General features: G+C 38.9%; 2 protein-coding genes across 5 annotated transcripts; one reads left to right on the top strand and one right to left on the bottom strand.

Annotated features, from left to right (window-relative positions):
- The first annotated feature begins 59,130 nt into the window (after positions 1-59,130).
- Positions 59,131-130,350, top strand: SPATA7 (spermatogenesis associated 7). 3 transcript variants are annotated; one of them, XM_037832133.1, is made up of 12 exons: positions 59,131-59,333; positions 64,544-64,618; positions 66,558-66,653; positions 83,618-83,665; positions 114,870-115,003; positions 120,138-120,274; positions 121,419-121,485; positions 123,834-123,949; positions 125,355-125,408; positions 126,687-126,764; positions 129,433-129,490; positions 129,732-130,350. In XM_037832133.1, the coding sequence occupies exons 1-12, from the start codon at positions 59,315-59,317 to the stop codon at positions 130,320-130,322; spliced, it is 1,473 nt and encodes a 490-aa protein (XP_037688061.1). In that variant the 5' UTR covers positions 59,131-59,314; the 3' UTR covers positions 130,323-130,350. The 3 variants fall into 3 exon arrangements, with proteins under 3 accessions (XP_037688061.1, XP_037688058.1, XP_037688059.1); XM_037832130.1 differs by having other exon boundaries at positions 119,796-120,274; XM_037832131.1 differs by lacking the exon at positions 66,558-66,653 and having other exon boundaries at positions 119,796-120,274.
- A 13,816-nt stretch (positions 130,351-144,166) lies between these two features.
- Positions 144,167-277,539, bottom strand: PTPN21 (protein tyrosine phosphatase non-receptor type 21). Of its 2 annotated transcripts, none has more exons than XM_037832128.1 (19): positions 277,196-277,539; positions 272,888-273,266; positions 253,320-253,489; positions 241,296-241,393; positions 239,206-239,273; positions 238,326-238,396; positions 236,058-236,145; positions 235,572-235,660; positions 190,981-191,068; positions 190,224-190,303; positions 170,409-170,469; positions 169,727-169,811; positions 164,878-166,331; positions 160,361-160,498; positions 159,250-159,471; positions 156,000-156,128; positions 151,887-152,121; positions 151,401-151,561; positions 144,167-150,750 (listed from the first exon to the last, which is right to left on the bottom strand). In XM_037832128.1, the coding sequence occupies exons 2-19, from the start codon at positions 273,065-273,067 to the stop codon at positions 150,622-150,624; spliced, it is 3,546 nt and encodes a 1,181-aa protein (XP_037688056.1). In that variant the 5' UTR covers positions 273,068-273,266; positions 277,196-277,539; the 3' UTR covers positions 144,167-150,621. The 2 variants fall into 2 exon arrangements, with proteins under 2 accessions (XP_037688056.1, XP_037688057.1); XM_037832129.1 differs by lacking the exon at positions 277,196-277,539 and adding an exon at positions 273,905-274,086.
- Between the last annotated feature and the right edge of the window lie 923 nt (positions 277,540-278,462).

The raw sequence follows: 278,462 nt of genomic DNA, 5'->3' as shown, positions 1-278,462 counted from the left end.
GAGAGGAAGGCTCAGGAAGCTGAAAGAGCCAAGCTACTTCCAGATGCGGTGCGGGAAGGTTGGCGGCTGAGCACTCGTGGGGCCGGCGCGAGGGAGAAGCCCACTGCAGTGTCCCTCCGGCCCCCGAAGGCGTGTGCGCACACACTCCCTCACACACACATACACTCACACACACACGCCCGGGCGCGCGCTCGGGCGGGCACGTCGCCGCGCTCGGCCGCGCCAAGCGCACATGCCCCACCCCGACCGCAGTTCCTCGCCTCTGGGCGACGCCCCCTACCCCCCATTTCCCACCCCCGAAAAGCCATTGGACATGGGAGTGGCGCGGCACTCGGGGAGCGCGCGATCAGGGCGACCCTCCCCGTGGCGCGCTGCAGACGCCGCGCCGCGGAGGGAGGGCGCGGGGCGCACAGTGGGCGGCCGGGTCCAGCCAGCGGTGGAGGCGCGCTCGGCGCCCGGCCCCGGGCAGCAGGCGGCCGCGGACTTGCCTGCGGGGCTGTGGAAGACAAGCCGCGACCCGACAGCTCAGTTGGCGGGCGGTGGGCGCGCCGCTACTTACTGGCGCAGCCGGCTGGCGAGCAGGCGGGCGTGGTGGCGGCCGCGGCGCGCTCCGCGGAGTTGCAGCGGAGACACGCTTGGCTGCCTGGAAGGCGCTGCAGAAGGCGGAGGAAGGGCCGCGTTGGCCCCGCCGCAGACCTCGGGCGCGGGGTGACCTGCTCACGCCGCTCCCACCCTGGGCGCCCCCTCTTTTTCTTTTCTCACTTCATTTTTTCACTTCAGTCCCCTCCTGCGCGTGGTTCTCCCGCCTGCGCCCCGAGCCCACGTCCCCACCGCACTACGAGGAGGCCGGTGCCAGCCATGAGCCTTTTGTTCTGGGACCGCTCGGCGTCCGCCGCGCTCTCCCCGCCCGGGAAAGCTCGCTCCCCAGGCGCAACCTGGTCCCTTCCCCAGCTACCTGCCACCCGACTGGGATCGCCGCTCCGAGCCCGGGGAGGGGGCTGGAGAGAGGTGCAGCGGCCCCGGAGGAAAGAGGAGTTGCCAAGACCGGGCGGTTCCGGGGAGAGGCGGCCCCGGGAGCAGGGACGGGTGCAAACGGACTTCAGACATGTTGCCTCGAAAGAGACTAAACCTGCCGCATCTCCCACTGCCCCCCCCCGCCCCGCGTCCCCACTGCCCGAGCCTGAAGCCGCACAGGGGCTTGTGATGGGGCCTCGGTCTCCAGAGGTGTTACGTGGTGCCGAGATGCCACTGAATGGGCCACTGAAGTATCAGTATGAATGATAGGTACAAATTCCTTTCTGATGTCTAGCAACGGAGCCTAACATGTGGAAGATCACCCAAGAAATACTTGCTAAATGAAGGCATGCATTGCATGGAGCAGTGTGGGAGATGAACTCTTGGTTGTAGATGAGGTTTCTAAAATTCGTTGTTCATTCAACGTATAAAGAGCCCCAACTATGAGCTATCTGTGCTAGGTGCTGCTGTGTGGCAGAGAACGAGGCAGACGTGGACCTCGCCTTCTTGGAGCTTACCACTGTCTCGTGCTATGAGGTTGGATTCGAGTGTTGTCACCTTTACTTATGAAAGAGAAAGTGACTGCCCAACTCATTCCCAAGACTGGCCGGGGTGGCTCTACTGCTTACACCAGCCCCTGCTCTCTGGATTGTGTACCATTCCAGGGTATCTTGAGGCTTTGGGGGAGCTCTGTGCCAGCAGTGTCTCTCATTGTCCACCCCATCCCTCTCTACGGTCTCACATCCAGGCTTCTGAGACCCAGGGTGAGGTCCACAGAGATCCACTGAGTTCCTTGGGAAGGTTTGGGGCTTTGTCACCGACTCCACAGGCAGCCCCCCTCCCCACCCCCGCTGGAGCCCTGAGTTCTCTGCAGACTCCCATTCAGGCAAAGCTAGTATCAGTCTGATGCCTTTGGCTCTTCAGCCCTGTGATTGGCACAGTTCCCCAGGTGCTTCAGAGCCACCTTCTTTGGGACTCCATTTCCACACTTTGCTTCCCTTTACTAGAAGAAGGCTGAGAAGGTGTGTGAGGCACAGAAATGAGATAGAAAAGGAATTTCTGCTTCTCCCAGCCATGCCCCAGAGACACCAGAATGTATGTAAATTCTGGACTTGAGCCCTAAGGGAGCTGCTTCTAAACTCCTGAGAAAGGCTTCCAGCCTCACTCTGCCTGCTCCTCTCAGCTGTTCATGGGCAGGAGGTCTCCAGCCCAGTTTCTGCAATGCAATTTTACCTGCATCAGAGTCAGAAGAGGTGTCAGCAGAGAAGTCAGCAGCACCCAAGACACCCTCTTTCCTGAATTTTCTAAGGATGGGGAGACAATTTGGACACTTATGCTCCCCTTCGCTTTTCAACTCCCCCTTCCCTTCATCTTCTCTTGCCTTGTTTCACAGGGGAGGAGATCAAGGCACAGAGAGGTAAAGGAGCATGCCCAAGGTCATAATGCCAAGATTCAAACCCAAGCATGCCTGACCCAAAGGCCCATCTCTCTTCACTATGCCAGAAACTTGTGGGCTCACCATGTTCCTGGATCCATGAATCTGACCCTGAAGCTGTCAGATTGATTCTTTTGGATGATGACAGTCTATACACTGTATTATCTAAGGCTCTCCAGCTCCTTCTTTACAAAATGAATTAAGTTATCCTGGTTCTTTGAGGTCTATCTTATATCAGAGAATCAGTTAAGTGTCTGGGGCAAATTCCATGGGCAAGACTCAGCCTGGGGATGCATCATTTCGCCAGTCAACAAACATTTATTGAGCACCCACTGTGTGCAAGGCAGGTTTCAGATCCTCATCAGAAGTTATTTGGCTCCCCAAGAGAGGCATTAATGGGACAGTCATTTTGGGACTGGGGTGGTTTGGTACAGATGCCACTGGGGTGACAGAATTAGGATGGAGGGGACATCTAGAACTCCTGATATGGGTAAAAGACTTTCACTGGTCATTGGCTATTAGGATCATCTTTCTGCTAAATCACTAGCACACACATGCACCAAATTCTGGGCTTTCTCTCACTTCCACTTTCTTTCTCCCTTCTCAGAATGTAGACAAAGACAAGTTTGTGGCAAAGAATTTCCCCAAAACAAACATATCCCAGCACCCTCTCCCACCAAGATGCCTGAAGCTAAATCCAACTCCTAAACTGTATTTGGGATAGAAATACCACCCACCCCACCCCCACCCCACCCCCAAGAAAAACAACTTAGTTTATTGACCCTTTATGCTACAGCAGTCCCCTTGCATCACCATCACCCTCAATTTTACCCTTTTGTTATTACAGACTGGATTTCACTTACCCCAATAAGGAGGGAAGAAGCGGTCTGTGCAGAGAAAAAACATCCGAGAGAGATGACCCCCCAATTGGATCCCTCTCCATCTGTGCCGCAACAACTTCCATGGCTACCGCTGCGGACGAGTTAAGTCTGGTGGAAAGAGACTGCCTCGGCGTCCTGCGGCAGGAAAACAAAGCATCCTGGGACGGGCGCCCGGGGCTGGCGGCGGCCGTGTCCTGGGTGCATCGGGTGGTAAAGGGCGCCGTCCCTCGCGGGGGAAGCGTGGCTGCCGGTCGGCCCCGTCTCTGCAGCTCAGAGCCTGCCTGGCTGAAGCGCACCAATAGTTGCCGCACTTCAATGAATACCGCAGGGCCCAGCGTGGGGAGGCTGAGGAAGCCCAAAGACCCCAGCCATCTCCGGCAAGGAAGTTTTCCGGGAGTTGGTTGACTCCTTTGCCCCTTCCCCAAGCTGCAGCCCCGGGGGGGGTGTGAGACTGGAGAGGCTGATTCCCGCCATGCAGGAGCCTCGGGATTGTTGGCAATGAGCAGCTCAGCCAGAGGAAAGCTGAACACGGAATCAGGGGTGAGGCAGAATTTCCTGGGACAGCGAATCGCAGGGAGCGATGAAACAGCTTGGGGAACCCTATTAGCGCTGGTTCCGCAAACAAGGCGGGGAAGGCTGGGGGACCTGATTAGAATCTACTTTAAATTCACAAATGCCATAATGAATTCATTAATCTGCCTTGGATTGTTTTCCTTTGGTTTCATCATTCCTCCCTGAAATCCAGAAGAGATCCCTGTCTTCCACCCCTTCCCTACCCCCACCCGTCCCCCATCCCCAAGACATCTTAAGTCATCTTATCAAAAAACTGCAGAGGCTTTCTTTTCATTTTGTGATGTTCTCCCTTCACCCCCCTTTGACTCGTGTATACCCATTTAGTGGTACAACTGATAAGGTTATAGTTAAAGCCAGTTGAAACTTCTGGTTCCAGAAATGTCTTCTTCCCCCCAGCGAAGTTTCCACTTTGTTCTTAGCATTAATCACTCCTACATTTGTCTTCATGTCCCAACCAGCATCTGCAAAAACACACCCTTAAATGTATGTTACTCAAATCTTGGGTTTTGCCTTTAGGCTTGGAAAAGCTGTAAAGGGCAGAGCATGTCATGTGTCATACCCCTTGAAGCATGAAGCTCGGCTGTTCGGTAAGAAACTGTGTGCATAAATCCTGCAGATTTATTTTGGTGACTCAAACCTCTGATTGGGGATTAATGATAACAATATACCATGAACTCCAAAGAAGAGGTAATTAAAGCATCAGGCTGATGAGCATGTTTCATAACCAGCATCCTCTTCCCTTGTAAGATTCACTTAAAAAAAAAAAATTAGACTTTGAGAAAATTCTGTTTAAGCTCCTCTAAAGAATTGCGCCAAACATCTTAACAAAAATGCAGAGCTTTCATCCTGCCCTCAAATACCGTTGCTTCTTAGAAAACAAGTTGTAAGATGACTCCCTCTCTCTGGTTGTTTTCTGGTAATGTTTAATGTCACGATGTAGCTAAAGATAAATTGAATCAAATGGGAAAAAAAATAATTTCCAGACCACAGCTGGTGACTGAAATAACTCAAAGCCTTCCAGTATCCATGCCAATAGCCATAGAATAAAAGGCAGTAATATTCCCACTCACTCAAGTCTCTTGTCTTGAAAAAGTTACTTTTTGTTTCTTATTCCCCAAAAAGGACATGTTCCAGGGATAGATGAGTGTTTTCACACATAAACACCAAGTTGACAGGCACATATGGTATTTTACTACATTTATGAAGAAGAACTCAGCAAGGTTACATGCCGTTCATAATGAATAAGCTCTGATTTTCATATCATTCCAGGAAGGTTTTAATTTGAACCAAAACTGGAAGACACATGGAAAGCATGCATGTTTCCAAAACACTATCTGTTTATGGGCAAGTGTTAATTCCCAGAGTCTTTCAGATTAACCAAGGATTGAAAACCTGTAGTGGGTCAGACGGTCTGGGCATATCGACAGATGCTCCTCCCAAGCAGCCAATGGAAGGCTTGGGATAGACCAATGAAACAGTTTTGCTCAGTAAGTAGTGGGGCATAGTCTCAGAATGCAGTGATACTGTTTGGAATATATTCATTTCATTTTTTTAATGCTTTTAAAGCAAATATTTGTATGGTTGAAAATGATTGGAACGAATGTAATGTTAGAATTTTCCCTTCTTACCACTAGGTCATCTAATGGTTTGCTGAATCATAAAACCAGATTTGGGAAAGGTCATTTCAAGATGCTTTCTGGGTCTGTTTTCCACCTCTGAATAGGATTGCAATATATATGAACGTCTATGATTTTTAAATATATCTAGTGAAAGAGATTCCAAATCCTGTATCAATAGTCTTTCCCAAAATTTAGGAAATAATAGTGAGGCCAAAGCTTTTCTTTCTTCTAGACTAAATCTCTTCCTTCCTTAAGTCTTTCAATACTTAGGTGAAGATGAAGAGAATCAGGATCCTTATATTAACTTTCATCAATTAAATTGTTAGACACAAACTTCTGCATGTTAGGTAACTCTTTTTACCCACCTTTACCAATGTGTACAAAGCATTTGACAACTTGTACTTTTTTAAAATCACCTTTTCACTACAAGGCTCAGAAAAGCAAATCAAAATCACTCTGAGCCTCACTGAGTTTCTCCATCTATAAAATAGGAATAAGTAATAAGTACAAAGATTTTGGCCAACTTACACATGTTTTAGCTAGGCATCCTTTTCACTAAGAAAACAACCAAGCAGGTCAATCTTCTTAAGTTTCATTAGATTTCTTCACCCATAAAACGGGGCACTGATTATCTGACTAGTTCCACCTACAGAGCTGCTGTAAGGGGTCAATAGATGTGAAAGTGCTTTGAAAATTGTACAGAGATGTACAGATTTAAGGGGTCATTCTTATTATTACTTGCTCCATAAAATGATTCTTCCTCTTTGCTAGACACCTAGCCAGTGATTTTTAAGATTATCCTATTTATTTCTCATAAGACCCCTAAAAGGTGGGTATCTTATCGTCATATGAAGCAATGCGTGACAAAATGCTTGGCATGAATTAGGCACATATATTTGTTGAGGAGCTTGGAGCTTGGAGAGGTTAAGAGTTGTCCAAGTACACAAGGCTAGTTAGAGATGCAAGTAGACACCAAACCAGAACTGTCTGACTTGAGACCCAACTCCACCCATTTCTCAGTCAAATTACCTTTCTCCATGCAAAGCTAATTACATGTAAAATTGTTTTGATCTCTGGATTAAGTCAGCTGTACTCAAAATTGGGACTGAAATCTTCTTAGGTTCCCATCTCACTAGCATCTCCCCATCTTTTGGGATACTATGTCCTCATATTCTTCCTTCTATCCATTTGTGCTCTTTGTGCTCTCTGAGAAAACTGACCCCTAGCGACAAAAATTCTTTAACAGCAGATGAACATTTAAGTGAAAGTAGTGAATAATAAATCTTAGACCATCAGGTATCAGCAAACAAATCAAAGAAGCATTGAGAAAGAGGCAGGCAGGCAAGGAGATGAGAAAGTCTTTGTTACATCCCTGAAATCATGCCAAATATATGGTCATGTTGAAATACCTACTCAGAGAAGCAGTCTTGTTGGAATTACTTTGACTTCTCCAAGTCACATCCAATTCTCCACAACCACGTTACATTGCTCTACCTTCCCCATTCTTCAGTGGTCTATTAATAATGCTGAGTATAGAAAAAGTGTCCTTCAGTTTATATAATGCTCCTATGTTTAGATTCCGATACTATCTTTTTAAAAATAGCCATCTAATGTTACTGAAACACAGCGAAGCACTGATCCACTCAGACCGGCAAAATAATTAATGACCTGCACCACTACTTTTTTCTTTTTTTTATAAGAGAAGGTGTGGGTTTACAGAAAAATAATGAATAAATTACAAGATTCCCATACAGCACCCAACCCCCAACACCTTGCATTGGTGTGGAACATTTGTGACAATTTATGATAGCACATTTTTATAATTGTACTTTTAATTAAAGTCCATGGTTTAACTTAGGGTTCACTGTTTGTATAGTGTAGTTCCATGGATTTTTAAAAATTTTATTGTCTTACCATATATACAATGTAGCATTTTCCCTTTCAATCATATTCAGGTAATTATTTCAGGGCTGTTATTTGCATTCACAATGTTGTGCTACCATCATACCATCCATTAACCAAAACATTTCCATCATTCCAAATAGGAAACCTGTACATTTTAAACCTTAACTCTCATTCCCTATCTCCACCCTGTCCCCTGGTAACCTATATTGTAGATTCTGACACTATGCGCTTGCTTATTCTAATTGTTTCAAAACAACAAGATCATACAATATTGGCTTATTTCACTCAACATGATTTTGATGTCTTCAAGGTTCATCCATGTTATAACAGTACCTCATTCCTTTTTAAGGCTGAATACTATTCCATTGTATTCGATGAACACTTGGGTTGCTTCCATCTTTTGGCAATTGTGAATAGTGATACTATGAACACCAGTGTGCAAATATCTGTTTACATTCCTGCTTTCAATACTTTGGGGTATATACCTAGTAGTAGGATTGCTGGGTCATATGGTAGTTCTATACTTAGTTTTCCAAGGAACTGCCAAACTGTCTTCCACAGTGGCCACACCATTTTACATCGCCGTTAACAATGAATGAGTGTCATTTCTCCACATCATCTCCAACACTTGTGATTTTCTATCTTCTTAATCGTAGCATTCTAGTGGGTGTGAAATGTATCTCATTGTTTTGATTTGCATTTCCATGATGGCTAATGACGTTATGCATCTTTTCATGTGATTTTTGGCCATCTGTATATCTTCTTTGGAGAGATGTCTGTTCAAGTCTTTTGCCCAATTTTTAATTGGGTTGATTGTCTTTTTATTGTTGAGTTGAAGGATTACTTTATATATTCTGGGTATTAATCCTTTATTGGATATGTAGTTTACAAACATTTTCTCCCATTGTGTAGGTTGTCACTTTACTTTCATGATAAAGTCCTTTGATGCACAAAAGCTTCTAATTTTGATGAGACCCCATTTATCGATTTTATCTTTCCTTGATTGTGCTTTGGTTGTAAAGTCTAAGAAACTGTTACCTTATACAGGGTCCTGAAGATGCTTTCCTACATTTTCTTCTAGGAGTTTGATAGCTCTACATCTTATATTAAGATCTTTGATCCATTTTAAGGTGATTTTTTTAGTATGGTGTTAGGCTTGGGTCTTCCTTTTTTTTTTTTTTTTTTTTTTTTTTTTTTTTTGCAAATGGAGATCCAGTTTTCCCAGCATTATTTGTTGAAGAGAACAGACTTTACTGCCTTATCAAATAATCAGTTGGCCATAAATATGAGGGTTGGTTTCTGAGCTCTCAGTTCTATTCCATTGGGGTCTGTATGTCTGACCTTGTGCCAGTACCATGCTGTTTTGATTATTGTGGCTTTGTAATAAGTTTTAAGATTGGAAAGTGTGAGTCCTTTAACTTCCTTCTTTTTTTCTAGATGCCTTTAGCTAGTCATATAAATTTAATGATTATCTTTTCCATTTCTGCAAAGAAAGTTGTTGGAATTTTGATTAAGTTTGCATTGAATCTATAAATTGCTTTGGATAGTGTTGACATCTTAAAGATATTTAGTCTTCCAATATCCTTCCTTTTTATTTAGATCTTCTTTGATTTCTTTTAGCAATATTTCATAGTTTTCTGTGTATAAGTCCTTTGCATTATTGTTTAGATTTATTCCTAAATATTTGATTCTTTCAGTTGCTATTGTGAATGGAAATTTTTTTCTTGCCTCAATAATTTTATCAGGAATTTCTAGAAGTTTTAATGTATCTTTTATGAAAGCTAATTCTTTTTCATTTTTTCCAAATTTGGAGCATTATTTTTCAAGAAGAATTTCAGAAGAGCCACATCCCTGGGTCCCAAAAAGAAGCAAGTGACCAGGATTATTGGTTAGAAAGTATCCAATTTTGTGTGTGTGTGTGTGTGTGTGTGTGCTTTGCTTTTTGTGTTTTTTTTTTTTTTTTTTCTTTGCCCCACTGTCCAACTCAACATAGTAAAATCTTGGCTAGTCAGAAGTCAGCTGATTAAATATGTCCCCAGCAGCCTCTTGGAAGAAAAAGTCAAATACTGTATTTGCTGGTATATAAACAAGGTCACTGCAAGCCTAGATGGCTACTGCTAACCCATATGGTAACTAGCCTACATAAGCAAGGTCACTGCTGATCTATATGGCAATTAGAGGCAAGTGAAAAGAGGTCCATGGGCACTGCCTTGGCTTGGAGATAGTGCCTGTTCAAGGCAAAAGATGCCCTTCTTCAGGGGATGCAAGAGGGGCATCCTCATATCAAGAAGCATAGTTTGTCCAGCAGAATGTGGATTGGATATCAGTCCCCACTCACCCCTTAGTCTAGTGCCTGTATGTAGTGCACAGACTTCATAACCATATGTTCTGGCTCTGTATATAAGATATATACATGTATAGAATGAATAAGACTATTTGATGGATTCCAATTGCTCAAGGTCAATTTTTGGAAAACAATTTTAATATTTTGTGTCATATATGAATTCAAATTAATTTTGGAGTAGTTTTAAGGGAGAAAATATATTATTGTTTGTCATTTCTGGCCATTTTCCCAAGTACTTATTTTTCTCAGTTAGTAGAATATCAAAATTTCATAGCTCTGTACCATTGTTCCATGTTCTTTCTTGAAATTCATGATATTAAGCTTGACCTTAATATTATGGTGATGCCTCCATTGCTTTTGAGCTATAAATGATGGAAATAAAAAATTAATTCTGAATTATTAGCAGGAACAAATCCACACTCTACCCCTAACCAGTTGGGTAATCTGCTATTTTATTAAGAAAGCTGCTGAGAGGATGTGAAGCTCACACATTTGCAGTGATGTTTTACTTTGCTCTACTCTCCTCTAAGAGATAGCATCATCTATTATTTTCTGTCTTTAGTGCTAGGAGTTTTATTTGTAATACAGTGATGTTAGATATAGGGTATTTTTTCTGTCAGATAGAATTTTAAAAGCTGACATCGGAGACCTCATCTATTAAATTTTATATTCAAAGGAAGATAACCTGGGGTTAGTGCATTTCTCCACTCTCTTGCCCTTTCTCCGTGGAAAGCATGAGGCCCTTACATTGATTATAATATTCACAGTAATCTCTGGGGGTCTCCTAAGACCCTCAGTCCATCAGAGATGTAGCTGCTTTAGGAATTCTGTGTTTGTGCCCACGAGAAAGCCAAATCATAAGTTGTAAGCATTAGAAGGGACTTTAGAGATTATGTAGTAAAAGCTTTCCAAACTTTCCTGGTGACAAGAAGCAGATTCCTGGGTCCACGTACTTCCTCTGGAGATCCTGTTTCAATGACTCTCAGGGGCACCTGGGGATTTGTTTCTTTAACAAGAGCCCAAAGTTATTCTTTTATGCAAAGTCTGGGAACCTCTGATATATCAGAGCCCTTTGTTTCACAGATGTAACAGGTGAAGTCCTGAGAGGTAAGGCGACTTTCCCAATGACAAACAGCTGCTTCATGACAGAATTGGGACTGGAACAGAAATAGCCTGATTAGTCTCAAGTCTTCAGAAGGTGGATTAATTAGAATATTTGAGAAACATTTTTCCAACTATATTGAGAATTAGGGGTTGTGAAAGAAGCAAACAGTGGTCTCTGTTTAGCCCTTACACGACCAGAAATTTCAGTTATTTTAAACACCTCATTTCAGATATGTTCTGGTTAATCAACTATTATATTACACTCTTGTCCTTTATTTGATGAATATAACTGCTCTGCCTCTTGTCTGTTGGGCCCCAAAAAATCTACTTGCAAATGGTTTCCTGGCCTCCATTCAGTAACTTTGGGCCCACTTTGACCTATCTAACTCATACCTCTTGTTCAGTGCTCTTCCCCTCCTTCAAACTTTTATCAAACTGGATTTGTCTCCCTTGACCCATATAGCACAATCCCTTCCCATTTTGTTCACTTTACTGTCCTTTCATTTATTGCTCCATTTCCCTCGTATTCTATGTGCAATAGAATGTACACTGTCTATAGGAATATTAAGGTTTTTTGCATATTAGGCGGCTGTCACAGAGTGGAAAGACCACTGAGATAGAGATTGGAACTACTAATTTATTGTCCTGGCTCTGCCACTAATGAGCTCTTTGACCTTAAACAAATCACTTAGGACCTCCTGGGCTTCTGTTGCTCAATGAAGTGGTTAAACTCTGAGATTCTGTGTCCCTTTTTTCCTATGAATCTACCCCATCACTTTAAGGATGAAAAAGGAACAAAAACTTCAAGCAGCTGCAAAGGCTATTGTACTCAATCCCATTCAATTCTCTAACTACCCGGAGGAAGACCAGACCCCCAGGTTATTATGGGCCATCCTGTATATGATTCCCTTTCAGGAACTAGTCACAAGTTCAGGGGCTCAGGCCACCCACAATTCTTACCAGCTGCCTGCACATTCAGGGTTTCCCACCTCCCAGAGACCAGGGAGGTTGGGCTGATATGACCTCAAACCCCAAGCCCAACCCCCTCCTCACATGGTTGGTCTTTCTGATGTAGCCATCCCCCAACCCTAAGACTACCTGTGTGGCAGGCCCCACCCTGTCATCTCCTTTACCATATAAATTATCAGTAGTGGTCCTGGACCCACCATGAATAAGAAAAGACACAACTGTCATGAGAAATTCCAAAGATTGAAAAATTACCTCCCCAAGAACTAGGGAAAAAGACTAGCCAAATTTTTCATTATGCTACAGGATAGAATCATCTTTTCTACTTTATTTTTCTCTGCTTATTGGGCATATTTCATAAAGCTACATAGAGTACTCCCTCACTCAGTAAATGCTGACACTTCCTTGATGTAGTTTGACTTTCCCCCTCCCACCACAGATGGTGTATGAACAACATATCTGATCACAGCTGACCTTTATTTGAAGTAAAGACCAGATTTTTAAAAATAGTACAAATTGTGTATTTTTCCAGTGTCACCATTCCTTCCTTTGAAATAGCACATCCTGTTCCTTGGTCTTCCATATTTTTCATTAAAATAAATTATTCCCAGGTGTCTCTTTTATCTTACAGGTTCTTTTTAATTTTAAGTAAAGCATTCCTGATTTTTTTATTTATCAAGTCATGCTATTTATTCATATTCTTGATGCCCTGGTCTGATCATCTCTTTCTTTTGAATTTCCATGTCTTTTGAATTTTGAATTTCTCTTCCTTTCAAAGTTCCTGACTGCAGTTAGGTCTCTATTCAGCTGTGATTTGGGTCATTTTTGGTTTGTTTTACAGTTTCTTTAAAGGATACTAGTCTTGTGGCCACAAAAGTCACAGTCATTTGTTTTGGTCATTATAGAAACAGCTCTTAAAGTATCTCTCAGAAGGTACTTTAGAAAAGTACCTCTTAAAACTTATGGCACTCCAACACATATAAATTCATACAGTTGCTCCACATTCAAAAGTGTTAACTTTAGATAAACATAAATAAAATAAGCCATAAGAAGTGTGGAATGAAAGAAACTGTGCAGAGAACAAACAGTCTGAGTTCAAACACACAAGACCGTAGAACAAAAATAGCTAGGATTTCAGGACCATGGACAGCTGAAAGTATGCTTTGACATCACCATGAATCAAGTTTGTGCCACATTTTAAAAATCTACAGTACCATATTAGACATGATGTCTTTGAAATATTCTGCTGAAATTTTTGCAGGTGAAGCAAAAAAAACCTGTTCAAAAGTAATGTAGAGAATGGGGGTCAGTATTACATACTGTTTCCCTACATTTTTTCTATCCTTGCTAAAATAAATGTAACAGGGAAAATATTAACAAGTATCCTGATGTATCAAGTTACTTGAACTCCAAAATGAAACCTTAAGATCATCAAAACCCCTGACAGTGGAATTCAAGTGCAAATTTTTGGGCCACATTCTAAATGTGTAATATTTTGTTTGTTTCCTCACATGTATTTTCAGAAAATACAAAGAGCCAGCTTGTAAAACTGATCATGGAGGATCTTCTATGACTCACATCTTGCAAGAAGAACATAAGGACATCCCCTATGAGCACTGTAGAGCCTAGGCTGGGTTCTCCGATAAGCAAGAGTGAACAGCCGCAAGGCATTACTGGAACTGTACACCAGGCCATGGCTGCAATGCTGTGCCCAGTGGTTTTCATAAATACTTCCTGGGGTAGTTTCTATTTGTTTTCAAAGTGCAAAAAAACAATTTTAATTACTCAATTATGAAGTAATACAGGTAAATGGTATCAGAAGAAAAAATTTCAACCTCACTACCATATAAGAAATGCAAATAGAAACAACAATGGGATTGCTATATTTCATCTCTCAGAATAGCAGAGATTAAAAAAAGATTTCCAGAGATATGGGGGAAATGGGCACTTTCATGATGGGAATGCAAATCAGTACTACTTCTTGGGAGGGCAATTTGGAAATATGGTCAAAGCCTAAAAAGTAGTGATGAAGCTGACATGAAAGCATATTCTAATTTCATTGCTAAGTTGTAATAGCAGATTACCTAGGTCTTCAATCATAAATTTGTGATATTTAAACATACATTCTGAAAGAACATATGCCAAAACATCATTATTTCAGAGGGTAAGATGGGGACTGTAACATGTAACATTTTGTTTACAAGTTTTCTAATATATCTATATTCCACAAGAACTACATTTCAGTTTTAAAACAACAAATTATCCAATTATGAACTGAATTCTAATGGTAAAGACTGCCTGGTTTCTCCCTTTGTGGGATCCATATTTGGTGGGATTAGTTTTGGCATGTTTGAGACACTGAAGGGGAAGCTGGCATGGCTGGGCAGTTGTGGGAAAGAAAGGGAATGGAGCCAGACAAATGAAGAGAGAGAGACAGGGAATAAATTATTCCCAGCTTTGCAGCCACAGTAAAAGTATTTGAATTCTGTTCTAGAAACAGTGGCCTGACATTGCAAGGACAGAGCAAGGAAAGGGCAGTGATTAGGTTTGTGAGGTTATTGCTCTGTTTTATTTTGTTCCCAATTACTCCAGAGAATTGGAAGGAGTGAGGCAAGATTAGAAGCCAGGAAGACAAGGAAGACCAGCATGGAATAAGGTAGATGAGATTATGGCATTGAGAGTGTAGATAGAAAGTTACTATAGATGGAAGATTCAACTTAAAATTTGGAAGTAAAGAGGGGTTTGTGGGAAGATGACAGAGTAGCAAGCTCCAGGAATCAGTCCCTCCACTGAAAAAATATTACACAGGCAAGAACTATCTGAATCAACTATTTTTGAAACTCCAGAGGCTAGTAGAACATGGTAAAGCATCCAGGGAAGAGCAGGAGGAAGAGGCTGGTAAATTGAGGTAAAAACCAGTGAATTTCACTCTCTATGCAAAGACTACCATCACCCATCCCCCAGCCTCATGGCAGGCAGTAGTAAGATACACAACCCCAGCTCCTGGTGCAGATTTCTGGTGCCAGGGTGGGACATAAAAACTTAGTTCCCCAAGATCCAGGGGTGTGAGGTCTGATCACTGACCTCTGCTTTTGATCAGGTACTTCAGATCAGGTACTTCAGAATGCTGAGGGCCCAGCTCTGAGGGCAGCCATTGTTCCAATCCGCCTCAGGCAAAAGCAGCAGAGGACACTTAAAGACTCTTTCCTCAAAACTACAAAAATAGTTCGAGGACTGCATTTACTGGGCAAGTACCAGATCAAGAAAACTGGCAGCTTCAAAGAGCCATAGGAGAACTTCCTGGCCCCCTTGCTGGCGACTCCCTCACCTTGGCATTGTGGAGCCCTTGGGCATGGTGGAGCCAACCAATGGTCTCTTTGTGAGTCCCTGGCCAACTTCTGGCTGGGAAGGACTGGTAAATTGTGGAGTTACCTAGGAAGCTTCTCTCTGGCTCCCCCCCACCCCTCAGTGTAAGAAACAACTGAGTCAGAGAGCCAGGAGCCAAGGCTTACCTGCTTAAAGTCCTGTGGTGGAGCATCCAAGAAAGAAGGTCTGTTTCCTAGGGAGTAGAAGGGGCATTCAAATTCCTGTTAACAGGGGAACTCTTAAAACCACTTATCTTAATTTCCTTGGCTGCTCAAGCAAATACCATGAAATGGGTCAGGTTAAACAATGGAGTTTATTCACTCATTGTTTGAGGCTGGGAAAAAGTCCAAATCAAGGCATTATCAAGGCAATGCTTTCTTCCCCAAAACTGTGCTGGTCTGGGGCTGGCTGCTGGTGACCCTTGGTCCTTAGCTCCTTTGTCATCTAACAATGCACTTGACAGCATCTCCTGGCCTCCCTGTGGCTTTCTCTGTGTCTGAAATACATTCTGCTTATAAAGGACTCCTGTAATAGTATTAAGACCCATCCTAATCTATAAAAGCAAATGGCCCCAACCTCACCAGGCCTCTTGCCTCTGACCTGACTTTTCTTGTGAGAGTGCCCGCATGTTCTCTCACATGCATACCAAATAAATTTTCTACCTGTGACAGGGAGGACCCTACATTTTGCATTTACCTTGTGCTGACCTTCTTGATAGGAGGGCTGAACTCTGCAGCAGAGTACCAGCTAATGCAAAGTCAATTTGCAAAGACTATGAGAGGTATTTTTTAGCATTTAATTGTTCGGTATTGTGAGCCCCTAACACATACAAAAGAAAATCTCTGTCGTATCACTAGCTAGGTATAAACTCAAGAAACAGACAGCTCAGGGACTAAATCCCAGAGTTAATGTTTTAAAATATTAAATGTACGGTATACAACAAAAGACTAGAAGACAACAAAGAAACAGGAATTGATGACCCATCCAAAAGAAGAGGATAAAAATCCAGAAAACTTCAATGAAAAAGATAGACTATGGACACACCAGACAAAGACTTTTACAAAAATGATCTTCAATATACTCAAGGAGATAAAGGAAAACAGAGAGAAAGAACTAAAGGAATTATTCTATGAAGAAGAACATTCCCTCATAAACTATTTGGTCACCCTGAGCTATATTCCATAAAGGAAAGATAGGATAAATTCTCAATTCTTTTTCTTTATAGACCAGTTTTCAGAATACAGAATCTATTCCTAGCATCCTCCAAAGATTACCAGAATTTGTTTTGCTTTGCTTTGCTTTGCTTTATATCAGTAGGAACTCATAGATTTTACTTTATTTATTATTTTATTTGTTATTTGGGGGTTCTAGCTACCAGTGTACTATTTCCTCATTGGCTGGTCTCCTGGGAGTCAGCTACACTGCTGGTATCTAGACGTGAACACTAGACATGTTCATTCTTATATCTATACAAGAATCATCAGTTCCAGTCTCTTTGTTATAGATGAAGAAATGGAGGGCCAGAGTGGCCTAGTAATTCATCAAAGTTGAAAAGGGAGTTAAATATATTTTTTGTTGCTCCATAGAGACACCAATGTGTATGAAAAAAATAGCATACATATTAACCCAGAAGGATAAACTCCATCATAATTAGGGTTATGAACAATGGGCTGGCTCACTTTAGAGACACTGATTTGTCCATCATGTGAGGTATCCAAATAAAAATGGCAAGGAAACATAACAAAGAAGCTATAATTCTATTCCTTTATAAGGTAGAAGTTTGAAACAGAGAATTTCTAAGGTCTCTTCTAATAGTAAAATTATGTACAGTGCTAGTACAGCAACTACAGTGGAGCCACATTCTAAGCAAGAGTTAAGTTCAAAAGACAGCATGTGAGGTTAAAATTGCAAATTGTCAAAATTTCCCTCAAAGAACCCTTAGGAAGGCCCCACTGTGGAGATACAGTACTGTATTATATTGTACAATACAACCCAGTCAGTTTTTCCTCCATTATTGAAATGATTCTCTGAGTTCCGCAGTTGGGCATCAGACAAAGTAGAGAGCTAGTATTTAATGTCTATATTGAACAAAACACCTATAATCACAGTAAGTATACGATGTTCACACTTTGAGAGGAACACAGGCACTGAGACCAAACTGAGGTTTACATCTTCCATCTCTCTATCTCACACCATCCAGGAGCATGATCATAGCATGGAATTGCTTTCACTACTTAAACTGATTCTATCTATCATCTATCTGTCTACCTATCTATCTATCTATCTATCTATCTATCTATCTATCTATCTATCTATCTAACTATCATCTGTCTATCTACCTATCTATCTTGAGCTTCCTCAATCAGGCATACATACTGAATTTGTGTTAGTTAAATGCACATTTGCTTTGACTCCATTGGAATATAATGAATAAGATGTGGCCACTGTTATAACTTGAAAGCCATGATGACGAGAAGGGCAGCGTGAGAATGTCTGTCTTGTGTGCTTCTGTGATGCTCTCTTAGGATACCTCCCTCACACTATGGCCTGTCTCAACTAAATAGTGGACTCCATGAGGGCAAGAGTGATGTCTAATTTATCTTCATATCTCCAATACCAATTAAAGTATCTGATACACTATGGGGTTTCATAAACTTTTGTAGAGGGCATGATGAATTAATATATGAAAATTCACTTAAGTATATTTGCAATTCCATCCCAGCTACCTGAATGCATTCCAGTAACTGATGAGATCAAATTACACATTGCAGTGGATTAGCTCAGGCCCATCAGTGCCTGGAGCAGAATAGATGCTCAATAAATGCTTGTATATAGAACAAATGAGCAGTTTTTCCAACTCTGTTAATCCTTAATATTCTGTCCCAATAAATTGGATTGATTTCTTTTCTAGTCTACATTAGTGTATGTCTGGGCTGTCCGATACTGCAGCCCCTTGCTATTTGGGGCTACTGAGCACTTAAAATGCCACTATTCCACATTGAGATGTGCTGCATGTCAAAAATACACATCAGATTTCAAAGATTTAGTATGAAAAAAAGAACATAAACTATCTCATTAGAATTTTTATATAGGTTATATGTTTTATATAGATTATATGCTGAGTGACAACATTTTCAATATGCTGGGTTAAATAAAGTCTATTATTAAAATTAATTTCACCTGTTTGTTTTTCCTTTTGTAATGTGGCCCCTGGAAAATTCAAAATTATTTCTATCACTCACATTATATTTCTGTTGACCAGTGAACTAATCAATTAGATGTTTCCTTCTAAACTGATCACTAATGTCCATGTTGTGAAAGGGTCCTAAGTATCCACTGAAACCCCGGACAGCAGGAAGGTCTGTGTATATTGGCAATTACTTCTAGGCTCCCACAATTCCCTCAGAGAAATAGAAATGGGTTTCTTTGAGGAAGTTGCAACTGTTGAGTTATGCCATTAAATTTTGACCATCTTCAGGGCAAGGATCATATCTTCTTAATTGTATATCCTTCAAAGTGCCTAGCAAAATGCTCCACTCATAATTAGCACCCAATTTTTAACTAAAAGGTATTTTTCCTTCTCTGAACTCCCCAGAAATAGAAAATGTGCTCCTCCTTTGGCGTTTAGTAGATGTTACCTTGAATCTATATATGTACTGTAGATATTACAAGGTATGTATGGATGTGTGTGTATGTGTGTGTATGTCTTGTAATTTACATATGTATATTCTTCTCAATCAAGTTTTGGATTCAGTAATGTGAATTTATTCATCAGCTTTGCCTACTCTAATATAGAAGACAGAATTTTTAACTCTGGGTCAGAGAATCTGAGTCAAAGCACTGGCACAGGGAGTCACTTCTTTATGTAAACCTGAGCCTCAGTTTTCTTAACCTCCCAGGTTTCTTACAAAGAGCACATGAGATAACAAATGTGACAGGACTTTCAACCACTCTACAACACTACAAAAGTGTAAAAGCTTTATAATGCATTAAGTCAAGATGCTTTCAGCTAAAAGTGACAGGCACAACTCAAATGGGCTTCAGCAAAAAGGGAAGTGTTAGTTCATGTAACTGGCAGGGCTGGAGGGCTTGACGGGATTGACCGTGGTTGTCAGGACTCTGTCTCTCTCCACCTCGTAACCATTTTCCTCTCTTTGGTTCCATTTTCAGACCAGCTTTTCCCAAGAGATGCTGAGATACTGCCACCAGCAGCCCAGATAACATTTTACAAGCCTGGTCACCTCAACAGAGAGAGAGAGAGTAACTCTTTCCCAGAAGGTGGGTGCAATGAGCAGGACGCACAGGCAAGTATGGAGTGGGATGGTTCTTTGGCGATTCTTTTCATTTCTCTTGCATTCCTTTTCTGTATGTCATCTGGGGCTTCTTGAGCAACACAGGACTCATGCTCTCTGTGCTAAACTGAAGGGTTGCCTCTCCACAACAAGCCCACGTAGAGGTCCCTACCCACGGCTGGAGAACCTAGCATGCTGTCTCCATCCTTTGTGGGAAGGATGGTGATAAACAGTATTTTGAGAATCCACTCATGAATGCCAGGGAGTTGGTTAGCTGGTTCCACACTGAGATCTATGAGGTTGGGGCTTTTACCACCTGGTGTACACTCCCCTGGCTCATGGCCTCTTACATCTGTTCTCATTCTACCTGCACTCAGGCCACCCAGACTGATCTTGAAATTAGTGTGAGGCTGATTATTCAGGAGATTATTGGAACTGAAGATGGGGATATGGAGGTGAAAACAAAAGTATAAATTTTTATGGAGAAAGAGATGTGGGATATGAAAGATAGGTGTGGACAGAAGCCTGGAGAGGATCTCCTCGCAGGGCTGCCCTGGCTTTACGATGAGAGTGCCACTACCTCCCTGAGTGGAGGAGTCTTGGCTGCCTCATGTCCAATCCCATCCTCCAACAAACTCTTAGTCAGTTAAGAAAGGAGGAGGTGGGAGTGGGAAGGAGTGGGTGATGGTGGAACTGCTCCCACCCTGCAGCCACAGCCTGTTTCCTTCAGGGAATCAGACAAGAATATCCCACTCTGTGTGACCTTCACCAAATTCCAACTAAGCCTTGGAGTAATGAGGAGTTAGCCCTGGTAGTGCAGCAACAACTGGGTATTGCATATGGATATTCCACCTCCACTGGAGGGATTTAGACCCTCGCTAGATTCACATTTCACAGTGGTATATTGATGATTTTTTTAGAAATCCCTCTTCATCCAAAGGCTTCCTCTAGGAAATACAATTCAGCAGGTTTATTGCTTGGGACAAGGGTTCCCTTACTAGGAGAGTGGCTCCAAGTGGTAACTGGCCAAGGACCCAGACCAGCAGGTGGTAAGTGCCTATCTGGTAACCCAGCAAATCCTGAGACCCACAAGATGGGTCAGCAGCCACTCCTTCCTCTCATGGCCCCCACTAGAGCAAGGGGTCCCAAAAGGCACCATAGATGGCATCTTCAATGTAGAACCTTGGGAAAAATATAAACCAGAAGGAGGCCCATGGGCTGGATAAGCACAATCTGCCCTTGTCTGACCTCCTTCCCACAATCCCCAGATACAGGACGTAGAGGAGCAGGATACTGCAGATCTTCAGCCTGAATGAGGAGTCTGGCCACCAGGAAGGACCTCTTTACCCATACTTGACTGGATTGTAAGTGGCCTAGGGATGGGGCCAAGGGCCCTGCCCAACCCCAAGGGACTGAATGCCATTTGCCCCAGTGTGTGTACAGCTTGGGGGCAGTGAGCAAATCTTTATAGTGCTTTTGGATACAGGCATCCAGGTCACCATCATTCTGGGAGATGCAGAGCAAAGGAAGTGACAAGTGGTGTCAGGCCATTTCAGGCATTTCCCAAGGGTATGGGGACAGGAGGTGACTGCTACCCTGAGGATTGGTCCCTTTGGCCCTTTGGGTGCCCCTGTGATAATGTTTCCCACTGGGGATTGCATTAAAGGGACTGACATCTTGAACCACTGCACATCCCAGCAACTGTTGCAGGGATACAACCCCCCCCCCCTCAACCCATCCCGGTGAATTCTGGCCCTTATGGTTGGGTAAGTGACAGACTGCACATCCTCAGTGCTCCCATCTCCTCACTGCATTGTCCAGCAGCAGCAACACCACCTCCCTGGTGGGGAAAAAGACATTGCTGAACTCATAAAGGACCGTCTATCTGCAGTGTCCTCCAATCCACCATCATTGTCTATAATAGCCTGCTGTGGCCAGTGAAAAAAGTGGGTAGTGTGTGGGTTTGACTATAAACTATCAGCACTTGAATGCAAAAGTGTCCCCTTTGGCACCCATGGTCCCAGACATTGTGACTCTTACAGAGCCATTATGGACTTCGCCAGTGTTTGGTATGTGGCCATTGACCTGGCGAATGCCTTTTTCTCCATCCCGCTCCAGAGGAGGACCAACAATATACCTTCACTGTACGGCTACATACTCCCCACTATTTGCTGCCAATGGGTGGGACAAGATTTGAGTCAGCTGCTCCTGCCCAAAGGACTCCAAGGGTTCCATTACATTGATCACATCATGTTGGTAGGGCAGAGCGAAGAGTAAACAGCCCAGGGATTGCACTCATTGCTAACTGGGCTTCGACAATATGGCTAGGCCATAAATCCTGGTAAGATACAAGGCCCAGCCCAGCAGCTCACCTTCTTAGGCAGCATGTGGGCTGGAAACCAGGGCTGGATCCTTGACCTAGTTCAGGACAAATTACTGACCTTAAAGTCATCCACCTCCAAAAAGGAGGCCTGGCAGTTTGGGGCATATTGGTGCCAGCATATTCCTCATTTCAGATTCCTCTTGCCACCCTTATATTAGGTGACACAAAAAGCAGGTACTTTCCACTGGGGAATGAAAAGGAACAGCCCTGCAGGAGGTAAAAGTGGCCATTTCAGCCACCCTGCCTCTAGGACCTTTGGAGTCTGGATTTTGAGTCGCGCTACCAGTTTCTGCCACCCAAACCCACACTGACTGGTCCCTCTGGCAGAAGGAGGGAGCAACAGGAATTTGTGGGCCTCTGGGGTTTTTGACCAAGAAGTTTCCAGATGCGGCTCAGTGTTAGTGCCCCATTAAGAGGCAACTTCTGGTGTGCTATTGGGCTTTGTGGAAACAGAAAAGATGACTGAGAGCTCCCACATCCTCCTAAGGTCAGAAATCCCCATTATGCTTTATGTCCCGGGACCCGGGTGATCAGAACACTCACCCAGACAGTGCACAACAACAGAGATCATCAAATGGAAGTGGTACATTCAGGATCGCTCTCACCCAGGCCCCCAGGGAGTGACAGGCTGGCATGAGCAGGTGAGGAGGCCCCCGTCAATAATGATCCTGTTACAACAGCAGAGGGCTCTTCCATACCTGCTCAAGGATGCCCCACCAGATGCTCAGGTTCACTGATGCATTGGCCAAGCTGAAGCCATCCAGGGTCTATTTGGCAGCAGCCACTTTTTCCCTTGCCACTGGCAGACCATTTACCACTTCTGGCACTGGAAAAAGTGCCCTGTGGGCTGAACTGCAAGCAGTCCTCTTAGCCCTAGAACATTCAGACCCAATCACCCCATGTAGCTGTTTACTGACACATGGGCCATTGCCAACAGCTTAGCAGTCTTGTCAGGTTCATGGAGATCAGGTTCCCTTGTATGGGGAAGGGACCTTTGGAAATAATTATTGGTGTGGAAAGACACCATCCATTTTACCCTCCCCTGTGTCAATCCACATGGAAAGGGCCCATATCATTATTACCATCATTAGAATGACCTTGACAATAAAGTATGCACCAAGCTGCTTTATGCCTTCCAGTGAGGTCTTAGATCCTCCTGAAAGAGAGGCAGAGGATATGCTCTGCCTGGAGTATGAGGACAAGGAAATTACCTTTATGACATCCCTGAAATAGCCAAACTTCCCGTGGCTGCTTCCATTGCTGAGTGGATCTGCCATCAAACTGGACATGGAAACTTTGACACCATGAAATTATGGGCCCAAGAACACAGAGTACCACTCTCATTCAAAGAGGCCTAATCTGCCATTTACAGTGTGAGAAATGTGAACTACAAGCCAGAACCTGAAAAGGGCATTTAGGGGCTATTCCCGAGAGGCTGCACTGGACCACTCATGACAAGTGGACTATATCAACCCTCTCCTTCCAAACCAAGGTATGTCCTGTGCCTTGGTCACAGTAGACACAGTAGACACCTATTCAGGATATGGCCTTGCCTTTCCAGTTCATCATGGAGATGTAGTTCATACATGGAATACCTTGGAAAAGTGGTTCTTCCACCACTTTGGGTATCCGGATGACATCTCCTCTGACCAAGGATCCCACTTTACTGCACAGTCCACTCAAGGATTGGCCCAGACTCATGCAATTGGATGGACCTTCCATGTCACCCACCACCCACAAACAGCCTGCGTTGTGGAGAACCTTAATGGCCTCCTAAAAACGGAGTTTCAACTCTAGACCCTGACAACTCTCTTACTAGATGGACCATCTGTCTTATTTGGGCCCTCTGGAAGCTGAACTCAGAAGTTCCCCAGAAGGGAAACACAGCCCTATTCCTCTTCCTAGCAAAGGGAGTAGTTGAGGCTGGGGGAGGAACCCAGGTTTTGTGGCATGTCCACCCTTATACCCATCAAGATTGGCCCAAAAAGGGGAACAAGAGCACACCACTTGGGGTTCTCCTTTCAGACACTGTAAGGGAACATCCTGATTTTTACCCCATTACACCCTCCACACAATTTCCAGGATTGTGGGAGGCTGGGGCTGCCAGGCAGAGGGGTGGGATGACAGAAGCAGGCCTAGAAGTGCTCAACACACATGGAGTGATGATCCAGTGAGCTGGAACTGTGGGTCTGACACATACTGTACTAGATGTCAGCGGTTGATGCCTGCCCCTTGTAGGGCCACCTGTCCCCTTGGGAATGTCAAGGGAAACCTTCGAGGATACGTGACAACTCCCATCTATCAGGATGGGGCAGAAATGGGTTAGAAGATATGGGCATGGCATTCAGATCAATGGGAAAGGGGCAGACAGACTGGGTGGCCATGGAGGGGAAATATAAGTTACTGCAGATAGGCTGAGAAAAGTGTCTTCTATGGCACATGATTGCAAGACCACCCTCTCAGACTGGTTGCTGGTCCCCCTCTTGTTTCTTCAGATTTGGCCTGGCTGCAACCTAGAAGGAAAACACCTTCATCCAGCTGACCCAGGCCACGACAGTGGCAGGGAATCTGACCGACTGCTGGATCTGCCATCTGATCCCTTTCTCCCACTCCCTTCTTTGCTGAGTCTGGATTGCCACTCCAGGAGCTGACTTCCCCTGCCTCCTGTTTGTACTACCATCAGGAAGACCTTCATTTATGTCTTGTGACAAAGATAATGGCACAACCCCTACATTCCAGATAACCTGTCAGGAGGCAACAACTCCTGAAATAATGAAACTGGCAAATGACTCAGTCATCTTTCTGCTAGCATCCCTAAGATAACCAGTGACCCTAAGGGCAGGCTGCACCCCTCCAGTGTATATCTTCTTTGTGGAGGAAGCAAAACCTCCACTGGTGGGGCTGCTCTCTGCACAGGTGGTTGGACAGTGACAGGACAATATCTTCCAGCCCAACAAGTGGCACATGTGTTACTGCTAACAGCTCCTGCTGTACATGGGTTAATACCTCAGAGGAGGTGGAACAGGGTGACTAAAATCCAACAGCTAGACCACTGGCTGCAAAGTGGTCAAATAGATTCCACATGGGACCTCTTCAGCTGGCTCCCAGGGGGGTTGGAGGACATAGATGTGGTCATTACTTCAGACAGTCATGATCAACCTGCTTGGAATAATGATCTGCATAGGAATCATGAAAGCCCATCTAATGTGCTGCAGCCACTGGTGTTCCCAAAACATTGCTGTCAGCATTGTTGAGGCCTGTCTCCACCTTTGAATCTGACGCAGAAAGTGGGCTTGTATTGTGAAAGCTAGGCCTGGTCAAAAGGCCAAGAGGTGGGCTACTGGGGAAGTCATGGACACACTCAGAGGCCATCTTCCATCCCTCACCTACCACCCCCCTTTCCTTCTGAGTTGTTTGCATTCTGGTGTTTGTTATATTTCCGTTTTTGCTGGTTTGTGCAGGTGTTTGGTCTTTGGTATGTCCAAAGTCTTTGGTATGTTTCTATTGCACAAAAGACTGCAGGCAGCCTGGGGGAGACATTAAATCCTAACCATCCTCACCTGCTTGTCAGGGCACAAAAGTTAGTTGATGAATGCCCTTTGCTAATCGGTGGGGCCCCTCCCCCTGGGCCCCGCCACTCAGGCAGCACAGGCGCCCCTCATCTCTGATGTGAAGCAGGGTGTGTGGAACTGACAACCCTGACCTGAGCAGATGGCCTCCCAGGAGACTGGCCACCCTGGGATCGCTTCCCCTGCTCTTTTGCACACTTAATGCTATGTAAGTAATAAAGCGGTCATTCGCTGAAAGTCCCTATCATGCCTGAGCCTGTATTCCCACAACACATAGAGCAACTCACTCCACAAAGGTCTAGCAAAACCCTTTGCTTGACTCCTAGTCACTGGTTTTGATTGCTTGGGTTTGGGTGCCTAAACCAGTCATTGTGGCTAGAAGGAAAGCAGGATACAGGATCCTCAATGGAAAACGGAATGGGATTGGCTTCACTCAAACTTCATGGGTTAAAATTGGAGAGAGATATTGTTCCCCGGATGAAACTTAGGATACTGTTATCAGAAGGGGGAATAACTACTGGGCAGACAATTCAACAGCTCTCCACCACTTATAATATTATCATACGAGCAGCATTTAAAAAAACAAAATTGCATTAGAAAAGTTGAAGGTTTACAGAAAAATCATGCAGAAAATAGAGAATTCCCATATATCCTTCCTACATTATTAACACCATGCATTAGGGTAGTACATTTGTTACAATTGATGAAAGAATATTATAATTGTACTATTAAGTATAGTCCATGGTTTACATTAGGGTTCATTGTTTGTGTTGTAAAGTCCTGTGACTGTTTGTTTGAAATTCTAGTAACATGTATACAACCTAAAATTATCTTTTTTAACCACATTCAAATATATATATTTCAGTGCACAATAAAGAGACCAATTTCTAGTCAGGGGAATACAAGAGAAGCAATGTGCTCCACTTCCTGGCCTGGCCCATGAAACCTCCCACATGCTCGCCTCCATCAGCTCTCCCCCCCTGGCTGGCTGGAGTAGAGACTTCTCCCAAGGTCACCTTGGAAGATGCATATTGAGGATATCAGAGCCTCCATCTACCTGGGACCATGAAGGGCTGGGTTAAGGAGAGCTGTCACCTTCCTATTTGCTTGCCCAGTTATGTATATATGTATATATGTTCACCAAGAGACATTTTCTAGGATGTTCATAGAAGCAAAATCTGTAGCAGCCAATAATTGAAAACCACCAAAATGCCCATTCTATTGATGGTAGAATGGGTCAATAAATTGTGGTATACTCAACTGTGGTATTATTCAGCAGAATGAATAAACAATAATCACAAACAACAACGTGGATGAGTCTCACAGAAACAAAATTTAACAAAAAAGCCATACATAAAAGAGTCTGTATTGTACGATTCCATTTATATAAAAGGTAAAAACAGGCGAAACTAATCTATGCTATTAGAGGACAGTTAACCTTGGGAGAAGGCAGTGACTGGAAGGGGCAAGAGCAGGGCTTGTGGGGTCCTGGTAATAGTTTGTTTCTTGGTATGGGTGCTGGTTACACAAGTGTGTTCATTTTGTGAAAAATTCAACTAGGTGACACTTAACTGCACTTCTCTGTGTGAATATTAAATTTTAAATGTTAATGATAAAAAGGGAAGAAATCTCCAGCCTGACATTTCCTTTCATTTCCAGTTCCCTTGCTGTTTTATAAGGTTGCATTTCAGTGTTAAAATACTTGCTCTGTTTTAACAAGTGGTGGGTGGTTGATGTGATTTCCTTATAAGTAGTTTGTGTAATGGTTTGTGAAACCCAATATAAACATTAGTTCTCAGTATTTGGGAGTGTGCATGATATTTTTTTCATCATCGAGATCACATTATTGGGTCATAGTACTTCTACTCAGCTTTATGTCACATATGCAGCACAGTTCCCAGAAGTACTTCTTTTCAGCCTCCAATTACACCACCATTGAGTCCTGTGAAGATCACAGCTAATAGAACCATTAAATTAAAGCAAAAGTCAGATAAAGCTTCCACTGTTGGTCCTAAAATCTCTTTTGGAATACTAAAGAAAGTCCGACAAGACTCGCCAACCTTTTTTTTACAATTGCTATTCCTCCTGCAATAGCTACTTCTCCTTAGTAACCTATATCTACTAGATAAAAAATAACTGATAGTTAAGTCTCCATTTGGGGACCCAAACTCTGGCTTCCTCCATGAGAGCCGACAAGTCTTACATCCAACCATAGCTCTTCTTGGAGTTCAACTTCCTCTATAATTAAAGGAAAAAGAGATCTGCAGAAATACAGATAGAGGTTGGATTAACATTGAGGATCAACAAGTTATCCCAATAAGCAGCCTTCTGTTATCCAGAATAATGGAGTTCATGGGTCATACAAAGCCACAAAAAAAAATCCAAAAGAACATAAAAATTATAAAACAATGAATTAATGGGTAGACATTTGTAAATACAGAAAAAATAGCATAGGGGAAGTAAATCATTTTATTCTACATTCTCATGACAAAGAAGGGATGGGGAAAGGATACTTGAGGTCAAATATCAAGAAAATCAAGGCAACAGTTTTCCTAACGATTAAAATTAATAATTCCTATCTTTTGGAAGTTGCTATAATTTATTATTGTTGGTGTAATATGAGGGCTCCCTACCTTCTAAACATCTTTTATGGCATTATTTTTTATGTAATTTTTTATTAGAGAAGTTGTAGGTTTATAGAAAAATCCATGCAGAAATAAAATTTTTGATATTTCTCAGAACTGTGGACTGGCTTTTAAAATTGAATAAGATGTTATTCTAGTTTGCTAATGCTGCCGGAATGCAAAACACCAGAGATGGATTGGCTTTTTTAAAAGGGGTTTATTTGGTTACACAGTTACAGTCTTAAGGCCATAAAGTGTCCAAGGTAACGCATCAACAATCAGGTACCTTCACTGGAGGATGGCCAATGGCATCCAGAAAACCTCTGTTAGCTGGGAAGGCACGTGGCTGGCATCTGCTCCAAGTTCTGGTTTCAGAATGGCTTTCTCCCAGGATGTTCCTCTCTAGGCTTCAGTTCCTCAAAAATGTCACCCTTAGTTGCACTTGAGGTATTTGTCCTCTCTCAGCTTCTCTGGAGCAAGAGTCTGCTTTCAACGGCCATCTTCAAACTGTCTCTAATCTGCAGCTCCTGTGTTTTCTTCAAAGTGTCCCTCTTGGCTGTAGCAAGCTCACTTCTTCTTTCTGATCTTATATAGTGCTCCAATAATTTAATTCAGACCCACCCAATGGGCAGGCCAGCACCTCCATGGAAATTATCCAGAGTCATCACCTACAGTTGTGTGGGGTGCATCTCCATGGAAACACTCAAAGAATTCCAATCTAATCAACAGTGATAGGTCAGCCCACACAAGATTACATCAAAGATAATGGCATTTGGGGGGACATAATACATTCAAACTGGCACAGATGTTAAAGCTTATCTAAACCAGTAGTTGTCACAATGTGCCCTGAAGAGCCCTGGGGTCTGGTGTGTTTCAGGGGCCGATCAGGGATTTGTTGAAGGGAGAAGCATTCTGGACTATATTAGTCAGAGTTCTCTAGGGAAACAGAACCAATAGGAGATATCTGTAAATATGAGATTTTATAAAGATGTCTGTTCTGGATTGCTAATGCTACTGTTATGCAAAATACCAGAAATGGACTGGCTTTTATAAAGGCAGCTTATTTGATTATGAATTTACAGTCTGAAGGCCATGAAAATGTCCAAACAAAGGCATCAACAGGAGGGTACCTTCACTGGAGAAAGACCATTGGTGTCCAGAAAACCTCTTTTAGCTGGGAAGGCACGTGGCTGGCATCTGCTTGCTCCCAGGGTGCATTTCAAAATGGTATTCTCCAAAATGTCAGCTTCAGCTTTCAACTGCCATCTTCAAAATGCATCTCTCTAAGCTGCACCAGCACTGAGCTCCTTCTGTTTGTCAGCTCTTTTATATGGCTCCAGTGATTTAATTAAGACCCATCCTCAATGGGTGGGGTAGCACCTCCACGGAAATTATCCAATCAAAGGTCTTGCCCACAACTGACTGAGTCACATCTCCATGGAAACAATCAATAGGTTCCAACCTAAACAACACTAATACATCTGCCCCCACAAGATTGCATCAAAGAACATGGCATTTTGGGGGACAAAATACATCAAATCAGCATGGTGCCTCATGCAACTGGGGGGATGAACAAGTCCGAATTCCATAGGGCAGAGGGGAAGCTGGCAACTCTGATGAAGGTTTTCAATGAATTCCCCAGGAGAGGCTGGTTGGCTAAATTAGAGATGAAACTTCTCTCTTCTGACTGCTGAAGTCATTCCTTCTCCTTTTAAAGCCTTCATCTGATTGGAATAAACATCTCTCATTGTGGAAGGCACTCCCCTTTGTTGATTGCAGATGTAATCAGCCACAGCTGCAATCAACTTACTGATGATTTAAGTCCATGAAATATTCTCACAGTAGCAGTTAGCCCAGTGCTTGCTTGACCAGACAGCTGGGCACCGTTACCTGGCCAAGTTGACACATGAACCTGACCATCACAGTCCACCCCTTGTCAACTTGGCAGCTATACACATCACCTTAAACCATACTTAATCTCTAAATAAAAAACAATAACAGGCATATTTTTCACCTATCAATACTCAACTGTCCTGCATACAACTGGAAAAGCACTAAATCTCTTCACAATAGGGTGCAAGTCTTTGGGTAACATTGACCCTTAAATTTGATTTCCTATAACTTAAATACTACAAAATGAACAATACAGCTTATGTCAAGTGATAAGGGGATAAGATAGAGAAGAAAATGAAGACATTTGCTTTATGTACAAATACAAACATACTCATAACAAAACAAGGAAGAAATATTCATACCAATACAGTCCTCGTTTCTGTAACTGGTCACCTAGTCATAGTTCATATTTATTACTGCCTTCTTCCACTACCCATTCCATGTTCCCTTTACCCTCAGCAAGCACCTCAGCTGGTCGTGGTTCTTTGCCTGGTGGGGTGGTCCAAACCTTCATTCCTGAAGTTTTGGGCCATTGGTAATCCTGCCTGGATTGGGTTGTTGCAGTTTTCCATTGACTTTAATCACAAGTCATGGTAGTACTAAGAGATGCCCTGGGGATCCCCTGTATTCCACAAAGCTCTTCTTTGCCTCCATTGTATAGCTGCAGTTCTGTTTCCCCTTGATAGGATCAATCACCCCAGCTGGTACAGGAATTCCCTTCTTTGCCTGTTGATTCAGAAGCATGAGAAGCCCAAAATGGCCAGATGGCAGTCTTAACTTATAGTTCAATGGAATAATTGTTGTGTCTCCTGGTGGAAGCACTCCTCCTTTTGGAACTAAGATCTGTAGACCAACAGAGTTTAAGTTTACAGGGACAGGAAGCAAAATTTTTTCTAATGGATCACTAGGGGTAACAAGGAGTGGTGCCACTCCCATTTCCACCCCTTGATTCCTAAACCTGTGAATCCTGGCTATGGGAGAAACAGCACCATAGAGTGGACACTGATTTAGGGCATACACAGCCTCCTGGAGAACATTGCCCTAGCCCTGCAGTTGGCACAAACTTCAAAAGGCCATTCCACTGTTCTATTAATCAGCTGCTTCAGGATGATGGGCAACATGGTAAGACCAGAGAATTCCATGAGCATGTGCCCATTCCCACACTTCATTTGATGTGAAGTGGGTTCCTTGACCAGAAGCAATGCTGTGTGGAATACCATGATGGTGGATAAGGCATTTTGTAAATCCATGGATGGTAGTTTTGGCAGAAGCATTATGTGCAGGGAAGGCAAACCCTTATCTGGAGTATGTGTCTATTCCAGTCAGAACAAATTGCTGTCCATAATGGAAGTGGTCCAATGTAATCAACCTGCCACCAGGTAGCAGGCTGATCACCTCAAGGAATGGTGCCGTATCGGGGACTGAGTGTGGGTCTCTGCTGCTGGAAGACTTGGCACTAAGCAGTGGGTGTAGCCAGGTCAGCCTTGGTGAGTGGAAGTCCATGTTGCTGAGCCCATGCATAACCTCCATCCCTACCACCATGACCACTTTGTTCATGAGCCCATTGGGCAATGACAGGAGTTGCTGGGGAAAGAGGCTGATTGGTATCCACCAAACAGGCCATTTTATCCACTTGGTTATTAAAATCTTCCTCTGCTGAAGTCACCCTCTGGTGAGCATTCACATGGGACACAAATATCTTCATGTTGTTTGCCCACACAGAAAGGTCTATCCACATACCCCTTCCCCAGACTTCTTTGTCACCAATCTTCCAATCATGTTTCTTCCTTGTCCCTGACCAACCAGCCAAACCATTAGCAACAGCTCATGAGTCAGTATACAAATGCACCTCTGGCCAGTTCTCCTTCCAAGCAAAATGAGCAACCAGGTGCACTGCGTGAAGTTCCACCCACTGGGAGGATTTCACCTCACCACCATCCTTCAAGGACAGAAAGGGGCTACAGTGCTGCAGATGACCACTCTTGGGTTGTACCTCTGTATTGTGCAGAACTATCCATAAACCAGGCCAGAGTTTTCTCTTCCTTAATCAACTGATTGTAAGGAACTCCCCTAGAGGCCATAGCTCTGGACTGGGAAAGAGATAGTAATGTGGCAGGAGTGGGGGCCATGGGCATTTGGGCCATTTCCTCAAGTAACTTACTGATGCCTTCAGGACCCACTTGAGACCTAACTCATATATACCATTTCCATTTTATGATGAAGTGCTGCTGTGCGAGCCCAACTTTATGGCTTGGTGGGACAGACAACTCCCAGCCCATGATAGGTAACTCAGGCCTTATGGTAATTTGGTGGCCCATGGTTAAGCGCTCTGTCTCTACTAAGGCCCAATAGCAGGACAAAATCTGTTTCTCAAAAGTCGAGTAGTTATCTGCAGAGGATGGTGAGGCTTTACTCTAAAATCCCACATCTGGAAACAATGACCCCACATCTAGAACAGCAGCTAAAATTGGAGTCACCACTTGGTTAAATTTACAATAATCCACTGTCATCCTCCAAGACCCATCTGTTTTCTGCACAGGTCAAATAGGAGAGTTGATTGGGGGATGTGGTGGGAATCACCACCCCTGCATACTTCAAGTCCTTGATCATGGCACTAATCTCTGAAATTCCTTCAGGAATCCAATATTGCTTCTGGTTACTATTTTTCTAGGCAGGGGCAGTTCTAGAGGCTTCCACTTGGCCTTTCCTACCATAATATCCCTCACTCTACAATTCAGGGGACCAATGTGGGATTTCTGCTAGTTGCTGAGTATGTCTATTCCAATTATGCATTCCAGAGCTGGGGAAATAACCACAAAATGGGTCTGGGGACCCATTGGACCCACTGTGAGACGGACCTGAGCTAAAACTCCATCAATCACCTGACCTCCATAAGCCCCTACTCTGGTGAACCAGAGTGAACTTTTGGGTCTCCTGTAATTAATGTCACTTCTAAGCCAGTGTCTAATAATCCCTGAAATATCTAATCATTTCCTTTTCCCCAGTACACAGTTACCCTGGTAAAAGGTAGCAGGTCTCCTTTAGGAAAGCTGGGAAGAAGATTAACATGTAAAATTTGGGAGTGTAACAAGGTCCTTCCCCAATGGGACCTGGCCTTCCCCTCATTCAAGGGGCTCTGGTTCTGTAAACTATCTCAAGTCTGGGAATTGATTAAGGGGCAGTGACTCTCTGTTTTTGTAATTCAAGTTAGACTTTTTTCACTTGACTTAGAATTCTGCTTATACAGATCAAACAGGAATTTAATAGACTGCCCATCTACTAGCCAACACCATAGGTCTCTGTGAGTCAGATTATTTTGGCTGATGCTTTGAGCCTGTTTTCCATTATGGTAGCCACACCCACCTTATCTTTGGTGATTAGCTGCTGCCACCTGGCTTCTGCCAACTTAAGATCTGATCATCCCCATTGTATTTAAGGATTCCAACTCAGTGACAGCAGTTCCCACAGTAATATCTGACCTACAGAGAAGGGCAACTACAGAGCTCTCCAGGATGATGGAGCTAGTCTCACAAATTTATTCCTCACAGTCCTGGTAAAAGGTGTCTCCTCTGGATGTTCCTGGGGTGGGTGAGCATGCCTCACATGACAAATTCACTCTAACATTCCAATCTAAGTCTTTGGATCTCCTCCTCTGCTTTAACCAGGGCAGTTCTGGCCTTTAGACTTCAGGTAATGTTGGCCACCTTTTGATCCAGGTTTCAGCCAACCACCCAAACAAACTGTTAACGCCCTTTTTAACCCCTCGAGCTACAACATTGAATGCAGTATCTCTTCTTAGTGAGCCCATGTCAATAAATTCAGCCTGATCCAACTTTATATTCCTTCCACAATTATCCCACACCCTTAATATCCATTCCCACACATATTCCCCTGATTTCTGTCTATATAAATTGGAGAACTCATGCAATGCAAGTTTTTTTGTAGTATAGCATACCTCTTCATGGGTCACACTTTGTACCTCACCTTTCAGGGTCTGTTGGCACTTTAGTCTGGTTGTAGTTCTGGAAGAAAAGAGGGGTAGTGGGGGTAGGTCATGAAAAGAATTAAAAGTATCCTTCAAGACAATTACCTCAGGGCATTCCATTGCAGTTTCATCTGGTGAAACAGGATTAATCTCTCCAGACAGAGGAGTGAGGGCTGTTTCCCCAGGGGAGGTGGTTACAGGTTTAGCAGGCACTGAAGGGTTAATCTCTTTAGGTGGGGGTTGGATGGCAGGCTCCTCAGGGAAGACTGGAGGTCCAGGAAGCTGTTTCCTCAAGGCAGGCCAGAGGTTGGGTAGCTGTCTCCTCAGGACAGGATGGAGATTGGGTGGCTCTTATCTCGGAGCAGCTGAAGGGGTGGGGCTGTTTCTTAGGGGCAGAAAATTATAGTTTTATCTAGCAAAGACTCAGCAGAATCTAGGGTTTCAGTGTCCCCACTGCCTTCATTATCAATTGATATGTCCCCATCCCAATTTTCAGTATCCCATTCCTTTCCAATCAGTGCCCTCAGTTTAACAGCAGACACCCTGCAAGGTTGAGAATTTAGTTTACATTGTAAATCTGAAGCTTGCACCATGTGACTCTGGGTCTGGTTTTCAGAGATCTCAAGTCTGTGGCCACAGGAAATAAGATTTTCTTTTAGGACACACATAGAAACTTTTTCATCTTTCATATGGCACTTAAGTTGCAAATTTGAAGCCTTCAGCTCATCCCTTTCTTTTATAACTGTATCCAGCATATCTCAGAACAACCAGCCAATATCATTATAGCTTTTAATACCACAAAACTCTGTTAATGTGTCAAAAACACTCTCACCCAGAGTCTTGCTTCATATACGCACATGATTAGCAGAATCAAAAGGTGATATATTGTGTATCTCTATTGCCAACTCACATCATAGTCTGTTAATGCCATCTTGATTACTGGAAATAGAGTCATTAGTACCTTTGAATCTAATCAGAGTATAAAACAAATTGCAAAAACTCATTTTTTAAAAATTCTGTTTCTCAGGAACCACCCCTTTTACCAAAGCTGTATTAATCAGGGTTCTCTAGGGAAACAGAACCAACAGGAGATATCTGTAAATATGAGATTTTATAAAAGTGTCTCATGCAACTGTGGGAATGCATGAGTCCAAATTCTGTAGGGAAGGCTACAAGCTGGTAACTCCAATGAAAGTTTTCAATGAATTCCCCAAGGAGAGGCTGGCTGGCTAAAGTAGAGATGAAGAGTCTCTCTTCTGACTGCTGAAGTCATTACTTCTCCTTTTAAAACCTTCACTGATTGGATTAAACACATCTCATTGCAGAAGATACTCTCTTTAGTTGACTGTAGATGTAATTAGCCATAGATGCAATCAAATTACCAATGATATGAGTCCACAAAATGTCCTGGCAATAGCAGTTACAACAGTGCTTGCTTGACCAGACAACTGGGCACCATGACCTGGCCAAGTTGGCACATGAACCTAACCATCACAAGGACCCTCTCCCACTCAGGTCAACTTTAACAAAGGAACTCCACTTTTCCAGTTTTCATAATGCCCTCTTACATGGGTTTCATTTGAAGAAAGCATTCAACTATTTAAAAAAAAAAACAACAATCTTTTTAAGTAGACAACTCATCTGATCCAAGTCTCCTCAATACTAAACAGTTGACAATCAGGGAAACTGAGGCCTAACCAAGTTAAGTGATTTGCCCCAAATCACAGAGCTAACCAGGAGTAGGACTGAAACTGGAACCTTTGTTTTCTGACTCCCATTTGAATGGGCTTTCCAAAACACCACCAACTACTTACAAAGAGCCTTTGGGTTTCCCAAAAGAGGGGTTGGAAATCTTGAGTCTGAAAATATTTGTACAGCCTTTGTAGATTCCTTTATATTCAGTGTTAGAGATGTTGGTACTGAGGCCATCTGTATCTTAATAATGCATGGCACACTATATGAAATGATACAGATCATAAAATCAAGGATAAACTATCATTTTCTCCACCTCCTATTCTCTCCAAAGTGCTATGTGCAAATGGTAAAATAAATTAGCTGCTAAAACTGTTAAAATGGTTACAATCTGGAAATCTTCAAAAGGTAGGGCTGCCATGGGAACTGACCAGCTGATTATAAAGCTCAAAACAAGTCTTTTTAATATACACTTCAGTTTTTTAAAATATCAAGATGTGGGTTTAAAAATGCCTCTATAATTAGATATCAGCTTTCTTTCTGTCATGCCAGCTTTATTTTTAAAAGGAAATCTACTGCAATGAATTTTTTTACCCAGTTTGGTAGTCAAAGAGTTAATTAAAGATAGGAACTGCTATTTTTAACTCTTACTGCAGCCAAGCTCCCATTCACTCTAAAAATAGCCTGCCTTTTGTACCATTTTTAATCCTGCAAAGCTGAGACTCATGTCTGTCCATATTAAAGATAAGCTTAAATAGCCCATCCTCAGTCAAAACCATGGCAACCAATTACACATCCTGCATCTTGCTGGGTAGTCCTTAAAATTCTTTAACCACAAGATGTAAAACCAGTTTTGTATGAATGTCACTTAAGGACATATTTATACTATAGGATGGTCAACCATCTGCTTCTATTTAGGAAAAAATGGGTTCAAGGTAGTATGAGTTTGTCTGTACAGGTTAGTGTGAAGCCCCAATACATCCCAGAGTAATTTGGGCAAAGGATAAAGAAGTATTTGAAAAACGCTCTTAAGGGACTGGAGGAAAATGTGGAAATATTCAATTTACCCACCTTGGGAATTCCTTATTTTCTTGCAAATGTTGGGGACTACCAATTTAGTATGACAAGCCCTCTATCTTGGCGCTTGTCCTTATAAAACTTATTACTGCAAAGGAGTGACTAAGCCTACTTATTTTTGCGCCTAAGCGTCACCCCCAGAGAAACTCTTTTGTTGCTCAGAAGAGGCCAATCTCTCTAAGCCAACTTGGCAGGTGGACTTGCTGCCCTCCTCCCTAAGTGGGACATGACTCCCAGGGGTATAAATCTGTCCCGCAATGTGGGACATAACTCCCAGCAATGAGTGTAGACCCAGCATCGTGGGATTGAGAAAGCCTCCCTGACCTAAAGTGGAAAGATAAATGAAACAAAGTAAAGTTTCAGTAGCTGAGAGATTTCAGATGGAGTCAAGAGGTCATTTTGGAGGTTATTCTTATGCATCATATAGATATCCCTTTTTAGTTTTTAGTGTATTAGAATAGCTAGAAGGAAATATCTGAAACTGTTGAACTGCAACACAGTAGCCTTGTTTCTTGAAGACGAGTGTATAACTATATAGTGTGACTGTGTGATTGCAGAAAATCTGTGGCTCATACTTCCTTTATTCAGTGTATGGAAGATGAGTAGAAAATTGGGGACAAAATAAATAAATAAATAATGGGGGGATGGGGGAGATGGTTTGTTTTTGGGTGTTCTTTTTTACTTTTATTTTTAGTCTTATTTTTATTTTTACTATTTTTAGGGGGGGTAATGAAAATGTTCGAAAATTGACTGTGGTGATCAATGCATAACTATATGTTGATACTGTGAACAATTGATTGTACACTTTGGATGATTTTATGGTATGTGACTATATCTCAATAAAATTGCAAGAAAAAAAGATAGTGTGAGATTTACAACTTGGGGGAAGTCAGAAGTGATTTTCTTAATTTATTTATTCATTGCTTTATTTCAGAGAAAGAAAAAAAAACAAGATCTTACATAAGCCAGAAGAATCTCCAAAATGGGGAATAGAAAAAGTGAGAAGAACTGTTAGGATGTGGGCTTTGTACAGTCATACATGTGTAAACAACTTGTTTGATAATCACATTTAATAATAAAAATAAAGTTGAATTCAGCACAGTGACAACTGCCCAAATATCATTACTAAATTGGGAAACAAAAAGGGATCTTTATTTTTCTGCCTTCTGTTTGCAAATGAAAATAGCTTTATGATTTTCTTCTGATTATAAAGTCAATACATGCTCAAGAATAAAAATCTATGCATTTTAGAAGCGAATACAGAAGAAAAATCAGCCTGAATCATCCAGAGGTAATTGTTAAAATTGGTGACCATCTTCCCAACATCCCTCTGTGCATACACTTGAATGACTTAATAGCTTTTTATATTTGTATCTATAAATATAGAGATATCATATATATATGTATATATGAATTGGTACTCTGCTTGATGTTTTGTGACCTTCTCTTCCCACTCAATTGACTATGAAGATCTTCCCATGACAATCAATACACATATTTGTCATATATTATAGTGCATAGAAGTACCGTGATTTCCTTAACTGATCCCTCACTTAGGAATATTTAGGGTATTTCCAGGTTTTTGCAATTGTGGTCAATGCTACAAAGAAGATTCTTTCACAAACATAGCTTTGTGAAACTGGCCTGTTATCTCCATGGGATAAATTCCTAGATGTGTGATTGCTGGGTCAAAGAGTATGCACACTTACATTGTAAAATTCACCTGGTGAATGAAACTGGGCCATATTTACATGCACTGACTAAGTGCTCCTTTTTTAAGTTGGGAAAATACTGATTTTGGTCAGTGCCTATGGTTTTTTCAGGCTCTGGGACATGAAAAGGCTTAGATTGTGGATGAGCTCACTGTTAGACTGTGTGAGAGAGAATGGCCATGGGTGAGAACACTTGGATTACAATGGCAGCCCACTCCCAGGAAGAAGAGAGGACCTATTATACTGGCTGCAATAGACTCATGCTCTCCTTTCTAATTTGTCATCTCTTAAAAAAAAAATGTGTTATTACTCAACAAAAAAAGGGTCTGACAAGATCCTACAGCACTCATGCTATTGAGCTATATAAAAGCAGGAGATGGTGAATGTTAAGTGTGTTCTGACTTGATTTGGTTTAACAAGCTCACTTCCAAGAAACACTTGAGATCAGTACTTGTGATATTAGAGATGTATCCTGGCAGCTGGAGTTTATTGGAACAACTGCAGCTTTGTTCTCTTTCATGTCCATTTGTTCCAATGCATTTGTCATCGGTAACTCCTCATACAGAGGGCAAAGCAGAAGATGACAAAACAGTGCAACAGCAAAGAGGTAAATGAGTCTCTCCAACTAATGCTGAGGAGAAGGAATTGACTGTCAGAAGTTCTATTTTTAGTGGTTGCTGCTATGATTGCTCCTAGAGTGTCAAGTCCAGCCTGTCCCTGCCAATGACATCATGTTTGAGTATCAACATGCTTGTGTACAACAAAACCCATAACTTCTTTTTCCTGTACACACTTCTCAACTCTACCTCCTAGCCTCTTTTGTGGTTATAGCCAATGGAATGTGAACAGAAGTGATGTGGGCCACTTCCACACCTGGTCCATTAAAGCGTCGTGGATTATCACCTTGCTCTCTCTCCTCCCATCTGACAGCTGGAGGTGCATGCCTGAGTAAACTTGGAAGTTGTATTTGAAGGGTGGTGGAGCCTCTGTAAATCAGATCCTTGAATGATTGTGTGGAGCTGAGCCCTCCAACACCAATACCCCTGTCAATCAGAATTCACATAAAGAAAATGCAAATTTCTATGGTATTAGGCCCGTGAAGTTTGGATGTAGTGGTTGAGGGGGGAGATTTCTTATGGCAATTAGCCTACCCAGAGTAATACAGCATGCAAGAGCCCAGGGAAAGGGTGGTGATACTCACACTGAATGTGCCCACTCTGGCAGTGACCCCCCATCATTTTTTCTTTGCCTTTCCCCTCTGCTTGCTTTCTAATAACTGAGGGAGATGGGGAGAAACATGTTGGGTTGTTACACAATAGCATTCTCATGTGACTTTGGAAAAGAGAATGTGAAGATGGTGAAGAACTGCATTCTTGAGGAGAGAAATGCTATCCCAATCAACAAATGTCTGTTAAACATGTTGTCTAAAGGAGTCTTCTGCTAGGCACTGGGAACACAAAAGGATAAAACTTCATCTGTACTCTACCTTGAAATTTAAACACAAACAAAACAAACAAGTGAAAAAAAAAGACACAACCCTTACCTTCAACAAGAGTACAAACTCCTTCAGAAAATATGACCTAAAAGATACTTGATGAATGAAAGATGACAAGCTTTATGGTCAAATAGAACTTAATTGCAATACCAGATATTTCACTTAAATTTATAGAAAATTACTTAATCACCCTGTGCCTCAGTTTCCTCATCTGTAAACTAGGATAATATCTGATAAATAGGGATAACATTTTGAACTTTTAATTTTGAAATAATTTTAGACATATAGCAAAGGTGCAAGAGAGTTCCCATCTATGGGATGGGAAATGGGGTTTTAATGGTGATTTCCTACTTCTCTGATATCTTCTATAAGGAAGAGTTGTTCCTTCTCTCCATTTATATTTTTAACCATGTATTTCATTCTTTGGATTATAATACAAAATCATCATTATCCCATCCTTCACCCAGCTACCCCTATTGTTAACAATGTATATAGCAATGGTACAATTATCAAAACTAAGAAATTTGCATGAGCACAGTACTAATACCTAAATGACTGACTTTATTAGGATTTCTCCTGTTTTTCCAATAATAGTTTTTTTCTGTTCCAGTATCTAATCCCAGGATGTCACCCATACATTTTGGGGTCTTGTCTTTTTAGTCTCCCCAATCTGTGACAATTTCCTTGTATTCTTTGTGTTTCACAACCTCAGCACTTTTGAAGAGTAATGGTCACACGCTTTGTAGAATGTCTCTCAGTTCAAGTTTTTCTGGTGTTTTCTCCTGATTAAACTGGGTTTATAATCTATGGGGAGAAAACCATAGAGGTGAAGTGCCCCTCCCATCATATCACGTCAGAAGTAATATGATTTATTACTGGCGACGCTGATCTTGATCACTCGGTCAAGTTGGTGTCAACCAGGTTTCTACACTGTAAAGTTACTATTTTTCCTATTCAATTTTCTATTCAAGAGAAGTAAATCTATAAGTCCAACCCACTCTTCAGAGAAGGGGAATAAATTTCACTTCCTGGACAAAGAAGTATCAAAATATTTGTAGACATGTGTTGAAACCATCATAGTAATTAATAAATATTGGGGGGAAATACTTTGAGACTGCAAATATTCTGCTTCTCCTTAAACCTTTGACTATTTATTTTAGCATTCACTGATGAGTCTTACTTGTATGTAGTGATACTAATATGGGGTTTAATGATGATTTTCTACTTCCTTTATACCTTCTATGAGGAAGAGTTGTCCCTTCTCCCCACTTATATTTTTATCCATATATTTCATTCTTTGGATTATAATACAATATTATCGTTATTTGTTTTGTTGCTCAAATTATTCCAGCTTTAGCCATTCAAGCTCTTTCAGATTGGCTTTTGTGTCCTTTTAACAGGTAGGCCCACATTCGTTTCATTTGCTTTTTTGTTTGTTTCAGCACTTCCTCACTTTCTGGCACAATAAGATGCTCCAGGCTCAACTTGTATCTTTCCTGCCCCAGCCCTGGAGTCAACCCTTTCTCCAAGGAGTACTGGTTCCTTTTATTGGGAAGTGATATTGAGAGACCAAGATCTGGGCAATATGTGGTCCTATAAAAAGGTCTCACTGTTTCTCTACCCTCTCAGCAGTGAGAGCAAGGAAATGTACTGATGTATACTAAACTATGTATACACACATATCTGTATTTATTTCTGTATACACACACACACATTAAAATATATATGCAGATAAGGGATGAAGGTGGTGTAGTGAGAAGCTTCAAGGCTTTATCCCCCCACAGAAGCTTTAAAAACTAACAAGAACTGGCAGAAACTTCTTTCTCTAATTTCCAGAAAACAATTGGATTGCAGTAATAGGGCAAATGCCAAATCAAGAAAAAGGTCACTTAAAAATGGTAGGCTCTCTTGGCATCCTGGCTGGCTCCTTTCCCATCCCCTACAAGCTCAGTGCAGAGCAAACAGGGCTCATAGTGCACATTCTTGGCTCCAGTTCCAGAGAAAGCAGAATAATCCTCATGCACCTACTGGAAGGATGTACGTCTGGATCAATCTGTCTAGTGGTGGCCTGAGGGACTTGTTCTACCAGAACTTGCTCTATATCTAGAAGGTGGCTCACAGAACTCTTCCACAGAATGCTGTGAGAGAGCAGTCAGGGGCAATGGACTGTTGGCTGGAGGACCTACAGTGCAGGCCTGGGACCATGAGGATATTGTTTCCTGGGGAAGAGGAGACATTTGTATTCAGGTAAATGAGGAAATTCTTAGGGCCAAAATATGCATGCCCAAGACAGGATGCATGTGCATAAAGGGCCAGGGAAGCCACTATGCTTTGGACTGGAGCTATTCTCTAAACTCACTGTATGGATAAGCTCTGAAGAAATTATTTGAGCAGGTCAATCTGCAAAGACTTGGAAAATGATTTTCAGTTTTACCTTCTTTGTTTTTGTTAGCTCCCAGTATTCAAGGAAAGCTTTGTCATAACACTAATTGGGTACAATATTAAGGAACAGATGCCTCAGAGTCTAAATTTCAGCAATAACACATTAATATGTCAAAATGACCAGGTTTTAACAAAATATTACAAAACCTAAGAAGAATAGAAAATTATATAACTTTACTAAAAGACATAGAAGGGACCTTAAAAATGGAAAAATATTCCATGTTCATGGATAAGAAGGTTAAATGTCATTAAGATGTCAATTCTACCCAAACTCATCTACAGATTCAATGCAATTCCAATCAAAATTCCAGCAACCTACTTTGCAGACTTGGAAAAACTAGTAATCAAATTTATTTGGAAGGGAAAGATGCCTCAAATTGCTAAAAACATTCTAAAAAAGAAAAATGAAGTGGGAGGACTTACACTTCCTAACTTTGAAGCTTACTATAAAACCACAGAAGTCAAAACAGCATGGTATTTGCACAAAGATAGACATATTGATCAGTGGAATAGAATTGAGAATTCACAAATAGACCCCCAGATCTATGGTTGACTGATCTTTGATAAGGCCCCAAACCCACTGAACTAGGACAGAACAGTCTCTTCAACAAATGGGGCTGGGAGAATTGGATATCCATATCCAAAAGAATGAAAGAGGACCCCTACCTCACACCCTACACAAAAAATCAAATCAAAGTGGATCAAAGACCTCAATATAAAAGAAAGTACCATAAAATTCCTAGAAGATACTGTAGGGAAACATCTTTAAGACCTAGTATTAGGAGGTTGCTTCTTAGACCTTACACCCAAAGCATAAGCAATGAAAGAAAAAATAGATAAATGGGAACTCCTCAAAATTAAAAGCTTCTGTACCACAAAGGAATCTGACAAAAAGGTGAAGAGGCAGCCAACTCAATGGGAAAAAAATTTGGAAACCATGTGTCTGATAAAAGACTGATACCTTGCATATATAAATAAATCCTACAACTCAACAACAGTAGTAGAAACAACCCAATTATAAAATGGGCAGAAGATATGAAAAGACATTTCTCTGAAGAGGAAACACAAATGGCTAAAAATCACATGAAAAAATGTTCATCTTCACTAGCTATTAGGGAGATGCGAATTAAGATCACAATGAGATATCATCTTACACCATTTAGAATAGCTTCCATTAAACAAACAGGAAACTAAAAATGCTGGAGAGGATGTGGAGAAATTGGAACTCCTATTCATTGTTGGTGGGACTGTATAATGATACAGCCACTCTGGAGGACAGTCTGGCAGTTCCTTAGAAAACTAGATATAGAGTTGCCCTTCAATCCAGCAATTTCACTTCTCAGTATATACCCAGAAAATCTGAAAGCAGTGATGTGAACAGATACTTGCACACCAATGTTCATAGCAGCATTATTCATAATTGCCAAGAGATGGAAACAATCCAAATGTCCTTCAGCAAATAAGCGAATACACAAAATGTATATACACACAGTGGAACACTACGTGACAGTAAGAAGGAATAATGTTGTGAAACATATGACAACATGGATGAAACGTGAAGACATAATGCTGAGTGAAATAAGCCAGGCACAAAGAAAGAGATTGTATGTTATCAGTAATGTGAACTCTGTGAAAAATGTAAAATAAACGTTTTATGTTGTAGAATATAGGAAACCTAGCGACAGACACCAACTAGTGAAGGGGGAATGATAATCTAATAAGAACAGATAAGCTGTGGAGGGTAATCTTAATGTTATGGGAATGCTCAGGAATGACTACAGTTAGTTAATTTTGGAGTGGGGAGGTGGTGTGGTAGGAACATGTTGGAAGCCATGTAGTTATTTTAAGCTACTTGCTTTTCTTATTCCTTTGTTTGGTTACGGTTTGTTAATTTTCTTGGGGTAGGGTAGGAATATGTTGGAAGTAAAGTAGTTATTTTAGGTTATTTGTTTTTCATATTCCTTTGTTCAGTTATAGTATGTTAATTTTCTTGGGCTGTGGTAGGAACATGTTGGAAGCAATGTAGTTATTTTAGGTTAATTGTTTTTCTTATTCCTTTGTTCTGTTTAGTTTGGAATGTTGTTTTTTTAGTTTGTTTGTTTGTTTTTAATTTTTTGATAAATAAAGTTTAAAAAAAAACCTAAGAAGAAACAGGAACCAGGCGAAGGAGAAGATTAAAACATTAGACGCTATCAATGAGAAGTATCAGACCTGGGATATTCTTGACAATTTCTTTTAAAATGGTCCTAAATATGTTCAAAGAACAAAGGAAAATATGGACAATGAATTAAAGGAAATCAGGAAAATGTTAAATGAACACAAAAAGAATGTCAATAGAAAGATGGAAATTATGAAAAGGAACCAAAAACAGGTGAAAACCTCAGTAAACAGAAATTTAAAATTCCATAGAGATTTCAACCACAAGTTGGAGCTGGCAGAAGTTATCAGTGAACTTGACGATATGACATTTGAAATCATCCAGTCTGAGGAAAAGAAGAAAGAAAGAATGAAGGAAAGTGGACATAGCCTGAAGAACCTGTGGGACAGCATAAAGCATACCAATATACACATTGTGGGAATTCCAGAAGGAAAAGAAAGAGAGAAAATATTTTTAAAATAAGAATGACTGAATATTTCCCAAAAGTAACAAAAGTCAAGAATATAGACATCCAAGATGCTCACTCAACGAACTCCAAACAGTATAAACCCAAATAGACCCACACCATGCCACATTATAATCAAACTATCAAACACCAAAGATAAAGAGAGAAATCTGAAAGCCACAAGAGAGAAGCAACATGCCACATACAAGGGATCCTCAATAAAATTAAGTGCCAATGTCTCATCAGAACCCATGGAGGCAAGAAGGCAGTAGGAAGATATATTTAAAATGGTAAAAGTAAAATATTGCCAAACAAGAATTCTGAATCTAGCAAAATTGTCTTTCAAAAATGAGGGAGGGATTGAGACATTCCCAGATAGACAAAAGCTGAGGGCTTTTGCAATTATTGGACTGGCCCTCCAAGAGTTTTGCAGGCTGAAAGGAAAGGACACTAGAAAATTGACTGAAACCATATACAGAAATAAAGGTTTCCAGTAAAAATAACAACATGAGTAAATATAAATACCAGTGCAATTGTATTTTTTATTTGTAACTCCATTTTCTACTTCCCACAGAATCCAAAAGGCAAATGCAAAAAATGTAATGATAAATAAATGATTTGAGACTCATAATGTATAAATATATAGTTTGTGACAAGAACTACATAAAGGTGGGGGGACGGAGGGGCATAGGAACATAGTTCATGTATGCTATTGATGTTAAGTTGGTATAAAAGCAAAGAAGATTGTCATAGATTTAGGATATTTGATTTAGGTTAATCCATGATAACCACAAAGAAAATATCAAAGAACATGCAAACTCATAGAGACAGAAAGTAGAGTATAGGTTACCAGGGGTACAGGGCAGGAGCAATGGGGTGTTATGCAAATAAGTGTAGGGTTTTTATTTGGGGTGAAGGGAAGGTTCTAGTAATGGATGGTGGCAAAGGTACTGCAACATTGTGGATGTGATTAATCCCACTGAATGGTATGTTTTGGAAAGGTTGGGATGGGAAGATTTATGTTGTATATATGTTTCTACAATTAAAAAAAGAAAGAAACTAAAGAGATAATGGCCAACAAATGCAATATGTAATACTGGATGGGATCTGAGAATGGAGGAGGAAAGGCTCTAAAGGACATTATTGGGACATAAGAAAAATTGGAATATAGAATGTAAGTTTTATATCAGTATTAAATTTCTTGAACTTGATAATTCACTTAAGGTGGTTCCATAAGTGAATATCCTTGTTCACAGGTAACATATATGGAAATATTATATGTTCTAGGAGTATGATGTGTGCAACCCGTTCTCAAATGTTCAGAAAATAAATGACAGATGACAGATAGATATAAATAAATAGATAGAACAGAGAGACTGATGTGGTAAAGATGGCAAAATGTTAAAATTGGTGGATCTGGGTATCTGGAGGGGTGGGGATATGTTGGAGTTCTCTGTATAGAATTTGTATTATTTTTGCAACTGTCCTGTAAGTTTGAAATTATTTCAAAATAAAATATAAACAAACAGTCCAAATGGCCTTGAAATTGTGTGAGTCTTCTAAGTTTGTCTTATTTTGCAGAGTTGTTTGGGCTACCCTAGTTCCTTTACATTTACATGTAAATTTTAGAATCACTTTGTTGATTTTCACAAAGGAGCACACAATCAGGAATTGTTTTTAAATCCAATCTGCCAATCTTTTTAACTGGTATTTAGACCATTCCGATATAAAGTGATTATTGATATGAGTGCATTAATATCTACCTTCTTATTAGCTGATTTTTTGTCCCATGTTTCTTTGTCTCTATTTTCCTTTTCCTGCCGACTCTCAGATTCATTGAGTATATTTTGGGATTCTATTTTATTGCCTCTATAAACTTATTATTTACACCAGTTTTAAAAAATTTTTAGTGCTTGCCCCAGATTTACAGTATATATCTTTAATTAATCAGAGTCTACCTACAAATATATTATACTATTTACTTGTAGTGTAAAGACCTAATAACAATATATTCCAGGTACTTCTCAACCCTGCTACACATTAGAATCTGTTGAAGAGATATGCGGTGGGGGTGGGGAGAGAGGTATGTGCTCCAATGTTCAGCTCCAACGTGAGACTATTTAAATCAGTCTTTGGAGATAAAGCCCAGGCTCCAGTATTTTTCAAAACTCCCCAGGAGATTTTTAATAAACAGTCAGGTATGGGCACCAACCTGTTTAGATTATGGGATAGCGATAGGTGCTTTTGTGTCATGTGCAGTCTGGGAATGTGTTTGGTTATGTCTGTCATTGAAAAGGCAAAGTAACTGGACAGCGGATACATTTGGTACTACTACCAGTGCCATGTGGCACCCATTGTCCTCACACATTCGTGTCTACTGCCTGCCCCCTGCAGGTTTTTATGATGTCTGTTTTAGAGTATAACCACTAGGAGAAACTGAGTTATAATGTGAGGATTTTGTAAAAACACATTTGATGAAAACAGGTAAAAGAAATTTCTTATGGGTTTATTAGAAGATGCCTCACTCCAACTGGTCAAGGAAGTACTAGGCAGAATAATTTACTTCCTTCATAGTGCTTTATTTTTATAAATGGTGTTGTCAACAATCCGGGCATTTGAGCGTGATTTAAGACCATGAATAATTTTTCTAAGAACAAAAAAACAGTGAAATCACTAACACTAAATCTGCCATCTTCCATAGAGCAGCTTGATAGCATGGTCCTAAAAAAAAAACAAACCCAAATTTTAGAGAATTGGCCTTTGTCAGAACAGTAAGAACATGTTGTCTTACAAAAAAATACCCAGTTTTTCATCCAATTAAAGAGCTGGAAGCAACATTCATTAAAACCTAACTCTTTTATTTTAAAAGTTAGGAAACTAAGGCTCAGAGATGTATCTTGTTCAAGTTCACACAATTAGTTAAGACCACACAGCACAAGAATCCTAACCTCAAAAATTCTTTCTATAATGTTTCTCCCGCTACCATAAGTGAAACTTCTACAATTGTTAAAACAGCTATTCTCAATAACTCCCAAAGCAGAGAATACAATAGGGAAAATGCAACCTCTATATAAAATTTTAATATAGATTTGGTTTATTTCAAGTCAGTTCTCAAATTGCACCTCTCAGAAACTATGAAAATTCCTGATACAAGGGCAAAAATGCTGTTATATTTTCAATCCAATTGAAGCAGGCAACCTCCATTGGTTGACTATTCCAGGTGGTCAGGAAGAGTACTTTCTGGGAGAATCCATTTCCACAGTTTATAATCTTCTTCTTGAAGATTAGCTAGGATTATGTGTAACTCTGAGTAACAGAAAACCCAAAAGTTCAGCTCTCCCTTATATGGGAGTCTGGAGGCAGACCCTCTAGGTTTGGTATGAAACTCCATGGTGTTGGGGTCTCAGACTCCACTTTGCTGTTTCTCTCACTTGTTACCTTTATTCCCAGAGTCACTTCATGGTCTTAGGTGGTGGCTGCAGGTCCTGCTTCCACATCCACCCTCGAGTCAGCTGCAACAAGGAAAGAGGGGCACACTCCCTCCTCCAAGGATGCATCCCTATTGTTGTATAGACCTCTTTCATTTTATCCCGTTAACCAGTCTTGTTATAAGTGCATCCTACTTGCAAAAGAGGATGAGAAGTGTAGTTTTTATTTTGAAGGATCAACTAAAAATTGGGAGGTCAATTATTATTTGAGGGAAAATATATATTGGGAGCAAATAGTATTCTCTGCTATAACTTCTGAGAGAAGCTTCTGTATGTTATACATAAATTAAAACCAACATTCTCAATTGTCTGGAAGAGCAAGATTTTTATCTCCATGATGGGAGTTCATGGTGATATTCCATTTTGGAACAGAATGACATTAAAGTGCTTAGTGGGATTTTTTTTCCTGAGCTCCTTGAATTGTGACCTGATCCACAATCAGAACAGAAAGTGATAGTGCTCACATTTTTATTTCTGAGAAATGCTTGTCTTGAAGGTAGTCACTAACAGGCATCATTTCAGAAAGAAAAAAAAAAGTCCTATCCCTTCCTCCTTTCACTGACTCTCCTGATGCTGAAGTGGAGGCTACTGTAAAAAATTACTATAAAACGGGTGGCCTACAACTACAGAAATTTATGTTCTCACAGTAGTGGAGGCCAGAAGTCTGAAATCTGTATCACTAGGCCAAAATCAAGGTAGTGGTAGGGCAGTGTTCCCTCCAGAGGCTCCAGAAGAGTCTGTTCCTTGCCTCTTCCAGCTTCTGGGGGCTGCAGCATTCCTTGGCTTGTGGCTGCATCACTCCAATCCCTAACTCTGGCTTCATAGAGCCCTCTTCTTTCTCTCTCTCTCTCTCTCTCTCTGTCTCTCTCTCTCTCTCTCTCTCTCTCTCTCTCTCTCTCTTTCTCTTTCTCTCTCTCTCTGTGTCTCTCTCCTCCCTCTCTCTCTCTCTCCCCATGCAGGTATGAATGCTTGCAGGCTTTGTATGTGGGGGTAGGTGGGGGTGGGTGGGGGTGTGAAATCTCCCTCTACCTCTCTCTGATAAGTACTCTTATGATGGATTTAGGGTCCATCCAGGATAATCTCCCCATCACAATCCTTAACTAATAACATCTGCAAAGACCCTTATTCCTTATAAGGTAACATTTACAGGTTCCAAGGATTAGGATCTGATATCTTTGGATGGCCATTATTCAGCCTAGTACATCCAAGCTCAAGAAAATGTGAGAATGTTGGAGAAAAAGGAAGAAATCACTTTTAGTGGGTGTGGTGGATTGAAGTGCATATCTCAGTTTGGACATGTTCTCAGTTTAGGTCCACATTCTGGTGGGTGTCAACCTCTGATAAATAAGATCTCTGGAAGATGCTACTTCAGTTAAGATGTCGTCCAACTGAATCAGGTTGGGTTCCCTTACTGGAGTCCTTTATAAACAGAATGAAATTCAGACATGGAGAGAGAAAGCCAGGGAAGTCAACAGAACCTGGAAGAAAAAAGAGAAGACATTGCATGGGCATTGTCATGTGCCAGAAAACCAAGGACTCCCAGAGATTCTGACAAGCCAGAAGATACCAAGCCTTCTAGCCTCTGAAACTATGAGCCAATAACTTCATTTTGGTAGGCCAACTGGTTGTATGGTATTTGCTTTAGGAGCTAGGAAACTAAAATAGGGGGAGTGCATTTTTTTATACAGAGAAGCCATTCCTGACTCTCTTTCGGGTCTTCAGGGGTGGAGCAGGGTGGTTCTTTCCCCTCTTGGATACCAAGGGAGGCAGGTCCCAAAAGAATCATTGTTAGATTTGGGGGTGATGATGAAAAGGGGAACTCTGATGATATTCTGTGGTTAAATGTCTGTTAATCATTGGATCTGTTTGCCTGTCCCTGTGATTCAGGCAGAGAGGGATGAAGGAGACAGGCAAGATGGAGGGTGGTCAGACAGAGACTCCCCTCCCACACTCCCTCCCCCCATCTTTCCAGTTCCCAAAAGGCACATCTACAAGTCCGTGAGCCTGGGGTCCTGCTGTCTTGCTGGGGATTGCTGTAACAGGGGCCAAAAAGGCAGGGGCATTGAAGCAGTGGGGAGCAATGCAGCCCAATGGGGTTCATTTGGAACCAAAACTTGCAGCATATTCAGCATCTGAGGAAGCTGCTTGGACTGAGTCCTCATCAGAGGGGTACGGTTAAGCCACCACTCTTCTACACTGAGCCCATAGACAAAGAGCTGCAAGGACAGTGTTGACTACACACATCAAGTCAATTAAGGACCTTGGTCTGTTTTGTTCCTTTTTTCCTCTCCGCTTCAGCATCAGGAGAGTCAGTGAAAGGAGGAAGGAAAAGGGGGCTTGTATGAAAGCTGTTCATATGCCACCTCTACTACCAGCCATTAGAGCCCACCATATAATCTGTTCTGGGGGAGAAGAAAAGAAAAGCTTTGGATACGACAGAAGGTTAAAATTTTTAAATCAACAGGATTGAATAAAAAAGTTGGAGGGAACTTTTAATTACTGCAAGTGACAAAAAGCTAAGGAGTTGAGCTTAAGTGTTGTTAAGCACCCCTGCAATCCAATGGAGAGGGGGCTAACTTGAACTCAGTTGAAAGCAGAGGTTGGGAAAAATAAAAAATGTTTTATCTTCAAATGAATTGAGACTTCTCAATATACCAATTTTGTCTTTTAATCAAAATCACACCAGGTAATCAGTCTTATGCAAATCTGGATGGATCCTTACCTAATCCCTCTTTATTCCTTATGGAAGCAGGAATACCATTATATTTAGGAAGTAATCCTCAAACTCCAGTCTTTTAAATACATGGCTTTTACCATATTGTTAGACCACTCATACTATTATTTACTTTATAGTTTTCCTTTGAATTTGCTCTTTAAAGGAAACCGTGTCTCAATTATAACTGGTAAAACAGCAGCAATCACAATAAATAGGAAACAACCTCCTAAATAAACACAACAGGGGTAAAAACAGTGCTCTCAAATCCCATCTAGGCACTTTGCCTGAGCCTGAGTTGTTCTCCTTGCTAAAATGGAAGATTAGTACAGAGAGAGTTGCTAAAGACACCAAACTGAGTACCAAACTGAGACTTTCTCCTGGATATAATTAGGACCAAAAGACTTGCAATGGGAATAACTTTTTAACCAGGTGATTCGAATTATTTAATGCTGTGCCTCAGCAATAGCATATAAACTATATCAAAACCTCAAATAAGAGAAAGAATGTTCTGGCATGCAAAGATACTGCCAGAACATCCCGGCCTCCAACATCTTGCTAAGCAGCGATTACAACTATTTGGCAATTTATATTGGCCAACGGCAGTGATGGTGACTTGTTAAAAGATAAGTCTTAGAATTTCAGAGCACAAAATTCTAACACATGCATGGAGTGCTATATCTGTTAGGAGTCTTTTGTTGTAAGTGACAGCCAGCTATAACTGGGAGGTTCAGGGCATAGTTCACCTGAGGGGCTAACATATTGTCTTTGGGACACTTTCTCTGTCTTTCCTTCTCTGTTGGAACCACGCTTTCCACAATGGGAGCAAGATGTCTGTCAACAGCCCTGAACTCACTTCTGCCCAGCTCAGCAGACTAGCAGAACAAGTCATTACCAATAGCTCTAACAGCTAAGTCCCAGGAAGGAAGCTGATAGAATGGGATACTGGCTAGCATCCCACACCCTCTGGCCAGCTGGCTGGGAGTATTCTGACTAAGCCTGGGTCCCACTCCCCTTCCTCTGGTAATGGAGAGGCAGAAGAAGAAAGACGATTGGTGAGGAAGGGAAGGTCAGGACAATACCACCCAAAGGACACAGAATGAGTTTCCCACAGCAAGAAAAGGGGAAAGATGCAAGGTGCACAAAAATAACAGATGTTCACAACATATGGCTTCTCTGTGCCAGGCACATTCAATTTGAGAAGATCCTAAAAGGTCATTTAATAATAATAATATTGAAAAACATGAAGTATAAATGCATGCTATACAGATACCACCCATGCTCTGCCCAAGTCTTCTCAGCCCTTACCATTTCCTTGCATGTCAGCCCCAACAGTCAACTGCCAACACCTGTATCTTATTGCCTGGCACTTTCTCTGACCACTGATTCCCACTTTGCCTGCCTGTGGCACAGGCCAGATGACCAGGGAGTTAACTGTCTCCAATCCCAGTGGCCCTTAAACAAGGAGTGATGGTAGATGGTGGATAAATACCCCATCCTTTTCTACTCGGGAAGCATAGATCCGAGACGCGTGGTCTACACTGTTTCCCACAGTTCCCTGGTGGGATTGAGCTTCAGTTTCCCACAGTGGTAACTTGCTTGACAGCACCCCTTTATTGAATTCCTTCCCTTTTCTGTCTCATTTTTGTATCCCTCTACTGGTGCTTACTGATGTCACCTCCTATGGTGGTTCGGAACTGTAAGTACCCCAGAAAATCATGTTCTTAAAGTTAATCCGTTGCCATGGGTGCAAACCTATTGTAAGTAGGTTTTCATGAGGTTACTTCAGTTAAGGTGTAGCTCAGCGTGGGCCTTAATCTTCTTACTGGAGTCCTTTATAAATGGGATGAATACAGAGAGAGAAAGAGGAAGTCCTGGGAGCAAGAAGCTGAAAGCAATGAAACCTGGAAGCGAAGGGAGAGACCGGCAGAAGCCATCATGTGCCTTGCCATGTGACAGAGACGTTCAGGATCATTAGCAGCCGGTCTTCATGAAGAAAGCATCGTCTTTATGATGACTTGATTTGACATTTTCACAGCCTCAAAATTGTAAGCTTGTAAACTAATAAATTCCCATTGTTAAAGCCAAAGCATTTTATGATATCTGCTTTGAGCAGCCTAGCAAACTAAAATGCCTCCTAAATAAACTACTTGCACTTGATTCTTTGTCTCAGAGTCTGTGTCTGGGGGAACATAAATTATGACAGCCAGGCACTGCGATAAGGTATTTACGTTTATTACCACAACAATCAGGTGAAGTAGACACTATTATTACAATCATTTTAAGGATGAAGAAAATGAGGCCATTGGTCAAGTTCTCACAGCTAGGTACTGTTGGTTCTGTAGACTCTGAGGGGTGCTCAATAATATTGGTTGAATAACATGTGGCCAATTCCAGAAGTCATTGATGCTGCTCTCTTCTGCCTTCCTTGATATGAGAAGGTGCCCCTACAGAGGAACAAGCCTCCTATGTAACACGTTCCTAAACCCAGTGGGAGTGACAGTCTCTTTGGATTGTAGGAAAGTGATCATTTCCAGGGTAGGAGAAATTTGGGCTCAATTGTGCTCTGTTTTATTTTGGAAGAATATTAGATGTTGGTCTCTTAGGAAAAATATGACTTTAAAATACACATATTCTCATTGCTCTGGGACAGCTCAAGGTACAGCCTTGCCAAAGACAAGGAACTTAAGCAAACTCTCATGTACCTTTTCCATTTTATATGGCCATGGTCGCATGTGAAAATATTTTTCTGTTACTTTAGGTAGCATCTGCATGAAAGAATGAACATGCATGATGAAGTCACTGAGATAATTGTTTTGTTGCTTATTTTCTGACTTAGTGGGATGAGCTCCAAATCAAAAGTCAGAAAGTCAAGTTCTGGGTTCCAATTTTGTTTTCTGCAAGATAAGGGTTTTGGCTTAGTGATCACTGACATCCTCCTAGCCACCAAATCCTCTAACATACAAGGGAAAATATTTACTTGCTGCCAGCCCTGTTTAAAAATTAAATTAAGGAGGCTCAGAGCATCACTTATTCTACATGATTATCTGTTTAACTTACATAGGCATCCATTCTACATGTTCCCAGTCCTTTTTATACATGACCTGGAGGAAGTCTTTCTGTGCTCAGTTTATCACCAAAGTTTCTAAACCGTATCTTCACTATGGGAAATGCCTCCTGACTTTATTCCATGACTCTCATTGTTTTTCTTTAATTTAATGTCACCTATGGGTATAAACCTCAGTGGACAATTATTGTTACATAACTAGCAACTGTTTTCATAACACACTTTCACACTGTTGAACAATTTAGATTTTGTTAGAAAACTTGAAACATAATGAACACTGAAAAATTATAGACTAGAAAATGGAAGGAATCAAAAAGGGTAAGTTAAGTCAAGTCAGAGCTTGAGCATATCTGAGGAGTCAAGCTTATTTGTTCAAATATTCTATAGAAAGAATTAATGTGGTCTAAATTTAAATCTAAATTTCCAGTGGTGCTTTTCAAACACTTTATTAGGTTGCACCAAAGGATATGCCTATATTTGACCACTTTGGATTTATAAAAACAACTATTTACTGTCATTCGGCCTAATGATTCAAAATTCAGATTATGAGTACACTGCAGGCAGACATCCAAAAAAGCAAAGGACTAAAATATGACTTGAGTGAAAGTTAAAGTCCCTTAGGAAAACTAGGTAGACTATGCATCTTTAGAGAGTCATAGTGTCAATAAAGGATGATTTTCATTAGTAGCTTACAAAAATCCGTTTTTAAATTAATTTTCTGTTGCAGTTTGTGAATCATGCATACACTTATAAAATCTTCTTTTCAACTTTCCAGAAATTTATTAATTGTTAAATCTCCAAACTCCATTTTTAAGTGAAAATATTAATATATTCATATATCACCAGGATATATGTATATATATTGGTATATATTATGTACCAGGATATAATATATTACCAGGATATATTGTATATAATATATTACCAGGATGATCTATTATCAGGGTAGACTAGCAGCCCAGTTACATTTTTTGTTTTGTTTTGTTTTGTTTTTAGTAATGAAGCCACTTGTAAACAGAGAACACATTGGGTGATTAGCAAACCTTTAGGCTGAGCACTGTCCCTGATGTATTGTGGCAATTGACTGGCAGGGGAAGAATAGATAAAATGCTATTCTTAAGCTATGGGGACAGGTTACCTAGTAACCACAGAATGATAAACTTCTGTTCACAGACACTTGTTTTCTTAATTGGATGAAAAGATTTAAAGAACACAGCTGGGGAGAAAATGGAGCGAGAGAGGACTGTGGCAGTTATTATCTGTGGGCCTAATATCTGCAATTCCAGCAGCCTTTAGCCAAGGGCCACAATGTAAGTGAATTTTTACTAGTAGTAAGAAGCCAGCTAAGCTACCTACAGAATCACAATTTTTGTGCTCTTTTTAACTGCAGGAGAAATGAAAATAAAATGTGGAATGAAGCATATTAAAAAGTGCAATAGAAACTCTGCGTGGTTTTATAGTTCTGAGAATGATTATTTTCTGTGGGAAAGATTATTCTCGTGTTCAGATATAAGAGCTCTATTCCTTAAGAGAACTGAAAATGGTCATTTGGGGTCAGTATATCCTATTATCGCTCACTTTTGTCTCTCAGTACCTCTTTTAGGAAGTACATATTGCTTTATAGAGAATTATGGTAACTCCTGTTCTCTCCTACTTTAACAATAAAATTAAGAAAAATCAAGTTATAGGTTCACAGTGATGAAGATATTTTTTATCCATTAAGGAACTTTAGATAAGAGAGTAATATTTTCCTATGCTCAAAAAGAGAATTCAGTGTATATGTCACTAACTATAATTTGAGGAGCTCTACCTTGGGGTCACGTCAGAAAATATGTCAGTTGCACCTTACACTCCTTGACTAAGATTTGTAGTTTAATATTGCCTTAGCGTAGTGGCTTTTCTCACAGGGATGCAGCGTTAGTGTTCCCTAAAGCGTCCTCTAGTGACAAAAGGCAAATCCAACCATTGCTTTGTAACATGCTAATTCCAAGGAACTCTACAGTTCTGTTTTCTCATTTGGTTATTATTGGATTGGACAATGATTAAGAAATAGTCTATAGCTCAAGTACACAAGTGTTTGAGAGCAAAGGGATTTTGTTTTGAGACTGAGGTTGACACAAAGTGCAGAAACACCATTTAATTCTATTTATTTTACTCTGTCTTGGTATGTATACCTTGAAAAACATCCCCTAAATTTCCTTCATTTTTGTATTTTAGGACCTTTAAGGATTAAAAGATGTTCATAATAACCTGGTAAATGGAAAAATATCATCCTGTACTTTTGCTTCTTGTTGCTTTTAATGCATTATTGGATAATTTTCATTGATGATGCTAAATGTATCCAAACGACAAACATGAATTCCAGGAATCTTCTGAATTATTAAATTCAGAGGAATATAAATTATTAAATTTATATATAGATTAAATTTGTATATAATAATATTTGTATATAAACAATATATTATAACAAGCAATATATTGTGTACTAAACTATATATCATAGCACATATATATAGTTTATTTTATTTATACCCCTATTTCCAAAGGTTTTAGAGCTCATCCAATAAAAGATAAGAATTGAACCATTAAAATAAGGTAAAAAAATAAAAAGCCACATTCTTAGTAAAGGAAATTAAGGAGAAAAATAGAAAACACAGACTACGAATAATTATTGCAACCGAGCACAAAACTTAGTTTTAGAGCTTCCTGTCAGCTAAGACAAAAAAGGGAAACCAAAGTAATCATGTCAATTAGGAAAGAAAGTTTTTCCTTCTAAAATAAAGATATACAAATTTCTATAAATCAATAAACAAAAGTACAGCAATGGATTACTTTCTGAACAATGCAAAATTCATATTTAAATATTCAACAAAAGATTTCAGGAACGCCTACTCTCTGAGGCCATCGCAGCTGGTGGGGATTTCCCCAGTGGAAGGGCGTTAGTGGGAACTGACTTGACAATAAGCCCGTACCAGATGCGTTGATCCGGCCCCGGGAATTGCGAGCAGAAAGGACCTTCTCTCTTGCTCAAACCCACAGGTAAAAGCCAATGACAAATTAAACTGCACTCATGATAATAAGTTCACTGTTCAAATTGGAGAGAAAGAGATGCTTACTGTGCACATGTTCGTGAAAGAATTGGGACAAAATACTTAAATAACGAAATGAAATGGTTTCAGTAGGATAACAGGCAATGCTGTCTTCAGAACCTTTCCCATTCTGTAGTCCTCTCCTGATCATGCAGCCCCCTTTCTACTTCAGAGCAAAATCTACTTTTCATCCTAAAAATCTCCTTTCACAAGAGGACCTGGCATCACCCTTAGGTGAATCAAGTCACCCTGTAGGCTTTCCCAGGGTGCTTGTCCTTTCATCTTTGGCTCTAATTCAATTTAACAAATGCTTCCTGGAGGTCTAATATGCAAGGTATTTTCTAGCTATTTGAGGTGGAATAAAAGGCTTCATTTTCTTATGAAAGGATTTCAAGCATCAGTGAGCAGGTAGGAAAAAGTTTTTGTCTTCTGGGTAACATCTGATTCTCTGCCCCTGTATTCTTCTAACCTGTGATGTTGCCGCCACAGAACTTCCACACTCCTCAAATTGTGACTCTAATTCTCTCCCTACTCTAGGGTCTTAGGGAACTAGGGGTTCAGGCGTTAATATAACTGGATTTCTAGTTTATTTCCCTTTCCTTACGCTAGAGTCCCTGACTTACTCCCTTTAGTTTGAATTCCCTATCTGATATCACAGTTCTTCTGAGATAGAAGTCTCAGAAGAGAGAAAACTAGTATTTGCCGAATGCCTCTTTTTATTTCCCAGGCACCGTAAACAGGCAACTGCTTCTTTTACATTTTAGAAATGAGAGGCATGAGGCTCACAGAGGTTTAGAAATTAATTCAAGTTCAAACGGATAGTTGGTAGAAAAGTCACAATTAAGCCCCACATTTCTGGCTCCAAAGCAGTACTCTTTCCGTTACAGCAGTGTTCTCAAAGGGAATGGGGCTGGCCGGGGCGAGAATTTTGCTTCCCAGGGGACATTTGGCAACATCTAGAGACATTTTTGATTGTGACCACTGGGGGAGGGGGTGGTATTGGCATCTAGTGGGTGGAGATCAGGGACGCTGCGGAACATCCTGCAATGCACAGGACAGCACCCACCCCCCAACAAAAATTTAACCATCCTTCCCCAAATGTCACTAGTAATGGTACCGCTGTTGAGAACCCCTGCTTACAAAATGCTTCCTTCCCCATTGATTTCATTTCAAGCATTCAAAAGTAACCCCTTCAAAATTAAACGAATTGTAGAAAGCCATGAATAAGCAATCCCTTATTCATGTTGCAGTCCCCTTCCATTATAAAGGAAGACGGAATGGAGCCTTAAGAGAAATTGGGCGGGCAGTTGGCAGAAGAAAAGGTTCAGTAAGCAGTAAACAGAATAAACTGATTATGGAGGTTGAGAATTAGGATGCAAATATGTAGATGTTTTGCATCTCCAGGTTTTCACTAATCCAAATGTTTACGGACTGCTTCGAAATTTAATTATTTGGAACTGGTTAAATGTTATCCTGACCTCAATCAACATTTGCTTTTGAATTTTTTCCGGAACCAAGGAACGTGGACGCCAGATACGACCACCCTTCCCCCCACTCTTCCTGCAGGGACAGTAAGAAAAAGCTGCCTTAAAAAAAACACCTAGTTTTTTCTATTAAAGGGGTCTGGGGACAACTGGCAGACTTCCAGAGTAACAGACTGGCACGGGCACTCTCCCCGCCCAGTCCCTTCGTCTCCATCTGCTCTCGACCTCCCACCGAGAACCACCCTCCCACGGGTGCCGGGGCTGCGGGAGCGCACGACGTCCTGCGTCGTGACGTCACAATCCGGACGCCGTGGAACGGGCCGTTAGCACTCCGCGCGGCGACTGTCTCCAGGCAGCTGCCGCTCCCCGCCGGCTCTTCTCACCTCGTCCGCTGCCGGCGAGGGTGGGGCGACTGGGAGTCTGGAGCTGGGCCGGGCCCGGGGAAGGACCGACGGGGACTTTTAGTGTTCCCACGGCTGCTGCAAGAGGATCTAAGAACATGGATGGCAGCCGGAGAGGTAAAGAGCAGCCTTCGGGGCGACGGTCTCCTCGCGCCGGCCCGCGCTCGCCGTCTCGGCTCCCGTCCGGGCCCGGGCGCGGGCCGCGCGGTCGGTGCCGCATGCTGCACGCTCTCGGCCCCCTGCTTAGTCGCTAGTGCTGACCCGAGTATTGCTCCGAGCGTCCCAGGTCCCCGCGCCTCGTAAGAGGCCTGGTCGCACGAACTCGGGTTGTTGCAACCATTATTACTTCGATAGCTCCGAGGCACAGGAACCAAATATGGTCTTTGAAGACAGACCTCTCGGGGCCCAGAATCAAGTCCCACTGTTCACCACAGAGGTGATCCTCCATGGAATCCACGAGCTCTTAATCTTGAAGATTAAATACAGATAATAGGTACAGAACTCCCGGCACATTGCTTAGTAAATAGGAATTCTGCCCTGAAACTAACTCCCTCCCTGAAAACCATTGGTTAACCCAGGGCTTGCTTCTCTAACTTTTGAAAGACTATGAATCCTTAGGGCTCGTTAAAATGCGGGTTAGGATTCAGTAGGTCTGGTGGGGGCTGAGATTCTGCAGGTCTGATCAGCTTCCAGGTGATGCTAGTGTTACTGGGGTGCAGATTATATTTTTAGTACCAAAGGAGCATACTTATTCTGTACACCTTGATTGAATAATCTCTGGGTTAAGCAAACATCATGGTAGAATGGTTAGGACCATATTACAAATATTCTTTAGGTTGACCCCATCCAAATAATTTGCCTCCTCACACTGTCCTAACCAGGTGCGTTCTTTCCTCAAGCCTAATAAGGCAATCTCCATAACCCTTACCTGTGTTTGTATCTATTTTATCCTTTATCTGTCTTATCCTTTAAACCAGGCTGCTAAGTGGTTCCTTGAAGTAAGTCTTTCTTTGACTATGAGCGTGCTCTTATTATATAACCATTGATCAAAATAAGTGTTCTTTTTAATGTAGGAGATAATCCTTTCATTGAGTCCTTAGTCTTTCTGCTTTTTTTGGTTGCTGTAGTTTTAGTATGAAAGTACTAAGAGGCGTCCCAGTGAACCTTCTGGGTTCCATGCAGAAAGAACACCCCCACCCCACCCCCACATTTTAGGGATTAAGATTTCCAAACCAGCAGAGCTCTTAGTTGCTGTGTCAGGAAGGAAACATTCTGCAAGTGGATAAATAGGTTTAATGAGAGGAGCCGCTCCCACCCCTTGATTCCTGGACCCTGTGTATTCTGTCTATGGAGAAGGCAGTGCCTCATAATGGTCTCTGATTCAAAGCGTAAGCTACATCTTGTGAGATAGAGCCCCAGTCTTTCAGGGTGTTGTCTCCCATTATGTGCCCTGAGTCTTCAGTAAGTTTTTCGTCAGGCCACTGCTTCTGGGAGGTGGGGTTAAATGGTAAGATCAACTGATTTATGATCATGAGCCCATTGCTGCATTTCCTTAGCTGTGAAATGAGTTTCTGGCTCAGGTGCAATGCTGTGCAGAATGTCATAACAGTAGATACAGTATTTGCGAGTCCACAGATAGTGGTGCAGCAAAAGCATTATGAACAAGGAGGTCAAATCCATATACAGAATTATAGAATCCTATACCAGTGAGGACAGACCTTTGCTCCAGCTGTGATAGAAGAGGCCCAATGTAATCAGTTTGCCATGAGGGGGTAGGCTGGTCCTCCCTGGAACTCAGTGTTGGTCTGTGCTGTTAGCAAATTAGGTATTTGGTAAAGTAGCATTAGCCAGATCAGCCTTGGTATAGGTGAAGTCCATGTTGTCAAGCCCAAAGCCATAGGCTCCATCCCTCCCACCATGGTCACTCAGACCCATTGAGCAAGCACTGGGGAGATTGGGGACAGAGGGTGACTGACATCCACAGTGTGTGTCATTTGTCCATCTGATTATTAAGAATTTCCTCTGCAGTGGATGCCCTTTGGTAGGCATTTACATGGGACACAAATATCTTAATAGTCTCTGCCAATTCTGAGAGATGCACATATCTTTTCCCCAAGTTTCCTTGTCACCAGTCTTCCAGTTCTGCTCATTCCCAGTCCCTGACCATCCAGCCAAACCATTAGCAGCTGCTCATGAGTCAGTATAGATCTGTACTTCTGGCCATCTCTTACTTGGACAAGCTGGATAGCTAAATGAAATTCTGCCCACTGGGAGGATTTTTTCTTCAGCTGCCTGCAATCCTGAATGGGGTTGTAGTGCTGCAGCCATCCATTTTCAGATAGTAGCAGCATATTGAGCAGATCATTTGCAAACCAGGCTTGAGTTTTTTCTTCCGCAGTTTGTTGGTCGTAAGGAACACCTCAGTAGGTCATAGGCATGGATTGAGGGAGGGGAGGCAAATGCAACAGGAGTCGGTGTCAAAGGAGTCTGGCCTACCTGCTCATACAACTTGTCCTTTCCCAACCCGCCCAAGCTCACTCTCTTATATACCTCTTCCATTTGGTAATGGATTGCTGCTGCACACATCAACCTTTTGGCCAAATGGGTCAGACAACATCCAGTTCCTAACAGGAAGCTCAGTCTGCATTGTCACTGAGATCTCATGATTAGGCATTTAGTTTCTTTCACTTCATCCTGCAGTGTCCCTCCAACACCCTCTACTGAGAAAGCTTAACCATGTGCTCACTGTGAAGAAACAGTCCTTAAAGGAATTCTAACCATTATTGGGGAGCTTGAACTTAAAAGTGAATTTGTAGAGACAATAAATTGGTAACTGGCACACTTTTATCCTAACTTTTCCAGACATAGAAATTTAAACAACACAGATTGGCAGTTAACTTTCAGAGTATGTGTATATTTGTAAGGTGATATTTATGTGTAGGAATGTTAAAAACTGATGAATATAAGCCTTCGGTGTAAATTCTAAAGTAAATACACAAGAGACCATAGCCATCAGGGCACATCTGAATTCCATTCTTGTTCTAAAAACCATCTTATACTAAAGAGAAGCTGAATAGCTATGAAGGGCAAATCTTAACTACCCTGTTAAGCTACCACCCAAAGATAAAAGGTGGGAGATGGGGGCTGAATTGTTCCATCCAAGTCAGTATCACTAGATTGCGGCTGTTGTGTCATTCTCTCTGACTTGATGTCTCTTATTTCTCTGGAAGTTCCTATTTTTCCTTTTTTCTGTGAACTGTAATCAAATACTCATACATTGGAGGGAATAAATGGTACATTGAGGTATCTTCTTAGCCTGTTCTATATGATACAGTAGCTTAGAGCATGGTTTAAGAACCGAATGATTATATTGGTCAGGATAGCATTATTGTTAAGACTCAAGAGCCAGACTGCCTGGGTTCAGATGCCATATCTACCACATAATAGTTGTGTAACCTTGGGCATATTACATGCTTCACCTCTTTGTGCTTCATCTATCCAGAGGGGTTAGTGATAGTACCTATTGCATAGAATTGTTTTAAGGATTAAATGAATTCATACTTGCAGTGTGCCTAGAACAGTACCTGGCAAAGTTAGCACTCAGTAAATTAGCATTTGGGCTACAAATGAAGAAACCCCACTCAAACTGGCTTAAGCTACGTGGGAATTTTTTTGACTCATGTAAAGAAATGTCCTAGGGGGTAGAGCTTCAGACACAGTGGGATCCATGTGCTCAACCGAGGTTACCAAGAATTTCCATCTTGGCTCCACTTTCCCCTGTGTTGGCTTTATTTGCAGGTTCATCCTGCATGGTACAATATGGCTACCAATAGTGCCAGACTTACTAATATCCTACACTGGGCTTAGCAAACCCAGTGGAAAGAATATTTCCCTTTCCTAATAGTTCTAGTAAAACTCCCAGAATTGTCTCACATTGGCCAGTGTCCATTTCATTGGGTCACATGTTCATTCTTTATTCAGTTAATATGACTGTCCAGAATTGGATTATAATGCCCACCACTAAGCAATGGGATCAGCTCTACTAGTGCTGTTACCAGATAAAGACGCATTGGATGCTGGGCAGGTAAAAAGATAAATATATTTCCCTCACTGGAGAAATGAGGTTTGCTTGAGACTTCGTTGGTTAGTTTGTTTTTTTCATATTTAGGTCTCAGATCCTTCTCTTTTTCTGGTAGAAACTATGATAATTTCATGCACATCTTCAATATCTACTTAAATGGTATCACCCTGACTTTTCCTGTCCTAAATAAGTTAATTTTTTTTTCAGTCTGCATTCTGAGCTGTGATGGTGGTGGGACTTCTTGGATATTCTAATTTCAAATTGTTTTTGTATTTTAGTATGTTCTAGCAGGCTTTGTTCTCTGGTTCTAGATTTTAATTCTGCTATCTTAAGACCCAGTTTTCTGTTTTCAGTCATCAATGTGTCTTCTGGACTTAGTCTGACTCCTTCCTACACCATTATATCTTAAAACAGCCCACGTGGCAGCCAGATTGGTTGTTTTACCCTCTTAAAATATTTCTGCCTAGGCGTCCGTTATATTTCGCATGTTAAATTCCATATGACTCTTTACTTCAGCTTTCTCTTTTGGAGGGTACCCCAGTCACTTTTGAGGGAGATAAATTATTTTGTGATGAGGTATATATCTGATGTTAAGCAGCTTATGTAGTCTGCATTATGAGACACTGCTTTTAGAGGGTAGTGGTGAGTTTTCCATTATTAGAGGTGCTTTTAAGTATAGATTTTAGGTAGGATCCACACAAGGGGTAAGTGGATTAGATGAACCTTAAGACATGTTGTACTCATTAAATTCTGATTCTTCTATATTTCCTTATTTGATAAATAATTTGATAAATAGTAATATATTCTATAGTTTATGATTTACTCAATTCCTTTGTGAGAGGATTGACTACTTTATTAAAATTAGTTTTTAAGGACTGATCTGTGACTGAAATAATTTAATACATGTTCTCAAAATCAATTAAAAATCCTGTAGGTCAGTGATTTATGGAATAGTATATGTCAAGTAGCATAAGTGACATATTTAGCATTTTACCTAGTGAAATTAAAGTCTCAGAGTACAGCTTTTTTGAAAATTATCTATTTTCTTGAAAGAGAAAACCTTTACCTATGGCTACAGAATTTTCAATGTCTGATATAACATTGGTGGTTAGTAATATAATTGAACTAAATTTTAAACAACTCTGGTAGTTAAATGAAAGATAAATTTATTATTTTTTAAATGTTCAATGTTGTCTTTGTGAAAATTGCTTCATGTATTCTAATAATTTTTGTTTTTTGTTAAAAGTCAGAGCAACCTCTATCCTTCCCAGATATGGTCCACCATGTCAATTTAAAGGACACTTGAGCACCAAAAGTAATGGTGAGTTGCTGGTTTTAATGGGTTCTTTTGTTGAAAGATTGACTTAGTGTCTATTTCCTTTAATTGAATGTTTAAGGACATGAAGAAAAAGTTACTTTGTTTAATGAATATTTCAACTTGAGATTTCCTGAATGAATAATGTAAAATGTTAGAGTGCTTTAAATATTAAAGGAATTTTTGAAATTAGAGAATTTGAGAGTCCATCATTTCAAACTATTATTGTGCAACTGGATGTGGACCTGGCTGCTTCTTGCTCCCTGCTGCAGCTCCAGCTCAGCTGTCTTCTTTGGCGGCAGACCACCCTCGATTAAAGCATGCCTTCCTTGTTAAAATGATGATTGGCAGGTGTTAAGAAAAGTGCACTGAAAAGGAAAAGTTGTGCAGAAAAAAAGAGCACATGAATAAAGCATTTTTTATCAGGAGCACATACTTGTGGACCCCTCTGATCAGATTACTAGGACGTATGAAAGGGGAATCTAGCGTATTTTCTGTGATTTTGTTGTTGTTGTTTTGTTTTAAAGCCTTCAAAGTAAAATTTTAATGTAAATTTAAATTGTATTTTTATAACTGTACTTTAAAAATTATAAGGCAGTGAGTTTTAGGCAAAATTATTGAAAGTCTTGTATTCCTTATTTACATAGAAAATCTTTGATGCTGCTTGCCCCCAAATATGAAGGAAGGATCACACAGTGTAGTTATCTCACTTATTTCTTTGTATTAAAGTATATGTAGAGAAAGAGCTAGCTATACACATAGCTAGCTTTCCTTTGAAAAATAATTTTTCAATAAAAATTTTAAATTAGATTTAAAATATACATATATAAGAAAAGCAGGACGAAGAACCATATATAAAGTTTGCTAACATATTTTTAAAAGAATTAATGTTCAGAGGTGGTATAGGTATAGTGGTTATAATCCAATTGCTTCCTTTATCAACTGTGTGACCTTGAAGCCCTTACATCTCTCTGTCTCAGTTCCCACTTCAATTAAATAATGATAATATTGACTAAATGAGTTTGTACATGTAAAGAGCTTAAAACAATGCATGGTAAATAGTAAACATTCAGTAAATGTTTTTTAGTAGTAGTAACAACAGTAGCAGTAATATAGTAGTAGTAGTAGTAGCAGTATCAAACTTGTCATTATTGTATATGCATATATTATGTATAGAATTTGCCTGGAAGGATGCATTTTAAAAAGTATCAGAGTATACTTCTGGAGAGGGGAGTCTAGGAATCAGAGTGGGAAAGTCACTTATATTCCAACCTCTATATACCATTTTAGCTGTTTTTTTTTTAAACCACATGAATGTTTTACTTCTCAAAAACTTTATATTTGTACTTAATATTTTGTATTTGTATTTAAGTGTTAATTATTTCTACGATTTCTTTTAAATAGTTGGGTGGACAGTCAAGAAGTCCAGTGTCTTGGAATTTCCGTGTGATTGTACTTGTTTTAAGATAGTCCTAGTACCTTAAAAAAATTCAGTAAACTTCTTTATAGGATATCTTATTTTCAGGTGTACAGTTAGAAATTTGCCTCTCAGAATATCTCAAACTGAACAGATTGTGCAGTATTAACTATGGTAACCTTACTTTGTAGTCAAGCAAATATGCGACTAACCGGTTTTAGTTACATGATGATATGAGAGCTATCGATAAATAGTTTTGTAAATGTAATGAAAGCGTATGTTCTAGAATCACTTCCCCAAACTCTCAAGCTTGTAAAACTTATTCTTGGAAAGGTTTGAACCCAAGGTTGTTACAAGTTAGTGCAAGATTAAGATTGAGACTACTCAGCATCACAAAGTCAGTATCTCTGTGGTTAGATTTCGGAGCATTTTATAAGAATTAGCACAATAATCAGTAACTTGTTTGTCTCTTGCTGATTTTTATCTTAGTTTTAAATATATAATGATTAAATATGTTTTAATTTTTAGCTTTTTGCACTGACTCTTCCTCTCTCAGACTAAGCACTCTCCACATGGTCAAGAATCACATGGCTGTTCACTATAATAAAATCCTTTCAGCCAAAGGTAAACATGTGCAAATGTGAAATTTCTGTATCCAATTTTAACCTCCCATTTCACTTCTCATTAGAATAAATTTGTGGCAAAAATGAATACATTATATGTAAAAGGCTTTGTGTTGGTGTAGTGTGATATCAGGGTGATTAATTACTGCCTGTAACTTGATATACATAGCAAATTCAGAAAACCGTTTTTGTTAACTATCCTTGGTATCTATATAATGCCTCTGTTATTTTATTTTTTATCTGTGTTATCCCTAATGTTATGTTGTTGTTAGATGTTCATTTTAATATTACAAAAGTTTAAAAATCTGCTTTTTTATTTTCAAATACACTAAAGAAGTAGCCCAAAGAAACTTTTCTTTTCAATTTTTTTGGTCAACTTTATTGAGTTATAACATATAAAATAAAATGCACCAATTTTAATTGTAAAGTTAAATGTTTTAACAAATGGATACATTTGTATAACACCACCACCTGCCATCATGCTATTATATAGCAGGCGCCTGCTAACTTCAGCTTGCAGGCCAAATCTTTCTGCTACATGTTTTTGTATAGTTCATGACCTAAGAATGTTTTTATATTTTTTTTAATGGTTGGGAAAAAAATTTTTTTTAAATAATATTTGTGACATGAAAAATAATATGAAATTCAAATTCATTGTCCATTAGTAAAATTCTACTGGAACACAATCATGTTCACTTGTTTAAATATTGTCTATGGCTGCCTTTTTACTAAAAGGCAGAGCTGACTAGTAATAGGGATCATATCACTTTGCCAAACCTAAAGCATTTACTCTCTGACCTTTGACAGAAAAAGTTTGCTGACTCCTGATATACATTTCCATCATCCCAAAAAGTTTCCTCTACTCCTTTGTGGTTGATCCCCTCCCCACAACCTCTGGCAACCACTGATCTGCTTTCCATCAGTATAGTTTCACCTTTGCTAGAATTTCATATAAGTGAAATCATGAGATTGGTATCCTTTTGGGTCTTGCTTTTTTCAATTAGCATAATGTTTTTGAGATTAATCCATATTGTTGTGTATATCAGTTTTTGACCCATTTTATTGCTGGGCGGTATTCCATTTAATGCATATACAATTTATCGATTCAGCAGTTGATGGACATTTGTATTTACTCACTCTCATTTGCTATTTTGAATAAAGTTGCTATGAGCATTCACATACAATTTTTTTTTTTATTAGAGAAGTTGTAGGTTTACAGGAAAACAGTACAAAAGATACAAGGTTCCCAGACAGTATTCTATTCTTAAATACCTTGCATTGGTATGGTACATTTGCTACAAATGATGAGGCATTTTTATAATTGTACTATTAACTATAGTCCATAGTTTAACTTAGGATTCACTCTTTGTGTTGTGCAGTTCCATGGATTTTTAAAATTTTTATTCTAGTAACATATGTACAACTTAAAATTTCCCCTTTTAACTACATCCAAATATATAATTTGGCACTTTTAATAACATTCACAATCTTGTGCTGCCATCACCACCCTCCATCATCAGCACTGTTCCATTTTCTCAAATAAAAACTACGTATGTTTTAAACCTTAAACTTCCTATTCTCTACCCCACCCCTTCCCTTTGACTCTATGAGTTTGCTTATTCTAATTAGTTCATGTCAGTGAGATCAAACAATATTTGTCCTTTTGTGTCTTGATTATTTCACTCAACATGATGTCTTCCAGGTTCACCCATGTTGTTGCATGTATCAGGACTTCATTCCTTTTTAAGCTGAATAATATTCCACCGGGTATATATACTACATTTTGTTTATCCATTCATTGGTTGATGGATTGAATTGCTTTCATCTTTTGGCAATTGTGAGTAATACCACCATGGACACTGTTGTGCAAATATCTGTTCAAGTCCCTGCTTTCAATTCGTTGGGGTATATACCTAGAAGTTAGATTTCCAGGTCATATTGTAATTCTGTCCTTAAATTTCTGAGGTACTCCCAAACTGTCTTCCACAGCATCTGCACCATTTTACATTGCCATCAGCAATGAATGAGTGTTCCTGTTTCTCCACATCATCTCCAACACTTGTAATTTTCCGTTTTTTAAGTATTAGCCATTCTATTGGACATGAAATGGTCTCTCATTGTGGTTTTGATTGATGTTGAGCATCTTTTCATGTGCTTTTTGGCCATTTGTATATCTTCTTTGCAGAAATGTCTGTTCAAGTCGTTTGTACATTTTTTGATTGGGTTGTTATTCTTTTGTTGTTGAGTTGAAGAATTTCTTTAAATATTTTAGATATTAAACCCTTATTGGATATAAGGTTTCCAAATATTTTTCTCATGTAGGTTGTCATTTTACTTTCATGATAAAGTCCTTTGATGTGCAAAAGCTTTTAATTTTGATGAGGTCCCATTTATTTATTTATTTTTCTTTTGTTTTTTGGGGCTTTAGGTCTAAAGTCTGAGAAACGATTGCCAAACACAGGGTCTTGAAGATGCTTCCCTGTAATTTCTTCTAGGAGTTCTATACTTATGGCTTTTATATTAGGTCTTTGATCCATTTTTGAGTTGATCACTGTATATGGTGTGAGGTAGGCATCCACCTTCATCCTTTGCAATTGGAGATCCAGTTCCTGGCACCATTTGTCGAAGAGACTGTTCTTTCCCACTTGAGTAGCCTTTGTGTCCTTGCAAAAATCAGTTGGCCATAAACGTGGCGTTGATTTCAGAAATTTCAGTTTGATTCCATTGGTCTATATGCCTGTCCCTGTACCAGTACCATGTTTTTTTTTTGTTTTTTTTTTTTTGCTTTAATGTATTTTATTCAACTAGTTTCTGTTCTCTCACATGCTCTACATTTTTCCAGCCCCATGTCTTAATGCATCCTTTGCTTCCACTTGAAATACTATACTTCCTCCTCCGTGCACATATGAATCTTCCCCAATTTCAAGGGCAGTGTCAGGTCCATCTTTTTTTTTTTTTTTTTTCCCAGACTCTCTCATCTTCCAGAATTAAGAAGAAAGCTAAGAAATCTTTTTCTAGTTGTATGCAGATACTAGGAATACAATTTTTTTTTCCTCTTAAAGTTTGATTGTAAAGGTCTCATGAAAGTGACTTTTTTTTTTTTTAATCTTCATTTTATTGAGATATATTCACATACCACGCAGTCATACAAAACAAATCGTACTTTCGATTGTTTACAGTATCATTACATAGTGGTACATTCATCACCCAAATCAATCCCTGACACCTTCATTAGCACACACACAAAAATTACAAGAATAATAATTAGAGTGAAAAAGAGCAATTGAAGTAAAAAAGAACACTGGGTACCTTTGTCTGTTTGTTTCCTTCCCCTATTTTTCTACTCATTCATCCCTAAACTAGACAAAGTGGAGTGTGGTCCTTATGGCTTTCCCAATCCCATTGTCACCCCTCATAAGCTACATTTTTATACAAATGTCTTCAAGATTCATGGGTTCTGGGTAGTAGTTTGATAGTTTCATGTCTCCACCACCAGCTACCCCAATTCTTTAGAACCTAAAAAGGGTTGTCTAAAGTGTGCATAAGAGTGCCCACCAGAGTGACCTCTCGGCTCCTTTTGGAATCTCTCTGCCACTGAAGCTTATTTCATTTCCTTTCACATCCCCCTTTTGGTCAAGAAGATGTTCTCCGTCCCACGTTGCCAGGTCTACATTCCTCCCTGGGAGTCGTATTCCACGTTGCCAGGGAGATTCACTCCCCTGGGTGTCTGATCCCACGTAGGGGGGAGGGCAGTGATTTCACCTATCAAGTTGGCTTAGCTAGAGAGACAGGGCCACATCTGAGCAACAAAGAGGCATTCGGGAGGAGGCTCTTAGGCACAACCATAGGGAGGCCTAGGCTCTCCTTTGCAGCAACCGTCTTCCCAAGGGTAAAACCTGTGGTAGAGGGCTCAACCCATCAAACCACCAGTCCCCTATGTCTGTGGTCATGTTAGCAACCATGGAGGTGGGGTAGGCGAATACCCCTGCATTCTCCACAGGCTCCTCAAGGGGGCACTACATCTTTTTTTTTTCCTTGTTTTTCTTTTTTTTTTTTTTTTTTTTTAACTTTCCCTTCTTTTTTAAATCAACTGTATGAAAAAAAAGTTAAAAAGAAAACAAACATACAATAAAAGAACATTTCAAAGAGACCATAACAAGGGAGTAAGAAAAAGACAACTAACCTAAGATAACTGCTTAACTTCCAACATGTTCCTACTTTACCCCAAGAAAGTTACCTAATATAGCAACATTTCTGTGAACTTGCTCCTACTATATCCATCAGAAATTAACAGACCATAGTCATTCCTGGGCATCCCCAGAACGTTAAATAGCTTATCTGTTCTTCTTGGATTATTGTTCCCCCTTCCTTAATTGCTCTCTATTGCTAGTTCCCCTACATTCTACATTATAAACCATTTGTTTTACATTTTTCAAAGTTCACATTAGTGGTAGCATATAATATTTCTCTTTTTGTGCCTGGCTTATTTCGCTCAGCATTATGTCTTCAATGTTCATCCATGTTGTCATATGTTTCACGAGATGGTTCCTTCTTACTGCCGCGTAGTATTCCATCGTGTGTATATACCACATTTTATTTATCCACTCATCTGTTGAAGGACATTTGGGTTGTTTCCATCTCTTGGCAATTGTGAATAATGCTGCTATGAACATTGGCGTGCAGATATCTGTTCGTCTCACTGCTTTACGACCTTCCGGGTATATACCGAGAAGTGCAATCGCTGGATCGAATGGTAACTCTATATCTAGTTTTCTAAGGAACTGCCAGACTGACTTCCAGAGTGGCTGAACCATTATACAGTCCCACCAACAATGAATAAGAGTTCCAATTTCTCCACATCCCCTCCAGCATTTGTAGTTTCCTGTTTGTTTAATGGCAGCCATTCTAACCGGTGTTAGATGGTATCTCATTGTGGTCTTAATTTGCATCTCTCTAATAGCTAGTGAAGCTGAACATTTTTTCATGTGTTTCTTGGCCATTTGTATTTCCTCTTCAGAGAACTGTCTTTTCATATCTTTTGCCCATTTTATAATTGGACTGTCTGTACTATTGTCATTGAGTTGTAGGATTTCTTTATATATGCAAGATATCAGTCTTTTGTCAGATACATGGTTTCCAAAAATTTTTTCCCATTGAGTTGGCTGCCTACTCACTTTTTTGAGAAATTCCTTTGAGGTGCAGAAACTTCTAAGCTTGAGGAGTTCCCATTTATCTATTTTCTCTTTTGTTGCTTGTGCTTTGGGTGTAAAGTCTAGGAAGTGGCCGCCTAATACAAGATCTTGAAGATGTTTTCCTACATTATCTTCTAGGAGTTTTATGGTACTTTCTCTTATATTGAGATCTTTGGTCCATTTTGAGTTAATTTTTGTGTAGGGGGTGAGGTAGGGGTCCTCCTTCATTCTTTTGGATATGGATATCCAACTCTCCCAGCCCCATTTGTTGAAAAGACCATTGTGACTCAGTTCAGTGACTTTGGGGGCCTTATCAAAGATCAGTCGGCCATAGATCTGAGGGTCTATCTCCGAATTCTCAATTCGATTCCATTGATCTATATGTCTATCTTTGTGCCAGTACCATGCTGTTTTGGCAACTGTGGCTTTATAATAAGCTTCAAAGTCAGGGAGTGTAAGTCCTCCCACTTCGTTTTTCTTTTTTAGAGTGTCTTTAGCAATTCGAGGCATCTTCCCTTTCCAAATAAATTTGATAACTAGCTTTTCCAAGTCTACAAAGTAGGTTGTTGGAATTTTGATTGGGATTGCATTGAATCTGTAGATGAGTTTGGGTAGAATTGACATCTTAATGACATTTAGTCTTCTTATCCATGAACATGGAATATGTTTCTATCTTTTAAGGTCCCCTTCTATTTCTTTTAGTAGAGTTATGTAGTTTTCTTTGTATAGGTCTTTTACATCTTTGGTTAAATTTATTCCTAGGTACTTGATTTTTTTAGTTGCTATTGAAAATGGTATCTTTTTCTTGAGTGTCTCTTCAGTTTGTTCATTTCTAGCATATAGAAACATTACTGACTTATGTGCATTAACCTTGTATCCCGCTACTTTGCTAAATTTGTTTATTAGCTCTAGTAGGTGTATCGTCGATTTCTCAGGGTTTTCTAGATATAAGATCATATCATCTGCAAACAATGACAGTTTTACTTGTTCTTTTCCAATTTGGATGCCTTTTATTTCTTTGTCTTGCCGGATTGCCCTGGCTAGCACTTCCAGCACAATGTTGAATAACAGTGGTGACAGCTGGCATCCTTGTCTTGTTCCTGATCTTAGAGGGAAGGCTTTCAGTCTCTCACCATTGAGTACTATGCTGGCTGTGGGTTTTTCATATATGCTCTTTATCATGTTGAGGAAGTTTCCTTCAATTCCTACCTTTTGAAGTGTTTTTATCAAAAAGGGATGTTGGATTTTGTCAAATGCTTTTTCAGCATCTATTGAGATGATCAATTGATTTTTCCCTTTTGACTTGTTAATGTGTTGTAATACATTGATTGATTTTCTTATGTTGAACCATCCTTGCATGCCTGGAATGAACCCCACTTGGTCATGGTGTATGATTTTTTTAATGTGTCTTTGGATTCGATTTGCAAGTATTTTGTTGAGGATTTTTGCATCTATATTCATTAGGGAGATTGGCTGGTAGTTTTCCTTTTTTGTAGCATCTTTGCCTGGTTTTGGTATTAGATTGATGTTAGCTTCATAAAATGAGTTAGGTAATGTTCCATTTTCTTCAATGTTTTGAAAGAGTTTGAGTAAGATTGGTGTCAGTTCTTTCTGGAAAGTTTGGTAGAATTCCCCTGTGAAGCCATCTGGCCCTGGGCATTTATTTGTGGGAAGATTTTTGATGACTGATTGGATCTCTTTGTTTGTGATGGGTTGGTTGAGGTCTTCTATTTCTTCTCTGGTCAGTCTAGGTTGTTCATATGTTTCCAGGAAATTCTCCATTTCCTCTACATTTTCCAGTTTGTTGCCATACAGTTGTTCATAGTATCCTCTTATAATTTTTTTAATTTCTTCAGGATCTGCAGTTATGTCACCTTTTTCATTCATTATTTTGTTTATATGGGTCTTCTCTCTTTTTGATTTTGTCAGTCTAGCTAGGGGCTTGTCAATCTTGTTGATCTTCTCAAAGAACCAACTTTTGGTGATATTTATCCTCTCTATTGTTTTTTTGTTCTCTATGTCATTTATTTCTGCTTTAATCCTTGTTATTTCTTTTCTTGTACTTGGTTTAGGATTGGTTTGCTGTTCATTTTCTAGCTTCTTCAGTTGATCCATTAGTTCTTTGATTTTGGCTCTTTCTTCCTTTTTAATATATGCATTTAGTGCTATAAATTTCCCCCTTAGCACTGCTTTTGCTGCATCCCATAGGTTTTGGTATGTTGTGTTCTCATTTTCATTCGTCTCTATATATTTAGCAATTTCTCTTGCTATTTCTTCTTTAACCCACTGATTGTTTAGGAGTCTGTTGTTTAACCTCCAGGTATTTGTGAATTTTCTAAGTCTCTGATGGTTATTGACTTCTAATTGTATTCCATTGTGGTCAGAGAATGTGCTTTGAATAATTTCAATCTTTTTAAATTTATGGAGGCTTGTTTTATGTCCCAGCATATGATCTATTGTGGAGAAAGTTCCGTGAGCACTAGAAAAGTATGTGTATCCTGGTGATTTGGGATGTAATGTCCTGTAGATGTGTGTTAAATCTAATTCATTTATCAGATTGTTTAGGTTTTCAGTTTCCTTATTGGTCTTCTGTCTGGTTGATCTATCTATAGGAGAGAGTGATGTGTTGAAGTCTCCCACAATTATTGTGGAAACAACAATTGCTTCCTTTAGTTTTGCCAGTGTTTCTCTCATGCATTTTGTGGCACCTTGATTGGGTGCATAGACATTTACGATTGTTATTTCTTCTTGCTGAATTGCCCCTTTTATTAGTACGTAGTGGCCTTCTTTGTCTCTCAAAACATCCCTGCATTTGAAGTCTATTTTATCTGAGATTAATATTGCTACACCTGCTTTCTTTTGGCTGTAGCTTGCATGAAATATTTTTTTCCATCCTTTCACTTTCAGTTTCTTTGTGTCCCTGTGTCTAAGATGAGTCTCTTGTATGCAACATATTGATGGTTCATTTTTTTTGATCCATTCTGCGAATCTATATCTTTTAATTGGGGAGTTTAATCCATTTGCATTCAACGTTATAACCGTGAAGGCATTTCTTGAATCAGCCATCTTATCCTTTGGTTTATGTTTGTCATATTTTTCCCCTCTGTCTATTAATATCCTTTATTGTACCCATACTGAATCTCTTCAGTACTGAACCTTTCTCCAAGTCTCTCTGTCCTTTCTTTGTTTCTCTGTCTGTAGGGCTCCCTTTAGTATCTCCAGTAGGGCAGGTCTCTTGTTAGCATATTCTCTCAGCATTTGTTTGTCTGTGAAAAATTTAAGCTCTCCCTCAAATCTGAAGGAGAGCTTTGCTGGATAAAGTATTCTTGGCTGGAAATTTTTCTCACTCAGAATTTTAAATATATCGTGCCACTGCCTTCTCGCCTCCATGGTGGCTGCTGAGTATTCACTACTTAGTCTTATGCTGTTTCCTTTGTATGTGGTGAATTGCTTTTCTCTTGCTGCTTTCAGAACTTGCTCCTTCTCTTCTGTGTTTGATAGTGTGATCAGTATATGTCTCTGAGTGGGTTTATTTGGATTTATTCTATTTGGGGTTCGCTGAGCATTTATGATTTGTGTATTTATGTTGTTTAGAAGATTTGGGAAGTTTTCCCCAACAATTTCTTTGAATACTCTTCCTAGACCTTTACCCTTTTCTTCTCCTTCTGGGACACCAATGAGTCTTATATTTGGACGTTTCATATTATCTATCATATCCCTGAGGTCCATTTCGATTTTTTCAATTTTTTTCCCCATTGTTTCTTTTATGCTTTCATTTTCCCTTCTGTCATCTTCGAGGTCACTGATTCGTTGTTCAACTTCCTCTAGTCTTGTACTATGAGTGTCCAGAATCTTTTTAATGTGGTCAACAGTTTCTTTAATTTCCATAAGATCATCCATTTTTTTATTTAGTCTTGCAATGTCTTCTTTATGCTCTTCTAGGGTCTTCTTGATTTCCTTTGTATCCCATACTATGGTCTCATTGTTCATCTTTAGTTCTTTGAGTAGCTGCTCTAGGTGCTGTGTCTCTTCTGATCTTTTGATTTCGGTGCTTGGGCTTGGGTTATCCATATCGTCTGGTTTTTTCATATGCTTTATAATTTTCTGTTGTTTTTGGCCTCGTGGCATTTGCTGAACTTGATAGGGTTCTTTTAGGATTTGTAGACCAATTGAAGTCCTTATCTCTAATTTATCAGATCTACAGCTTCGTGGAGTACACTTTCTCTAACTAACCAGCAGGTGGCGTCCACGAGCCACCTGTTCTCCACAAGCCAGTTCTCCCCTGCTTAGCCTTTTTGGTGAGTGGGGGAGTGAGTCTTGTGGGGTCCAATTGGTGTACCCAGCTTGCGTGTGTAGTTGGTGTTGCCTGCCCTGTATATGGGGCGTGTTTCTGGGCAGTCAGGGAGTGGGGGGTGGCTCTAACAATCAAATCTCCCTGGTGATCCTAGAGTTTTAAGGCTGCTGCAATAGTCTAATCCTTCAGTTCAGTCCTGCCACAGTTTGTCTCTGCCACTGACCCACAAGTCCTTGGTATTGGCGTATGGCTCCTGAGACTTGCAAGTGGGCCCCTCTTCCAGGCCGTGCACCCCCTGGTCCTCTGTTGAGGGATGACTGTGCTATGTCACAGGTGAGTGCCATCCCCCCAGGGCAGTTCTGGGCTGCTGGGCTGTGTAGGGAGGCTCCCAGTCTGCTGAAATGATGGCTGAATGGGGCTTTGTTAATTCACACTGCTCTACCTTCCCAGCTCTGGGACAATCAGCTGAGGTTGCAGGGAAGGCTAATGTCCACGCCCAGTTTTGTGGTGTGTGCCTGTTATTTGAAGCACTTCCGTCACACTGGGTTGTCTGGGGCAGTTCTGGGCTATGGGGCTGGCGATGGGCAGGAGTGTTTCCTGTCCACCAGGATGATGGTTGTGAGCGGACACCCCCTTTTCTTGGGAAGTTGTGGTGTTTAGTGAATTTTATCAGCCACTGGATTATTGCGTTTTGTCTCAGAGCTCTCCTAGTTCTGCTCTTGACTTGACCTGCCCAAATTGCAGGTCTTTGAAGCTTTCTGTATTGGGCTTCTTAGAGTAATTGTTTTAGAAAAAGAAAAAAGGACTAAAAAAAAAAAAAAAAAAAAAAAAGGGCCCTCCTCAGAGATCTAATGGGTTATTGAAATGCTAAGAGACAAAGCAACCAGGGCCGTTAAGGAAAGGTCCACAGGGCAGAGAGATCAGCTTTTCTTCAGGATTTGCATATGCGCCTCAGGGCCTGTGCTCGGGCCTGAGCTCTGCCCTTCCCCCTTCCACGCTCAGCAGAACTCCAAAAATCGTCCGCTTTTATTTTGGAGATTTTCGTGTTGTTGTTTTTCTATGCCTGTCTCCTCTCTGCTGGACTGGCTGCTCTCAGATTCTCTGGTGTCTGGTCTCCGTCTATCTATGGTTGGAGTTTGGATCAGCAGAATGAGTTTCCGATAAGGGCTGCCACTGCAGTTCTTCCTTCTCCTTCCCGGAGCTGACAGCCCCTCCTCCCACGGGACTGAGCCTGGCAGGGAGGGGCGCGGGTCCCCTGGCCGCAAAAACTTACAGATTTCGCTGATCTCAGCAGTTCCACGTTTTCATGAGTGTTGTATGAAGTATGCCCAAAGTCAGATTGCTCTGTGGTGTCCAGTCCACGCAGTTCCTGGCTTTCTACCTCCTTTCCTGGAGGAGTAGCTAAAACATACAGCTCACCAGTCTGCCATCTTCACCATGTTCTTTTGATTACTGTGGCTTAATATTGGGTAGTTTGAGTCCTCCAACTTTAATCTTCTTTTTCAGGGTGGCTTTGGCTGTTTGGAGCCCCTTACCCATCATGTAAATTTGATAGTTAGCATTTACATTTCTGCAAAAAAGGTCTTGGAATTTCGATTGGGATTATGTTGAGTCTGTAAATCTCTTTAGGTAGAATTGCCATTTTAACAATATTTAGTCTGCCAATCCATGAACAGGTGATGTCCTTCCATTCATTTACATCTAATTTGATTTCTTTTAGCAATGTTTTATAGATTTATGTGTACAAATCCTTTACATCCTTCGTTAGATTTATTCCTAGATATTTGACTCTTTTTGTTATTATTATAAATGTAATGTGTTTATTCCTTCATTCTGTTAATGTAGTGGATTACATTCTGTTCAAGTGGTGGGTTAATTTTTTTATCTTGAACCCCTTGCATACCAGGGATAAACCCCACTTGATCATGGTGTCTTATTATTTTAATGTGCTGTTGGATTTGATTTGCTAGTATTTTGCATCTATAAAAGATTTTGGTCTGTAATTTTCTTTCGGTATTTTTATCTGGCTTTAGAATAAGGGATGTTGGCCTCATGGAATGAATTCAGGAGTATTCCCTCCTCTTCAATTTTTTGACGGAGTTTGAGCAGGATTGGTATTAATTTTCTTGGAATATTTGGTAAAATTCTCCTGTGAAGTCATCTGGTCCTTGACTTCTTTATTGGGAGGTTTTTGATTACTGATTGTCTCTTTACTTATAATTGGTTTGTTGAGATCTTCTATTTCTTCTTGAGTCTGTATAGGTAGTTTGTGTGCTTCTAAGAATTTGACAGTTTCATCTAGATGTCCAGTTTATTGGCATACAGTTGTTCATAGTATTCTCCTTTTTTAAAATGCAATTTTATTGAGATCTATTTACACACCAGATCATCCATCCAGGAGTACAATTAGTGGCTCACAATAGCACCATGTAGCTGTGCATTCTTCACCACAGTCAATTTTAGAACATTTTCATTACTGATATTTTTCTCTGTTTTCAGTTTGGCATTTGTTAAGGTTCTTCTCCAGTCTAAACCTTCCTCCAGATTCTGAACAAGTCAGAATTGTCCTTTTCTATGCTGAATCTCTGAAGAGAAGTTGTCAGTAGCTGTTTATGTTGCCATGTTGATGACGTCACTCATAGTATCTCCTTAATAGTCCTTTTTATTTTAGGGGTGGCCGGTAGTAATGCCCCCCTTTTCATTTCTGATTTTCATTATCTGTAGTCTCTCTCTGTTTTACTTTGTCTAGCTAAAGGTTTGTCAATTTTACTGATCTTTTCGAAGAACCAACTTTTGGTTATATTGATTTTCTTCATTTTTTTGTCCTCTATTTCATTTATCGCTAATCTTTGTAATTTTCCTCCTGCTCACTTTGGATTTAATTTGCTCTTCTTTTTCTAGTGGTTCCAGTTTTGAAGTTATGTCTCTGATTTGAGACCTTTTCTCTTTTTTTACTGTAAGCATTTAGAGCTATGAATTTCCCTCTCAGCACTGCCTTTGCAGCAACCAATACATTTTGGTTTATTGGATTTTCACTTTCATTCACCTCAAGCTATTTCCTAACTTCTTTGTGATTTCCTCTTTAACCAATTGGTTATTTAAGAGGTTTAAATTCACATCTTTGTAAATTTTCCATTTCTCCCTCTGTTACTGATTTTGAGCTTCATTCCATTGTGGTCAGAGAATACACATTGTATGATTTCAATGTTTTTTAATCTACTGAGACTTGTTTTGTGTCCTAACATATGGTCTGTCCTGGAGAATAACCATATGCACTCGAGAAGATTGTGTATTCTGTTATTACTTGAAGTGTTCTATTTGTGTCTGTTAGGTCTAGTTGATTTAGTGTATTGTTCAAGTCTTTTATTGATTTTCTGTCTAGATGTTCTATCCAATATTGAAAGAGGTGTATTAAAATCTATTAATGTAAACCATCAATTTCTGTCTTCAAATCTGTCAGCATTTGCTTCCTTTATTTTGGGGCTTTGCTATTAGGTCATAGATATTTGTAATTGTTACATCTCCTAATTGAATTGACTCTTGTATCGGTATATAATGACCGACTTTGTCCCTCGTAACAGTTTTTGACTTAGTCTATCTTATCTGATATTAGTATGGCTACCCCAGCTCTTCTTTGGTTACTACTTGCATGGTGTATTTTTTTCCATCCCTTTATTTTCAGTCTACTTATGTCTTTGAATTTAAAGTGTCTCATAAATAGCATACAGTTTGGTCATGGTGTTTCATCTGCTGTGCTGATCTCTGCCCTTTGACTGGAGCATTTAATCCATTTATGTTCAGAGTCACTACTGATAATGCAGAAATTTCTTCTTCCATTTTGCTGTTTAGTCTTTGTATGTCTTATACCTTTTTTGTCCCTCAATTCTTCCATTAATACCTCTTTCATGTTTATTTGATCTTTTTGTAACGTGCCATATTGATTCCATTCTCAATTCTGTCTGGGTATGTTTTTCGTATATCTTCCTTGTGGTTACCATCGGTTTAAATTGAACATTCTAAACAATATAACAATCCTATCTGATTTGATACCAACTTCATTTAAATAGCATACACCTATACTGTTCATATACCCTTCCATCCACCCTTCTTTTTTTTTGTACTTGTTACAGATTATATCTTTGTATATTGTATGTCTAAAAGCAAAGATTTATCATTACATTTTATGCATTTGCATTTTAGCACCTGTAGGAAATAAGAATTGGTGTTATATACTAAAAAATACAATAGAATAGTACTGGCATTAATATTTACCCAAATGGTTACCTTTACTGGAGGTCTTTATTTCTTTATGCTACTTTGAACCACTGTCTAGTGTCCTTTCCTTTCATTCTGAAGAATTCCCTTTAGCATTGCTTTTGGGGCAGGTCTAGTGTTACTTAACTCCCTCAACTTTTCTTTATCTAGGAATGTCTTAATCTCTTCCTCATTTTTGAAAGAAAGTCTTGCCAGACATAAAATTCTCGGTTGGCCATTGTTTTCTTTCAGCATTAAGTATTCATGGTTTCTGTTGAGAAATCAGTACTTAATCTAGTTGGGACTCCTTGTACTTAACATGTTGCTTTTCTCTTGCAGCTTTCACAACTCTCTTGTCCTTTGCATTTAACAGTTTGATCATTATGGGAGGGGGCATAGTTTTGTTCAAGTTAATCCTGTTTAGTATTTTCTGAACTTCTTGGTTGTGCATATTCATATCTTGTGTATCTTATGCTAAGTTTGGGGAGTTTTCTATCATTATTTCTTTGAATATTCCTTCTGACCATTTCTTTTTTCTCCTTCTGGGATTCTCTTATTGCATATATGGGTATGCTTGATGGTGTCCCAGAGGTTTCTTAGGCTACTTTCACTTCTTATCTTTTTTTTTTCTGTTCTTCAGCCTGACTCATTTCATTTATCTTATCTTCAAGTTTGCTGATTCTTTTCTTCTGCCAGCTATGATATTCTGTTGAAAACTTCCTGGGAATTTTTCATTTCAGTTATTATGGTGTTCAACTCCTATTTTTGCTTGGTTCCTTTTTAAAATGTTTATTTTTTAACATTTTATTGTCTTCCAGATATTTTCTTGTTTTCCAGATATCCTTTGGTTCTTTCTCTGTATTTTCTTTCATCTCCTTGAGCATATTGAAGATCATTTCTTAAAGTCTTTGTCCAGTATGTCCACAGTCTAGTCTTTGTTTGCTCCAGGCTATCTACCTCAATTGTTTTTTACACTGCTTTTGTTACCATAAGCTGCTTTTGCATGGAGGGAAAACTCTGGGAGGGAGAGCATGTAGAGGGGTTTCTCAGGTCAGTCTTTCCAAGCCAGAACGAGGCCAGGGACCACAAAGGGAGGGCTGGTCAGCACTAAACTGCCCTGGAGAGGGGATGAGGGAGGGACCAGGTATGGCGCCAGGAGCTTCTTCCACAGCTCTCCAGCTCTTGACTTGGCCCTTGCCCAGCAAATTCAGCCCTCCCACTGACCTCCACAGCTCTGAGGGAGTGTAATGTCTTTGAAGCTTCTGTGCTGCCCTTGTTCGGGGTGGGTTGGAACAATAGCTGCCCTCAAAGCTGTGCCTTCAGTGATCCAAAGTATCTAATCAAAGGCAGCGATCAGTAGTGGTCTTGCGCCCCACCCTGATCTTTGGGAAGTGGATTTTTATGTCCCTTTCTGGCACTAGCAAGCTATGCCTGGGGCCAAACGCCACTGCTGCCTGCTGCAAGAGTGGGGAATGGCTGCTGGTAACTGCCACATGAAAAGAGCAGTTAACTGATATGAACTGTAACTTACAAGCCTCCTCTTCCCACTTTTCCCTGGATGCTTTACCATGTTCTACTGGACTCCAGAGTTATAAAATAGTTGATTCAGATAATTCCTGCCTACTTAATAATTGTTATGGTAGAGGAACTGATTCTTGGAGCTCCCTACTCTGCCATCTTCCCACAATTCCCAACAAACAATTTACCTTTATAAGAAACTATAAAACTGTTTTCCAGAGTGACTATACCATTTTGCATTTCAATCACCAGTATGTCATCACCACCACTTCATATTAGCAGTCTTTAGCCATTGTAGTAGATAGGTAGTATCTCATAATTTTAATTTGCATTTCCTTAATGATTAATTATGTTGAGGAACTTTTCTTTTTTTTTTTTTGCCATCTCTACATATTCTGTGGTAAATTGTTGAAATCTTTTGCCCATTTAAAAAAATAGATTGCTTGTCTTGTAGTATTGAGTTGTGTGTATTCTTTATGTACCTAATGTAGATACAAATCCTGTATTAGATACATGTTCTACAAATTATTTTCTCCCAGTCTGTGAAATGCTTTCTTTTTCTTTTTTTTAACATATTTTAAAATAATTTTAGGCTTACAGAAACTTGCAGAACAGTACAGTTACTATATACTCTTTGCTCAGCTTCCCCTAATGTAAATATCTTACATAACCATGTTACAGTTATCAAAACCAGGAAATTAATATGGATATAATACTATTAACTACACATATTACTTGAATTTCATCAGTTGTTCACATGTTCTTTTTTAAAATTATTTTCTCATTTGAAGAGCTAAAGTTATTAAATGCTATGAAGTTCATATTTTATGAAGTTTGTATTATTAAATGGTTCAAAATAAGAATAATTGGTGACATGAATATCATGTGAAATCAAGTTCAGTTTTTCAGGATATTTATAGTTTCTGCTTTTTTAAATCAAGTTTAAGAAATCTTTGCCTAATTTTAGGTCACTAAGATTTTCTTGTATTTTTTTTTCCTAGAAGATTTATCGTTTTATAGTTTTAATGCCCACATTTAGGTCTGTAATCAACTTTTAGTTTATTTTTGTTGATGACGTAAGGACCGTTTTCTTGCCTGTGGATATCCGAATGTTCTAATACCATTTGTGGAAGGGATCCTTTCCCAGTTGAATTGCCTTGACACCTTTTGAAAATCAGTTGACGATATGTATGGGTCTATTTCTGAACTTAAATTCCATTGATCTATAAGTCTGTATTTATGCCAATACCATACTGCCTTAATTGCTATAGTAATCAAGGAACTCTTGAAATCAGGTAGTGGAAGTCTCTCAGTTTTGCTCTTTTTTTTTCCCAAAACTGTTATGGGACTCCAGTGGCAAGTATGTTTAAGATACATGATACAGGTATTTTAGGTCAGTGATGCTCTCATTTTTTTTTTTTTTCAGTCTTTATTAACCCTACTTCATTTTGAATAGTTTATATTGTTGTGTTTTCAAGTTCAATAATATTTCTGTCTGCAATACTTAATGAGCTTTGTAAATCCAAACCAGTGTATTTTTCAATCTGAGATATTGTGTTTTTCATCTCTAGAACTATATTTGATATAAATCAAAACAAGAACACAAAACAAATATCTGGAACCCTTTGTGATTTCCACATTTTTGATACCTATTGTCATTTACAAATAATATGGAGTGTTATTAAACAACTAATTTTTCTCTTTCAGCTGCAGTAGATTGCTCAGTTCCATTAAGCATGAGTACCAGCATCAAATGTAAGTACATTTATGACATTGCCTTTAAAAAAACTTTCTCTCTTTTTTACATTATCCATGAATAAAAAAAGCTCACATTGTAGTTATAAGATTATGAACTTAGAATCTGGCCACTAAATTGCTGTGTGACTTTGGATAAATTAATTTCTCTGAATTTCATTTTTCCTGAATGTAAAAATTTGGGTTTTACTGAAAGTCTTGTCATAGTTCAAGTTCTTGAGTTCTATGATTCTTACTGCCTTTGCCTTGTTATCAAGATTACTAAATGACAACCTTAAAATACCTTAATTGGCACTTTTCTCTGGGTAAATAAATATTGTCTACCATCTATTTCTTAATAGCCTAACTGATAAACATAGTTGTTAAATGTATCTGAAAAGCCATACTGACTCATAATGGTATGAAATCCTGAAATATCTAACATCTGGCCAAATATTTCCATGTTTTAGATGTCTTTACTAAGGAAATAATCAGATTACCCTAACTACACACCTGAAGGAACTAGAAATAGAACAGCAAACTAAGCCCAAAGCAAGCAGAAGGAAAGAAATAGCAAAGATTAGAGCAGAAATGAATGAAATTGAGAATAAAAAAAAAAAATAGAATTAACAAAACCAAATGTTGGTTCTATGAAAAGAACAATAAAATTGATGAACCCTTAGTGTGCTGGTTTGGATGTATTATGTCCCCCAAAACACCATGTTCTTTAATGCAGTCTTGTGGGGGCAGACATATTAGTGTTGATTAGGTTGGAATCCTTTGATTCAGTGTTTCCATGGAGATGTGACTCAATCAGCTATGGGGGAGACATTTGATTCGATAATTTCCGTGGAGGTGGGGTGGGTCCTAATTGAATCACTTGAGTCCTATAAAAGTGTTCACAGGCAGAAGGAGGTGCTGCAGCCAAGAAAGATACTTTGAAGAATGCACAGGAGCTGAGCGTGGAGCTGGAACACAACCTGGGATTAACAGATGCCAGCCACGTGCCTTCCCAGCTAACAGAGGTTTTCTGGATGCCATTGGCCTTCCTTCAGTGAAGGTATACTTGTGTTGATGCCTTCATTTGGACATTTTCATGGCCTTCAGAACTTTGTAACCAAATAAACCTCCTTTATAAAAGCCAATTCATTTCTGGTATTTGCATAACGGCAGCACTAGCAAACTGGAATACTTAGCTAGAGTGACAAAAAGACACAAATAAATGAAATCAGAAGTGAGAGGGGGAAGATTAATTTTGACCCCACAAAAATAAAAAGGATCATAAGATATTATGAACAACTGTGTGCCAAGAAATTAGACACCCTAGATGAAATAGAAAAATTCCTAGAAACACAGGAACAATCTACACTGACTCCAGAAGAAACAGAAGACCTCAACAGACCAATTACAAGAAAAGAGATTGAATCAGTCTGCTAAACCTCCCAAAAAAGAAAAGTCAAGGACCAGATGGCTTTACAGGTGTATTTTACAAGTCATTCCAAGAAGAATTAATACCAGTCCTGCTCAAATTCTGCCAAAAAAATTGAAGAGGAGGGAATGCTTCCTAATTCATTCTATGAGGCCAATATCACCTTAATACCTAAGCTAGATAAATAAAAGAAAATTACAAACTAATATTTTTTATGAATATAGATGCAAAAATCCTCAACAAAATACTTGCAAACTGAATCCAACAGCACATTAAAAAAAGTATACACCATGATCAAGTGGGTTTTTATCCCAGGTATGCAAGGATGGTTCAACATAAAATCAGTAATATGCCACATTAACAAAATGAAGGGAAAAAAAGCCCTACGTGATTGTCTCCTTTGACAAAGAAGAGGCATTTGACAAAATCCAGCATCCTTTCTAGATAAAAACACTTAGAAAAATGGGAATAGAAGGAAACTTCCTCAACATGATAAAGGGTGTATATGAAAAACCCACAGCTAAAATCATACTCAATGGTAAAAGACTGAAAGCTTTTTCTCTAAAATCTGTAACAAGACCAGGATGCCCACTGTTACCACTGTTATTCAACATTGTACTACAACTTCTAGCCAGAGCAGTTAGGCAAGAAAAAGAAATGAAAGGCATCCAAATTGGAAAGGAAGAAGTAAAACTTTCACTATTTGCAATTAACATGATCCTAGATATAGAAAGTCCAGAAAAATCTACAACAAAGCTACTAGAGCTAATAAATTCAGTAAAGTGGCAGGGTACAATATCAACATGCAAATTTCAGTAGTGTTAATGTACACTAGTAAAGAGCAATCTGAGGAAGAAATCAAGAAAAAAAATCCATTTACGATAGCAACTAAAAGATTCAAATATCTAGTAATAAATTTAACCAAGGATGTTGTGCCGGTTTGAATGTATTATGTCCCCCAGAAAAAGCCATATTGTTTGATGCAATCTTGTGGGGCAGACAGAATAGTGGGGATTAAGTTGGAACATTTGAATTAGGTTGTTTTCACGGAGATACTCCCCACCCAACTGTAGATGATAGGATATTTCCATGGAGGCGTGGCCCCACCCATTCAGGGTGGGCCTTGATCAGTGGAGCCATATAAACGTGCTGACTTAAAGAGATGGAACTCAGTGCAGCTGTGAGTGACGTTTTGAAGAGGAGCAAGCTTGCTAGAGAGGAACGTCCTGGGAGAAAGCCATTTTGAAACCAGAACTTTGGAGCAGACGCCAGCCACGTGCCTTCCCAGCTAACAGAGGTTTTCTGGACGCCATTTGCCATCCTCCAGTGAAGGTACCCGATTACTGATGTGTTACCTTGGACACTTTACGGCCTTAAGACTGTAACTGTGTAGCCAAATAAACCCCCTTTTTATAAAAGCCAGTCCATCTCTGGTGTTTTGCATTCTGCAGCATTAGCAAACTAGAACAGATGTAAAGGACTTGTATACAGAAAACTACAAAACATTGCTAAAAGAAATAAAAAAAGACTTAAATAAATGGAAGGACATTCTGTGTTCATGGATTAGAAGACTAAATATCATTAAGATATTGATTCTACCCCAAGTAATTTACAGATTTAAGACAATCCCAACTGCCCTCTTTGCAGAAATGGAAAAGCCAATTATCAAATTTATTTAGAAGGGTAAAGGCCCCCAGATAGCCAAAAACATCTTAAAAAAGAACAGACTTGGCAGATTCATACATCATGACTTTAAAGCATATTACAAAGCTCCAGTAATCAAAACAGCATGATATTGGTACAGGATTAGACATATTGACCAATGGAATAGAATTGAGAATTCAGAAATAGACCCTCACATCTCTGGCCAATCAATTTTTGACAAAGATGCCAAGTCCACTCAATTGGTAAACAAGTCTCTTCAGTGAATGGTGCTGGGAGAATTGAATATCCATATACAAAAGAATGAAAGAGGACCCCAGTCTCACACCATATACAAAACTAACTCAAATTGGATAAAACACCTAAATATAAGAACCAGGACTATAGAACTCCTATAGGAAAATATAGGGAAGCATATTCAGAATCTTATGGTAGGCAGTGGTTTCTTGGACTTCACACACAGAGCACAAGCAACAAAAGGAAAAATAGACAAATGAGACCTCCTCAAAATTAAAACCTTTTGTGTCTCAAAGGACCTTGTTACAAAAGTGAAAAGACAACCTATTTATGGGAGAAAATATTTGGAAACCACATACCTGATAAGGGTTTAATATCCAGAATCTATAAAGAAATGCTACAACTCAAAAATAAAAAGATAACCCAATTTTAAAATGGTCAAAAGACTTGAATATACTCTCCAAAGAATATCTACAAATGGCTAAAAAGCACACAAAAAGATGTTGAACATCACTAGCTATTATGGAAATGCAAAAAAGCAAAACCACAATGAAAAATCTTTCATACCCATCAGAAGGGCTAATATTTAAAAAACAAAACTACAAGTGTTGGAGAGTATGGAGAAGTAGGAACACTCATTCATTGCTGGTGGGAATGTAAAATGGTGCTGCCACTGTGAAAGACAGTTTAGCAGTTCCTCAGGAAGCTAGGTATAGAATTACCATATGACTTGACATTCCCGCCACTAGGTATATGCCCAGAGGAATTGAAAGCAGGCACTTAAACAGATATTTGCTTACTAATGTTCATGGTGGCATTATTCACAGTTGCTGAAAATGAAAGGAACCCAAGTGTCCATCAACCAATGAATAGGTGGACAAAATATGGTGTATACACATGATGGAATATTATTCAGTTGTAAGAAAGAATGAAACCCTGATGCATGCAACAACTTGGATGAACCTTGAGGACATTATATGCTGAGTGAAATCAGCCTGACACAAAAGGGCAAATGTGGTATGATCCACTAATATGAACTAATTATAATAAGCAAACTCACAAAGTTAGAATCTAGAATATAGGTTACCAGGGAATAGATTGGGGTTGGAGAATGCAGTGTTTATGCTTAATTTGAATAGAATTTCTATTTAGGTTGATTGGGAAGGTTTGGAAATAGATAGTGGTGATGTGGCAAATTATTGTGAGTGTGATTAACAGCACTGAATTATGTAGGCCAGTGTGGTTTAAAAGAGGAAACTTTATGTTGTGTCTGTTACAAGAATAAGAATGAAAAGATAAAACATTGAACTGTATAATGCTTGAACCCTATTGTGTATGATGGACTGCAGTTAATAGTACAAGAATGTTCTTTATGAATTATAGTAAAGGTATGACACTAATACAAAGTACTAATAATAGGGTGGTTTATGGAAAAAAAACACCTAATGCAAATTAGGGACAATAGTTAATAGTACTGTTTTAATAATGTTTCATCAATTGTAACAAAGATAACTACTGTTAAAAAAAAATTAGTGCAATTACAAAAAAGTGCTGTCATCAATTATAACAAATGTTCCACACCAGTGCAAGGCATTGGTGGTGGGGGTGGTGTATGGGAATCCTGTATTTTATGCGAATTGGTCTGTAAACCCACAATTTCTCTAATAAAAATTATTTGAAATAATAATATCAGACAACAAAATTTTAAATTCCTGTTTTTAAATTATCTCAGGGATACCATTTGAGGCCTTTGTAGTTCGAGTTCAAGTCAGGAAATGCATACTTAAAAAATAGCCAAAAAGGAGTGATGTCACACAAACTGGCAGTGTAGGAAGCTATAGGGGTCAGTCCCTCCACTGAAGCAAACATTAGGCTGGAAAGAGTGATTGGAATCAACTGTTTCGCAACTCTGGAAGCTGATCTGACACTTACAACAGCAAGGGGAATGCTTGGGGAAAGAAGAGGTTGCTGATCTTCCATAAGTTAGTATTATGCACAAACCATTGACCATCCCCCTTTCTTCAGCCACATAAGCAGCTTTGGGGATAGCAGCCCATGATCAGTTGGCAGGTTCCCAGGCAGGCAGTGGGACTTTGCCTTCCAAAAATTTTATGTTATTCATTTTGGTTGGTCAGGCGGTGCACTTAGGAACTGGAACAAATGCTTGTATTGGTTTTGGTCCTTAGACTGCAACATTTTTCATGGCAGTGCCCATTGGAAGGTTTAAAGAGAAAGCATGCGTTTTACCCCACTTTTTGAAGCCAGACATTTAAGGATATCTTTGTTAAGTCACTAGCTGACCACAGAGATAACAGAACAGAAATTTCAGTGATCACACACAAAAATGCAAACTTTGCAAAAATCTTTGGAAAAGGCACAAACAGATGGCCATAGCTGTCAACATGCAAAAATCCGTAATCCCTGATAAGTGGGAGAATCAGATTTCCAGAATTATCTCATCATAATTCTCAGAATTTCCATTTATCAACAGGAAATTATACAAAGAAACAGGAAAGTATGGCCCATTCACAGGAAAGAAAGAACATGACAGAAACCATAAGTGAAAAAGCCCAGACATTGGAATTACTAGTCAAAGATGTTAAATCAGTTGTCTTAGGTATGTCCAATGAGCTAAAGGAAACCATGGACAAAGAACTAAAGTAAACTGGAAACAAAATCTATCAACAAAATAATATTATTCAAGATCAAGATAAGGACATTATAAAAGGAACCAAACAAATTACTGAGAAGTACAATAACTGAAACAAAAAATACCCTAGAGGGGTTCAATTACAGATTTAAGTGGCAGAAGAAAGGATCAGCAAACTTGGGAAAAAAAATGATTGAAATTATCCAGTCTGAGGAACAGAAAGAAAAAGAGGACAAAGGAAAATAAACAGAGCTTGAGGGACCTATCGACACTGGCAAGCTCATGACACCATAAAGTTTATGTGTGCCAACTTAGATATCATAAGCAAGTCCCAGAAGGTGAAGTGAGAAGGAAAAGTGGCAGAAAGACTACTTGAAGAAGTAATACTTGAAAAATTCCCAAGTCTGATGAAAGGCACAAATATACGTATCCAAGAATCTGAATGATTTTCGAGGACGATAAACTCAGAGATTGACAAGTCATATTCAAATCCTCAGAACCCAAAGATAAAGAATTTTGAAAGCAGCAAGAGAGAAGTGACTCATCATGTAGAAGGGAGTCCTTAATAAGATTAACCACTGATTTCTATTAGAAACTGTGGAGGCCAGGAGGTATTGGTATGACATTTCAAGTCTTGAAAGAAAGAAAAAATCAAGAATTCTATATTTGGGAAAACTATCTTTCAAGAAAGATTAAAAAATTACAATATTTCCAGATAAACAAAAGCAAGGGAGTTCATTACCAGTAGACCTTCCCTTCAAGAAATGCTAAAGGGAGTTATTCAGGCTGAAATGAAAGGACACTAGATAGTAGCTAAATGCTATAAGAAGAAATAAAAAACACTGGTAAAGTTAAATACATAGGTAATATAAAAGCCAATATTAAAGGGCATTCGATTTGTAACTCCTGTTTATGATTTAAGAGGCAATGTATGAAAATGTAACTTGAGACAATAACAATATAGAGAGGGAGGAATGGAGATTTATAGGAGCAGCGTTTGTACTCTAATGAAACTAAGTTGGTAGTATTCAAAATAGTTTGTTGTTTAAGTTATTAATTATATTCCCAAAGTAACCACTAACAAAGTAACTTTTTAAAAATAGAGATAAGGAAAAATATCAAAATGGTACACTACAAGAAAATTAACTAAATATTAAAAAGACAGTAATGGAAGAATTGAGGACCAAAAACATATACGGAAAACAAATAGCTAAGTGGCAGAAGTAACCTTCTATATCATTAATGACATTAAATGTAAATTGATTAAACTTTCCTATGAAAAGGCAGAGATTGGATGAAAAAGTATGATCTATTTATATGATTTCTACAAGATGAAAAGACACAAAGAATTTGAAAGTAAAAGGATGGAAAAAGATACACCATTCAAACGGTAATGAAAAGAGCTGGTTTGACTATTGTCAGAGAAAATAGACTTTAAGGCAAAAAATATTTTGAGACAAAAGAAGGACATTATTAATTGTAAAGGGGTCAATCTGTCAAGAAGAAATAATTATAAACATGTATTTGTCTAGCAATGGAGCCCAAAAATATGTGAAGCAAAAATTGATGGACTTGAGAAATACAATTTTACAATAATGGTTGCAGACTTCAGTACCCCACTTTCAATAATTGATATGACAACCAGGCAGAAGGACAGTAAGGAAGAAAGAGGGCTTGAACAGCACTATAAACCAGATAGATCTAAAGATATTATATAGATCATTCCACCTAACAGTAGCAGAATACACTTTCTCAAGTGTACATGAACTTTCTGCAGGAAAACCGTAAGTTAGGCCACAAACCAAGTCTTAGCAAATTTTAAAATATTAAAATAATACAAAAAAAATAAAAATAAAATAAAATAATACAAATTATCTTTTCTGATCAAAATGGAATGAAACTAGAAATCAATAATAAGGAAAACTGGAAAAGTAACAATTATGTGGCAATTAAACCAAACACTCTTCAACAAACATGGATCAAAATGAAATCACTATAGAAACTAAAGTATACCTGAGGTGAATGAAAACAGAAACACAACATACCAAAACATATTAGATACAACAAAACCAGTGGTTAGAGGGAAATGTAAAGGCTGTAGATTCCTATTAAAAAAGATCCCACTTCAGTAATGTAACTGTATACCTTAAGGAACTTGGAAAAGAAGAGCAAACTGAACCCAAAGCTAGCAACAGGAGGGAAATAATAAAAGATTAGAGCAGAGATAAAGAGAATAGAAAAACAGTGTAAAATTTCAGCAAAACCAAAAGTTGCCTCTTTGAAAAGTTCAACTTAATTGACAGATCTTTAGTTAGACTGACTAAAAAACAGATAAAAGACAAAATCAGAAATGAGAATGGGAACATCAGTACTGGTCTTTCAGAAATAACAAGGGTTATAAAAATACTATGAACAATTCTGTGATAACAAATTGGATTACCTAGATGGAATGGAAAAATTTCTAGAAACACATAAACTACTACCACAAACTCAAAAAGAAATAGAAAATCCAAATAAACCTATAACCAAGAAGGAAACTGAATTAGTAATCAAAAACATCCTAAAGCGAGGCGGGGCAAGATGGCAGACTGGTGAGCTGTATGTTTTAGTTACTCCTCCAGGAAAGTAGATAGAAAGCCAGGAACTGCGTGGACTGGACACCACAGAGCAATCTGACTTTGGGCATACTTCATACAACACTCATGAAAACGTGGAACTGCTGAGATCAGCGAAATCTGTAAGTTTTTGCGGCCAGGGGACCCGCGCCCCTCCCTGCCAGGCTCAGTCCCGTGGGAGGAGGGGCTGTCAGCTCCGAGAAGGAGAAGGGAGAACTGCAGTGGCAGCCCTTATCGGAAGCTCATTCTACTGATCCAAACTCCAACCATAGATAGACTGAGACCAGACACCAGAGAATCTGAGAGCAGCCAGCCCAGCAGAGAGGAGACAGGCATAGAAAAAAAAACAACACGAAAAACTCCAAAATAAAAGTGGAGGATTTTTGGAGTTCTGGTGAACATAGAAAGGGGAAGGGCCCTGAGGCGCATATGCAAATCCCGAAGAAAAGCTGATCTCTCTGCCCTGTGGACCTTTCCTTAATTGCCCTGGTTGCTTTGTCTCTTAGCATTTCAATAACCCATTAGATCTGTGAGGAGGGCTCGTTTTTTTTTTGTTTGTTTGTTTTTGTTTTTTTTTAATCCTTTCTTCTTTTTCTAAAACAATTACTCTAAGAAGCCCAATACAGAAAGCTTCAAAGACTTGCTATTTGGGCAGGTCAAGTCAAGAGCAGAACTAGGAGAGCTCTGAGACAAAACGCAATAATCCAGTGGCTGAGAAAATTCACTAAACACCACAACTTCCCAAGAAAAGGGGGGTGTCCGCTCACAGCCATCATCCTGGTGGACAGGAAACACTCCTGCCCATCGCCAGCCCCATAGCCCAGAACTGCCCCAGACAACCCAGTGTGACGGAAGTGCTTCAAATAACAGGCACACACCACAAAACTGGGCGTGGACATTAGCCTTCCCTGCAACCTCAGCTGATTGTCCCAGAGTTGGGAAGGTAGAGCAGTGTGAATTAACAAAGCCCCATTCAGCCATCATTTCAGCAGACTGGGAGCCTCCCAACGCAGCCCAGCAGCCCAGAACTGCCCTGGGGGGACGGCACTCACCTGTGACATAGCACAGTCATCCCTCAACAGAGGACCCGGGGTGCACGGCCTGGAAGAGGGGCCCACTTGCAAGTCTCAGGAGCCATACGCCAATACCAAGGACTTGTGGGTCAGTGGCAGAGACAAACTGTGGCAGGACTGAACTGAAGGATTAGACTATTGCAGCAGCTTTAAGACTCTAGGATCACCAGGGAGATTTGATTGTTAGAGCCACCCCCCCGCCCTGACTGCACAGAAACACGCCCCATATACAGGGCAGGCAACACCAACTACACACGCAAGCTTGGTACACCAGTTGGACCCCACAAGACTCACTCCCCCACTCACCAAAAAGGCTAAGCAGGGGAGAACTGGCTTGTGGAGAACAGGTGGCTCGTGGACGCCACCTGCTGGTTAGTTAGAGAAAGTGTACTCCACGAAGCTGTAGATCTGATAAATTAGAGATAAGGACTTCAATTGGTCTACAAATCCTAAAAGAACCCTATCAAGTTCAGCAAATGCCACGAGGCCAAAAACAACAGAAAATTATATAGCACATGAAAAAACCAGATGATATGGATAACCCAAGCCCAAGCACACAAATCAAAAGACCAGAAGAGACACAGCACCTAGAGCAGCTACTCAAAGAACTAAAGATGAACAATGAGACCATAGTACGGGAGATAAAGGAAATCAAGAAGACCCTAGAAGAGCATAAAGAAGACATTGCAAGACTAAATAAAAAAATGGATGATCTTATGGAAGTTAAAGAAACTGTTGACCAAATTAAAAAGGTTCTGGACACTCATAGTACAAGACTAGAGGAAGTTGAACAACTAATCAGTGACCTCGAAGATGACAGAATGGAAAACGAAAGCATAAAAGAAACAATGGGGAAAAAAATTGAAAAAAATCGAAATGGACCTCAGGGATATGATAGATAATATGAAACGTCCAAATATAAGACTCACTGGTGTCCCAGAAGGGGAAGAAAAGGGTAAAGGTCTAGGAAGAGTATTCAAAGAAATTGTTGGGGAAAACTTCCCAAATCTTCTAAACAACATAAATACACAAATCATAAATGCTCAGCGAACCCCAAATAGAATAAATCCAAATAAACCCACTCCGAGACATATACTGATCACACTATCAAACACAGAAGAGAAGGAGCAAGTTCTGAAAGCAGCAAGAGAAAAGCAGTTCACCACATACAAAGGAAATAGCATAAGACTAAGTAGTGACTACTCAGCAGCCACCATGGAGGCAAGAAGGCAGTGGCACGATATATTTAAAATTCTGAGTGAGAAAAATTTCCAGCCAAGAATACTTTATCCAGCAAAGCTCTCCTTCAAATTTGAGGGAGAGCTTAAATTTTTCACAGACAAACAAATGCTGAGAGAATTTGCTAACAAGAGACCTGCCCTACTGGAGATACTCAAGGGAGCCCTACAGACAGAGAAACAAAGAAAGGACAGAGAGACTTGGAGAAAGGTTCAGTACTAAAGAGATTCGGTATGGGTACAATAAAGGATATTAATAGACAGAGGGGAAAAATATGACAAACATAAACCAAAGGATAAGATGGCTGATTCAAGAAACACCTTCACGGTTATAACGTTGAATGTAAATGGATTAAACTCCCCAATTAAAAGATATAGATTCGCAGAATGGATAAAAAAAAATGAACCATCAATATGTTGCATACAAGAGACTCATCTTAGACACAGGGACACAAAGAAACTGAAAGTGAAAGGATGGAAAAAAATATTTCATGCAAGCTACAGCCAAAAGAAAGCAGGTGTAGCAATATTAATCTCAGATGAAATAGGCTTCAAATGCAGGGATGTTTTGAGAGACAAAGAAGGCCACTACGTACTAATAAAAGGGGCAATTCAGCAAGAAGAAATAACAATCGTAAATGTCTATGCACCCAACCAAGGTGCCACAAAATACATGAGAGAAACACTGGCAAAACTAAAGGAAGCAATTGATGTTTCCACAATAAATGTGGGAGACTTCAACACATCACTCTCTCCTATAGATAGATCAACCAGACAGAAGACCAATAAGGAAATTGAAAACCTAAACAATCTGATAAATGAATTAGATTTAACAGACATATACAGGACATTACATCCCAAATCACCAGGATACACATACTTTTCTAGTGCTCATGGAACTTTCTCCAGAATAGATCATATGCTGGGACATAAAACAAGCCTCAATAAATTTAAAAAGATTGAAATTATTCAAAGCACATTCTCTGACCACAATGGAATACAATTAGAAGTCAATAACCATCAGAGACTTAGAAAATTCACAAATACCTGGAGGTTAAACAACAGACTCCTAAACAATCAGTGGGTTAAAGAAGAAATAGCAAGAGAAATTGCTAAATATATAGAGACGAATGAAAATGAGAACACAACATACCAAAACCTATGGGATGCAGCAAAAGCAGTGCTAAGGGGGAAATTTATAGCACTAAACGCATATATTAAAAAGGAAGAAAGAGCCAAAATCAAAGAACTAATGGATCAACTGAAGAAGCTAGAAAATGAACAGCAAACCAATCCTAAACCAAGTACAAGAAAAGAAATAACAAGGATTAAAGCAGAAATAAATGACATAGAGAACAAAAAAAACAATAGAGAGGATAAATATCACCAAAAGTTGGTTCTTTGAGAAGATCAACAAGATTGACAAGCCCCCAGATAGACTGACAAAATCAAAAAGAGAGAAGACCCATATAAACAAAATAATGAATGAAAAAGGTGACATAACTGCAGATCCTGAAGAAATTAAAAAAATTATAAGAGGATACTATGAACAACTGTATGGCAACAAACTGGATAATGTAGAGGAAATGGACAATTTCCTGGAAACATATGAACAACCTAGACTGACCAGAGAAGAAATAGAAGACCTCAACCAACCCATCACAAGCAAAGAGATCCAATCAGTCATCAAAAATCTTCCCACAAATAAATGCCCAGGGCCAGATGGCTTCACAGGGGAATTCTACCAAACTTTCCAGAAAGAACTGACACCAATCTTACTCAAACTCTTTCAAAACATTGAAGAAAATGGAACACTACCTAACTCATTTTATGAAGCTAACATCAATCTAATACCAAAACCAGGCAGATGTTACAAAAAAGGAAAACTACCGGCCAATCTCCCTAATGAATATAGATGCAAAAATCCTCAACAAAATACTTGCAAATCGAATCCAAAGACACATTAAAAAAATCATACACCATGACCAAGTGGGGTTTATTCCAGGCATGCAAGGATGGTTCAACATAAGAAAATCAATCAATGTATTACAACACATTAACAAGTCAAAAGGGAAAAATCAATTGATCATCTCAATAGATGCTGAAAAAGCATTTGACAAAATCCAACATCCCTTTTTGATAAAAACACTTCAAAAGGTAGGAATTGAAGGAAACTTCCTCAACATGATAAAGAGCATATATGAAAAACTCACAGCCAGCATAGTACTCAATGGTGAGAGACTGAAAGCCTTCCCTCTAAGATCAGGAACAAGACAAGTATGCCCGCTATCACCACTGTTATTCAACATTGTGCTGGAAGTGCTAGCCAGGGCAATCCGGCAAGACAAAGAAATAAAAGGCATCCAAATTGGAAAAGAAGAAGTAAAACTGTCATTGTTTGCAGATGATATGATCTTATATCTAGAAAAGCCTGAGAAATCGATGATACAGCTACTAGAGCTAATAAATTTAGCAAAGTAGCGGGATACAAGGTTAATGCACATAAGTCAGTAATGTTTCTATATGCTAGAAATGAACAAACTGAAGAGACACTCAAGAAAAAGATACCATTTTCAATAGCAACTAAAAAAATCAAGTACCTAGGAATAAACTTAACCAAAGATGTAAAAGACCTATACAAAGAAAACTACATAACTCTACTAAAAGAAATAGAAGTGGACCTTAAAAGATGGAAAAATATTCCATGTTCATGGATAGGAAGACTAAATGTCATTAAGATGTCAATTCTACCCAAACTCATCTACAGATTCAATGCAATCCCAATCAAAATTCCAACAACCTACTTTGTAGACTTGGAAAAGCTAGTTATCAAATTTATTTGGAAAGGGAAGATGCCTCGAATTGCTAAAGACACTCTAAAAAAGAAAAACGAAGTGGAAGGACTTACACTCCCTGACTTTGAAGCTTATTATAAAGCCACAGTTGCCAAAACAGCATGGTACTGGCACAAAGATAGACATATAGATCAATGGAATCGAATTGAGAATTCAGAGATAGACCCTCAGATCTATGGCCGACTGATCTTTGATAAGGCCCCCAAAGTCACTGAACTGAGTCACAATGGTCTTTTCAACAAATGGGGCTGGGAGAGTTGGATATCCATATCCAAAAGAATGAAAGAGGACCCCTACCTCACCCCCTACACAAAAATTAACTCAAAATGGACCAAAGATCTCAATATAAAAGAAAGTACCATAAAACTTCTAGAAGATAATGTAGGAAAACATCTTCAAGATATTGTATTAGGTGGCCACTTCCTAGACTTTATACCCAAAGCACAAGCAACAAAAGAGAAAATAGATAAATGGGAACTTCTCAAGCTTAGAAGTTTCTGCACCTCAAAGGAATTTCTCAAAAAGGTAAAGAGGCAGCCAACTCAATGGGAAAAAATTTTTGGAAACCATGTATCTGACAAAAGACTGATATCTTGCATATATAAAGAAATCCTACAACTCAATGACAATAGTACAGTCAGCCCAATTATAAAATGGGCAAAAGATATGAAAAGACAGTTCTCTGAAGAGGAAATACAAATGGCCAAGAAACACATGAAAAAATGTTCAGCTTCACTAGCTATTAGAGAGATGCAAATTAAGACCACAATGAGATACCATCTAACACCGGTTAGAATGGCTGCCATTAAACAAACAGGAAACTACAAATGCCGGAGGGGATGTGGAGAAATTGGAACTCTTATTCACTGTTGGTGGGAGTGTATAATGGTTCAGCCACTCTGGAAGTCAGTCTGGCAGTTCCTTAGAAAACTAGATATAGAGTTACCATTCGATCCAGCGATTGCACTTCTCGGTATATACCCGGAAGATCGGAAAGCAGTGACACGAACAGATATCTGCACGCCAATGTTCATAGCAGCATTATTCACAATTGCCAAGAGATGGAAACAACCCAAATGTCCTTCAACAGATGAGTGGATAAATAAAATGTGGTATATACACACGATGGAATACTACGCGGCAGTAAGAAGGAACCATCTCGTGAAACATATGACAACATGGATGAACCTTGAAGACATAATGCTGAGCGAAATAAGCCAGGCACAAAAAGAGAAATATTATATGCTACCACTAATGTGAACTTTGAAAAATGTAAAACAAATGGCTTATAATGTAGAATGTAGGGGAACTAGCAATAGAGAGCAATTAAGGAAGGGGGAACAATAATCCAAGAAGAACAGATAAGCTATTTAACGTTCTGGGGATGCCCAGGAATGACTATGGTCTGTTAATTTCTGATGGATATAGTAGGAGCAAGTTCACAGAAATGTTGCTATATTAGGTAACTTTCTTGGGGTAAAGTAGGAACATGTTGGAAGTTAAGCAGTTATCTTAGGTTAGTTGTCTTTTTCTTACTCCCTTGTTATGGTGTCTTTGAAATGTTCTTTTATTGTATGTTTGTTTTCTTTTTAACTTTTTTTTCATACAGTTGGTTTGAAAAAGAAGGGAAAGTTAAAAAAAAACAAAAACAAGGAAAAAAAAAAGATGCAGTGCCCCCTTGAGGAGCCTGTGGAGAATGCAGGGGTATTCGCCTACCCCACCTCCATGGTTGCTAACATGACCACAGACATAGGGGACTGGTGGTTTGATGGGTTGAGCCCTCTACCACAGGTTTTACCCTTGGGAAGACGGTTGCTGCAAAGGAGAGGCTAGGCCTCCCTATGGTTGTGCCTAAGAGCCTCCTCCCAAATGCCTCTTTGTTGCTTAGATGTGGCCCTGTCTCTCTAGCTAAGTCAACTTGAAAGGTGAAATCACTGCCCTCCCCCCTACGTGGGATCAGACACCCAGGGGAGTGAATCTCCCTGGCAACGTGGAATATGACTCCCGGGGAGGAATGTAGACCTGGCATCGTGGGACGGAGAACATCTTCTTGACCAAAAGGGGGATGTGAAAGGAAATGAAATAAGCTTCAGTGGCAGAGAGAATCCAAAAGGAGCCAAGAGGTCACTCTGGTGGGCACTCTTACGCACACTTTAGACAACCCTTTTTAGGTTCTAAAGAATTGGGGTAGCTGGTGGTGGAGACATGAAACTATCAAACTACAACCCAGAACCCATGAATCTCGAAGACAGTTGTATAAAAATGTAGCTTATGAGGGGTGACAAGGGGATTGGGAAAGCCATAAGGACCACACTCCACTTTGTCTAGTTTATGGATGGATGAGTAGAAAAATAGGGGAAGGAAACAAACAGACAAAGGTACCCAGTGTTCTTTTTTACTTCAATTGCTCTTTTTCACTCTAATTATTATTCTTGTTATTCTTGTGTGTGTGCTAATGAAGGTGTCAGGGATTCATTTGGGTGATGAATGTACAGCTATGTAATGGTACTGTGAACAATCGAAAGTACGATTTGTTTTGTATGACTGCGTGGTATATGAATATATCTCAATAAAATGAAGATTAAAAAAAAAAAAAAAGACATAATGCTGAGCAAAATAAGCCAGGCACAAAAAGAGAGATATTGTATGTTACCACTCATGTGAATTTTGTGAAAAATGTACAATGTTTTATACTGTAGAATGTAGGGGACCTAGAGATACCAATTAGTGGAGGGGGAATGATAATCTAATAAGAACAAATAAACTATGAAGGGTAATCTCAATGTTATGGGAATGCTCAGGAATGATTATGGTCTGTAAACTTTCTTGGATATAGTAAGATCATGTTGGAAGCAATAGAGTTATTTTAGGTTTTTTTTTTCTCTTATTCCTTTGTTTTCTTAGGGGTTGTTAATTTTCTTGGGGTATGGTAGGAACATGTTGGAAGCAATGTAGTTATTTTAGATTATTTGTTTTTCTTACTCCTCTGTTTGGACATGGTTTATTAATTTTCTTGGGGTATGGTAGGAACATATTGGAAGCAAAGTAGTTATTTTAGGTTATTTGTTTTCCTTAATCCATTGCTTTGTTTGAAATGTTGTGGGGTTCTTTTGGTTGTTGTTTGCCTGTTTGTTTTTAATTTTTTGATAAACAAAGTTAAAAAATTGAAAAAAAATCAGTAGAAAAATGGGAGTAAAAACTAAATGACAAATTGGGTGAGATGGGGGGATGGTTTGGGTATTCTCTTTTCACTTTTATTTTTTATTCTTATTCTGATTCTTTCTGATGTAAGGAAAATGTTCAGAAATAGATTGTGGTGATGAACGCATAACTATATGATCATACTGTGAACAGTTGATTGTATACCATGGATGACTGTATGGTTTGTGAATATATTTCAATAAAACTGAATTTAAAAAAAAATTTAAAAAAAAAAAAATAACATCCTAAAAAAAGAAAAGCCCAGAACCACATGGCTTCACTGGCGAATTTGTTCAAACATTTAAAGAAGAATTAATATCAATCTTAACTCAATCTCTTAAAAAAAATTGAAGATGGGGGAATACTTCCTAAGTCACCCTGAGGTCAATATTACCCTGATAACAAAGCCAGACAATGACACTACAAGAAAAGAAAACTACAGGCTAATATCTCTTATGAATATAGATGCAGAAATCCTCAATAAACGCTAATTTATTGGGGTTCTCCAGAGAAACAGAATTGACAGGATCACACGACTCATTAAGCTATGAGGGCTGGCAAGTCTGTAGGGCAGTCTGCAAGCTGGAAACTCCAATAAAGATGATGCAGAATCTTGCTGGCTGATGTTTAAACGGAAATTGTTCTTTCTGATTTCTGAAATCCTCAGTTCTGGCTTGTAAGACCGCCATCTGACTGGATTACAAGACTCCCCTCATGGATTACAAGCTCCTTTGTTGACTGTAGATATAATCAGCCATAGATGCAATCAACTGATTATTGACACAAGTCCCCTTACGAAATTCCCTCTTTTCTTCTAAGATCAGGAAAGGATACATACTTTGACCATTTTTCTTCAGCATAGTATTGGAAACTATAGTCAGAGCAATTAGTTAAGAAAAAGAAATAAAAGAAATCCAAACTGTAAAGCAAGAAATAAAATTACCTCTGTTCACAAACATGATATTATATACCCTTATAGAATCCAAAATGTTAGAGCTAGTAAATGAATTCAACAAAGTTGCAGGACACAAAATCACCATACCAAAATCTGGTATTTCTGTACACTGGCAATGAACAGTTCTAACAGGAAATTAAGAAAAAAAGTTCCATTTGCTATAGCCCAAAGAGAATAAAACATTTAGGAATCAGTTTAACCAAGGAGGCAAAAAAAAACTTGTATTGAAAACTATAAAACATTGCTGAATGAAATTAACAAAGGCCTAAATAAATTGAAACACAACTCATGTTCATGGGTTGGAAAACTTGCTACTGTTAAGATGGTAGTAATTCCCAAAGCAATATATACATTCAATGCAATCCCTATAAAATCCCGGTGATGGTTTTTGCAGGAAAAAAAAAATCTAAAATTCATATGTATTTCAAGGAAACACTAATAGCCAAAAAAGAACCGTTGGAGGACTCATTCTTCCTGATTTTAAAACTTCAGGTAACACAAAAAAAAACTATAGTAATTCTAAAGTTTGAAAGTTAAAGTCAACTAAACTTAAGATAAGCTACGTAATCAAAACAGTTGGTATTCACACAAGGAGAGACATATAGACCAATGGAATAGACGAGAGAGCCTGTAAATAAATTCTCATATATATGGTCAATTGATTTTTTTAAATTTAATTTTATTGATACTGTTCACATACCATACAATCATCCAAAGATCCAAAGTGCACAATCAGGTGCCCACGAAAGCGTCATACAGCTATGCATCCATCACCACAATTTCTTTTTCAATTTTTAGAACATTTTCATTACTCCAGAAAACAAAGACAAAAAAGGAAACTCAAATCCTCCCATACCCCTGACCACCTCCCCTCCATTATTGACTCATAGTATTGGTATAGTACATTAGTTACTGTTGATGAAAGAATGTTACTACTACTAACTGTAGTACATAGTTTGCAATGGGTATAATTTTTCTCTATATTCCCCTCTATTATTAACTTCTAGTTATAGTGCCATACATTTGTTCTAATTCATGAAAGAGATTTCAGATACTTGTACAGTTAATCATGGACATTGTCTACCACAAGATTCACTGTTTTATACATTCCCATATTTTAACCTCCACCTTTCCTTCTGGTGACATACATGACTCTAAGGTTCCCCTTTCTACCACATTCACACACCATTCAGCACTATTAGTTATTCTCACAATAATGTGCTACCATCACCTTTGTCCATTTCCAAACACTTAAGTTCACCCTAGTTGAGCATTCTGCTCATTATAAGCAACCGCTCCCCATTCTTTGGCTTCATTCTATATCTTGATAATTTATATTTCATGTCTGTGAGTTTACATATTCATCTAATTAGTTCATATCAGTGAGACCATACAATATTTGTCCTTATGTGTCTGACTTATTTTACTCAGTATAGTGCCCTCAAGGTTTCTTCATCAACCCATTTTTGGTGTTTTTTTAAATGACAGTTTGTTCACCCACTATACATTCCATCCTAAGTAAATAATCAACAGTTCCTTGTATAATCACATATTTATGCATTCACTGCCATCACCACTAGCTATATAAAGACATCTCCATTTCTTCCACAAAGAAGAAGAAAGAGTCAAAGAAGTTAGAGAGACAAAAGAAAAAGAAAAAGAGATGACAGCTAAAAGGCAACAAAAGGAAAGATAGAATGAAACTAAAGTAAAATAAGGAGTCAGACAACATCACCAATGCCAAGAATCCCATACTACTCCCTTAGGTACCCCTCTTATGGGCATTTAGCTTTGGTATATTGCCTTTGTTACATTAAAGGAAGCACAGTACAATGTTTCTATTAACTGTAGTCTCTAGTTTGTATTTTTTCCCCAATACCACCCCATTTTTAACACCTTACAAGGTTGACATTCATTTGTTCTCCTTCATGTAAAAACATATTTGTCCGTTTTATCACAGTCGTTGAGCACTCTGGGTTTCACTGAGTTATGCAGTCCCAGTCTTCATCTTTCCTCTTTCCTTCTGGTATCCCACATTCTCCTAACCTTTCTCTTTGAACCATACACAGAGTCATCTTTGTTCAGTGTACTTACATTGTTGTGCTACCATCACCCAAAGTTGTGTTCCAAGACTCACTCCTGTTTTTTCCTGTCTGTCTGTAGTGCTCCCTTTAGTATTGCTTGTAGAGCAGGTATCTTGTTCACAAACTCTGTTGTTGTCTATCGGAGAATATTTTAAACTCTCCTGCATATTTGAAGGGCAGTTTTACAGGATATAGGATTCTTGGTTGGCAGTTTTTCTCTTTCAGTATCTTAAATATCTCCCACCACTGTCTTCTTGCCTCCATGGTTTCAGCTGAGAAATCCACACATAGTCTTATCAAGCTTCCCTTGTATGTAATGAATCGCTTGTCTCTTGCTGCTTTCGGGATTCTTGCTTTGTCTTTGACATTTGATAGTCTGATTATTAAGTGTCTTGGCATAGGCCTATTCATATCTGTTCTGTTTGGGGTGTGCTGTGCTTCTTGACTCAGTAATTTTATGTCTTTCATAAGAGATGGGAAATTTTCATTCATTATTTCCTTTATTATTGCTTCTGTCCCTTTTCCTTTCTCTTCTCCTTCTGGGACACCCATGACATGTACATTTATGTGCTTCATGTTGTCATTCAGTTCCCTGAGATGTTGCTCATATTTTTCCATTCTTTTCCCTGTCTGTTCTTTTGTGTGTAGGATTTCAGGTGTCTTGTTCTCCAGTTCCTGAGTGTTTTCTTCTGCCTCTTGAAAGCTGCTGTTGTATGTCTCCGTTGTGTTTTTCATCTCTTGTGTTGTGCCTTTCATTTCCATAGATTCTGCCAGTTGGTTTTTCAGATTTTCGATTTCTACCTTAGGCTCACCCAGTGTTTTCTTTATAGCCTTCATTTCTTTTGCCATATCTTCCCTGAAATCATTGATTTGGTTTTTAAATTGATTTTTCATATTTCTCTGAAAATCTTTAATAGATTGTTTCATTAAAGTGAAACAATTTCTCAGCTGTATCTTGATTGAGGTGTAAGTTTGCTCCTTTGACTGGCCCATGTCTTCATTTTTCTTAGTGTAATTTGTAGTTTTCTGTTGTCTAGGCATCTGATTTTCTTGGTTACCCCAATCAGATTTTTGCAGACCAGAACGTGTTCAGGTCTCAGAATGGGGTTATATTCAGTGTCAGTTTTCCCTGAGGGTGTGTCTTAGAAGATTGACAGACTTTCCTGTGAGGCCTCTAGCCACTTTGCTTTTCCTTAACTGCCAAACAGGTGATGCCTGTCAGCTTGTCACTCCCCACTGGTGTAAGGAGTTGTGGCCCCTTTAGTTCTCAGCTTAGGTTGTTTCTGTTTTGGCTCTTTTTCCCCAGGCTCTGGGGTCTGAGTTCTGAAGGGAAGGTTGGCACTAGAGCTGAGCTTCACCTCCTTCCTCTTAGGGAAGATACTCCCCCTAGGGAGTTATCTTCTGCATTTGAATTGCTCCTTTGTTTCTCTGACTCTCTTAACTCCACCCCTGTCTGGGTCAGAGTGCTGCAAACTGAAAATGGCTGAGGTTCTCTCCACTGAGCCACTCAGGTTGAGAGAGAGAAAAAGGGAAAGAAAGCCCCCTTTCAGAGCCAATCCACAGCCCCCCAGTTTCACCCATCAGTCAGAGATAGCACCTGGTCTTCTGGGTGCTCTTTCCCAGGGCATAGGTGTTTTCTGGCTCTTTAACGTCGGTTGTCTCTAAAAGCCTCTGTGTTTTTCCTTGTTTGTTTGTTTTTTAATTTTTTTTTTTTCTGTCAGCCCCACCTCCTCTCCGCTGGGAGCGAGCAACCTCAGCGTACTTTGCTGCTTGTTAGGGGTTTGTCTTTGTTTTTAACTTGAATTCATTAGTCCACATTTGTTAATTAAAACCCCAGTTGGAGCTGGGGTGAGCTATATTCCCTAGCTCCAGATCTGCTGCTTTCTCCTACAGCAAGGTCTTGCAGCTCAGCCTGCTGTGGGGGATGGGGGCTCCTATCACGGTTCCGCAGTTTTTACTTACAGATTTTATTCTGCAGTTTCAGCCATTGCACCCAGTCCAAGTTAGTGTACAATATGTGGACAGTCACGGTTGTCCCCCATCAATTATTCCAGATTATTTACTAGTTGTTCCTGGTTGTTTATTAGTTGCTCCAGGGGACTAACTAAATTCCACACCTCTTTATGCCACCATCTTCCCCAACCCCCTCCTAAATTCAGTCCATTTTTAATAAGGGTGCCAAGACCACTCACTGGGGAAAGGACAGTGTTTCCTACAAATAGTGCTTGGAAAACTGGATTTCCACATGCAAAAGAAAGAAGTTGTAAACCTTACACCATATACAAAAATAAATTCAAAATGGATCAGTGACCTAATTTTTAAAATATTTTTTGATTGTGAAATACAGCATATATACAGATAAGTGATAATTTTCAAAGTATGATTTAACAAGTAGTTATAGAGCAAATTTCAAACAATGTTATGGGTTACAGTTCCACAATTTCAGTTATTTCTCATTGTGAAATATGACACACATAAATGTGATGACTTTCAAAGTACAATTTTAAAAGTAATGTAGAGCAAATTTCAAAGAATATTATGAGTTACAGTTCCACCATGTCAGTTATTTCTTTCTAGCTATTCTAGTGCCCTAGAAACTAAAAAAGAAGTATTCATATAAATATTCAGTATTCATAATCCTTTGTTAAATCCTATCTTGTCTGTTACTACCTGTTCCTGTCGTTTAATCACTTTCTCAATCTTCAGGAATATCTGGGCGGTGACCACCCTAACTTGTTCATATTGAAAAGGGGTGCCAACATTATAGCGAAGGGAGATGCATCTGGTTAATGTTCTTGGGGAGGCTGTTGCCTCTAGGTTTTGGGACTTATCTGGCATAGGAATACTCTTGAAGATTTAAGTTTCTGAAAAATATACTTAGTGAATGAAACTTTTAAAGAATCTCAAATAGGAACTTAGGTATTGTTTAGTATTTTGGGGACTGCTAGTGATTATGGCTTAGCATACAGTGGGCATTTGGAATATCTCACTGAGGCTTGCAGAAGAGTGACCTCCAGGATAGCCTCTCAACTCTGTTTGAAGTCTCTTAGCCACTGAAACCTTATTTTGTTACCTTTTCCCCCTTTTGGTCAAAAAGGTACCCTCAATCCCTCAATGCCAGAGCCGGACTCATTCCTGGGAATCATGTCCCGCATAGCGAGGGAGATTCACTCCCCTAGGAGTCATGTCCCACGTGGTGGGGAAGGTAGTGAATTTATTTGCAGAGTTTGGCTTAAGAGAGAGAAAGGCCACATCTGAGCAACAAAAGAGGTTCTCTGGAGGTGACTCTTAGGCATAATTATAGGTGGCCTTAGCCTCCTCTCTATAGCCATGTTTCACTAGAGCAAACCTCAAGATCGAGGGCTTGACTTATTAAGTAGGGGGTTCCTAATTTCACAAAGCATATATTTTGTCCAAGATAAACAATGCCACATATTATCTTCATTTTGTTGTACAATCATCATCGCTCTCAGTTTTAAACAATCATAACCCAAAACGCTCCAAAGCTATAAACCCCCTAATTATTTATCCACAGTATTACTGTGGTACTGGTCAGGTATTCCTATTAATTATAGTCTGTAATATGCAATAGGTGGTTTTTTCCATATACCATTCTGTACTTAACTCTGTACCAGTATCATACCTTAGAAGTAGATCATGCAAGCACTTACTTATATTTGTAGTGCTAATCTGTGCTATACATGCCTTTAAACAATCCCTTTCAGTCACATTCATCTTCAAAGCAGCACTGATACTTAAAATCCCATTTATGAACTGTCACCTATGTCCATTCCCATACCTTTAAGTTCACCCTTATTAACATATCAGTACATATTAGGTAATCATCCCCATTCACTAGCTTCTATCTCTGGTTCCCCTGTAGTCTACAATGTAAGACTGTGATTTTATATTGTTCAGGGTGTTCATATTAGTGATAACATACAATATCTCCCCTTTTCTGCCCAACTTATTTCACTCAGTATTATGTCTTCAAGGTTCATCTGTGTTGTCATGTTTCAGGACCTCATTCCTTCTAAACTGCATAGTATGCCATCGTATGTGTATACCACATTTTGTTTATCCAACTTGTCTGTTGATGGACACTTGGATTGTTTGTGAACAATGCCACTATGACTGTCGGCATGCAAATGTCTGTTCGTGTCACTGCTTTCAGACCTTCTGGGTATATACCAAAGTGGAATTGCCAGATTGTAGGTTAACTTGATATCTAGTTTTATGAGGAACCGCCAAACTCTTCCAAAGTGGCTGTGCCATTATACATTCCCACCAGCAATGAATAGGAGTTCCAGTTTCCCCACATCCTCTTCAGCATTTGTAGTATCCTGTTTGTTTACTGGCAGCCATTCTTATTGGTTTAAGATGATGTCTCATTATGGTTTTGATTTGCGTTTCCCTAATAGCTAGTGAAGATGAACATTTATTCATGTGCTTTTTTGCCATTGGTATTTCCTCTTCAGAAAATTTCTTTTCATAATTTTTGTCCATTTTATAATTGGGTTGTTTCTTCTTTTGTTGTTGAGTTGTAGGATTTGTTTATATATGCTGGGTTTCAATCTCTTATCAGATACATGGTTTCCAAATATTTTCTTTCACTGAGTTGGCTGCCTCTTTACCTTTTTGACAAAGTCCTTTGAGGCACAGAACCTTTTGATTTTGAGGAGTCCACATTTATCTATTTTTTGTTTCGTTGCTTATGCTTTGGGTGTAATGTCTAAGTAGTTACTTCCTAATACTAGGTCTTGAAAATGTTTCCCTACATTATCTTCTAGAAATATTATGGTACTGTCTCTTATATTGAGGTGTTTGATCCACTTTGAGTTGATTTTTGTATAAGGTGTGAGAGAGGGGTCCTCTTTCGTTCTTTTGAATATGGATATCCAGTTCTTCTAGCCGCATTTGTTGAGACTGTTCTGCCCCAGTTCAGTGGGTCGGGGGCCTTATCAAAAATCAGTAGACCATAGAGTTGGGGATCTATTTCCAAACTCTTGATTCCATTGATCAATATGTCTGTCTTTTCACCAATACCATACTGTTTTGACCACTGTGGTTTTATAGTAGGCTTTAAAATCAAGAAGTGTAAGTCTTCCCATTTCTTTCTTTTTCAGAATGTTTTTGGCAAATCAAGGCCCTTCCAATAAATTTGATAACTACCTTTTCCCAGTCTGCAAAGTAGGTTGTTGGATTTTGATTGGAATTGTGTTGAATCTGAAGGTAAATTTGGGTAGAATTGACATTCTAATGATGTTTAGCCTTCCTATCTATGAAATGGAATATCTTTCCACCTATTTAGGTCTGTTTCGATTTCTTTTAGTAAAGTTTTGTAATTTTCTGTGTTAGAGGTCTTTTACATCTTTGGTTAAGGTTATTGCTAGGTAATTGATTTTTTTTTAGTTGCCATTGTGAATTGAATTTTTATCTTGATTACCTCTTCAGTTAGGTCATTTCTAGTGTGTACAAGCATTACCGACTTTGGCACATTAATCTTGTATCCTGCCACTTTGCTGAATTTGTTAATTAGCTCAAGAATCTTTGTCATTGATTTTTCAGAATTTTCCAAGTATACGATACCATCTGCAAATGATGACAGTTTTGCTTATTCCTTCCAATCTGGATGCCTTTTATTTCTTTATCTTGCCAGATTGCTCTGGCTAGAATTTCTAGCACATAGTTGAATAATAGTGGTGACAGCGGGCATCTTTGTCTTGTTCCTGATCATAGAGGAAAGGCTTTTAGTCTCTCGCTATTGAGTACTATGCTGACTGTGGGTTTATCATAGTGAGGAAGTTTCCTTCAATTCCTGTCTTTTAAAGTGTTTTTATCTAAAAAAAGGATGCTGAATTTTGTTGAATGTTTTTTCAGCATCTATTAAGATGATCACTTGATTTTTCCCTTTCGAATTGTTAATGTGTTGTATTACATTGATTGATTTTCTTATGTTGAACCACCCTTGCATGCCTGAGATGAACCCCATTTGGTCATGTTGTATGATTTTTTTAATGTGTCTTTGGATTCAATTTGCAAGTGTTTTGTTGAGAATTTTTACATTTATATTCATTGGCCTGTAGTTCTCCTTTCTTGTAGTGTCTTTATCTGGTTTGGGGATTAGAGTGATGTTGGCTTCATAAAATGAGTTAGGTAGTGTTCCATTTTTTTCAGTTTTTTGAAACACTTTGAGTTGGAATGGTGTCAGTTCTTTTTGGAAAGTTTTGTAGAATTACCCTTTGAAGCCATCTTGCTTGCCCTGGGTGCTTATTTGTACGAAGCTTTGATGACTGATTGGATCTCTTTTCTTGTGTTTGGTTTGTTGAGATCTTCTATTTCTTCTCTGGTCAGTCTGTGTTGTTCATGTGCTTCCAGGGAATGATCCGTTTCCTCTAAATTGTCTTGTTTGTTGACATACAGTTGTTCATAGTATCCTCTTAATGTGTTTTAAAATTTCTTTGGGATCCACAGTAATGTCCCCCCTCTCATTATTTTGTTCACTTGGGTCTTCTCTCTTTTTGACTTTCTTCGTCTAGCTAAGGGTTTGTCAATCTTGTTGATCATCTCAAAGAACCAACTTTTTGTTTTATTTATTCTCTCTATTGTTTTTTTGTTCTCCATATCACTTATTTCTGCTTCAGTCCTTGTTATTTATTTTCTTCTACTTGCTTTAGGATTAGTTTGCTGTTCATTTTCTAGCTTCTTCAGTTATTCCATTAGTTCTTTGAATTCAGCCCTTTCTTCCTTTTTAATATATGCATTTAGAGCTATAAATTTCTGCCTCAGTACCACCTTCACTGCATCCCATTAATTTTGATATGTTGTGTTCTCATTTTCATTCATCTCTAGATATTTAGCAATTTCTTTTGTAATTTCTTCTTTGACCCACTGATTGTTTAGGAGTGTGTTGATTAACCTCTTGATATTTGTGAATGTTCTAGATCTTTGATGGTTATTGACTTCTAGTTGCATTCCATTGTGGTTGGAGAATGTACTTTGATTAATTTCAAACTTTTTAAATTTATTGAGGTTTGTTTTATGCCCCAGCATGTGATGTATCCTGGAGAAAGTTCCATGAGCACTAGAGAAGAATGTATATCCTGATTATTTGAGATATAATGCTCTATATATGTCTGTGAAGTCTAATTTGTTTATCACATTGTTTAGGTTTTCAGTTTCCTTATTGGTCCTCTGTCTGGTTGATCTATCTATAGGAGAGAGTGGTGTATTAAAGTCTCCCAGGATATTGTGGGAGATTTTTGCTTCCTTCAGTTTTGCCAATGTTTGTCTTATGTACTTGGAGCACCTTGATTGGGTGCCTAAACATTTATAATTATTATATCTTCTTGGAAAATTGTCCCTTTTATTAGTATATAGTGTCCATCTTTGTCTCTTATGACATCCTTGCATTTAAAATCTATTTTATCTGAAATTGGTATTGCTACCCCTGCTTTCTTTTGGCTGTAGCTTGCATGGAATGTTTTTTTTTCCCATCCTTTCGCTTTCAGTCTCTTTGTGTTGCTGGGTCTAAGATGATTCTTTTGTAAACAGCATGTTGATGGTTCGTATTTTTTAATCCATTCTGCCAATCTATATCTTTTAATTGGGGAATTTAATCCATTCAAATTCAGTGTTATTACTGTGAAGGCAGTTCTTGAATCAGCCATCTTGTCCTTTGGTTTCTATTTGTCAGGTATATGTATTTTCCCCCCCCTCTCTTTATTTCCTTTAAGTTACCCTTACTAATACTCTTCAGTTCTTTGCCCTTTGCCAGGCCTCTCTCTCCTGTCTCTTTTTCTCAGCTGGTAGAGCTCCCTTTGGTATTTCTTGTAGGGCAGGTCTCTTGTTAAGAAATTCTCTCAGCATTTCTTTGTCTGTGAAAATTTTAAGCCCTCCCTCAGTTTTGAAGGAGAGCTTTGCTGGATAAAGAATTCTTGGCTGGCAGTTTTTCTCTTTAAGAATTTTAAATATTTCATACCACTGCTTTCTTGCTCCTATTGTGCCCACTGAGTAGTTAGTACTTAGTCTTATGTTGTTTCCCTTGTATGTGGTGAATCATTTCTCCCTTGCTGCTTTCAGAACTTTCTCCTTCTCTTCAGCATTTGACAGTCTGATCAGAATATATCTCGGAATGAGTTTATTTGGATTTATTCTACTTGATGTTCATTGGGCATCTTTGATGTGCATATTTATGTCATTTAGAAGTGTTGGGAAGTACTCAACAACAATGTAGTTGGTATTTAAAGAGTTGCTCTCATTTTCTGTTTTTAAAATTTAGACTTCACCCTGCTTATTTTTCCATGGTACTTTTGGCTGTTGGTCAGTTAAGGCAGTACGTCTTTTTTGACTTGTAAACAGAGAAAATTGTGTTGACTCTAAGAATTGCAAAGGTTGTAATCTCTACGCTGCAATGTAATTAACAGTTATCGTTGCTTCTTATGTTATAGAGCTGATGTTCATTAGAATTAATAAAGCTAATTTAGCAACAAGTTTTATAGATAGGTGAAAAAGAAATTAATCACTGGATATGAGCCATCTCTTTTATAAGATATATGCTCTCTTTTGTCATAGCAGACTGTCGACTTGATAATTTCAATCTTCATAGTTTCTAAACTAGAATATTTTGAGATAGTTTGTTAAAATAGTTTAAATAATTCCATATTCTAATTCATTAGATAGGCTTTAATTTTTATCAGTTTTATTAAGAAATTACATAGCATGAAATTCATTTTTTAAATGTGCAAATTCTGTGATATTTATTAAATTTAGAGTTGTGCACTATCTCCTCAAAACAGTTTTAAGACATTTTCCCCATCTACTGCCAAAAGATCCTTCGTACCCAATTCTAGCCACTCCCTATTCCCACCCGTCCCTCCAGGAAACCACTAATCTAATTCTGACTCTATAGATTTGCTTTTTCTGTACATTTCATATAAATGGAATCATTATTACTTCATGTTTTTTATTGTTACTAGTATTCCATTACAATAAGGAAATAACTGAAATTGTGGAACTTTAATCCATAACATCCCTTGAAATTACCTATATGACTATTTGTTAAATTGTATTTTGGAAGCTATCACCTTTCTGTATCTATGATATATTTCGCAATAAGGAAATAACTGAAATTGTGAAACTGTAACCCGTAACATTCTTTGAAATTTATTTGCTCTCTAAGTACTTGTTAAATCATACTTTGAAAGTTACCACTGGTCTGTATATATGTTATTTTCACAATAAAAAATGAAATTATTCTCCTCCCTGTAGAAAAGAGAAAATAGTATTCCATTATATGGGCATACCATAATCTGTTTATCCATTCATCCACTGATGGACATTTTGATTGTATTATTTTTTGGCTTTCGTGAATAGTGCTTCTATGAACATTTGCATACAGGTCTTTGTGTGGGATGTATGTTTTCATTTCTCGTGTGTATATACCTAAAAGAGGAATTGCTGGGTCATATAGTAACTTTTAAAGAAACAGGCTGTTTTCCAAAATGGCTACCCAATTTTACATTCCTACCTGCAATGAATGCATTAGGTTTCCAATTTCTCACCATCCTTGCCAACACTTGTTATTGTCTATCTTTTTAATAATAGCCATTCTAGTGGGTGGAAAAGATATCTCATTGTGGTTTTAATTTGCATTTCCCTAGAGACTAATGATGGTAGAGCATTAATTGTTGGCCAATCATGTATCTTCTTTGGTGAAATACCTATTCAAATCTTTTGGCCATTTTTTAAATTAGTTTTTGTCTCATTATTGCATTGTAAAAGTTATTTACGTATCTTGAATACAAATCCCATATTACATATATGATTTGCAGATATTTTTCCCAGTCCTGTGGCTTGTCTGTTTATTTTCTAAAGGTGTCTTTTATAGCCTAAAAGTTTTAAATTTTTACAAGTCCAATTTATCCATTTTTTCTTACCACTTTTGCTTTTAGTGTCATATCTAAGAAATGTTTGCCTACCCCAAGGTCCCAAAGAGTTACTCCCATGTTTTCTTCTATAATTTAACTCTTAACATTTAGGTCTGTAATCCATCTAGAATTGATTTTTTGTGTATCATGTGAGGAGGCTTTACTTTTAAGTGAATATGTTATATGCACTTGTTAATACATGAGAATATTTTTATACTGCCTGGTATCTAGGGCACTGGTATGTCATATTTTTTGTTTATACTCGCTTGTTTTACTTATGAGAAAGATAATAGACCTACCGAGGAAAGTTCTATTTTAATTCACTCATAAACATTACTCTATTTGCTATAATTTAGTTAATACATTCATTAAGTATTTGAGGGATGAATAAGCTGAAAGTAATATTTTAAATGACATTTATTTTAGCATGCTTATAATTTTTCCTGATAATTATAGTTGAAACCTTGAAGTATACATGTAAATTACCTTTGTTTTTGAAGCTTGTAGCAATTTTTATAAATAAATTCTGATTCAAATCAAGGTGATTTGAAGCTTGAAATTGTCTTAGCCAGTAAGTTAGGATAGATTCCATAAATGTGTGTATATTAAATATTTAATTTATATGAAAATACAAGTCATTTTACTCATGGTCAACCTTTTCTTTAACTGAAATTTGTCCATCTTTCATTTTTCTGTCTTTATACAGTGAACAGTCTTTAAGAATAAGTCAGTGATTTACTTAAAGCACACTAAATTTGGAAACTACTTTTTAAATTTGTATTTCAAATGAATAGCAGTTAAGAGAAATAGAAGTCCGCTGGTTTGAATGAAAATGAGTTCTTAAAATAATGCCATGTGTTTGTAAAGTAATATTTTTATTTTAGATGATGGCATTGACAATAATATTGCATTTCGGGGAGAAGTCTATGGACTAATTCAAACTCTACTTTATGCCATTTGGAAATTACAAAGTCACAAACAACATGATTAAGCCTTTCTAATCTTCATAGCTCTATAAATATCTCTATTAGGAATTGCTTTCTTTAAAGCCCTTAGGCTTGGCCAGCTTGTCACTCCTGTTGTGCTTAATTTATTTATAGTATCTATAAATTAAATATTTGTTATCTTAGTTTCTCTTTATCTTTATGGAGGAAGGTATATAGATTTTTAATTTACATCTCAGTAGTGTAAACATTTTTAGCAGGAAAAAATACGTACTCTTTTATTTGTCTTCCAAGACCAAAAATTATTTTTTCTATTGTGTTCCATATTTTAAAAGATTTGTTTTACCCCTTAGATGCAGACCAACAACGAAGAGAGAAACTCAAAAAAGAATTAGCAAAATGTGAAAAGGAGTTGAAATTAGCTAAAACTGCAATGCTGGCTAACTCTAAAAATAATTCCAGCTCATTACTAAACACCCTGCAAGAGGTAAGATTGTATTTTTACCTTTTAAAAGCAATTGTTTCTGTGGTACTTCTTTAGGGTGTAATCTGACTTTTTGTTCATCTACAGACAGAAGAGTTTAAGTTATAAATTTAGATTTTAACATAGAGGGAATTTTACTTGGACCTGTCTTGTAACGTACCCTCTTCTCTTTCCTATGGGGGTCCTTATCGGTCCCGGAGTATTGTCACAGTGTGTTTGTAGTGGTGGCAGCATGACAGGGGAAGCATAACTTTTAAATTTTCAGTTCATGAAGTATGACCCTATACGAATGACACCATTTGCTTCTGTGTCCATTCTTCAGTTTTTGATCTCTTGTCTCTTTAAATGCTTGCTTCTCTGTATTCAGTATTAGCTGCTTGTCACTTTCGGGGCTTCATTCGTAGCTATTGTTCCTTCCATTTAGGAATAGATAATAACAATACCTTTTGAGGAAAACAATGCCAATTTTTGTCACAAAAAAATGAACTTGGTTTGTTCTCATTGAGATGCTTAACTGAAAATTAAACCAGTAAATCTAAACCTAGAAAAACATGGTAATCACGGTTAGTGTTACGAATTTTATTATTTATGCTTATACCTTAGGGTTAGATTATATTTTAGGCTAAAATAAGAAGAGTTCCTGCACTGAAGTCTCTGCTACAGACTAAGTTAATAGCAGAACATTTTCCAGTAAATCTTAGATATTCTTCTATTGTCAATACTTAGTTATTAAACTGGGGAACAAAAAATTTCATGAAAAAGGTTCTTTGGTGTTTTGGGTTTTTTTGCTTTGTTTTGTTTTGTTTTTAGTTTGGTATTTTTAAAATCCCATAGTACGCTTCCAGTTTTTGAAATATCTCACATTTGAATAATGCTTTAAAAATACTCACGCACTGGCAGATTATAGTCTAAAGCTCATCATAATCCTATAAATTAGATATTATCATCCATGTTTACCAGATATGGAAATGGAAGCTCAAGATTCACATAGCTGGCACTTAATTACTCGCAGATAGGTGCTTCTTCAGCTGTGAGCTAACTTGAACCCATGTCTTTTGACCTTAAGTCCAGAATGCATCTTGAGTAGAAGCTGCTCATTTTGCTACGCTATCAGTCATTTTGATTTCTTCTTTTTGAAGTCTCTCCGAGTCTTTTGCCCATTTTATATTGCTTTGTCAATATTTTTCTCAGGGAGCTGTTAAAGTTCTTTTTATGAATTAGATAATGGATCTCTGTAATATGTTTTTCAAATATTTTGTCTCAGTTTGTGGTTTTTCTTCTCTTCTGTTATCTTTTGATCAGCAGACGTTCTTTACAGCTAAAGTTTTTATGTATTATTTAAGAAATTCTTCCTACCCACAACATAATGGAGATATTCTCCTATATTCTAGTCTAAGAGCCTTTATAACTTTCATTCTTCCATTTTTTATTATTTTCACCAGAGATTTGTCTGTTTTATTTAATCTTTGGACCATCTAATATATTCAGGAGATAGTTGGATATAAGGGCTTGCATCAGGAAAGATGTCCAGACCGAAGACAAGTTTGGGAGTTATCAGTGAAGCTACGAATATGATTGAGAGCATTCACTGAAAAGGTGCTTTAAAAAGAAAATGCTTGATTTAGCCTCTGAACATAGTAGCAGTTTTATACATGAGATCATATATCAAAAACCTTTTATTTTTAAAATTGCCAGCACTGACCCTGGTAAAGAACACAGACCTGGTTTTGATTTTCACTTCACTGAACATGAGGGCCTGTAAATATGGGAGTGCTGCAGGATAATTTGCTCTGTCCAGCCTACTTACCCAACTTACAATATTGAATCTACTCACAAGTAAATCATTTTGCATCTCCTATCCATTTGACAAAAATACCTTTAAAAAATGTTTTTCCCTTGTTTATTTCTATTGAGATTATAAATTAAACACTGTTGCTGTGTTTTCTCTAGTGACCCTCAGTTCTTTAAAACAAGAATGTAAAGTATAGAAATTATTACTTTTGTTTTAAATAATTTCAATAATATTTTTTAATATGGTAGAGATCAACTCCAAACTACTCAAGTGTTCTTGAAATTGCCTTGTCTCATACTCCTGACTCTTATACTAGCACATTCGGGACCCTCCTGGGCCTTTAAAATCTTCTCCCTGTACCCCCCCCCCCCCCATAGAGTTATTTGTCACTTCATTAGTGCTCCCAATACTACTCACTCTCTTTGTTAGGGTAGCCCTCATTATGTGGCATTAAGAGTAATTGCATATGTCACTGTAACCCATATTTCTGAATAAGTCTGTAAAACATTTTGAAAGTAGTATAAAATAGAGAAAATAAACAGCTATCATTTCTTTTACAATATATTATTTGAAACAATTTTGCAAAACGAGTATTGGTCAAATTTTAAAATAATTTGTACCCATTCTATTTTGCAATTGAATTGATTCCTCAGCTATTTTTAAATCTGACAATTGGAAATCTTTGTACACTATTTCTTCTGACATTGTCCCTGAAAAAGGTTTGGTATTGAGTGCTGTGATTATAAAATTGGATAAATGTTCTTGATGTAAAAACCAGTGAATATGTAAACTATGTAATTATTATCACCTGTAAATAAATTCTTAAATCACAGACACAGTTTGCAACACGTCATACTGAACTGTCAGAATGACATAAGAAAGTGAAAGTTGGTGAGATTACCACCAGAATTTTTGTTTCATTGGCACATATTGATGAATTCTTTTCTGATCTCAGAACTTTACAGTGATCTGCTATTCAAGTTTTGATGACTTTACCAGTGTGTTACACATTTACTGTGCAAATTATATCCTTCCAAGCTTTCTGATACTTATAACAAAGGAAAAAATTATACAGTCTCAAAGCAGATTGGTACAGTTGATTTCATATTGTGTTCTATTGGTTTCCAAGGAAAGATAAAGTTGGTAGGGTTTCTGAGACCTAATAAATACAGAAGAGTTTCATGCCCTTCTAATCAGTTCAGAAGCAATTTTTCCAGCCCATTTCAGACAGATGAGAATTTATTTCTATCTTAAAAGACTTTCTCTGGTGTTTCATTTTGTTTATTAAATAATTATTACTGCCAAGAATTTCCTTCCAGGCAATCCAATGCCTTATACCTTTTTGCTTGCTCTGATCTCAGCTTGTATCATTCCTGTAAGCATAAAAAAAATCCTGCAATTATTATTTAATAGTCCGATAGGATTTTTTAGGTTGTACAGAAAAATATCTTCCCAAGAAGACAAGTTCTTCTAGTAAGTATATAAACTGTAGTTTAAGTATAGTTTGGGAACATTTTTTAAAACTAATACATTGAAGGATGTCATTTACCAAATAGAACCCTCATGTCTCACAATTTAATGCAAAAATATTTGCTCTGAGTGATTTTGCCTGGTGTCTGGGAGTGGAATGGATAGTAGTTGGAAAGGAAATTGTTTGATTTATTTTATGCTAGACTGACTATGCAGTTATCTGCAATTTTGTTACTTAAACAAATTCTTAGGATAGCTCACTTATCCACAACAGGAAAGGGGTTAAAATCAGTTTAATATTCCTGATGTTGCAAAAAATCTAAGATTACATAATTTTCAAATAAGTATTTTAAATAGGTAGTATGAAGTAATACTGAGGAGCAGAAGCCCAGCCAGGGTTCCAGTCTGTAGACTCTGTGCCTCATTTCTTAATCAATAAAATAGAGATGATAATTGTACAACCACCCAGAAGCTGATGTGAGACTTGAATGAGTTAACACATGTAAATTAGTTAGAACAATCCCTTGCACTTAGTATGTACTCCATATATATTAGTAGCAGTGATAGAAGTTCTTCATATTATTCCTCTTTTATTCTACTCAGTGGCAAGAACAGTACCTTGCACACAGGAAGCATTCTGCTTTTGCCTTATTCATCTTACATCTTTATTTCCTCCCCACCCCCATTCCATGAGCTTGTGGGACAGATGCAACTGGCTAATAAACCTAAGTCACAGTCCTCAATTTCTGGTCCATTTAACTTCCCCTCTACTAAATAAAGTGCATCTGAATTTTATAAACTATAGGTGACCATAAAGTCTGGAATCATAAGCAAGGCATCATGGGCATCTTCAGTCAGTAAAAGAATAAAATATTATCTAAGCTTTTAGACTTTATGGACACCCTGTAGAAATGGTTCTCCTACAAATTAAAAAAAAAAAAAAAAACTAGAGCAGTCCAAAATGCTGCCCTTTTCAAATATGAGAAGTTGAAAAACATACATGAATTTTTTATGGAATAAGTATTTATCATATTTAAAATATCAGTTACTTAATTCAGGGCCCCATATTTTGTGAAGAGAAGTTCCTTTTCATTTCTTCAAAGGCTTGAAGTCACAGAGAAACTGCTGGCACTGAAGCCTCTGATAATGACAAGACTGGAAGGTGAGGATGTGGCCACCAACAGTTGTTGAAAAAAGGGATACTGCTCAGAGTTGGTTTGAAAACTTCCAGATTATATATCAGTAGATCTCAGTACACAAGTTCAAGACCCCAAATATAGATCTACGTTATTAATCATTCTTTTACTGTCAGAAAGGAAAACAATTGCTGTTAATTATATTTAGAATTATATTCTTATGTCTTCATATTTCAAAACTTTGATCAGAACTTCATATAATATGGTAACATCTTTGAGAACATGTGAGTTAATTTCTAGACCCCTGAGGTGACCATTTTTGGATGTATAATCTGGAGATCCCCAATTACATGAATTTGTAAATGCAATTGATGACTATCAAACCAAATGTTCTTAGCCCTCAGGGGAACCACAAGACAAGGATGATGTGTTAATAAGAGAAGTAAATGAATTTCCGTCCTTTGCAAGGTCACCAGTACTTTCCGCAGAGAGACTACTACGTCTAGGTCTGCCTAAATCCAGTAAAGTCCTTAGAAATGGTACTGAGAAGAACTCCGCTTCCTCCCTCTCCAGTGTGGATTACACAGGCTCTGGGCCCAGAAAACCATGCTCTGGAACCATGTATGGCAAAGGGACCAGGAGTGCATTCCCAAATTCCAACCGGTTTCAGTTAGTTATTTCAAAAGCACCCAGCGGGGATCTTTTGGATAAACATTCTGAACTCTTTTCTAACAAACAGTTGCCATTTACGCCACGCACTTTAAAAACAGAAGCAACATCTTTCCTGTCTCAGTATCGATATTATACACCTGCTAAAAGAAGAAAGGATTTTACAGATCAGCGGATAGAAGCCGAAACCCAGACTGAACTGAGCAGGTATGGTGCATCAACACCAATAGTAAGTCTTTCGGGATGTTGTAAAATTAAGTAGTATTCCTTATTTTATATCATAGACCTTATATGCAAGATTTAAGGTCTGGTAGTATATACCCTTTTGATTGGAATGAGATTAATGTGACTTCATTTTGCGTGTATCTTTAAAACCATTAGAATAGTCCAAAAAAGGAAGTAGTTAATTATTAAACTTATCAAGCTCCTACTATATATGAATATGGCTTATTGTAATGTATTGTTTTAAACGTGGTCCTAGATCTTGTGTATGTTTGTAAATATTACATTTTTCTCAGCATTCTTAAACTGTGACCAGACAGCATTTGTGTAAATATGTCTATTGATTCATGTGAAAAATAGCAAAACAATGGGTTAGAAGGGGAAAAAAAAAAACACCCGTTATCCAACTATCTCTGGACCCCCCTTTCCTGCAACTTTTCAGCCCTGGTCTTGTATTGTGTAGAACAACTACCCAGGAATAGCTTATACAATTGAGGTAATTTCTGCAAATAAGTATAATTGTACCCCAACAGTGTTTTCACTTGCAATAGAGCCTAGTACATAATAAATGTTCAGTAAAAGATTGCCAAATGAATAAAGAAACAAATCTTGTGTGTGAACTGATTTGTGATTGTTTTTCCTAGTGTTACATGAACAAATACTTATCTGATACTCGGTTTTAGTTATTTTGGAAAGTAAAATAGAAAAATTAAGACAAACATTCTCTTCTCTGAATATAGATAAGATACATCTATAGATAAGATATAGATAAGTAGTATCAGATGAGTTTGCATACATTTAATCAAAGATTTAAGAAATTAAGTCTAAGAACTTGTCAGGTGGGGGAGAGATGAGGAAAACATCCTTTTCTGATTATAATTGCTTGTGAGGAAAATATTCCATATTTTCCTAGTTCTCTTTTGTCCAACTAAAATCTTGCTAATGTTCAACAAAGGAAAAAGAAGCATATGAATCTAAACCATATATATTTCCTGATTATATTACTGGAAATTACACATTTTTATAAGAATAGATGGATCTCCTTTTCTTATTTTTTCCTAGACAATAAAGCTCATTATCACAGTGTTTATATTTTGAAGGCTTAATCATTTCTTTTAAAATATTACAGCTTTAAATCTGATTTTGAGACAGCCGAGACTAAGAGTTTGACAGATTCTGAAGTGAACATAAAGCAGGTAATAAAATAAGATCTTTTTGTGACACCACTTTTGAAATACAGGTGCTTTAACTTAAATAGAATATGTATAGCTATTTGGGGTCATTGTTTTTGGATGAGTATGAGGACTGTGAAGTGCCATCTCTTGATGGCACTTGTTGTATATGATATAGCCAGTCTACAGAAGTTTGCCTATTTACAGATGGTTATGGCACTCTGCAAATGGCCAGATGGATCCTGCCTGATATGGGAAATCATTTAATAGCATCTTTTTTGGATGGTTGATTTGCTGGCTGGGTAGATGGATGGGTGAATAAAATACCTAAGTATTATTTTCAAAGATGAAGTCTTGATCACTGAAGGTGCCAGCAAAGTTGTGTAGAAGTTACTTAAGTTTTTATGCCTGTATTCTTTCAAGGAATTGCCACCAGTTATTGAAGAAGAAATGAATATCCTTCTCGTGTATGCTTCTACTTTTTCTCAGTAATAAAGCTCTTATTATAGTGTTTATATGTTGAAGGCTTCGCAGTTATTTCCTTTAAAATATTATAGCTTTAATCTGATTTCAAGGCAAACTGATCTTTTTTTTAATCTTTATTTTTTGGGGTGTCAGTCATCCACTTATGTCCTAATTTAAATTGTTTGTAGAAGTGATTTGTCCCTATTAAAATTTCAAACATAGGCTTATGGCTAGAAGAATAAAATAAACCCCCATCTACTTCCTCTTCCCTTCTGAAAATGGGTAGAGAATTGCAGTTTTACACCTTAATACTTAATAGCTATTTAACATAAGGGCCTGCCACTTAAGGACCAAGGACAGATCACATATGCTCTGAGAGCTACGTTTCCTCATGCAGAAAAACTGTACTTACCTTGTAGTGTCATTGGGAGGAATAAATGATGTAGGTAAAGTGGCTAATAAACGATGGCTGTTCTGATTGCTAATGCTGCCGTTATGCAAAATGCCAGAAATGGATTGGTTTTTTTAAAGGGGATTTATTCAGTTAAAAATTTGGCAGTCCTAAGGCCATGAAAGTGTCCAAACTAAGGCATCAACAAGATGACACCTTCAGGGAAGAATGGCCAATGGTGGCCAGAACACCTCTGTCAGCTGGGAAGGCATGTGGTTGATGTCTGCTATCCTTTGCTCCCAGGTTGCGTTTCAAAATGGCTTTCTCCAAAATGTCTCTGGGTTTCAATTAGCGTCTTTCTGTCCACATATCCAAGCATCTCTAAGCGTCTGTATGCATCTCTTGGGGCGTGTTTTCGTTTTCCTCTCTTAGCTTCTCCAGAGCAAACTCTGGGCTAGCATCTCAAAGCATCAGCAAGCAACTCTGTTAGCTTCCAAGCATGTAACATCTGTATGTCCTGGCTTAGCATATCCTGGGACTTTTTCCTTTCTGCTCTCTGTGAGAGCTCCTTTTAAAGGACTCCAGTAAACTAATCAAGACCTGTCCAGAATGGGCAGAGTCAAATCTCCATGGAAACATTCAATCAAGATGTCACACCCTAATCAAAAAGATTAACCAATCTGCCCCCACAAGACTGTATTAAAGAATTTGGCTTTTTCTGGGGGACATAATATATACAGACTGGCACAATGGCTATCACTAGCTTGAGCATTATTAGCTCTGTAGATAACAAAATAAACTAAAAAAGTCCATTTTTATTACATTGTATTTGAAATGTTTACCCATAACCCTGCAAGAATAAGGTGTGTCTATAGGCCCATAACCAATACCTACCACTAGCAGTTGACTCAAGGAAGCCTGTAGAATAATAGCTGTAACAGACCCACATTTTTACAGCACCTTTTAAACTAAAGCACTATGCATACATAAGTTATCAATATAAAGATTAAATCTAATAATGCAAGTAAATGCTTGGCACAGCATGTGGCACACAGGATTCTGTAAAAATAAGCTACCATTTGGTTTGTTAATATTATTGTTCATGTTTCCAGTGCTACCACTGTCTACATATTTGATATCTTGGCATTTGAAACAGATGGGCTGCTTGCATTTCTAAGTAATGGGATTTTTTTCTCAAGTGTACTTAAAACTTGTAAATTTTCTTCATCTTCTCTTTATATGTTTATTTGTAGTGATTTCTTAACATTTAAAATGTTTCTCTTTTCATTAAAATGCAAGAGCCAAGAAGTTTGATCTTTAAACAAGTTTGAAAACAAAGTGGTAATTGGTTAGAAAAATGATCCTAGAACACCCCTTTATTGTAACAATATCAGTTACTTTTACCTCCTGGAGATTTCCCTTCTCTTTCTTTGACTATTTTGCAATTTTCTGTGTTTTTAATTTCTGCTTTCATGATGTATTTTTGAAGGAAAATATTTTCTTATTGCATCCCCAGGCACCTAGATGTATAACATGTGATACCAAAGACAAAATAACCCCTTTACCTTTACAAGGGCCTGGCTTGATGTGGGACAGGATTAAAGATGATACTCTTCAGCCTTCCTTACCAAGGTAAACACTCACAGGGGACACAATTTCAACATCTTGTAGAACAGACATATAGTATGTGTAACACAAGTACTGTTTTAATTATATGCTGTAATATTCTTTTCGATATCGTGCAATTCAATGGCAGTGTTAGTTTTACTAAAGAAAATTTACAAAGTTAGTGCATGATAAAAGTTTAAATGCATCAGTCATGCTTATCCACTACTAAAGGAAATAGATACACTAGCTTGAATTATTTGCCATCGCAGTAATTCATATAAAGGATTTTTCCCAACAAGTCCTCTAGCAGTGATGCTAGCCAATTTACATGACACAAATAGTACTGAAGAATCTTACCATTTGAGGAGCCATAATTTGTGATTTTGAGTATTTACAATATGGTAGTGCTTCATCTATCCATGCTGTGTGGAGGTGCCTTTTTAAAAACGATTCATCATGTTTAGTAATTCTGGAATACTGAACCTAAGCAAAAAATGATAGGTCAGCAGGTGGTAAAGAACCTAAAAGATGATAGTTTTATCTATCAAAATGCATTTCAAGGATTGGGAATTGGATATGAGATGAAGGGAGCAGCAGAAAGGAAAAGATTTAAAAGAGCAAAAATGAGATACTAAGTAGCAGTCCAGAAGGCAAGCTCATGCTACCCCATGGGCCCAGCTCCTCCCTCAGGCCTATTCTAGGGAGATCTCATCTCTAAGGCTATGTGGGAGGTCATTGCTAACCTCTTTGCCCTCGAAATTCTTGGGGCTTCAGTGTTCCTAAGCTACTCTTGAGCCAGTCTTCAGTGAATATAAAGAATGACCTAAAGAGAGGAATATTTTTTTTTTTCTGGTAGTTTCTGTCTAAAAGTAAAATGAAGTGTTGTAATTGAATATACCTGAACAAAGAGCTTAGAATTAACTAATGGTGACATAACTGAAAAATGACAAAATTTACCGTAATTACCCAACTTAACAGAAGATTACCAGAGGTAAATAAGCTGTTTTCAGCATTATTTATATGTTAACCTTAGTCAAATTGTCACTGTTTCTACTAGGGAAGTGGTATGGTATAGTTAAAAAAAAAAAAGGATTGTGAGTTTGTAATTAGAAGACTAAAAAATTTGCCTTGGCTACTTTTAGTAAGCAACTTTGTGGTTACTTTACTTTTCATAAGTAATGTGTAACCTTATAGTAAGTAACATGTGACCTTGGCAAGTTCTTTAGCCTCTCTGATCCTCAGTGACCTCACTAGTACATGGGAAAAATAATACCTACCTAACATGCCTGACAGGGTTGTTTTGAAGATAAATTAAATTATGGATATGAAAGAGCTTACTAAACTCTGAAAAGTACTGTTACTAATTTATAATATTGAACATTCATCATAAGCCAACCATTGTTTCACGTGCATGTTTTAATTTTCCCAGGACAGTACCTCAATATTCCCTGCAGCCTTCTTTAAGGAGAAAAATCTACTCTGAGTAAGACCTTTTTTATCTCCTTGTTTTGCCTAGTGGGAATAAGGAATTAAGAATCCAACAAGCAAACCATTATTAATTGTCAGGATTGATCACTAACCTCTCTTACAACCAGAATTTTCTGAAGTAATTATTGATCCTTCTTTTTCATTCTCAGTGGAAATTTGTCCCTAAGTTAATACCTGATATTTTTTAATAATTAGTACCCATAATCCTTGTATATTTTTACAAATAAAAATTATAAAATTAATAATAATAAAGAGTTTTAGAGAAATGCAGACTTTCAGTAGCCAAAGATATTCTTCCTAGAGGTTTCTAACCTTACCAGTTCTTTGCAGATGTTATGTACCTAGGTTTTAATGTTGTTTTAATTAAACTATATATTTTTAGGGAAAATAATCTATTTTATAGTCTTTCATTTATTCCCACACTTGCTGTTTAAATATTAGAGCCCATGAATCAATTTGTAACTTTTTATTGGACGTTTAATCATCTGATTTGCTTATTATTAACTCCTCCCCTTATTTATTTAGTAGTTGAATAGTTACTTTCTGTTAACATTTTCTATTAATTCACTAATTTCAACTAATTAAAACCAAACTACAATAATATCCTAATTTTTAGTAGCTACTAAAAGATAGCTGTTTCATAAGATAATGTAATACAGAAATGTCCAAGTGAGTAAAAGTTAACGTTATCATTATGTACACACAAATATTCCTACTCCTCTCTAAACATTTTGAAGAAAAAATAAATTTTTCCCCTCAATAAATTTCTCAACTTTAAAACAAGACACTTTCCTAGGAGCAGAAAGGATTTCATAAAGTTCCAGCTTCTCTGAACAATTTTCTTTTTTCCCCTTCCTGCAAGTTCCTCGGAGAACAGCTCATGCCTCTGCTTGCTAGTCATGGTCAGGAGCCAATAGAAATTTCAAACACTAACCAGGAGCATTTGCTCCAAAGGGATCACATTTGATTGCCCTCTTGCCTTTGGTTGCTCTGATTGTTTTGTTTTGTTTAATCCCTGTGTATTTTTTATGGCTTTAGATGTTGCAGGCATATATGATATTCCATTAGATAATATTTTCTTTTTTAAATAAATATTCTTGCATAATTTGAGAAGGTATTCATGTTCATTTTTATAATATTCCCCTTAATGACATGAATGGATAGAAGTAATTTATAATAGTAAAAATAGATATTTCCAATTAGATACTCATGTTTCCTATAATTTTCAGAGTCAGCAATAAATTTTATGCTACATTTTGCCTTGTCTTCACAGTGAAGAAGAACTGTTGTATTTGAATTTCATTGAAGATATAACAGATGACATTTTGAAACTTGGTTTATTTTCAAACAGGTTAGGTATTTTTTAATTGTATTATGGTGGTTGAAGAGGGCATTAAGGGCTCTTAATAGCTATTTTTAAAAAGTTCTTTCTCATATTAGATGAAATGTAAAATTACATTGCTTTTTGAGAGAATGATATTCTTGTAATTGATAGCAAATTCTAAAGAACGTTTAGTTCATACTCTAAGGCAAGTTCACAGTTTGGGGAAGTTATAGAAAAGAATAGACGTTTTATTTACTTAGATACTATTTTACCTTTTGGTTATAACAGACTAATAAAATAAACTAAATTTTTATTCCTCCTTTCAAAGCTTCATAAGCCCATTTTACTATCTGAACCTCTCATGAAAATCAAAGGCATTTTTGTTAAACCGGTTACTAGTAATAGATCTGGAAATATGAAAAAAAAATTAAAACTAGGTTTACACACTCTAAGGGAAATGGAAAGTTTACAAAATCAGATTAAGCATGTCATTCCTTAAGGAAACTGTGTGATTCTGTATCTGGCTTCAAAATTTGTGTATCTAAAATTCACTGGGCACTGGGCCTCACTTTATGTTATATATATCATAAGTCCCTATTATGTATGCTACGTGCTTTCTCTGCATAGTAATATGCCTAGCCCAGACATTTCTAATGAATTATTTCTATCCCGTCAAGATTTTTTTTATTTAAAGCAAATATTTTCATTATTGGGATAAAAAGATAAATCAAAAAGACCTAAGGTGTTTGGCAAAAATTGTATTTATCTCTTCCATGTTAAAAATGTTGCATGAAAATCATGTAAGTAAATACAACTTTAAATTTTTTTCAAATTTAAGGCTGTTCACTGCAGCATTTTTTAAAGTTCAGTTTTATTAAGATATAGTTGCATACCATACAATCATCCATGATGTACAATCAGCTGTTCACAGTACCATCATATAGTTGTGCATTCATCACCCCAATCTATTTTTGAATATTTTCCTTATACCAGAAAGAATCAGAATAAGAATAAAAAACAAAAATAAAAAAGAACACCCAAATCATCCCCCCCATCCCACCCTATTTTTCATTTAGTTTTTGTCCCCATTTTTCTACTCATCCATCCATACACTCGATAAAGGGAGTGTGGTCCACAGGTTTTCACAATCACATTGTCACCCCTTTTAATCTACATTGTTATACGATCGTCTTCAAGAATAAAAGCTACTGGGTTGGAATTTCGTAGTTTCAGGTATTTACTTCTAGCTATTCCAATACGTTAAAACATAAAAAGTGTTGTCTATATAGTGTGTAAGAATATCCACCAGAGTGACCTCTCAACTCCATTTGAAATCTTCAGCCACTGAAGCTTTATTTCATTTCATTTCGCATTACCCTTTTGGTCAAGAAGATGTTCTCAATCCCACGATGCCGGTCCAGATTCATCCCCGGGAGTCATATCCTGCATTGCCAGGGAGATTTACACCCCTGGGAATCAGCTCCCACGTAGCAGGGGAGGCCAATAAGATCACCTGCCAAGGTGGCTTAGTTTGAGAGAGAGAGGGCCACATCTGAGCAACAAAGAGGCATTCAGGGCGCTCTTAAGCATTTTTTTATAATTGCAAAAAAAAGGGAATAATCTCTGTGTTGGATAGTAAAGGATTAGTTGAAGAAACTGTAGTATATCCATGAGAGTGTTGTTCAGGTATTAAAAATGATGTAGAAGTCAATTTATTGATACAGGAAGATATTACCAATATATTGTTGATTAGAAAAAACAAAATAATCAAACCAAATATGTATTGTTTGATCCTAGTTTTGTTAAAGAAATGTATAAAAATATGCCTAGAAGTGAATATTCCAGAATGTGTTAAGTAGTTATAAAAAGTAGAATAAAAATCTCCTGAACTGAAAAGTTTTCCTGCTGAAAAACTTAGAATTAATAAAGCTAATATTGGTTCATAACTTAATTGATTATAATAAGTAATAACAGAAGAAATTAGTTGTTTTTCAAGAACACTTGATATATTAATGTGAGAAAATTGGCAAGCATGGTATAATTGAAAGAATAAATTCTCTGGAGCCAGACACATCTGGGTTGAATTCTCTTAATGGCTTTGACCTCAAGGGAGAGTAAATTAAACATCTTAGAGATGTAGTTTTCTCATGTTTAAATTATTTTTATAATACCTTTCTCTCCCAGTATTGTCAGGATTAGAGGTATAATGATTATTGTGTGTCTAGCACAATTGTCTATTGTCTAGTGGTGCTTAATAAGTGATAGCTGTTATGTTGTTACATAGATTTTCCATCAGTGGAATTTCTTTGAAGTGTACTTTAGGAAACATTTAAAATAATTCTTTGCTTTATAAGAGAATTTTCCTTAAGGTCTGGTTTTTTGGGATATGGATGTGTGTATGTGTGTGAGAGAAAGAGACAGTATTTTCATACCTCATTTAATTGTATTCACAGAAATGTATGTAGCACAAAATCTTTCAAAAACATTGATGTCCATTATATAACCTGAAGCAAAGGCATAGTAGAAGCCATACTAGCTTCCATGTTAGAGAACTTGACAGTTTCAGCTTTGGAGATAAAAAGATTAATCTAAAAATTATTTTCCAACTTTTTGTAGTTTAGTTATTACATAGCTATTTTATATTTAGTTGATCTCCTGATTTTGAGACATTAACATTTTTATTTATTATTTGTAGGTTTTTAGAACGACTGTTTGAGCGACATATAAGACAAAATAAGCATCATTTGGAGGAGGTTTGTCTTTCTTTAGAACTTCATTAGAAAAATTCTAATGTAGAAATAATTTTAACATTTTTCCCTACCCTCAAAGAATGCATTAAAAGCCAGCACTTTTCTTCCCTAGCCTTCCTTTGTTTTTGGTGGGGAGTAGTAGAAGAGGAAGTATTAGTCCTGCTGGGATTAGCAATAATGCAAGCAAAAGTCATTCAATTTGATGAAATTAATGTAACTGTTCTCTTCTTTTTCCTAATTCTAGGAAAAAATGCGCCATCTGCTGCAGGTCCTAAAGGTGGACTTAGGCTGCACGCCCAAGGAAAACTCAGCATCAGTTAACCTAGATGCTGTGAATACTTTGAATTTATTTGATTTTGAAAAAGCTGAGAATTCAGAACAAAATGAATATCAAATTGAAAGTGAAGTATCAGTTCAACAAGAACGTCAAGAATACCAAAAGGCTTTGGATATGTTATTGTCTGCACAGAGGGATGAGAACGAGATGTGCTCTTCATCAAATGAATTTTTCCTGCCCGTCTGTAAAACAAAGCATTCAGAAGAGGTTATAATTGAACGGGTGAATGATGAAACAAATTTTGAGCCTTCAACATGGTTTGAAAAAAATCCAAGTGCTTCAGACAGCTTAACAGACCCAGAAACCTCTGTGAATGTCATTGAAGTTGATAGTGACATTGAAAAGGTTGAGACTTCAGATGAATTAGCTTGTTTCAGCTCAGCACTCTCCCATTCCAATCAGTTCTCCAGGGTCAAGGGTGTCAATAATCATGGCATGGAAGGGCCAACTCTTAAAATCATGGACATGACCATTGAGGACTGCCCTTTGGAAGTTTGATCTTCGTTAATAAATATCTCAAATGACAGGTAACTGGATACTCCTCTTTTTTTTTTCCTTTTATATATTAGAGTTTCTGTATTAGTTTCCATGCTGTATAATAAATTACAACAAACTTAGTAGCTTAAAACAATACACATTTATTATTTATCCCCCAGTTTCTGTGCATCAGGAGTCTAAGCACAACTTAGTTGGGACCTCTGCTCTGGGTCTCACAAGTTTGCAACCTAGGTGTTGGTCAGGGCTGTGGTCTCGTTTAGAGGCTCAACCGAAAGAAAATCTGCTTCAGTACTCCTTCTGATTGTTGGCAGAATTCATTTCCTTGTGGCTATCAGTCAAAGTCTTCCATTTTTTGCTGGCTTTCGGCTGGAGGCTGCCCTCAGCTCTTAGCAGCTGCCTACAGTTTCCTTCCACATAGCAGTTTACAACATGGCTTGTTTGCTGCTTCAAGGCCAACGAGGGCAAAAAGAGACTCTGCTAGCCAGATGAATGTTTTATAATTCTATGATATTAGGTAGGATTATAAATTCTTATGATGATTGTAGGATGGCGTGACATAACACACAGATCCCCAAGTAAATGAAATGCAGAACTTTTTGTTAACAAAAAGTTACTCACAGTTCCAAATGAAAGAAATCTACCATTCAAGGCCACAGAAGGGTTCTACCAACACAAAGGGTAATAGCAAGCTGGAACTGTGGAGAGGCATCTAATATATGGAGTGAGGTGGAATTAGTTTTCATGGGATTCTATGGATTGAGTATTTTGAATAATTCTGCAGGATCTAACGAAAACGGGCTGTCCCTAGATGCTTGACATCTAGGGCTTCTGGCAATTGAGTGTGTGTATTGTAGCCCAGTAGTGTTAGAATCCAATAAGGGAGGTGGTTGGGGTGTGGGCTAAGAAAATTGCCCATGAGTGGGAATTGAGAGTTTTTAGCCATGCCCTCAAAACTTTCATGACAGCACTTATGAACTGTTAATATTACAATTTGACATCAGTTTTGAACTCAGTTACTTGGGGTATTTGGGTAACCTGAATGGTGAATGAGGTGCCTAAGAAGTTGCCCTAGAGAGCAAATAAAACGTTTTGAGAGTAAGAAGGAGGAAAACAAGTAGAAATATAAGAAGATCCAATAGGCTGGCCCTTAACCAAGTTCCCCAGTTATGACATTAACCAAGGGATCAGATCTGAAATTTCTCTAACAAAATCTTGGTGGAATTGTAGGATGTATTAAAAGTATGAGCTGTATTTTCATGACGATAATATCCTGATGTATTTCTTGGGTCAGGATAGCAATGTGACCAGTATTATTTATCTACATGCAGCAGAGAGTTCTTTGGTTTTTACACTCCTCTTTGGGCAGCCAGTAAATAATCTGAAGCCAGAGACCATTGGCCTCTATTAAGGAGACTAAGGGCATGTGGGAGACCAGAATTTGAGACATGAGTTGATTGGACTTAATAGTCTTGGCTCGGTGAGTTAAATTTTAGGGCTAGTTGCAACACTGGCAGCATCCAGGAGTGTGGCAAGTCCTATGAGTAATAGAATTAAAATGGGAGCCCGTTGCATATGGCAGAACATTGTAGAGAGTAAGCATAGTATGTCTGTTGTAAATGCCTATGGGAGCCCAAAGCTGAAGGAGTGGAAATGGAGTGTGATCTCTTGAGTGGAGAAAAGGATAAATATATCCAGTATTCTCTTTTTTTATCAAAGTTACTGTATAACCCAGAAATTGTCTAGAGGCCAATATAGAATGAGCACCAGGATACACTGACTTTAGAGGGGCAAATTAAAGGGTAGACATGGCAGCTAAGTTCATAATTCACTTTTATGAATGCCATATGATTACAGAGTAGATGTGGTGTAGCCTCAATCTGTATGGGCTTGTGATGGTCAACTTTGTGTCGCCTTGGCTAGCTGTGGTGCCCGTTTGTTCGGACACTGCTGAGGTCTTTTGTAGATGGGATTAGCATCTACAATCAGTTGGCTTAAAGGAGATTAACCTCAATAATGTGGGGAGTGAAGGGACTCATCCAATCAGTTTGAGGTCTTAAAAGCAAAGAACTACAGGTTCCAGGAAGAAGGAATTCTGCCTCAAGTCTACACCATCTACTCTGAATATCTAGCCTGCCTGCTTCTCTTACAGATTTTAAACTAAAACTGCAACATCACTTTCCTGGAATTTCCAGGCTGCTGGCCTGCCTATAGATCTCAAACTTGCCAGCCCCCACAATTGTGTGAGCCAATTGTTTAAAATAAATCTTTGTATGTACAGGATATATATATCTTCTCATACATACACCCTGCTGATTTTGTTTCTCTGTAGAACCTGACTGATACAGAAGTGTTATCTTAGAACTTGTATTGTGTGTCCCCTGGCCATACGTTGGCCAGTTAAGCACTTAGGGTGGGACCAGTAGAGGGTATGAACTGATAGTTCAGGTTAGTGGTATTTGTAACCAAGCAGGAGAGGTAGTTGTGATCAGGTTGGAAATGCAGGGCAGAAGGTCATGGTGAAAAGTGGGAGGAGGGAAGGTCGGAGAAGGTGCTGGGGAATTGGAGGTGCTCTCCTAAGGAGAGCAAGGCATGGACTAATATTAGGCAGTTGCCTTCTGGAAGAGGCAATAATTTCCACAAATTTTTAGAATGAGACAGACAGTAGTACCTTCTACAAGACTTCCCTTTAGGCGTAGAAGTATATGGGGTATTAGGAGATAAGGTAAGGAAAGCATTGAAGAAACGATCCCAAAAGTATTTGAGGTAGATTAGATAGTTTCACATTCATCGGGATGGTAACATGTTTTGGCAGAGTGCAGGGATCATGGGCTAAGCAAAAAGCTAGCTCTGGAAAAGTAATAAAATCCATATCAAAGGAAGAAAAGTAATAAATATCCTGTCTCCAATTTGTCAGTGCCATGGGCCTTGCGGGTGTGGTGGTCTCAGTGCCTCGGACGAAGTCACCGCTGGTTCAAGGGGTGAAGTCATCTCTGGCACGGACCAGGGAACCTCTCTGTTCCACGTTAAGTTGGATTTTAAATTTGGGTCCGGGTGGAGATCAGGAATGACACAATGGAAAACCGAGGCCATTGTTACTCAGGTCCCAGAGAGAAAGGGCTGCCATGAGGGGGTCGATGGGAAGCACAGTTGGCTCAGATGGCTCAACCAGCAGGTGGGGAGCACACAGGCAGAGTGAGAGGGACCTGTGGGCCTATGCCTTGGCTGTGGTCCAGATCCATGGGAGTCAGTGATTGGTTAGTTTAAAGCAAACATGCATGACAAAGGAAAGGGAATGGGGTCCAAGAGGGGTGGGGATGGTCATATCCTTTGGGTCTTGGGTGAGGTGTGTGGGTGGTGTAGGTGGTGGCCACACATGCAGGTTTGGGCTCTCAGAGTTTATGCCCAGAGCTGGAAAGCTGCTAAATAGTTAGGCCAAAGGCCAGTGTTGAGGCAAGTGGCTTAGCCAGAGTAAGATGGCTACTGAGGCAGCACACAAAAAATTCTGATAGTTAGAACACCCCCCCATGTAGCAATCCACTCAAGTTGCTATGGGTTATGCCTTTTTTTTTTTTACAAGTGAGTCACTTGTAAAATGTGAAGGCATTGTTGGGCCCAGGAGGCCCAGGAACTCAATTTGCAAATATCTTTTAATTCAAGGGGCTTTGCTGGTACACAGTTGGTGGCAACTTTGATGTTGCCATAGGCAGACCAAAGTGCTAGAGCAGGACTGGTGTAATTGAAGCCCCAATTGATGGTAGCTGAATATTAGAGTTCCCAGGAGCCCCAGATTATAGGCTAAGCTATGAGAGGGGCTCTGTTGCAAATGAGTTTTAGGTCATGGTCTGATTGGGTGCGTGTATTCACTAAGGCTCTAGGAACTGAAATGGGAGTTCCAGCACTAGAGCTATATGCAGGTCCTCTAGCTTGGCCAATTATCAAGGGCCTTTTGTTTATCTATTGGTTTGATTGCCAGTAGGCAAACCAAAGGGGCCTTTGAGCTCTAGAATTTGAATTAAGTATAATCCACAGCATGTGGGCCTCAGCATTTTCCATGTTTGGTTGAAACAGTGGCTTACTTGGAGGGTTTGGCCCTCTGGATCTCAAACCAATGCAATCACCCAGACCAATACTAAGACCACTAGCCAACAGAATGGGGACCAGCTGTATTTTATAGGCTTTTCCCCTGATGTTGCTTTTCCTCTTATATTATTACCAAGGAGGGATTGTCTGGTTTCATCATTGTGGGATATGGTATTGATTCCATTATTATCTGTGAGTATGCTCTTCATTTACTAAGTCGTTTTCTTTTTCCCTTCTTGGTTGTTCACACCATGCTTGGAAATGGTCTCAGGACACTGGTTTCAATTTCCTGGAAGAGATCAGAGGGGGAGTCTAGATTTATTAACCATTCCTTATAACCCAAATATTGGGGAAAGTTTTGGGGCATTGGAAGTTTAGGCTCAAATGGGACCCACACCTGTCGCTCTGCCTATGTGTTCTAGTTTGCTAATGCTGCAGAATGCAAAACACCAGAGATGGATAGGCTTTTATAAAATGGGGGGTTATTTTGCTACACAGTTACAGTCTTAAGGCCACAAAGCATCCAAGGTAACACCTCAGCAATTGGGTACCTTCACCGGAGGATGGCCAATGGCGTCCAAAAAACCTCTGTTAGCTAGGAAGGCAGCTGGCGTCTGCTCCAAAGCTCCGGCCTCAAAACGGCTTTCTCTCAGGACGTTCCTCTCTAGCAAGCTTGCTCCTCTTCAAAACATCACTCCCAGCTGCACTCCGTTCCCTCTCTTTGAGTCAGCTCATTTATATAGCTCCACTGATCAAGGCCCACCCTGAATGGGCAGGGCCACGCCTCCATGGGAATATCTCATCAAAATTATCACCCACAGCTGGGTGGGGCACATTCCAAGCAAATCTAACCAGCACCAAAACTTCTGCCCCACAAAACTACAAAGATAATGGCATTTGGGGGACACAATACATTCAAACTGGCACACTATGTCCTCCCCACCTGCTGGTTGAGCCCCCTGAGCCGATTATGCTTCCCATTGGCCCCTCATGGTACTCCTCTCTCTGGGACCTATGAGTAACAACAGCCTCAGTTTCCATTGTGTTGCACTGATCTCCAGCCGAACCCAAATTTAAAGCCTAACCTCATCAGTTTGGGAGAGTGCCACAAGTGGCTGGCCCATGGTACAATCTATGGTTAATGGATCCCAGGAGAGTGTGCACCCTTTATTGGACCTCCAGCCCTTATGGGATGGGGACAAGGTTGAAAATCCATAAAGAAGAGACATAATTAAAGGGCCTCATATATATTGAATCTTCATATACATGGAGACAGTACATATCCCCATTTAGATGTAAGAGAAAGGGCAATGCTCTCTCTCTAGCTAAGCCAGCTTGGCGGGTGAAGTTGCTGCCCTCCCCGCTACGTGGGATCAGACACCCAGGGGAGTGAATCTCCCTGGCAACGTGGAATATGACTCCCGGGGAGGAATGTAGACCCGGCATCGTGGGATGGAGAACATCTTCTTGACCAAAAGGGGGAAATGAAAGGAAATGAAATAAGCTTCAGTGGCAGAGAGATTCCAAAGGGAGCCGAGAGGTCACTATCTAACTATCTTAACTATCTAACTAAACTATCTAACTATCTAACTACAACCCAGAACCCATGAATCTTGAAGACGATTGTATAAAAATGTAGCTTATGAGGGGTGACAATGGGATTGGGAAAGCCATAAGGACCACACTCCCTTTTGTCTAGTTTATGGATGGATGAGTAGAAAAATGGGGGAAGGAAAAAAACAAACAAACAAAGGTACCCAGTATTCTTTTTTACTTTAATTGCTCTTTTTCACTTTATTATTATTGTTAGTTTTGTGTGTGTGATAATGAAGGTGTCAGGGATTGATTTTGGTGATGAATGCACAACTATGTAATGGTACTGGGAACAATCGCAGGTACAATTTGTTTTGTGTGACTGTGTGGTATATGAATATATCTCAATAAAATGAATATTTAAAAAAAAAGGGCAATGGAAAAGTGTGATGGTTAATTTCTCCTTTCGACTTGGCTACGTTATGGTGTCCAGTTATTTGGTCAGGGAAGCCCTGGCATGATTGTTACTGTGAGGATTTGCATCTGTAATCAGTTGATTGCATTTATGGCTGATTCCATCTGTAATCAACAAAGGTGATTGCCCTCGCCAATGAAGGGGAGTTTCCTCACCCCATCAGTTGTAGTGTTTAAAGCCACACCTGAGGATTTCAGAAGTCAGAAAGAATTCCTGCCTCTACTTCAGTCAACCAGCTTCTCCTGGAGAATTCAACATCACCATCATCAGTTTCCAAATCGCAGCCTGCCTGCTGGGGAAGTCACAGACACACAATCAGAGGCCATCTTCCAGTCCTCGCGTATTCCACCCACACACTCCCACCCTCACACCCAGTGTCCTATTAAGTGCAGATACTTCAGTCTGGGGAAGATGTTAGGTCTAATGAAAAGGCCCAACCATACCTTAAACCCAGAAACCAGGAACAAATAGCCCCAAATGCTTATCAGGGTTGGAACTCAGTGGCAGGGCCTGTACCCTTGGAGTAGATAAGTACTCAACACTCAAACAGCACAGGGTTTCTCTCCAGTGTAAAGTGGGGCATTGTACAGCTGCCATTCACTAACTCTGACTTGGAGCAGTGGGCCTCCAGGGGAGACCAAGCACAATAAGATCTCGTCCCCTACTTTTTTGGACATTTTGTGCTCATCATTTGCTAAAAGTCTCTGTTGTGCCTGAGCCTGTGTTTCCATGACACACCATATACGGAGTTTGGACTTGCCAATCACCACGTTTTGTGAGCCAATTCCTGTAATGATTGTCTTTATATTTACATACATATCCTGTCGGTTCTGTTTCTCTGGAGAACAGACTAACACAGAAGTGTTTTTAAAGTTGGTACAAGGTGTGAGTTGGCCAAGGACCTTGAATCAAAAGAAACTAAGTCCTAGGATAAGAAAGAGACCCATGTGGGTGTCTACTTGCTGAGTTGGAGTTTAAAAAGGAGTTGTTTGATCTTCTTGACCAAAAGGGGGATGTGAAAGGAAATGAAATAAGCTTCAGTGGCAGAGAGATTCCAAAAGGAGCCGAGAGGTCACTCTGGTGGGCACTCTTATGCACACTTTAGACAACCCTTTTTAGGTTCTAAAGAATTGGGGTAGCTGGTGGTGGATACCTGAAACTATCAAACTACAACCCAGAACCCATGAATCTCGAAGACAGTTGTATAAAAATGTAGCTTATGAGGGGTGACAATGGGATTGGGAAAGCCATAAGGACCACACTCCACTTTGTCTAGTTTATGGATGGATGAGTAGAAAAATAGGGGAAGGAGACAAACAGACAAAGGTACCCAGTGTTCTTTTTTACTTCAATTGCTCTTTTTCACTCTAATTATTATTCTTGTTATTTTTGTGTATGTGCTAATGAAGGTGTCAGGGATTGATTTAGGTGATGAATGTACAACTATGTAATGGTACTGTAAACAATCGAAAGTACGATTTGTTTTGTATGACTGCGTGGTATGTGAATATATCTCAATAAAATGAAGATTAAAAAAAAAAAAAGTTGTTTGAGGAGACCAACCTGTAGCCGCCTGAGGGCAAAAAGCCAAGTTGAAATTCCATTGACTGCCCTGTTCCAGGGCCCATTGTTGCACTGCAGAGCCATATAATGGAAGCCCTGGTCTGAATCAATTACATCTGGGGCCACAAAAGGGGCCAAAAGAGTTCAGTGAGGCCAGTAATTGTCTCAGCCAAGGCATGTGTGGTTGGAAAGGCCAATTGGAGGCCAGTGTAAGTATCCACGATAGAGAGTAGCTCATAGCCCCCTGAAGCTGAGCCATGGTTACCATCCCTGGGAAGGGATATGCCAGTGGCTGTGTGGAACATGGCCCTCCCCCAATTTGCTCCATCACCTGTGATGGTGGCACTACCATCAGGCGTTTGCTCCCAAGGGACCCCCAACTTAGCAATGGGTCAGGCAATGGGGCTGCCACTGCCATGCCCATAGTCTCAGTGGGCAAGGGGGCTGAGGATGGGGGAAGCTACATCCCCCCCATAACTTAGAAAGACCCCTGGAGTATTAGGGTTCTCTAGGGAAGCAGAACCAAAAGGAGTTATCTGTAAATAGGAGACTTTATAAAAGTGTTTCACGCAACTGTGGGGATGTGTGAGTCCAAATTCCATAGTGCAGGATGCGAAAGTCCAAATTACGTAGGACAGGCAGCAAGCTGGCAACTCTGATGAAGGTCTTGGATGAACTCCCCAGGAAAGGCTGGCTGGATGAAGAATAAAGAAGTGAAAGCTCTCTCTTCTCCCTTAAAAAGTCTTCAACTGATGGGATTAAATCCAGCTGATTGAATTCTCTCATTGCAGAAGACCCTCCCTTCTTTGATGTAATCAGCCACATATGCAATCAGTTGACTGGTGATTTAATCAACCACCTTCTGGTTTATTAACCAGCCACAAATGTCCTTGCAATAATGGTTAGGCCAGTGCTTGCTTGACCAGACACCTGGGTACCATCACTTGGCTGAGTTGACACATGAACTAACAATCACACCTGGTGTCAGGTTTGGCCTTATCCTGAAGGTAACATTTTCATTTTAACAAAGAGGATTCTGTGGCTGTGCTGAGCCACTGGGGTGATATCTCCCGGACCCACAGGATAAGACACCAGAGTACACAGAGAAACAAGGCTGGGGGCCTGTAATGGCTTTTGTTTATAGGAGTGCCCAGTATGCAGCAAGGAGCTATTGCTCCAGGGTAGGTACCAGGCAGCCGCCTCGTCCAAAGCCTCATGGGCTGCCAGTTGGCACCGTGTTGTATCCACAAACACTGAGAGGCTGAGTCCTCGGTAGCTCAGGGCTTCCACACAACAGTAGGACCCCAGAGGCACCAAAGATGAAGCCTGTTGAACAGCCAACTGTGTAAGCTCCAAGGCTTTTTGCTGTTGGGCGCCCGCATAAAGGGGATGGATTTGCAGGTGATAGGATAAATAGGCCTGATAAAATAGACCTATTTTATGGCGTATGTTCCCTCCAAAATACGAAGAAACCCGATAGATGCTGGGCCTGCTTTAAGGATGTTGGGGCTTTAAGTAACAAGAGATGATGTTTAACCCCCTCAGGAATCTTGGATCCCTTTGCTGACTAAATTATGTCCCCAGATTTAACAGAGGTCACCAGTCCCTGGACTTCACGTGGGACATGCCACAGCCCCTGGCCTGGAATTCTCTCATTGCAGAAGACTGTGGCATCCAGGTCCACTTGGAGAGCCTCCAGGGATATGGATCTTAAGGAAAGTCATCACTATAACAACAGCAGCTAGTGAAAGCTGATAGTGCATATTATCTAGATCCTGATGACAAAAGTTGTAGGCCACAGCAGGGCTATTTAAATACCCCATCAGTAGGCAGGTGAATGTATACTGGGTACCCAGAAAACAGAAGGCAAATTGTGACTGTGAGGCTGAGGCAGTCAGGACAGAATAAAACATTGGAGAGGTCAATGACAGCAAAACATTTCCCAAGGCCTTTTGAATATACTCAATAATTTCAATAATGTTTGGTATTGGAGCCTCACTAGGAGGGACTGCAGAATTTATGTTGCAATAGTCAGCAGTAAGCCTCAATTCATTTTTGTCTGCTTTAAGCAAGGCCAAATTGGGCTATTAAAAGGAGAAACTGGGGGTGTTATAACCCCTTCTGTAATAATTTTTGTTTAATAGGCTATAGCCCTCTGTCCCTTGTTTTAACCACTAATGAGGATTATTACCAGGCTCACTGGCACAGGCAAATCCACAAGATTCCATTTGGCATGGCCTACTAGTAAGGCTGTTGACTTCCATTTGGTCCAGTCAGCAAAGCACCCAGAAATGGTAACCATTCCAATTATGGGAAATTTTAGTTTTAAGAGAGCAAGGACTACAAGAAGGTTTTTAAGTGGAATTGATCCAATTGTTACATCTAGAGTGATCAATTTACCTAAGACTTTATAACCAATGACCTATTGGTTAAAGGGAGACCTCTTATGTTAAGAGGGGTCTCTGGGTAGCACAGTTATTTGGACCCCAATAGCTAAAAGAACTAAAAAAAGTTGGGAGTTGTGGAGACTCTGCTGGGCCACCAAGGTAATACAAGGGTGATTGTACCCTTGTGGTGGCAGAGGTCCAGGGGACGTGCCAAAACCCTATGGTAAGGGCTGGAGTGGTTGCCATTGGCACAAATTAGGGAAGGGGTATTAAGCCAGGACAGATATAGAAGACAGTTCCAGGGGGCCCTTGTGGCTGGGGCCCATGGCTGTGAGTACCTTTGTGGTCAGGGCACATTAATTAGACACCAGCATTTTAAAAAATGTTTTAATCATATTTTTTCATTATTGAATATAGCATATACTTGGAAGGATCACTTTCCAGGTACAATTTAACAAATAGCAGATTTCAAAAAAATTATAGGTTACAATTCCACACTTTCAGTTATTTCCTTATTATGAAAAATAATATATACAAAAAGGTAAAATCTTTCAAAATATGACTTAACAAGTATATATATAGGAAATTTCCAAAGTTGTTATGAGTTATAGTACCATAGTTTCAGTTATTTCCTTATTATGAAATATAACATATACTGTTCCAGTTTTCTAATGCTGCCATTCTGCAAAACACTAGAAATGGATTGCTTTTATAAAGGGGGTTTATTTGGTTACAAAGTTATAGTCTCAAGGCCATAAAGTGACCAAGGTAAGGCATCAAAAATCGGGTACCTTCACTGGAGGATGGCCACTGGCATCCGGAAAACCTCTGTTGGCTGGGAAGGCACGTGGCTGGCATCTGCTTGCTCCCAGGTTACATTTCAAAATGGCATTGTCCAAAATGTCAGTGTCAGTTTCCAGCGGCCATCTTCAAAATGTCTGTCTTAGCTGCAACTCTGAGGTCCTCCTATTTGTGAGCTTTTATAAGACTCCAGTGAATTAAGGCTCACGCTGAATGGCGGGGCCACACCTCCAAGGAAACATTCAGTCAGAGGTCACACCCTAACCAAAGGTGGCACTCAGTTGGGTGGGTCACATCTCCATGGAAACAACCTAATCCCAATATCCCAAAAGATTGGATTAAAAGATCATGGCTTTTTCTTGGGTGACGTAATATATCCAAACTAGCACATATACAAAAGGTATAGCATTCAAATTACAATTTAACAAGTAGCTATAGAACAAATTTCAAAGGATGCTGTTACAGTTCCACCATTTCAGTTCTTTCCTTCTAGCTATTCTAATACCCTAGCAACTAAGAAAAAGAAAATTATATAAAGATTCAGTATTCATCATCCTTTGTTAAATTCCATCTTGTCTGTTGCTACCCCTTCCTCTAGTTTAATCATTTTCCCGATCTTCAGGGATGTCTAGGCAGTGACCACCCTAACCTATTCATGTTGAAAAGGGGTGTCTACTTTATGAGCAAAGGGGACACATCTAGTTGATGTTCTTGAAGAGGCTATTGCCTCTGGATTTTGGGACTTAGCTGGCATAGGAACACTCTAAAGGATTTAAATCCTCAAGAATAAACTAAGTAAATGAAACTTTTAAAGTCCCAGATAGGAATAGGATCCAGGTATTCTTTAAGATATTTGGAACTACAGTTGACTTGGGCTTATCATATTGTGGTCATTTGGCTTATCTGGGTGACGCTTGCATAGACGTAACCTCCAGGACAGCCTCTTGACTCTATTTGAACTCTCTTAGCCACTGAAACTTTAGTTTGTTTCCTTACTTTTCCCCCTTTTGGTCAAAAAGGCATTCTCAATTCCTCGATGCCAGGGTCAGGCTCATTCCCGGAATCCATGTCCCACATCACCAGGAAGGCTCATCTTTAGGGTCCTGTCCCACACCTGGGGAAGGGTGATAAATTTGTGATGGTTAACTTTGTGTCACCTTGGCTAAGCATATTTTGTAATTGTCAGGTTGTGCACCCTGAAATTAATTCATTGGTAACTCCTAGATGTCTCAACCGCCAACTGAAGGCATCTTGGGGATTTTGAGAGGGCAGAAAACAGAGGCTGAGGACGTATAGAGGCATTAAATTTGTTTGAAGAGCCTTCTTGAAACTTATTATAATTGCTCTTGTTGGCTGTTAAAACTTGAGAATTAGGATTGGCAGCTCTCTCAGGTCTGGCCAAAATCTCAGTGCTATCTGGTACTTCTCTAATTGTATGAGTTGGAGTTACCAGAGGAAGCATGGTGGCCTATTACGTGTAGGAGGACCTCGTAAGAAGAATGCCCTTGCCTGAGCATTGGAGGAAGCAACATCAGTCACGGGAGTAGCCTCCTCCCCATCACGGTGCTCTATGAGATGATACACCGATACTGCCATGCATAGCAAGGTGCAAGCTTCTTCCAAAGTCTCCCAGTGGGCATTAGCTTTAGATCCTATTATGGCTTTGGAGGGGTAGGCAGTTTCCAGACCATAATGACTCAGTGGACTATCATACTTTATGAGGCTGGGCCTTCTATTTCTGAATCACCTCTTTTTGACCCCAGAACAAGCATGATACCTTTATGGACCTTCAGGAGCATGGGCATTAGGAACCCTTAAAATGATGGGGTCCCTCAGTAAGTTATACACGTTTTGATCCCTAAATACACCAGCCAGCTGTCCTGTTTCGATGCAGTGAGCAGTAGCTCCAGCCCCTTGGTAAATAAGCACAAAAGCTATTTGGCCTCTTTTCTATCATCTCTTTGAACAAAGTGTTTTTATGTGCCCTCTCTCTCTAATCTACCAAAATTGCTACTTTCCAATTTCATTTCTGATCAGTCACCAACTGTTCAGACCTTGTGGGCAGTGAGGGGAAAAACCTCGGGGGGGGGGGGGGGGCAGCGGTGGCCCTCCTCATAGGCAGCCACCTCTCATTCCAAGGTGTCCCAGTCCACTTCTGAGGGATCTGGGTTTGCACTTGAGACATAGTAGCTTTTCCTTCAGACAGTGCAGTTACACCCTCATCTGAAGAATTAGTCTCTTTGCAGGTTGCTATGTGGTAGCATTTAATAAGGCCCAAGCACACTGGCTGGAGTCTTATATCATGTAAGCAATTGGGTAACTTTGGCAGGTGTTTTAAGGGGTGCACTGTCCGATCTCTCCTATTTGATATACATGGTTTCTGCTGTCGGCCAGTTAAATCATGTGGCACCAGCTGCTAAGAAAAATGCTAAACATCCTATAAAAATGGCACATTAGAAAATGCTCCAAACTCACATGCTTATTAGGATAGTGTTAAATAAACTTATAATTGAGACTAATCAAGGGGAAAAATCAGAATTTTGAGCCCCAGCTACATACTGGTCACTCTGCTTAATTTACATTCTTAGTTCATCCTCATAAGAACCCTAAGAGTAGGTACTTTACATTTGACAGATATAAGAAACCAAGCTAAGTTAAATAACTCACTTAAGACCATGAAGCTGCTTCCCAGCCTGTTTTGTTTTCATTTGCTGTGTTGATATTGTTGGGAAGAACATCGACAGATATCTATTCTTCAAGTATATTAATTGGCCTACAAATATTCTGATTAATGAAGCTATTTTGGCAAGATGCATTCTAACTCTCAAGAGATTATTGTGGAGATGTGACAGTTTGGCAACTACTAAAAGAAGAAGCATCTGTTATCTAGTACATTATTTAAAATACTCTACTGGAGAATAGGGCTAATTTTGTATCTATAAAATAAGAACTAGAGTGAAAAAAAACAGACAAAATAGCTTTAGTTACACCATTCACACACAATATCTTGCTTCAAATATTTATTTTCATGGGAAAAATAGACTTAATATATTCATTCCACATATATTACATTCAGTCATTCAAACTTTTTTGCCCATTAAATTTATATACTTCTGCAAACCAATTACAGGTTACAAGAATTAGGCTCTTCTGATCTTACATTATTGATCACCAGACTGTAGCACATAAAACTGCTTTTAAAACTAGAAAAAAATACAACTATTTATACTACCATTTCAAAAAGGTAGAATACTCACTGCATTGCTTGAATTATAAGGCAACTTTCTTAGAAAATGTATTTTGTATAAATTTTCTCCAAATTTTGGGTTTAAAAATTTGTTAGGCCTATTAAATCATAACTTCTGTTGGAATTTTCTTTAAAGAGATTTGCTATCTTGATTTTTAAAAAAGTATGCTTTGCTAAATTTACTATGAGTAGGATTTGTATTGCTTTGTTTTTAAATAGACAATACAATAGAAATATACCTAACATTCCTAGTTATAGCGTAATTCTTCACTGAACTAGAGGCCTTCTTTATAAATCAGAATAGTTCCCTCTATTAAGTACAATAGAGTAAAACATTAGGGTGTTTTCATAGGAAAATATTTACTTGTTTAACATTTTATGATAAAAATCCAAGTGTTTCATATTTTGTTGTAAAAAAATTACTTGAGAAAAAAAGCAAAAATAAAGCACAATGGCACAGCATCCATCAATCTTTTAGCAAGGTTTGACTATGTATAAAGTTTTTAAAAAGGCTTATTATAATGAGAAATACATTTTATTCCCCTTTTCCAATGTATTACTTAGAAAATAAGTATAATGATAAATATTTAATAGCTCAATTCTATAATGACAAGTTGAGCTGCTTACTTTTAATAGAATTGAAAAAATCTAATATGGAGGACTGTTTAAGTTGATCATATTAAAAAGTTTTTAAAAACATTAGAAACATCCCTACACAATAACTATTTCAATTTTTCTCTTGTGCCAGGAAAACCAAGCTAAGCAAATAAAACCCATTAGCGCTCCACCAATCTAAAAGTAGTTGCAAATTATACAATTTTTCTTGTTTCTTTTCCTCTCAAGTTTTATTCATTCTTATTTCTGAGAAAAACAACTTCCAAAATTTTTCTTTAAAATGGACATGGTATTCAAAATGGCATGAGATAGAAGCCTGGTTCCTCCTTTTTGATTGACTCACGTTGGGTTAGGGGCTTTATATTATTTTAAATCTTGTTTTTATGCAATATGTTATGGAAATAAATTTGTCACCTCTGGAGAATTTGTGATTTTTTTCAATGCTGTTTGGTGGACTAAACCAGTATTCCACTGATAATATTCCAGTTAAAGCTATAAAACCATTAGATCTTTTCGGGACACTTCAGTAAAGTTTATTACCATAAAATAAGTAGCAAAAGATTTATGCCCTATTCAATGATCCATGAATTTCAAGTGATTTCTAATAAACTTCAAGGATAAGAAAGGTTGGACCGTCTGTCAGCACTGGTGGCCGCAGCCTGACCTGTGGCATTTGCACTCACAGGAAAAATACTCTCTGGATGAATGAGCATATGGAATTATCGTTAAATCTAGACTACTCTTAACAATCTACCTGAAAAACTGAGGCCTGGACAGATTTGTGTTCTGGTTAACGCAGATAATTGTCAAATCTTCTGGATTTCTTTGGCTTTATAGACCTGTTCCTGTATGAATACTGCAGATGTTTGTTTCACCAAGTTTTTAGAGTGGGGATATAAAATACACATGCACACTTAAATTTCAGGAGTATACACATTTGAAACTGAAATAAAGTTATCTTTTTATACAGTTTAAAAACCATCTACCAGTTCAGCTAAAATTGCTAATTTATTACACTGGAATAAGCTGTATATATATGTACTACTTACTATAGACAGTGTTGTGTTTATATGACACAACACAGTCATTTAATGGAAATGAAGTAACAATAACCAAAGCATGCTTAGCTAATAAGTAATTTTCAGAAATTGAGAATAGTGCATCAGCCATATAGTTAGAAGTTCAACAGTTAGTACTAACACAATTATTCCTTTTTTTGTCACCCATTTGTACCTATTTATCATAATAAAGCGTAATTTAAAATAAATATATGGTTATTATCTTTCTTAACCTATTAAAATGTTGGAAAAAATTAGATTTGCTTTAGATTTTTGAAAATTAAATATTTTAATTTCTCAAGTATATCTGAGTAATTTGAACATTTTTGGAAATACGATGTGCAGGCAGATCTTAATTTATCTAGGAAGATTTGCCTTGGAACTGCTATTTCCTCACTGGGTCATGCCTGTGACCATCCAAAGAAGATGAGTACGTAGCTACAGGGAAGGCAGGGGAATGTTTCGCCAGTTCTTCCTTTCTTCCTCTTCCACCTTTGCCCCACCTCAGAACAGGCAGCAGCCCTGTTCACTTCATCATTATCTCCCATCCTTTTCCTAATTCTACAAGTTCCAATCATGTTTTGTAACAAATGCTGGGATATTCACTTCATGTGGGATCTCCCAAGCTGACTTCATACTCTCAGTCCCGGCTGCTTGGTAGATGTGGGGAGAGGTCATTCTCTGATCTCACCACCAGGGGGCAGGAGGGAGAAATACCGCTATGTTTTCTTGGCACATAACTTGGGGGTTTGGGTTTGCACCACTGCTTACACTTCAGGTTCCCCAGGGTTTAAATCACCTTTGAGAGGACAAGGCAAGAAAGTTAACATCCATCTAAGAGAATGGTTTACAAAGGAAAATATTACTCTATCTTAAAAGTTAAACTTACATATGGTGGTGCCGTGGGCAATTGATTGTACACTTTGGATCTCTGGATAGTTGTATGCTATGTGAACAATCTCAATAAAAAAGAATATGTATATATATATAAAAATTAAACTTACAACTGAATTTTCAGAGCACAATTTTTGCTATTTGGGAACTGCCTGTCATATTTCTAAAATTATGCCAGTTTAACAATCCAAGAACCCCTTCAAACATCTTCTAAACGCCTCTATCTGTCCACCCCAACACATGCAAACTTTAACTGGTCATTCTGATTTTTTTCCTCACTTTAAAGTAATTATACATAGTAGGTAAATGGATTCATTTTCCACAGGAATTTGAAAAATTCATGTTCTTTTGAGAAACATTTCCCAGGCAAATTCCTAAGGTACCTATTCCTGTTTTTAAAATGTCTATCCCTCCATTCAAAAAAGAATGCCTTCCAATTTAGAGATTTTTTATAAAAATAAACTTTAAACTAGAAAGAGAGAGTTTTAGCTTGTCCCAAACGAAATCTCCTTCTAGGGAAGCAAGTTCCCCAAAATTGAAATCCAAAAGAGTACCTCTGAAGAGACTTACTTAACACAAAACAGTATTTCCTGTTTCTATTTCCTCATGCAAATCTCAAAGAATAAACCAGCAAGTTGCAGTAGACCTCCAGTTTTATAGTAATTTTCTTAATATTGTTAACCATTAACAGATCAACCCATTTTAAATTATTGCTTTCTTCTGATGAATGCTTCCCAGAAAAACTGGCCATGCCATCACTGGGTCCTCGGCCACAGCACTCCTCTGTGGTTCTGGCTAGACCTTGGTCTTTCCAGAAGTTTCTAAGGACACCCAGGTTCAGCTTCTGTTTTAATCCTGCCAAACAGTTTTAAAAGTGCTAAATTCTAGGGCTTTCTGAATGCTTCACAGTTGATGTTCCAGAGGAAAATAAGAAAAACTGCCATTAACATTCCAAATGATATTCTAAAATGTGCACTTTCCATGCTCAAAACTATCAACTGGAGTATTTCATCAAAAGACCCCAGTAATCAGGAAAACTATGATGCCAGAGATAACCAATACTAATCAGTGAAAAATACTGATTTATAATCTACTCTTTGTGAAAATGTATATTTTGGTAATTTTAAAATGAAATTAATATTGAAGGACTGGACACTAGGAAACATGAAGCATTTTGTAAGTCTGGCAGACAGTAACATCCTCAGTTCAGAAGTGGCAAACCTAAGAAAATCCTCAGTCTTCTACAGTTTGCTCTTGAAAATCACATTATTTCAAAGTCTAGTAATACAGATTTATTTTTATTCAGAAATACTTTCATATTCACTAACTGCCATTAAAAGTTTAAAACTTCAAAAGGGACAAAAAACTTACATGACTCTATGTCAAACATGCAATATTTTAAGAGTGACAAATTTAAACAGTTGTAATTTTGCCCTCATAAGTAATTTACTTATAATCAAATTTTTACAATAGGAACACAAATATACCATATATTACTCTTTAATTTCAGTTTACAATACGTTCTTGTCAATGGGACACTCCAAAATATTTAAAGCTTACAGAAAAGCATTTTTAAAAACGTACCACTGGAAGAAAAAAAGCATCAAAAACATTCGTTCTTTATATAGGGTGTGGAGTTAGAAAATGTTACTATAAAAACTCCTACTCATTCTTCTGGGGAGCTTTTTCTGAATACCTCCATTTCGGTCTACTTTGTTCTTTAAACAAGACTTTTAAAAAAAATTTAGATTTTAAATTGGTATTTTTTTCCTAAGTAAGAGATGTGCCCACTTTCAGTATTCATTCTGATTAATACTTCTGAATTTTCCTTTCAAGTGATTGGTTTCTGGGTAACTCAGGTGGACCCACAGAGATATGCAGGAAGTCCTGTCTCATGACTGACAACACTGACTTAGCAGTCACTGTAGTGAATTAAATTCTTCAGGAGATAACATGGAAATCAGAACCATTCCTAGAATATTGTAATTTGGAGAAATAGGCCTAGAGTCTACATTTTGGGAAGCTCTACATTGTGGGGAAGCAATCTTAGGAAAAAAAAAAAAAAGAAGAGCTAAGTCCTTGACTAAAAACATCAATTAGCCCTCACTTACCCAACTGCCCGTGACCCTAACCTCTTAGCCTGGATCAGAGGTGACCGTCTCCCCTTCAATTCAACCTGGCTCTGCCCACCGGGGTGTGCCTAAATGGGATGGGGGTGGGGCGTGATACAAGGAACAAAAACTGACCTCAGGGGTGGAGCGAGGGACTAAGGGGCTAAAATTCTAGCACCTCTTGAATATCAATCTCTGGTGGCCCCACAAGTTTGGGCTGTGGTTTGGGAGAAAAGGTGAAACTATGACTAACTATTCCCTTCTTTCAACCAAAAGAAAATGAAGTCTTTTCAAGGCTTCTTTCAATGAGAATATAAATCTGATTTTATTTGTGAAAAAAGAACTGAGGTTCAGGTGGAAGAACTCCAAGGAGACAGTTAAGTCCCCGACAGTGACAGGGCCTGCAGTCCCTGGGGATGGCTGGGGGAGTGCAGGGTCAGCCCCTACACTCCGAGCCACCGCTTTCCACCCCAGCACCTCAATCTCAGTAAGATAACACTGTGTTTTTATAAAGACAAAGGCACCCTCATTTCCCATCACACCACACTTGCTCTTGCCCTAGTTATCCTACATACTCTTCACCCTTCATCTTTACCTCTTCCAAAACACTTACGTCCATTGTTGCCAGTGTTACTGTTTCATCTATAAAGCAACACATATGCAAAAACTCAAATTTATTGTTTTTAACAAAAAAGTGCAACTTTTTCACTTCATTTTCAACCAATAAAATCAAACACTTAGATTTATGAGTAATACTGAAAAAATAGTGACTGATTATTCTTTTACATTTTAAATAACGTGCCTTCATTCCCAACTTTTCCTTACATTAACTGACTCATTTCGGTATCTTAATGAGTTGAGCTCTTGTTTGGAAAATATAGAAGGTACAAATATATAGAATTTTTAGGATAAAAAATTTTCTGAATATAAAAATGCTTTCTATGTTTCAAAATAACACCTTTAGATTCTCTATTAGATTTGGTAACTAAACCGTAAGTATCCAAGGTTTTTAAAAATAAAAGATGGTAACTTGGTTTTAAATACAAAGTTACACAGGAACCATTCATATCTGTGGATCATCCCCAGGGATAGTTTAGTTTCTCACTTAAAAAACCCCTAAAGGTTTTAGTCATAAAATAAAATTTCATTTTCAAAAACTGGTTTAAGATAGAAATCTATACACTGCCTTAATTATTGCCAGAATTGTCCAGCATAGCTTCAGTAAGATAGAGAATTGTCTAGAAAATACAACCTCCAAAATCTGTGCAAGGGCTGCAAATCTGACAGCCTAGGGCAGGGCAATGCCCTTCAAAACCAAGTCTCTCCTTCAGCACCATTCCCAGGTTAAAAATTCCCCTCTTCAGCCTCGTGCTTTGCACAGTTCCTTCAGTGCACTGCCATTCACACCACACCACTGACATCCCGATGTATCATTCTGTGTGGATCAAGTGTCTAGGAGAAAGTATGAGTTAGGCAAGCACTGCTTAGCTGCAAACGCTTCACAAGATTGGGTCCCCATAGGAAGTTGTAGGAGCTTATATGAGCCTTGAGCTTTTCAGGAACTGAATGAGAACTCTGTATACAAACGTGTACTGGCAGAGGGTCTGCACCATCATCATCCTCTGTTGCCTCAGCATGTCCAGTACTCGTGGGATATCCAGCACCTAGGTTCAGAGAAACAGCGATGAAGGCAAGGCGTCCCCTGGGAGAGGAAAGAGACGGGGGTAGGTGGGAAGCAGATCCCCTAGCAGAAATCCAGTTAGGCAATGGACAGCCTCTTTTCTACCTTAGCATCCTCTATTAAAAAAAAACCCAGGATAGACCAGTTTTGACATCTTTACTACATTAGCACGTCCATGTGGGTTATTTCTTCAACATCCCTTGGGTGTAGCTCATTTTGTCTTATTAAACGTAAATTACCAAATACCAACATTCAACGAAAATACAGCGTGGTCAGTACTCTCAGTATCTAACTCAGCCTTTCCCCAAAAGGGCTCTGACCAGCATTATCCATGAAATGTTAATTGGTGTTCCAGGAGAAAGGGTTCTGAAATCAAATTTGAAAAATTGTGGGTAAATCAAAATTAAACAGCTTTGTTTATGGTACAACCTCACAGGATTTTTAAGATGCTAATAGATACTGTGAATCTCCAAGAAGACATAGCCTTCTGTCAGGGAACATTTAATAATATTTTGAGACCTCTACAGTCAAAAGAACTATTAGGCCACTACTTTCCCCTCCTCCCCAGCCTTGTTCCCATCCTACTTTTCTCCTATCAAAAAAGGTTAGGGATAACCTGGAGATGATAATAACCTCGTTGTGTTCCAGACAGGCAATCATGATCTCTGATAAGATAACGACACCAGTCCTTCCTACTCCAGCACTGCAATGGACCAATAATGGAGGGTTGGGGCTTTGGGGTTCACTTGTGCTATTAGTATGACGTCGAACAGACTGGATCTCTTCAAGGTATGCTGTGAAAAATCAATGGAATAGAAAATGCTCAGAGGTTTAGGCATATCAAATTGACAAACTCAATTTTCAGATTATTTCCAATGATTGAAAGGACTTGCTATAAAGAGCTCTGGGTGCCGATTAACCAACCCCAACCACTAACTGGACGGTGGATCTTGGGCAAGTCACTGACTATGCTTGGGCTGCCATCTTCTTATCTACCAAATAATAAGCCTGAAGTGTATATGATGCAACATAAAGAAATGTTTTAGAAATGTAAGTCTTCCTCTCTGATGTTGATTTAACATCGCCACATAAGGCTGTCCTAGGAACTAAGACACTTACAGAGAAATCCCTTGAGGTCCTCTGGACAGCCATGCTCAGGCCAGTCTGTGTACTGGAGATGCCACACTGTCCTCTCCTGCCCCGTGAGAAGGTGCTTCATCTTCAAGCCTGTGGTGGCGTAGCAGCCAGAATCTGTACGGAACCGGGTTGTGATCTTAAACCTTCCATATGTGACGGTGTTGTGCCTGGAACCAAGTCGTGGCCAATACCTGAAGCTCTTCTCTCTTCCTCCCTCCTTTTAAAGACAAGTACAGTTAAAAAACAACACAAGGAGAGAACCTAAGATGGCAGCTATGTGACACAGGGCAAAAAAAAACACCTCCGTGAAAAATACTACATAAAAGCCAGAAAGTGACCCAGAACACCAGTTCCAGCGATGCACCAGCCGGACAAGGTCTGCTAAATCCACAGGGACCATGCACTTGATGAAACCGGGAGTCTGCATTCTGAAACGAGTGAGTGAGCCAGTTGAAAGTCCAGTGGCTGTGCTGCGGTGTGAGAAAACCGCGGGTTGGTATTTGGCGACAGACTAGTTCTTTAAAAAAAAAAACAAAAAAAAACCCGGGAGCAGCTGCAGATATGGTGGCAAGAACTGTGCAGTAAAGTGCAGCAGGAACGGGCTGTGCCAATGCCTCAATATCTAGCATGGAAGATGGCCCTTCCCACACCCGCTGCTAATTGTCTTGGAGACAGGAGGGCAGAGGGGAACCAAAAGGAGAAAGAAACCACGCCCCTTGCGGCCATCTTCCTGGCGGGCTGGGGACGCTCCTGCCCGGGGCCAGAGCCACAGCCCACAGCCACGCCAAGGGTCCCAGTGTGACGGGGAGTGTTTCCTGCAGCACTGGGCATACGCCACAATATCGGCCATGGACAGTGGCCTTTATTGCAACCACAGCTAATTGTCCCAGAGCTGGGAAGGCGGAGCTGTGCGAAAAGGAGGACATTAACACATGCAATTCAGCCATCTTTACGGCAGGCTGGGAAAGCCCCTGCACAGCTCAGCGGCCCAGGGCTTCCCTGGAGGGCCGGCGCGCACTTGTGATGTGGCACAGCCTTCCCTCAGCAGAGGTCCTGGAAGAGCACGGCTGAGAAGGGGGACATGCTTGGAAATCCCAGGGACCCTACACCAATACCAAGGACGTGTGGGTCAGTGGAAGAGACAATCTGTGGCAAGACTGAAATGAAGGTTTAGACTCTTGCAAGAGCCTCCAGTTCCTCCTGGAGAGGAACACCTGGAAGGTTTGATTATTAAAGCTGCCCTGCCTCCCTAACCGCTCAGACACATGCCCCTCATTCAGGGTGGACAGCACCAACAACACAGCCAAACTTGGTGCACCAATTGAACCCCACAAGAATCAGACCCCCACACGCCACAAAGACAAAGTTGGGGAGAACTGACTTGAGGGCAATAGTTGACTCACGGACGCCATCTGCTGGTTAGTTAGAAGGAGTGTACGCCAAGCTGTAGATCTGACAAATTAGAGATTGGTGTTTTTCATTTTCTGAAAAAACCCTATCAAGTAAAGTAAATGCCAAGAGTCCGAAAACAACAGAAAATTTTAAAGCATATGATAAAACCAGACAATATGGAAAACCCAAACCAAAACACCCAAATCAAAAGATCAGAAGACACACAGTACTTGGAGCAATTAATCAAAGAACTAAAGACAAACAATGAGAGCATGGCACAGGATATAAAGGACATGAGGAAGAGCATGGCACAAGATATAAGGGACATAAAGAAGACCCTAGAAGAGCATTAAGAAGAAATTGCAAGAGTAAATTAAAAAATAGAAGATCTTATGGAAATAAAAGAAACTGTTGGCCAAATTAAAAAGACTCTGGATACTCATAGTACGAGATTAGAGGAAGCTGAACAATGATTCAGTGTCCTCTATGACCACAGAATGGAAAATGAAAGAACTAAAGAAAGAATGGGGGAAAAAATTGAAAAAATCAAAATGGATCTCAGGGATATGATAGATAAAATAAAACGTCCAAATTTAAGACTCATTGGTGTCCCAGAAGGGAAAGACAAGGGTAAAGGTCTAGAAAGAGTATTCAGAGAAATTATTGGGGAAAACTTCCCAAACCTTCTACACAATATAAATACACAAAGCATAAATGCCCAGCAAACTCCAAATAGAATAAATCCAAATAAATCCATTTCATGACATATTCTGATCAGACTGTCAAATACTGAAGAGAAGGAGCAAGTTCTGAAAGCAGCAAGAGAAAAGCAATTCACCACATACAAAGGAAACAACATAAGACTAAGTAGTGACTACTCAGCGGCCACCATGAAGGCGAGAAGGCAGTGGCATGACATATTTAAAATTCTAAGAGAGAAAAATTTCCAACCAAGAATACTTTATCCAGCAAAACTCTCCTTCAAATTTGAGGGAGACCTTAAATTTTTCACAGACAAACAAATGGTGAGAGATTCTGCTAATAAAAGACCTGCCCTACTTCAGATACTAAAGGAAGCCCTACCAACAGAGAAACAAAGAAAGGAGCGAGAGAGAGAAATTTAACAGACATATATAGAACATTACATCCCAAATCACCAGGATACACATTCTTCTCTAGTGATCATGGCTCTTTCTCCAGAATAGACCATATGCTGGAACATAAAACAAGCCTCAAAAAATTTAAAAAAACTGAATTTATGCAAAGCACATTCTCTGACCACAATGGAATACAAATAGAAGTCAATAACCATCAGAGACTTAGAAAATTCACAAATACCTGGAGGTTAAAAATGAGGGGGAGATGAAAACATTCCCGGATAATCAAAAGCTGAGGGACTTCATCACCAGTAGATTAGTCCTATAAGAAATGCTAAAGGGAATTGTGCAGGCTGAAAGGAAGGGACACTAAACAATTGACTGAAACCACACGAAGAAATAAAGATTTCCAATAAAGATCACATGGTAAATATAAATGCCAGTACTACTGTATTTTTGATTTGTAACTCCACTATTTATTTCCTACAGGATCTAAAATACATAAACTGTAATTATAAATCAGTGGTTTTGGACTCAATGTAAAATATGTAATTTTTGACAAGAACTACATAAAGGTGGGGGAATGGAGGAGTAAAGCAACATAGTTTATGTGTCCTATTGAAGTTAACTTGGTATCAAAGAAAAACAAGATTGTTATAGATTCAAGAAGTTAAATTTAAGCCCCACGGTAAACACAAAGAAAGTATCAGAGAATATGACCATAGAGATGAAAAGTAGAGTATGGGTTACGAGAAGTAGGGGAAGGGGCAATGGGGAGTTAAGAAATGAGTGTAGGGTTGCTGTTTGGGGTGAAGGGAAATTTCTAGTAATGGATGGTTGGGAAGGTGATGGCATTGCAACATTCTAAATGTGATTAATCCCACTAATGAATGCTAGGGAGGGGGTGCAATGGGAAGATTTAGGCTGTATATATGTTTCCACAATTGAAAAAAAAAGACAGTCTAAATACATAACAATTAAATGCCAAGGATGATCCTGGATGGGATCTGAGGATGGAGGAGAGGAGGCTCAAAGGGACACAGTTGGGACACAAGAAAAAACAAAAGGAAATATAGAATGTAAGCTTTGTACAATGTTGAATTTCTTGAACTTCTTAGCTGCACTTAATAGGATTGCATAAAAGAATGTTCTTGTTCATGGGAAATGTACATGTGAATTATACTGTTTGTTCAAGGATGTGTGCAGCTTGCTCTCATATGTTCAGAAGACAGAGCAATAGATGATGGATGATAGATAGGGAGGGAGGGAGGGAAAGAAAGGAATGGTGGTGTGACAGCATGTTAAAGTTGGTGGATGGGGTATCGGGGGAGGGGGGTTGGGGTATGCTGGAATTCTGTGTATGGGGTTTGTATTGTTTTTGCAACTGTTCCTGTAAGTTTGAATTTATTTCAAAATAAAATTTAAAAAAAATACAAAAACAAAAACACAAGATCCAGCAAAGGCTACCCTCCCACCAACAGCCTGTGGGAAATCTAGAAATGCAATCCAACCCTGCCTCTTTCTCTCAAGGTCAGGACCCTACAATGATTAATATTAACTGTGCTTCTGAGGCTGAGAAAATCAATTAGGAGAAATGAGTACTTACCTCTTCTGCTGACACCATTGCTATAATTGCAATTCCCTGTTCCCATACCATCTGCCAGAAATCCTGACATGTATTCTGCAATGGTCCCTGCGTGGCAATATAATCCCACTCGATTCCACTGACAGTAATCTGAAATAAGAAAAGGAAAAAAAAATTATATATATTTTTTCATCCATGGTAGCAACTAAAAAAAGTGAACTGAATTATTAAGTGGAATAAGGAAGGGCTTCCACCTTAATTTTTTTCCTGACATCTTTATAAACTTATGTACTATGAATCCAATACTCCCTATGTGACCTTAGGCAATTTGTTTAACCTCTCTGAATCGCAGTTCTCATCTGCAAAATAAAAATATTATCTATTCCTATCAGAAAGTTGAGAGAATTAAGTGAGTTAGTGCATAGGGTACCTTGCACATAACAATAAGTAGTCATTATTGCTGCTGTTGTTTCTTTTTCTTATAAAAATAACATCATCATTGTATCCCAAATTTTAAATACTGTTTCACCTCATGAAATACAAGTTACACACCTTGGAAAAAACATTAGCGATAAAGTCAAAACCTAAGTTAAATGTCAGGTTTCTAGGGGTGGGGGGGAAACTTCCTACTTAGGGTAGTCTCATCTCCGAATTAAGTCAATATCACCTAATGACCCTGAAATGTCTAATATAACAGAGTAATTACTGGACTGGTACCCTGGGTTAAATCTTTAGCTCCACCATTATCCAGTAATGACAATAACTGGTTTCCGAGTGCCCATTAAGTGTAAAACCCTGTGCCAACAAACATTGAGGACTGATGGTTGGTGTGCTGAGCCCTCTATCTTGGGGCTTGCCCTTATGAAGCTTGTTACTGCAAAGGAGAGGCTAAACCTGCTTATAATTGTGCCTAAGAGTCTCCCCCTGAGTGCCTCTTTGTTGCTCAGATGTGGCCCTCTCTCTCTAGCTAAGCCAACTTGGCAGGTGAACTCATTGCTGTCCCCCCTACATGGGACCTGACTCCCAGGGATGTAAATCTCCCTGGCAATGCGGGATATGACTTCTGGGGATGAGCCTGGACCTGGTATCGTGGGATTGAGAACATCTTCTTGACCAAAAGGAGGATGAGAAATGAAACAAAAGTTTCAGTGGCTGAGATTCCAAATGGAGTTGAGAGGTCACTCTGGTGGGCATATATGTACTATACAGATACCCCTTTTTAGGTTTTAGTATATTGGAATAGCTAGATGTAAATACCTGAAACCCAGCAGCCTTGATTCTTGGAGGCAACTGTATAACAATGTGGCTTACATGGGGTGACAGTGTGATTGTGAAAACCTTGTGGATCATACTCCCTTTATCCAGTGTATGGATGGAGGAGTAGAAAAATGGGGACAAAAACTAAATGAAAAATAGGGTGGGATGAGGGGGGATGATTTGGGTGCTCTTTTTAACTTTTATTTTTTATTCTTATTTTTATTCTTTCTGGTGTAAAGAAAATGTTCAAAAATAGATTAGGGTGATGAATGCACAACTATATGATGGTACTGTGAACAGTTGATTGTACACCATGATGACCGTATGGTAGGTGACTATACCTCAATAAAACTGAATTTAAAAAAAAAAAAACAAAACTGTGCCAAGCACTGTTCCAAACCCACTCCCGCTTAAGGCTACCAGCCCCCTAGTCACCACCCTGCACCCGCTCCATGAGAGTTACAATAGCAAACAAGACCTAGGGAGGGAGGGCCTATCGGACAGCCTACGAGGTAGGTGCCACCATTTCTCTATTTAGAGGAAAGTAAACTGAGGTCCCACAACTGATGAGGGGTAGATCCAGAAGTCAGACCCAGATCTTCCAATTCTGAAGCTCATACACTTTCCACTCTTCCTCAGGTTGCCTCTGAAGATTCTGAAATTCACTACAGAACCACCATCTAGTCATGGGAAACTGGATGTGTTATTCTAGAGAAAGCTCAGTTTTTAAATAAATTATGTCCATATTAAAACTATAACAGTACGAGCACAGATTCCCAAAGGCCATCAAGGAGGACTGGCATTCACAGGCAGAGTGCCACATCTTCAGAATGCCTCAAGTGACAAATTACTCTCTTATCAAAATATTCCTTGCAAACTAAAGAAAATGTGAGGAAGAAGAAAAACAACAGCTGATCATAAATAACTCATTCATCCACTCACTAGAAGGAAGTTTCTCCTTCCCAAAATAAAGAATTTCCAGCCAGCAGGAGCAGAGGGCAGAATGATGGAGGAGAAAGAGCATCTGGCTTTACTGACCACCTCTTGTGAACCATCACTTTTTCCATTTTCACGGTTATAACATTACCCCAGTTAAATGGCATTATTCTGTTTCCAGGGAAGAAGCAGTGCTGCTTCTTCAAAGAACACAATGCTGTTTAAAAACAATTACAGGTGGTGTGCAAAGAGAGTAAATGGCACCTTCATAAATAAAACCTTTTGTGAACATCATTGAAAAATCCAAACCTTTCTGGTATATAAAAATGCAAGTGATGAGAGAGAGAACTAGCAGCCAGCTAGAAGTCAGCTGGAATAGAAGTCTTTGGAGTTAGGATCAAGTTTTTGTGTGTGTGAGTGTTTTTTTTTTAAATAATTCAATTTTATTGAGATATATTCACATACCATACAGTCATACAAAGCATACAATCAATTGCTCACAGTACCAACCATATAGCTGTGCATCCATCACCAAAATTAATTTTTGAACATTTTCATTACCACACACACAAAAGTAATAAGAATAAAAATTTAAGTGAAAAAGAACAAATTAAAGTAAAAAAGATCACTGGGTGCGTTTATTTTTTTGCCCCCGTTTTTCTACTCATCCATCCATATACTGGACGGATGTGATCCATATGGCTTTCCCAATCCCACTGTCACCCCTCATAAGCTACATTTTTATACAATCATCTTCAACATTCAAGGGTTCTGGGTTGTAGTTTGATAGCTTCAGGTTCGGATAAAGTTTTAAACCCAGGCAAATAAGCGCTCCCTGAGTCCTGTGATGACGTCGGGGCAGAGGAGGTTACTACGTGGGGACAGGAGACATGACCTTAGCCCTGTGTCTAAACACTTTTTGTCTGGTGTGTGGATTTTGCAGTTTATAATATAGAGTTTGGCACAATAGTTTACAATTGGGTTTTTTTAGAATACAGACATGAATACAATTCTTACCATTCTCGTAACTGAACTCAAAACCATACGTACTCTTCATTACTCTAAACGTTCCTCTCACCTTAATATGTGATGCGTTGATATAACCAGTATTGTTCTCTTTAGTTGGGACCAACTCCACCCTGGCATCATCGTAGGGAAGCACGTCCTGGAATCGATTTCTTTCTGCATTCTCAGGGAGCCGAGCAGTCAAACACTCCCCATCAACCAGGCGTTTTTTAAGAATTCTTTCATATTCTGTGAATACCATTCCCTGTTCTAACCGCTGTTCCAGAATTTTACTCTGAAAAATAGAATATGTGGAATAATGAGAACACAGTCACCACGAGTTGCAGCTGCCTTTTGACTATACTTTTGAAATCTTGTTTTCAAGTCTAGCCTTAGTCCAACGTTGAAAGTTCTAGGTGAAATAAAAAACAAAAGTGGAAATTTTAACAAGCCATGACAGTAAGAGAACAAGATAAATAATCTTATTGGTGAGAAATATAATACAAAATGCTGTTTAAAACTGAAAATTGACTCACAGCAATTTGTTGAACTCATTTTCTCTAAATCTATGATCAATCTTGTGACCTCTAAAAACAGAAACTTCTCTTGGAGAACAGTAAATTCTAAACTAGGATAACTAATTCCAATCTCTATGAATAAATGCTTCAATTTATGATAAATAAAAGATAGAAAACAATAAGTAAATATTGGAAACTACCTCCAGGATCCAGTTGTAAAAAATTCACTTTTTCTTAGCACAATTCATACCTATATAATTTCAATATAATAAGACCTCATAGAAAACATCTCAATTACAAAGTATGTTTTGAAGAAAGTTACTATTTACTCTTGGGATAAATTTTCCACATCATAAAAGCAGCCAATTTCTGCTATGTAAATTCACATGCATTTGTAGATTTCCTCAAACTTTAAGACCAAACATCAAGACTATCACAGATTGGAAAAAGGTAAAAGACAACATTCAGAACAAAAAAAATTAATCAACATTCTGGCCTGAGATTATTTTGATAATCTATGATTTTGAGGCCCAGATTACAAAATTCCTTAATACTCATTTACAGTTATTGAATGTGTTAGAAAATTCACTGAAATCTCATGAAGCATTTTTGTAGCATTTATTGATAGTTCCAGAGAAGGCCCGATGCCCAGTGTCTTGGACTTACCCTTTCATCATTAGTTGCTCTAGTAGGCACTTCCTTTCCTTCATCAGGCAAAGGCAATCGAGAGAGAGAGAGTCCATTGAGGGCAGCCAATTTAAGAGGACCAATTTTTCTTGCATCTACTCGACTCTTTTTCATTCCCTTTAAAAAAAATTTGCATGTATCTATGAAATATAAGCAAATACAACCCCCCTGAAAGGAAATGTCAATGGCTTAAGACAGGAAAACAAACCGATGGAGTGCTCTTGTTTGCCAAAGACCACACGAGATAACACGCCTTCATCCAAACATCTATTGAACAAACATTAGGAGGAGGACATTCCTTTCAAGGCCAAAGCCCTGATGAGTGTTCCAGAGACAAGGTTTTGAAACACAATTGGTTACAAGGTTCTGTTGCAATGAAACATGATGCTCCAGGCAGACCACATTCCTTTACAGAACTCCCATGTTTCAAAACCAAACTTGAGAACATTACACAGAAAATGAGCAGCAGTCTCCAAAAAGGGTTTTTAATGCGGTCACTAAGGAGCAACATGTCTTTATAATTTTAACAACTATATAAACTTAATTCTTTAAATCATTCTGAAAAAATTAAATTCTTTCTGTAGTGGCTCCCTCTGTGTATTGCCTTCCCATAGTCTACTCGACATTCTGCTTTGGACGAGTGTGACTTGGATTGGATCACAAAGCTTCTCAGAACCAGGAAAATAACACAGGGCTGAAATTGCCATCATGACACTAGGAGGAGAGGGTATAAGAGAACGTCAGCAGACTGCTGTCTCCTGAAAACAGGTGTTTCCTAAAATTTCTAAATCTAATGCCTTTCCTCTCTAAGGCAAATAAGCATAAGAATGCTAAGTCTCCTTAGATAGTCTACACCTCCGTGAAAACCGTAAGAATTATAATGAGAGTATTCAAATTTGAAAGACAAGTTTCTTTCCATTCTGTCCCACAAATGAAATCAAGATTACTCTATCAGTCCAGAAGGGGCTAAGAAGCCCCAGGATCAAGACAATGAAGCAAGAACAAAGGGAAAAGACATATAGGTGAGGAAAGAAGTGCTATAAGATTGCTACTCTTCTTGTAGAATATGATTGATTCCTAACTCAAAAAGCTACCTGGATTAATTTTTAATTCTATAATTCACATTTGAACATGAGCACCCACGTGCTGAGGTCTGGACCAGGAATGAGTGGGGTCCTGGGATAGGACCACAGTCCAGCCTCCAACTGATGGAAGGACTTCAAGCAAGCCACTCTTCCTCTGAGCCTCAGCTAGGCAGAGAGACAGAGACAGAGAGAGAGATGGAGACAGAGAGACAGAGAGACACAGACGAAAAGGTTCCTGCTTAGGCAGAAATTTCATAATTCAAATGTGTATTGTAAACTGTGGTATCCTGGTAATGTTTAACAATGGGTTTTCTGGGGGGAAAATTCTGATTTGTAGTGTTTGCTGAGTTCCATGATATAAATACTCCCACCATGGCCAATCTCAAGCTGCAGATGTGACATCAACTGGCTGGCAAAATTCCTGAGAATTTAATAGTTGGTTCTCACAAGCCACTATGAGCCGGCTCTAGCACATCACGGTCTGAAAATGACTTGAAATGCTTCACGCTGATAAGCTGGATGAAGGCAACTGGCTGCAATGTCAGTCAGTTCTAAAGCCGTCATTTGAAAAAAGGAGCATATAGGCAACACTAGCCTCTATTATCCCTTAAAATCATCCTTCAAGTATACGCTATGTAATTTGAAATGATACCCTGTACAGTGATATCTTACATGAGAACCACTACACAAGACTAAAGCATGCAACAAAAAGAAAATTTATATGCACTCAAACCATCCTACCTTTAAGACAACAATCAAGTCCCTGGAGGTGGAGATGGGTGGATAATTCTAAAATGTTCCTACTTGTCTGTATGTTTTTAAATTTAAATCTCCATAACCTTAGTCAATTTGTTTGTTGTAACAAACAAGACAATGACAACCCTGTGTTAATATGAAGGGTTTAGTAGAGGCTACGCATTTTCATTCTTAGGAAGTCAGTTAAGTTAAATGAATGATGCACCCTAATAGTAATGAGTTGATATTTACTGAACACATTCTATGTTCCAGGACCTCATTTTATTCGCCCAACAACCCTCTTGGGCTATCTTATTTTACAGAAAACCTAATTGCAGAGAGATTAAATAGCTTGCCCAAGGTCACATGGCTGTCTCTTTGTAAAAGGGAATCAGTTTCAAAACAATCTTTCATTAAAATTGGTTTTTCAGCATCATATAATTCTTCCATACCTAGCCTCACATGGGCCTGAGCACAATCCCACAAAGCAGGCAGAGCAGGGATGACCATCCTCGTATTACAGATGTGGAAGCCAAGATCTGATACCTGCCTACAGAGCAGAGAACTAACAAATGGTAGGGTCTAGACTCAGACTCATGTTTTTAACTCTCAGGTGCTATATTCTTTCCTCCTCACCACAGCCACCAATGACATTCTTTGACTTAAGAGAATTCCTTATGCAAAAAAAAAAAAAAAAAAAAAAGAGGAGGGACCAAAAATATAATCCAATCATATAATTTTATTACTATTGTAGGTCCTAAGAGTTGACAGGAAAGAAAATTTATATTTTTAGAGATCCAAATTGATCAAAGTCTTGAAATTTAGCTGAACCTGACCAGACCCCATTCAGAACATTCAGGGATAAAAAGGCTTGAATACTGAGCTGTACTCAAAACAAGTATTTAGAGAAAAAGACTCGGGTCACACATAAAAAACTATGGACAGTTCTTAATATAGTAAGAGGAGCTTTAACTCTCAAAGGGCCCTGTCTGACTGGCTCAGGGACTCAGGTGAAGACAGATCCAAGCACTGACCCCACCCTGAATCACTGATCAGCCCACATCCCCAAGCTCAGCAGATCTGAGACACTGCCTGTACTGTTCAGGAGGTGAGATCGTATCCCCAGGAAGAATTAAAACTAAACACAGAATTCAAAAACCGAACTGAGTCAAAGCAAATAAACCTGGATTTAAAACACTGAAATCCATGGCACTTCTGTAAGTAATTTTAGTCTACATACACTGACCTATTTTGTAAGCACTATACTATTGTGTGAATGCTTTTTATCCTGCCTATTAAGATATTTACAGCATCTCAGAGGATCTAATATACTGGACTAGAACCACACAGATTTGGGCCCTTGAGTCTGGGCGTGCCACCTGGCAGATGCCAGGGAGAAGAGTGCTAGACACTGGGGGTGACTGGGAGACAGGGCAGTGTGCTCGTCACCTCATCACGTCAGCTGGGCCAGGCCGCGGGGTCTGGGGAGTGGGGGACGGGCACTGAGGAGCTGGAAGCCTAAGTCATTGCAGGTCACTTGGAGCAGACACATTTATGTGACAAAGCCACCAATGCTTGGCCAAAGGCTGGGGATGCAAAGGTTTCAGTGGAAGGACAGGGAATAGCAAGGCTTAGTCAAGCAATTAGGACTTAAGAAAGCATTATATACAGTATACCTCGTTGCAGACCAGTGTTGAAGTTGAGAGAACAGGTTACATAGGTAAATAGGGGTTTAAAATCCCAGTTTGGTCACTCATTAGTTACAACTTTGGGCAATTAGTTCATAGCCCAGCATCTATTTCCCCATCTGCAAAATGGGCATAATCACCTCTGTGGGGAGCAGTTGAAGTGCTGGGCTCAGGGCTTGGAGAATGGCACAGAGATAGATGATGTCAGGATCCTTTTTATTTTGTTTCAAATAGGTAAGAGGTGCTTAATTCACAAGTTATTTACTATACTAAATATTAAAGAGCCGCCTGTCTACAGGGGGCTTTCTTCAGATTCTTAGTTCACTTAACCTTCCTTTAAAAGAGACCTGGACTTGACAAAGCATCACCTTCCCAACTCTAGAGAGAAACCCCAGAACCACTCTACAGCCTCAGCCATCTCGGCCAGCCATTTGGGCTACAGCCACATGGGCTGGGACCTGGAGAATTCCACAGATAATGAGAATGCAGCTCTGGGTGCTTCTAGCAGACACCCCTGAGCAGACTGAGCAAATGCAGCTCTGGGAAGCTGCATCCCACAGGGAGTCCTTAACTGGGACTGGCCCAGTAATCTTGGCCAACATCACAAAGTCTTCATTCCCTTTTCCTCCAGATTGCAGTACTACATTTCATTCTTCCTTCGCATTCCAGCCCACAGAGCCTGGGACATTCACCTTTGCCCTTCATCTAATTTATTACCTCTACCTTCATCAGTAGCACCACTAGAATTCCAATCAATCCCCATCATTTCCATCAATAAACTCAAATGTGTTCAAAACAAGACCAAAATAGAGTAAGACATGGGGAAAGGATGAAAAAAGTTAAAAAAAAAAAGGGGGGTGGTGGTGGGGGGGGCGGAAACCATTCAAAGTAGTGAGTCAGGGAAAAGATGATGGAAATAGAATAAACGAGGTTGGGAATGTGAATGCCGGCAGAGGCAGGCACTGACAGAGGCCATGGAACGGCTTACCCCTAGTGGAGGAAGTCCTTCAACAATGTTCTTCTTTCCAGAGAGGAGATCCGACACGGGCCTTTTCTTCAGAGAATCCCTCCTCCCACGGTATCGCCGTGACGTCGTGAGGTCAGACTCGGACATGGAGGGCACCAGCAACCCATCTCTTTTGAGCTGCTGGGCTTCACCTATCACGGGGATGGGGCTGACGTCCCTCACCCTCTTCTCAGTCTCTGTCCCATGGGACTTGGGCTCGAGAATATGCAGTGGGCCAGCGACTGGAGCGACAGAACCACAAGAGTAGCTTGGCTGCAGTTCTTGGGAGTAACTGCCCAGGGCAGCTTGCCGGGGCTCCTGAGCATGGGGAGAGAGAGTTGCACATGTTTTGTTTTCTTCTTCCAAATCTTCCTCTTCTTCACTGCTGTGTATCAGCATGGTAGCATCTGATAGTGACTTTTTATGACCATATCTCAGGCTTTCCTGCTCTTCGGGCTCTTCATGTTTTGTTCTTTCAATGAAAACGTTGGGCTGGGAGCCTGCTGAGATGGCCCGCGGTGCCACATCTGCTGCTGATGCTGACATGGTCCTCTCTTTCAGCCGCATACCTTCAAAGCTGTGAGTCAGCCCAGCTATCTCAATGCTGTTCCTCTTTTGTAACTGAGCATGCCGGGCCGAGGTAAGAGGCTCGCTGACCTCCTGGAGAGAATGAGCCACTGGCAAGCTGTCCTCTTGGAACGTCTGGACTGAATGATGGACTCGCCTGGTGATGAGATCTGGGTTGCTACTGCTTATGTAGAGGTGGCGGGACAGGTCTGGGGTGCTGTTGGCGGGCCTCGGGTATGGGTAAGGTGGGGGTGGGCGATACACCTGCGTCTTCATGATGTTTGGAGCTGGGTAATCCTGGGCCTGGAGCTGCACGTTGGTCAGCTCAGGCACGCTGACTGCTCCCACCACAGGCCGCCTATCTGCTGGGTAGGGGTAAGGAGACTGGCTGTGGAAACTGTAATTCAAATTGAATGGATAGTGGGCTGACTGGGGAGAGGTAAAGTGTGCGTGCTCCCGAATTTCCGGCTGGCTGTAGACCAGGGCATCGGGCCTGCTGTAGGCGTATGAATTGCCAATATTGAGGTTTCTCAGCGAGTGGCTCTGCCTCTCTAAGTGCATCATTCCTCTGTTGAGCTGTTTCATCACAGTCTCATAATCCGGGGTGGGGCGGTAAGATGGGGGGATGAGGGCACTGTGCCGATGGGAGGGGATGTAGTCAGGTCTCATGACATCACTTCCAGAAATACTTGGGTTAGAGGACATAGGTGAGGGCTGCAAGAAGGGCTGGGGATTATTCAAGGAGGTGGTGCTGTGTGCGCTGTAGACACTACCATTACGGAATCTACCACTCAAGTCGATCTGGGCTCTCTCCAAACTGGTCTGAGAGTGACAGTAGTATCCATTCTGGTTGGTCACAAAGAGATTATCTGGAAAAAAATATTTAAAATCTATCTTACCATGAGATTTTAAACATACATTAACTTGGACCAATCACTACAGTCAAAGGCTGAGAGAGGAATTGGACCTCGTGACCTTTCACTGTGGTTTATGCTAAAACGACCTGCTCTCCACACCATCTGAGTGACCCTGGGTGACGTCCTTCCCAGAGCGGCGGCTGCCTCATCTATAGAACGGGGATGACGCTGCTTACTTGAAGGGTCTGATTCAGGATTTGGCACTCAATAAAGATAGCCAAATCTTAGTCCAATATGAAGAGAACAACTACATCACCAAACATCATCTTCTTTGGTAAGTCAATAGCGTGTCTTACTGGAAAGATGAAATGTTTGGGCTTTCTGGAACTCTGTGGAGCTGTAGGCAGAGACACTGGAGCATCGGGCCACTGACTCTGCCTTCTGTCCCTGGGAAGGGACGTGACATTGTTGATGCTGAGCTGGTCACCAATCAATGGTCTGTAAACACTTTCCTACATGAAATTCTAGATCGTATAGATTCTTCCAGAATGGCAATGGTACACCAGGATCTGAGCCTCTCCATGTCCTTCAGTGTCACCAGCAGCTGCACACCCATTAGAGGCCCAGAGGCAAGAAGAACAATGCTAAGGTAGCCTGCCCCCCGCCCTGGCCACCACGCTTCAGGAAGATTGAGGATCCATGGCTAACTGAACCAGGAGCTTAATCTAACCTTCCGGGTATGAGGGTGTACCTATCAAGGGGTGCCAATCTATAGCTCACCAGAAACACTGCTGCAATGAGAGTGATTTCTAACACTTAAAGAAAAGCAGCAGTTAAGTCCTTCAGAAAAGAGCTTCCTTTGAACAGTATTCTTTTTTGAGATTTAAATGCTCCATGATGTTAAGATGATTAAAGTGAAAAGCCACGGTTCAGTGTGGACTTTCTTCTGGGAAGAGCACTCAAATGTCTCATTGCATTCTTTCTGCTGACAGACAATGCTCCCTTGTCCCTGTGCTTTCTCCATATATGGAATATTCTGCAATCTCCAAGAGTCACTGAGAGTTGACTCTTGTTTGCTGCCACAGCATATCCAACCCACCCTGAAAAAATGTGCCATGTGGGCCTGGGAAAAGCCGGGAGATCACTCTCAGAAGGCATGCTTGACTTGGCTGGAGTCTCAAGTAGATAGAGAGGAATAGAACTGCCATGGGAAATAAGCTCAGAAAGGCAGGGTAAGGAATACCGTGGAGAGTCATGACCTCCAGGCCAAAATGATACTGTCATGGTTGTGCATCACGGAGATCAGCCTGTCAGCTGGGGTAACAGGTGTGCCAAGGAGAGTGGAGAATGAAGATACGGTTCATGTGCTGCAATAGCCAGTGAGAGTCAATAAAAAGGACTGGATTGGATCAGGAGCAGAAGGACAGGGAGAAGGGATATGCAAGAGATGTTACATGAAGATGGAGGCTAGAGGATTTATAACTAACTGGATGATATGGTAAAAAAAACCCAAAAAGCAAAATTCCAGGCAGTCTGAAATCCAAATAACAAGGAGAGTGACTTACTTCATCATAAAGTGAAGTGAGGAATATGGGAAAGGGGGCAGCTTTGTGGAGTGGAGTAATGAATCCAATATTGGAATATTTTAATTTCAGCAAGTCATAGTTGCTGATAATATTTACTGAGTGTGTACCATGTACCAGACATGCCAATGAGGACTTGACCTACCATACAGCTGGAAATGTGGAGCTGGAACCCTGGAGTGATGATGGGACAGAAAATTGTTGAAATTCCAAATGTAGAGGAGTTTGCTCTGGAAGCTTGCAAAGGGAGGGAAGGCAGCCAAGGACAGAGCTTTGGAGCACAGTGATTGGCACTGATGGTGTGGGGTAAAGGTGCAGACAGTGTGGCCTTGGAGGTGGAGGGAGAGCCTAGAATACAGGGCCGGAGACAAAGGAGGGAGAGATTTCCAAGGGGAGAGTGCTTGGATTTGGTGGTGAGGGGGGTCTTTGGGGTGCTGGGACCTCCAAGACAGCAGCTTTTCTACAGCAGCAGAGGCAGCAGCAGTAAGGGGGTATTTAACAAGCAGAAGCAACACCCAGAGATTACTCTCAGGAGAAGCAAAGAGCTAAAGGAAAGAAAAAAAAAATAACTCAAGCCATAGTTTGCAGAGAAGAGGGAAAGTCTTAAGATGTTTATAGGCTTAGAACAAAGAATAAGTAGCCCAGGTGAGATGGACAACGCAGAGAAGAGTCTTGTCCCAGAGGTGAGAGGGGCTGGGGTTGCAAGTACCAGGCAAGGGCAGGGTGAAAGGAGAGGAAGATAATGAAGACGATACAAAAACATCCTGCGGAAGATACAAAAACATCCTGGGGAAGACACTCGCAGAAGCCACATTTCAAATCACTGCTCCCCTCCTGCCTGCCTCACTGCATGGACACTCTCATCTTATACATATGGCCTGGCACAAACAACATAGCCACAGCCCACCTGCTGGTCCCCTCTCTCATCATCACCTACCAGTTCCCTATGAGGGAGTCCAGCTGGACGACTCTGCTCTCCAAACACCCTCCTTCCTAATGCTGGGCCATAGCAGTCACTGTTCCCCAGTACTGGGAGCAGAAATCCTAATCAAGGGCCCACCTCTCCCTCTACCTGTTGAAAACCACCCATCTTTAAAAGTCCAGGAAGCTCAATATCCCCAACATGATGAGAGCCTTTCTTCCATTGAAAGGCACAGCAATTGCTTGCTATCTCATCAAATCGATCAGGATCAGGCTCTCCCTGTATTCAAGTTATTTGTATACTTGTCTTATCTCCCAATACTAGCTTCTAAGCCTCTTAAGATAAGGAATTACTCATCTGCATAAATCTCCTTCGCCTTCAGTAGAGCCATGTACACAAAATAGAGAGATAATAAATGCCTGAGATTCAACTTCAGAAGCACTGTCTTAAACACAGTTCCCCAAGGTAATCGCTTGAAAACTAGAGAAACAAAATGTTTAAACCTTTACAAAGGAAAGGTCTCAGGCAGGGAAAAACCAAACCAATCCTGGTATATCTTGTGCTGGAAAGCAAGGAAGCACCCAGGTGAGGGTGAGGGGGAGGCAGGGCAGGGGTGTTAAAGGACATAGAAGCCCCCTTAAGGAGCTCCTATGTCAAACTTGGAATCACTGATTATCAAAATCTGATACTGCCTATTTCTACACGTCCAAGAAATTGGATCTAATGGTTTCTTCTTCTATAAATCTAGAATGGCTATAATCATGACATTAATTTTGGTTGTAACTTCAGCTTGGGTTACAACAATTTTGGGTTTAAACATCCTGGCTTCAAGATCTCCAAGTCTTCATAGATTTATTGACATTCATAAGTTCATAAGGCATTTCAGAAATAGTGAACTTTACCTTGGGAGGAAGTGTATGGTTCTGTATAATGTCCATTATAATGCAGCTGGGGTGGGGGAGGCATCACGTAGGACTGGGGTTTAGGCTGAGAAACGGAAAGGTGGAAACAGGGTTAAAGCACGTTGTCAAAGGAATATACAAAAAGTAATTCTCTGCTGGTTTCTTTCTCTCCATTAAAAAAAAAAAAATACCCTAAAGGAGTAAATATATTAATATGGAAAATAAATACTAAAACACTATCACCCTGACTATATCTATCTCATTTTCAAAGTTTCTCTGAATGGCAGTGACAAGCCCTACACACTGACACCAAGGACATTAAACAGCACAAAATAACCTCCATCCAGAAACTTTAGAGCAAAAAGGAATAGACACAAATTTCCTGAGTTTTTGTGTAAATATCTGAATATAAGAAGTAGTACTTTATGTAGTATATTTAATCTTATTAGACAAAGTCATCTAGTATTTTAAATAGTAAAGAGTAACATATTCAGTATTAGGTTGTATATGATAATATAAATTCTAGGTCGGACCTATGGAAAATTTCCATTTCTTTGGTTTAAAACAACCAAATATCAGCCCATTTTATGGTTCAAACTCAAAACTGCCAAAAGCATATTTTATTAAGAAAAATAGCATCACTAAAAGAAAAAAGGCAATCATATTTTTCCTTCCTTCTTACCAAAGACATCCTTGAAGAAGACCTCCTCCTAATTGGGTTCACCGTGACAGTCTGAGTTTGCCTATAAAATAAGACATGTCTTTGAGAAGAGTGTTATATATCCATACAATCTTCTTAATTTATCAATGTAAATTAAAGTACAGAAAGACAAAGTGATAAAATCTTCTAAAGCAAAAATAAGAAAACAAAACAGTCATAAATTAGAAAAAAGAAAGGAGAGTCTCTGTCCTCACTTGAGGCCTCGGACCTTTCCTGGTGCCCTGACCCCTCAGACCACAATCTGGTTGGCGCCTCCTCATGGAGTATCACCGCCTGGACTACCAGACAGGTCGCCAGAAGTGTCCTTTCCTGGCCCGTCCAGGTAAAACCTCTAGGGTTGCCATAAGCAGGAAGAAAAGGAGACAACCCTAGAGCACCCACAAACTCATCCTGGGTGAAGCAGAATTCAGTGCCAAGGCATCTCTCCTGTGGACCTAGGTCAGCACTGAACATCTCCACTAACAGTCCTGAGGAGTGATCATTAACTCTTATCCCAGAAGCCTGAAGCAACAGAAACTACTTTTAAATAAATGTCTGTTAACCACAGACTAGAAATATACTGAAGAGATAAATTTATATATTTGGTAACTTAAGAATCTATATTTCCTCCAAGAACAAAGTTAGGGAAAGCAAAAAAGTAGAAAATTTGGATGAGTGGGCTTATGTAAACCCATTCTTCATCTCTTTATAAGAAACTTCTCACTGATTAGTTTTAAATGTATGTTTTAAAAGGTAATACATCAGAGGACACTTTTGTTTCCAACCAAGGTAAGAACATTAAGGGTCAATTTTACCTTCTCACCCTAAACAACAACAACAAAAAAAAAAACTAGAAAAAAAGAACAGTTTTCAGATACTGAAAAATCAAGGATTGCAGAACAGTAATCCCTGAAAAGGGGGAGGAAATGAGATAAGCCCTATGACTGTCTCAGCTTACTGCCTGAATAGTTTCCAGCCTGCAGCCAAATGAGGGAGAACGCAGCCAGAAACTAAAGGCTGCTTGGGTTTTGCCTAAATAAGCTCAAAAGCAAACCTCAAAATGGAATTCCAAGTAATTTAACCCCATTCCAGAACAAAGCTCGAAGTTATTTAAAGGAATATAAGAATGCCAAACGCCCAATGAGATAAAATTCACAATGTTTAGAATCCAGTAAAACATTACCAGACATGCAAGGAAACTGGAAAATATAACCCATTATAAAGAGAAAACTCAATCAAAATCAAAATGACACAGATAATAGTAGTGGTACATTAGGACATTAAAGCAGTTATTATAACTATATCCTACATGTTCAACAAAATAGAGGAAAACATAGCAATGTTAAGGAGAGACATGAAAGATATAAAAAGACCCAAAATGAACATTAGGGATGAGAAATACAGTGTTTCATATGAAAAATATACTAGATGTGACTAACAACAGATTAGACACTATAGAAGAAAAGATCAGTGAAAATGAAGACAAAGTGATAGAAAGCATCCAAAATGAAACACTGGGAGAAAAAATGACAGAAAAACTGAACAGGCCATTAGTGAGCTGTGGAATAACTTCACAGATTCTAATGTAAGTATAATTGAAATTTTGGAAAGGTGTAGGGGAGGAGAAGGCACAAAAATATTCGAAGAAATAATGGCTAAAAATTTTCCATATTTGATGCAAACTGTCAACCAAAAGATCCAAGAATCTCAAAGAGCCTCAAGCAAAAGAAATATGAATAAATTGCTTAAAACTGTAATAAAGAGAAAATCTTATAAGCAGTCTGGAAAAAGAAAAGAAAAGAAAAAAACAAAACATTACATCCAGAGAAACAAAGATAAGAACACTGGAGACCTGTCATTGGAAACAATATAAGCCAGAAGTCAATGGAGCAATATCTTTAAAGTACAGAAAGAAAAAACTCAGCCTGAAATTAAAAAGCAAAAGTGAAATAAGGACTTCTTCAGACATACAAAAGCTGTAAAACTTCACAATTATAGACCTATGCTACAGAGACTACCAAAGGAATACCTTTCCTTATCAAAGGAAAATGATAGCAGATATAAATCTGGATACAAAGGAATAAAGAGCACTAGAAACGTTAAATATGTGAGTAAATACACAACCTATTTTATTATTTTTTCAGTCATTTTAAATTATAATCTACTGCTGAAAGAAAAAAATAATAACAATATATGATGGGTTTATAAAAAATGTAGAAGCAAAATATATAACAATAGTAGCACAAAGGCTACAAGAGAGGAAATGGAAGTATATTATAGGTTATTATACTATATGTAAAGTGGTATACTATTACTTGAATTTAGATTATGGTAAGTTAAAGATATATATAATAAATCCTAAAAGAGAGAGGGAGAGCAAGAGAGAGAGCGCACGCTAAATAAGCCAACAAAAGCAATAAAATGGAATCATAAAAAACGATACAGAAGCAGAAAAAGAATAAAAGGGATACAAACAACAGTTGGGAAAAATACAAAACAAATAGGAAGATGGTAGATATAAACCAAACCATATCAATAAACATGCTAAATGTAAATGGTCTGAACACCCCAATTAAAAGGCAGAAACAGTCAAATTGTATATAGAAGACTCATGATATGCTGCCTACAAAACAAAAAAAAAAAACAATTTAAATATAAATATACAAATAGACCTCAACAAGCCAATCACAAGTAAAGATATTGAATCAGTCATCAGAAACCTACCAACAAAAAAAAAGTCCAGTACCAGATGGTTTCACAAGTGAATTCTACCAATCATTTCAAGAAGAATTAATACCAATCCTGCTGAAACTCTTCCAAAAAATTGAAGAGGAGGGAACATTACCTAGCGTATTCTGTGAAGCTGGCACTACCCTAATGCCAAAGCCAGATAAAGATGCTACAGGAAAAGAAAATTGCAGACCAATCTCTGATGAATACAGATGCAAAAATCCTTGGCAGAGTGCTTGCAAATCAAATCCAAAAGCACATTGGAAGAATTGTGTGCCATGATTGGATTTTATTCCAGGTGTGCAAGGGTGGTTCGGCACAAGAAAAATCAATTGATGTAACACACCACATTGGCAAATCAAAGGGGAGGAACCATACGATCATATCGATTGGTGAAGGGGAGGCATTTGACAGAATCCAGCATCCTTTCTTGATAAAAATACTTTGAAGAATAGGAGTGGAGGAAAACTTAACTCAACGTTATACAAGGGACATGTGTGAAAGGTCTGTGGCTTGCATCCTGCTAACGGTGAAGGACTGAAGGCTTTCCGTCTGGGATCTGGAATAAGACAGGGATACCCATTGTCACCACTGTTATTCAACATCTGTACTAGAAGTTCTAGCCAGAGCAGTTGGGCAAGGAAGAGAAATAGAAGGCATTCAAGCTGGAAAGGAAGAGGTAGGACTTTCTCTATTTGTGGATGACATGATCCTATGTCTGGCAAGCTCTGAAGGGTCTACAGCAAAGCTGCTGGAGCTGGTAAGCAAGTTCAGCAGGGGGGCAGGATACAGGATCAACATGCAGAGATCAGTGGTGTTTCTATACTCTGGTGATGGGCAATCTGAGGAGGAAATCAAGAAAAAATTCCATTTGCAATAGCATCTAAGAGAATCAAATATCCAGGAATGAATTTAGCCAGGGATGTGAAGGATCTGTATTCAGAGAACTGCAGAACATTGCTGAAGGAGATCAAAGAGGGCCTAAATAGGTGAAGGGACATTCTGTGTTCATGGTTTGGGAGACTAAATATCATTGGGATGTCAGTTCTACCTAAACGGATTTGCAGAGTTGATGCAGTCCTAATAAAAATTCCAATGGCTTGCTTTGAAATGATGGAAAAGCCAATTATCAAATTTATTTTGTAGGTGGGGTCTCCCAAATAGCCAAAAATATCTTGAAAAAGAAGAGCGAGGTTGGAGAACTCACCCTTCCTGAGTTTGAGGCATGTTGCAAAGCTACAATTGTCAAGACAGTATGGTGGAAGCATGGAGATGGGCATGCTAATTAGTGGAACTGAGTTGAAAGTTCAGACTGTTTATCTTTGACAGGGCTACTGGGTCCACTCAACTGGGACAGGGCAGTCTCTTCAGCAAGTTGTGCTGGGAGAACTGGATGGCCATGTCCAGAATGAAGGAGGACCCCTGTCTCACACCTTATACAAAAATTAATTCAAAATGGATCAAGGACCTAAGTGTAGGAGCCAGGACCGTGAAACTCCTGGAGGAAAATGTACAGAGGCATCTTTGGGATCTTGTGGTAGGCAGCAGTTTCTTGGAGCTTACACCCAGGGCACGGGCAATAAAGGAAAGAGTAGATATATGGGACCTCCTCAAAACTGAAGACTTTTGTGCTTCAGAGGACTTGGTCAAAGGGGTAAAGAGGTGATCTACTCAGTGGGAGAAAATATTTGGAAGTCACATATCCGAGAAAAGTTTAATGTCTGGAATATATGGAAAAATCCTAAAACTCAGCAATTTAAGGACAGGCAGCCCAATTGAAAAACGGGCAAAGGACGTGAATAGACATTCTTCCAGGAAAGATATACAAAAGGCTAAGGAGCACGTGGGAAGATGCTCAATGTCACTAGCTATTGGGAAAGTGCAAATCAAGACCACAATGAGATGTCATTTCACACCTACTAGAATGGCCACTATTGAACAAACAAAAAACTAGAAGTGTTGGAGAGGATGTAGAGAAATAGGAACACTCATTCACTGCTAGTGAGAATGTAAAAAGGTACAGCCACTGTGGAAGACAGTGTGGAAGTTCCTCAGAAAGCTAAGTATAGAATTACCATATGATCCAGCAATCCCGCTACTAGTTATACACTCAGAAGAACTGAAAGCAGGGATGCAAACAGACACTTGCACACCGATGTTCACAGTGGCATTATTCACAATTGCTAAAAGATGGAAACAACTCAAATGTCCATCACTGATGAATGGATAAACAAAATATGGTATAAACATACAATTATTAGTAAGCTGCAAGAAGAAATGAAGTCCTGATGCTTATGGCAGCATATATGAACCTTGAGGACATTATGTCAAGTGAAATAAGCCAGACAAAAAAGGACAAATATTATGTGATCTTACTAATATGAACGAAATATAATGAGCAAACTCACAAAGTTAATATCTAGAATATAGGTTACCAGAGACTGAATGAGGGTACAGAATGGGGAGATGATGCTTAATTTGTACAGAATTTTTAATAAGGTTGACTGAATGTTTGGAAATGGTTGGAAGTGATGATAAGCACGTTATTGTGAGTGTGATTATGCTGAATCCTATGTGTGATTGTGGTTGGGGCAGGGTAGTTTGGGGTGTGTATGTCACTGGAGAGAAGGCTAGAGGATGAAACATGGGACTTTGTGACATGTGAACCCTATTGTGGATGACAAAGGTGGTTAATAGTGCAGGTGTAAGAATGTTCTTCCATGAACTGGAACAAATGTGTGTCATTATTGCAGGGTGTTGGTAATAGGGTGGCATGTGGGAAGGAATGCACCTGGTGTGGACTGTAGTCCATAGTTAGCAGTAGTATTGTAATATTCTTCCATCAGTTGTGGTAGGGGTACCAGACCAATGATGCTGGGTGCCAGTAGTAGTGGTGAGGTGCAGTGGGTGTGGGTTTTTCTTTTTGGAGCGATGAAAGTGTTCTGGGATTGACTGTGGTGATGAGGGCACAGCCTGTGATTATGTTCAGAGCCACTAATTATACACATTTGATGGACCATATGGTGTGTGAATGAAACTGCTTAAAAAAAAAAATACAAATAGCTTAAAAGTAAAAGAATGCAAAAAGATATACCATGCTAACACTGGCCAAAAGAAAGCTTCAGTAGCTATATTTATATCAGACTAAATAGATTTTAAAGAATGTGACCAAAGATAAAGAGGATCAATTCATAATGATAAAGAAGGCAACTCATCAGGAATACATAATCCTAAAAGTTGATGTATATAATCACAGAGCCTCTAAATACACAAAGCAAAAACTGATAGAACTGAAAGGAGAAACAGACAAATTCATAATTATACTCAGAGATTCAATATCCAGACTCTGTCAGCGATAGAACAAGGATACAGAAAATCAGTAAGACTACAGAAGATTTGAACAACACTATCAACCAACTAGACCTAAATGACATTTATAGAAAATGCCACCCAACAATAGAACACATTATTTTCAAGAATACACCTGAAAACAAGTCTCCGAAAATTTTAAAGGATACAAATCCAAGTATGTTCCCTGACCACAATGGAATTAACTTAGAAACCAAGAAAAAAAAATCTGTAAAAATCTCTAAACATTTGAAAATAAAAAAATCACACTTTGAAATAACCTAGGGGACAAAACAGAAGTCACACACAAAACTAGAAAATATTTCTAACTGAATAAAAATAAAAACACAAAATAAAATTTGTGGAATGCAGCCAAAGGGGTGCTTAAAGGGAAATTTATAGCACCAAATGGATATATTAGAGAGGAAGAAAGATCTCAAATCAATGGCCTGTGCTTTCACCTGAAAAAAACTAGAAAAGGAAGAGCAAATTAAACTTAAAAGGAGCATAAGAAAGGAAATAATCAAGATAAGAACCAGAAAGCAATAAAATAGAAAACAGAAAACACAGAGAAAAATCAAAGTAAACAAAAGTTCATTTTTTGGAAAGATCAATAAAATTTATAAAACTCTACCCAGACTAATGAGGAAAAAAAGAAGAAGAATGAGAAAGGGGACAATAGCCTCAAGTATATTAACAGCATAAAGGAATACGATGAACAATTTTAAGCCAAAATTTTGATACCTTAAAGGAAACACACCTTCCTTGGAATGCAAACTACCAGAGCTCATTCAAGAAAAATAATTTTTTTTTCTCTGTATCTGGAGCTGATAATCTGAATACTTCTATTAAAGAAGTCGAATTTGTAGTTAAAAACCTTCCCACAAATAACTTGCCAGACCCAGCTGGCTTCACTGGTGACTTCCATGAAACATTTAAGGAAGAAATAATAATTCCAACTTTATAGAAACTCTTTTAGAAAATTGAGGAGGGCCAACATCTTATGAACTAGCATTAATTACCCTGATATCAAATCAGAAAAAGATATTACAGTGAAAAAAAAAAAAAAAACCCTACAGACCAGTCTCTCTCATGAATATACCGCAAAAATTCTTAAAATTCTAACAAATTGAAGCTAATGATATTTTAAAAAGAAATTACATCATTACAAAGCAGACAATATCCCAGGAATGTAAGGCTGGTTCAACATTCAAAAACAATGTAATTCACTGTATTAATAGACTAAATATAAAACCCCATCTCAACAGATACAGAAAAACATTTTTTTAAAATTCAACTACCATTCATGAGAAAAACTCTCAGCAAACAAGGGACAAAAGGAAACTTCCTCAATCTGATAAAGGGCATCTAACAAAAACCTACAGCTAACATTAGACTTTATGATAAACGATAAAATGAGTTCTCTCTAAGGTGAAGAAGAAGGCCAGGCTGTCACTCTCAACCATTTCTATTCAATATTGCACTTGAGGTCCTAGTCAGTGCAATAAGGTAAAATAAAAAGACAAAGGGGGAGAAAAAGCTCCAGATAGAAAGAAAAAAAACAAACTGTCTCTATTTACAGATGACATGATTGAAAAGTCCAAAGAATCTAAAAAATGCTACTAGAATTAAAAGTTGAGTTTAGCAAGGTCACAGGATACAAGATCATTATACAAAAATTCATTATATTCCTACCTATTATAGTGAGCAAACTATAAATTCAAATTTAAAAAAATACCATTTACAAAAGCACCAAAAAACATGAAATACTCAGGTATAAATCTATAATATGTGCATGATATGTACTCTGATAACCACAAAACACTGATGAAGTGATCAAAGAAATCACATTCATAGATTGGAAGAATCAGTTTTGTTACGATGCCAGTTATTCTAAAACGGATCCAAAGATTCAACACAATTTCAAATCAAAGCCCTAGCAGGAATTTTTGCAGATACTGACAAGCTGTTCTAAAAATTTATAGGAAAAGGCAAAGCAAGTAGGGTACCCAAAACAATTTGAAAAAGAACAAAGTTGGAGGGCTAACAATACCTGATTTCAAAACTTAAAGTTTTATTAATCACGACAGTGTGGTACTAGCAAAAAAAATATACAGAGATCAATAGAACACACTAAAAAGTCCAAAAATAGACCCACACATATATGGTCAATCAATTTTGACAAAGCTACAAAGGAGTAAATGGCTCATAAACCTAAATGCAAAATAGGAAACTTCTATAAACTTCAGTGGAAGGACAGCTTTCCCTGCCTGAGCACCAGGATGAGGGGGGTGGAGGGAGGGGAACGTTGCAGGATGCAGACATCCTGGGTCCCCACAGCAGAGTATGGTTCACTAATTTATAACCAATCAGCTGCTTGTGTGCCTTCATATTTGTTTAATTATTGTGCATATTTTTAAAGTTCACAGGAAACAGAAATACTGGATAAGGTACTGTGTTGAATTACATTTTGGTTTTTAAAAAACGTTAACAGAGGGAAAACACATGTAGCCCCTTCTCTCAGGATCAAGACAGTGTGGAGAGCCACAGAGCCTCACCATCTGCCATCTGGCCAGTGCCAAGGGTGAAGGCAAGAGTCTCGGAACAGGCCTTCAAATCCAAGCCTGCAAATGGCAGAATCATCAGGATCCATACTTAAGAGAATGTCACTTATCTCCAGGAAGGAACTCTGCCTTTTGTTGCCTTTTAAGGAATGCCATTTGCTTCATATTGCACAACTTTAAATGCCAAAGAATTTTAAGGGGTGCTGACAGACATTTATCAGATAATTTGAGATTTTTAACTATTCATAACATGTTCCATCTTGAATAAACAAATAAAAAAAAAAAAGAACAAGAAATATTAAAATCCATTTCTTGGCTGTTGCTAAACAGAGACAGGATTTTTTGTCAGTTGCAGTAGTGGGGGTGCGGAGTAGGGGGTTCCTGTGGTCAGTTTTATTGCAAGATCTAGGAACCTAAACACATGGATTCTTGGCTTTGTTGATGATTTGTTATGTAATTTTATCAAAGCACTTTTAAAAAATCTTTTGCTATCTGTTCCTGGCTCATGGAGCTTATGTGATACATAATTACTGATTACAAAGTAGTTTGAGACCTTTGGTTACGGTGTTTTAGGTACTAACTAATAGATAACCCTAAGCGCAAACTGAAAACTCAATCCATTTAATCAGCAAATTTACCCCATTAAGCCTCAAGTCTCACAAATTAACATCATTCTTAGCTCTCTGCCTTATCTTAAATTCAAACCCTGAACATTAACTTATTCTTAGAAGACATGAGATAAAAGACAACTAGTACTTATTTGAAACTTAACATCAGGTAACTACAGTTGCATTTTACTAGTTGAAAATGGTGGATTTTTAAAGTGCTTTCTTTAATATTTCTTTTCATTATCACTGGAATTTCCATTGTTGATGAAAATTAATGTCTGTTCTCCAAAGGAGGCTCCATTCGCCAATATTCACGTTAATCAACAATAAAGAAATGAATGCTAATTCCATTAGAAGAAAAAAAGTACCAACATCAGTTGGTAAAGCACTATGGGGTCCTAACTGAGGCTTCCTTCATGAAACAAGTCTGCATGGTATGTCTGGGCTTTTTTGTTTTGAACGTTCTTTAACTGCATATTAATATTTTATATTACTTAAAACCAATGCCCAATGTCCAGAATTGGAAGCACTGCATTTGATAGCCTTGAAAGTCACTTGTCCTCTGGTTATCCTCCATTGCCAGGGTTTAGGCAAAATGAGTCCTCTGAACTTCTACTCAGTCCGTCAGAGACTCACTGTCTAATGGACTGAACTTTTGTATTTAAGTACTATCAAATTCAGAAATTTGAAGAAAAGGGTTGCCGATAAACTCCGCACAATATGTCCACAGCTGCTCAGGCTGGGATGAAAATAAAACTTAAGTGTGTTAAACACCAATCCCAGGGATTGCTTAGGTGCACAGACAGCAGCTCCCACACAGGATATGTCTTTGTTGACAACCCTTGCTGAGGCAACTAGTGTGGAGATGAACACTGCCTGCTCCAAAGGCTGGTTCTGATAAATACAAAACAAAATATTATACTTTGACCTGCCAAATTGTTTGAGCTGAGGCAGCCTCACCATCCTTTCTAATATCCTAATTTCCTCTTTCTTCTTGGCAATGTTCTTGTGAAGGCAATTTACTTTGAGATCAGTTATCCTAACCTTAGTACACAAGAGAAAATGGTATAACTGTTGGTTGAGTTTCCCAGACTTTGGGGGGCAGTTACTATGATGATGAGTGTGGCTAAAAACGACAGCTGAAGAACTCCTAGAAGAAATCACTGGAATTAGTGCACTGTGGAAGGCCAAATTAAAAAAAACACTGCCGGAGAACCTAAGATGGCAGCTAGGTAAGACAGGGCAAAAAAAACACCTCCATGAAAAATACTAGATAAAAGCCAGAAAGTGACCCAGAACACCAGTTCCAGCAATGCACCACCCAGACAAGGTCTGCTAAATCCACAGGGACCTTGCATTTGGTGAAACCGGGAGTCGGCATTCTGAAACGAGTGAGTAAGCTGGTGGAAAGTCTGGCGGCCACGCTGCGGTGTGGGGAAACCGCAGGTTGGCGTTTGGAGACAGACTAGTTCTTTTCAAAAAAAAAAAACAACAACAAAAAAAAACAGGAGCAGCTGCAGATATGGCAGTGAGAACTGCGCAGTGAAGCACTGCAGGAGCAGGCTGTAGCCAACGCCTTCATTTCTGGCGTGGAGGATAGCCCTCCCCACACCCACTGCTGATTGTCTCAGGGCCAGGGGGACAGAGGGGAGCCAAAAGGAGAAAGAAACTGTGCCCCTTGCAGATAATCTCTCCGGCGGGCTGGAGACACTCCTGTCTGGGGACGGAACCATAGCCCAGAGCTGCACCAAGAGTGTTTCCCACAGTGCCATGCACATGCCACAATATCGGCCGTGGACAGTGGCCTCTAGTGCACGTACAGCTAATGGTCCCGGAGTTGGGAAGGCAGAGCTGTGCGAAAAGGGGGAAATTAATATGCCCTAATCAACCATCTTTATAGCAGGCCGGGAATGCCCCTGCACGGCCCAGCAGCCCAGGGCTTCCCTGCAGGCCAGCGCGCACTTGTGACGTGGCACAGCCTTCCCTCAGCAGAGGTCCTGGAAGAGCACAGCTGGGAAGGGGGACTCCCTCGGAAATCCCAGGGACCCTACACCAATACCAAGGACTTGTGGGTCAGCGGTAGAGACAATCTGTGGTAAGACTGAAATGAAGGTTTAGACTCTTGTAACAGCCTTAAATCTCTGGGAACACCTGGGGGGTTTGATTATTAAAGCTGCCCTGTCTCCCTAACCACCGAGACACATGCCCCACATTCAGGGTGGACAGCACCAACAACACACCCAAACTTAGTGCACCAATTGAACCCCACAAGAATCAGATCCCCACACACCACAAAGATAAAGTTGGGGAGAACTGACTTGGGGGGAATAGGTGACTCGTGGACACCATCTGCTGCCTAGTTAGAGAAAGTATACACCACCAAGCTGTAGATCTGAAAAATTAGATATCAGTATTATATCCAGAAAGAACCCTATCAAGTAAAGCAAATGGCTAGAGGCCAAAAACAACAGAAAATCTTAAAGCATATGATAAAACCAGACAATATGGAGAACCCAAACCCAAACACCCAAATCAAAAGATCAGAAGAGACAGAGTACTTGGCACAATTAATCAAAGACCTAAAATCAAACGAGAGCATGGCACAGGACATAAAGGACATGAAGAAGAGCATGGCACAGGATATAAAGGACATAAAGAGGACCATAGAAGAGTATAAAGAAGAAATTGCAAGAGTAAATAAAAAACAGAAGATCTTATGGAAATAAAAGAAACTGTTGGCCAAATTAAAAAGACTCTGGATACTCATAGTACAAGATTAGAGGAAGATGAGCAATGACTCAGAGTCCTCAATGACCACAGAATGCAAAATGAAAGAACAAAAGAAAGAATGGGGGAAAAAATCGAAAAAATCAAAATGGACCTCAGGGATACGATAGATAAAATAAAATGTCCAAATTTAAGACTCATTGGTGTCCCAGAAGGGAAAGAGAAGGGTAAAGGTCTAGAAAGAGTATTCAAAGAAATTGTGGGGGAAAACTTCCCAAACCTTCTACACACTATAAATACACAAAGCATAAATGCCCAGCAAACTCCAAATAGAATAAATCCAAATAAACCCACTCCAAGACATATTCTGATCAGACTGTCAAATACTGAAGAGAAGGAGCAAGTTCTGAAAGCAGCAAGAGAAAAGCAATTCACCACATACAAAGGAAACAATATAAGACTAAGTTGTGACTACTCAGCGGCCACCATGGAGGAAAGGCAGTGGCATGACATATTTAAGATACTGAGAGAGAAAAAATTCCAACCAAGAATACTTTATTCAGCAAAACTCTCCTTCAAATTTGAGGGAGAGCTTAAATTTTTCACAGACAAACAAATGCTGAGAGATTTTGCTAATGAAAGACCTGCCCTACTTCAGATACTAAAGGGAACCCTACCAACAGAGAAACAAAGAAAGGAGAGAGAGATATAGAACATTACATCCCAAATCACCAAGACACACATTTTTCACTAGTGATCACGGATCTTTCTCCAGAATAGACCATATGCTGGGACATAAAACAAGCCTCTATAAATTAAAAAAAAAATTTTTTTTGAATATATTCAAAGCACATTCTCTGACCACAATGGAATACAAATAGAAGTCAGTAATTTCTGATTCATAACTCCACTACTTACTTCCTACAGGATATAAAATACATAAACTCTAAAGACAAATCAGTGGCTTTGGACTCAATGTATAATATGTAATTTCTGACAAGAACTACATAAAGGTGGGGGAATGGAGGAGTATAGGAACATAGTTTACGTGTCCTATTGAAGTTAATTTGGTATCAAAGAAAAAAAAGATTGTTACAGATTTAAGAGGTTAAATTTAAGCCCCACGGTAAACAAAAAGAAATTATCAGAGAACATGACCATAGAGATGAAAAGTAGAGTATGGGTTATGAGAAGTGGGGGAAGGGGCAATGGGGAGTTAAGAAATGAGTGTAGGGTTGCTGTTTGGGGTGAAGGGAAATTTCTAGTAATGGATGGTGGGAAGGTGATAGCATTACAACATTCTAAATGTGATTAATCCCACTAATGGAATGCTAGGGAGGGGTTGGAATGAGAAGATTTAGACTGTATATATGTTTCCACAATTGAGAAAAAAAGAAAAGAAAAAGACAGTCTAAATAGGCAATGACAATTAAATGCCAAGGATGATCCTGGATGGGATCTGAAGATGGAGGAGAGGAGGCTCAAAGGGACACAGTTGGGACATCATAAGAAAAAAAAAAAAAAAAAAGGAAATATAGAATGTAAGTTTGGTACCAACAACATTGAATTTCTTGAACTTCTTAGCTGAGCTTAATGGGAATGCATAAAAGAATGTTCTTGTTCATGGGAAATGTATATGTGAATTATATTGTTTGTTCAAGGATCTGTGCAGCCTGCTCTCATATGTTAGAAGACAGAGCAATAGATGATGGATGATAGGGAGGGAGGGAAACAGGGAGGGAAAGAAAGAAATGATGATGTGACAGGATGTTAAAGTTGGTGGATAGGGGTATCAGGGTCGGGGGGTCGGGGTATGCTGGGAGTTCTGTGTATGGGTTTTGTATTGTTTTTGCAACTGTTCCTGTAATTTTGAATTTATTTCAAAATAAAAATTAAAAAAAAAAAAAAAACAAAACTGCCAGCCCAAGTAAAATAAATAACAGTATTATTTATTGAAACTGTGATAAGGACTGTACATGATTATTTCATGGAATAGCCACCTTGTAAGAGAGATACAGCTATTATCCTGGTTTTATAGATAAGGAAACTGATATCTCAGATTAAGTGGTTCCTGGTCACATAGCAAATAAGCAGCAGAACTGGCATTTGAACCCAGGCAGGTCTGGCAGATTTCTGAGCCCAGGCTCTTAGCCACTGATTATAGGTCTGACCCCCAACCCATCCGATCCAACATGTAAGCTCCATGAAGGCAAGAGGAACTATCTTGTAACAGTAGTGCCAGGCTAGTGCCTGGCCCATGGGAAGCTCTCACATAGTCACTGAGCAAATGAATGACAGTGAGGGAGGACTGAAGTTGATGATTATTACCAAGCATTTACAGTTGAATTATATTGTGAAGTTTTCTGAATTTTGCTTTGTGAGCTAACTATCCTTCCTTAACAAAAAATGCACTGGATAGTGAAATTCCTAAAAAATGCCACAATGACTTTCCTTTTGAACTTGCTATCATAAGGGTAAAGAAAAACAAAAGCTCTTCTCCATCCCTGTTGTAGGATAGGCCAGAGCTGTATGTCCAGGCAGCTTAAAGGTCACTGCCCTGGCTCTGGGATAACCACCCCCACTTGTCCCCACTCCCACCCTCACACTTTCAGGTGCAGCTCCCTGGCACTGCAGGGAGAGGGCAAGGCTGGAAGGCATTATCTCAGGTACTGGAAGGTTCTCCTCTGTAGAAAGTCTCTTTTAACCTCTATCACTTGGCTTTGCAGGTTGGGGGGAGGGTTTTCCCAGTCACCCCTCCCCCCACAGAGAGGGGAAATAAAAGCCTCCTACCAAAAATCTCTCCAGATTTCTTTTTTCTCCCCAGTCTTTTTCTTATATAAACTAGAGAGGTTGATTGTAGCATGACCTGTTCTGGGGCTTGGGGTGGGGGTAAGGGTGCTAGAAGAAGCTTTTGACCTAACAGAATCACATTATTAACTCATTTATTTCCTAATCCAATCCTAAAAGGATCCTAGTAAGTAAAAGTCCCAATATCCCCATTTTACAAATTAAAAAATGAGGAGAGTTTGTGACCTAGCTAATACTTTTAAAGCTTAAAACATTTGTGTGACATTTAAAAAAAAATTATTATTCTGTCACCTAAAGTACCTTTGTTTAAAAAAAAAGGCAGGGCAAAACTATTGGATCATGCCATGCTATACATACTAAAATATAAATACATCCGGTCGAGGTTGGAGGAATCACATAAGGTCATCTAAACACTATTATATTAAGTATCAGGACTGCGGATAGGGGTGGGAGGAGACATCCTAGGAGTGAAGTCTTCTTTTCCATGCAAGAAGAATCCAACTCCTGAACCATCAGTTTGCCCCGGCCTGAACCAGGCTTCCGGAGTCCACTGTCCAGTTCCAGGCCTGATGTGGCTTCATTACCTGCCACTCACACTTAAGTGTACCCATCTGGACCATGAGAACAAGTTCTACTAATACTTCAGAATCATTACAATAGTAAATCTGACTAAATACTCTAGGTTGAGAGTTTTAAAAGAAATGGCTATAAAAATTAAAATTATCTTGTTTTATTATCCATCAAAATATGGAAAACTAAGAATTTATTTACTTCACATGGAGAATATTTACTCATGACGAAATATATTTGTTTCCCACAGAATAAAGTAGATATCCATCATAAATAATTATACAGGAATAGTTTATGGAAATGGACTTCCATAATTTATTGCATGTACAGTGATTAAAAACAAAATTTGGAAAAAAGTCCTTTAAAATAATTATTCCATTTAAAAAGAATCTTATTTCCTTGTACAGATATAACATATGCTGACTGAAGACCACATTAATGTGGTTTTATTAACATTTGCAATAAATAGCAATTTTATAAAAATCTGATGTCTTATACTTGATTATTTACCACAAAGGACAATCATTTATTATTTTTCCCTTGCATTTTAAAATCATTACCAGGTAGCTATTTGCCAAAATATTCTTTAAAAAAAAAAAAAAGGATTAACTACCAAACCAATACAGATGCCTATTGGAAAGGAATATCTTATGGTTTATTCAAGGTGATTCATTCTTCAGTATTTTCCAGAAAAGGAATAAATAAATGGCTCAATTTTATGAACACTCAAACTTACGAAAGACTATGTTCTATTAGATGGTATTTACCGCCTGAATCTCAGAAAACATTTCTGCGTAGAAATAATGCCATACATGGTTGGGTAACCTACCCTAGACTAGTAGCACCACTGAATCTAGCCACCAGGGGGCACCTTCACACACAAATGCACCCTGAACCCTTGCACCAGGCAGAAAAGGCTTCCCATTGCTACAAAGAAAGCAAGGGAAGGAGACTCGGCCCTAAGCGCTAATCCTTGGATGCTTCTTATAAAATGAGAGTTCCTGGATAGTCCTTTCTTTTATTTCATGAGTCCCAGAGATAGGCTCGCCAGTTTCTCTTTGCACTATCGTTCCTGACAATAGTGGGTACCTGTAAAACAGAAAGCACGTCTGTAGCCTTTTCCTTTCCTTCCAGACCCTAAAGGGAAGATTTGAAGATTTTCTTTTCCCCAATTTACACTCAGTAATAGACGAAAATCACACAAGGAGCACAAGGGCTCTTCTCACCTGTGAACTCCCATCACAGTTTCAGTCAAGTTCCAGCACTTACCAAGCCCTTGCACACAGGGCACCTTGCCAGACAGCAGGGTATAAAGATGAATGAGCAGAGGCCCTGCCCTCAAAGAATTCCAACAGACAAGACAGACAAATCGACTCCACATCAAAGGAGTAGACACAAAAATGCTCTAATTCTAGCAGAGTGGCTCAGAGCACAGGCTCTAGTGTCTTGCTGCTCCCATGTCCTAGTTGTACAGCAGGGATAAGACACTTCACTTCTCTTAGCCTCTGTATCTTCATCTATACAGGGCCTTAATAATTGTACCAAAATAGGTGACTGCAATATTGAAAGAGAAAAAAGCCTGCAGCATAATGCTTGACACCTACTAAATATTTACTGGATTACTGTCATGAAAGAGGTAGGAAAAAATCAGAACTTTAACAGTACTGAAATATATATCTGAGTGTGGTTAAAAGGAGAAATATTAGACTGTATATATAGTAATAGAATAAACAATGTTTTAAAAAAATCCATGGAACTACACTACACAAACAGTGAACCTTAAGCTAAACCATGGTCTATAGTTAACAGTATAAAACTGTGCTATCATCAATTGTAACAAAGGTTCCACACCAATACAAGGTGTTAATAATAGGGTGGTATATGGGAATCCTGCATTTTACGCATGATTGTTCTATAAACCTACAACTTCTTGAATAAAGAAAAAAAAGTACTTAGGACTAAGCAAACTAACAACTCAGTGGAGCTCTGGGTGGCTATATTTAAACTGGATCTTTAGGAATGACTAAGAGTCTGCCAGAGAAGGGGAGGATGGCCATCCCAGCAAAGGCCTGAGGCTGCAAGAGGCAGCTGCGTGATAGGGACTGATGGATTCCAGCATCCAGGATCTAGGGTTGGCTGGGCCAGCGGCAGGAGATGAGCCCAGAGAAAGAGGGTCACAGGAGTCTGCCCTTAATCTCATAAACTAACAGGATGGGGGAAGGAAAGGCAAATGCTGAGATTTGGTCCTGTGCTATAATTCTGAGAATGACATCTTTTGTTCAATCATCTATAAAACTGGCTGGAGACAGGTGAGAGGGGCAGGGAGACCAGATGTGATGCTGCTGCAATGATCCAGGGAAGAGAGGACAGTTTAAAGAAAGGTTGTGAAGAAGGAAAGGAACCTTTCAGGTCTCAGGTTAGATGTCACTTTCATAGGAAAGACTTTCCTAGCTTGGCAGTTCTGCATTAGGTACCCCATCCTAAGGGATCCCACACACCACAGACATTCCAAATCAGAGCTCTTAATGCTCATTTCTGTAGATTCATTGATCATCATTCTACCAATTTAAGGAGGCCTACTGTAGGCCAGGCATGTGCTTAGCATGTGGAACATAGCAATTAAGACAGGCAAAGTCTCTGCCCTCTACGCATTTCTGTGGAGCTTACCTGCTGGTAGGGGATGTCAACAATAAACAGGTAAGCAAACGAACACACCATTTCAGGTGATGCTATGTGCTATGAAGAATGATACAGAGAGAGGCGGTAATAGTGGGGAAGGGATTTACACGGGGGAATTGGGGCCAACCTCCCTGAAGAGGGGCACATCTCATCAGGCAGCTGACTGCAGTGAGGGAGCAGGGCATGTAAAGACCCAGGACAAGAGCATGTCAGGTTGAGGAAAGGGCGAGTACAGCATCCCCAAGGGTGAAAACGTTCAGGACAAGCAAGGATACAAGTGGAAGAGAGTGAGCAAGGAGGAGGGTAAAGGAAACAAGGTTTGAGCCAAGCAAGGACCAGATCACAGATGGCTTTGTCATTTTATAACTACAATGGAACGCCAATGGAGGGTTTTAAGAAGAATGATAGGCTCTCACTCATGTTAAATAAGGTCATTCTGGCTGTTTAATAGAAAATAAGCTTCAAGTAGGGCAGGCAGAGAAGCAGGGAGAGTCAGGAGGCTCCTGCAATATTTCAGATGAGAGATGATGGTGGCCGGCACTGTCATTAGCAGAGGGGGGAAATCAAAAATGGTCAGATTTCAGATATATTTTAAAGGTAGAGCTGACAGAGCTTGCTGATAAACTGGATGTGGGGTGAAAGGAAAACAGGAATTAAGTATGACTTCTAGGGGTTGGGTCTGAGCAGTTTGGTGACTATGGTATGCTGCTATTCTCCAAAATGGGAAAGAGTAAGGAAGCAGCAGGTTTGGGGGCAGGAAAAGGAGGAGGAAATCAAGAATTCTGTCTTAGAAATATCAAATCTTAGATGACTCTTAGGCACTCAAGTGGAGATGTCAAGCTGGCAGCAGGATGTAAGAGTCAAGAGCTCAGGAAGAAAATGGGGCAAGAAATAAAATTTGATACACTTTCAGCAGATAGATGCTATTTTAAGCCTAGAGAAGAGTGAAGATACAGAAGAGGTCTGAGGACTATACCAGCAAAGGTGCCTGAGAAGAAAGAGCCTAGCGTGAGTAAAACCAGGAGAAGATGCTATGCTAGTAGCCAAGGAAGAGCAGGGTTCAGGAAAGGGTAGTCAGTGGTCAAGTGAAAACTCCTTAACTGGCCCTGGATGAAGGTAACTGGGGACTGCGAGAAGCAGTGTCAGTGGTGTGGTGGGTTAGGGGAAGCAGGGTAGAAGGAAGGAGACAAAGCAAGTATGCACAACTCTTTTGAAGAATTTTGCTATAAAGGAAAGCAAGAGACATAGGGTCATGGCTAGAGGGTGATATGGAGTAAAGGGTGAGTGTTTTAAGATGTGAAATATTACAGCATGTTTATATGCTAATGAGAATGATCCACTAGAGTGGACAACATATGAGCTAATAAAAATGCACATTAGGAGGAAGGGAGACAAATTCTGCAAATGGCTTTAAAGCGGAATAATCTTTAATTACTCAAAACACTCACCAGGGCAATGATACAAATGAAAGCTAAAAGGGGAATATCCTTTAAAAATTAGAATGATCCTAGTAACTAGTTGCAAGAAATCTTAGAGGCATATCCGTAGTTATTAGAGGTTGGTCCAAAGCTAAAAGAAGAAAAAAAACTATTAAGAAATGTCATTTTAACATGCAACAAAAGCAAAGAGGTTATTATAAAAGTGACATAAAAACAAGATATCCTTTTGATAAATTTTATCTTTCTAGCTGATACAACAAAGCTTAAAATGAAAATTTCTAAGTTCATTCTTTTTTACAATTTCTGTGAGCAGGGTATACTTACAAGCTATTCTGGTTTAGTCTGTAAAATTTGTGTCGAGCAACACAGAGTCTCCATACGTATTTTGCTGTTTCCATGTCTTCCTAGCAAACAAAATAAGGATAAAGTAATATGAAAGAACATATATAACTTGATACTTCTAACGCAGAGTTTGTCTGAGGATAAGACACAATTGGATGACCTATTATGTCAAAGTCACTTAACGCTGATTATTTAGTTTACTAAGTCTAATATTTTGCCTTAAATGAATGTTACAATCAGGATTTAAATTATCAAGATGAAAGAACGTATCTGTTTTAACAGTGTGATTCTTATATCAGGCAGTTTCAAAATGCTTAGAAATTTAAAAAGGATGAAAATATCAATTTTAATTCTTGACAAATAGATTCTCAGATATTTAAAAAAAAAATTTGACTTAGTGATGCAATACTGCCTTTATCAAGAGTGCAAAAGCAAAAAACTGTTAAAATAATTCTGCAGAGCTATACATTTACCAGTGGAAATTAAGAGATCAGTGCTTACTTTGCCCCCACTTAGTCCCTTAAATTTAATTTAAAGGTCATAATGACAGATGGCATTTATCCAAGGACACATTCATTCACTCAACAATATTTATGAAACACCTACTTTTTGCCAAGTGCTATTATGCAAAATGTTATAAAATATAAGTACAATATTTTCTAAAATTATAAAATATGTCTTAATAATACCCTCAAACACACCCACAAACATTTCATGCAGATTCCTAATGTTTGCTCACAGTTTGAAACTGGATCGTCTCTTCTTTATTTGCCAGCTCTAATGCAAAAAAGGACTTGTTGTGGGACATGTTGGCAATATCATGCCACCTAAAGAACAATAGATAGAGAAAAACAACATGAGTGCTCAGGTTTTACTAGAATATAGAATACATTGTTTTTCTTTCCTAAACTTGATTCGTAAGTTAATATTTGTTTATCATCGCAGAAAGGAAATAGTTTTCTTAATCAGCTAGCATTCATGTTCTAATTGAAATGACAACAGCTAGTTGCAAAGAGTTAATGAGGGAAAAGCATATTTATAAGAGGCAAAATCTAATGACACTAATAATCTTTACGTTTAATAATTAAATGTCGAATTATGACATTAATTTTAAATCAATAAATGTAATATAATGTGGAGTCATAAAGTGTATAAAAATTTTCTTTCAGACCCATTTTTCCTTATTTGCCTCATTAGTTCAATCAGAGATACCTATCTTAGCTAGTTGCCAAGCCCTCAATTCATTCAACAAACATTTAACAGGAGGCTCGTCATAATAATGTCAGAAATTGGGTTAGGTCCTACAGATACCAAGATTAGTAAGGGACAGTGCTTCCCTCAAAGGGGCACAGTTGGGAGGTGGGGGTGAGAAAGAGGACTTAAAACACAAACAAGTACTCTCAGTGTTGCAGATGTACATGATAAAATGAGACATAAGCGGAGGCAGGGCAAGATGGCAGACTGGTGAGCTGTATGTTTTAGTTACTCCTCCAGGAAAGTAGGTAGAAAGCCAGGAACTGCGTGGACTGGACACCACAGAGCAATCTGACTTTGGGCATACTTCATACAACACTCATAAAAACGTGGAACTGCTGAGATCAGCGAAATCTGTAAGTTTTTGCGGCCAGGGGACCCGCGCCCCTCCCTGCCAGGCTCAGTCCTGGGGGAGGAGGGGCTGTCAGATCCAGGAAGGAGAAGGGAGAACTGCAGTGGCAGCCCTTATCGGAAACTCATTCTACTGATTCAAACTCCAACCATAGATAGACTGAGACCAGACACCAGAGAATCTGAGAGCAGCCAGCCCAGCAGAGAGGAGACAGGCATAGAAAAAAAACAACACGAAAAACTCCAAAATAAAAGCGGAGGATTTTTGGAGTTCTGGTGAACATAGAAAGGGGAAGGGCCCTGAGGCGCATATGCAAATCCCAAAGAAAAGCTGATCTCTCTGCCCTGTGGACCTTTCCTTAATGGCCCTGGTTGCTTTGTCTCTTAGCATTTCAATAACACATTAGATCTCTGAGGAGGGCCCGTTTTTTTGTTTTGTTTTGTTTTGTTTTGTTTTGTTTTGTTTTTAATCCTTTTTTCTTTTTCTAAAACAATTACTCTAAGAAGCCCAATACAGAAAGCTTCAAAGACTTGCTATTTGGGCAGGTCAAGTCAAGAGCAGAACTAGGAGAGCTCTGAGACAAAACGCAATAATCCAGTGGCTGAGAAAATTCACTAAAAATCCACAACTTCCCAAGAAAAGGGGGGTGTCCGCTCACAGCCATCATCCTGGTGGACAAGAAACACTCCTGCCCATCACCAGCCCCATAGCCCAGAACTGCCCCAGACAACCCAGTGTGACGGAAGTGCTTCAAATAACAGGCACACACCACAAAACTGGGCATGGACATTAGCCTTCCCTGCAACCTCAGCTGATTGTCCCAGAGTTGGGAAGGTACAGCAGTGTGAATTAACAAAGCCCCATTCAGCCATCATTTCAGCAGACTGGGAGCCTCCCTACACAGCCCAGCAGCCCAGAACTGCCCTGGGGGGACGGCACTCACCTGTGACATAGCACAGTCATCCCTCAACAGAGGACCTGGGGTGCACGGCCTGGAAGAGGGGCCCACTTGCAAGTCTCAGGAGCCATACGCCAATACCAAGGACTTGTGGGTCAGTGGCAGAGACAAACTGTGGCAGGACTGAACTGAAGGATTAGACTATTGCAGCAGATTTAAAACTCTAGGATCACCAGGGAGATTTGATTGTTAGAGCCACCCCCCACTCCCTGACTGCCCAGAAACACGCCCCATATACAGGGCAGGCAACACCAACTACACACGCAAGCTTGGTACACCAATTGGACCCCACAAGACTCACTCCCCCACTCACCAAAAAGGCTAAGCAGGGGAGAACTGGCTTGTGGAGAACAGGTGGCTCGTGGACGCCACCTGCTGGTTAGTTAGAGAAAGTGTACTCCACGAAGCTGTAGATCTGATAAATTAGAGATAAGGACTTCAATTGGTCTACAAATCCTAAAAGAACCCTATCAAGTTCAGCAAATGCCACGAGGCCAAAAACAACAGAAAATTATAAAGCATATGAAAAAACCAGACGATATGGATAACCCAAGCCCAACCACCCAAATCAAAATACCAGAAGAGACACAGCACCTAGAGCAGCTACTCAAAGAACTAAAGATGAACAATGAGACCATAGTACGGGAGATAAAGGAAATCAAGAAGACCCTAGAAGAGCATAAAGAAGACATTGCAAGACTAAATAAAAAAATGGATGATCTTATGGAAGTTAAAGAAACTGTTGACCAAATTAAAAAGATTCTGGACACTCATAGTACAAGACTAGAGGAAGTTGAACAACGAATCAGTGACCTCGAAGATGACAGAATGGAAAATGAAAGCATAAAAGAAAGAATGGGGAAAAAAATTGAAAAAATCGAAATGGACCTCAGGGATATGATAGATAATATGAAACGTCCAAATATAAGACTCATTGGTGTCCCAGAAGGGGAAGAAAAGGGTAAAGGTCTAGGAAGAGTATTCAAAGAAATTGTTGGGGAAAACTTCCCAAATCTTCTAAACAACATAAATACACAAATCATAAATGCTCAGCGAACTCCAAATAGAATAAATCCAAATAAACCCACTCCGAGACATATACTGATCACACTATCAAACACAGAAGAGAAGGAGCAAGTTCTGAAAGAAGCAAGAGAAAAGCAATTCACTACATACAAAGGAAACAGCATAAGACTAAGTAGTGACTACTCAGCAGCCACCATGGAGGCAAGGAGGCAGTGGCACGATATATTTAAAATTCTGAGTGAGAAAAATTTCCAGCCAAGAATACTTTATCCAGCAAAGCTCTCCTTCAAATTTGAGGGAGAGCTTAAATTTTTCACAGACAAACAAATGCTGAGAGAATTTGCTAACAAGAGACCTGCCCTACTGGAGATTCTCAAGTGAGCCCTACAGACAGAGAAACAAAGAAAGGACAGAGAGACTTGGAGAAAGGTTCAGTACTAAAGAGATTCGGTATGGGTACAATAAAGGATAATAATAGACAGAGGGGAAAAATATGACAAACATAAACCAAAGGATAAGATGGCTGATTCAAGAAATGCCTTCACGGTTATAACGTTGAATGTAAATGGATTAAACTCCCCAATTAAAAGATATAGATTCACAGAATGGATCAAAAAAAATGAACCATCAATATGTTGCATACAAGAGACTCATCTTAGACACAGGGACACAAAGAAACTGAAAGTGAAAGGATGGAAAAAAATATTTCATGCAAGCTACAGCCAAAAGAAAGCAGGTGTAGCAATATTAATCTCAGATAAAATAGACTTCAAATGCAGGGATGTTTTGAGAGACAAAGAACGCCACTACGTACTAATAAAAGGGGCAATTCAGCAAGAAGAAATAACAGTCGTAAATGTCTATGCACCCAACCAAGGTGCCACAAAATACATGACAGAAACACTGGCAAAACTAAAGGAAGCAATTGATGTTTCCACAATAATTGTGGGAGACTTCAACACATCACTCTCTCCTATAGATAGATCAACCAGACAGAAGACCAATAAGGAAATTGAAAACCTAAACAATCTGATAAATGAATTAGATTTAACACACATATACAGGACATTACATCCCAAATCACCAGGATACACATACTTTTCTAGTGCTCATGGAACTTTCTCCAGAATAGATCATATGCTGGGACATAAAACAAGCCTCAATAAATTTAAAAAGATTGAAATTATTCAAAGCACATTCTCTGACCACAATGGAATACAATTAGAAGTCAATAACCATCAGAGACTTAGAAAATTCACAAATACCTGGAGGTTAAACAACAGACTCCTAAACAATCAGTGGGTTAAAGAAGAAATAGCAAGAGAAATTGCTAAATATATAGAGACGAATGAAAATGAGAACACAACATACCAAAACCTATGGGATGCAGCAAAAGCAGTGCTAAGGGGGAAATTTATAGCACTAAATGAATATATTAAAAAGAAGAAAGAGCCAAAATCAAAGAACTAATGGATCAACTGAAGAAGCTAGAAAATGAACAGCAAACCAATCCTAAACCAAGGACAAGAAAAGAAATCACAAGGATTAAAGCAGAAATAAATGACATAGAGAACAAAAAAACAATAGAGAGGATAAATATCACCAAATTTGGTTCTTTGAGAAGATCAACAAGATTGACAAGCCCCTAGCTAGACTGACAAAATCAAAAAGAGAGAAGACCCATATAAACAAAATAATGAATGAAAAAGGTGACATAACTGCAGATCCTGGAGAAATTAAAAAAATTATAAGAGGATACTATGAACAACTGTATGGCAACAAACTGGATAATGTAGAGGAAATGGACAATTTCCTGGAAACATATGAACAACCTAAACTGACCAGAGAAGAAATAGAAGACCTCAACCAACCCATCACAAGCAAAGAGATCCAATCAGTCATCAAAAATCTTCCCACAAATAAATGCCCTGAGCCAGATGGCTTCACAGGGGAATTCTACCAAACTTTCCAGAAACAACTGACACCAATCTTACTCAAACTCTTTCAAAACATTGAAGAAAATGGAACACTACCTAACTCATTTTATGAAGCTAACATCAATCTAATACCAAAACCAGGCAGATGTTACAAAAAAGGAAAACTACCGGCCAATCTCCCTAATGAATATAGATGCAAAAATCCTCAACAAAATACTTGCAAATCGAATCCAAAGACACATTAAAAAAATCATACACCATGACCAAGTGGGGTTTATTCCAGGCATGCAAGGATGGTTCAACGTAAGAAAATCAATCAATGTATTACAACACATTAACAAGGCAAAAGGGAAAAATCAATTGATCATCTCAATAGATGCTGAAAAAGCATTTGACAAAATCCAACATCCTTTTTGATAAAAACACTTCAAAAGGTAGGAATTGAAGGAAACTTCCTCAACATGATAAAGAGCATATATGAAAAACCCACAGCCAGCATAGTACTCAATGGAGAGAGACTGAAAGCCTTCCCTCTAAGATCAGGAACAAGACAAGGATGCCCGCTATCACCACTGTTATTCAACATTGTGCTGGAAGTGCTAGCCAGGGCAATACGGCAAGACAAAGAAATAAAAGGCATCCAAATTGGAAAAGAAGTAAAACTGTCATTGTTTGCAGATGATATGATCTTATATCTAGAAAACCCTGAGAAATCGACGATACAGCTACTAGAGCTAATAAACAAATTTAGCAAAGTAGCGGGATACAAGGTTAATGCACAGAAGTCAGTAATGTTTCTATATGCTAGAAATGAACAAACTGAAGAGACACTCAAGAAAAAGATACCATTTTCAATAGCAACTAAAAAAATCAAGTACCTAGGAATAAACTTAACCAAAGATGTAAAAGACCTATACAAAGAAAACTACATAACTCTACTAAAAGAAATAGAACGGGACCTTAAAAGATGGAAAAATATTCCATGTTCATGGATAGGAAGACTAAATGTCATTAATATGTCAATTCTACCCAAACTCATCTACAGATTCAATGCAATCCCAATCAAAATTCCAACAACCTACTTTGCAGACTTGGAAAAGCTAGTTATCAAATTTATTTGGAAAGGGAAGATGCCTCGAATTGCTAAAGACACTCTAAAAAAGAAAAACGAAGTGGGAGGACTTACACTCCCTGACTTTGAAGCTTATTATAAAGCCACAGTTGCCAAAACAGCATGGTACTGGCACAAAGACAGACATATAGATCAATGGAATCGAATTGAGAATTCGGAGATAGACCCTCAGATCTATGGCTGACTGATCTTTGATAAGGCCCCCAAAGTCACTGAACTGAGTCATAATGGTCTTTTCAACAAATGGGGCTGGGAGAGTTGGATATCCATATCCAAAAGAATGAAAGAGGACCCCTACCTCACACCCTACACAAAAATTAACTTAAAATGGACCAAAGATCTCAATATAAAAGAAAGTACCATAAAACTCCTAGAAGATAATGTAGGAAAACATCTTCAAGACCTTGTATTAGGAGGCCACTTCCTAGACTTTACACCCAAAGCACAAGCAACAAAAGAAACAATAGATAAATGGGAACTCCTCAAGCTTAGAAGTTTCTGCACCTCAAAGGAATTTCTCAAAAAGGTAAAGAGGCAGCCAACTCAATGGGAAAAAATTTTTGGAAACCATGTATCTGACAAAAGACTGATATCTTGCATATATAAAGAAATCCTACAACTCAATGACAATAGTACAGTCGGCCCAATTATAAAATGGGCAAAAGATATGAAAAGACAGTTCTCTGAAGAGGAAATACAAATGGCCAAGAAACACATGAAAAAATGTTCAGCTTCACTAGCTATTAGAGAGATGCAAATTAAGACCACAATGAGATACCATCTAACACCGGTTAGAATGGCTGCCATTAAACAAACAGGAAACTACAAATGCTGGAGGGGATGTGGAGAAATTGGAACTCTTATTCACTGTTGGTGGGACTGTATAATGGTTCAGCCACTCTGGAAGTCAGTCTGGCAGTTCCTTAGAAAACTAGATATAGAGTTACCATTTGACCCAGCGATTGCACTTCTCGGTATATACCCGGAAGATCGGAAAGCAGTGACACGAACAGATATCTGCACGCCAATGTTCAGAGCAGCATTATTCACAATTGCCAAAAGATGGAAACAACCCAAATGTCCTTCAACAGATGAGTGGATAAATAAAATGTGGTATATACACATGATGGAATACTACGCGGCAGTAAGAAGGAACGATCTCGTGAAACATATGACAACATGGATGAACCTTGAAGACATAATGCTAAGCGAAATAAGCCAGGCACAAAAAGAGAAATATTATATGCTACCACTAATGTGAACTTTGAAAAATATAAAACAAATGGCTTATAATGTAGAATGTAGGGGAACTAGCAATAGAGAGCAATTAAGGAAGGGGGAACAATAATCCAAGAAGAACAGATAAGCTATTTAACGTTCTGGGGATGCCCAGGAATGACTATGGTCTGTTAATTTCTGATGGATATAGTAGGAACAAGTTCACAGAAATGTTGGTATATTAGGTAACTTTCTTGGGGTAAAGTAGGAACATGTTGGAAGTTAAGCAGTTATCTTAGGTTAGTTGTCTTTTTCTTACTCCCTTGTTATGGTCTCTTTAAAATGTTCTTTTATTGTATGTTTGTTTTCTTTTTAACTTTTTTTTCATACAGTTGATTTAAAACAGAAGGGAAAGTTAAAAAAAAAAAACAAAAAAAAAACAAGTCAAAAAAAAAAAAGATGCAGTGCCCCCTTGAGGAGCCTGTGGAGAATGCAGGGGTATTCGCCTACCCCACCTCCATGGTTGCTAACATGACCACAGACATAGGGGACTGGTGGTTTGATGGGTTGAGCCCTCTACCACAGGTTTTACCCTTGGGAAGACGGTTGCTGCGAAGGAGAGGCTGGGCCTCCCTATGGTTGTGCCTAGGAGCCTCCTCCCGAATGCCTCTTTGTTGCTCAGATGTGGCCCTGTCTCTCTAGCTAAGCCAACTTGAAAGGTGAAATCACTGCCCTCCCCCCTATGTGGGATCAGACACCCAGGGGAGTGAATCTCCCTGGCAACGTGGAATATGACTCCCGGGGAGGAATGTAGACCTGGCATCGTGGGACGGAGAACATCTTCTTGACCAAAAGGGGGATGTGAAAGGAAATGAAATAAGCTTCAGTGGCAGAGAGAATCCAAAAGGAGCCGAGAGGTCACTCTGGTGGGCACTCTTACGCACACTTTAGACAACCCTTTTTAGGTTCTAAAGAATTGGGGTAGCTGGTGGTGGATACCTGAAACTATCAAACTACAACCCAGAACCCATGCATCTCAAAGACAGTTGTATAAAAATGTAGCTTATGAGGGGTGACAAGGGGATTGGGAAAGCCATAAGGACCACACTCCACTTTGTCTAGTTTATGGATGGATGAGTAGAAAAATAGGGGAAGGAAACAAACAGACAAAGGTACCCAGTGTTCTTTTTTACTTCAATTGCTCTTTTTCACTCTAATTATTATTCTTGTTATTCTTGTGTGTGTGCTAATGAAGGTGTCAGGGATTGATTTGGGTGATGAATGTACAACTATGTAATGGTACTGTGAACAATCGAAAGTACGATTTGTTTTGTATGACTGCATGGTATATGAATATATTTCAATAAAATGAAGATTAAAAAAAAAAATGAGACATAAGCATGGGCAGGGGTGGGGGGATGGGGGGTTGTGCTCAGAAAATCTTCAGGGTGAAGATAAAGTTCAAATGCTAGGAAGCCAATAACTGAACTAATCAGGGTATGTTCAGCAGAATTCAAAACCCTATCTGACATTTTCTAATATTTTACCAGATTTAAATTTTACATATTAATATTTAATTTTATTACATAAATGTATAATTTTATAAAAGGGAAAAATGAGTCTGGAAGAAAATTTTTATACACTTTATGACTCCACATTATATTACATTTATTGATTTAAAATTAATGTCATAATTCAACATTTAATTATTAAACCTAAAGATTATTAGCATCATTAACTAAAGCAATTTTTAAAAATTCCTATTTATTGGTAAAAGAAGCCCATCGCCTCAAGTTTTCATATGATCTTTTGGGCACTGTCAGAATTCTGCCTTTCAGCTGCAGCGCAGGTCCATTTTCCTTCCCTGTCCATCCACTGAGCATGTTGGGAAGACTAAATGAAAAACTGCCAAAGGGGAGCAAGTTGGTGCAGTCCAAGAGTGGAGTTCCACCCTGCAAGCTGACTCTCTGCAGTCATAATTAAATGAAGAAATCAGGGCCCAAAAGTCTTTTAAGCAAAGAAAATGAAGGAAGAGAAAAAGATCTTAAAAGGGAAAACAATCTCTCAACAAATGTGATAGCAATCTTGAATAGAGAGAAAAGGGGAATGGGAATAAAAGAAGTTATTTAACATAGTGGTCAAGATCCGGGTTTGGTGTCAAGAATCAGAGCTTCAGTTCTGGTTCTGCCAGTAAATAACTGGGTGACCTTGGACAAATTACTTAACTTTTCTAAGCCTCAATTTTCTCATGTGCAAAATGGCTCAGATCTATATGAGAAAATACATGGAAAACACTCAGCCTAGTGTCTGGCACATGATAGGCATGCAAGAAATGGTATACACAAAAGAACAAAAAAAAAAGTTTATGACATAATCTGCTTTACAACTTAATAAAGACAATACAAACTTTTAATTTTTCATCAAGATGATAGAACTGAAGTAGGGAGAATCTCAGAATAAAACTGCAAATATTCCCATCAAATGACACTTTAGATTTTCTATGGATTTTAGGAATTAAAAGGCAAGGATTAGAAAACATGCTCCAATGTACTATCTGAAAGATACAAACTGAACAGAGAATAATATTAAGAAGGAAATTTAAGTCACTTTGTGTGGGAGACCTATGACCTGGACCTGCCAGTCCAGACCCCTTGCCCTCACTCGGTCTCACACAGCTTAAGAGTCACACAGAGGCAGCATGGCTGGGGGACCTCCTGCTGTGGATTCAGACCACAGAGCCACCCACAGCGGCGAGTTACAACCCCATGCATATCCAGCCACAGGAACAAAAGTCCACAGAGACCCAGGTCTGAATGCAAGTGGCTGGTGAGCATGTGCATACTATACCAAAGGGCCCCAAGGAAATAAGAGTCCACCTAAATGAAAAAAATGGTCCTGTTAGAACACTGACCCCATCTGACTCATTGGGGTGGGACACCCTAATGGTGACATAACCACGAGGCTGAAAAGCCACATGGGGCAGAAAGGGGAGAAACTGAACTGCTGTAAGGCAGGACAGGTTCCAGACTGGGAAGTGTAATGAAAAGGGGGCACAGGGTAGGGGAGAGAAATGAAACAAATCATGGGAGCTGGGGTGAAAAATCTGCACAAAAAACAAACAGAACTGATCAAGATACCCAAGGAAGGAAAAGAGGAAAGGAAGCTTTCTTCTAGAGGTAAAACAACTGGACATAAAAGGACAATCTTAAAAGTTAAACCATATGTCCAGGACAAGAATCAGGTGCAGACCTGAGAAAATCTGTACAGTTAAACATGGGCTAATCTAAGGTCCAGTATAAACTGGACCAAGCATCAAAGAAAAGCCTTATCACATAGTGAAGCTCCAATAAAACCCTAGGGAAGAGGGACAAAATGACCCTGAGTTACCACATCAAAATAATCAGGTGCCCAGACATCAGCAAAAAATTACAAACCATACTAAGAAACAGGAAGATATGGTATAGTCAAGGGAACAAATTAAAACTTCAGAGGAGATACAGATTTTGAAACAATTAATCCAAGAAGTTCAAACAAATCTCCCAAATTAATTCAAAGGTATGAAGGAAAATATGGATAGATATTATGGATGGATACTAATCATGGATATAAAGCCAAAGGATATTAAGAAGATAATGTGTGAGCAAAAGGAAAAATTAGAAAGTTCAAAAGAAACATACAGAAATGATAGGGATGAAAGACACAATGATGGAGATTAAAAATACACTGGAGGGATTAATGGGAATATGGTGGCATAGAGAGGAGTGGAAGCTAGTTAGCCCCCCTAGAACAACTACTAAACAACCAGGAGTAACTAATAAATAATCTGGAATAAATGTGGGGGAACAAATGTGACTGTCCACTCATCAAACACCAACCTGAATTGGGAGGAATGCCCGAGATCGCAGCATAAAATCTGTAAGTAAAAACTGTGGACCCAAGCTGGGAGCCCCTCCCCCACAGCCCAAACTGCAAAGCTAGTGGTGCCAGAGAGTAGCACTTTCTGAGCAAGCGAATATAGCTTAGCTGAGGTCCAAATGGTGATTTAATTAACAAATGTGGACTTCTCAATACAAGCTACAAATACCTCAACAAGCAGACAGAGGCTTTTGGTGACAACTGACCTGGGAGAGCTGGAGGACCTCTCTGGGAGGGCAGGGAAGCCCAGAGGACCCAGTGTTATCTTTGGTCAAGAGGTGAAACTGAGGGTGGCTGCAGACTAGCCCTGAAAGGGGGCTCTCTGTCCCTTTCTTGGCTCAGTATAGAAAACCTCAGCCATTTTCAGTTCCCAGCACTCTGACCCAGACAAGGGTAGAGATAATGACCTCTCCCTAGGGGGTGTATCTTCCCTAAAAGGAAGAAGGTGGTGCCAAGCTCTACCACTCGCCTTCCATTCAGAACCAGACCCCAGACCCTGGGAGAAAACAGCCATGGGCCACATCTCCTTATATAAGACTGAAGAGACAGGCTGACAGGCACCACCTGCTGGGCAGAAAAGTACAGTGACTTGAGGCCTAACAAGGTGTATCAATCTTCTAAGACACCCTCAGGGAAACCAGATACTATCGCCTCCTTCCAAGACCTGAGCCCATTCTGGTCTGGGAAAACCTGAGTGGTGTAACCAAGGAAACCAGATGCCTAGACAGCAGAAAACCACAACCTACATTTAAAAAAATGAAGTTATGGCCCAGTCAAAGAAACAAATTTACACTTCAACTGAGATACAGGAATTGAAACAACTAATGCTAAATCAATTCAAAAAGTTTAGGGAAGATATGGCAAAAGAGATGAAGCATATAATGAAAACACTGGGGGTACATAAGGTAGAAATCGAAAGTTCAAAAAAACAACGGGCAGAATCTATGGAAATGAAAGGCACAACACAAGAGATGAAAGACACAATGGAGACATACAACAGCAGATCTCAAGAGATGGAAGAAAACACTCAGGAACTGGAGAACAAGGCACCTGCAAGCCTACACACAAAAGAAAAGATAAGAGAAAAGAATGGAAAAATATGAGCAATGACTCCAGGAACTGAATGATAACACAAAATGCAGGAATGTACGTGTCATGGGTGTCCCAGAAGGAGAAGAGAAGGGAAAAGGGGCATAAGAAATAATAGAGGAAATAATCACCAAAAATTTCCCATCTCTTATGAAAGACATAAAATTACAGATCCAAGAAGCACAGCATACCCCAAACAGAATAGATCTGAATAGGCCTTCGCCAAGACACTTAATAATCAGATTATCAAACTTCAAAAGTAAAGAGAGAATCCTGAAAGCAGCAAGAGAAAAGCAATCCATCACATACAAAGGAAGCTTGATAAGACTGTGTGGATTTCTCAGCAGAAACCTTGGAGGCAAGAAGGAAGTGGGGTGATATGTTTAAGATACTGAAAGAGAAAAACCACCAACCAAGAATCCTATGTCTGGCAAAACTGGCCTTCATATATGAGGGAGAGCTTAAAATATTCTCTGACAAACAGACAATGACAGAGTTTGTGAACAAAATACCTGCTCTACAGAAAACACTTAAGGGAACACTACAGACAGAAAGGAAAAGTGAGAGGTTTGGAACACAATTTTGGGAGATAGTAGCACAGCAATGTAAATACACTGAACAAAGATGACTGTGAGTATGGTTGAAAGAGGAAGGTTAGGAGCATGTGGGACACCAGAAGGAAAGAGGAAAGATAAAGACTGGGACTGTATAATTCAGTGAAACCTAGGATGCTCAACAATTGTGATAAAAGGTACAAATATGGTTTTACATGAGGAAGAATAAATAAATGTCAACCTTGCAAGGTGTTAAAAATAGGGTGGTATTGGGGGAAAAAATACAATCAATGCAAACTAGAAACTATAGTTAACAGACACATTGAATTATGCTTCCTTTAATGCAACAAAGGCAATATACCAAAGCTAAATGCCTGTAAGAGGAGGACATAAGGGTGGGGTATGGGACTCTTGGCACTGGTGATGCTGATTCTTTTATTCTATTTTAGTTTAATTTTATCCTTCTTTTTGTTGCTTTTTAGCTGTCATGGTTTTTTTTCTTTTTTTCTTTTCCTTTTTGTTTTGTCTCTCTACCTTCTTTAACTCTTCTTCCTTCTTTGTGGAAGAATTGGAGATGTCATTATATAGATAGTGGTGACGGTGGTGAATACATAAATATGTGACTATACAGGGAACAAATGATTGTTTACTTAGGACAGAAATTATGGTGGGTGAACAAAACTGTCTTTAAAAAAAAAAAAACAGGTTGATGAAGAATCCTTGAGGGCACTATATTAAGTGAAATAAGTCAGGCACATAACGACAAATATTGCAAGATCTCACTGATATGAACTAATTATAATACGTAAACTCATAGACACAAAATATAAGTTACCAGGATATAGAATGAGGCTGAAGAATAGGGAGCGGTTGCTTATTATGAGCAGAATGTTTAACTAGGTTGAACTTAAGTCTTTGGAAATGGAGAAAAGTGACAGTAGCAAGTTATTGTCAGAATAACCAACAGTGCTGAATGGCATCTGAATGTGGCAGAAAGGGGAAGCTCGGAGTCACATATGTCACCAGAAGGAAAGTTAGAGGTTAAAATATGGGAATGTATAAAACAGTGAATCTTGTGGTGGACAATGCCCATGATTAACTGTACAAATGTTAGAAATCTCTTTCATGAACTAGAACGAATGTATGACACTATAACTAGAAGCTAATAATAGAGGGGTATATAGGGGAAAATATACTATTGCAAACTACATACTACAGTTAGTAGTATTTTAACATTCTTTCATCAACAGTAACAAAAACACTAAACCAATACTATCAATCAGTAATGGAGAGGGGGTGGTTAGGGGTATGGGAGGATTTGAGTTTTCTTTTTTTGTCTTTATTTCTTTTCTGGAGTAATGAAAATGCTCCAAAAATTGAAAAAAATTTAATTGTGGTAATGGATGCACAGCTGTATGATGGTACCATGGGCAATTGATTGTATACTTTGGATCTTTGGATAATTGTATAGTATGTGAACAATCTCAATAAAATTAAATTTTAAAAAAGCATACAATCAGAAGAACAGATAGAGAAAAGAACAGAAAAAAATTTGAGCATTGTCTAAGGGACTTGAGTGACAGCAACAAACATACAAACATATACATCATGGAAATCCCAGAAGAAGAAGGGGAAAAGGGGCAGAAAGAATATTTCAGGAAATAATGGTCCAAAATTTCCCAGCTCTTCAATGAAAGACATAAATATAAGTGTCCAAAAAACGCAACATACTCCAAACAGGATAAACCCTAATAGACCTACTCTGAAAAACATACTAATCATAAAGAGAGAATTCTGAAAGCAGCAAGAGAAATTCAACATATACAAGGGATCCTCAATAAAACTAAAGCCAATTTCTCATCAGAAATCAGGCAAGAAGGCAGTGGTTTGATATATTTAGGGTACTACAAGAGAAGAACTGCGAGCCAATAATTCTTTATCCAGCAAAACTGTCCTTCAAAAATGAGGGGGAGGAATGATGTCATCAATATGGCGATATAAACAGCTACTGAAAACTTCTCTCCAGAGATCCAATGAAAAAAGGGACAATTCTGAATTGTTTAAAATTCTGGAGGAGGATATAGACTGGAGAAAGACCCTGCAAATGCTGAACTGAAGAAAGAGAAGAAATATCAGGTAGGAATTTTCCGTCCCAGACCAGCCAGTCCTCTCCCCTCCCCCTCACTCAGGCTCTGTGTGGGAAAGGCACAGAAACAACAGACAGGACCCCTCCCACCAGGGACACAGATTTTAAAATCTTACAGCAGTGAAAAATACCCTCGCTGTTTGAAGATCCAGTGGACAGGGGAGGGCATTTCAAGGTCCAAATCAGTGAGGGACCAAGAGACTGAGAAAACCGGACAGAGACATGTTTTCAGCTCTGGGTCTGAAAGCCCTTCCCCCATCCTTAAGGGAAGCAGTGGCCGTACTCCATGGCAGAGGAGCCTCTGAGGACAATTAAGTTACCAAATGGTGCCATCTGCTGGACAGCCCTTTCTTAGGAACACAGAAGCTGGTCTGTACTCCCTGTATGGAAACCCGGTCCTGTTTGGCTGAGAAATAGGGAAGACCCAACTGTTAAAGCAGGGACCCAAATCAAACTCAAGTCTTGATAGCTGGGGGAAAACAGCACTACTAGAAGCCAGCAGATTTGCATTACCACACACAGGGAACTTGCTGTGGTGTACAGTGCCTACCTCCCATCCTTGTGGCAGGCCACAGTGGATGCCTGATTTTGGGGAGAAGACTGGGGGACAGAGCCAATCTGACAACTGGCAAGGGAGAGAAACAAAGAAAAGATAGAGATCAACCAACAAGTAAACCTTACACAAAAGAGAGAAAACAACTTCCAGATTAAACCAATCAAGAAAACCACATGCCAAGACAGCAGAAAATCACAAACCACATCAGGAAACAGCAAGAAATGGCCCAGTCAAAGGAAGAAACTAATATATCAACTGAGATTCAGGAGTTGAAACAAATAATTATAGATATTCAAACAAAATTTTTAAATTGAATCAATGAGGTGAAAGAGAATGTGACAAAAGAGATCAAGGATATAAAGAAGACACTGGGTGATATAAGGAAGAATTCATAATCTTGAAAAAACAAATACAGAACTTATGGGAATGAAAAGCACAACAGAAGAGATGAAAGAGGCAGAAGAAAGGATCAATGAGATGGAGGAAAGGACATCTGAAATCCTGAACACAAAAGAACAGACAGGGAAAAGAATGGAAAAATATGAGCAAGGTCTCAGGGAACTGAAAGACAACATTAAGTGCACTAATATACATGTTATAGGTGTCCCAGAAGGAGAAGAGAAAGAAAAAACGGCAGAAGGAATAACAGAGGAAATAATCAATGAAAATTTCCCAACTCTAATGAAAGACAAAAAATTGCAAGTCCAAGAGGCACAGCATCCCAATACAACCCAGAGTAATTTGGGCAGAGAATAAATATTCTCTCAAGTATTGGGGACCGCCAGCTCAGTGGGCCAAGCCCTCGATCTCGGGGCTTGGCCTTACAAAGCTTGAACTACAAAGGAAAGTCTAATCCTACTCATAATTGTGCCTAGGAATCACCCCCAGTGGGCCTCTTTGGTTGATCAGATGTGGCGTCTCTCTCTAAGCCAACTCAGCAGGTAAACGCATTAACTTCCCCCCTACATGGGACAAGACTCCCAGGGGTATAACTCTCCCTGGCAGTGTGGAATGTGACCCTGGGGAATGAGCCTAGACCCTGCATCATACGACTGAGAAAGCCTTTCGGACCGAAAGGGGGAGGAGAATTGAAACAAAATAGTTTCAATGGCTGAGAGATTTCAAATGGAGTTGAGAGTCATTCTGGACTTGGTTCTTATGTGTCATATAGATATCCCTTTTTAGTTTTTTAGTTGATTAGAATAGTTAGAAGAAAATATCTGAAATTGTTAAATTGCAATCCAGTATCCTTGATTCTTGAAGACAATCATATAACTAAATAGCTTATACTGTGTGACCATGTGATTGTGAAAACCTTATGGCTCACAATCCCTGCACCCAGTATATAGACAACTGAGTAGAAAATAGTGGGGACAAAAAGTAAATGAATAATATGGAGGAGGGGGATATGGAACACTGTGAGTTTTCTTTTAACTTTTATTTTTATTCTTATTTTTATTTTTTGGAGTAATGAAAATATTCAAAAATTGTGGTGATAAATGCATAACTATATGATGATACTGTGAATAATTGTTTTATACTTTGGATGACTGTATGGTATGTGAATATATTTCAATTAAAAAAAAGTAAATGAGGGGGAGGAGGGGTATGGGATGCTTTGAGTTTTCTCTTTTACTTTTATTTTTACTCTTATTTTCATTTTTATTTTTTATTTTTGGAGTGATGAAAATGTTCAGAAATTGTGGTGTTGAATGCACAACTATATGATGAATCTGTGAACAACTGTCGTACACTTTGGATAACTGTATGGTATATGAATATATTTCAATAAAATTATATTTTTAAAAAAATGAGGGGGAGTTTAAAATATTCACACATAAACAGATACACAGCACGCCACCAAAAGACCAGCCCTACAAGAATTGTTAAAGGGAGTTGTTCAGGTTGAAAGGAAAAGACAGGAGAGTGCTGCTTGAAGAAGTAAAGATCTTCAGTGAAGGTAACGAAATGGGTAAATGAAGAATCCAATAGTACTTTATCCTCAATATATAATTCTGTTCTTTAATTCGTATGAGTTAGAATACACCTGAAGAAGAAACAGTCATATTTCCTGATAATGGGCATGAAAAATACAAAGAGGTAATATGCAACAAAAATAACATAAAAAGGGGAAATGGAGGGATATAGGAGCAGAGAACATATATGCTACTGGAGTTAAGCTGGTATCTTCTCAAATTGGAAAGTTATAGGCTCAGGTTGTATAATAAAAACCCCAGGGTAACAATGAAGTATTTTAAAAATGAAAAGATACAGAAATGAGAAAGGGATCAGTCAGATACATCACAAAAGACCAGCTATACAGAAAAGAAGGTGCAATAAAATGCGCAAAAGAAGGTGCAAAAGATATAAGACATAAAACCCACAGGACAGGAGAACGTAAGATGGCAGCTAGGAAAGACAGGACAAAAAAAACACCTCCGTGAAAAATACTAGATAAAAGCCAGAAAGTGACCCAGAACACCAGTTCCAGTGAAGCACTAGCTGGACAAGGTCTGCTAAATCCATAGGGACTGTGTACTTGGTGAAACCAGGAGTCTACGTTCTGAAACAAGCGAGTAAGCCTGCTGAATGTCCGGCAGCCACACTGCGGTGTGGGGAAACCATGGGTTGGCGTTCAGAGGTGGACAAGTTCTTTTTTAAAAAAACCTAAAAGTGGCTGCAGATACAGCAGCGAGAACTGCACAGTGAAGCGTGGCAGAAAAGGGCTGTGCGAAAGCCTCAATGTTTGGTGTGGAAGATAGCCCTTCACACACCGGCTGCTAATTGTCTCAGAGCGAGGCAGGCAAAGGGAGCCAAAAGGAGAAAATAACTATGCCCCTTGCAGCCATCATCCCGGCGGGCTGGGAATGCTCCTGCCCAGTGCGGAGCCATAGCCCAGAGTTGCACAAAAAACCCAGTGAAACAGGAAATGTTTCCAGCAACACACACACATGCCACAATATCGGACATGGAGAAGAGCCTTTTGCACACCCACAGCTAACTGTCCCGGAACTGGGAAGGTGGAGCTGTGCAAAAAGGGGGAAATTAACATGCCCGATACAGCCTCCTTACAGCAGGCTGAGAACGCACCTACACAGCCTGGCAGCCCAGAACTTCCCTTGAGGGACGGCGTGCACTTGTGACGTAGCACAACCTTCCCTCAGCAGAGGCCCTATAAGGGCACGGCTTGGAAGAGGGACACATTCGGAAATCCCAGGGACCATACGCCAATACCACGGACTTGTGGGTCAGCAGCAGAGACAATCTGTGGTGAGACTGAAATGAAGGTTTAGACTCTTGCGACTGCCTTAAGTCTCCACGAACATGTGGGAGGTTTGATTACTAAAGCTGCCCTCCCTCCCTATCTGCTCAGACACACGCCCCACATTCAGGGTGGACAGCACCAATGACACACTGAAACTTGGTGCACCAACTGGACCCCACAAGAATCAGACCCCCACATACCACAAAGACAAAGCTGGGGAAAACTAACTTGATGGGAATAGGTGACTCGTGGATGCCATCTGATGGTTAGTTAAAGAGTACTTCACAAGCTGTAGATCTAACAAATTATAGATTAGGCTTTCAATAATCCTACACATCCTAAAAGAACCCTATCAAGTAAAGCAAATGCCAAGAGGCCAAAAACAACAGAAAATTTTAAAGCATATGAGAAAACCAGGCGATATGGATAACCCAAACCCAAACACCCAAATCAAAAGATCAGAGGAGACACAGCGCTTGGAGGAATTAATCAAAGAACTAAAGACATGCAACGAGACCATGGCACAGGATATAAAGGACATGAAGAAGACCCTAGAAGAGCATAAAGAAGAAACTGCAAGAGTAAATAAAAAAATAGATGATCTTATGGAAATAAAGGAAACTGCTGACCAAATTAAAAAGATTCTGGATACTCACAGTACAAGACCACAGGAAGCTGAACAATGAATCAGCAACCTTGAAGGCCACAGAACGGAAAATGAAAGAACAAAAGAAAGAATGGGGGAAAAATCGAAAAAATCAAAATGGACCTCAGGGATACGATAGATAAAATAAAATGTCCAAATTTAAGACTCATTGGTGTCCCAGAAGGGAAAGAGAAGGGTAAAGGTCTAGAAAGAGTATTCAAAGAAATTGTGGGGGAAAACTTCCCAAACCTTCTACACACTATAAATACACAAAGCATAAATGCCCAGCAAACTACAAATAGAATAAATCCAAATAAACCCACTCCAAGACATATTCTGATCACACTGTGAAATACTGAGGAGAAGGAGCAAGTTCTGAAAGCAGCAGGAGAAAAGCAATTCACCACATACAAAGGAAACTACATAAGATAAAGTAGTGACTACTCAGCAGCCACCATGGAGGTGAGAAGGCAGTGGCATGACATATTTAAAATTCTGAGAGAGAATAATTTCCAACCAAGAATACTTTATTCAGCAAAGCATTCCTTCAAATTTGAGGGAGAGCTTAAATTTTTCACAAACAAATCCTGAGAGATTTTGCTAATAAAAGACCTGCCCTACTTCAGATACTAAAGAGAGCCCTACAGACAGAGAAACAAAGAAAGGAGAGAGATATGGAGAAAGGTTCAGTACAAAAGAGATTCAATATTGGTTCGTTAAAGAATAAGAGACAGAGGGAAAAAATATATCTGACAAACATAAACCAAAGGATAAGATGGCTGATTCAAGAAATGCCTTCACAGTAATAACGTTGAATATAAATGGATTAAACTCCCCAATTAGAAGATATAGATTGGCGGAATGGATCAAAAAACATGAACCATCAATATGCTGCATACAAGAGACTCATCTTAGATACAGGGACACAAAGAAATTGAAAGTGAAAGGATGGAAAAAATATTTCATGCGAGCCAAAAGAAAGCAGGAGTAGCAATATTAATCTTAGATGAAATAGACTTTAAATGCAAGGATGGGAGGTGGGGCAAGATGGCGGACTGGTGAGCTGTATGTTTTAGTTACTCCTCCAGGAAAGTAGGTAGAAAGCCAGGAACTGCATGGACTGGACACCACGGAGCAATGTGACTTTGGGCATACTTCATACAACACTCATGAAAACGTGGAACTGCTGAGAACAGCGAAATCTGTAAGTTTTTGTGGCCAGGGGACCCGCACCCCTCCCTGCCAGGCTCAGTCCCGTGGGAGGAGGGGCTGTCAGCTCTGGGAAGGAGAAGGGAGAACTGCAGTGGCAGCCCTTATCGGAATCTCATTCTACTGATCCAAACTCCAACCATAGATAGACTGAGACCAGATACCAGAGAATCTGAGAGCAGCCAGCCCAGCAGAGAGGAGACAGGCATAGAAAAAAAAAAAGCACGAAAAACTCCAAAATAAAAGTGGAGGATTTTTGGAGTTCTGGTGAACATAGAAAGGGGAAGGGCAGAGCTCAGGCCCTAAGGCTCATATGCAAATCCCGAAGAAAAGGTGATCTCTCTGCCCTGTGGACCATTCCTTAATGGCCCTAATTGATTTGTGTCTTAGCATTTGAATAACCCATTACATCCATGAGGAGGGTCCTTTTTTTTTTTTTTTAAGTCTTTTTTCTTTTTCTGAAACAATTACTCTAAGAAGCCCAATACAGAAAGCTTCAAAGACTTGCAATATGGGCAGGTCAACACAAGAGCAGAACTAAGAGAGCTCTGAGACAAAAGGCAATAATCCAGTGGCTGAGAAAATTCACTAAACACCACAACTTCCCAAGAAAAGGGGGGTGTCCGCTCACAGCCATCATCCTGGTGGACAGGAAACACTCCTGCCCATCACCAGCCCCATAGCCCAGAGCTGCCCCAGACAACCCAGTGTGATGGAAGTGCTTCAAATAACAGGCACACACCACAAAACTGGGCGTGGACATTAGCCTTCTCTGCAACCTCAGCTGATTGTCCCAGAGTTGGGAAGGTGGAGCAGTGTGAATTAACAAAGCACCATTCAGCCATCATTTCAGCAGACTGGGAGCCTCCCTACACAGCCCAGCAGCCCAGAACCGCCCTGGGGGGACAGCACTCACCTGTGACATAGCACAGTCATCCCTCAACAAAGGACCAGCGGGTTCATGGCCTGGAAGAGGGACCCACTTGCAAGTCTCAGGAGCCATATGCCAATACCAAGGACTTGTGGGTCAGTGGTAGAGACAAACTGTGGCAGGACTGAACTGAAGGATTAGACTATTGCAGCAGCTTTAAAACTCCAGGATCACCAGGAAGATTTGATTATTAGAGCCAACCCCCCCCCCGCCCCCTGACTGCCCAGAAACACGCCCCATATACAGGGCGGGCAACACCAACTACACACGCAAGCTTCGTACACCAATTGGACCCCACAAGACTCACTCCCCCACTCACCACAAAGGCAAAGCAGGGGAGAACTGGCTTGTGGAGAATAGGTGGCTCGTGGACACCACCTGCTGGTTAGTTAGAGAAAGTGTACTCCACGAAGCTGTAGATCTGATAAATTAGAGATAAGGACTTCAGTTGGTCGACAAATCCTAAAAGAATCCTATCAAGTTCAGCAAATGCCACGAGGCCAAAAACAACAGAAAATTATAAAGCATATGAAAAAACCAGACGATATGGATAACCCAAGCCCAAGCACCCAAATCAAAATCTCAGAAGAGACACAGCACCTAGAACAGCTACTCAAAGAACTAAAGATGAACAATGAGACCATAATACGGGATACAAAGGATATCAAGAAGACCCTAGAAGAGCATAAAGAAGACATTGCAAGACTAAATAAAAAAATAGATGATCTTATGGAAATTAAAGAAACTGTTGACCAAATTAAAAAGATTCTGGACACTCATAGTACAAAACTAGAGGAACCTGAACAATGAATCAGTGACCTGGAAGATGACAGAAGGGAAAATGAAAGCATAAAAGAAAGAATGGGGAAAATAATTGAAAAAATCGAAACGGACCTCAGGGATATGATAGATAATATAAAACATCCACATATAAGACTCAAGGGTGTTCCAGAAGGGGAACAAAAGGGTAAAGGTCTAGGAAGAGTATTCAAAGAAATTGTTGGGGAAAACTTCCCAAATCTTCTAAACAACATAAATACACAAATCATAAATGCTCAGCGAACTCCAAATAGAATAAATCCAAATAAACCCACTCTGAGACATATTCTGATCACACTGTCAAACACAGAAGAGAAGGAGCAAGTTCTGAAAGCAGCAAGAGAAAAGCAATTCACCACATACAAAGGAAACAGCATAAGACTAAGTAGTGACTACTCAGCAGCCACCATGGAGGCAAGAAGGCAGTGGCACGATATATTTAAAATTCTGAGTGAGAAAAATTTCCAGCCAAGAATACTTTATCCAGCAAAGCTCTCCTTCAAATTTGAAGGAGAGCTTAAATTTTTCACAGACAAACAAATGCTGAGAGAATTTGCTAACAAGAGACCTGCCCTACTTCAGATACTAAAGGGAGCCCTACAGACAGAGAAACAAAGAAAGGACAGAGAGACTTGGAGAAAGGTTCAGTACTAAAGAGATTCGGTATGGGTACAATAAAGGATAATAATAGAGAGAGGGGAAAAATATATATGACAAACATAAACCAAAGGATAAGATGGCTGATTCAAGAAATACCTTCAAGGTTATAACGTTGAATGTAACTGGATTAAACTCCCCAATTAAAAGATATAGATTTGCAGAATGGATCAAAAAAAAATGAACCATCAATATGTTGCATACAAGAGACTCATCTTAGACACAGGGACACAAAGAAATTGAAAGTGAAAGGATGGAAAAAATATTTCATGCAAGCTACAGCTGAAAGAAAGCAGGTGTAGCAATATTAATCTCAGATAAAATACACTTTAAATGCAGGGATGTTTTGAGAGACAAAGAAGGCCACTACATACTAATAAAAGGGGCAATTCAAAAAGAAGAAATAACAATCCTAAATGTCTATGCATCCAATCAAGGTGCCACAAAATACATGAGAGAAACACTCGCAAAACTAAAGGAAGCAATTGATCTTTCCACAATAATTGTGGGAGACTTCAACACATCACTCTCTCCTATAGATACATCAACCACACAGAAGACCAATAAGGAAATTGAAAACCTAAACAATCTGATAAATGAATTAGGTTTAACAGACATATACAGAACATTACATCCCAAATCACCAGGATACACATACTTTTCTAGTGCTCACGGAACGTTCTCCAGAATAGCTCATATGCTGGGACATAAAACAATCCTCAATAAATTTAAAAAGATTGAAATTATTCAAAGCACATTCTCTGACCACAATGGAATACAATTAGAAGTCAATAACCATCAGAGACTTAGAAAATTCACACATACCTGGAGGTTAAACAACACACTCCTAAACAATCAGTGGGTTAAAGAAGAAATAGCAAGAGAAATTGCTAAATATATAGAGACGAATGAAAATGAGAACACAACATACCAAAACCTATGGGATGCAGCAAAAGCAGTGCTGAGGGGGAAATTTATAGCACTAAACACATATATTAAAAAGGAAGAAAGAGCCAAAATCAAAGAACTAATGAATCAACTGAAGAAGCTAGAAAATGAACAGCAAACCAATCCTAAACCACGTAGAAGAAAAGAAATAACAAGGATTAAAGCAGAAATAAAGGACATAGAGAAGAAAAAAACAACAAAGAGGATAAACAACAGCAAAAGTTGGTTCTTTAAGAAGATCAACAGGATTGACAAGCCCCCAGATAGACTGACAAAATCAAAAAGAGAGAAGACCCATATAAACAAAATAATGAATGAAAAAGGTGACATAACTGCAGATCCTGAAGAAATTAAAAAAATTATAAGAGGATACTATGAACAACTGTATGGCAACAAACTGGATAATGTAGAGGAAATGGACAATTTCCTGGAAACATATGAACAACCTAGACTGACCAGAGAAGAAACAGAAGACCTCAATCAACCCATCACAAGCAAAGAGATCCAATCAGTCATCAAAAATCTTCCCACAAATAAATGCCCAGGGCCAGATGGCTTCACAGGGGAATTCTACCAAACTTTCCAGAAACAACTGACACCAATCTTACTCAAACTCTTTCAAAATATTGAAGAAAATGGAACACTACCTAACTCATTTTATGAAGCTAACATCAATCTAATACCAAAACCAGGCAAAGATGCTACAAAAAAGGAAAACTACCAGTCAATCTCCCTAAGGAATATAGATGCAAAAATCCTCAACAAAATACTTGCAAATCGAATCCAAAGACACATTAAAAAAATCATACACCATGACCAAGTGGGGTTCATTCCAGGCATGCAAGGATAGTTCAACATAAGAAAATCAATCAATGTATTACAACACATTAAAAATTCGAAAGGGAAAAATCAAATGATCATCCCAATAGATGCTGAAAAAGCATTTGACAAAATCCAACTTTCGTTTTGATAAAAACACTTCACAAGGTAGGAATTGAAGGAAACTTCCTCAACATGATAAAGAGCATATATGAAAAACCCACAGCCAGCATAGTACTCAATTGTGAGAGACTGAAAGCCTTCCCTCTAAGATCAGGAACAAGACAAGGATGCCCGCTGTCACCACTGTTATTCAACAATGTGCTGGAAGTGCTAGCCACAGCAATCCGGCAAGACAAAGAAATAAAAGGCATCCAAATTGGAAAAGAAGAAGTAAAACTGTCATTGTTTGCAGATGATATGATCTTATATCTGGAAAACCCTGAGAAATCAACAATACAGCTACTAGAGCTAATAAACAAATTTAGCAAAGTAGCGGGATACAAGGTTAATGCACATAAGTCACTAATGTTTCTATATGCTAGAAATGAACAAACTGAAGAGACACTCAAGAAAAAGATACCGTTTTCAATAGCAAATAAAAAAAATCAAGTACCTAGGAATAAAGTTAACCAAAGATGTAAAAGACCTATACAAAGAAAACTATGTAACTCTACTAAAAGAAATAGAAGGGGACCTTAAAAGATGGAAAAATATTCCATGTTCATGAATAGGAAGGCTAAATGTCATTAAGATGTCAATTCTACCCAAACTCATCTACAGATTCAATGCAGTCCCAATCAAAATTCCAATAACCTACTTTGCAGACTTGGAAAAGCTAGTTATCAAATTTATTTGGAAAGGGAAGATGCCTCGAATTGCTAAAGACACTCTAAAAAAGAAAAACGAAGTGGGAGGACTTACACTCCCTGACTTTGAAGCTTATTATAAAGCCACAGTTGTCAATACAGCATGGTACTGTCACAAAGACAGACATATTGATCAATGGAATCAAATTGAGAATTCAGAGATAGACCCTCAGATCTATGGCCGACTGATCTTTGATAAGGCCCCCAAAGTCACTGAACTGAGTCATAATGGTCTTTTCAACAAATGGGGCTGGGAGAGTTGGATATCCATATCCAAAAGAATGAAAGAGGACCCCTACCTCAAACCCTACACAAAAATTAACTCAAAGTGGACCAAAGATCTCAATATAAAAGAAAGTACCATAAAACTCCTAGAAGATAATGTAGGAAAACATCTTCAAGACCTTGTATTAGGCAGCCACTTCCTAGACTTTACACCCAAAGCACAAGCAACAAAAGAAACAATAGATAAATGGGAACTCCTTAAGCTTAGAAGTTTCTGCACCTCAAAGGAATTTCTCAAAAAGGTAAAGAGGCAGCCAACTCAATGGGAAAAAATTATTGGAAACCATGTATCTGACAAAAGACTGATATCTTGCATATATAAAGAAATCCTACAACTCAATGACAATAGTACAGACAGCCCAATTATAGGGCAAAAGATATGAAAAGACAGTTCTCTGAAGAGGAAATACAAATGGCCAAGAAACACATGAAAAAATGTTCAGCTTCACTAGCTATTAGAGAGATGCAAATTAAGACCACAATGAGATACCATCTAACACCGATTAGAGTGGCTGCCATTAAACAAACAGGAAGCTACAAATGCTAGAGGGGATGTGGAGAAATTGGAACTCTTATTCATTGTTGGTGGGACTGTATAATGGTTCAGCCACTCTGGAAGTCAGTCTGGCAGTTCCTTAGAAAACTAGATATAGAGTTACCGTTCGATCCAGCGATTGCACTTCTCGGTATATACCCGGAAGATCGGAAAGCAGTGACACGAACAGATATCTGCACGCCAATGTTCATAGCAGCATTATTCACAATTGCCAAGAGATGGAAACAACCCAAATGTCCTTCAACAGATGAGTGGATAAATAAAATGTGGTATATACACACGATGGAATACTACGCGGCAGTAAGAAGGAACAATCTTGTGAAACATATGACAACATGGATGAACCTTGAAGACATAATGCTGAGCAAAATAACCCAGGCACAAAAAGAGAAACATTATATGCTACCACTAACGTGAACTTTGAAAAATGTAAAACAAATGGTTTATAATGTAGAATGTAGGGGAACTAGCAATAGAGAGCAATTAAGGAAGGGGGAACAATAATTCAAGAAGAACAGATAAGCTATTTAACGTTCTGGGGATGCCCAGGAATGACTATGCTCTGTTAATTTCTGATGGATATAGTAAGAACAAATTCACAGAAATGTTGCTATATTAGGTAAGTTTCTTGGGGTAAAGTAGGAACAGATTGGAAGTAAAGCAGTTATCTTAGGTTACTTGTCTTTTTCTGAAACCCTTGTTATGGTCTCTTTGAAATGTTCTTTTATTGTATGTTTTTTGTTTTTTTTTAATTTTTTTTTTCGTACAGTTGATTTAAAAAAGAAAAAAAAGTTAAAAAAAAAAAAAAAAAACAAGGAAAAAAATATGTAGTGCCCCCTTGAGGAGCCTGTGGAGAATGCAGGGGTATTCGCCTACCCCACCTCCATGGTTGCTAACATGACCACAGACATAGGGGACTGGTGGTCTGATGGGTTGAGCCCTCTACCATAGGTTTGGGAAGAAGGTTGCTGTAAAGGAGAGGCTAGGCCTCCCTATAATTGTGCCTAAGAGCCTCTTCCCGAATGCCTCTTTGTTGCTCAGATGTGGCCCTCTCTCTCTAGCTAAGCCAACTTGAAAGGTGACATCACTGCCCTCCCCACTACGTGGGATCAGATACCCAGGGGAGTGAATCTCCCTGGCAATGTGGAATATGACTCCCGGGGAGGAATGTAGACCTGGCATCGTGGGACGGAGAACATCTTCTTGACCAAAAGGGGGATGTGAAAGGAAATGAAATAAGCTTCAGTGGCAGAGAGATTCCAAAAGGAGCCGAGAGGTCACTCTGGTGGGCACTCTTATGCACAATTTAGACAACCCTTTTTAGGTTTTGAAGAATTGGGGTAGCTGGTGGTGGATACCTGAAACTATCAAACTACAACCCAGAACCCATGAATCTCGAAGACAACTGTATAAAAATGTAGCTTATGAGGGGTGACAATGGGATTGGGAAAGCCATAAGGACCACCCTCCACTTTGTCTAGTTTATGAATGGATGAGTAGAAAAATAGGGGAAGGAAACAAACAAACTAACAGACAAAGGTACCCAGTGTTCTTTTTTATTTCAATTGCTCTTTTTCAGTTTAATTACTATTCCTGTTATTTTTGTGTGTGTGCTAATGAAAGTGTCAGGGATTGAATTAGGTGATGAATGTACAACTACGTACTGGTACTGTGAACAATCGAATGTACGATTTGTTTTGTATGATTGCGTGGTATGTGAATATATCTCAATAAAATGAAGATAAAAAAAACAAACAAACTGAGGGAGGGATTAAAACTTTCCAGATAAACAATATCTGAGGGACTTCATCACCACTTAATCAGCCCTGCAAGAAACACTACAGGGAGTTCTGCAAGTTGAAAGGAAAGGACACTAGACGATTGAAGCCACATGAAGAAATAAAGATCTTCAGTAAAATTAATGACATGGATGAACATAAATACCAGTACTATTGTATTTTTGATTTGTAACTCCACTTTTACTTCCTACAGTATCTAAAAGGCAAGTGCATAAAATGTAATGATAAATCAATGGTATTGAACTCAATGTATAAATATGTGATTTGTTACAAGAACTACATAAAGGTGGAGGGACAGCGGGGTACAGAACACAGTTTACATATACTCTTCAAGCTGTTAAGTACTGAAGCTATTTGTATGCTATAAATGCTGTTATATATTTAGCATGTTAAATTTAAGCCCCGTGGTGGCCAAAAGGAAAATATCAGAGAATATGCAAACTTCTAGAGACAGGAAGTACTCAAATGAGGGGTGGTGTGGGGGCAGGGCCGATGGGGGAGTTAATGCAAAATGAGTGTAGATTTTCCATTTGGGGTAAAGGGAGAGTCATAGTAACAGATGGTGGTGAGCAACATCCTGGTACAGCAACATCGTGAATGCGAATAATCCTACTGAATGGACATAATTGGGACAGATGGGGATGGGAAGATGCATGTTGTATATACGTTTCCACAATTGAAAAAAAAAAGGAAGAGAAACCAAAAAAATAATGACAATTAAATACAATACATGATTCTGGATGGGATCTAAGAATAGAGGAGAAAACGCTTAAAAGGACATTATTGGGGGAGGCGGGGCAAGATGGCAGACTGGTGAGCTGTATGTTTTAGTTACTCCTCCAGGAAAGTAGGTAGAAAGCCAGGAACTGCGTGGACTGGACAGCACGGAGCAATCTGACTTTGGGCATACTTCATACAACACTCATGAAAACGTGGAACTGCTGAGATCAGCGAAATCTGTAAGTTATTGCGGCCAGGGGACCCACGCCCCTCCCTGCCAGGCTCAGTCCTGGGGGAGGAGGGGCTGTCAGCTCCGGGAAGGAGAAGGGAGAACTGCAGTGGCAGCCCTTATCGGAAACTCATTCTACTGATTCAAACTCCAACCATAGATAGACTGAGACCAGACACCAGAGAATCTGAGAGCAGCCAGCCGAGCACAGAGGAGACAGGCATAGAAAAAAAACAACACGAAAAACTCCAAAATAAAAGCGGAGGATTTTTGGAGTTCTGGTGAACATAGAAAGGGGAAGGGCCCTGAGGCGCATATGCAAATCCCGAAGAAAAGCTGATCTCTCTGCCCTGTGGACCTTACCTTAATGGCCCTGGTTGCTTTGTCTCTTAGCATTTCAATAACACATTAGATCTCACAGGAGGGCCCGTTTTTTTTGTTGTTGTTGTTGTTTTGTTTTGTTTTGTTTTGTTTTGTTTTTAATCCTTTTTTCTTTTTCTAAAACAATTACTCTAAGAAGCCCAATACAGAAAGCTTCAAAGACTTGCTATTTGGGCAGGTCCAGTCAAGAGCAGAACTAGGAGAGCTCTGAGATAAAACGCAATAATCCAGTGGCTGAGAAAATTCACTAAACACCACAACTTCCCAAGAAAAGGGGGGTGTCCGCTCACAGCCATCATCCTGGTGGACAGGAAACACTCCTGCCCATCGCCAGCCCCATAGCCCAGAACTGCCCCAGACAACCCAGTGTGACGGAAGTGCTTCAAATAACAGGCACACACCACAAAACTGGGCGTGGACATTAGCCTTTCCTGCAACCTCAGCCGATTGTCCCAGAGTTGGGAAGGTAGAGCAGTGTGAATTAACAAAGCCCCATTCAGCCATTATTTCAGCAGAATGGGAGCCTCCCTACACAGCCCAGCAGCCCAGAACTGCCCTGGGGGGACGGCACTCACCTGTGACATAGCACAGTCATCCCTCAACAGAGGACCTGGGGTGCACGGCCTGGAAGAGGGGCCCACTTGCAAGTCTCAGGAGCCATACGCCAATACCAAGGACTTGTGAGTCAGTGGCAGAGACAAACTCTGGCAGGACTGAACTGAAGGATTACACTATTGCAGCAGCTTTAAAACTCTAGGATCACCAGGAAGATTTGATTGTTAGAGCCACCCCCCCCCTCCCTGAATGCCCAGAAACACACCCCATATACAGGGCAGGCAACACCAACTACACACGCAAGCTTGGTACACCAATTGGACCCCACAAGACTCACTCCCCCACTCACCAAAAAGGCTAAGCAGGGGAGAACTGGCTTGTGGAGAACAGGTGGCTCGTGGACACCACCTGCTGGTTAGTTAGAGAAAGTGTACTCCACGAAGCTGTAGATCTGATAAATTAGAGATAAGGACTTCAATTGGTCTACAAATCCTAAAAGAACCCTATCAAGTTCAGCAAATGCCACGAGGCCAAAAACAACAGAAAATTATAAAGCATATGAAAAAACCAGACGATATGGATAACCCAAGCCCAACCACCCAAATCAAAATACCAGAAGAGACACAGCACCTAGAGCAGCTACTCAAAGAACTAAAGATGAACAATGAGACCATAGTACGGGAGATAAAGGAAATCAAGAAGACCCTAGAAGAGCATAAAGAAGACATTGCAAGACTAAATAAAAAAATGGATGATCTTATGGAAGTTAAAGAAACTGTTGACCAAATTAAAAAGATTCTGGACACTCATAGTACAAGACTAGAGGAAGTTGAACAACGAATCAGTGACCTCGAAGATGACAGAATGGAAAATGAAAGCATAAAAGAAAGAATGGGGAAAAAAATTGAAAAAATCGAAATGGACCTCAGGGATATGATAGATAATATGAAACGTCCAAATATAAGACTCATTGGTGTCCCAGAAGGGGAAGAAAAGGGTAAAGGTCTAGGAAGAGTATTCAAAGAAATTGTTGGGGAAAACTTCCCAAATCTTCTAAACAACATAAATACACAAATCATAAATGCTCAGCGAACTCCAAATAGAATACATCCAAATAAACCCACTCCGAGACATATACTGATCACACTATCAAACACAGAAGAGAGGGAGCAAGTTCTGAAAGCAGCAAGAGAAAAGCAATTCACCACATACAAAGGAAACAGCATAAGACTAAGTAGTGACTACTCAGCAGCCACCGTGGAGGCAAGAAGGCAGTGGCACGATATATTTAAAATTCTGAGTGAGAAAAATTTCCAGCCAAGAATACTTTATCCAGCAAAGCTCTCCTTCAAATTTGAGGGAGAGCTTAAATTTTTCACAGACAAACAAATGCTGAGAGAATTTGCTAACAAGAGACCTGCCCTACTGGAGATACTCAAGGGAGCCCTACAGACAGAGAAACAAAGAAAGGACAGAGAGACTTGGAGAAAGGTTCAGTACTAAAGAGATTCGGTATGGGTACAATAAAGGATATTAATAGACAGAGGGGAAAAATATGACAAACATAAACCAAAGGATAAGATGGCTGATTCAAGAAATGCCTTCACGGTTATAACGTTGAATGTAAATGGATTAAACTCCCCAATTAAAAGATATAGATTCGCAGAATGGATCAAAAAAAATGAACCATCAATATGTTGCATACAAGAGACTCATCTTAGACACAGGGACACAAAGAAACTGAAAGTGAAAGGATGGAAAAAAATATTTCATGCAAGCTACAGCCAAAAGAAAGCAGGTATAGCAATATTAATCTCAGATAAAATAGACTTCAAATGCAGGGATGTTTTGAGAGACAAAGAAGGCCACTACATACTAATAAAAGGGGCAATTCAGCAAGAAGAAATAACAATCGTAAATGTCTATGCACCCAACCAAGGTGCCACAAAATACATGAGAGAAACACTCGCAAAACTAAAGGAAGCAATTGATGTTTCCACAATAATTGTGGGAGACTTCAACACATCACTCTCTCCTACAGATAGATCAACCAGACAGAAGACCAATAAGGAAATTGAAAACCTAAACAATCTGATAAATGAATTAGATTTAACAGACATATACAGGACATTACATCCCAAATCACCAGGATACACATACTTTTCTAGTGCTCACGGAACTTTCTCCAGAATAGATAATATGCTGGGACATAAAACAAGCCTCAATAAATTTAAAAAGATTTAAATTATTCAAAGCACATTCTCTGACCACAATGGAATACAATTAGAAGTCAATAACCATCAGAGACTTAGAAAATTCACAAATACCTGGAGGTTAAACAACACACTCCTAAACAATCAGTGGGTTAAAGAAGAAATAGCAAGAGAAATTGCTAAATATATAGAGACGAATGAAAATGAGAACACAACATACCAAAAACCTATGGGATGCAGCAAAAGCAGTGCTAAGGGGGAAATTTATAGCACTAAACGCATATATTAAAAAGGAAGAAAGAGCCAAAATCAAAGAACTAATGGATCAACTGAAGAAGCTAGAAAATGAACAGCAAACCAATCCTAAACCAAGTACAAGAAAAGAAATCACAAGGATTAAAGCAGAAATAAATGACATAGAGAACAACAAAACAATAGAGAGGATAAATATCACCAAAAGTTGGTTGTTTGAGAAGATCAACAAGATTGACAAGCCCCTAGCTAGACTGACAAAATCAAAAAGAGAGAAGACCCATATAAACAAAATAATGAATGAAAAAGGTGACATAACTGCAGATCCTGAAGAAATTAAAAAAATTATAAGAGGATACTATGAACAACTGTATGGCAACAAACTGGATAATGTAGAGGAAATGGACAATTTCCTGGAAACATATGAACAACCTAGACTGACCAGAAAAGAAATAGAAGACCTCAACCAACCCATCACAAGCAAAGAGATCCAATCAGTCATCAAAAATCTTCCCACAAAGAAATGCCCAGGGCCAGATGACTTCACAGGGGAATTCTACCAAACTTTCCAGAAAGAACTGACACCAATCTTACTCAAACTCTTTCAAAACATTGAAGAAAATGGAACACTACCTAACTCATTTTATGAAGCTAACATCAATCTAATACCAAAACCAGGCAAAGATGTTACAAAAAAGGAAAACTACCGGCCAATCTCCCTAATGAATATAGATGCAAAAATCCTCAACAAAATACTTGCAAATCGAATCCAAAGACACATTAAAAAAATCATACACCATGACCAAGTGGGGTTTATTCCAGGCATGCAAGGATGGTTCAACATAAGAAAATCAATCAATGTATTACAACACATTAACAAGTCAAAAGGGAAAAATCAATTGATCATCTCAATAGATGCTGAAAAAGCATTTGACAAAATCCAACATCCCTTTTTGATAAAAACACTTCAAAAGGTAGGAATTGAAGGAAACTTCCTCAACATGATAAAGAGCATATATGAAAAACCCACAGCCAGCATAGTACTCAATGGAGAGAGACTCAAAGCCTTCCCTCTAAGATCAGGATCAAGACAAGGATGCCCGCTATCACCACTGTTATTCAACATTGTGCTGGAAGTGCTAGCCAGGGCAATACGGCAAGACAAAGAAATAAAAGGCATCCAAATTGGAAAAGAAGAGGTAAAACTGTCATTGTTTGCAGATGATATGATCTTATATCTAGAAAACCCTGAGAAATCGATGATACAGCTACTAGAGCTAATAAACAAATTTAGCAAAGTAGCGGGATACAAGGTTAATGCACATAAGTCAGTAATGTTTCTATATGCTAGAAATGAACAAACTGAAGAGACACTCAAGAAAAAGATACCATTTTCAATAGCAACTAAAAAAATCAAGTACCTAGGAATAAATTTAACCAAAGATGTAAAAGACCTATACAAAGAAAACTACATAACTCTACTAAAAGAAATAGAAGGGGACCTTAAAAGATGGAAAAATATTCCATGTTCATGGATAGGAAGACTAAATGTCATTAAGATGTCAATTCTACCCAAACTGATCTACAGATTCAATGCAATCCCAATCAAAATTCCAACAACCTACTTTGCAGACTTGGAAAAGCTAGTTATCAAATTTATTTGGAAAGGGAAGATGCCTTGAATTGCTAAAGACACTCTAAAAAAGAAAAACGAAGTGGGAGGACTTACACTCCCTGACTTTGAAGCTTATTATAAAGCCACAGTTGCCAAAACAGCATGGTACTGGCACAAAGATAGACATATAGATCAATGGAATCGAATTGAGAATTCGGAGATAGACCCTCAGATCTATGGCCGACTGATCTTTGATAAGGTCCCCAAAGTCACTGAACTGAGTCATAATGGTCTTTTCAACAAATGGGGCTGGGAGAGTTGGATATCCATATCCAAAAGAATGAAAGAGGACCTCTACCTCACCCCCTACACAAAAATTAACTCAAAATGGACCAAAGATCTCAATATAATAGAAAGTACCATAAAACTCCTAGAAGATAATGTAGGAAAACATCTTCAAGACCTTGTATTAGGAGGCCACTTCCTAGACTTTACACCCAAAGCACAAGCAACAAAAGAGAAAATAGATAAATGGGAACTCCTCAAGCTTAGAAGTTTCTGCACCTCAAAGGAATTTCTCAAAAAGGTAAAGAGGCAGCCAACTCAATGGGAAAAAATTATTGGAAACCATGTATCTGACAAAAGACTGATATCTTGCATATATAAAGAAATCCTACAACTCAATGACAATAGTACAGTCAGCCCAATTATAAAATGGGCAAAAGATATGAAAAGACAGTTCTCTGAAGAGGAAATACAAATGGCCAAGAAACACATGAAAAAATGTTCAGCTTCACTAGCTATTAGAGAGATGCAAATTAAGACCACAATGAGATACCATCTAACACCGGTTAGAATGGCTGCCATTAAACAAACAGGAAACTACAAATGCTGGAGGGGACGTGGAGAAATTGGAACTCTTATTCACTGTTGGTGGGACTGTATAATGGTTCAGCCACTCTGGAAGTCAGTCTGGCAGTTCCTTAGAAAACTAGATATAGAGTTACCATTCGACCCAGCGATTGCACTTCTCGGTATATACCCGGAAGATCGGAAAGCAGTGACACGAACAGATATCTGCACGCCAATGTTCATAGCAGCATTATTCACAATTGCCAAAAGATGGAAACAACCCAAATGTCCTTCAACAGATGAGTGGATAAATAAAATGTGGTATATACACACGATGGAATACTACACGGAAGTAAGAAGGAACGATCTCGTGAAACATATGACAACATGGATGAACCTTGAAGACATAATGCTAAGCGAAATAAGCCAGGCACAAAAAGAGAAATATTATATGCTACCACTAATGTGAACTTTGAAAAATATAAAACAAATGGCTTATAATGTAGAATGTAGGGGAACTAGCAATAGAGAGCAATTAAGGAAGGGGGAACAATAATCCAAGAAGAACAGATAAGCTATTTAACGTTCTGGGGATGCCCAGGAATGACTATGGTCTGTTAATTTCTGATGGATATAGTAGGAGCAAGTTCACAGAAATGTTGCTATATTAGGTAACTTTCTTGGGGTAAAGTAGGAACATGTTGGAAGTTAAGCAGTTATCTTAGGTTAGTTGTCTTTTTCTTACTCCCTTGTTATGGTCTCTTTGAAATGTTCTTTTATTGTATGTTTGTTTTCTTTTTAACTTTTTTTTCATACAGTTGATTTAAAAAAGAAGGGAAAGTTAAAAAAAAAAAAAAAAAAAAAAACAGGGAAAAAAAAAAGATGCAGTGCCCCCTTGAGGAGCCTGTGGAGAATGCAGGGGTATTCACCTACCCCACCTCCATGGTTGCTAACATGACCACAGACATAGGGGACTGGTGGTTTGATGGGTTGAGCCCTCTACCACAGGTTTTACCCTTGGGAAGACGGTTGCTGCAAAGGAGAGGCTAGGCCTCCCTATGGTTGTGCCTAAGAGCCTCCTCCCGAATGCCTCTTTGTTGCTCAGATGTGGCCCTGTCTCTCTAGCTAAGCCAACTTGAAAGGTGAAATCACTGCCCTCCCCACTACATGGGATCAGACACCCAGGGGAGTGAATCTCCCTGGCAACGTGGAATATGACTCCCTGGGAGGAATGTAGACCTGGCATCGTGGGACGGAGAACATCTTCTTGACCAAAAGGGGGATGTGAAAGGAAATGAAATAAGCTTCAGTGGCAGAGAGATTCCAAAAGGAGCCGAGAGGTCACTCTGGTGGGCACTCTTACGCACACTTTAGACAACCCTTTTTAGGATCTAAAGAATTGGGGTAGCTGGTGGTGGATACCTGAAACTATCAAACTACAACCCAGAACCCATGAATCTCGAAGACAGTTGTATAAAAATGTAGCTTATGAGGGGTGACAAGGGGATTGGGAAAGCCATAAGGACCACACTCCACTTTGTCTAGTTTATGGATGGATGAGTAGAAAAATAGGGGAAGGAAACAAACAGACAAAGGTACCCAGTGTTCTTTTTTACTTCAATTGCTCTTTTTCACTCTAATTATTATTCTTGTTATTCTTGTGTGTGTGCTAATGAAGGTGTCAGGGATTGATTTGGGTGATGAATGTACAACTATGTAATGGTACTGTGAACAATCGAAAGTACGATTTGTTTTGTGTGACTGCGTGGTATATGAATATATCTCAATAAAATGAAGATTAAAAAAAAAAAAAAAAAAAAAAAAAGACATAATGCTGAGCAAAATAAGCGAGGCACAAAAAGAGAGATATTGTATGTTACCACTAATGTGAATTCTGTGAAAAATGTACAATGTTTTATACTGTAGAATGTAGGGGACCTAGAGATACCAATTAGTGGAGGGGGAATGATAATCTAATAAGAACAGATAAACTATGGAGGGTAATCTCAATGTTATGGGAATGCTCAGGAATGATTATGGTTTGTAAACTTTCTTGGATATAGTAAGATCATGTTGGAAGCAATAGAGTTATTTTAGGTTTTTTTTTTCTCTTATTCCTTTGTTTTCTTAGGGGTTGTTAATTTTCTTGGGGTATGGTAGGAACATGTTGGAAGCAATGTAGTTATTTTAGATTATTTGTTTTTCTTACTCCTCTGTTTGGACATGGTTTATTAATTTTCTTGGGGTATGGTAGGAACATATTGGAAGCAAAGTAGTTATTTTAGGTTATTTGTTTTCCTTAATCCATTGCTTTGTTTGAAATGTTGTGGGGTTTTTTTGGTTGTTGTTTGCCTGTTTGTTTTTAATTTTTTGATAAACAAAGTTAAAAAATTGAAAAAAAATCAGTAGAAAAATGGGAGTAAAAACTAAATGACAAATAGGGTGGGATGGGGGGATGGTTTGGGTATTCTCTTTTCACTTTTATTTTTTATTCTTATTCTGATTCTTTCTGATGTAAGGAAAATGTTCAGAAATAGATTGTGGTGATGAATGCATAACTATATGATCATACTGTGAACAGTTGATTGTATACCATGGATGACTGTATGGTTTGTGAATATATTTCAATAAAACTGAATTAAAAAAAAAAAAAAGACATTATTGGGACATAAAAATTGGAATACAGAAAGCAAGCTTTATATCAATGTTAAATTTCTTGTACTTGATAACTGCACTTAAGGTGATTACATAAGTGAATATCCTTGTTCTTACAAATGTACGTGGAAGTATTATGTGTTGAAGGAGTATGATGTGCGCAACCTGCTCTCAGATGTTCAAGATAGACAGACAGACAGACAGACAGACAGAAAGCGAGAATGATATGGCAAAGGTGGCAAAATATTAAAATAGGTGGATCTGGGTATCTGGTGGTAGGTGGGGTAAGTTGGAGTTCTCTGTTATGGGTTTTATATTATTTCTGAAATTGTCCTATAAGTTTGAAATAATTTCAAAATAAAAAGTTAAAAAAAAAATGCAAGGAAGTTATGAGAGACAAAGAAGGACACAACATACTAATAAAAGGGGCAATTCAACAAGAAGAAATAACAATCATAAATGTTTATGCACCCAATCATGGTGCCACAAAATACATGAGACAAACACTGGCAAAACTAAAAGCCACGGATGTTTCCACAATAATTGTGGGAGACTTCAACACATCACTCTCTCCTACAGATAGATCAACCAGACAGAAGACCAATAAGGAAACTGAAAATCTAAACAATCGTGTAAATGGATTTGATTTAACAGACATGTATAGAACATTACATCCCAAATCATCAGGATACACATTCTTCTCTAGTGATCATGGAACTTTCTCCAGAATACACCATATGCTAGGACATAAAACAAGCCTCAATAAATTTTAAAAAATTGAAATTATTCAAAGCATATTCTCTGACCACAATGGAATACAATTAGAAGTCAATAACCATCAGAGACTTAGAAAATTCACAAATACCTGGAGGGTAAACAACACACTCCTAAAATAAATGGTTTATAATGTAGAATGTAGAGGAACTAGCGATACAGAGCAATTGGTGAAGGGGGGAATGATAACCCAATAAGAACAGATAAGCTATTGTGGGTGAGTTTAATGTTCTGGGAATGTCCAGGAATGATTATGGTTTGTTAATTTCTGGTGGGTGTGGTGGGAACAAGTTCACAGAAATGTTGCTATATTGGGTTATTTTCTTGGGGTAGAGTAGGAACATGTAGGACTCCCTTGTTATAGTTTGTTTGAAATGTTTTTTTTATTGTATGTTTTTAAATTTTTTTTTTTTATATATAGTTGATTTTAAAAAATGTTAATTGGAAAAAAAAAATGAAAAAATACGCAGAGACCCCTTGAGGAGCTGGTGGAGAATGCAGGGGTGTTGGGCTCCTCCACCTTGATGGTTGCTGATGTGGTCACAGACATAGGGGACTGGTGGTTTGATCGGTTGAGCCCTCTACCACAGGACTTGCCCTTGGGAAGACTGTTGCTGTAAAGGAGAGGCTAGGCCTCCCTACAATTGTGCCTAAGGTCCTCCTCCCGAATGCCTCTTTGTTGCTCAGATGTGGCCCTCTCTCTCTAGCTAAGTGAACTTGGCAGGTGAAATCACTGCCCTCTTCCTTACATGGGATCTGACACCCAGGGGAGTGAATCTCCCTGGCAACGTGGAATATGACTCCTGGGGAGGAATCTAGACCCGGCATCGTGGGATGGAGAACATCTTCTTGACCAAAAGGGGGACATGAAAGGAAATGAAATAAAGTTTCAGTGGCAGAGAGATTCCAAAAGGAGCCAAGAGGTCACTCTGTGGACACTCTTCCGTACAATATAGACAACCCTTTTTAGGTTCTAATGATTTGGAGTAGCTAGTAGTAAATACCTGAAACTATCAAACTATAACCCAGAACCCATGAATCTTGAAGATGAGTGTATAAAAATGTAGCTTATGAGGGGTGACAATGTGATTGGGAAAGCCATATGGGCCATATTCCCCTCTGTCTCGTTTATTGATGGATGAGTAGAAAAATGGGGGATGGAAAAAAAAAAAAGGAGAAAAAGGCACCCAGTTTTCTTTTTTACTTTAATTGTTCTCTTTCACTTTAATTTTTATTCTTATTATTTTTGTGCGTGTGGTAATGAAAATGTCAAAAATTAGTTTTGGTGATGAACGCACAACTATATAATGGTATTGTAAACAACTGAATATACGCTTTGTTTTGTATGACTGCATGGTATGTGAATATATCTCAATAAATATGAATTTTAAAAAAAACCAAAGGACAAATTGGCTGAAGTAAGTACTATCTTTATAGTAACAACATGGAATGTAAATGGATTAAATTCCTCAACCAAAAGGAACATATTGGCAGAATGGATAAAAAGAAGCATGATCCAATTGTATGTTGTTTACAAGAGACTCATCTTCGACACAAAGATGCAAATAGGTTGAAAGTAAAAGGATGGAAAAAGATAATCCATGCAAATAATAACAAAAAGATATCTGGGATAACCATACTAACATCGGACTAAATAGACTTTAACTCAAAAGCTCTTCCAAGAGAAAAGGGACACTATGTATTTTAAAAAGGGTCAATAAAACAAGAAGAATCATAAATATTTATGTACCTAACCAGGGAGTCCCCAAAATACGTGAAGCAAACACTGGCAAAACTGAAGGGAGACACACACAGCTCTACAAAAATTGTTGGAGACATTAATATACCACTCACATCAACAGATAGAACATCTAGACAAAAGATCAATAAGGAAACAGAGAAACTGAATGTGATAAATGCACCAGACCTAACAGACATATACAGAACACTGCACCCCAAAAGAGCAGGATGTGCATTTTTCTCAAGTGCATATGTATCATTCTCCAGGATAGACCACATATTGAGTAACAAAACAAGTCTCAGTAAATTTAAAAAGATTGAAATTACATTAAGCATCTTCTCTGAACACAATGGAATGAAACTGAAAATCAATAAAGGCAAAGAACTGGAAAATCCACAAATATATGAACATTAAATAACACATTCTTAATGGGTCAAAGAAGAAATCACAAAGAAATCAGTAACTATCTTCAGATGAATGAAAACAAGAACACAACATATCAAAACTCAAGGGATGCAGCAAAGGCAGTGCTCAGAGGAAAATTTAGAACCCTAAATGCTTAGATTAAAAAAGAAAGAAGAGCTAAGGTTAAAGACTTACGTGCATACCTGGAGGAACTAGAAAAAGAACAGCAAAGTAAACTCAAACCAAGCAGAAGGAAAGAAATAAAGACTAGAGCAGAAATAATGAAACAGAGAATAAAAAAACAATATAGACCATTTATGAAACTAAAGTTGGTTCTTTGTTTAGCTAGACTGACAAAGGAAAAATAAAAAAGAGAAAGAACGCAAATAAATAAAATCAGAAACAAGAGAGCGGACATTATTACTGACCCCCCAGATATCAAAAGGATCATAAGAAGATACTATGAGCAACTGTATGACATCAAATTAGACAACCTAGATAAAACGGAACATGAACAACCTACACCAACTCGAGAAGAAAAAGAAGAGCTCAAGAGAACAATTACAAGTAAATAAATTGAATCAGTCATCAAAATCCTCCCAACAAAGAAAAACCCAGGACTAGAGTGGCTTCAGAGGTGAAGTCTACCTAACATTACAAGAAAAATTAATGCCAATCCTGCTCAAACTCTTCCAAAAACTTGAAGAGGAGGGGACACTACCTAACTCATTCTATGAGGCCAACACACCCCAATACCAAAGCCAAATAAAGATACCACAAGAAAAGAAAATTACAGACCAATTTCTCTTATGAATGTAGATGCAAAAATCCACAACAAAACACTAGCAAACTGAATCTAACAGCACATTAAAAGAATTATATACCATGATCAACTGGATTTTTTCCCAGTTATAGAAGAGTGGTTCAACATAAGAAAATCAATTAATATAATACACCACATTAGCAGAAAAGGAGAAAAACATATGATCATCCCAACTGACACAGAAAAGGCATTTGACAAAATCCAGCATCCTGTCTTGATAAAAACACTTAGAAAATAGGAGTATAAGGAAACTTCCTCAATATGATAAAGGGCATATATGAAAAACCCACAGTAACATCATACTCAATGGTGAAAGACTGAAAGCATTCCCTCTAAGATCTGGAAAAAGCCATGGATTCCCACTGTCACCACTGTTATTCAGTGTTGTACTAGAAGTTCTAGCCAAAGCAATTAGACAAGAAAAAGAAATAAAAGGAATCCAAATTAGAAAGGAAGAAGTAAAACTTTCACTATTTGCAGATGCTAGGATCCTATATATAGAAAGTCCCAAAAAATCTACAACAAAGATACTAGTTGTAATTAACAAATTCAGCAAAGTGGCATCATACAAGACCAACAGGTAAAAAAATCAATGTGTCTATACAGTGGTAATGAGCAATCTGAGGTGGAAATCAAAAAAAAAAAAAAAAATACATTTATAATAGCAACTAAAAGAATCAAATATCTAGGAAGAAATTTAATCAATGATGTAAAGGAGTTATATGCAGGAAACTACAGAACTTTGCTAAAAGAAATCAAAGATCTAAATAAATGAAAGGACATTCCATGCTCATGGATTGGAAGACTAGTAAGTATTGTTAAGATGTCAATTTTATCCAAAACAATTTATAGATGCGATGTAATCCCAGTCAAAGTTCCAACAGCCTTTTCTGCAGAAATGGAAAAAAAGCCAATCATCAAATTTATTTTGAAGGGTAAGGGGCCCCAAATAGCCAAAAACATCTTGAAAAAGAAGAACTAAATTGGAGGACTCACGCTTCCTTACTTTATTACAAAGCTACAGTGGTCAAACCAATATGGTACTGGCACAAGGATAAATATACAAACCATGGAATCAAATTAAAAATTCAGATATAGACCCTCACGTCTATGGCCAATTGATTTTTGACAAAGCTGCTAAAGTCATTCAATTGGGAAAGAACAGTCTCTTCAACAAATGGTGCTGAGAGAACTGGATATCCACATGCAAAGAATGAAGGGGGACCCCTATCTCACATCATATATAAAAACTGACTCAAAATGAATCAAAAGCCTAAATATGAGATCCAGTACTATAACACCCCTAAAATATAAGGAAGCATCTTCATGATCTTATGTTAGGCAATGATTTCCTAGCTTTTATACCCAAAGCACAAGCAACAAAGGAAAAAATAAATGGGAACTCATCAAAATTAAGAACTTTTGCACATCAAAGGACTTTCATGAAAATTAAAAGACAACCTATGCAATAGGAGACAATATATGGAAACCACATATGTGATAAGGGTTTAATATTTCCAGAGTTTATAAAGAAATCCTACAACTCAACAATAAAAAGACAAACAATCCATTTTAAAAAATGGGCAACACTAGGCAGGTAAACTCACTGCCCTCCCACTTACGTGGGACATGACTCCCAGGGATAAGCCTGGACCCAGCATCATGGGATTAAGAAAGTCATCTTGACCAAAAGGGGGAAGTGAAATGAAACAAAATAAAGTTTCAGTGGCTGAGAGATTTCAAATGGAGTTAAGAGGTCATTCTGGAGGTTATTCTTATGCACTATATAGATATCCCTTTTAAGTTTTTAGTGTATTGGAATAGCTAGAAGGAAATACCTGAAACTATCAAACTGTAACCCAGTAGCTTTGATTCTTGAAGACGACTGTATAACTATATAGCTTACACAGTGTGACTGTGTGATTGTGAAAACCTTGTGGCTCACACTCCCTTTATCCAGTGTATAGACAGATGAGTAGAAAAATGGCAGCAAAAATTATATGAATAATAGATGGGATGGGGGAACCACAATGAGATATCATTTCACACCCACTAGAATGGCTACCATTAAAAGAACAGAAAATTACAAATGTTGGAGAGGATGTGGAGAAATAGGAACACTCATTCTTTGCTGGTAGCAATGTAAAACAGTGCGGACACTGTGGAAGACAGTTTGGTAGTTCCTTGAAAGTTAGGTATAGAATTACCATACGACCTGGCAATCCCACTTCTAGGTATATTACCAGAAGAACTGAAAGCAGGGACCCAAACAGATATTTGCACACCAATGTTCATGGTGGCATTATTCACAATTGCCGAAACAACCCAAGGGTCTATCAATCGATGAATGGACAAACAAAATACAGTATATACACACCATGAAATATTATTCAGCCATAAAAAGGAATGAAGTTCTGATATCTGTGACAACATGGATGAACCTTGAGGACATCAAGTTGAGTGAAATAAGCCATACTTAAAAGGACAGTTATTATAAAAGCTCACTGATATGAAATAATTAGAATAAGCAAACTCATCAAGTCAGAGTCTATAATATAAGTTACCTGGGGATGGATGTGGGGGGTGGATAGGGAATGGGAGTTAATGCTTAAATTGTACAGAATTTCTATTTGGGCTGATTGTAAAGTTTTGGTAATGGATGGTGATGATGGTAGCACAACGTTGTGAACATAATTAACAGCACTGAAAACAACACTGGAGAAATTTTAGGTTGTATATATGTTACTAGAAAAAAAAATTTAAAAAAAAAAGCCACATACCACATAGGACTGTCCAACCCTATTGTGAACCCTACTGTAATCAGTGAACTGTAGTTAATAGTACAGTTATAAAAGCATTCTTTCATGAATTTAACAAATGTTACCACACTAATGCAAGGTGTTAATAATATGGTGATACACTGGGAACTCTGTATTTTATGTATGATTTTTCTGTAAACCCACAACTTCTCTAATACAGAAGTGACCCACTGACCCCATCCCCCCCACCCCAAAAAAAAACAGCAGTACTCAGTTGGCATTTCATTCTAGGAAGGGAAGATAACCATTTTCTAATGAGACCGAGACTCGAGAGCAATTTAATTTGTATAGTTACTAAAAAGAATCACCAGTGGAAGACAAAGAAACTGCATGTCTATAGAAAGATGTAAGAATACCTAAATATCACAGGAGGCCTCCCATTCTTGTGTTTCACAAAGATACCTTCAAGACATGCTCCGATGGATATATCACTTCCTTGGCTGTCCTAAAAGGAGAAAGCAGTAAAAGAAGACTCTGGAAACAACTACTACACCTAGTTCCCTAACATTGTTACCCACATATAAAATGTCCAGAAGACCTACATAATAATTATTCTGAAGGAAAAAATCTGAATGGTATAAATGTATCATCTTATAAATATGTATGGAAATTGGAAGTTGGGCCCCTTAAGGAACTCTATTTTAAGAGCATTTCAAAGCACAAACTACAAAAAAGGAACATGCTTCACTGGCAAATTTTGGTCATGAAGACTTGACACTTAAGTTATCAGACTTTTGCATATCTTCAACCTTTGTACCCCAGGGCATGCTCGGGCTTCTCCATTATTCTTTCAGAATTGCCGAGACTGATTTCAGAGAACCCAGCTTTCATGCCATGCCTACCTTGGCAGGGTAGCTCTCTTCTCCATAGCCATCCATTTTCTCTATCTCCTGCATGTACAGCAGTTCAGCATCAGGAGCTGAGAGCCCCCTGTAACCCAAAAGATGTTGGTGAGATTGTTTGAAAAACTAAAAATTGGTTGAAAAAACATTGTTTGCAAAACTAAAAAAAAATGGGGGGGGAGCTTTTCTAAAAAACTATATATCAATTTGGCATAAAATATTATAAGTATTATAATTGGCCATATCAATCCATCAATATTTACTAAAAACCAACAATAAGCAAAGCACTGTGCTGAACGCTGAGGATTAGTTACATAAGATCCTACTTTAGGCAGGCTAGGGAGAAGACGGGATAAAACAAACCCGTAAAATATCTTCAAGTAAAAGCTAGGATTTTTTCTAAACCTCCAAGAAACTGCTTATTATCTAAAAGATTGAGCATTACTAAGCATTGTACGTTAAATGCCAAATGTAAATGCAGGGAATAAGGGCTTGAGGAGATTAGAGGATGGAAAGCCCTCTCAGCTCAGGTAACTGAAGAAGCACAGGGGTGGGGTATGGGTTTATGTCTAGAGAAAGATGTAAGAATACCTAAATACCAGGCAGTGTGGGTATTTGTGCTCACCAGCATGGAGACTTGCCTCCCCAGCCTCATCCCCTAAGGCACTACATGCTGCAGCCTTCCCAAACTCTGCATTTCTCTGAATTCACCACCTTACTTCACACCTGTGTGCCTTTGCACATGCTAATCCCTCTTCCTGGTGTACCTGTCACCCTCTTGTGCACCTGCCCAACTCCAACACCCTTTAAGACTCAGCTTATGTATCACTCCTTCTTGGTCACCTTCTGTGACCCCCTGAGTCTAAACCAGATATCCTTGCTCTGTGCAGACCCACGGCATTCTGTGCACATGTCTCCCATTGCATTCATGTTACCATGTGGTGTAAAACTACAATTCAGAATGTATTATAATCACTATTATAATGGGTTGTCCTGCTATCCCTTAATTTCAAGGCAGGGAATGCATTCTTTGAAAGCAGAGATTTATTCTGTTTATCTTTGTGCCCACAGGAGTCAGCACTCTGCCTCATACAGAGCAATAGCATTAAATTTTTTTTGAAAGAAATGCACAAATAAATAAATGAAGGTAACAAAAGACAGAGTAATGTGTGCCTGAGGGATCAATTCTGCTGGCAAAAAGGATTCATTCAGGACAGCAGAAGGTAAAGCCGGAAAGACAGGATTTAACCAACCTGTGGGAGGCCTGTAGTCCCAGGTTAGTGAAGAACAAGAAAAGATTCATGAGCTTTCGGAAAAGGGGAGAGGGGTTAGGGGTGAGGGGTGGGGGGTGGAGGAGCAGGCAATAGAGATAAGAGGAAAGTGATATTTTAGGAAGATTAATCTTTTGTGTGGGACTATAAGGATCCAAGTGTGGAGAGACTAGCAGCAAAAGGTTATTATTAATGGAAGGGGATTAAAAATAGGCTATAATCAGGTTCAAAATTCGTCTCTACCATGTACTAGTTGGGTAACTTAGAGCAAGTTATTTAGTCTTTTTGAGCTTGGCTCCCCCATCTGTAAGATGGAGATGACATTATTTACTTTAACGAGTGGTTATAAGAATTTAATGATATACAGACAAAGTACCTGGAACTAAATCGCTATTCGGTTTAGAATAAGATCTATCATTCTCTAGGAGAGGATTTTTCTTCAGGCAACACACAGAATAGCCATCAAAGAAATTCAATATCTACCAGCATCTCTTAGGTATGCAGAAGTTTAGATCAGGGCAATCAGTACCACAGTTCTTAGCACAACTTCCCCAGAGATGTGAAGACAGAGATGCAGCCTCCAAAGGTATACAGGGAGAAATAACCCTATACTTGCTGTCTCATAAAACAAAGCAAATCTCCCTAATCTTGCATTAACCTACACAAGATTAGGTAACCACACAAGCTTTAAATATATGACTTAAATGTATAAATAATTGGCACCCTTCAATAACTGGCTGCTTCCAACTGCTTCAGTTTCGTCACTGGTAAAACACAGATAATTGAATGTGTTAATACAGACTAGTGCTTAAACAGCATTTGGCAAAGTGAGTGCTATGTAAATGTTAGCGACCTACAATAGTAGTAGTTGTAGTATTAACAGATGTAGCAGCAGCAGCAGCAGCACTAAAGTTTTCAACTTAATTGCTTCAACACATATTTCAAATTCAAACAGGCATTAGTTCTACACTATTTCCATTTATTTCTTAGTATTTACCTGTATTTCTGATGTAATAAAGCCACTTTTTGGGTTGCTTCTTCCAATACTTTTTCATCTTGTAGCCATCCCTGAACAAAACACAAAGCAGTAAATACGTAAAACTGTCCAGATTTCTTAGGAAAAATTGTTGCTACTGATGGATACCAACTCTTATCACTAACAAGCAAAAATATCAATACTAGTATTTGGGAGCTTTACTTAAGTACATAATCATAATTTTTAAGAGGAATTAAGCGGCTTATGCTCAGGAGCCGAAAAAAATTTGTCCTGTCTTCTCAAATCATCCTAGAGAAAGTTTCCAGAGTTTATTTCAGGCTGGAATATCAACCAGCCAGTTCTGAGCCCAGCACAATCACATCATCTCGTGCATTCTCGGTTCACTGAGTAGACACTGAGAAGAGCATTCCACCTTCCTTCATTGTTCTAATGCACATTCTGCATGTCAATTCCAACAATGGTGACTTAAAAAGTAGAAGTGTCTTTTTGGCATTTAAGTTTTTTTTTTTTAATTGCTGATGAGAACCAAATTCAATTAAACATAACTTTGTGAAGTTTCAAGCTTCAGTTAGAAGCAAAACATCTGTGTGATTACTCAGAAGGTGGAATGAATCCTTGTCTTTAGACTCACATCCAGCTATGAAAATTAATATTCTGGCCTCATCCCAGTGTATACAGACCCTTTGGTTTCCGTGGGTTACAAGGACCAAGAAAACTACAACAGGGAAAGCACTCACACTTGAGTTGTTTATAAGAGGGAACTGATTTTTCAACACTATTTCAGCCTAGAAAGTCTACAATACAGACTTCATTTCAGGGATTATTAAGGGTATGGGGATAAAATGTTTATTAAAAGACTCAATGTAAAAGGAAGTCTTACCACAGGAAACAAGGCAAATTTCTGCAGAAAGTCTTGGGATTCATACTGATCAAAGTCACCAAAATCAGCTGTACAAAATGACAAGTATTCACATGTCAATTATATTTAATTTTCATAGCAGTACATGTACAACAAATTCAATATGCTATGATTATGATTTAGAAGTCAAATTTGTCTTAACAGCTATAAAGTGTGTATTTTGAAAATATCTTTTTAAAAATATTAATTAAGTAGACCCATGTGTTTTGACTTGGAAAAATGTCTATGAATAAAGTGAAAAGATGAGTTACAAACTATATATTACACAATCTCATTTTTTTAAATTCATTTTTATTGAGATATATTCATATACCATGCAGTCATACAAAGCATAGATTTGTTCACAGTACTATTACATAGTTGTACGTTCATCACCAAAATGAATTTTTGAACATTTTCATTACCACACACATAAAAATAATAAAAATAAAAATTACAGTGAAAAAGAACAATTAAAGTAAAAAAGAACACTGGGTGCTTTTTTTTTTTGCCCCCATTTTTCTACCCATTCATCCATACACTGGACAAAGGGGAGTATGGTCCATATGGCTTTCCCAATCACATTGTCACCCCTCATAACCTACATTTTTATATACTTGTCTTCAAGATTCATGGGTTCTAAGTTGTAGTTTGACAGTTTCAGGTATTTACTGCTAGCTACTCCAATTCATTAAAACTTAAAAAGGGTTGTCTATATTGTGTGTAAGAGTGTCCACCAGAGTGACCTCTCAGCTCCTTCTGGAATCTCTCAGACACTGAAACTTATTTCATTTCCTTTCACATCCCCCTTTTTTTGGTCGAGAAGATGTTCTCCATCCCACGATGCCAGGTCTAGATTCCTCCCCGGGTGTCATATTCCACGCTGCCAGGGAAAGTCACTCCCCTGGGTGTCAGATCCCATGTAGGGGAGAAGGCAGTGATTTCACCTGCCAAATTCACTTAGCTAGAGAGAGAGGGCCACATCTGAGCAACAAAGAGGCATTCGGGAGGAAGCTCTTAGGCACACTTACAGGCAGGCCTAGCCTCTCCTTTGCAGCAACAGTCTTGCCAACAATCTCATTTTAATAATAACAATAAAAAAAAAAACCTACCCTGTTATCATATATGCCTACTTAGACACAGAAAAATCTCAGGAAGAAACCAAATTGCTGACAGAGGTGACTACCTCTGGGGAATTAGATCATTTGAATATGTTACAGCAAGATATATTCGCTTTGAAACTTAAAATCGTTGGAAAAAAATGGACACAGTTCAGCAAAAAAAGCTTATGAGAAATTAACTCTTAAACCTAAAGGTGATACTCAAAAAGATTCAAAGTACCTTGAAAAGGAATGTGGCTCCATGTGTATCAGGCAAACTTTCTGTCTAGAAATGACATATGTCTCCATGCCTGCTAATATCTGGAGGAATTTTATTAATTATTCTTCTAATTAACCTTCAACTCCCAAGGTTAAATGCTAGTTATTACTTGAAATAATGCACCATAAGAAGCCTTCCCAAGTATAGACATACATGTAAAAATACATGAAGCTTAGGCAAATAAGAAATGAAAGACTTAATTTAAATATACTTGTGAAATGCAAGATCTTTATATCTATGATGGTTGATACTCTATAATCCAGGACAACTGTGTAAGAACCCAAACAAATGAGGTGTAAAGTATAAGTGAACATAACCTCATTCATTGATTGGCAGATCTTTCATCCTAAGATATTAGCTAGCAGCAGCTCAAGTCCTTGAGCTAGAGGAATATATAGTATATTAAATGCTTTAAATGTGTACTTCTATTTATTGGACTGTTTTCTCTGTTGACATATAATACTATGGTTAACCTTTCAGAAGTCTCACACTCTATTAAAGTAATCCAAATTCACTCTTTTTCTCACAAGGAAGTCCCTCAGATAACAGAATAATATTTCACTAATATAAAAGCGCTATATACACAGAAATGTATATAGAAAGTCAATTATTTAAAGAAGTTCTTGCTATTTTTGTTATAACACACATTTTAATCTTACAGAACTACAATTTTATTGATTCCCCTTATTTACCTTGAACAGCTAAGCCAGCTAACTGAATTGCTTGTTCTAATGTACAAGGAATGTTTCCTTCCAAGATGTCTTTCTTCAGCTGCAGATAATACTGATACCTATTAAAAAAAAAGTCAATTTTTAAAAGTCAATATCAACATTGCCCCCAATTGAGATACAATGCATTTTATCATATTTTGATAGAGGAACATAAACTGTTTAAATGAAACCATAACCCCAGATAGTTTTAAAGAATGGCTGGAATATCCTTGCTCAAATCTATACATATACATACACACACACACACACACACAATTTAATTGATTTATTGAATCATTTATCCTTAACTATAGTTATTTCAAAGCTAAAACCATCTAGAAGACAACTGGTCATCTGCCTCCTGCTCTGTAAAACAGTCCCCATATTTTGTTCTTTTCAGTTGAAGAAATGGAGAATCAATGGCCAGTTTCTATTTTAATCTTCTGTCTAGTACCTTGGTAATATTAGCCCTGGCTTATCTTGTTTGGTGGAAGTTCCTAGCCACGGTCAGAGGAAAATGGCTCCTGATATACTTATACTAAAATGTTTTTTGATAAAACCTCAAAATAGAATAGCTGCTAAGATGCTTTCTTAATATTCTGTAACATAGGCTTCCTTCTGACTAATTCTTTCCCTCTTCATCTTTTAATATAGGCATAGCATACATCACTTGTTACCAGCACAAGCTTTAGAGTCAAGAAGACCTACATTAAAATCCAGCTCTCCAATGCGGTATTTTGCAAGAATTTGGGCAAATCATAATCTGTAGGTTTAAACTATATCACCAGTAAAATGAGATTAATATCACCCCCTCACAGGACCAAACATATTTTTTTAAAAAATATGCAAAACTCTTAGAATACAAGGAATATAGCTGGCACTCAAAAAATGATCATTGTTTTTATTTTCATTATTATCATCACCAATCATGTATTTTAAGCCAGGCAGCAGTATTTAATCTGAATCACTTCTCCATTTTGATAAAGCCCTACAGCGGAGATTTGAAATTTCTTTATTTATTCACTCAACATGGAGCCTACTATGTGTCAAACTTTGTTGTAACATGGGGGTTAGTGCTGAAGAAAGATCCACAGACTCTCTGCTAGTGTATCTATATCCAGAATCTCTTCCAGGTTTGGAATCTCTGAAGTAAGCTCCAGTTACCGTTCATATTTAATTCCCCTATGAGCCCACCCCGTTACTCATTCTGCATGCGTCCTTGCGAAATCCTCTTTGATGTGAGCTAGCTTGTCAGGTCTCTTCTTTTGTTACCAAAGAACCTGATCAAAATACCAGCCATTCGGGAAAAAGAATTCAAATCTGACTTTTCCACTTCTAGTAGCAGAAACCACTGATCTCCCTCAATCAGCAAATGGAATGCTGGCTGCTCTGAGATGCTGTCAAAGAGGAAAACTTGAAACTTGTGCTAGGCAGCTCCTTTCCAAGCTGATTTGAGGGAGACTACATTTAGGGAAATCTATCTATGGAACATGCCATCATTCACAGACTCCACCATAAATATTCAAGGTTCTTTCTTTTAATCAAATGCAATCGCTGGAAAGCAACATACCTATACCAAATTATCTTAGCCTTCCACAGAAATGATTCCTTTGCCTTACATTATACACTTGGCTGAATAATTAATAGGTGGCACTGGGTACCTACTTTCAAGAAAGTTTTCTTATTATAGTTTTTAGCATTTTTCTGTTTGCCAATGTCTTGCCTTTCTCCTCTAAGTAATCTATTACACATGTTTGATCTTTGTCTTCTATATTTATGCTTCACTATCATAGCTTCTATCATTTTAAAATTGATCTCTATCAACTTTATTGTCATTTTCACCTGTTGCATAGCCAAATTATTTCCAAGCTTTTCTAAATCAGATTTAAATTGTACTTCCATGGCATTTTTATTTTCCTTAGCTCATTTTGCAATATTAAGAGGCACTTTTCCACTGCTTTGTGGCCACAATTTTCTGATGTCTTCGTTTTCTGAAGATACGTTATTCAGATTGTTACACCCTTTTATTTTCTTAAAAATCTATGAATGGGATTTTATAGCACCTTTACTAAGGTATAATTGATATATAGTATCCTGCTCATATTTAAGGTGTGCAATTTTGACACATAAATACAACCATGAAACCATCACCACAAGATAAAGAACATACCAATCACTCCCAAAAGTCTGTTCATGCCCTTTATAATTTCTCCCTCATACCCCTTTCCCTCCTGACAGAACCACTGATCAGCTTTCTAACCCTATGGATTATTTTGCATTTACTAGAGTTTTCTATAAATGAGATCAAATTGTATACAATCTTTTTTGTCTGGCTGCTTCCACTAAGCATGTTTTGAGATTTGTGTTATGTGTATCGATAGTCCATTCTTTTTTTATTGCTAAGTAGTATTCCATTATATCTATATACCACAGTTGTTCTAGTCACCAACTGACAAACATTTCATATCTTTCCAGTTTTTGGTTATTACAAAAAAAGTACTAAGGCTTTTATAAGGTATCAGTACCTTTCTTTCATTAGGGGGAAGGAGTGAGGAAAGTACCAAACAGCAGCAGAGTTTTAAACTTTAAATAGACAGGTCTGAGTGCCTGAACTTAATTTTTCATTTTACTTCATCCTCCAAGGAGTTCAATCACTTGGCGTGCCTACTTCACTTCTTTTAAGCGGAAGAACGGCACCCAGGCAACACGGGTGACTGGAGTGCCTTAGGCAAACTCCTCGACAAGGTTCAAGCCTATTCCACAGCTGGAGGGAAGGTTCGGCTCTCCGTCCTTTCCATTTTCCGAATCCCACTACTGGGGACAGCGGTCAAGTCAGCTTGGGGTAATGAGCAGTCTGTCTTTCGTTGTAACACTCAACAACCTGGTTGTGAAAACATCTGCTATGACAAGTCCTTCCCAATCTCTCACGTGCGCTTCTGGGTCCTGCAAATCATATTTGTGTCTGTACCCACGCTCTTGTAACTGGCCCATGTGTTCTATGTGATGCAAAAAGAAGAGAAACTGAACAAGAAAGAAGAGGAACTCAGTTGCCCAAACTGATGGTGTCAGTGTGAAGATGCACTTGAAACAAATTGAAATAAAGAAGTTCAAGTATGGGACTGAAGAACACGGGAAGGTGAAAATGCGAGGGGGCTTGCTGTGGACCTACATCATCAGTATCCTTTTCAAGTCCATCTTTGAGATGGCCTTCTTGCTGATCCAGTGGTACATATATGGATTCAGCCTGAGTGCAGTCTAGAGCTCTTGCAAAAGAGCTCCCTGCCCACATCAAGTGGATTGTTTTCTCTCTCGCCCCACAAAGAAAACCATCTTCATCATCTTCATGCTGGTGGTGTCCTTGGTGTCTCTTGCCCTGAACATCATCGAACTCTTCTATGTCTTCTTCAAGGGCATTAAGGATTGGATGAAAGGAAAAAGTGATCCTTACCACGCTACCACCGGCCCGCTGAGCCGCACCAAGGACTGCGGATCTCCCAAATATCTTTATTTTAATGGCTGCTCCTCACCCACTGCTCAGCTCTCGCCCATGTCTCCTTCCGGGTACAAGCTGGTTACTGGAGACAGAAACAATTCTTCCTGCCACAATTACAACAAACAAGCCGGTGAGCAAAGCTGAGCCAATTACAGCGCAGAGCAAAATCGAATGGGGCAGGCAGGAAGCACCACCTCTAACTCCCACGCACAGTCTTTTGATTTCTCCGATGATAACCAGAATTCTAAAAAACTAGCTGCTGGGCACAAACTACAGTCTCTAGCCATTGTGGACCAGTGGCCTTCCAGCAGAGTCAGCAGTCGGGCCAGCAGCAAGCCCCGGCCTGATGACCTGGAGATCTAGAATACCTGCCCCAGAGCAACCAGCTTCCGCTCCACAAGAGGAGGGGGAGAAAAGGTGGTGTAGAAAGGGCACTTCAGGTGTGAATTTTGTTCCAGTGGAGGTGGTACTCAACAGGCCTCAGTAAGAGGCTTAGAAAACACACACATTAGAATACAGAGGTTCATTGGGGTGTTTGGGATAGGCGGGTGGACAGGGAAGAGTTAAGGGAGGTACATGTTGCTATTTAAAGTAGACGATTCAGAGAACTTAAATTCTAAATAAAGTTGTATTAGGTGATAGATAGGTAAGGGCTTCTTCTCTCCTGCACCCCTCCCCTCCCCACCCCCCTGCTAGAGTGGTTTTGGGTATATGAAAGAGTGGGTGATAGCTGTTTTACCATGAACTGAAATAACTTTTGCCAGGAAAAAGTACTCGCTGAACATTTTATTTCTTTTCAACAAGAAAAAGATAAGAGGGTTGTCCTAGGTCCCTGCTAAAACATTCCATTGTTAAAGTTTGCACTTTGAAGGTGAGCTTTTCTAGGTCTGCCCCTCCAGGTGTCAATGGACTCGTGCTATAATTTTTTTCTTGGCGTCGGCTAAATGTTCAGATGAAGCCCACAGCAAGACTTTCCTTGCACTCACAAATCTCAGCCAGTCCTATGTACATTCTCTTTTACATCCACTTGCATTATATCATTACCACCACTTCCTGTCATCATTCCTCAGCTATTTACATTCATTTAATGATCTCTGTAAGCATTTTAAAAACAGTTTGGAAGTCACTTAACATTTTTTTGAGTTAGTGTCAGGGAGGCAAGCCATGCTCGATAGTTAACAATCACTTGTAGTATATGTGAGTTTGTGTGGAAGAAGTACGTCTAATTTGTTATATTGGTACAAGCAGATGCAGTATAAACTCACAAACACAGATTTGAAATTAATGCACACACACTGTTCAAATTTGAACCATTCTCATAGATTTTGTGGTATGGCCCAATATGGTGTTTACATTAAATGATTCTGGCTGTGCAAGTAAAGCACACTTCCCCCCCGCTCACCACCCCCCCCCAAATGAGTTTTCCCCACTTATCCTATTACGGATACTGATTTAGTTGATTATGATTCTTTTTTTAATTTTTCTTTTTTCTTTTTTAGAATATAGCAGTGATGCTTTGGCTGACATGGGTGATTTTTTTTTCTGAAATGTAATCATTGATGCTTGAATGACAGAATTTTAGTACTGTGAAAGACTTATTATTATTAATAAGACTTATTTATTAATGTGAAAGACTTAGAAGGAATGCTTAGAGTGGACTATTAAGTGTGCCTACATGAATTTTGCAGTAACTGGTATCGGTTTTGTCCTTATTACACCTTAATCCAGAATTTGTGTTCTTTTACAAGTTTGGCAATCATTTGGAGTGGCCGGCAACTTTGATGTTTGCACTACAGTTTTATTTGGAATACAAGAGAGGTTGAAAGAGGTTTCAGTAGTACACATGTAACTAATTTATTTGAAATATATGCTAAAGAAATCTACCAGTTTCTTCAAATACCATTTTTAAAGTCATCACAGATGATTGGTGAAAATAGTAAATATCATGCTTTTCTTCCTGAAGTCAGCTACATAAACAGTTTTGTACATTCCATGTTAAACCACTGTCGTGTTCAGCTTCATTGCATGTAATGCAGTCCATCAGATCATGTGTTCTGGAGAGTGTTCTTTATTCAATAAAATTTTAATTTAGTATAAAGATAAAAAAAAAGTACTATGAATATTTGTGTACAAGTAGACGTTTCTTTACTTTCAGGTAAACACATGGGAGTGGAGTGGATAGGTATGGTAGGTTATATGCTTCACTTTTTAAGAAACCATCAAACTGTTTTCCAAAGTGGTTGTAGCATTTCACACTTCCACTAGCAATGCATGAGAATTCCAAACTCTTTACTTCTTTGCCAACACTTAGCTTAGTCAGTCTTTATCATTTTGGCAATGTTAATAGGTGTATAGGTATGATAATTTTAATTTGCATTTCCCTAATGACAATGTTGAAGTCTTTTCATATACTCTTTACCATCTGTATATCTTCCTTGGTTTGCACAAATCTTTTATACATTTTTAATTGGGTTGCTCATTTTCTTATTGAATTCTGAGAGCTTTTTATATATTCCTGACAAAAGTACTTTATCCTTTGCAAAGAATTTCTTCCATTCTGTGGCTTGTCTTTTCTTTCTTTCTTTTTTTTTTTTTAAATCACGTGTGTTTTGAAGAGCCGAGTTTTAATTTAATGAAATCCAAATTATCAATTTGTTCTTTTATGGATCGTGTTTTTGATGTCACATCCAAGAAATCTCTGCCTAACCCAGAGTCACAAAGATTCTCTCCTCTATTTTCTTCTACAAGTTTTGTAGTTTTAGATTTGACGTCCATTTTTTAGTTAATTTTTATATACTGTGTAAGGTGTAGATCAAAATTCATGTTTTTTGCATGTGAATATACAACTGCTCCAGCACTATTTGTTGAAAACTTATCATTTCTCCATTGAATTGCTTTTGCACCTTTGTCAAAAATCAAATGTCCATATATGTTGGGTCTATTTCTACACCATATTCTAGTCCATTGATCTATTTGTCTATACAAGACAGAACTGTTTTGATTGCTGTATGTCCCAGTTTGAAACTTATGGACTCCAGAAGAGTCATTATCTTTTAATCCAATCTTGTTGGGTGGAAACTTCTGACGGTTTCCACAGAGATGTACTCACCCAACTGTGACTGAGACCTTTGATTGGATTATTTCCATAGAGGTGTGGACCCCACCCATTCAGGGTGGGTCTTGATTAGTTCACTGGTGTACTTAAGAGAGCACAAGAGCCCACACAGGCACAGATGCTTGGAAACACTTGGAGATGCAGAGAGAAGGACATTTGGGGATGCTAAGCTAAGACATGAAGCCCAGAGTTTGCTCCAGAGAAGCTAAGAGAGGACCCCCAGATGAGAGAAACACCCTGGGAGAAAGAAGCAAGGACGCACAGGAGCTGAGAGAGAGAGGAGCAAAAACAGAAGCCCAAAGACATTTTGGAGAAAGTCATTTTGAAACACAACCTGGGAGCAAAGGACCAGCAGACACCAGCCATGTGCCTTCCCAGCTGACAGAGGTGTTCCAGACACCACTGGCCTTCCTTCAGTGAAAGTAATCTCTTGTGGATGCCTTAGTCTGGACACTTCTATGGCCTTAGAACTGTCAATTTGTAACCTAATAAATCCCCTTTATAAAAGCCAATCCATTTCTAGTACTTTGCATTAACAGCAGCTTTAGCAAATTGGAACACTGTAGCTTTAAAATAAGTCTTGAAACCATGTAGTATTAGCCTTCCCATTTTGTTCTTCTTTTTCAAAGTTATTTTAGTTATTCTAGATTCTTTGTATTTCCATATGAATTTTAGATTCACTTTATCAATTTCTATTTTTAAAAATCCTGCTGGCAAATGTCCTTCAACAGATGAGTGGATAAATAAAATGTGGTATATACACACAATGGAATACTACACGGCAGTAAGAAGGAACGATCTCGTGAAACATATGACAACATGGATGAACCTTGAAGACATAATGCTAAGCGAAATAAGCCAGGCACAAAAAGAGAAATATTATATGCTACCACTAATGTGAACTTTGAAAAATATAAAACAAATGGCTTATAATGTAGAATGTAGGGGAACTAGCAATAGAGAGCAATTAAGGAAGGGGGAACAATAATCCAAGAAGAACAGATAAGCTATTTAACGTTCTGGGGATGCCCAGGAATGACTATGGTCTGTTAATTTCTGATGGATATAGTAGGAGCAAGTTCACAGAAATGTTGCTATATTAGGTAACTTTCTTGGGGTAAAGTAGGAACATGTTGGAAGTTAAGCAGTTATCTTAGGTTAGTTGTCTTTTTCTTACTCCCTTGTTATGGTCTCTTTAAAATGTTCCTTTATTGTATGTTTGTTTTCTTTTTAACTTTTTTTTCATACAGTTGATTTAAAAAAGAAGGGAAAGTTAAAAAAAAAAAAAAAAAAAACAAGGAAAAAAAAAGATGCAGTGCCCCCTTGAGGAGCCTGTGGAGAATGCAGGGGTATTCGCCTACCCCACCTCCATGGTTGCTAACATGACCACAGACATAGGGGACTGGTGGTTTGATGGGTTGAGCCCTCTACCACAGGTTTTACCCTTGGGAAGACGGTTGCTGCAAAGGAGAGGCTAGGCCTCCCTATATTTGTGCCTAAGAGTCTCCTCCTGAATGCCTCTTTGTTGCTCAGATGTGGCCCTCTCTCTCTGGCTAAGCCAACTTGAAAGGTGAAATCACTGCCCTCCCCCCTACGTGGGATCAGACACTCAGGGGAGTGAATCTCCCTGGCAACGTGGAATATGACTCCCGGGGAGGAATGTAGACCTGGCATCGTGGGACGGAGAACATCTTCTTGACCAAAAGGGGGATGTGAAAGGAAATGAAATAAGCTTCAGTGGCAGAGAGAATCCAAAAGGAGCCAAGAGGTCACTCTGGTGGGCACTGTTACGCACACTTTAGACAACCCTTTTTAGGTTCTAAAGAATTGGGGTAGCTGGTGGTAGATACCTGAAACTATCAAACTACAACCCAGAACCCATGAATCTCGAAGACAGTTGTATAAAAATGTAGCTTATGAGGGGTGACAAGGGGATTGGGAAAGCCATAAGGACCACACTCCATTTTGTCTAGTTTATGGATGGTTGAGTAGAAAAATAGGGGAAGGAAACAAACAGACAAACAGACAAAGGTACCCAGTGTTCTTTTTTACTTCAATTGCTCTTTTTCACTCTAATTTTTCTTGTTATTCTTGTGTGTGTGCTAATGAAGGTGTCAGGGATTGATTTGGGTGATGAATGTACAACTATGTAATGGTACTGTGAACAATCAAAAGTACGATTTGTTTTGTATGACTGCGTGGTATATGAATATATCTCAATAAAATGAAGATTTAAAAAAAAAAAAAAATCCTGCTGGTATTTCTTTGAATTTATTGATCGATTTGGGGATAAGTGACAACAATATTGAGCCTTCTTCTGAACCATGAACAAGGTGAGATATCTTCATTTTTAAATGTCTTAATTTCTTTCAACAATGTTCTGTATTTTTCAATATTCAGGTTTTTCCACATCTTTTGTCAGAGTTATCCCTAAGTATTCCATATTTTGAGGCTAGTGTAAATGGTATTAATTTTAATTTTCAATTGTTCATTGCTGGTATATAGAAATACAAATTATTTTTATATATTGCTCTTCTATCCAATAATCTCGCCAAACTTACTTTAGTTCTAGTAGCTTTCAGTACATTCCATTGATTTTCTACATAGATATAAGTGGGTATCTACATAGTAATTGTTTCAATGGAATTGCTAGTGCACGCAAATGACTAAAAAAGGTAAAAATGATACTTCTGAGCCTGTTGTTTTATTGCTTAGTTTTATGTAGACCAAGACTTCAATAAAAGGACAAAAAAGGCAATTTATCTATTCTCATTTTTCACTAAATTATATCAAGTTGTAAAACAAATATACACAAATATTTGCTTTATATATACACATATATACACATATATTTAGAGTTTATATATATATATATATATATATAAATAAAATATATTTTGGTGTGCCCCAAGGTGTTCTGCCCTTTGTCTTCTTCCAAGTCTTTCCACTTGGCTCTGAAAGAAAGCTTCTGCTCCCAAAGTTTTAACTATAACCTTCAAATACTGCATAACCTCCAAGGTGATGATGAGTCCTACATCATCACCTCCAGTCCAGACCTGGCTTTGAGCTCCAGACCTGTATGCCTGCCTATCGGGAAGCTGCCTTTAAAGCTAGGTGTAGACATGTGACTTCATTAGGTTTAAGTAGTAGCTTCAAGGGGCAGTGTGACTTCCAGAAAATCCCCTTCAGGGAAGGTGACTTAGAGAGCAGAAGACTTTTATCCTTCCTGCTGCCTGGAATATGGATGTGACAGCTAGAATTCTCTAGATATCTTGGACCATGAAGTAACCTAGTGAATGGAAAGCTGAGGGTGGTGGAACAGAGAGAGAGAAAGAACATGGGTTCTTGAAGACTTTGTGGAGTTGTCATAAAGCTCTGCATGACATGACTTCTTTTACAGGAGAAAAAAATGGTATATAGTATTTTCTACTGTTATATACAGTCATACTTAATTCTAACCCTTTTCTCTGTCAGGTTCTCCTAAACCTAATCAATAAGGAATCCTACTAATTCAATCTAATAGGTTCATTCTCTCTCAACCCTTCCTACTGTTAATGCCTTTATTCAGGTCCATATTATAAGACTAATTAATGCCTAGATTATGACATAAACACTCCTGACTAGTCTTTTGCCTATATTTTTGCCACATCTAATCTACCTTCCAGGATGGTTTAAGGATAATCTTTGTCAAACTGCATTTGATCATTCCATTCCATTAAACTTGATCGTTATATTCCATTAAAATTTGAAAATGTGTTCCCCATCATACCATGATTTTATGACTGGGCCATGCCTATTTTTCAAATTTCCTCTCCCTTCTCTCAGTAATATCTGAAATTCTCTGAAAACATCTGTTGCTTTCCCTTTTCCCACTGCTTTGTCCAAGCTGCTGTTCCCTCTTAACTAGAAAATTCCTTCTAAAGTCATTTGAAAAACTGGTTTCTTTACATTCCCTGTTCAAGTTCCCCACACCCCACCCCTAGGAATCCATGCTTTAATTAAAGCATTTATTGTAATGTACTGTAATTATTTATTTACATGGACTGCCAGTTCCACCAGTCTGTGGGCAAGTCCTCTGGGGTGGGATTAAAGCATATTCACTTGTGTATTCATCTCCTACACTAACCAACATAGTTCCTAGATTGGACCATATGATATCTTCCATAAATGTTTAGATAAATGAATTTAAATAATCAGTTCATGTTTTTTTCTCTTGCTTTCCATGTCTCTCTTCAATATTCATATCTCAGAGCTGTTTTACAGTCAGTGTGTGTTTATCCCTGTCTCCTAATATGGCTTCTTTGGTCTTCCCTCTTCTTCCAAAAATTAACTAATAAACTCAGTATTTAAAAACAACATTCCACAAACAAGAGGCAGTACCAGGTGCTTACTATATCCAGGGCATTTTGTTAGGTATTGTGGGAAAGGTAAAGCTAAAAAAAGCATGTATTTAAAATCTAGAAAAGAGATGAGACAAGTATACAAATAACCAGAATGAAAGGCCATGACAACTGCCATCCTAACACAAGTATAAGCAAATTCTAGGATAATCTGGAGAAAGCAAAGTTCATTCCAGCCTGGGGGTCACAGACTTCATGGAGGAGGTGCTTTCTGAAGTACAATTCAGAAGATGAATAGGATTCCAGTGCATAAATGTGAGGGAGAGATCCAGGACACAAAGATGGAAAGGCATGCAGCATGTTCAGGGTACTGGATATAGTCCAGCTGGGCTCAAAAGTAACGTTAAATCAGGTTCAAAGATAAGGTAGCAGTGGATGGTGGGGAATTTGAAAGGCAGGCTCAAGAATCTAAATTTTATTCCTTTTTTTGGTTTGCTTTGCTTGCCTTTGATGGGGGAAAAAAAAGAACATCTAGCTCCTCCTTCTTAATATCTTCCCTTTCTACTTTTGTCCTGGTTAAGTACACTACTTAACCAAAATCTTCTGATCTTAAATGACTACCTACACTCGCAACAGTCTAAAGAATATAACTGCTGGAGTCAGAACTATAAGAACCCCTCTATACCTTAACAAATGAACACAGATTTTGTGACTGATTTTTCCTTTGACTCTCCTCTCTCACTTCACTGTTACAAAGAATCAGAAACAAAACAATGAAAACATTACAGATGACATCACTGCAAGAAGAGTTCACAGCTAGGGTAAAAACATCATTTTTCCCTTCAATCATTCCTATGTGCCTAGTGAACCCATAACTCACGCAGCACTCAGTAAAACACTCTGACATAACCACATACCAGAACCTCCATGTAATACTGTGGCTAAAGTAGTGGGGTGGGAGGGCAAAGTTTCAGTCTTTTATCTTCTGACTTCAATGGTTTCACTTTTTAAATCTCACTAGATTATTTCCGAAAAACAAGCAGCATGTTATTTCTCACCTGGTAATCTCCTGCTGCAGCTGTGAAACAGAAGGCACATAAAACACCACTCCAAAATAGACGGTAGGTTCCAATGCGTATTTATCCAGCTGCTTCTTTAGAGGTTTCTCCAAATCTACCCACCGGCGCTGATTTTGCTTGTTGTAGTACCAGAGGCTGAAGTAAGTGATCTGGAAAGAGGGAAGGTCACTGAAGGAGGCAGCAATGTCCAGAAGGATTTCAATTACTTTAATTGAGCTAATGCATGACCTGGGACAAAGTGGCAACAGTTTCCTATTACCTGTTCCCAGAAAAGGACAAAAGCAAACCAAAAAACAAAACAAAAAAACTATTTCTAGATATTCGTAATCAGGACATATAGGCAACTACTTCTGGAACTCTGCACAAAAACGTATTCATATTGTTTTACACATTGGCCTAGACATCAGAATTTAGTGGGTGCTATTCACCTTTTCATCACACAAGTTTTAACAAAAAAAAAATACATAGAGAGAGAAAAAAAAACATATTTAGTTTTTAAATTAGCAAAAAACTAAATGTATCATAATATTTTAAAATACTACCAAGTAGAATTCTAACTAAATAGTACTAATCCAACTTTGCATTATTCTCAAATTAAGCTTCTATGAATGAATTATTGCATGAAAGTAATAAATTCTAGTAGCACTAGATGCAATCTCAACTCTTCTTTGCCCCCAAAAGTTCACTAGATACAAACTGAAAACAACTATAATGTTATTGAGGTGAACTTACACACATAGACACACACGAGAAAAGCTAAAGCAGCAAAATAACTTAAGTGCATTAGTCAGATACCCAGATATTCGCATTTAGACCTTATTTGCTATGTAATGAAACCACTAAGGTAAAAAAAAAAAAAAATTGCCCTGGGCCTGGTAAACTTGAAAGGGTATTAATACACATAATATTCCTAGGAACTGAAATGACAGCCTCAGGCCACTGCTAATATTTATCTCAAAATCAATTTACAGATAAAGGTAATTGAAAATCACCATTTTGTGTATCTAGACTCCAGAGCAACACTGTTGAATAGAACTTTCTGTGAGGACAGAAATATTCTATATCTGTGCTGTCCAAGACGGAGCCACTAGTCACCTGCAACTACTGAGTACTTGAAAAGTGGCTGGTGCACCTGAGGACCGAAATTTTTAATGATATTTAATTTTAATTGACTTAAGTTTAAATAGTCCCACGTGGCTAATGGCTATTAAATTGGATAGCAATAGTAATGGTCAAGCTATTTCTTTGAACTGTAATCCTCAATCAAATAAAAAATGAATCTTTAATCTAATGGGAAAAGAATAATTATACAAACTTGCCCTGTGCTGGTTTGAATGTATTATGTCCCCCCAAAAAGCCATATTCTTTGATGCAATCTTGTGGGGCAGACATATTAGTGGGGATTAAGTTGGAACATTTGCATTAGGTTGTTTGCATGGAAATGCGCCCCACCCAACTGTAGGTGATAACTCTGATGAGATAATTTCCATGGAGGCATGGCCCCACCCATTCAGGGTGGGCATTGATCAGTGGAGCCATATAAATGAGCTGAAGGAACTCAGTGCAGCTGAGAGTGATGTTTTGAAGAGGAGCTACAGCCAAGAGGGACACTTGGAAGAAAGCACAGGAGCTGCAGATGAGAGACAGTCTGAAGACAGCCATTGAAAGCAGACTCTTGCTCTGGAGAAGCTGAGAGAGGACAAATATCCCAAGTGCAACTACGAGTGACGTTTTTGAGGAACTGCAGCCTAGAAAGGAACATCCTAGGAGAAAGTCATTTGAAACCAGAACTTGGAGCAGACGCCAGCCACATGCCTTCCCAGCTAACAGAGGTTTTCTGGACACAATTGGCCATCCTGCAGTGAAGGTACCCGATTGCTGATGTGTTACCTTGGACACTTTATGGCCTTAAGACTGTAACTGTGTAACCAAATAAACCCCTTTTATAAAATCCAATCTATCTCTGGTGTTTTGCATTCTGGCAGCATTAGCAAACTAGAACATACCCCCACATTGATTTCATCTTAAACAATTTTTTATCAACACCCTTACTGTTAAAATATTTTATGAGGGAACTATAGCTTTAAAATGAGTCTATCAATCAAACTCCACAAGAGTGGGAAAAACATCCAATTTCTCCTTATATCCTATAATATAATTAATTATAATATAATATAATTTACTGAATTCAGGAATTCAGTAAATATTTTGTTGAATGAAAGAATGAAGATTTTCTTGCTTCTTAGTTGCTACCTAGCTGATCACATGAGTGGAATATTTTGAACATTTACTGTGTAAAATCTGTTCCAAGGACTTAGATATAGTGTGGATTAAATCTTTACCACTACCCTATCAAGTAGACATTTCTGTGTTAAACATCAAAGCCAGTGTTTTTCTAAGTACTGTCCCTGGACTATTTCCACCGGAATGATCTGGAGGGCTTTCTGGCCCTATCCAAGAGCCATTAAAACTCTCAGATAATTCTTGTGCCCATTAAAGTTTGAGAGCCACTACCCCACACTGTCCCTCCATCACCATGCAAGAGGAAGTTACATAACAAACCGATCCTTGAAAAGCTACATAGAAATCAAATTTTTGAAAATCAAAACACATTTTAAGGTATCAGAAAGTCTGCATCCTAATGTTAATTATTTTCTAAAGTTACAACTATAGTTACAAAGTGAATTAATTTTATCTGTAAGGTTAGACTATGTATCACATTTACAGAAAAGAGGTACTGTTCTTTCCCTTCTTTTAAACTGTAATTTACAGAAAAGAAAAATCTGGTTTAACAGAAAGAATACAATGCTTAGAGGCTGAAGCCTTGGCAGGAAGTCTGAAGCACTGCCACTTACTAGTGTGTGAACTGGACAAGTCAATCAGTCCAATACAGTTTTCTCAATTATAAAACAAGGTAACACCTCCCTCACAACTCCATCACAACGACTGAATGGAGGGAAAACTGTGTGAATGCGTTTTGCTACTAGAAAACCACTATATTTTTAAATGATTAGTCTCTGTCAAACACCAACAAAATCAATTCCCAACGCCTCCAAAAAAAAAAAACAAACAAACAGAAAAAAAAACTTTTCTAATTGCTTACATTTATTTGGGTTGGTCTCAGAACAATATATTTCTGTTAGTTGTATGTTTGATTCGTGTTCCATCTTAAAACACAAATTTCTGGATCAAGTGTACCAGTGCTACGCACTTAATTCCACAAAATTATTTTTTGGTCAAAAATGCAGAAGGCCCCACATTAGGTCTAGGTCTAGGGTAAGCATCCTTTAGGACCTAAAAACTATTTTGGTCAAAATAGGACATCGCTTTTAACCAAAATTAAAAGATCTTAAAAATACCTTTTGTATACACTACTTTTTCCTTTAAATACAACTGGACTTGAATGCTCTGAATATAAATACGTAAACAGAATTCTAAAACTATAGGTTTCCTGTAAAATTTTTGATTGCTCTTTTGTGAACTGATTATGACATAAATACAAGAAAACACTTGCAGTATAGTCTGCTAGTATTATAAAAAATGGTACATTCAAAAAGAAATTAACTCTTAAAACATGCTAAATTTATTTACTTTAGCAATGCATTTATTACTCATGCCATATAGGGATACAAAAAATCAAACTGAAACAGATAAATACGTTTGTGAAATTGTATCATAATTAGTTTTTCACAAATGATGTACCTTAGAAAAAGAAGTAGCAAGGAATTTATCTACTTGTGCAACAGCTAAAAAGAATGGTGAATTTCACAAGCCATTTGTTGCTTAGCTATTTTAGAGATAAGAGAGTCTAAGATTTTGGCTATTTGAACATTGACCCATTTTATGTGGTAGTAAACATATACGTTACCCTTCTGTTCAAGTTCTACTTTAGGAAGTAGTTAAGGCTAGCCAAAATAAAGTTAAATATTATCAAATACTTTTATGTAAGTATATCCAAAATTGCTGCTAGAAATATTTATATATGTGCATAACTAGAATCTTATAACATTGTAAACCTTGGATTTAATGCTTAGAATTTCTACACACACATAGTCAAGTAACAACTTCTAATTCAATGAGATTGTATAATTACAATATGGTTTGTTTCTAAAATTGGGTAGGTGGGGTTTGGGTAACAAAATGTCGGGATTAAATACTCATCAAGCAGTTTTCTGTTAAGTCTATTTCTTTGGTTGTTTTCTGTTAACTCTATTTCTTTGGTTTGTCTTTGCTAACAATCTTGAAAACCTAGATAATTAACTTTCCAAAGTAATTTAAGACCCATTCAAAAAGCAAACAGAAAAGATCAGAAACAGTCATAATTAAAATCAAATACAGAATTATAAAACTTTATTTTTACACGTTTAAAAACATCAAATTAAGTTCATTAAAAAAAGCCTAAGGAAAAAAATGAGACTGAAAATAGATGAGTTTAGCCATGATTTAACTAAATTTTGTATTTTCTAATATCTATAACTAGGTCAAGACTTAGTAAGGTTGACAATTATCTGGCAACCTCAACTCTGAGCATAATCGAAGAACAGAGAATAGGCAGAAAATGTTTTTGAGCAATGAGAAATACATCAAAGTTATAAAGGACATACAACTGACAAAGAAGAAACTCCTATCTTTTATTGAGCCTTTTTTTTCTTATTTTACACCTAATTTTAATAAGTTTAGTGATTTAGTTATCAAATCCAAATCCTTTAATTTGTCATTATAAAAGCATGTTAGCAGCAGCAAGAAGTGATGATGGGTGATAACCCTTCAGCAAAGAACACACAGATCCAAACAAAAACTCTTTAAAAAAGAAGTTATAAAGAATTACAAAGCCACAGTAGTCGTGGGTTATTTATTGAAGGGATAAATAAGCCTAAACATTAAACAGTCATGTATTTAATAATGACCAGTGTTAATAATTAGAGTTGGTGTCTTTTATTTAAGATAGAGTTTATATACCTGTCCAAAGATGGGCATTCAAAACAGTTGTTTGGGCAAAGGAGTAAGCCTTGGTTATTAAGCAGAGTTAAGGATAGCTTCACATCCCAAAGATGATCAGGAAAATAACTTGCTTTATATACAGCTTTAGTGAACTTTGGCCAATTTCATTACTTTACCCATAAATTCAAGCATATTTTCCAAAGCCAAATACAAAAGACTTCCATTTTTGCTTTTTGGTACCTGCTGTTATTTGTTTTTGAGGTTTGTCCAATAGCATAGAAGCCAACTATTTCCTCTAGAGCCCTGTACCTGTAAGTCCAATAGCTGCCACTAGCATGCGGTAGTGCAAACAGCACTAAGCCTAGCAGTTGAAAGGCTTGGCAGCTGAGTTCAGACTCCACCACTCACTAGCTCTTGGGTAAGTCACTGCTTCACTGAGTCTTGGTTACCTCACAGGGAAAATAACACCTACCCTGCCTCCCTCAAAAAGTTGTGGTTAAGTACTTTGTAAGTTATAATTGTGCTGCTAAAATGCAAAAGCACTCCTTATATTTATGAGTATGTAAGTTTAGCAAATAAAATCTTTTCAGGTGTGACAGAGAATGAAACAAAGTTGAGTCAGGCATGCTTCTTCCTTAAAAATACAACTATTCAAATAATAGTCAAACTAATTTTTTCTTTACATACTTAAATCAGGATATAGCAGGAGCTTTGTGTTTGTTTGTTTAAAGAAATACAGACTTTGGTATAGACAGGTCCCTTGTGTACCTTAAATTTCAATATTATCAACCATTACTTGCTCTAGGCTATTTTCCCAGAATCGCATTGTCTTATCTTCCTTGAGTCCACATGTTTTGGGTTATGCCTGACCTGGTATTGTCTATGTTGGTTTAATTGCAATAAAAGTTTTCCTTAAGCCGCCCTTTAATCACTTGCTTTTCCATACATGCCTCCCACCTCTCCTTGTTATCAAACTTCCCCAGAACTTTTCCTGATAAGAAACTTTACCTCTACCATGGCTTCCTCTCCACACTGTCTATCCTAACTGGTGACCAAAACAAACTGAAAGAAAAAAATGACTCCACTGACTTGACCCATGGGAAACTCATTCTTACAAAAGCCTTGAAATCACTGATTCTTCCAGCATGCCCTAGATCGGGTCTCATTTATCATTAAATAGATTTTTGTGAAAATGCTTCATTATCATATAGTTTTATATTCTCCCTTTCTTTCTGATTTTGTTCTGAACACAAAAGAATAATTTTCATATAGTTATTCAATGATTTCTTCAAAGCCATTTAAAAGTTTCATAGCTACTCCCCTAAAATTGTACATATGACTGCGTCTGCTAGGTAAACTACAAGGAAAACAAAAGTTTCATGGAACTTCTTTTCAGAAACATGGTTGACTTCCCTTAAAGGAACAGTTGTTTACTCTGGGAACAAGGTGATTTGATAACCAAGCTTTTTGTTTAGAGGAAAAGAAAATTTACAAATTTTTGAGCTTGAAAAAAAGGGGAGGGGTCCCAATTCACAATCCTCTAAAGAGACACCAGTTACTATAAGCAGGTCCAAATCCTGTCAGAATGTAAACCCTTTCCTAATCCCCAAGTCATTTCTCATCTAATTATTTCAAGAGTCTTTTTAGTTGTACTATTTTTAAAGCCAAGCAGAAGGACACACAAACTAGTTGGAGGATTTTTTAAGCCACTGACGCACTGGGTTTGATAAAAGTTAATCTCATATAAGAAAAATTGGAAATATCATTTTATCCTGATGCCTTTCTTAGACTAGGGAGAAGTCAGGACACTTTTCATCAGGAAAGAGAGGGGACAGCACTATCTAAAGCCCAGCCCAGGCAAAGATCATTTAACAAGAATAGTTAACAAGTATTAACCTAATTCAAGCCTGATGCTGACCTCTACACTGAGCTGCCATAAATAATGAAGATCTTACTTATTCACTTTTTCCTTTGGATAGATAGTATCACACTGCCTTAAAATAGGCAGTATTTATTGTTTTTCTATTTAATTTTCATCCACTTTCATCTATTCTTGGTCTACACAACCAAGATGAATACACAGTATCATTTTATTCTATCACACATAAATGAGGACTCAAGAAAATAACCAAAGGTATATCTTGATCTTCTAAGTATAGCGAAACTTTATTAAACTGAAGCCCAACTTACTGAAAGCTTAAATGGCCAAATTGTTTGTTGTAGCATTTTTCTTTTGTTGTAGCACTCATTTTTTCAGGAAAAGAATGAAACAATAAACCAATTTTAGAGATGTATTGGAAAAAGAATGCCCAAGGCATGGATTAGGATCACTATCTACAAAGCTGAACTGTTCATATCTTTTTTATTTTCTGTCCTAGATAATAAGATCCCAAAGAAGACAACAACCCTGAAACATAGTAAGATCATTCTTCAAAAAGTATATTACACTGTACTTTTTAAGAAAAATGGACTAATATTTCAGAAAGATTCATCAGTGAATACTGACTAAGCATCTACGATGTGTGAAACACTGTTCTGGGAGCACTGAACAAAAGAGAAAAAATGTCCTGCCACACATAGCCTACATTTTCGTAAGGGGAGAAAGACAAATAAGCAAATATATGCTACACCATATACTGATAACTATTGCAGAGAAAGATATTCATTTGCAAGGATTAAAACAATATCATCCTGTTTTTTAAAGAGTAAGCTAGGACTAAATGGGAAATTTTAGTATACACATTTTACTACCAAAGAATAACAGAGATAACTGAGACCCTACTGCACAGAGTATCAGTATAGGCGAAGGTTATATATATTCTATCTATGTGCCCTGTCTTGAATTACCACATAAAAAGTCATTTTGTTTTGGGATCAGAATAAATGAGGGTAAACTAGGGTCAAGCTTCCATTCTCCAGACATTTTAATCAGTTTGTTACACCACAGGACTGTTTTCTATATCCCATTCCAACAAATGAATTAGGCACTCAGACCTTCTCTTTATTCAAATCTACATGTGGGTCTCTTTGGTCTTGCCTATTAGCTTAATCTACAAATACCTATGTTCTAAAACAATGGATAAATACTAACCTCTCTCTTTTTGTTGAGAAGATAATAGGAAGACCAATAAACACAGTCTAATTCAGTCCATGTTCTAGTGTTTAGGCCTCAATTAATTCAAGACTGAACTCGCCTTAACTATTCTTTCCTATCTTGTCCTGCCATGGACACTGAGTAGTATGAACGATATTTTTAGAAACTGCAACTGCACAGTATAAAGAAGAAAAGAACTGAAATGAGTATATTTAGGAATAGTTGCTTCTTTTTCTGACACTCCATTTTGTGATGTTACAATTAAAGTTGTTCCCCATTACACAGAAACAATTGTGATGCTGGGGCAGGTGAAGGGAGAGGACACGGAATGACAGAGGGAATCAGAAAGAGGATTTTAGAAATCTAAGCGAATGTGAGCTTTAATACATTTTAACAATGAATCTAGTCAAAGGTAATTTCTTTGGCTGAAGGAATATTATTGGACATATCTTCCAACAGCTTAAAATAAAATAAATTAAAAAAAACAAATACTGCACCTCTGCTGTTTTTAAGTTAGTCTTATTATGAAAGATGTTAGGATTATAAAATTAAGGAAATTACTTTTTTTGTTAAAATCCTCAAGAGATGAAGGTAGGGAGGAAAAAAATCCTAAAGAGATACACATTAAGAACTCCTATACTTCTGTTATTAAAAGCCATCCTTGTTTTCTTCATTAATACAAGTTTATAAATCTGGTTTCATAATACATGAAATAACTTTTTTCCTCTATATATTTACAAGGTGATTTTCTAGTTGTACTAAATTCTACTTTCATTTACACAAATGCTCCAGAACATAGTAAAACTGTTTCCTTTGTTTATTATAGAAAAGTTATTTCCCCTTTTTACTAATAAAATAAAGATCCACTTATCCAGGGCCACACTTAAGGTTTTAATGGATTTTCTCTTAAACTAGCTATGTTCTTCATCTACCACCAAAGCACAAAGGGTACCTAATTAAGTAAAGGTACATAATTCAAGAAATATATACTCCACAGTTTAACCGCTTAAGTACCATAATACCAGCTACAGTTTATTCTAAGAAGTGCTATTTAAAAATGCATAAGATAAGACATTTTCATTATATTTAAAAGTAGACTGGGATTAACTGGCCATAAATATGTATATGCTATCAGGGCAACAGGAATTATCCTATAGTCATTATCCTATATCCAATTTTCCTAAATTCAAAGAGCATAATGATAAAAATCCCAATGAAAAAATAGAATCAAAGGTTAAAAAACAGAATCATGACATGCCAAACAGGAATTCAAAATGTAATGACAATCTATAGTGGCACAGTCCCCATGCCCACATTTCACAGATTGTAGAATGGAAACACTTCTGAGGTGTGAACTGCTACAGCAACCACTAAATACACCTGTATGTGCTGCAGCTAAATCCTGGCTATCCATGTCCACCAGTGATGGCAGCCAGCACTTCAATGGCTCACTGGCTACACCATCTTTTCTTGATTGGCTGCTGATTCTGCCTCTAGAAGCCCCTCAAATTCATCCAAAGTTGGTGCCAAAAGATACTGCTTTGGAAAATTCCTCAGCAGGGAACTCTCCTAGGTTGTATTTCATAAGCTTGATATAGCCCACTCTGCCAGGGAGCAATCCCATGAAAGGCTTCCTATCAAACAGTTCTGCCCCAAGCATGACAGGGATTCCCAACAGGCGTCTTGCTAGTCTAATATGATTCCTATTCCTTCTCATTCTTATCTTTCTTTGCCTGGTGTGACTTCAAAATCACAATTTCAAGCAAAATAATAAATTGCAGTGTTAAAATAAGTGCAAAAAGTATCTCAAAAGTACTTACAGCAATCCCCATCAGATTTGGGAGGCTGCACTGTGTGGGGCTGTCCTTCAGGCCACCAACTCCTTGGCAGCCTGTCTGTCACTTGCCCAAGATTATACAACTGGGAGGAAAGATGCTGATTAAAGAGTCACAGAAACTACTCCAGTTGTGGTCTCTGCCATGCAACCATGAGCAAGTTACTTAACACATTTTTGTCTCAGTTTACCCATCTGTAAGACGGAGATGAAGATAACAGATAATCCACCCTGAAAGAATTGTTACAAGGATCAAAATAAGCAAAAACATTTAAAGCACTTAGAAGAGTGTCTCACACATAGTAAGTGCTTGTCTATTGTCAGCACTTACAGTTTTCAAGTCCCCTTAAACAGTATAAAATTTCATAGTATATCTTTAATAGAAGAAATTCTACATTTAAATAGTTCCTTCACTAAAAGGGTTGTCTGCTGTAGCACCTTTCTTCTTATTTTTCCTGTTTTTGTTTGTTTGTTTGTTTAAAGCAAATTAATAGAAAATACCAACACCTGGCTTGTTTTCCATTTAGGAAAATGACCCTGGCTCAATGGAAAATGAGTGTGTTGTTGAGGAAAAAGTGCTGAACCAGGAGTCAGAAGACCTGAGTTCTAGCTGGAGGCTGTCACTAACCAGCTGCCCCAGCCAGAAGAGCAGTGAACAATGAAGCTTGCACTCTAGCAGGGAACACCAGACACTCTACAATAATAAATAGAGCTACAATTATTAGTGAACATGCTTTCTTTCTATCGTAATGTAAAATAAAATTTTAGCATTCTTTTCCTTAAGTCATGACTCAAACACAAATCTGATTTCAAAACATATGCCAGGCAATAAAAATCCAGACAAATCAAATATGTACCATGCAAATCTTACCTGTTAATGCAAAATACAGTTGAAAGAGAATTTGGGTTATTTTCTAGATAATCAGCACGAGGCTCTGGAAGGAGGAGGATGGGTGTTATGGTAAATCTCTTAATACACTTAATTCTCAGTGTGTAGCTGTGAATGGAACCTACTGGCCGATTTAAGAATGCACCTCTCAAGTCATTTTTTCCAACACATTTTCTCTCAGTATAACATTCAAATTAACAAACAAATTTACATGATGAAAAGAAAAATGGAAATGACCTAAAGGAAAATAGCTCTTCACTGAAAAACAGTTGCCAGGTAACGAGTGTGCCTTGCCCCTTCCTGGACTGGATGCCCTCCAGCTTTGGCCCATCCCATCACCGAGCTGGTGGGAAGAGGCAGGAAGTCAATTACACTCAGGATTAAACACATGTAAAGAATTTAGTACAGTGCTTGGCATATGGTCAGGACCCAATAAATGTTTATCATTCTTGCTGTCATGTAACCATATCAACATATGAAAGAAACCAACCCCAGAGAAGTTATTTCCTATGGGTCACACAAGTACTGTTTAGGGATTTGAACCCAAATTCACCTGGCACCAAAACTCTTCCTCATAGCGTGCAAAATCTTGTTTTGCTTACTGCAAATTTAATCGAGTGGTGCAAAGTTCAATCTGCTGAAAATTCACTTGACGTAGACTTGGTTTCATCTAAATTGACTTTTCAAATCAAAGTCTGAACTGTCTAAACAATTATAACATAACTGAGCCAAGAGAAGTTGTTTTTATATTCACAAAGAAAACAAGCTTCTGCCAGCTAGCAAGAGATAACATGTATATTTTTTTAGCCTGCTCAGTTAAAGCTTGTTCAAAATAACACAATTACTCTGTCCTATTTATAAATAAATCTAAACACTGCACACCTTTTAGTGATCTCATTCTCTACCACAGAAAGTGACACCTGCCCTTGATGCAAGTTATACTTCCAGCACAATAATATTCATCAACCCAAATGGCAGATAGCAGGAAGTCATCAAAGCTTTTGATATGATTATAAGGAATGGAATCTGAAACCATACCCAAGGTCAATGACAGAACTGAGAGAGAGTCCCCAAACACTGTCATTTTCCCCATGTCTGTCATTTTGTAACTCAACTCATAGACCTCCTCCCCATATGAAAAAAATCCATGCTTAATTCCATATGGTCACAAGTACACACTACAGTAGGAGATTGCTGGTCAATGAGATTAAAGGATATCTCTAGTATCTCTTAAGTGAAAAATCCAATGCTGGAAGAAAAACAACTCCAACTATTAGCCCTTAAATTTATGAGACATTTAAATTAGGTTGAATATTCCATTTCTGCAAATAGACAAATTTCCAAATTCTGTAATAACTTGGGTGATAATGTGTTATGTTTTTAAATGCATAATATATCCATATTTGTGTGTGTTATTCCTATACTCAAATATAGGGTCAATGCTTAATGATTTAAGCCAAATGAGAGAAGAAATAATAGAAAAAAAATCTTTGAACATTTATAATTGATTTTGGACACTGGAGAATTTTTTCTTATCTGGGTGGGGAGGCCAATCCAACATTTTAATTTGCTTCAAATGGTCCAATAGAGCTAAATGAAAATATTTATGGATCTTTGTCTATACCTCCTACCAATGAGAGAGATCTTATCTGTTTTATAACATATATATCTGAATGAATAACCAGTGAGTCCAAAAGGTAAAAAAGTTTGCAGGTATTATACTTTTCCTTCCACATTTTTCAGTTATTTTTAAAGCTCAAATGAAAACAGCGAGTACAGAAGGAAATGAGCATGAAATTCTTGAGGTCTACTCAGATAACAGTCAAGATAAGGTCAGTGAATGTTTGGAATACCTAAGACTAATTTAAAATACAAGGATCTGACAGCCAAGAACACTGTCTAAAGTTGTGCTTTGCATTATGTGTTTGATTCCTCGCCATCCCAACAAATACCTCAGCCAAAAAATTTCACCATCTGCCAACAGAAGAATCTGTTCAAAGTTCATCAAGGAAGCTGACACTCCCTTGACAGGGCAATCTTATCTCAGCAAGTCACTAAAGCTAGATCATTTTCTAAGTGTTTCAGAAGTAGCTCCAAAGTGGGGAAGAAATAAATCTAAAGAAAAAACATGTTTTTATACTTGTGTACAATGTGTTACAAATATCCAACTATCCCCGAGAGCTAAAGTTATCTGGCAAATTAACACTGAACTGAACTGCTGTTCAGGCACATCAATCTAAATTCAAACCATGAATTTTAATTTTTCAAGTGGACATTGATACAGCAACAACGTACTGTGAGCCAACTTGGTACAAGGGACCATCCCAGGCACTGACTACACAACAGTGAACAAAACAGTACTACTCTGGTGGAGCTGACGTTCACAAAAAAACAAAACTCGACACAGTGTGTGATGCATTTCAAACACAAGTGAAAAAACATTTAATGAAGATCTGTGATAACCACAAAAAGTAACCAAATATCCAAACCTTTAATAAAAAAAGATAAAACAAAAAGAGAGAGGCCATAGTAAGAACTTCTAAATTTTGCCAGACTTTTCACCATATTCAACAGAATGCTTTGGAGGTAATTTTAGGGTGGCTCAGTATTTACTTCTACCTCAAAAATTTTAGTTTCATATCTAGGCCATATACAGAGACAACAAAAAACATTCCCCTCCTCCCCAAAACTCAGAAATAGCTAAAATAAAATTGTCCTTTAAGATTTAAGTTAGACAATATACAAATGGTCAATAAGCACAAGAAAATATGCTCAATATCATTAGTCATTAGGGAAATGTTAACCAAACCAGCAGATACCACTTCACACTCACTAGGATAAGTAGAATCAAAGAAATGGAAAATAAGTGTCGGTGAAATTGTAGAAAAAAAGGGAACCCTCATGGAATGCAAAATGGTGTATCTGCTGTGGAAAAGTAACATGGTTTCTGAAAAAATTAAATACAGAATTACCATTTGACAGTATGATCTTAGGTATATATCCCCCAAAATTGAAAACAGACTCAAACAGATATTTTTGTTTGTCCATAGCAGCATCATTCACAGCAGTCAAAAGGTAGAAACAACCCAAAATGTCCATCAACAGATTAATGGATAAACAAAATATGCTATATATATACAACGGGATATTATTCGGCCGTAAAGAATGCCTTTCTGATACACGCTACTACACGGATGAACCCTGAAAATATTATGTTTAGTAAAAGAATCCAGACACAAAAGGACAAATATTGTATTATTCCACTTTTTTTAAAAAGCTAGAATAGGCAAATTCACAGAGACAGAAACTAGATTAGAGGTAAGCAGGGGCTAGGGGAGGGAACACGGGAGTTATTCCTTGATGGGTACAGAGTTTCTGTTTGGGGTGATGAAAAATTTTGGAAATACACAGGGTGATGGTTGCACAACATTGCAAAGATAACTAATGACACTGAATTGAACCTTTAAAAATCGTTAAAAGGCAAATTTTATGTTATATATATATGTCAGAACAATTTTTAAAATATATATATGTCATAAAATGAACACAATGGGTCATAGCAAAGACACAAGAAAACTATCTTAACAGGCTTTCAAGGTTTCAGAGCTTCCCTGTATTGCAAGGATTTAAAAACTTTAAGAACTCCAATCAAATACAAATTAAAATTGAATAACGACCTTAAAATAAAGGAAGGCAGAGTATAGAAGAAATAGCAGTTTGCAATGAATCTAAGATCCAAGACTGCATGATGAAAATGTGATTGTAAAATGTAATACAAGATTGAAAAACAATTCTTGAAAAAGATGTGCTCTAAAGGAAAAAGCAATATGAACCTTAACGTAAAATGTCACCAAATTATTATTTTTTAAATCTTGAGTTTGGGCTGTGGGCAGGGAAGAAGAAACAAGCTAATAAAAGAAGCTTCTAGGTTTTTTGAAGGCAATGGGGCAGTGACACTGTACAAATTAATTTCAGCTAGCATGGAAATAGAAGTTCAAAAACTGCTACACACTGATGTCTTTCACCCAGGGAAGGCAACAATACTTAAGACAGAAATTTGGGGAAAACTAGCCAAAATGTACAAGACTACACCAAATGTCTTCTTTGTGTTTGGATTTAGAACCCATTTTGGTGGTGGCAAGACAACCGGCTTCAGCATGATCTACAGTTCCTTGCATTATGCAAAGAAAAATGAAACCCAAATACAGACTTGTCAGACACAGCCCATATGAGAAGATGACCTTAGGAAACCAGCGATAGGAACAGAAGAACAAAATAAGGAAAGTCAGGGGGACTGCAAAGGCCAGAATTGGTGCTGGCAAAAAGATGGAATAAAGATTCTGCAGTGAGTTGAATGGTGATTGTGCACATTTTTCACCAGAGGATTTCCATGACTATAAAAACATAAAAACTTTTTAAAAAGTGAATGGACTACCAATCCATAGAGGACTCTACCGTAATTTGGAACAAAAGACACTTGATAAAAATCATACAGTTTGATTCCATTTTCATGCAATCTAAAATGTACAAATTAAAATATATTGATTTAGGGATGCATACACAGATGATAATACAATCAAGAAAAAGCAAACAAAGTTTCATCATATAATTCCGGACACTGATGACAAAGGGAGAGCAGTTGCTCTATAACAACTTGTTAAACTGTACTTTGAAATCTCATTTTTCTGCATATGTTATATTTCACAATAAAAAATGTTTTAAAAAATGTAGGGGATTACTCAACAAAGAAGATACGATAAAAATGACTAAATTACATTAGTATACTAAAATTTTAAGATTTTAGTAGTATTGATCTCTATACTTGTTTGTACTATGACTATTTCATAAACATGCATGTAATCTTTTAGTAAGTGAAAGAAACAAATATTTACAAATGTAAAAAAAAAAACATAAAAATTTTAAGAGAGGTTGATCGGTCACCAAAATTATGGAAATGGAAGTCACAAAAATAATAACAATAAGAGTAATGAACAATAACAGACACATTTATTGCATTTCCTAAATATCAAGTCCTCTGCTAACTAAACGTTTTACATGCATTCAATTCTCACAGCCACAATAAAGTGGATACTATTGGCCCCAATTTACAGATGAGAAACTGGTTGATTTGGGAAATTAAGTCATTTGCCCAAGGTCACACAACTGATAAACGGAGGAGGTGGGATTCAGACTCAGGTTTTTCTGACTCCACTGGTCAATGTCTTAACTACTCAGTTTTGTCAAGTGACAGAGATGCTGCCCACTAAGCACTTCCCAGAGGAAAGGGTGCCTGGACATAAGGGAACCAGCCTGGTCCTGGAGGAAGGATAATCCCCCTTATGAAGATCAAGTTTTCAGAGCAACTCCCCTTCTCTGATTCTATGTTCACCAAGCAACTTCTGGTTTGGTTTGGATCCCATGTGGCCTGCCTACAGGGAAGAGAATAGCCTGGCCAGAGGGGACACATCCTTGGAGCCTGGTAGTTCCATATCTCATTGTAAATTACTAACCTTGCATCCTAGTTTTACACATCATTCTTAATGAACTAGGTAACACAAGTCATCCTTCCGGAGACAGCAGGTTTTTAAGCCTGCCACGCAGACACAGGTACTCTAGACTGCTGAATCCATCAAGGTGATACTGCCCCCACGGGAGTGGCCATCTCCAGCTGACACCCTCCTGTCTCACCACCTCCTTCAAACCGCTACAACACATACTTTCTGAACTGGAGAGAGAGTTTTCTAATTCCCCTTAAAGACCATAAAGACTTTCACAGCCTCTCTTGAAAAAGTGTTGTGAAACTCAGAGAATGATATGCAGAGAATTTCAACAGCTCTGAAAAGCTGTTGCTATAATGAACAACATATTTTCCTAAGAGGATAATTTTTTGTTTTTAATTTTTAAAAGTCACTTCCTGTAGTTCAAATATGGTAAATTTAAAACCAAGTTAACAATCTAAGTTAATTAAATTGGATATATTAACCTTTTCGTTTTTAATTAATGTACTATTCAATATCCCAGACATTCAAAAAAGATATGAAGACAAAAAACAAACACCTATATACCCACACACCCAACTTAAGAAATAAAATCTACCAAGATAGTTGAAGTCCCTGGGCATAGTATTATAATGGTATTATTGTGTAACCCTGATAACTGTCATAATAGAAGTGAAATAGTATTCAATTAAGCAAGCAGTGTAAAGACTTTTTTTTTCTCCTCAATTTAAGTTTGGGCAATAGGAAACCATCAACCAAATCTGCATGCTGTGGTAATTCTGAGTTTGCTTGGTAGAAAACCATGCAAGACACCAGCATACCAATATCTTTTGAATCACACACATGCTATATGTACACAAACTAAGAACAGGTGTTGCCTCACTCAGATTATTTCTGAACAGTCATTTAGTAAGATTAGGCCTGGGACTTAAGCCATCTATTTACATGCTACAGAGCAGAGCTTCTGGAGCTACCAAAGGAAAAGTTTGCTATACAAATTAAGTTTCTAACTATAACTGTTGTTAAAGGGTTGGAAATGGTGGAACAGTCTCTCCGAAGGCAAGAAATCTAGAAACTGTTCCCTCTAAAAGCACCACTCTCATGTTAACAAGCAGTCTCAATATACCCCAGCTGTATGAAGGTACTTTTTCCTTAAGACTAATAACCTCAATAAGGGATGGCAATTTCTTCCAACTTCCTGACTAACAGAGAAGCAAAACAACGCCTGTGTGTTCAACCTGTATTTAATGAGCACATTCCATGTCTGGTACTCTGGGTACAAAGATAATAATAGTTCTTCAAGAAGCTAACACTGGAAGCATAAGAAGAAATGTAAAGGAAAAAGAAACCAAAATAGGGAAAACAGGAAAAACAGGTAAAACAGGTAAAGGGAGCAAAAAAGATGGAATAAACCAAGTAAGCAGAGCCAGTCACTGAAGCCACTTTCATGGATTACTTTCTCCTTCTTGGGCTGCTCCTCCATTTCCTTTTCTTTCCAAGGCTCTCCCTCCTTTATGAAACCTAAGGGGCCTCGCAGGTCCTCTTTCTCTCCTTTGGACACTTTCATCCCCTCTCCTTGGCTTTGATTATTGACCTATACTGATGACTCCTCAATCTATTCTCTCCAGCCTGGTTCTCTCCTCTGAGCTCACACCCACATATCCATCTATCTGTTCAATATCTCCAAGTGGCATCTCAAAGTCAATATTTCCAAAACTAAACTCACCACAAGCCTCTCCTTAAGTCCTCTTATCTTATAGTCTCCATCATCTACTGAAGACCTGAGTACCAACTTGAACCTATTCCGACGCCTTCTTCTGACATTTGGTAGGAAGGTTCTGAATATTTCCAGATCCTGCCAACTTCTGTCCATCTCATTCAAACCCAGGTGGCCACCGTCTGCACTAGAACTCTTTAATCATTCTTCAGAGGGTTTTTTCATTGCAAAACAATCTTACTACCCACACCTCCATTTAAAAATTCTTCACTAGCTCCCTCATTACCTTCAGGCTAAGTCCAAAACCTTTAACAAAAGCCCAGCATCTCTAGTCCCTTCTTTCAGCCTTCCTTCTTCCTGTTTCTGGCTCCAGGCAGATTACCTGCCTACATATCTTTGGCCTCTGAGCCACTGCTTGTGCAGTTCCCTTTGTTGGAAGTCTTTTCCAACCTCTTATAAGGATGCCCTCACACATCTTTCAGGTCCCAGCTCAGATATCACTTGCCCTGGGAAGCTTTCCCTTTGCTGCCACTCCCTATCACCTACAGCACCAACTACTTCCTGTAAAACAGTATATATTATTCCTGTTATCTCATTGCTATCAACACCAGGGTAAGATCCTAGTATGCACCTGGCACTTAAAGGTCTTCAATACTGAAGGATCATATGACTGGATGGTCACCTGGGGCAGAGTTTGTCTATTCTTGACTTCTTATGAAGTTCAACATCAGTGAGAATTCTAGTTAAGAACATAACATGTGGATTTAAGTGAAATAACTGGTTTCTTCATACCACTCTTCCCCCAGAACCAGGCAGTCAAAAGGCAAGGAGAGTCGTCCTAGGTTTAACTAGAGTGCTTTTCTTCACAGGTCTTATAAAGCATTTTAAATTTGAGACATTATCTGGATACTGGACCCCACAAATTTCTTATTGACTAGATTTTGAGGTTTTCCAGGGCAAACCTGCCTGCGATTACTACAACAGGTTAGTTTGTTAGCGCTTACGGCTTTACCAGCACATGAAATCATACAACTGTTCTACGGGTTAAGCACCACTCTTATGCACATGGTTCTGACGAAGGAACTGGGGCGCAGAGAAGCCAGATAACTCTTCCAAGGTCACACAACTAGTAGTGAGGAAGCCAGAATTCAAACTCAGGCAATAAGTCTCTAGAACCTTGGCCTGGCCTATGGTAAAGTCAGTGAATGTTTGTGGAATGAATGAACGAATGGAGTCTGTAAATTGCACTAGATCAAGATGACCCACTTGGGGTTATAGAAGAAAAAGTGAACTTGGAAAATCTAAACTCATTCGTATATGATTATGGATTATATTTTGGGACAACATATTTACATTTTCAAAAACTCAGGTGCTGTTAATTCTCTATGGGGCACTCCAAGGACAGACCCTCTCGTTCTGTATCTATTCCTCGTTCATGGGGAGGATGACTTGCAGGCTCAACTCAGATATCACAGCCAGGGACATGTTTTGAGTGCCCCAAAGGCGCAGCTAGCAGGCGTTAAAGCAGCTGGCAAGTACGGCACTAAGCCAGGCCAGAGGCCTTTGCTGCTTACCTCCCGCAGCTCTAGTCTTTGGGCCACAGCCTCCAAGCTCTCCTGCCCAGTGCTCTCCACAGACAGAGTGAACTCCACAAACTCATTGTTGAGCAGCTGGATCCGGGCAACCAGGCAGCTCTTGCTGGACACCGTGTAGCGCCGAGTGCGTTTCAGTTTCAATCCAAATGGCAGTGGCATCTTCTTCTCCCTTCGAGAGTCGAGGGCAAAGAGGGAAAAGCACCACCACCAATCCAGCGGTGGTGACGGCGGAGGAAGCGATCCTTTCCTCACAGGATGGGTGCTGTTCAGTCTCCAGCTGCTCACCCAGCAGCAGCTGCCGCCATTAAAAACCAATTCAGTTTCCGAAGGCCAGGTGAAGGGAGCATCCGCGCCAGCGCTAAGGAAAAAGGAACGCCGGTTACATGGACAATCTGGTAACTCAGGATTTTGCTTTTCAAAATAAAAATCAACAGAACTGGGTCTAGAGGATAAATTTCCCCTCCCCTCTGGAAAAAAGAGAGCATTTAATAGGAGCAGGAGGATAATTAAACTTAAGAGCTGAGAGTTGGGCTCTAAGTCAGCCTCCACCCCTAACTCTAGCCCACAAATAGTCGTAACCACCTGTGGCTATCATCGGGCTTAAATGAGATAATATCCGGCGCTAGTACAACACCAAATTTAGTAGCTATCATTAGTGACCTATCATTAGAGAACTTCCTTTTTTGGATGAAGTTTTGTTTTTTTTTTTCATAGATCATTCTTTCGGCTCGCCTCCTCCCCCTAATGCTCCAAATGTCAGGGTTCTTTGGTGCTCAAGTGAGAGAACTGCAAAACGTCTCCCAAAACAATTGGTTTCAAGTCCCAATTCCATTAAGCAAATCGGAGGAATAATTCCGTCTGACACATGGCAGCTGTGAGGTTTAAAAGTAGTGAAGTAAGCCAAAGTGCTTACAAGCATTTGTGGAACTCTTCCTGGTTTATGAATATTTACATCATAAAATCGATTTAGTTATAAGAAATCTTTAAAGAACCTACAAACGTTCGTTATCTGATTACCACCAGCACCGTGGCAGTTCTGGAAAGCGCGGCCCCGGCTCCTGTCCAGCGTGGGATTGCCCAAAGAGGCAGTAAGCCTTCACCTAAGCCAGGCCCAGAAGAGGAGGCGGGCGAGGCCTTAAGCGCCATGCTGGAGTAACGAGGAGCAGTCAGGGCTCAGCAAGCCCATGACACCCAGGCGGCCGCAAAGAACTCCAGCTCTGCCTCGGGCTCCTCCCGTGCCCTCCCCCCGGAAGAAGAGGCGGTGTTGCCGGGACAACCGTCAGCCTCCGTGGCCCGGAACCCTCCGCCCTCGGCCGCGTTTCCGGACGGACGTGCTTGGCCAGGACTGGCTCCCATGCTCCCGGAGGGAACATTTAAAGGGCCCAGCTCTGGCTGTACTAGCGGCGGAGAGGGTGGGCGGGGCATGTTTGGTCACGGATTTGGAGTCGAAGGATCCCGAAATACGCAACTGGCAGCGTTTTTAACCACACCTGTTGATGGTAACTCCTAAGCGGAGGCAAATTTGGATCGAGTGGCATCTAGGAAATTTTGTATTAGCGGGATCCCCCCACCCCAAAACGAGTCGACAGAATCCCGGTTATTTCCCGAGTCCGGTAACGGCTCCTATCCTCCCTCTTCCTCTGCGCAGAGGCTGCCCGCGGGGAGGAATCGTCTAGCAAGGTCCTGCCATAGCCGGTCATTCTGAGGGGAGTGCGTGGAGTGGGGCAGGATCGGCCAGGCGATCCCCAGCCCTTTCATCTGGCAAACACAGAACCCAGGCCTCAACAGAAGCGGTTTTCTCAGCTTCTCACAGGGACGAGCTGAGCTGGAAATGGATCCCCGGTTCCTCACTCCTAGTGCTTTGCTCTTTCTCGCTCTCCGGACTGTGTATCAGCCCCAAAAGTGATGGGGACTCAAGGCTGGAGCATGGCAGAGTTAGAGAATAGGATTTAATTTATTACACTAGGCTTTGCCGAATTTAACGAATTGAAATAACAGCTCACCAATGAGTATTGCTCGCCTGAGTACAAGGCAGTATGGAAGACAGAAATCGAAGACGAATTCCAAACAGTCTTTCTCCTTAAGGAGATTACAAAGATGCTATAATTACACGCAGAGTTCTCTAATTAGGAACCGACCACGGTTTTCTCCCTGTCTGGTTTGTTTTTGTTTGTTTTTGAGGGTTTTGTTGTTGTTGCTTTTCGAGTTCTAGTTATCGTCAGATAGACAGAAAAATAAAAGTTTAAAACAAGAAATAGAGAAGGCCCGAGTTAAAAACAAAAATGGAACCACCTAAAACACGTGTTAACTAATAGCATTTGCTGAGTGCCTTCTGTAGTTTAGCAATAAAGTACTACGGAAGGAAATAGAAAATAATTATAAAAAGATAGTCCCCACCTGCAGTTTTCAAAGCTCTTTGCTGTTTTAGGGGTATAAACTAAAGAGATAATTGAAGCAAAAAGAAAATCAAGAAATGACAGCCTTTAATAATAAGCTTTTAACTAGAAAATTACTTACATCAGCAGCGTTTGTGTAAATTTTAAAGATGAGGTATGTTTCACATAGAATGTATAGCAAATACCCTCTCATTAGATGAAGTGGTGGAATTCAATTTTGTATACAAATCATGGCAACTGGAAATAGGACAGATTAAGTGGTATAGATGAAGAGAAAATACTGCATATATGCAGAGGAAAGATAAATATTTATATTAGTTGTTCAGATATGGTAGTCTCTCCACTACAAAGATAGAACTAAGCCTTGAAGACAGTAGACAATACACTTTATAACTTTATTAACTTAAGCTCTGATTAAGCAAACTCAGGATAAAACTCTCAGTTGTCCCTGAGATTTAAAATGTTTTAGAGCATCAGGGATAAAGAGACGCCAAAGTTTTTGCTATTGAATATTTGTTATTTCAGAAGATGTTATAATGTAATTTAAAAGTTGATGTATGTGTATATCAGGTGCATTTATTCACAAGATGTATCTATGAGTATGGCTTGCTTTTTGCTTATTTATATAAAACCCACTGTGTTGAAATGTTATACTTAATGCAACATTTCCAAAATTATCAATGATTTATTGATCTTAATTTTCAATTATGGACAATATTTGCTATCAAGTAATGTCATAAAACTATGAATGTTTGTATGTAATAAAATCAAAAAGAGTAGAAGTTTAAAGTGATTGGTTTTTTTGGGGGGGTCTGTTTTAGGTGTATAATGATATGCAATAATTAGAAAAACAGTTGGGTCTAAAGTTATAATTTATCTAACTAGGTTAAAGTAAACAGATAAGTCCTATATAATAGCTTTTGAAGGAAGAAACTAGGAGATACTTTCTCTACAAAACCTTTCAGTTTTGTAGTAAGAAAACATACGTACTAAATTCTGTTTCAGTACAAGCTTTTAAAAGGCGGTCTGAGCTATTTGGGATTTCCTTATAATTTTTGCCCTTCACATCCCCTTCCAAAAGTTTCTCAAATACACTTTAAGTCGGAATCTTGTAGCGTTTTCCACCTTGCTGCTATTGTCCTCACCACATGTCATTTTCCCAGCGCTGCGCTAAAATAATCACTAAGAGGAGACAGTATGATTTTTAGAATATCTTCATCTGTATATTAAATCAAATCTGTTTCTCATGGCAGATAAAATATTTGGGCAGAGACTGTCGAGAATGAAATACCCTAGAAACAAAACAGATAACTATTTTCAGAGTAAAATTACTGTCATATCCTAATACTGTCACTTGGAGCACACGAGTGTTTCCAGTGTGTTTGTGAGCCTACGCTATTATTGTAAGGCTTTCTCAGCAAAAAAGAAAAAATAGGAGAGCCTGCCAAGAGTGGCCAATCTAATTAGGATTTGCAGAAATCACAAGCCGGAATTTGCAGACCTGAGAATTCTCTTTTCCAAAGTAAACACTCCTCACTACCAAAACAAGTCGTCACCAAAACAGTCCTTCCCTGCGCCCCCTCTCGCCCGAGTTATGTGGTCAATTTCACACTTTCTTATCCCGAGAGGCACAAATATGTGTAAAATGTTTAAGTTTCTGAACCGGAATTAAGCCTCCAACAATCAGCTGAGGGGTTCAGAAAAAAATACTCAAATATATCAAAGAGAACCTGGAAGAGGAGGAATTTTTTTTTTGTTGTTACGCGTCTGCCATCGTCTGATCCACGCGACCGACCCTCCAGGGCAGGCGGACGCGCACCGGTGTCCCTGCGTGCGGACACACCCCACCGCTTAGGACGAGCGCCCGCCCGCCGGGGCCCGGCGCCCTCACCTGCTCCCGCTCCCGCATCCTCGGGGCCGCGCGCCCGCTCAGGGGCCCGCCTCCCCGGGCCCGGTGGCGCGGCCGCCGCAGCCTCGTCCGCACGCCAGCCCGCGCCGCGGCGCGCTCATGGGGCTCGCATTCCTCACTTCCTGTCTCCAAAAACTCGGCCCGCAGACCATTACCCTGGGCGGTCAGCCGGCCGCGTCCGCGAGGGGCAAGGCTGGGACGTGGGACCGGCCGGCAGGGAGCGCCGCGCGAAGAAACCGGGCGGGGGCGCTGGGGGGGAGGGGCAGGAAAACCGGCGCACGGACCGGACACTGCACACGCGGCCGGAGCAGCGTAGCGGGCTGGGGCCAGGCGTCCCTCCCCCTGGGCCCGGCGGGTGGACGGATCCGGGGCGGCGGCCGCTGCCCGTGACCTCAGAGAATTGGAATGTGGGCGGCTGGGCGCGGGCGAGGCGCGGACAGCTGCGCCCGGCCGCCGGGGAGGGGGCGCGCCGCTTCTTTTTTTAATCATATGACCACTTATTTAAAGCGTTTCCAAATAAAGCGAGGCTTTTAATAAAATGAGGGGAAAGGGATATCCTTTCTTTTCAGTTCCAGGTAAAGGGGTTTTTATTCATGTGTTGTTATTCGGTGCTCTGTAAAATGCTTTTATTGCAAGAGTTATTCGTTTACTCTTGGACATTTCTAGAGACAATAAAAGTATATTTCTTTCATGCTTACTTTTGAGGATATATCCCATAAAACTGGAAACCAGGCAGTACTGGGTTGGGAAAGCCAAAAAAATATAAAGAGGTTGGTATGCCTCAACCTGTAGAACACACACACACACACAGAATAGTCTTTTGGAGGTGCTATTTAAGACGCACAAACTCTACGCACCTTAAGCATATGCAGTATGGAGTAGAGTAATAGGGATGGAGACTCCAGGGTCAAATTACCTGGGTTCCAATCCCAGAGCCAATGCTTATCACCATGGTGACCTTCTGCAACTGTCTTAATCTTTCTGTACCTGTTTATTATCCTGTAAAACGGGGATAATAGTAAAAACTATCCAATAACGTGTAAAATATATGTGAATGTTTCATTCAGTTCCAGGCCATTTGAAACATTTAAGCTGAAGAATAAAACTGTGACCTTAACACAGTTACAATATAGCCATATTTACTTGGCATATGTTTGAGAGATTGAAGCAGAGAAGCTTGTAATGCAAGCAAATTCTAATTTCAATGTGTAACAGTGACTTTTTATATATAATCTTAAAACTGTAAGAA

This window comes from Choloepus didactylus, chromosome 4 (genome assembly GCF_015220235.1).
Source record: "Choloepus didactylus isolate mChoDid1 chromosome 4, mChoDid1.pri, whole genome shotgun sequence".
NCBI lineage: Eukaryota > Metazoa > Chordata > Mammalia > Pilosa > Megalonychidae > Choloepus > Choloepus didactylus.
The sequence above is the reverse complement of the archived record's forward strand: the minus strand, read 5'-3'. Positions and strand labels throughout refer to the sequence as shown.

Excerpts from the sequence above, each read along its gene's own strand:
- SPATA7 (XM_037832130.1), top strand. Across the intron at positions 115,004-119,795 it reads TACTAAACACCCTGCAAGAG|CCCTCAGGGGAACCACAAGA; the intron begins GTAAGATTGTAT and ends AAATGTTCTTAG. Across the intron at positions 120,275-121,418 it reads ACCCAGACTGAACTGAGCAG|CTTTAAATCTGATTTTGAGA; the intron begins GTATGGTGCATC and ends AAAATATTACAG.
- PTPN21 (XM_037832128.1), bottom strand. The coding sequence starts at position 273,067 with ATGCCACTGCCATTTGGATTGAAACTGAAACGCACTCGGCGCTACACG. Across the intron at positions 241,394-253,319 it reads CTGCAGCAGGAGATTACCAG|GTATCAGTATTATCTGCAGC; the intron begins GTGAGAAATAAC and ends TTTTTTTAATAG. Across the intron at positions 156,129-159,249 it reads TCAACGCATCACATATTAAG|ATTACTGTCAGTGGAATCGA; the intron begins GTGAGAGGAACG and ends TTCTTATTTCAG.